The sequence below is a fragment of the Sorex araneus genome, chromosome 1 (assembly GCF_027595985.1).
Source record: "Sorex araneus isolate mSorAra2 chromosome 1, mSorAra2.pri, whole genome shotgun sequence".
Lineage (NCBI taxonomy): Eukaryota > Metazoa > Chordata > Mammalia > Eulipotyphla > Soricidae > Sorex > Sorex araneus.
In genome coordinates this window covers 77,475,696-77,764,053 of record NC_073302.1, presented here as the reverse complement: position 1 = coordinate 77,764,053, position 288,358 = coordinate 77,475,696, and the positions used below count along the sequence as shown (strand labels likewise).

General features: G+C 38.7%; 2 pseudogenes; one reads left to right on the top strand and one right to left on the bottom strand.

Annotated features, from left to right (window-relative positions):
- The first annotated feature begins 57,747 nt into the window (after positions 1 to 57,747).
- On the top strand, positions 57,748 to 217,525 carry LOC129401993 (40S ribosomal protein SA-like; annotated as a pseudogene).
- A 27,046-nt stretch (positions 217,526 to 244,571) lies between these two features.
- LOC101541125 (proteasome activator complex subunit 2-like) lies at positions 244,572 to 245,322 on the bottom strand (annotated as a pseudogene).
- Positions 245,323 to 288,358: the final 43,036 nt, after the last annotated feature.

Genomic DNA, 288,358 nt, shown 5'->3' with positions numbered 1-288,358 from the left:
CACAAAACAGTAACAACAAGTCTCACAATGGAAATGTTACTGGTGCCCGCTCAAGCAAATCGATGAACAACTGGGAGGACAGTGCTACAGTGTTATGGTTGTGTGAAAGCAAAGGACAGATCTGGTGGAGTGAATTGTGCACTAGCTAGAGACCATGAATTTTATGGATGGGGCAACTGAATATCTCGAATCATTATGAGATGGAATTTGTTTTGTTTTGTTTTTGTGCAGGAATTCTTATTTTTCCAAAGGTCACATAGATTTGTGTCAGGTAGAAAAACTGTCTGTGAAATAGCTCTTCAGCAAGCTCTTATTCTAGGACTATTGTGCTTGCTACTTCCCCTAACTTATGAGAGCTTCTTGAGATTTCTAAAATATATCTGAATTTTGTTTAGATTAAGACTTCCCCTTCCTTGCAGTGAGAATTCACCTTACAAACTCTACTCATTGAAGAATTTCCTAACTATCAAATCTAAGTGTCCCTTGCTCCCTTCCTTGCTTCTTCCCTCCTCACCAACAGGCAATTTCGAACTTTCTTAGTAGCAGTTATATTATTACATGAAATTCTTTTCTTTTCTCTCTCTATTCCTTGTTTACTTTATGTTTCCTTTTACCAAAATGTAAGTTTAGGGCTGGAGCAATAATACAAAGGATAGGGTGTTGTTTTGCACCAGCTGACTCGGGTTAGATTCCAGGCATGCCATAAGGTCTCCTGAGCACTCCAGAAGTAATTCCTGAGTGCAGAGCCAGGAGAAAGTTCTTGCACTGCCAGGCATGACCCAAAACAAACAAATAAAAATCAAGTATCACAAAAGATCCACCGTGTTTGGATTGAAGAACTGTCCAGGAATGAAGGTAATGACCTAAGTGCAGATGACACTACTTGACTGACTTGATTGAGTCACGCAACTTTAAAGATAGAGCCATAAAGTGCCCAAGTTCCTGTAATAGTAGTTTGATTCTATTTTTATTTTATTTGCATTAACCTTGACCTAAGTGGTGCCAAAATACAAATACCTTATGAAAATAAGGTAATTTTTGGAAGTGTTTAAAGTTGGTCCAGGTTTTGGGGGCATCTAGTAGACATAGCATTAAAAAAACTATTTCTAATTATTTTTGTAATTTTGAAGTTACTCCCAAATTCCTTCTCAGTAACTGATTTCACTGGCAATATATCAAGTGGTGCATAGGTCATTTGGTATATTAGGAGGACAAAAATAAATATCTTTGTCTAAAACCCTTTGTACATCTTTAATTATTAACTTAAAAACAATTTTTTTGTTTTAGGTGCCTCTTTTCTAAAAAATAGCACATACTGGATATTGATTAATACACTTTGATAATCTTTTGTTCTTAACTAGGCTTTCTCTTCAAGTCTGTATTCTCCCTTGAACAAATATCTTGCTTACTTGTCTCTTTGTTTCCTTACTTGCTTATTTTCACTCAGAAGTCTGTGTTCTCTCCCAAACACGTAGTTCTTTATCTCTCATCACAACTTTCTCAATAACTTTCAACAAAACTATCTTATTTCACTAAAAAAAGAGAAAAAAACAAGTATTTAAAATTAAACCATTCATATTTGTATTTCTAACAGATACCTGCTATATTTTATTTTTCTCTTTTGATTATCTGTTCTATGTGCTTCAATAATTTTTCATTTATTAATCCTGTGTTTGATTGGAAGCTAAGTTCTACTTAAGATATAACTAAAATATATTCATGATTAAAATATTGAAAGACATTTTCTTTTAATTTCTTTGGAGTGAAATTGCTGAATTATATTTTAATTTTATGTTTAAACTTTTGAGGAAATACCTAATTTTTCCATAGCAGTTGGCTTATTTTTATGAACATATAAAGTTTCCAGTTTCTACACAATTTGCCAACATTTATGATTTCCACTTTTTTTTTCATTTTAGCCATAATAGTGAATGTAAAGTGGTACTTATGTTTTTGATTTACACTAAGTTAATTACTATATATATTATCTTCATGTTGTATTTTTGTATGTGTATGTTTGAGAAAAATTTTGTTCAAATCATTTTTAAAATTTGGATCATTTGTCTATTTATTGTGGAGCTGTGAAAATTTCTTTTTGGGTCCATGCAGCGTTGCACAAGGGTTACTCCTGGCTCTGCACTCAGGAATTACTCCCGGCGTTGCCGGGGGGGCCATATGGGATGCTGGGAATTGAACCCAGGTCAGCCAAGTGCAAGGCCAACACCCTACCTGCTATGCTATCGCTCCAGGCCCAGTTGTGAGAATTTCTTAATACATTTTTCCACAGTCCATTGTGGTCAGATTTCCAGTTTTCTCTATAATTTCTGAATTAAATCAATTTTTTGAAATGATTTTGCAGTACAGATTTTAATCTTAAATTCAATAAATATATTTCCTTGGGTAGGGCATTTGCCTTGCATGCAGCTGACCTGAATTTGATTCCTAGGTCCCTCTTGGAGAGCCTGGCAAGCTACCGAGAGTATCCCATCTGCACGGCAGAGCCTGGCAAGCTACCTGTGTCGTTTTCAATATGCCAAAAACAGTTACAACAAGGCTCACAATGGAGACATTACTTGTGCCCACTCAAGCAAATTGATGAACAAAGGGATGACAGTGTGTCAGTGCTACAGAAGACATAATTCTATGTTTTCTTCTAACAGTGTGAAAACAGACACTCAAAAAAATACATATACATATGCATTCCAGAGAAGTCTGATAAATATAATCCAAAATGTTAAAACAGGCCAAATGCTTATTTGTTAATAACTGGATAAATAAAATGTGCTATCACAGGGGTTGGGCATTCACCTTTCATTTGGCCAACCAGAGTTCAATTCCTCCGCCCCTCTCGAGAGCCCAGCAAGCTACCGGCAACAGTATTGAGAGTATTGAGCCCGTGCGGCAGAGCCTGGCAAGCTACTCATGTGTATTGGATATGCCCAAAACAGTAACAATAAGTCTCTCAATGAGAGACGTTACTGGTGTCTGCTCGAACAAATCGATGAGCAACAAGATGACAATGACAGTGACATGTATACAATAAAATATTACTCCATCTTAAAAAAAAGAATATGTCATTGATAAATCTTAAAGTATAGCAAGCGAAAGAAATGAAACAGTATGATTATGTATGATTATACTTACGGTATGATTATACTTATAGTATGATTATACTTACCCATTTATTAATTATTATAAATATTTTGAAGAGAAATTGTTTAGAAATCTATGCAGATTGGTGATTAGGAGGACCTAAAAGAGAGTTAAATGCAGAAAAAAACACTTAATAAGTATGGGAGTCTTGGGGGGATGGTTAAAAGAATTTAGACAGGATAGAATTTGTAGTTGTGTAATGTTCTGATTATTAAATTTCACTGTTGATTTAAAATTCAATTTTGTTGAGATTTTTATCTAAAAATTGTAGTAATCCAAATAAATAATTTTTTGTTTCTTATAAGAAATATTTTTAGATTTTTTTCTTTCCAAACATCTTGCTAATTTCTGTTGATATTACCTTTAATAGGATTTGATTTGATTATAGTTTATTAGTTATTTTATATTACACTAAAGTCAATTTTCAAGATTTGTTGTTAACATTTGCATTTTTATATCTACATTAGCTACAACAGACTGTTATAATGGACTATTCTAGACTATTAGCTGATAGACTATTCTCTGGATTTTCTTGTCCGCTAATATTTAAAGAAAATGCTATGGTTTTCTATTATTATACATATTGTATTGCTTCTTTGAGAAAGTTTTGAAGAGCTATTTGTATAAAATTCATTTTAAAACTTCTCAATTCTGAGAACAACTTTCCACTTTTACTTATGAATGATTGGTCAGGAAAAAAGGCATTTATAACAACAAGGGGCATACAGTAGGTGCAAAACAGAATAGAACAACTCAATAACTAAGAGCATATTACTTTAGTGCAATATCAAAATAACTAAAAATTAATGCAAAAATCCAATTGTCCAAGGTTTTAAAAAACAAACAGGATGTCACAGCCAAAATTAGGGGGAGTTATGTAAAATACTGGATTCATCCAATTTGAAATTTTGATATTTGTGAGTAAAACACTAAAACCCATCTCAGGAAATAACACATAATCACCCCAGAGAGCCACTTTAAAAACCCACAATAAAATCTTAAAACCCTCAGAGGAAGTCATCTACCATGATGATTAGCATCTATGAAATGATAGCACTACTTCTTGAGGAGGTTGGCCAAGGTGGCAGGGAAGGTTGCTCTTTGGATCACAGTGGGTGGGGCAATACATATACTTTTAAATTTAATACTATATCTTTTTTTTTTACTAATGAGATAGAATAAGGGCTGAATGTGGCCTCTCATCCCAATCAAGAAGTTAAACCTGTAGTTCCTTTTAGAACTTGTTTCAAGGCAAAACACCACCACCACCACAGAGACTACAAATCCTTCAGGACACCCTGAACAGACTTTATTAAAATATTCCTAAGTGAAATTGAGGGCAGGAAGAAGAGATATATGGGAAGCAATGGAGAGAAGGGGGTCACAGGGATTAAAACACATCAGTGGCAGAAAGGAGCAGTGTAGCTAAATGCCCAAACCACAAAGTAAACCACATTGAAAATACAAGATCCAACTTGTTTTCAACCAAAATTAAAATATGCCTGTCAAGTGGCAGGCTGGGAATGGAGGTGGAAGAGTGGGAAGGAACTTGGGAACCCTGGTGGAGGGAAGATGGCGCTGGTAGTGGGATTAATACTCGAAAACTCAACCTTGAATAACTTTGTAAATCATGGTGCTTTAATAAAATTTAAAAATAAAACAAAAACAAAAGCTTCCAAACAGTATCATTAATCACAGTGCCTAACATTAAAAAAATAATAGTAACAAAGCAAAGCAAAACCTTCCTCCCAGGCACATCAGGACAAGTTCCTAGACGTGTCCCCAACTCTGTCCCCAACTCTGATCTCAGCCGTCTGCTGCCACCCAACCTCTGGGCTCATGTATCATAGTGTCCATTCGGTATGTACCTCCCTGCAAATTCTGTGTCCTGCTGACCTCAGTTACACATGCTCAGTCCAGCATTCCAGGCAGTCCTGGAGCGGTGTGCAGCATGGAGGAGTTGCCAGATTGCCCACATGCTTTTGAATTCCATATGTGTGAGAGCACAGAGACCCTGAACAGATTCTTAGAGTCAGCCAAGACACTGTGTCTTATACTTAGAGATAAGCTAATTTCTTATCTTTATTTTTTTATCTTTAAACATTTTTCACATTTATTTAGCAATTCGGGTGATGATACAGTTTTTTTTTAATGTTTTAATTTTTAATTAGACACTATGATTTACAATTCTGTTAATGGCAGTGTTTAACGTGCACAGCAAACCACCAGTGTTAAGCCACCACTATCTCCACACACCAGACCCTCATGTATTGCTCCACCGACTGTGATCCAAAGAACAAGCTTCCCTGCCACCTTGGCCAACCTCCTCAAGTAGTGCTATCATTTCATAGATGCTAATCATCATGGTAGATGACTTCCTCTGAGGGTTTTAAGATTTTATTGTGGGTTTTTAAAGTGGCTCTCTGGGGTGATTATGTGTTATTTCCTGAGATGGGTTTTAGTGTTTTACTCATCTGGGGTTTGAGGTAAAATTAATTCCTCAGCTTGGAAACTACTATGTGGTTATCACAAACAGGAGCCTATGTGTGGGAACTACTGCAAATAAGGAATCCACGTCAGCATGTGACTTATATTTTAAAGTAGTGACTGAATACTCACCCTGTTTCTGCTCTCAGCCTGGCAAAATTTGGGGGACCATATGGGATGCTGGGGATCAATCTCAGGTTGGCCATGTGCAAGGCAATTGCCCTTCCTACAGTGATATCTCTCCAAAATGCCCTCCCCACGGTGATATCTCTCCAACTCTTGTGGTTATTCTTTATAACATTTTTATTTTATCTTAAGATCTTTTTATTGAGTCACTGTTAAATAGACCCTTAGAAAGCTGTTCATGATTAGGTTTTGGTCATACAGTGTGCCAACACCCATCTCTCCACCAGTGTACATTTCCCAGCATCTGTGTCCCCAGTTTCCTTCCCATCACCCCACCACCACCCAGCCTGTTTTTATGGCAGGCAGCTCTCCTCTATCTCTCTCTTCTCTCTATAAATATTTTTCTCTATCTATCTTTATTTCTCTCTCCATCTCTCTCCTCCTCCTCCTCCTCTTCCTCTCTCTCTCTCTCTCTCTCTCTCTCTCTCCTTTTGGACATTGTGACTTGCAATACAGATAGTGAAAGATTATTAGGTATATCCCTTTACCTACTTTTAACACTCAGTTCTTGTTCAGCACTATCACTTCCAGTTATTATTATTATACTGGTCCTTTCTCTATCTTACCTACTCTCTGCCCCCGCACCCACCACACCTGTGGCTGATTCCAACCATTGACCAGTCCTCCTAGCCCATGTTTTCCATGGCCATTTATATTAGTCTTTATATATATATATATTTAATATACCACAGATTAATGCAGTTCTGTTATATCTGTCTCTCTCCTTTTGACTCGTTTACTCAACATGATACTTTCCAGGTCCATCCATTTATAGACAAATTTCATAATTTCATCTTTCATAACATCTGTGCAGTTTTCCTTTGTGTAGATGTGCCATAGTTTCTTTATCCATTCATCTGTTCTTGGGCACTCAGGTTGTTTCCAGATTCTGGCTATTGTGAATCATGCTGCAATGAACATAGGAGTGCAGATGGTGTTTCTGTTGTATATTTTTGGGGCCCCAGGGTATATTCCCAGAAGTTGTATTACTGAGTAGTATGAAAGCTCAATTTCTAGCTTTTGAGGAATGACTATATAGTTTTTCAAAAACTCTGGACCAGTCAGCAGTCCCACGACAATTATGGGGAGTCCCTTTCTCCCCACATCTGTGCCAGCACTAGTTGCTCGTATTCTTTTAGATGTGTGCCGTTCTCTGTGGTGTGAGATGATAACTCATTGTTGTTTTGATTTGAATCTCCTTGATGATCAGTGGTGAAGACCATTTTTTTATTTGCCTTTTGGCCATTTGAATATCTTCTCTGAGGAAGTTTCTGTTCATATCTTCTCTCTATATTTTGATAGGGTTTTATTGTTTTTCTATTCCTTATCTTTTTTCCTTTTTGATTTTTGGGTTACACGCAGTGGTACTCAGAGGATACTCCTGGCTTTGTACTCAGAAATAACTCCTGGCAGTGCTTGGTGGACCATATTGGATGCCGGGGATTGAACTCGGATTGGCCATTTACTGACAAGGCAAACACCCTACACACTGTATTATTGCTCTGGGCCTATCCCTTATCTTTTACCTTTGCACAAATTACTTTTATTCAATAGGATTTGGGGGAAAATAATTTTGATCTCTTGCAAAGTTTTTTGAGTTTTGAACTTGTGCATCTGTAACACTAAAGTATTTCTCTTGATTGCTGATTTCCTGGGTGTTCCCTTAAACTTTGCTATAAGAGCTTCACTGATATCACTTAATTCTGTATTTTAGTAAAACGTTTTTCATTCTCAAAAAAGTCACTAAATTTTGGAAAACCAGAAAGATAATAGAGTGAGTAGAGTGTTTGGCTGCAAATAGCCAACCTACGTTCTATTTCCTGACACCTCATACGGTCTCCTAAGTCTCACCAGGAGTGATTTCTGAGCACAGAACCAGGAATAATCCTTGAACACTGTTGATTATGGCTCACAAATAAAAAAAAAGAAACAAATAAAAAGAAAAAAAAGACTAAATTTTGTAAAATTTAGTTCTAAAATTTTCTTTTACATAATAATCAATTGGTAGACAAAAGTATAATAGCCATTCTATATGTTTATACCACTGCTGTTTTATTGTAGGTATTAAAAGTGACCAAAATACAGAAAGAGCCCACAGAATGGGAAAGAATATTTACCCAATACACATCTGATAAGGGATTAATAGCCAGGATATACAAGACACCAGTAGAATTGTATAAGAAAAAAACTCCAACCCCATAAAAAAATGGAGAGAAGAAATGAACAGAAATTTCCTCAAAAAAGAAATGCAAATGGCCAAAAGGCATATGAAAAAGTGCTCCACATCGCTAGTCATCAGGGAGATGCAAATCAAAACAACAATGAGATATCATCTCACACCACAGAGACTGGCACAGATTCAAAAGAACAAAAGCAACCAGTGCTGGTGTGGGTCTGGGGAAAAAGGGATGCTCTTTTACTGTAGGTGGAAATGCCTACTGGTCTAGCCCTTCTGGAAAATATTTCAAAAACTAGAAATTGACCTTCCATATGACTCTGAAATACCATTTCTGGGAATATATCCCGAGGATGCAAAAAAGTACATTGGAAATGACATCTGTACCTATATGTTCATTGCAGCACTGTTCACAATAGCCAAAATCTGGAAACTACCCACATGCCCTAGAACAGATGAATGGTTAAAGAAACTTTGGTACATCTATACAATGGAATGCTATGCAGCTGATAGGAGAGATGAAGTCATGAAATTTGCTTATGAATGGATAGACATGGAGAGTATCATGCTAAGTGAAATGAGTCAGAAAGAGAGGGACAGATATAGAAGTACTGCACTCATTTGTGGAGTATACAATAACATAACATGAGGCTGAAACCCAAGGACAGTAGATACAAGGGCCACGAGGATTGCCCCATAGAAGGAAGACTGATTCATGAGTGGCAGGGAGAAGGCAGATGAAGTAGAGAAGGGATCACTAAGAAAATGATGGCTGGAGGAATCAGTCGGGATGGGAGATGTGTGCTGGAAGCAGATAATGGACCAAACATGATGACCTTTCAGTGTCTGTGTTGCAAGCCATAATGCCCAAAAGTAGAGAAAGAGTATGGGGAATATTGTCTGCCATGGAGGCCGGGGGAGTGTGGGAAAGGGGTTGGGGGAGATACCGGGGACATAGGTGGTGGGGAATGTGCACTGGTGGAGGGATAGGTGTTTGATCATTGTGTGATTGTAACCCAAACATGAAAGCTTGTAACTGTCTCACAGTGATTCAATAAAATAAAATAAAAAGAATTGTGTCAATTTTGGCCATTTGCATTTCTTTTTTGAGGAAATTTCTGTTCATGTCTTCTCTCCATTTTTTTATGGAGTTGGAGTTTTTTTTTTTTCTTATACAATTCTACTGGTGTCTTGTATATCCTGGCTATTAATCTCTTATCAGATGTGTATTGGGTAAATATTCTTTCCCAATCTGTGGGCTCTTTCTGTGTTTTGGTCACTGTTTCTTTCGAAGTGCAGAAGCTTCTTAGTTTGATGTAGTCTCATTTGTTTATGTTTGCTTCCACTTGCATGGTCAGTGCTGTTTCATCCTTAAAGATGTTTTTAGCTTCAATGTCATGGAAAGTTCTGCTTACATTTTCCTCTATGTACCTTATAGATTCATATCTGATATTGAGGTCTTTAATCCACTTTGGTCTGACTTTTGTGCCTGCATTAGACAGAGGTCAGAATTCATTTTTTTTTTTTTGCAGGTGGATATCCAGTTTTCCCAGCACCACTTGTTGAAGAGCTCTCCTTTTTCCGCTTCATATTTCTTGCTCCATTGTCAAAGATTAAGTGGCCATATATTTGGGGATCTGTGAAAGCATATTCAACTCTGTTCCATTGGTCAGTCCTCAGGTCGTTTTTATCCCAATACCATGCTGTTTTGATTACTACTGCTTTGTTGTAGAGTTTGAAGTTGGGGAAGGAGATGCCACCCATCTTCTTTTTCCCAAGGATTGCTTTTGGTATTCGTGGGGGTTTATTGTTCCATATGAGTTTCAGGAGTGTCTTGTCTATTTCTTTGAAAAATATCATGGGTATCCTGATAGGGATCACATTAAATTTGTATAGTGCTTTGGGCAGTGTTGCTATTTTGATAATGTTAATTCTTCTTATCCATCAGCAGGGGATGTTTCTCCATTTTCTAGTGTCCTCTTTTATTTCTTGAATTAGTGTTTTGTAATTTTCCTTGTATAGGTCCTTCACGTCTTTGGTTAAGCTAATTCCAAGGTACCGGATTTTCTGAGGTACTCTTGTGAACGGGATTGTTTTTTAGTGTCTCTTTCTTGTCTTTCATTATTTGTATATAAGAAAGCCATGGACTTTTGGGTGTTGATTTTGTAGCTGCCACTTTACTATATCTACCTATTGTCTCTAGGAGCTTTTCTGTATAGTCTTTAGGGTTTCCTAAGTATAGTATCATATAATCTCCAAATAGTGATAACTTAATGTCTTATCTTCCTATCTGTATGCCCATGATATCTTTGTCTTGTCTAATTGCTATGGCCAGGACTTCCAGTACTATATTCAAAAGGAGTGGCGAAAGTGGGCAACCTTCTTGTGCCCTATCTAGAGGGAAGGCTTTTATTTTCCCCATTTAGTATGATACTTGCAGTGGGCATGTGGTACATGGCTTTGACTATATTGAGTAAATTTCCTTCAATGCCCATTTTGCTGAGAGTTTTCATCATAAACGGGAGCTGGATCTCGTCAAATGCTTTCTCTGCATCTATTTATATGATCATATGGTTTTTATTATTTCTTTTATTTATATGATGATTTTTGTTAATTGACTTGCAAATGTTAAACCATTCTTGCATCACTGGGATGAATCCTACTTGGTCATGGTGTATGATCTTTTTGATGAATCATTTGATTCAATTTGCTAATATTTTGTTGAGGATTTTTGCATCTTTGTTCATCAGGGATATCGGTCTGTAATTCTTTCTTTGTTGTATCTCTGTCTGCTTTTGGTATCAGGGTGATATTTGCTTCTGAATATCAGAAACTGTTTGAAAAAGCTTAAAGAGGAATGGGAGTAAGTCTTCTTTAAAGGTTTAGAAGAATTCACTAGTGAATCCACCTGGGCCAGGACTTTTGTGCTTGGGAGACTTTTTATTAACATTTCGATTTCCTTGATGGTGTTAGGTCTGTTCAGGTATTCCTGGTATTCTTGGTTCCGCCTTGGGAGGCTATAGGAATTTAGGAATTTATCCATTTCCTCAAGGTTTTTGTGTTTCATGGCATAAAGATTCTAAAAGTAATCTCTGGGGATCTTTTGAATTTCTGTAATTTCTATTGTAATGTCCCCCTTTTTCATTTTTGATTTGGTTCATTAGCGCTTTGTCTCTCCATTTCTTTTGTGAGTCTTGCTAGAGGTTTATCAATCTTGTTTATTTTCTCAAAGAACCAGCTCTTGGTTTCATTGATCTTTTGGATTGTTTTTTGGGTTTCCATCTCGTTGACTTCTGCTCTTACTTTTATTATTTCCTTCCTCCTGTTTGAATTGGGATCCTTTTGTTGGTCATTCTCCAAGCACTTAAGCTGTGAAGTTCAGTTACTTATGTGGGATTCCTCCTCCTAACTGAAGAATGCTTGTAGAACTGTAAACTTTCCTCTTAACACAGCTTTTGCTGTGTCCCATAAGTTTTGGTCTCCTGTCCTCATTTTTGTTCATTTCCAGGAATCTTTTGATTTCTTCTTTGATTTTCTTTTTAAGCTACTCATTGTCCAATAGTGAGCTGTTTAATTTCCAGGTGCTTGATTTCTTTTTTCTGTTTGTGTGTTTGATTTATTTCTAATTTCAGCATATCATGGTCTGAGAAGATCATTGATACAATCTCTATCTTCTTAATTTTATGGAGGTATGTTTTGTGTTTCAGCATGTGGTCTATCTTGGAGAATGTTCCATGCACCCTTGAGACGAATGTGTATTCAGCTTTTTCAGCTGGTACACTTTGGTCTTCCTGAATGTGGTCACATGTTTTCTTCAGCTCTGGGAACATCATAGCAATGATGTCTTTGACAGTTTCTTCTCCAGCAGGGTTTTCTTCCTGTCCCCATGGGACTCCAGTAATTCTTATATTACTCCTCTTGGTTTCATCATGATCTTCTCTTGCCATTTGTTCCCCGATTGTCAGTCTATTTTCCATTTTCTCTTCTTTTCTAGAGAGTCTCTGGACTTCATCTTCGAGCTCACTGTTTCTGTCCTCAACAGCTGTACTCTGCTGCTGAGGCCTTCCACTGAGATTTTTTATTCACCTACCAGGTTTTTCCAAGTTTGACATTTCCGTTTGTAATTTTGTTTGCATTTTCCACATTTCTACCTTCATATCCTCTTGTATTTTATTGGCATTGCTTTCCATTGTTTCTTTTGCTCCTTAAGCATCCTCAGTATCTCCCCTCTAAATTCCTTGTTAGAGAGGTTATCTAGCACTTCTTTGCTGTTGGGGTCTTTTGGGCTAGCCTCTTCAATAAGTAAGCTTGGTGGGGTTGTGCTTTCCTTTACCATTATGGCTTAGCCCTTCCTGCTCACTATTAGTATTTTGCTTGTGATGTAGTATTAATTGAGGTAGACTAATGATTTATTGGTAATGTGTTTCGGGTGGTTAAGCTAACCTGGAGAAAGTTCCAACTAAGACTAACTAATGGTTCTTATGGGATATGGAAGGAGCTATAACAAGGGCCAATACCTGGATGGGATGAGCAGAGGGTGCCCGGAATGTTGTAGCTTGGGTTGAACGTGTGGTTTGCCTCAATTCCAGTCCCCCACAGACAAAGGATGAAAACCAGCTTTCCTGGAGTCTGGGTAGAATTGCGGCTCCAGGAAGGAGCCCTGACACTGGCTGCATAACTGGAATGAATTGAAGAAAGAAGATATCAGGCTAAAGTCCTACATCACTATGTCAGTCATCACAAGTCAGAAAATTAGAAACCTGTCAGTACTGATCAACTTAGAGACAAATGCCACATCAAAGTGGGAGTGGAAGTGGATGGTCTTCCCTACATGCTCAGTCCTCAATAGGAAAGTTTATGCGCACTTTGAATTGGAAAAAAAAAACTATGCTTAGCTTCATAATTCTTTCCTTTTCCTTTCTTTTTGCATGGGTGAAGTTTGGCACACACCTTTCTTTGCTTATGCCTTACTTCCATCTCTATATTTAGATCATTCCTGCTGATGCTCAGAGAACCATGTGTGGTGCTGGAGATCTAATCTGGCTAACTCTCCATCCCTCACCATTCTTCTTAAGAGCAAGAACTCATCAGCCATGGGAAATTTTCCTGCCAATACCTATTCCTAGACCAATGAAATTAGAAAAAGTAGAGCTTTATTTCAGATGCATCAGAATTTTGTAAAGAGACTTTAAAGATGTGTGAGTCTCTTGCCCGAACGCCTGGCTGTCTTCCCCGGGGCCCCTAGGAGGGGGATGGGCTCCTACTTCCCTCCAGCCCTGAGCAGAGCTCCTGGTGGCCGAAGACCACCAGAACCCAGCCACAGCCATGCTCAAGGTCCCTCTCCACACGTTTGGACAGGCCTCATGCATGAAGGTACCAGCAGAGGAACCCATGTGTGTGTAATCCCATCAATGGCCAACACCCAGAGACTTAAAAGCAAGCTCCCAGAAGCGCCATATCTTATAACCTACTTTTCCCTCTGGGAGAAACTAGCAGGCTACTGAGAGTTTCCTTCTCACATGGGACAGCCTCGCCAGCTTCCCATGGTGTATCTATATGCCAAAGCCAGTAACCAGCTGAATCTCATTCCCCTGACCCTGAAGCCTTTAGAGGCTTATAAAGTCTCAGGGATAGGATGAATGTAGAAGTTACTGAGACCGCTCGAGCCACTCGACAATCAATGGGATTTCGTGATCATGATCGTGATCTCACACAACATACTTGAAGAAAAGAAGCAAGAGACAAGTCACAATGAAATACCATTTAAAGGGGAAAATACAAATCTATCTTGTTTAAGGATACATTTGTAGATAATAAACTATAACAAAAAGCAAAAAAAAATTTAAAAAAGCTTATGTGAACCATAATAAGCTTACTTGTTGTAAGGAAAAGTAAGTGTTTTGGAGAGAACATATGGACTCTTTGAGGTTCTGTTATAATTCAGCCATTTTTGATTAATTATAGGTTATTTGGACATTTCTTTATGATGCTTGTTAGTTTTACACCTATCTTACATTGTGTCTCAATTGTATTGCATTTCAAAATAACTAATAAGAATCTGGGGGCATTTAAGAGTTTCTAATGTGCAAATGAGATAAGAACTATTCGTTATTTTTTATATCTATTGAAGTTAGTGATTGGGAATATTATCCATTTAGACTGAATGAATCAGTTCAGTTCTTAAGTCCTCAGGTAAGGTGTTTATTATTTATGTTGCTCAGATGCCTATTTCATGATGTACCTGGTCCTCAGGATTTAATAAAAATGCACATATAAAACTTTAGTATGAAGTCTGCATCTTATCAATCATAATTGCTGGCCATTTCTGGTCAAGCATTTACCTTTATACTAAGTCACCATGATTTATAAAGTGATTTATACTTGAGTTTCAGGCACAGGTTGTTTTTGTACCAGTCCCACCACCAATGTCAACTTCCCTCTACCAGAGTTCCCAGTTTCCCTCTCAGACAAACCCCTCACCTGAGCCTGCTCCTTGACAGCACACTTTATGTTTGTTACAGTCTGGGTCTCCTGATTTCAGTACTGTTGACTCTGGTGGATATGTGGTTTTACCACTCCTTTCAATCACTGATGGACCCAATGCCTTGGCCCCTGACCCCTGTTCCTTCCTATCTGTCTCTTATTTCCTCGGTTTCATAAAAAGACACACATACCTGTGCTCACTGCAGTTCTCAGAACAATAACCAGGGTATGGAAATACCTGAATGTTCAAAGAACAAATAAAGGAGTGAAAAGGTTGTGGTACAAATGCAATGTCATATTGTACTGCTGCAAAGAAGAAAAACGCAAACATGCACTTTCTATGTGAATGAGAGGAAGGTATCATGTCAAGCAAAGAGTGAGTTCATCTGGTGTTTGTCTCTTTCCTCCTGAATTATTTTTCTTGACATGATTGAGCAAACCACTGGCCTAGTTACAAAACTCAAATCACCAAGCTCTGAAGGAAGAGTAGGAGAAAGAAGAAGCAGAATGAGGGGGCTAGGGACACTGAAGGATCTTGTGCTATTTGGTGTGTCGATACCAAGATTTTACATTTTACACTATAATCATATTACCTAAATATGTATTTTTAAAAGGTAAAGTTGGGATTGTAGATGAAAGCAAAAACAACACAGAAGCAGCAAAGATTTATGCTTCTTGAGGAGGATTTGCCTGCCTGATATCCTGTTTGAAATGTGATAGCTTCCCTAGGATCTTTCATGATGTCTGTCTCTTTTTATTTATTTTGCCTTATATTCAATAAGTGATAGATTACTGAATACTTCAGTTTTAAAATATTTTATTTTATCATCTCTTTCTTTTTGCTTAATTTTGTTTGGTAGTTTCTATAGCTCTGCTTCCAAATGGGTCTATATCTCTTTTTCCTTCTATTTTCTGGGAGAATGTTTTTACTCATAGTTTTGCTTACTTATAATTTTATTTATTTATTTTATGTTTGGGGTTTTGCCATGCGGTGCTCAGGGCATATTCCTGACTCTACACTAAGGAATCACTCCTGGTAAGTCTGGTGGGGGTCAGAGAATGGAACCATAGTGTTGGCAGAGATTTAACCAGAGTAGGTCAAGGTAAACACTTTACCCCTTGTACTATCTAGCCTCACAGTTTTATTTCTTTTTTGTATGAATAGTTATTGGAAATCAAAAATTTCCAGCTATTGAAAACAATCACCAGTACCACAAAAAACCTTCAATCAGCTATTTCATCAGAAGAAAGAAATTGATGATCCTATTGTGCAGCATTTCATACAGCAATTAATTTTATCTCAATGATTTAAGCATGCACAGTGTTATAATAACGGTGATAAACTTTCAAATAACTTTTTCCCTTCAGTACAGTGTTCAACAAAATACATGATATCAACACCTTATTATAAGATAGATGTTTTGGTGGGTGACCTTACCCAGCTGTAGATTTATGTAAATGTGCTGAACATATTTAATTTAGTCTTGACTAAGTTTTGCTGTCTGATGCAGCAAGTGAATTTTTGACTAATGATAATTTTAGTTTATTATGGATTTATTGGGATATAACCCTGTCATAAATTGATGATGTTTTGTGTACAATTATTTATCCTACCAGGCAGATTAATAAAAAATGATGATTTAATTTATGCAACATACATCTAAGAAATTTTGTTGATGTTATAATTTTTAAGACCCCTCTCTGTATTTCACTGCAGTATCACATCCCACCATGAATAGAGCTCCTTGTGGCAGAGTAAATGACAAACAAATTACCCTTATTCTCAGGGAGAATATGGCTGAAAAGAAGGTCCTGGGCATTGAGACCCCTGAAATCAGAAAGCATAAGAAACACAACAGTTCAAATGTTCTGAACATTTATCTTTACTTGAGTTATGCAGTATTGTTTTATAAAATTATTATGGTGACAATAGCCATGGCTTCTATTTTATAACATTTTTTATATCTTAATGTCTTGCCAAATTTTGTGTTAACTTTAATCCTCTGGTCACTTTTTGAAACAGTCATTGTAAATCTCCCAGTTTTATAAGTGAAGAGCGTTAAGTGAATTGTTTAAAATGACATAACTTTCTTCATTAGGAAATAGGATTTATGTAACATAACACTGATTCTAAAATTTACGCATTTAGCTATCAGACTTTTCAAACCATGGGGAAAAATACAAAGATAGATTTCTTTCTAGATACAGGAATTTAGTACTAAAACAATAGGTAATCTGCCAAAGATAAGCAATGTACTTGAAATTTAGCTATTTCCAAATGCTTAAACTACATAATCTTAAATGTAAGAATTAGAAATAGCTCAAAGATTATACTACTTCAAAACATAGCTCTTCATTTGATATAAAGTGTGGAATCTTGGTGGGAGGGATGCTGGGACTATTGGTGATAGAAAATGGGGACTGGTGGAGGGATGAGTACTCGACCATTGTCTGACTGAAACACAAGCACTAAAGTTTGTAAGTCTATAACTATACCTCACGGTGATTCACTAATGAAAAAAATTTTAAAAACTGCAATCATTGACATTGCTTTCTTACACTAATTGAGTCAGTTATTTCCAGCGATGTGATACATCAAAGGAAACATATTTTTCAAATTATATATTTTTATATTTTTTTAAATTTATTTTTACTTCGTGAATCACTGTGAGGGTACAGTTACAGATTTATACATTTTTGTGCTCATGTTTCCCTCATACAAAGTTCGAGAACCCATCCCTTCACCAGTGCCCATTCCCTACCACCAGTAAACCCAGCATCCCTCCTACCCTCCCCAATCTCATCTCCCCCCACCCCACCCTGCCACTGTGTCAGGGCATTCCCTTTTGTTTTCTCTCTAATTAGGTGTTGTGGTTTGCAATAAAGGTGTTGAGTGGCCACTGTGTTCAGTCTCTGGTCTACATTCAGCCCACATCACCCTTCCCCCACATGGCCTCTGACCACATTATACTTGGTGATCCCTTCTCTGAATTGCCCTCCCCCCAGAATGTGAGGCCAGCCTCCAAACCATGGAGTCAACCTCCTGGTAGTTATTTCTACTATTCTTCTATTCTTGGGTGTTAGTCCCCTACTCTGTTATTCTATATTCCTCAAATAATATTTCTATCAAAAACACAAAAGCCAAAATGAAGGATCCAATTCTTGAGGGTAATGTTTATTGAGGGTAAATTCAAGTATCTTATTCTTTCTTTGCAACAAGAAAAAACTTGAGAAAGGATTCTAATGATTTTATTTATTTATTTATTTATTTAGAATTCCTTTAATTTATTCAGTTCTGCCAAAAGAGTTTACACTTAAAGATTCATATCTTAAAATAGCTATGTCCATACATGTAGGAAAATGACATAATATGAGAAAACTGACCCACAGATAGATAGTTCATGCTGAAGACAGCTGGGACATACCCGAAATTAGAAAATATCGACATTTTAGCATGACTATCAAAGGTTTTAGAGTAGGCAACAAAAGTTAGATAATTCATAGGAGTGGTTCTGAATATTAACTACAAATTCTTTCTTGTTCTGAATAAATATACATGTGTCTTAGTTGCTATCATGTCATTTGTAGTTTCAAAATAAAGAAGAATAAAATCAAACAATGAAACAAAGAGTCCCACAAGACTTGTTCACTGGAAGAAAAAAAAGTATTCTATAGAGCTTGCAAAACTTTTACTTTTTCATGACCCATAATCATAATGTTAAGTCACCTTAGATTTATCTCCTCGGGGTAAGATTACAATAGCTCTAAATTCAAGATATCATAACTTTAGCCAGTGTCAACTGATTTAAGCATCATCAAGTTAAAAGGCGAAGCTTATTATAAAACCTACCGTTAGTTGACTAAGGAAACACGTTTGAAAAATGGATATCAATGCATCTATGTTTTCTAATGTCTTATATTATTTAAATAAGTTGAGTAAGTGGATATAGAGTAGCCATGCTTAGTATGCAGTAAAATAAATCTACTTCAGTATCAGGCCTTACTTATAATCCCGAAAATGGTATGTGATGCTACTTGAAAATAGTTATTACTATGGTTGGCTGGATAAAATTATTTTTTTCTCAAAGCAAATAGGCTGAAGCATGACTGCAAACCAATTTCATCTCTAACAGCATCCATGTAGCACACAGCATCATCTTACACCTAACTCATTCTAATACAGTTTACTGCAACATGAAATACTGCTGTATTACTAATGGTACTGCAACTTGAAACTGCCCAGAGTAAGCATTTGCTATTACTTTTTTTATTGTTAACGTAAAGATAAACCCAGCTCATATGCCATCTCTATTTTTTCCTTCCTATGGATTAACTATACAGTTTCTGAGTAAGACTTCTGTGTTGCTCGGCAACCATAAATATTCAAAAAAGTCAATACTAATTAAATGCATTAAAAGGTTTCACATTGGAGCATCTGTTGGTTGGCACCATCATAAATCTGAAAAATCCCACCAGAAGTATATGATCCCTCAACTAAAATGCTGTGGCATTTTTATTAAATGAATGGTCTTTTAATTTGGGATAATCCAAGTTGAGAATAAAGTCTATTTATTGCACAGGGGCTGGCATATGTGTTCCTGATTTTTAGACCCTGAGATTTGCATAAAGTGAACAATGTCTTTCAGGACAAAAGCAAAATGTCTTCTGAGTGGCATCCAGAGACCAACCTATGAAAAGTGACCCAATGTAAAGCACAGCTCTTTCAAGAACACTGAATTAGGACCAGCTGGTTTTTGGAGCATTCCTTGTGTGCCATCTCTGATCTTTGAAAGTCAACTATATGTGATTAAGTATTGCGGATATAGAACTTTTGTTAAGCTTAGGATATGCCTTGTTGAATGCATAGCAAGTGACTTGAAATTTGTATGAATAGATTAAGTTTCTTCACCCTCTACCACCTTCCTTTCTCTGAAAGAGCAAAATTAAAGTCCTCTGGGCCTAGTCAAATCAGTACTTGTTGCTTTTGAGAAGGATATCTTAGACTTTTAGTCCTTTAGGGTTGCTAAGTGGAGTTTTAATGGGATGCAATTTTGTAACTTTATTTTATATCTAGGTCCATGTTTATTAAAGTTCTGAGGTCATTGTTTTAGTTGCAGAACTACTACACCACCATCTTTTATGGTTCCTTCCCCATACCTCCAACCCTCTCAATTTTCAGTCTTGTTGTTCTTTACACAGACATAAGGGATTTCTAATGGGGAACGAATGTTGGTTCAAAATTAAAGTGCTTTGGTCTTTTGACATTTCTCTTATAATGGCCAAATATTTTCCCTCAAAGCTTTTGCTATTTCTTAAACTTGGCGGCACATTAAAATTACTTTGAAAATAAAAATTCAGACAAAACAAGAAACTAAGACTACTGATTTCAACCAACAGATCCCATTTTAATTGATGCGTGGCATGGCCAGAGAACAGTGATTTTTAAAAATCCCCTAAAAAAAAATTCTAATGTACTTCGATGTCTGAGAATCACTGGGAACCTCTTTTAATTCCTCTCTCTAATGAGGCGCCAGCTGCAAGCACGCTTTACACCAATATGTTTGCAGAATATAAACATTTCACTGAAAACTCTTGTACTCAAGAACCCTGAGCTGCTTGTGAACAATCTTTGGAAAAGTTTGAATTTGTAAACTGATAATGCATATAATTCCATGGGCTCCATATGGTTCCTGTTATTTTGAAGGAACTATACACATTTTCCTTGCCCTAGGATAAAAAGATAAATAACAGATGTGAATAATTTTTATCATAGTTAGGATGAACAGTAATAGAAAAATAAAGAATGAAAGGGAGAAGAAAAAGCACATAAAAAGAAAACTCAAATCAATTATTCAAGGTTTGTACCTTTGGATTTTTAAAATCCAATATATTATAGATCAGAAGTAATTTCACACAAATCCTCATTTATAAGAGAAATAATTTCTATAGTAACTGGGACAAATATTACACATTTTAATGTTAATATAGTAGACTTAATTTCTTGATAATAATATAAACTAAAACTTACATAAATTATGTGTCAAGTACTGTTCTCAGAGTTTTGCATTTATTACTTTACTTATATTACAACCCTGAAACAGCTGTCTTTAGTGTTCCTGTTTTACATAAGGAACTGAGACCCAGAGAATTTAAGTAATTCATCCAAGATGACACAGCTGCTGTCTATGCAGTTTTAGATACCATTGGAAGATTTCTTGGAGGTGATAGTGATGACCTGGTGACACGACTTCACAGAGGGAAGGTGATCCTGTGTACAGAGTAAGTCACGTGTAGAACAGAAATAACTCCACAGGACTGGTTACTGACTGAAGAATCACAGGGTCATAGTAATAGTGTTAGTATGGGAAAAGTTTCAGGCAAAAGAACCAGTGTCTCATTATTATTTTATTTTTCAAATAACCATTGGCACTCACAGAAAGTCAGTGAATTGCTGTTAACTTGATAGGTTGTGACTAACCTACCAATGTGATTGCAAATTTTTTTTTTTGCGGGGGATGGGTAAGCTTCTGCTGCTGCAACTACAGCACTAGATTTGCACCATCTAGATGGAGGCCATAAGGTGTGAAAAGTAGCAAAGAATTTCAAACCCCAGTTTACTTATTTGTTTGCAGGCCTGATAAACTCAACATTATAAGGATAAAGTGCTAAACAAGACCCATGTCAATATGGACCCAGATATATACATATCAATCTCCAGAGATATAATATAGGGGTTATGGCACTTACCTTGCATTATGTTAGACCTCATATAATGCCTTGAGCACAAGTAGTGATTCCTGAGCTGAGAGCCAGGAATAAGTCAGGACTCAGCTGTGTACGTCCTTCTGGATTCTAATATAATATACCTTATATTTAAAAATATTTCTTACTGAAACATGCATGTTTGTGTACAATACTTAACTTTTTTTGAATCATAGTGAGTTACAAAGTTCACAATGATTCAGTTTCAGGCATACAATGTTCTAACACAAATTTCATTCAGGAGCACCTGAAAAACAGAAGAAAAGGCATTGGACCCCTATTGCCTCACACCAGAGAGAATGGCCCACTTCTCTCCACCCTGCCCCTGATTTCCCTCCCACCCTCACTCCCACACTGACATACTTCAGTGGCATGCACCTTTACTTTCATTTTTTTATTTATGCTCTGTGATTTACAATACAGATATTGATATGATATCATGCATATCACTCTAGTGTTCCTTTCCCTGTTCTACCCACCCCCCTCCCACCCCACGGGCAAGCCTCCTACTGAAGACCAGTTCTTATGTTCTTTATTTCTATTATCTTTGAGCATCTGTTATTTATCTACTATATTTCTTTATATCCCAAATATGAATGATAATTCTGTGCCTATCCCTCTCCCATTGACTAACTTTACTTGAAATGTTATTTTTCAGATCTATCCATATCATAGAAAATTGCATGAGTTCCTCTTATGACAAAATAGTTTTTCAATGTGCATATGTACCATAGTTTCTTTATCTGGTCATCTGTTCTTGGAAATTTGATTTACCCCCAACTTTTGGCTATCGTGAATAGTGCTGCATTGAACATAGGTGTGCAACTGTGTTTTCTGCATTGCATTTTGGGGTATATGGGTAATGTTCCAAGAAATTAATGGTTAGGTCACATGGAAGTTTAATTCCTAGTTTTTGGATAAATTTTCATATATTTTTTCCAAAAGGCCATGAACATTCTCACAGCACTGCCTGAGGATCTCTTTTCCCCAACATTCATATCAATGTTGGCTTCTGTCATTCATTTTGTTGTTTGTAAGTTTCTGTGATTGAGGAGCATGGTGATTTAGTCCAGTTTCCCCCATTGTTTTTAGGTTTGCTTACTTCATGAAATAAAATAAAACAAAATTCTAGGTCCAGGCTGGTTCACTAGAATAGAGATCTTTAAAATAGAGATACTGCCAGTACTTTTCAGGATCTTTCAGGAAATCAAAGAATCGGAAACATTGAGGCAAACATTAGCTTGATACCAAAAATAGATAGACACCACAAGAAAAAGTAAACTGCAGAGCTCTATCCCTGATAAACATAGATGGAAACAAAATACTAGAAAATAGAATTCAAACACACATCAAGGAGACCATATACATGAGATTCATTCTGGGGATGCAAGGATGTTTAACATACACAAATCATTCAATGTAATGCACCATTTAAATACGATATATGGATACTTTTCCAATTTTCAAAAACCACATAATATAAAACCTGAGTGAACACTGATTTAGGACACAATATATCTAGCCAAAACCCAACAAAACTGAAAGCCTTCTCTAAGATCAGATACAAGACAAGGTTGTACACCACCACTACTCAATATAGTATTAGAAGTACCAGCCATGGCAATTAGGCTAGAAAGAGGGAAGTAAGTTAAGCTGCCTCTACTTGCAGATTACATTATATCATACTTAGAAATTCTAGAGACTCTACATAAAATTTCCTAGAAATAATAAATCTATGTAGTCAAGTGGCAATTTACAAAAGCAACATGCAAAGGTCCACGGATTTTCTATATGCAAACAACAAAATAGTAGAGAGCGAAATTAGAAAACAGTCTTATTCACACTTGTGCCTTATAAAATTAGGTATTTAGTGATCAGCTTTAAAAAAAGGGGGTGAAAGACTATACAACAAAAACTATAAAACATTACTGAAACAGTAAGAGAGGACACAAGGAGATAGAAATATATTGTCTATCACAGACTGGGAGAATGAACATGGTAAAATGCCAATATTCCTGAAAGCATAATATAGAAACAGTGCAGTTCCTATAAAAATACCCATAAGGGGTTGAAGTGTTATTAACAGCTAGTATCCCTTTGTTTTACTTGAAGCCAACGCAGGTTTGGCCCTGGCACCCCACGTGGTCACTGGAGCCCTGCCAGGAATGATCCCCAATTGCAGAGTCAAGGTTAAACCCTGAGCACCACCAGATGTGGCACAAATACCAAAATAAGAAATGAACAAACAAACAAAAACCAAGAATACTATGACATTACTCAAATAAATAGATTAAACATTCCTGAAATTAATATGGAAAAATGACACTGCCCCTACCCTCTGAATAGCCAAAGGAGTTCTAGGAAAAATGAAGATCAGTCATTGTTCTTCTTCAAAATGTACTACAAAGCTGTAGTAATTAAAACATCATGGTACTAGAATAAGGATAGACTTTCATATCAGTGGAATAATATTAAAAATACAGAGGCAGATGCTCAGGTACATAGACAGTTAAACTTTTTAAAGGGAAATAAAATGAAAATGAAGTAGAATAAAAAAATTTCTTCAACAAGTGGTGTTGCAAAGCCTTGTTGGCCACATGAAAAAAAATGAATGCAAACCAATTTCTAAGTTTGATGCACAAAAAACAAATCAAAATGGATTAAAGCCTCGATATAAGATCTGAATCCATAAACTAGAGGCATTTCAGCTAGAAGAGGCTTTAAGGAGTCCATCCCACTGGCCAAACAAACTGTAGTAAAGATAAACAAATGGACCACATTAATTTAAGGAGCTTCTGAACCTTAAAAGAAGTGATGATCAAAATAACAAGGCACCCCACAAACTGGGAGAAAATATTTGCTCAGTACCCATTTTGTAAAAGATTAATATTCAAGATATATAAAGCACTGATATTACTTTGCAAAAAAAAAAACAGTTCAAACAGCAAAAACTGGGGAGAAGAGCTGAACAGAAACTTACTAAAAGAAGGCATGCAAGTAGCCAAAGGGGATATAAAAAAAATTCTCTGCATCATTAATCAGGGAAATGCAACAAAACAATGAGATATCACCTCACACCTCAGAGACTGGCACACACAAAAGGAATAAAATGAAACCTCCTTCATGTAACCTGTAGAGTGGGTGCAGGGAAAAAAACCATTCATCGCTGTTGGGAATTTCTACTGGTCGAGACTTTTGATAAAATATTATGAACTTTCCTCAAGAAACTAGGAATTTCACTTCTATATGACCCAACAGTTATATTTCTTGGAATATTCTCCAAAGGCCCCCAAAACAATGCAGAAAAGACATTTATACTCCTATGTTCCTCGCAAAACTATTCACAATAACCAAAAGTTGTAAACAACTCAAGTGCTAAGAACAGATGACTAAATAAAGAAGCTATGGTACTATGGTACATAATAACAAAGAATACTACTGGGCACTAAGGAAAGAGGAACTCGTGCAACTTGCCACTATATGGATAGATTTGGAAAGTAACATGCTGAGTGGAGTCAAAGGGAGAGAAAATGAAACAGAATGATCTCTTCCATGTTCAAGAATAAAGAAACCTAGCATTTTAAAAATAAATTAGGTACACTGGTTTGCAGTACTGTACTGATAGGGCCTGATGCATAACACTTCACCACCTCTCAGCAATCTGCTCCCCTCCTGAGTGAGCATTCCTCCCCACTGTATTTCAGTTCTCTTGCCCGTTCTACTACACCCCACCCCACCACATTCTGCACATACACAGTGGCAAGCTTTCTAATGAAGACTAGTTGTGTTCTTTATCTCTATTTTCTTTGGGTACTTTTCCTGCTATGTTTCTCTATATGCTCAACTTGAGAAATAACTAGTTGTCTCCATTCCCATGTTATGGTCTGGAATCTCTTGAAAGACATAAATCTAAAACAATTATAGGCCTTATCCTATTGTTCCCTTTTATTTTTGCTAAGACTCAAAGTGTTTACAAAGCATTATTTAATATTTTGTTTTGTTTTCTTATTTGATTACAGTGGAAGCCTAAGTTTATCTTTTATAAAAAATAAATCCCTTGTTTTACTGGAGTTTTGTCAATTTTATTAGCTTTATTTTTATTTATTTTTAATTAAAAAATTGTAATGAAGCACCGTGAGATACAATTACAGACTTACACACTTTTGTGATTACAGTTCAGTCATAAAACAATAAACGATCGAGTATTCATCCCTATACCAGTGCCTATTCTCCACCACCAATATTCCCAGTATCTTTCCCACCACTCCACCCATTCCCACTCCCTGTATTTGTGGCAGGCACATTCCCTCTTTCTCTCTTGGTACCTTTCGGTGTTTTGGTTTGCAATATAGGTACTAAGTACCCATCATGTTCAGTCCATAGTTTACTTTCAGCAGGCATCTCCCATCCCGGATGAGCCCTGCAACTGTCATCTACTTAGTGATCCATTCTCTATTCCAGCTGCATTTTCCCCAGCATGTGAGGCCAGCTTTCAAGCCATGAAGGAATTACCCTAGCCCTTATACATACTATTCTTGAGGGTTAGTCTCCCATTATGTTACTTTATATTCCACAAATGAGTGCAATAATTCTATGTCTATCTCATTCTGACTCATTTCACTTAGCCCGATACTCTCCTTGTCGATATACTTATGTGCAAATTTCACGACTAAATCTTTTTCTAACAGCTACATAGTATTCAATTGTGTAGATGTACCAAAGTTTCTTTAACCAGTCATTTATTCTCGGGCACTTGGGTTTTTTCCAGATTCTGGCTACTGCAAATAGTGCTGCAATAACCATACAAGTTCAGATATCATTTCTACTGTACTTTTTTGCACCTCTGGGATATATTCCCAGAAGTATCTTTGCTGAGTAAAATGAGAGCTCAATTTCTACTTTTTTTGAGAAACGTCCATATTGTTTTCCAAAATATTGAATCAGTTGGCATTCACAACAGCAGTAAAGGAGAGGCTCCTTCTTCCCACATTCATGCCAACAATTTTTGTTGCTTTCATTCTTTTTATGTGTGCCAGTCTCTGTGGTGTGAGATGATATAACATTGTTGCTTTGATCTGCATCTCCCTGATGATTAGTGATAAAGAGCATTTTTTTATGTGCCTTTTGGCCACTTGGATTTCTTCTTTTAGAAAGTTTATGTTAATTTCATTGTCCCAATTTCTGATAGTATTGGATGTTTTCTTCTTGTAGAGTTCAACCAGTGTCTTGTATATCCTTGATATTAACCTCTTATCAGAGGGGTATTGAGTAAATATCCTTTCTCATTCTGTAGACTGTCTTTGTATTCTGGTCACTATTTCCTTTTATGGGGGGGAGTCACACCCGGCGATGCACAGGAATTATTCCTGGCACTCAGGAATTACCCCTGGAGGTGCTCAGGGGACCATATGGGATGCTGGGAATCAAACCTTGGTTGGCCACGTGCAAGGCAAATGTCCTACCACTATACTATTGCTCCAGCCCTTGGTCACTATTTCTTTTGAGGAGCAGAAGCTTCTTAGTTTAAGATATTTCCCATTTAATTTTTTAAAAATTTTATTGAATCACCGTGAGATAGTTACAAGCTTTCGTGTTTGGGTTACAAAAATCATCTCACAATGATCAAACACCCATCCCTCCACCAGTGCACATTCCCCACCACCAATATCCCAGGTATACCCACCCTTTCCCACCTCCCCCTGCCTCTATGGCAGACAATATTCCCCATATTCTCTCTAAACTTTTGGGCATTATGACTTGCAACAAAGCCACTGAGAGGTCATCATGTTTGATCCATTATCTACTTTTGGCACACATCTCCCATCCCAGCTGGTTCCTCCAGCTATCATTTTCTTAGTGATCCCTTCTCTATTTCATATACCTTCTCCCCTCCACTCATGAAGCAGTCTTCCAGCTATGGGTAAATCTTCATGGCCCATGTATCTACTGTCCTTGGGTGTCAGCCTCATGTGATGTTATTTTATACTCCACAAATGAGTGCAGTCCTTCTATATCTGTTACTCTCTTTCTGACTCATTTCACTTAGCATGATACTCTCCATGTTTATCCATTTATAAGCAAATTTCATGACTTCATCTCTCCTAACAGCTGCATAGTATTCCATTGTGTAGATGTACCAAAGTTTCTTTAACCAGTCATCTGTTTTAGGGCACTCGGGTTGTTTCCAGATTTTGGTTATTGTGAACAGTGCTGCAATGAACATATAGGGAGAGATGTCATTTCTACTGTGCTATTTTGCATACTCAAGATATATTCCCAGAAGTGGTATTGTGGGGTCATATGGAAGCTCAATTTCTAGATTTTGAAGGACTGTCCATATTGTTTTCCAGTAAGGCTGGACCAGTCAGCATTCCCACCAACAGTAAAGGAGAGTCGCTTTTTCTTCACATCCATGCCAGCACTGGTTGCTTTTACGCTTTTGAATGTGTGCCATTTTCTGTGGTGTGAGATGATGGATAGCTCCCATTTGTTTATCTCTGTCCCCACTTGATTGGTCAGTGGCTTTTCATCTTTGAAGATACATTTAGCTTCAATGTAGAGGGTTTTGCCGACCTTTATTTCAATGTACCTTATGGATTCTGGTCTGATATTGAAGTCTTTCATCCATTCTGATCTGATTTTTGTTCATGGTGTTAGGTAGAGGTCTGAGCCCACTTTTTTGCATGTAACTGTTCAGTTATGCCAGCACCATTTGTTCAAGAGGCTTTCCTTCCTCCACTTCACATTTCTTGCTCCTTTGCCAAAGATTAGATGATCATATATTTGAGTGTGTGTGTAATGGTGTATTCAACCCCGATTCTTTGGTCTTCAGATCTGTGTTTGTTCCAATATCATGCTCTTTAATTATTATTGCTTTGTAGTAGAGTTTGATATTGGGGAAGGTAATGCCTCCCGTCTTCTTTTTCCCAAGCTTTAGCTCTTCATGGGAACTTATTGTTCCATATGAATTTCAGGAGTGCTTGATAAATTTATTTGAAGAATCATGGGTATTCTTATAGGGATAACATTGAATCTGTGTAATAATTTGGGAAATACTGCCATTTTGACAATGTTGATCCTCCCAATCTATAAACATTTTCCATTTCCTCACATCCTCTTTTATTTCTTAAAGTAGTGTTCTGAAGTTTTCTTTAACTTTACTAGTTTTTCAAAATTACTCATGTTTATTGTTATCAGGTCTCCTATGGCATGCATGTTTACTTATAAATTTATTATTTGAAAATTTATTTACAACTTAAACTGATTTTCATAGTCTCCTTGTCATAGTAGTTTTTAATAAACATGAGACAAAATCAAGGAGACTCCTATGCATTTTAAGCATTGTGGAGAATATTTTTTCAGATGACATTTGTTGCTAAGGTAATTCATTTATGTAAGAGAATTTTTGTCTACATGAATAAAGAGGAAATAGGAGTTGGAGGACGGAAAAAGAAGGAAGAACAAGAGCAGGAAGAAAAAGATAAGAAGAAACAAGGAGAAGGAGAAGAAAGAAGAAGAAGAAGAAGAAGAAGAAGAAGAAGAAGAAGAAGAAGAAGAAGAAGAAGAAGAAGAAGAAGAAGAAGAAGAAGAAGAAGAAGAAGAAGAAGAAGAAGAGGAGGAGGAGGAGGAGGAGGAGGAGGAGGAGGAAGAGGAAGAAGAAGAAGGAAGAGGAGGATGAGGACGAGGACGAGGATGAGGACAAGGATGAGGAGGACGAGGAGGACGAGGACAAGGAGGAGGAAGAAGAAGAAGAACAGGAGGAGGAGGAGGAGGAAGAAGAAGAGGAGGAGGAAGATGAAGATGTATAAGAAGAGGAAGAGGAGGAGGGGAACGAAGGGGAGGGGGAGAATAAGGAGAAAACTTCTAAATAAGCCTAAGGGGGTTGTTTTGTTTGTTTTGAGTAATAAAGCACAGATGTGAATTCTAATTAAGTATAGTCACCCCGAAAGAAGTCAATAAACATAAAGACCTCCTCATTTATAAACTGTGCTAAGCTATAAATACCCTACCATGTGTGAGAAACTCAAGGGTTTATGTCAATTAGGTTATGGTCAGTCATGGATAAATAGCACAGAATCCAGTTTAGGATCAAGATGATTGATACATTTACATGGAAAACATGGTGTCCTTCCATTTTGCTGTGTCTCATTGAAGAGTTAAGACATAGCTGCACATTTTTTCAGGAATCTAGATGACAGAGAATTTGACAGCAGTACATCAGATGCTCAAGAAAATCTAGTGGTCTTTATCATATATGCAAAGGTTGGAATAGTTTTTCTAGAGAATTGAATGAAATATTTGGTTTTTGAATTTCTTTATTAACATATCTGTAAAAAATGAATTCATATTACTCTTGGCATAGACATATATGTTTTAGGTTTTGTCTCTCCTATCTGCCTCCCATTACACATATCTGTTGGTCTGGATTCTCTGTCAATGATGAAGATCCATTTCTCACAGGACTGCTTTCCAAAACCTCTAACACTAATGCTATCCCTAACTTTTTCATATTTAGTCCCCACTATTTTCATATTTAGTTTATAACACTATGTGCAAATACTTTTCTATAAAGATAAAAAAATCGCAGTATAACACTATACTGGCTAAAGGTTTGTGGAGGGTTTCTAGGCATTTTTTTCTAAATGTCATACATATCTATATCTGAAATTAAACTTAGCAAGTTTAATTTTAATTGTATGTAGCCTGTACCCAGCAACAGGGAACTGTGTTTGATATATTGTTATTCACGAGAAAAGTCCCTAGACAAACAAAAGTCCTAAGTACTTCTAGAGGCTCTGTAATTAATATGGTTATCTTTGAGAAAGTTATGTTTTCATGAAAAACAACCTACAAATAAAACATCAGTAATCTATTTCCACTGAAACTACAAAAATATTCAATTAATGTAGGTGGGGCTAGAGTGATAGCACAGTGGGTAGGGCATTTGCTTTGCACGGCTGACCCGGGTTTGATTCTTCCTTCCTCTTGGAGAGCCCAGCAAGCTACTGAGGGTATCTCGCAAGCACGGAAGAGCCTGGCAAGCTACCCATGTCATATTTGATATGCCAAATACAGTGACAACAAGTCTCACAATGGAGACGTTACCGGTGCCCGCTAGAACAAATTGATGAACAACGGGATGACGATAATACAGTGATACAATGATATGTTAGGTTAACCTGGTCTATAGGTGAATCATCAAGAGAAGCAATATGAATACTAAATATTCAAAACAATTTTACTATTAAAACAAAATCTGGTTTTGAAGATGTGTAGCAATTAAGAATATCTAACCAGGGGACAATTCAGGTGTTGGGCCATATGCCTTATGTGACCAAGGATACAAGTTTGATCGCTAGTACATCATGATCACCTGGACACTGATGGATGACCATCACATTTCTTATATTGAGCATTGGACTACCTGGTCTGTTTGGCAGTGTATCCACAGAAGTGGTTCCAGAGTCCTCTGAGAACTTCCTATGTGAACATCTATCTTGGTCAGCCTAACAAATTTTCTGCATTTAAGTGAATGTGGATGAAATCATGGTAGGACCAGAAATGAAATCAATACTAGAAATAAAAAAGAATGTGCTGCTCTATTTTTCTCTGTGATATTTGAAAATTTTGATTGTACTATCTAACTAGTGAAATAGAATAAAAGAAATTTATTCTAAAGGAAGTAATAATATTGTCCAAACTAGACAAAACATGAATGTATTAGACTATGTAGGTGATAATAGATGAAACATATTGAATGTACAAAAATATGCTGTATATTTTGTCATTATTGTTCCCTGAAGATTTATAACAGTTCTAAGTACAGTTATCATCCAGATTTACCAAAAAGGAAGCTAATCTAGTGTTCCTCAGAGTCTCAGGGATACAAGCAGCGATGTTTGGCAATTGGACCCAAGAGATTGTCTTTGACAGCCTATGGATAGGGAGTTTCTTATGCCCTATAATGCTCAAGGAATCCGGGATCACAACTGGTGATACCCTAGTGGTCATGTGTGCAAGAGTTTGAATTCAGTTCTAGCACATGCAAAGATCAAAGATTTCCCTAACCAAGAAAACTAATTCTTAAAATGAAGACCAGAGAGACAGTACAGGGGATAAGTCACTTGCCTTGCATGTGGCTAATTCTGGTTAGAATTTCCAGTCTCATATATCATCCCCTGAGCACCACAACGATTGATTCCTGAGCACAGCGTCAGGAATAACTTTGAAGAGAAAACAGAGTATAAGGAGTCAGGAATAACTTTGAGCACTTCTGGGTGTGACCCAAACAACTCCCCCTCCCACCATCACAAAGGGAAATATAAAAGATTACATCAGGTTGTGCAAAAGTGAATTGGACTGTGTGTACAGACATGTGTGTATGTGTGAGTGCATGCTTGTCTATTAAAGCACAAGTACACCACAAATTCATTATGTCAGGCTCAGTAATTACTCTGCATGCTTTGATAGCATAATTGCATCATGAAATAGTTTCTGCATAAACTGATAAGAATAACTAGCCAATACAATCCTTATAAAATAGACAAGACTCAATTCATAGCCTTTGACTTCAGATAAGTGCTTTAGATGTGGTAGCATTCATTCGGTGTACAGGCTGCTTAATTATGTTTCATTCGTGATTCCTGCAAAATAAAGACTGTTTCTTCCATAGCTCAGAGTGTTAACATATGAAGAGGAAATATCTGTGAGCTAACAGATTCAGAAATACAACCAGATGATGGAAAAATGTATTGTCAAACTAAGAAATTTTTTGGATATTTTAGGGTCCATATAATTTAGAAAGAACCTTTTAAACACTGTATCCAAGATGAACTACTAACAAAATATTTTTTCATAGAGGAATTCAAGATAGAGTCTGCAATTTCAGTCCATCTACTTCCTTATTAATTTTTTTTGCAGAAGTATAAAAGACTTTTCCCCCCTTAAGCAAAACAGTAAGTGACACAATGAGTGGATGGTCTATATAAATAAAACTGCATTGTTTTAAAATTCATTAAGTAAAAAAACCAGAAAGTTAATAAGCTTAGCAAACTATCATTTCTTTGTTGTGTGTTCCCTAGTTATCTAGTTTTCTGAATCAGTGACTTTTTGAATTTTGTTTTATGTGGTTTGTTTTCAGTTTTTCTCCCAAAGTCATTGCAAACTAGAAAATGTCCAGACTCTTCCCATGTAAACACTTAAGACCAGAACATAGAGGGAGAGTCTGCAGCATCACCCTGAACATGATCCTTGGGACTATGATCAATTTCCCTGATTTCTGGAGAAAATAGTGAGCAGGAATGAGGGCACAGTTTGTCCATTTAGACAAATCCTTCCTTCATCCTCTTGACCAGTATCTACCCAAATGTTTATTTTCTTGGCTTACTTGTGACAATGCTACATATTTCATTATCATTTATTTATTTCAAAAATTGTTTTTTTCTTTATTGCTACTAGTCAACTTAAAAAAAAACAATGGTATAAGAGTAATGTAAATCACAGTGAAAATGAAGGCAGCACTTTAAGAGATCTGATTTCATATGGTGTGCTCATACACTAAGAAGAGAAACATTCATTTTCCTTTGGATCATAAGCTGGTCCTATAGCCGACCACTACATCCTCAGTCTTCCTTCTAGATTTAGAATATACTGTTAGTGTGATATTCAGCCAAACAAGTCAATCTTTATTTTTCAAATGACTGTAATAGAAAAGGATTACACCTTCAAACCTCCAAATTATACCATATTGGAAACTGATTACTCAGATTGCTGTCTTAAGATTCTTACATCTAACCCAAGGAGAAATGTGAAATCAAATCTGAGATGTCTTTAAAGGATGCTTCTTTCATATCTATGGAACAGAGTGAGCTTGTGTAAAGGGCTTGCCTACAAAATAAAATTAGCAAGTTCATAATGAATTCTCACATGATCTATTGACTGTCGAAAATTTTTGCCACTCCAATTCACTATCCATATAAATATATAAGAAATACACGGGCACAGGGTGTGACCTCCCCTGACCTGCCTTACCAGAGTCCCAGCCAGCATCTCAGACCCAGCTACAGCACGACAGGGGGCATGCCTTATGTTACAGGGGGTGAGGACTCTACTGAAGTGCAAATGGCCTATTTTGTAGCCTGCAGCTGCTCTTGTGCCCACAGTTATTTTCCCCAAACCAGGCAATCTGTTGTCAAATCTCAGTCTTTATCACCAAAATCCATGAGTAACATCCTAGCTATACCAAATACTGGGACCAATAAGACCCTAGTCTATTCTAATTTCACCAAAATACCAATGAATACAAGCAGCTCTACAAGCCCAATATAAAAGAGCACATTCTCTGAAAGCATCACTGAAGGCCTCACATAAGGAACAGAGGAATATCTCTGAGGAAGGACATGTGCTAGAAAGGGAAAATAAAAAGGCGACCACCATCAACCGAGCCCATTCAGAATTCTTGCTCGCAACAAGAGGGAATAGGGATAGTAAACTGGAAAGTCACTCTTCCATACCACCACAACAACATGAAGTAATAGTGCAAATACCCACCACAAGGAGAGGATGATGAAAGGAGTCCAGAAGCCTTAATAGACATTTCCCACAAACGTGAGCTCTCCGATGAAGAATACAGAGATGAAATGCTGAAGATGTTCAATGAACTCAAAGAAATGAAGGAACAGGTATTCATTAAAATAAAGGAAGACGTGAAAGAAACAATGGAACAGACAGCTGAGAAAATACAGGAAGAAATGCGACAGAAATAAAAAAGCTACAAAAAGAAGAGTCATGAATAATGAATTTGGTAGATGAAATAAAAAACTCAGTGGATGCCTTCAACAATGGAATGACTACAGCAGAAAACAGAATCAGTGAGCTTGAAGATTAGCTTAAAGAAGCCTCAGGCAACAACAAACAATGGGAAGAGACCTCAAAATAGCTCTAGGGAAAATCAGGATGATTTCAAGAAGGACAACAGTAGAATCATCAGAGTACCAGAAGGACAGGGAAACAACCCTAATGAAAAAGCCACAGTCAAAGAAATCATCGCTGAAAAGTTCCCAGAGCTGAAGGATGCAGCCATCTAGATTCAAGGAGCCCAAAGGGTGCCAGCTAAAAGAGACCCTAACAAAAAACTCCAAGATATATCATAGTTAGAATGATGAATGTCTTGGATTGAGAAACAATACTGCAAGAAGTAAGGTCAAAGAAGGAAATCACATAAAAAGGAGTATCCCTTAGATTCATAGCAGACCTATCAGAGGGAACCCTCCAAGCCCTAAGGAAATGGTGGGATATAGTGAAAAAACTCAATGAAATAAATGCTTCACCAAGAATTCTTTATCCGTCTAAACTCTCAGTCAAACTTAAAGGAATTATACACTAGTTTATGGATAAACAACAGCTCAGGAACTCCATAGACTCAAAACCAAACCAGAAAGAAGGACTAAAGGGGCTACTGTAAGATAAGAAAAACCCCTACAAAGCACAACAAACCCATACAGAAAGATGACAGAAAACAATAATCTCTCTCAATATCAATGGTCTAAATTCACCAATTAAGAGGCACAGAGTGGCAAAATGGAATCAGAGACTAAACCCAACATTCTACTGCCTACAAGAAACACAACTGAACAGTCAGAACAATCACAGACTCAAAGTCAAAGGATGGAAAACAATCCTGCAAGCAAACAACTCCCTCAAAAAAGCTGGGATGGCCTTACTATAATTGGACAACATAGATTTCAGGTTGAAAAAGTTTAGAAGGGACAGTGGAGGCCATTTTTTATTAATCAAGGGATATGTACAGAAGGAAGAAATCATACTTCTAAACATGTCCACACCCAATAAGGGACCAGCTAAATACCTACAACAATTGCTAACAGACCTTAAAAAGGAGATTGATGGCAACACAATAGTAGTTGGAGACTTCAACATCATCCACATCATCCACATCATCCACATCATCCTTTCACCTCTGGATAGATAAAGAAGATCAAAACTCAGCAAGGAAATACTGGCTTTGAAGGAAGAAATAGAAGAGAGAGGGCAAATAGATCTATACAGGACTTTATATTCTCCCCAAAAAGAATGCATATTCTTTTCCAGTGCACAAGGAACATTTTCCAGAATAGACCAAGTTCTGGACCACAAAACATACCTCAACACAATAAGGAAGATAGACATTGCATCAACTAACTTTTCAGACCATGATGCACTGAAGATAAATCACACACAGACACAGAAATCAAAATCATACACCTGTCAATTAAACAACCAATATTGAACAATGAGTTGGTCAGAAAGGAAATCAAGGAAGAAATGAAAAGGTACCTGGAAAGAAATGAGAATGAAGACACGAAATACCAGAACATGTGGGATGCAGCTAAAGCCGTGTTAAGGGGGAAAATTATAGCGCTGCAAGCATTTCTCAGGAAGGAAGAAAGGGCATTCATAAGTAACTTGATTTCACAGCTCAAGATTTTAGAAAAGGACCCAAAAAAAGAGCCCAAACCAGGCAGAAGGAAAGAGATAGAAAAAACTTAGAGTATAAATCATTGACATGGAAACCCAAAAAACAATCTGAGAAATCAATAAAACCAAGAGCTGATTATTTGAGAAAATAAACAAGATTGATAAACCACTAGCAAGACTCACAAAGAAAGAGAGAGAGAACTCTAATAAACCAAATCAGAAATGAAAAGGGGGATATCACAACAGAAACCAAAGAAATTCAAGAGTATCAGAGACTACTTTGAAAGTCTGTATACCATGAAACAAGAGAACCTAGAAGAAATGTATAAATTCCTGGATTCCTATAATCTCCCAAGGCTGAATCAATAAGACCTGGAATACCTGAATAGTTCTATTAAAATCAAGGAAATTGAAACTGTAATCAAAAGTCTTCCCAAAACCAAAAGCCCAGGTCCAGATGGATTCAATAGCGAATTCTTCCAAACATTTAAAGAGGAATTATTGCCAGTACTTCTCAAGCTTTTCCAGGAAATTGAAGAAACAGAAACTCTCTCAAACAGTTTCTATGAGGCTCATATCTGTCTAAAACCAAAAGCACAGAAAGACACCACAGAAAAGAAAACTACAGGCCAATATCCCTGATGAACATAGATGCAAAGATTGTCAACAAGATATTAGAAATTTGAATTCAAAAACTCATCAAAAAGATCATACACCATGACGAATTGGGACTCATCCTGGGGATGCAAGGATGGTCTAACATTTGGAAATTACTCAGCATAATCCATCATATCAATAAAAGAAAAGATAAAAACTATATGATCACATCAATAGATGTAGAGAAAGCATTTAACAAGACCCAGAACCCGTTTATGATGAAAACTCTCACCAAAATGGGCATAGAATGGACTTTCCTCAATATAGTGAAAGCCATCTACCACAAGTCTACAACAAGCATCATACTCAATGGGGAAAAACTAGGAGCCTTCCATCTAAGATCAGGGATGATATAAGGATGCCCACTCTCTCCACTCTGTTCAATATAGTACTGAAAGTACTTGCAATAGCAGTTAGGCAAGAAAAAGATATTAAGGGAATTCAGGTAGGAAAGGAAGAAATCAAGCTCACACTATTCGCAGATGATATGATACTATACTTAGAGAATCCTAAAACCTCTACCAAGAAACTCCTAGAAACAATAGACTTATATAGTAAAGTTGCAGGCTATGAAATCAATACCCAAAAGTCCATGGTTTTCGTATACGCAAAAAATGAGAGAAAAGAAAGTGACATGAAAAAAACAATCCTGTTCACAATTGTGCCTCAGAAAATCAAGTACCTCGGAATCAGCTTAAATATAGAGGTAAAGGACTTGTACAAAGAAAACTACAAAACGCTACTTCAAGGAATAAAAGAGGACATATGGAATTGGAAATATATCCCCTGCTCATGGATTGGGAGAATTGACATTGTCAAAATGGCAATACTCCCCAAAGCATGGTACAAATTGAATGTGTTCCCTATAAGGATAGCCATGACATTCTTCAAAGAAATGGAGAAAACACTCTTGAATATTCATATGGAATATTAATTCCCCATGAATAGCTAAAGCAATTCTTGGGAAAAAGAAGATGGTAGGAATCACGATCCCCAATCTCAATCTCTACTACAAAGTGGTAATAATAAAAACAGCATAGTACTGGAACAAAGGCAGAGCCGCAGACCAATGGAACAGGGTTGAATATCCTGACACATACTCTCAAATATATGATCATATAATCTTTGATAAAGGAGCAAGAAATGTGAAATGGAGCAAGGAAAGCCTCTTCAACAAATGGTGCTGGCCAAACTGGACAGCTATATGCAAGAAAATGGGCTCAGATATATACCTAACATTATACAAGAAGTCAGGTCAAAGTGGCTTAAAGATCTCAACATCAGACCAGAATCCATAAGGTATATGGAAAACAAGGTTGGCAAGACCCTCCACGACATTGAAGCTAAAGATATTTTCACAGATGACACGCCACTGACAAGCAAGTGAAAACAGGCATAAACAAATGGGACTATATTAAACTACGGAGCTTCTCAACCTCAAAAGAAACAGTGACCAAAATACAAAAGCAGTCTACAGAATGGGAAAGCATATTTACCCAATTCCCATATGATAAGGGGTTGATATCAAGGATATATAAGGCCCTGGTTGAACTGTACAAGAAGAAAACATCCAACCCCACCAGAACATGGGGGGTGGAAATGAACAGAAATTTTTTCAAAGGAGAAATATGAATGGCTAAAAGACACATGATAAAATGCTCCACATCACTAGTCATCATGGAGGTGCAGATCAAAGCAATGAGATATCATTTCACACCACAGAGACTGGCACACATCCAAAAGAACAAAAGCAACTGGCGTTGGTGCAGATGTGGGAAGAAAGGGACTCTCCCTCACTACCGGTGCAATGCTGACTGGTTCAGCTCTTTTGGATGATTCTCAAAAACTTAGAAATTGAGCTCCCATTTGACCCAGCAGTACCACTCCTGGGAATATATCCCGGAGAGGCAAAAAGGTATAGTAGAAATGACATCTTCATTTGTATGTTCATTGCAGCACTGTTTACAATAGCCAAAATCTGGAAAAAACGGGAGTGACCAAAAACAGATAACTGGTTAAAGAAACTTTGGTACATCTACACAATGGATTTCTATGCAGCTGTTAGACAAGACAACGTTATGAAATTTGCATATAATGGAGCAACATGGAAAGTATCATGTTGATTGAAATGAGTCAGAAAGAGAGAGATAGACATATAAATATTATACTCATCTGTGGAATAGAAAGTAACAGAATGGGAGACTAACACCCAAGAGTAGTAAAGATAAGGACCTGGAGGTCTGCTCCACAGATTAGAAACTGTCCTCAGATGCTGGAGGAAAAGGCAGCTGAGAAAAAGAAGGAAACACCAATTAGAGGATGTTGGGAGTACCCATTTGGATTGAAAGATGTGTGCCAAAGTAGACTATAGACCAAAAATGATGGCCACTCAATACCTCTTTTGCAAACTACAACACACAAAAGGAGAGACAATAAAAGGGAATGCCATGCCGCAGAGGCAGAGTGGGGTGGCGGGGGTGGGATGGGGGTGGGAAAGATACTGGGAACATTGGTGGAGGAGAATGGGCACTGGTGGAGGGATGGGTAAACTATCACTGTATGACTGAAATGCAAACACAAAAGTTCATAAGTTTGTAACTGTACCTCACGATGATTCACTAATAAATTTTTTAAATAAAATAAAATACTAAACAGACAAAAAAGAAATGCTGAAAAAATTAAAAATTAATAAAAAATAAAATGCTATGTAAAAATTCAAGGTGAAAATTTGTACATAAATTTGTATGTATGTTTAATGTCTATGGAAAAATTTACAAGAAATTGTTAATGTAGTTTTCTTAAAGAAAGAAAAATGATAGCATACTTTCAAGTTAGGTAATGAGATACCTTATAGTTTCTTATCTATCCAATATGTTTTATGATTTCATCAAACTATGCTATTGAGTATCCTAAATTCTTGAAGTATGTCATCTATATTTGGATGGATGAGGATTTCATTGAATCTATATATATACATCAAGTGGAATAGTCAAAAATAATTAATTAATTAATTAAGAAATACAGTGACACTTAAAACCTCAGAGATCCAAGCAGCTCTTGTGGTAGAAAACTAATTTATTTTAACCTAAAACAGAAAGTAAAGAGGGGACAGTGGCTACCGATCAGGATACACAATAGTAGGAACAGCAAAACTCAAACCCAAACATTTAAAGAGTGATAGGTTCCATGGGTCTATAATATAAAAAATTCAGAAAAACTTTAAGTTTTGAGCAATTGGTGTGTGTGAGTGAAACAACTGTACCTTTCTTAATCTCTCACAGGAGGATAGATAGTAAATGGGAGTCTCCAACCTGGGTGCTCCTAATGGGAAGAGAAAGAAGGAGGGAATAACCAAGAAAAAGAAACCTTGCATTTAGAAATGATTTCTAAACATGATAATGGGGTAAAGAATTAAACCAAATTAGAACTGTGAAGAATGAATTATAAGATTAGGATAGACAAATTGACTTGAAATCTCCAAACTTCCTCCCAACTATTTCTAAAGTTCTTTCCTGAAATTATCTAATATTGTTGTCTGCAAATTTAAATTTTCTGTACTTTTTGAAGAATCACACAGATATGTCTGTTATACTTAATTTCCATGATAGGATTTCTTAAAGGAAGAAATTCAGTAATGAAAATCCTTTAAACTTTATTTGATAGCAACTTTATTTTTACCTTTTCAGAAATTGTTTCAAAGGAAATATGTAAATAGCAAATACATATTGGGACTTGAGAGCTTCCCTTAATATTCTGGGGGAAAAGGAGTTGCAACTGTGTTACAAACTCCTAAGACTCTTCCTAGTACTTACAAAATCACACAAATCTCAGATCACCAGGTATTCACATTATTTATTCATTCATTTTTTTTCCACTCATAAGACCAAGTTTTCACCCACACTCTCTCATTCCCCAAATTTCATCATACTGAGGCCTTATCCAGTACTGCCTTGCCCTGCCCTGCCCTCCCTCCATCTCTCCACCTTTTCTTTCTTTCTTTCTTTCTTTCTTTCTTTCTTTCTTTCTTTCTTTCTTTCTTTCTTTCTTTCTTTCTTTCTTTCTTTCTTTCTTTCTTTCTTTCTTTCTTTCTTTCTTTCTTTCTTTCTTTCTTTCTCTTTCTTTCTTTCTTTCTTTCTTTCTTTCTTTCTTTCTTTCTTTCTTTCTTTCTTTCTTTCTTTCTTTCTTTCTTTCTTTCTTTCTTTCTTTCTTTCTTTCTTTCTTTCTTTCTTTCTTTCTCTCTTTCTTCCTTTCCTTTCTTTCTTTCCTTTCTTCCTCCCTCCCTTCCTCCCTCCCTTCCTCCCTCCCTTCCTCCCTCCCTTCCTTCCTTCCTTCCTTCCTTCCTTCCTTCCTTCCTTCCTTCCTTCCTTCCTTCCTTCCTTCCTTCCTTCCTTCCTTCCTTCCTTCCCTCCTTCCTTCCCTCCTTCCTTCCTTCCTCCCTCCCTCCCTCCCTCCCTCCCTCTCTTCCTTCCTCTCTTCCTTCCTTCTTTCCTTCCTTCCTTCCTTCCTTCCTTCCTTCCTTCCTTCCTTCCTTCCTTCCTTCCTTCCTTCCTTCCTTCCTTCCTCCCTCCCTCCCTCCCTCCCTCCCTCCCTCCCTCCCTCCCTTCCTTCCTTCCTTCCTTCCTTCCTTCCTTCCTTCCTTCCTTCCTTCCTTCCTTCCTTCCTTCCTTCCTTCCTTCCTTCTTTCCTTCCTTCCTTCCTTCCTTCCTTCCTTCCTTCCTTATTTCTTTCTTTCCTTTTTTCTTTCTTCCTTTTTCTCTTTCTTCTTTCCATACCCAGTGATGCTTGTAGAATCACAGTATGGGATGGCCATGCTGAACTGGGGATCAAGCTCAATAGATAGAATTAAGTTCCCCCCCAAAAAAACATAAATGTGAACAGCTATTTTATAACAAATTACCAAAGAGAGTAGAACAAAGAAGCTTCCTTCGTGATCATGGGAAATTGGACAGACAAGCAATGGAATGAAAACAGACCATTAACATTATTCACAAAAATAGGGCAAATACTTCAGTGAAATATGTGAATCTGTGAAATGGAATAAAATATAGACTTCAAGTTCAATTACATAGGCCAACAGGATGTGATATGTCTTTGAGGCTTTGCATCTAACAGAAAGAAAAACAAAAACTTGCATCAAGCTATAAAACTTCTGTGAAATAAAGATATAATTGGCATAAGAAAGCATTCTATTAAAAGAGAAGAGATACTGGTATCTACTGAGAATTATTATATAAAACATAAGTCAGTCTTGAGCGACAGCACAGCAGGTACAGTGTTTGCCTTGTATGTGGCCAACCTGGGTTTGATTTCCAGCATCCCATATGGTCCCCTGAGCACCACCAAGGTTAATTCCTGAGTGCAGAAGCAGAAGTAACCCCTGTGCATTGCCGGGTGTTACCCAAAAAGGAAAAAAAAAAGAAACATAAGTCAACAAAAGACCCAAAGTAATCTGATTAGAAAATTGGCAGAGCACCTGGAAGGCCAGCTCAAATGGCAATATAATGAGCTTTATTTGCAGCAAAGCTCTGAATTTGATTGTTATCACTGTATGGTCCACTGATCACTGGCTTGTGTGGTGGAACCTCCCCATCAAATTTGGACAGAAGATATGAAACTATGTTTCTTAAAAGAAGATGTTAGACATCCAACAGTCACATGAAAAGATGTCCATCATCTACTCTTAATAGGAAACTGTAAAAATTGGTATCACTTATGACTATGTGAATATTTAGTATCCAAAATACAAAACACAAGAAGTGTTGGAAGTGATGTGCAGAGGTAGAAAACCTTAGACACTACCAGTGGGGCTGTAAAGAGGAGCAGTCATTAATGAGAGCAACATGGATATCCCTGAAAAATAAGAGAGTTTCATTTCTTCCTTTCCTATCTGGATTCCCTTAATCTTTTTTTCTTGTCTAATAGCTATCGCAATTACTATACTATATTGAAGTACTATATTGAAGAGAAGTGGTGAGAGTGAGCATCCTTGTCTTGTGCCTGATCTTAGAGGAAAGGCCCTTAGTATTTCCCCATTGAGGATAATGCTTGCCGTAGGCTTGTGATAGATGGCTTCAACTATCTTGAGGAAAGTTCCTCAAAACCCCATTTTGGTGAGGGTTTTCATCATGAAAGAATGTTGGATCTTGTCAAATGCTTTCTCTGCATCTATTGATATGATTATGTTTTGTATCTTTACTTTTGTTGATATGATGGATTATGTTGATTGATTTCCAAATGTTAAACCATCCTTGCATCCCCGGGATGAATCCCACTTGGTAATGATGTATGATCTTTTTGATGAGTTGTTGGATCCTATTTGCTAATATTTTGTTGAGGATCTTCGCATCCGTGTGCATCAGGGATATTGGTCTGTAATTTTCTTTCTTAGTGGTGTCTTTGTTTGCTTTTGGTATTAGGGAGATGTATGCTTCATAGAAACTGTTTGGGAGAGTTCCTATTTTTTCAATTTCCTGAATAAGTTTGAGGAGAACTGGCAACACGTTCTTTAAATGTTTGGAAGAATTCACCAGTGAAACCATCTTGGCCTGGGCTTTTGTTTTTGGGGAGATTTTTTATTATAGCTTTAATTTCCTTAACACTGATGGGTCTATTCAGGTATTTCAAGTCTTCTTTGTTCAGTCTTGGGAGATTGTAGGAATCAAGGGATTCATCCATTTCTTTTAGGTTCTCCTGTTTTGTAGCGTATATACCTTCAAAGTAGTCTCTAATGATCTTTTGAATCTCCCTGGCTTCTGTTATCATGTCCCCCTTTTCATTTCTGATTCGATTTATTAGGGTCCTCTCTCTTTCTTTCTTTGTGAGTCTTGCTAGTGGTTTATCAATCTTATTTATTTTCTCGGAGAACCAGCTCTTTGTTTCATTGATCTTTCGGATTGTTTTTTTGGTATAGATGTCATTAATTTCTGCTCTAATTTTTATTATTTCTTTCCTTCGGTCTGGTTTGGGTTCCTTTTTCTGGTCCTTTTCTAAGATCTTGAGTCAAGCTATCTATATGGGCCCTTTCTTCCTTCCTGAGGAATGCTCGGAGAGCTATAAATTTTCCCCTTAACACAGCTTTAGCTTTGTCCCATAGGTTTTGGTATCTCGTTTCTTCATTCTTATTTGTTTCTAAGTGTCTTTTGATTTCTTCCTTGATTTCCTTCCTGACCCACTCATTGTTCAACATTGACTTGTTTAGTTTCCAGGTGTTTGATTTGGTTCTCCGTGTCGGTGTGTGGTTAGCTTCTATCTTCAGCGCATAATGATCTGAAAAGATGGTTGATAAAATTTCTATTTTTCCGATTCTATTGAGGTATGTTCTCGGGCTCAGTACATGGTCTATTTTAGAAAATGTTCCATGTGCACCGGAAAAGAATGTGTATTCTTTCTTTTTCGGGTGTAAAGCCCTGCATAGGTCTATTTGGCCTCTCTCTTCAATTTCTTCTTTCAGAGCTAGTGTTTCCTTGCTGAGTTTTGTTCTTGTCAATCTATCTAGAGGTGATAAGGTGGTATTGAAGTCTCCGACTACTATTGTGCTGTTAGTGATGTCCTCTTTGAAGTCTGTTAGGTGTTGTTTTATATATTTAGCCGGTCGTTCATTAGGAAAGTATACGTTTAAGAGTGCGATTTCTTCCTGTTGTACATATCCCTTGATAAATAGAAAATGACCTTCGCTGTCCCTTTTAATCTTTTTCAACCTGAAATCTGTGTTGTCGGATACCAGGATGGCCACTCCAGCTTTTTTAATGGAGTTGTTTGCTTGCAGGACTGTTTTCCATCCTTTGACTTTGAGTCTATGTTTACTCTGTTCAGGTGTGTTTCTTGCAGGCAGCAGAATGTTGGGTTTAATTTCCGGATCGATTTAGCCACTCTGTGTCTCTTTATAGGTGCATTTAGGCCGTTGACATTGAGAGAGAATATTGTGATGGGGTGTTGTGTCATCTTTCTGTGGGATTTGTTGTTCTTATGGGGTTCCTTCTTGTCTTGCAGTAGCCCCTTTAGACTTTCTTTCAAGTTTGGTTTTGAGTCTATGAAGTTCCTGAGCTGTTGTTTATCTGAGAAATAGTGTATGGTTCCTTCGAGTTTGAGTGAGAGTTTAGCTGGATAAAGTATTCTTGGTGAGGCATTCATTTCATTGATTTTTTTCACTATGTCCCACCATTGTCTTCGGGCTCATAGGGTTACCTCTGACAGGTCTGCTGTAAATCTGAGGGGTGCTCCTTTGTATGTGATTTTCTTCTTTGACCTTGATGCTTGCAGAATTCTGTCTCTATCCACAACATCTGTCATTCTGACTATGATATGCCTTGTAGTCTTTTTATTTGGGTCTCTTTTTGCTGGTACTCTTCAGACTCCTTGTATCTGGATGCCTGCCTTCTCCAGCTCTGGGAATTTCTTAGCAATGATGTCTTTGACTGTGTTTTTTTTCATTGGGGTTACTTTCCTGTGCTTCTGGTACTCCAATGATTCTTATGTTGTCCCTCTTGAAATCATCCCCCAGGGATGATTTGCTCTATAGCCATATTGAGGTCTTTCGCATGATTTGTTGTTGTCTATAAGCTTTTTGTAGCTCATCTTCCAGGTCGCTGATTCTGTTTCCGGCTGTAGTCATTTTACTGTTGAGGGCATCTACTGAGATTTTTAATTCATCTACCGATTCCTTTATTTGTGTGACTTCCATTCGTAGGTTTGAAATTTCTGCACTCAGTTCTTCCTGCATTTTCTTGGTACACCGTTCCAGTGCTTAATTCATCTCCTCCTTAACTTATTGGATGTCTGTTCCATGGTTGCTTGGAGTAGGTCGACTCTCCTCCAGATTTCCTCTCTGAATTGTTTATCTGAGAGGTCTTAGGTTGAGTAGCCCCTGTTGAAGTTTCTGGAATCTTTTCTTCTCCCTCTCTTCGTGGAGGGGATTTTCGCTACTTCTTCATATTGTTACGGAAGTGTAGAGTTTGAACTTTGTAGTTATTTATTCCTGTTCCCTCTTGTTATGGGAAGGAGGGGCTCTGTTTGTGCTAAACTACCCTTATTCACTGACAGCTTTTTTATTTTTTAATTTTTTTATTTTATTAGTTTATTTTTAATTAGAGAGTCAACATGAGGGTACAGTTACAGATTTATACATTTTTGTGCTCATGTTTCCCCCATACAAAGTTCAAGAACCCATCCCTTCACCAGTGCCCATTCTCCACCACCAGTAAACCCAACATCCCTCCCACCCTCCCCAGTCCCGTCTCCCCCCACCCCACACTACCACTATGGCAGGGTATTCCCTTTTGTTCTCTCTCTCTGATTAGGTGTTGTGGTTTGCAATAAAGGTGTTGAGTGGCCATTGTGTTCAGTCTCTAGTCTATATTCGGCCCACATCACCCTTCCCCCACATGACCTCCGACCACATTTTATTGGTGGTCCCTTCCCTGAGTTACCCAGAATGAGAGACCAGCCTCCAAGCCATGGAGACAACCCCCTGGTACTTATTCCTACTATTCCTGGGCGTTAATCTTATAGTCTATTATTCTATATTCCACAGATGAGTGCAATCTTTCTATGTCTGTCTCTCTCTTTCTGACTCATTTCACTTAGCATGATACTTTCCATGCTGATCCACTTATATGCAAACGTCATGACCTCATTTTTTCTGCTTTGTATTCCATTGTATAGATGTAACAAAGTTTCTTCAACCAGTCATCTATTGTAGGGCACTCGGGTTTTTTCCAGATTCTGGCTATTGTAAACAGTGCTGCGATGAACATATAAGTGCAGATGTCACTTTGACTATACTTTTTGGCTTTTCTGGGACATATTCCCAGCAGTGGTATTGCTGGGTCAAATGGGAGCTCAACCTCTAGTATTTTGAGAATCGTCCATATTGTTTTCCAAAAGGGCTGAACTAGCCAGCATTCCCACCAGCAGTGTAGAAGGGTCCCTTTCTCCCCACATCCTCTCCAACAGCTGTTGCTTTTGTTCTTTTGGATGTGTGCTAGTCTCTGTGGTGTGAGGTGGTATCTCATTGTTGTTTTGATCTGCATCTCTCTGACGATAAGTGATGTAGAGCACTTTTTCATGTGCCTTTTGGCCATTCATATCTCTTCCTTGGTAAAGTTTCTGTTCATTTCTTCGCCCCATTTTTTGATGGGGTTGGATGTTTTATTCTTGTAGAGTTCAACCAGTGCTTTATATACCATTGATATTAACCCCTTATCTGATGGGTATTGTGTAAATATCCTTTCCCATTCTGTAGATAGTCTTTGTATTCTGGTCACTGTATCTTTTGCGGTGCAGAAGCTTTTTAGTTTAATGTAGTCCCATTTGTTGATCTCTGTTTTAACTAGATTGCTTAGTTCCGTGTCATCTTTGAAGATACCTTTATCTTCAATATCGTGGAGGGTTTTGCCGACCTTGTCTTCAATGTAACTTATGGTTTGTGGTGTGATGTTGAGGTCTTTAATCCATTTTGATCTGACTTTTGTGCATGGTGTCAGGTCGAGTTCTAAGCCCATTTTTTTGCATGTGGTTGTCCAGTTGTGCCTCACTGACAGCTTTTCTAGTGTTAAACTAAGCTAATGGATATTTTGCATAAGTGGTTGAGATGGCTAAAGTGATTTTCAAAGAAATAGATAATACCTATTGTGCTGAGGTAAAAAGTAATAACTGCCGCCCCCCCCTCTGATGGGAGGCCACGCCCACTTTCAGACCCTGCCCGCTGAGATACAGGTTACGCCCCCAGTATCTTCCTGTTAGAGAGCCAGGCGGGAAGACTCGGGGTGGGCGGCTGCTGGACCTCAGGGACCCCAGGAGGCAGCGGGAAGGGGGGCGCTGGGAGGCGTGCCCGTGGGTTGGTCACGGTACCTGGTGGGCAGGATTATGAGAATAATTTTAACAATCAATTATAAAGAACAAGAAGACTATTTGGAAAGGCAGATGTCAAAGTTCAGGAGAAGGTCATATAGTTTGGAGTCATGTTTATTTTGAAGAACTTTGTCTTTGAGCTGCAGATTTTTGTCCTTTAAATGTCTGAACTCAACCTTACAGGGTAAAATATCATTCAAATTAAACATTCTTGTATGTGGTGATATACATTTATTTAAAAAAATACAGTATCTCCATTTTGATAAACTTTTTTTGCACTGTTCTATGTTTGATGTTCAACATTTGGAAGGCATGGTTTTTGTTAGTGAATTAAAGCCATTCATTAATTTATTACTTTATTTATTTGTTCCAAAATATCTGAGTTATACAAAATAATAAAACAAAATGTCTTCCACAGGAGCTTATATTCTATTTAAAACTAAATTCTAATTTAAAAATGTAAATTATAGTGAAAACGCCAAATGCCAGTTAATGAGAAAAATATATAGTATGTTAGGGCTTATATGGAAAAGAGGGTCATGGGAATCAGGAGAAAGCAGACTATAATTTTTGAAGCAAGGGATGTAATGGCTGGTACTTTTAGAAGAAGAGTCAAGAGAGTAGCATGACGTGGGAAGGGAAAATGAACAGTGCCAGCTCAGGAAGTTGGGATCTTGTGGATAGAGAGCTGTGGGGAAGATGAGGTCAGGAGTTCAGGAGGGGGTGTCACTGAGGGTCTCTGGGACTGTTGTGGCAATCTGAACCTTACTCTGGATGAAGCAGAGCCATTGAAGGGATTCAAAAACACAGCTAGTGGCCCAAGTTGAAAGGCTTATTCAACTACAATACTGAGAGTAGATTGAAGTGGGAAGCAGAGAACAGGGCAGGAAGCAATAGCAAAAACTACACTGCAGCAGAGAGACTGAGGCAATCAACATAATCTGGGTCTGTTTGGAATATGGGGCTAATGGGGCCGGCTGCCAATGGAGATGGATCCAAGGGAGTGCAAGAGGAAGAGAAACAAAGATGAGAAAGAACATGCAAGGATCTGGGATCTGAGTGATGGGGAGGGTGGAGTTTGTTTCCAGTAACTTCTCTGTTTCTGAGACTAAGAAGACAGAAACTAGTATTCTGTATACTGTAAATGTCACACAGGACTTTGCAGAAACATAAAAATAACTATGTTTAAACATACAGTAAATCTTGATTTGCCTTCAATTCTCACAACAGCTGTAGCTTTTCTGGCTCTTACAGGTGTAAAATCTTCCTAACTTGTGGAGCAAGTTAGCCATTGAAAATTCCACTTATCCAACTGACTTGGTACTTACTTTTCCCCCAGAAAGTAGTACCATGTACTAGAATTTAATTTCAGCTAGGACCCTGAAATAGATTTCTGCTTCTCAATTTACAGGGTACTTTACCCTCTGGGCTACACAGAGAGTACTTTCCAAGCAATTTGCAAAGACATACTTCAAATAATGTGACTTCATCTAGTGCCTAGCTTCTTAAACTCTGACTCTTTTAACTCATAGTGAAATTCTCAAAAATATACTAATTTTATTTTAAAAATTCTTTATGATTTATTATTAGTGAATATTTGATTTTTGTACCTATATTATAAACCTACATAACTAAGATTGTGTAAAAAATTCTTAGATGAAAAAGGATCATGAGAAGAAAATGTTTCTGAAGCCTTGGTTTAAAGAACACAGGATGAGACACTAGTGTGTGGTGCTGCCAGGTATGAGAAATAGAAAGTAAGTAGTGCTGATATAACACACCCAAGAATCCTGGAAACATGGCTACTGCATGAAAATGTACAAGCACAAAAATAAACTGATTAGAGCCAGGAACCCTTCAATAGCTCCTGGCATGGCCAGAAGAGCAATTCCACTGAGTCTGCCCCTTGATCCTAAGGAGAGGATTCCTCATTTGATACTCCTATTGCTCTTCATGTCATTACTTTCCACACCCCACTCTATATTAACTCCTGACTCTTGCTAATCTTATGAGTATGCCTATGTACCCAGATCCTGGCAGACTTTGCCCTAGTTTTCTTGCCAATTTTGCTGCTGTAAATGCTACAGGTGTTTGTCCATTACTAAAAACCTTATTTTATTCAATATTTATTTACTTAATATACTTATAAATCCAATGTACACTCGTTAAAGCAGATTTTAGGAAAATTTTGTTTGTCAGAGCCTGACACTGACTTTTTTCAATTGAATCACCATGAAATAGAGTGTTATAAAGTTATTCAAGATTGGGTTTCAGTCATACAATGTTTCAACACTCATCCTTCCACCAGTGTAATTTCCCAGCACCAATGTCCACAGTTTCCCTTTCCCCACATACCTGGGTGTTTTTCAGATTCTGGCGATTATAAAGAGTGCTTCAATAAACATTACACATGCAGATATCATATTTACTGTGCTTTTTTGCATCTCCGGGATATATTCCCAGAAGTGGTATTACTGGTTCAAATGGAAGCTTGATTTCTAGTTTTTTGAGAAGCGTCCATATTGTTTCCAAAAAGGCTGGATCATTCGGTAATCCCACCAGCAGTGAAGGAGTGTCCCCTTCTCCCACATCCACGACCACACCGGTTGCTTTTGTTTTTATTGGATATGTACTGATCTCTATGGTGTGAGATGATATCTCATTGTTATTTTGATCTGCATCACATTGATGATTAGTGATGAAGAGCATTTTTTGTGTGCCTTTTGGCCATTTGTATCTCTTCTTTGGGAAGGTTTATGTTCATTTCATCACCCCATTTTCTGATGGACTTGGATGTTTTCTTCTTGTAGAGTTCAACCAGTGCCTTGTGTCTCCTCAATATTAACCCCTTATCCGAGGGGTACTGGGTGAGTATCCTTTCCCATTCTGTAGACTGTCTTTGAACTTTGTCACTGTTTCCTTTGAGGTGCAGAAGCTTCTTAGTATAACATTGTCCCATTTGTTTATATCTGTTTCCACTTGCTTGGTCAATGGCATTTCATTCTTGAAGATACCTTTAACATTAATGGCTCAGAGGGTTTTGCCGACCTTTTCTTCAGTGTACCTTATGAATTCTGATCTGATGTTGAGGTCTTTAATCCATTTTGATATGACTTTTGTGCGTGGTGTTAGGTAGAGGTCTGAGCCTACTTTTTTGCATGTAGCTGTCCAGTTTTGCCAGCACCATTTGTTAAAGAGGCTTTCTTTGCTCGATAAAGGCATCAAGGGCATCCAAATAGGAAAGGAAGAAATCAAATTCTCACTATTTGCAGATGGCAGGTTACTACATTTAGAGAACCCCAAATCCTCTTTCAAGAAGCTCCCAGAAACAATAGACTTTACTTGTATAGTAAAGTCACAGGCTCTAAAATCAATACCCAAAAATCCATGGCTTTCCTATATGCAAATAATGAGAGAGAAGAAAGTGATATAAAAAAAGACAACCAAGAAAGTGATATAAAAAAAGACAACCACCTTCCCCTTCACAACCATGCCTCAGAAAATGAAGTACCTTGGAATCAACTTAACCAAGGAGGTGAAAGATCTGTACATAAAAACTACAAAACACTACTTCAAGAAATGAAAGAAGACACAAGGAAATGGAAACACATCTCCTGGTCATAGATTGGGAGAATTAACATTGTCAAAATGGCAGTAGTCCGCAAAGGATTATACAGACTCAATGCGATCCCTATAAGGGTACCTATGACATTCCTCAAAGTAATTGATCAAACATTCCTGAAATTCATATGGAACAACAAGCCCCCACGAATAGCTAAATTAATTCATGGGGAAAAAAAGATGGGACGCATCACCTTCCCCAACTTCAAACTGTACTACAAAGTGGTAGTAATTAAAACAGCATCGTACTGGAACAAAAACAGATCCACACACCAGTGGAATAGGGTTGAATATCCTTACACACACCCTCAAGTATATGATTATATAATCTTCGATAAGGGATTTTTTTTAATGTTGCTTCTCTTTCATTATTTGCATATAGAAAAGCCATAGACTTTTGGGTATTGATTTTGTAACCTGCCACTTTACTAGGAAAATCTATTTTTTCTAAGAGTTTTTTGGTAGAGACTTTAAGGATCTCTAAGTATACATCATATCATCTGCAAATAGTGAGAACTTGACTTTTTCCTTTCCTGTCTTGATGAACTTAACATCTTTTCTTCCCTAATTGTTATGGCAAATATTTCCAGTATCTTATTGAATAGATGTGGTGAGAGTGGGCAACCTTGTCTTGTCCCTGATCTCAGAGGGAAAGCTTTCAATTTTTACCCATTGAGAATAATGCCCACACATCTGGCTGTCTTCCCCAGGGCCCCTAGGATGGGATGGGCTCCCAGCTTCCCTCCCCACCCCAAACAGAGCTCCCAGAGGCCAAAGACCACGGGAACCTAGCCACAGCCATGCTCAAGGCCCATCTCCACATATTCGACAAGTCTCACACATGAAGGTACTGGCAGAGGAACCCAGATGTGTGTAATCCCATCAACAGCCAACATCCAGAGACTTGAAAGAAAACTCCCAGAAGCACGTGGCTGCAAACAGCTTTGTGATATCTTACAACCTACTTTTCCCTCTGGGAGAAACTAGCAAGCTACTGAGAACTTCCTGCCCACGTGGGACAGCCTCACAAGCTTCCCATGGTTTATCAATATGCCAAAGCCAGTAACCAGCTGAATATCATTCCCCTGACCCTGAAAGAGCCTCCAATGTGGCATCGTTGGGAAGGCCGAGAAGAGACTTCTAAAATTTCAGGGATTGGATGAATGTAGAGGTTACTGAGACCGCTCAAGCAACTCAATGATCAACGGGATATCATGATCATGAGAATAATGCTTCCTATGGGCTTGTGGTAGATGGCTTTGAGTATACTGGGGAAAGTTCCTTCAACTCCCATTTTGTTGAGAGTGTTTATCATGAACTGTTGCTGGAATTTGTCAAAAGATTTATCTCCATCTATTGATATGATCATATATTTTTATCTTTCTCTTCATTAATATAATGTATTGTGTTGATTGAATTATAAATGTTAATCCACCTTTGCATCCTTGGGATGAATCCTACTTGGTCATGGTGTATGATCTTTTTGATAAGAGAGACTGATATTTTTCTCCAGTAAATTTTATTTGCTCCATTTGCCTGATTCCTGACAGGTGGGCTTCTTTTCTTTTCTTTTTTTAAAAAAAATTTCTTTATTTTTTCAATTGAATAACACTGAGAAACATAGTTGCAACATTGTGGTTGGATTTCAGTCATATAATGTTCCAGCACCGGTCCATTCACAGTATACACCCCTTGTGATTTTATATGCAAATGATGAATCAGAAAATAAAGAAGTACCAAAGACAAAAAAAAGGAGAGAGAGAGAGAAAGGTGTATCCTGTGAGGTCCCTGAGGACTGATTGCTCAATGCTTTTTCAATAGTCTGTCTCCTTTTTACACTTCTGCCATAGTGTTTTAGCCATTATATAAAATGGAGCGTTAAAATTCTGGCTATCAATATTGAATGATTTCCTCTTCAATTATGTCTGCTTCATGTATTCAGACTCTGTTGATAGTTTCATATGAACTTAAAAGTGTGAGATTATCTCATAGCGATTGACTCTTGATTATTTTAAAACTGAATTCTTCCTGTCTAGTATAACAAAATCAGTCATAATATTTGACCTAATATACCATTCTAGATTCCCAGTTATTCTCTTTCATGGACTATCTTGAGCCATCACTTTATTTTTACCTGTTTGTGTACTTAAATAAAGTGCAATGTTTTAGATAGCATTTAATTGTAGCATTAAAAAAAACTCATTCTGCTGTCTATCCTTGGATGAGAGTGTGTAATGCATGTGCAGCTAATATAGTTACTGATACAATTACATTTGCCATCTTGCAATTTAGCTTATATATTTTATTTCTTTCCTCTCCCTCTATTTCTTCATTTTGTGCTTTCCTTTAATTTTAGTGTATTTCAATTATTTTGTCATATCTTTATTTTATTTCATTTTATTGAATCACCGTGAGATAGTTACAAGCTTTCATGTTTGGGTTACAATCTCACAATGATCAAACACCCATCCCTCCACCAGTGCACATTCCCCACCACCAATATCCATGGTATACCCTCCTTTCCCACACTTCCCCTGTCTCCATGGCAGACAAAATTTCCCATACTCTCTCTATACTTTTGGGCATTATGGCTTGCAACACAGACACTGAGAAGTCATTATGTTTGTTCTATTATCTACTTTTGGCATGCATCCCCCATACCAACTGGTTTCTCCAGCCATAATTTTCTTAGTGATCCCTTCTCTATTCCATCTGCCTTCTCTCCTCCACTCATGAAACAGTCTTCCAGCTATGAGGCAGTCTGGCCCTTGTATCTACTGTCCTTGGATGTCAGCCTCATGTGATGTTATTCCATACTCCACAAATGAGTGCAGTCCTTCTATGTCTGTCCCTCTCTTTCTGACTCATTTCACTTAGCATGATATTTTCCATGTTTATCCATTTATAAGCAAATTGCATGATTTCATCTCTCCTAACAGCTGCATAGTATTCCATTGTGTAGATGTACCAAAGTTTCTTTAACCAATCATCTGTTTTAGGGCACTCGGGTTGTTTCCAGATTTTGGCTATTGTGAACAGTGCTGCAATGAACATATGGAGAGAGATGTCATTTCTACTGTGCTTTTTTGCATCCTCAGGATATATTCCCAGAAGTACATGGGCTTCTTTTCAAGTGCCCATTGGTCATTCATAATTTTTCCTGTGGATTAATTGCATATATCTCTTGAAATATTTTATTGCATGTTTAATTTGTCTATTAACACCGGTCTTTTGTACTGGGGATGCAGCTTAATGGTAGAGTGCATGTCTTGCTCATATGAGGCCTTGGGTTTATTTTCTGGCATGATATAAAACTAACAAAACATATTTTGACAATATTTCCCCAACATTAAAATATTTTAATATTATTTATGGTATGTCACTATATATATGAAAGATCCCCTCTAAAATCTTCAACTCTGATCTAGGTTTTCCTTAAATCTTCTATATTGGTAAAGCTTCTTCCTAACACATGGTGTGGAGAGAGCCTCCTTTACTTTCTTATGATACTCTTATCATTCAGTTTATGTAGTTGGCCCTTTTATTCATCTAACATATTATATATGGTGTGATACATGAAAGCAGCTTTAATATCTTCAAGTAAATTCTAACTTTCTAACAAAATTCAATGATTTACTAATTTATAATGTCTTCATTTTATCTTAAATTGTCGTCACTTATTTGAACAGCACCATTTACTGAGCTCTGTCATGTAAAGAACTTTATCTGATAGACTCAGAGTTGCAAGAGTCAGCAGAGTACTGGAAACCATTAGTGTCAGGATTGGTTAAATATCATTTGCTAGACACTTTTTGCTCAAATGTAATGGACTATTATCTTCTTAAGAAAGATATGTAATATCTATTAATGGTTCACACTATATGAATTATTTTGTGTCTTGATAAAATGAAGCGGCATAGGATGATTTATGAGCAGCTTCAACTCACATCATGTCTTCATTGGGAATTCTTTACTTATGGAGAAGAAGTAGCCCAGTTGTTTGCAGCATAAGCAACAACACAAGTTATGAGTGTTTTTATGCCCATAAAAGAAACATTTTAATGTCTTCTGCCTCTCTCCTTGAACTCCAACCTGAGTTTCAGTTTGGACACCTGTTTCCTTTGCTTTTCTCACTCCCTTCTTTTTCCTTGGAAAGAGGGGGGAGTTCAAGTGAGAAGCGTTGATTTCATATAAGATTCAGAAATGGAATGGAATGTTTCACTGACTGATAACAAATTTCATATGTTTTCTGTACATAAGAATATACCAAACATACCTTAAAATTTAGGTAAAATTAAATGTTTTTACTTGATCTTGAAATTCACCAGTCTATGAACTCTTTGCTATACAACTGAAAAGGTAACCACAGCAAGTTTTGTACTTGAAGAGTAATATTTCTTTAGGATCATTGCTTATAAATTGTTAACACTTCTAAGGATCCAAGCTAAGTGTACTAAATTAACTTAGTCATGAAAAATTTTTCACAGTTCCATGGAAAATACAAAATCTCTATTCTGAGTATAGATTTATTCTCTCCATTATCCCCTCATAAAATATGCAAAGTAAGTTAATAGAAGTAAGGTTTAGGGGTGAAGCAAATACCTGGTAGGAGAAATGCCATTTTAGTTGAATAGTTTTTAGGTGGTTGATGAGAAACTCTATTTTTGACTTTTTCAGGACCCTGCTGACTTAAATACTGCTCCTGTAGTTACTATCATGGAATACTCCTGTTTCTCCTCCCTTGACTATCTTTCTCTTTTGATCCACTTTCCTCCTCAATCTCATTTATTATTGAATTCCTAATTGATGGAGCCTAAAATGGAGTTCAAACAAAGAGAATAAAGATTTGGGAGCAGCAGAGGAGACTTGGAAACAAGGAATAAGTTCCTAAGACAGAGACAGCACTCACTGAGGGCACCCATGGAAGGGCCAAAGGTCAAGAGCTTGGATACTTTATTTCATAGTTGATTATAGAACATTAGCTAGATGGGGCTGATAATATACAGAGTTAGAGGCCATGCAATTGTTACCATGCTTATCAGACGTTGGAAGTTCTAGAGCTCACAAGTTTGCATGAAAGGAGCACTCAGGTTAACTTGGGACGTTGGCAGTTATAAGTTTTAGGACAGCACTTATTAATCCAAGAACATAGCCAGTGTGTCTATGTATGCATGTGTGTATATGTGTGCAATAGACATATAAAAAGTGAATAAACATATGCATTTGTGTCTTTGTATATGTCTGTGTATGTTTTATGGCACTGACAAGTGAATGATCTAGAAACTGATGACCAGTCCTCAATGGCCTGTGGAATTTCTGGGCTCAAAAATCTCATATGATCCAGAAATAAAGGACCAAATACATACATTCTGGAAATTTCTATGTTGATTTCACTAGTCAAGTGGGAGGTCATATTTTTAGGGACCGCTCTTTCTTCCATGTCTGGAACTAAAGGTCACTCATTATTGTTAGAAGAAGAATCTGAAGCTCTGATCTAACTAAAACTATTTTGACCTTTTCTTTAATTAAGTTCTGACATACAAGCCTCACTTGTTTCTTATAAGAAACTCTGGTAATAACAATTTTTCATATGGTGTAATAAATTTGTGATAAAAACGACAACAGCTTTTTAATGTATGTTTTAACAACAACATATAAAAATAATGCATAGCATTCCCAGGTTATAGATGATCTTGTTTCCATTGTGAGTTTTCATATTTCAATAGTGCTTTTTAGGGCACATCCCTTATAAATTACCAATACCACTAAAGATTCAAATCAAATGCCATTGAAGCAGTATTCTGGAGAGACAGAGGAGAGATATTGACTCTCATTGGTGGGAATGGACTAAAATACTGTTTCTCCAAAACACTGATATGAATACTATTGTATTGTATAAACACAATGTTTTCATAAGTATTTGTTTTTTTGTTTTGGCTTGATTTGGAGGCTACACCTGCTGTATCTCAGCCTCACCTCTTGCTCTGTGCTCAGGGATCACTTTTGGTAGGGCTCAGGAACCCATTAATGATGTCAAAAACCAAACGTAGGTCGCTATGTGCAAAGTAAACACATTATCTATATACTCTCTAGCCCTCAATATCACTGTATCACTGTTATCTCATTGTTCATCGATTTGTTTGGGCGGGTGCCAGTAATGTCTCCATTAGTCCCTGTCACATGCTAGTGTAGCTTGATGGCATATTGGAAGCTCTTTCAGGATCAGGGGAATGAGGACACATTGTTTTTACTTTTTTTGGCATATACTGAGTACGCTACTCATAGCTTGCTAGGCTACCATGTGGGTGGGATACTCTTGGTAGCTTGCCGGGCTCTCTGAGAGGGACAGAGTCTTTTGGGGCGGACCCTAATCATCTTTACAGGCGTTCCCAGTCTACCAAATGTAAGCTTTTTTTTACTGAATGTAAGATGGACATATTGTGACAGTATGCACACTGACAGACATACACTTGCTTGCATCTCTGGGCAGCACCTGGGATATCTGCAGCCTTAGGTTGACCTTCTTGAGGCTGATGAAGTGCACCCAAATGTTGTTGAGCACGTGCAGAGCGGGACGGTATTGCAGAGGGTCTGTTCCAGGTTGAACACCTGCGCTGAGTCACCCAGTGGTTGGCTGGCAGCATCCCAGAGTGGATGAGCCACTGCACACACTGCTGCCACAGCTCTATGTCTCAAGGCGCTGCGACTCAACCCAGCCGGGCCAGGCAGCAACACTGCAGCCGCCACCGCCACTGCAGTTTCTCCATGCCTCACAGACGCCATTATGTTCGAATCTTGCAAAACAGCCATCAATATCAATCAGGAATCACGTGTAGAGTTCCAGCAGGGATAATGTGTAGAGTTCTATGCCTGGCATGCTGAGCCACGCATTGTCTAACAAGATGGTGAGCCAGGTTCGGGAGAGCCCAAGGGGTTTAGGCAGCATTGGCACCATCTTACCTCCAATCAAATATGGTGTTGTAATTATGAAAAATGAGTAGGGAATATTTTATGCCACATTACTGCAATTTAGAAGTCTGACAGGATTTTTTCTTTTTCATATTTGTCAGTGAAATTAGATGTGTACAAAAAAATGAGAAAAATACTTCCTGAAAAATATGAGAAACTGAAAAATACAAATCATACATATAGTATTTCTCTCTCTCAGGACTCAAAGCACATAAAATGACCTAAAACAGAGCATCATTACCATAAATATTTTATTTATTTATTTTTATTTTTTATTTATTTATTTTTTTTTTGGTTTTTTGGTCACACCCGGCGATGCACAGGGGTTACTCCTGGCTCTGCACTCAGGAATCACCCCTGGCGGTGCTCAGGGGACCATATGGGATGCTGGGATTAGAACCCGGGTCGGCCGCGTGCAAGGCAAACGCCCTACCCGCTGTGCTATCGCTCCAGCCCCTATTTATTTTTTATTTTTAAAACATTTTTTAACTAATTATTTTTTTAATTGAATCACCATGTGGAAAGTTGCAAAGTTTTCAGGCTTAAGTCTCAGTTACACAATGCTCAAACACCCATCCCTTCACCAGTGCACATATTCTATCACCATAAGTATTTTAAAAGGTTGCAACAGGGATGAGACTGAAGCACTCATTGAAGCCCTAGACAAACAGGGTGTTCAAACTCAGTACATTAGGATCCTTGGTGAGCTGTATTATGGATTCACCACCAGGATCTCACCATTTTACAAAGAAGTGATCATCAATGTTAAGAGAGCGGTTCACACCGCAAGCCAGAGATTTCTCCAGACCCCAGACCGGGCCAACAGCACTGGGGTGCCAGACGGAGAAGGTACAGCCAGCACGCCTTCTCCAGATGGAGCCCTGGCGACACTGAGCTTCCACTAACACAGCTCCGGTATGCGGGACTGGGATATCTCCAAACTGCATGGCCGCATAAGCCTTTCCTGATATACAAAATATATGCTTAGGAATGGCTCTGCCACCTATGAGTGTCCAGTATCCTAGAGGCACAGGAACCAATCTCAGAATTCAGTGGCTGCTGGGAGATATACTTCTAGACTCTGAATTATGCTAAGGCCCCGTGCAGCCCCAGGAGGGGAAGGGTTTCTGTCCCTTGGCCTTTTACTCCCTGGACAACATGGCAACTGCCACCATTCAGAACCAATTGGACAGAGAAGTAGGAGTTTGCAGTGATGGGACAGGATGCATGGGGAATCTTGCGTTGGGGGAGGCAGAACCGGCCCTGCCTCCTGCCCAACTGAGACCCTGAGTGGTCGCTCATGAACAGCTTCTCTGCTCCTGAACAGCCATGATCCCAGCACCACAGAAACCAATCTTGAAATGCAGCGGCTGCTGGCAGAAATACCTCTGGACTTAATACAAAAATTTCAAAACTGGGCGGCCACTTTCGAGACTGTGCAACATCATATGCTCTTTTTTACCAACAATAGAAAACATACAATCTAATGATGACATTATGAGAGGTATGACTGTTGAAGGAAAAACTCCAAATAATGATAGTGAGTTTCCTGTCGAAAATTGAATGTAATCAAAGCAAGGGGAGAGTAAAGTGAAAATCATCTGCCACACAGGCAGAGGGTAAGTGGGAGGGGGGTATGCTGGGGTTATTGGTGATGAAACGTGCACTGGTGAAAGGATGGGTCTTTGAGCATAGTATGACTGAGAGTCTATCCTAAAAGTCCTGTAACTGTTCTTATGGTGATTCAATTAAAAAATAAATTAAAAAAAATTTTTAAAAGAGAGAGGTTCGGCAGGGTGATACCATTTCACTGAAACTCTTCAGTGTCACCCTTGATAACATCATGCAACAACTGGAATGGGAAGAAATATGACTGAAGATAAATGGTCAGCAACTACACCACTTCTACTTCGCTGATGACATTGTTCTGTTCTCATAACACCAAACATCAGCCAAGCAGCACAAATGCTGGCGACTTCGACTGCGAGTGTGGAAAGGTTGGTCTGCAGCTGAATCTCATGAATACAATGTTCATGAGAAACGGATTAGTCCCTGATATTCCATTTGCTTTCAATGGAATGAACATCTCCAAGTGCAGAAGTTATGTGTACCTAGGTCGTAGAACTCAACATGACAAACGACCTAGCAACTGAGCTGCACAGGAAGACGAGAGCAGTGTGGAATGCCTTCAAGAGAGTCAAAGAAGTGGTTAAAATGATGAAGAGCCTCTGGCTCTGGACACATCTTTTCAACTCCACCATTCTTCCTGCACTAACATATGCCTCGAAGATCTGGGCCCTACAAAAACAGGATGAGAACACTATTTGGTTCATCCAAAGAGGAGTGAAAAGAGCTATACTTGAAATATCATACTTCACTCAAGTGAGAGAAGGAATCCGGAGTTCTGACCTCCATCAACCATCAAAGATCAGGGACACTGTCTTGTTTGCCAAGGTGTCAAAAATCAGATGGGCCGGACACGTAATGGGATTTAAAGACAATCACTGGACTAGAGCTGTTACATACTGGTTTCCACAGGACATCAAAAGAAAATTTGGTTGCCCACCTATGAGATGGTCCGACTTCTTTGTTAAAACCCTGAATGAACAATTTGGTGCTCTTTGTGTTTCTGAAGTGAGCAGATGCCATTGGGCTACACTAGGACGCGACTGGGACAAATGGAGACGTTACTGGTGCCCGCTTGAGCAAATTGATGAATAATGGGATGACAAGTGATTGCAAGTGATTACAACGGGAATGCAGAATATATTAGTGATGTACACAATCCTTGTGAATTGAGTAAGGAACTAAGAGTAAATTTGTTTGATGATGTAATGTAGGTAATATCCCTAAGCTCAGAGTCAGAAACTCTTAAGTTAATTACCCCTGTACCAAATGATGACACCAAAGGATGCATCCTTATTTCAACATCTCTGAAATAAAGTTGTTTTATCTGGGGTTATCTCCCTTACTTACTTCAACAGATCAACATCGATCTTTCTTAGCTATAAGAACCAGTCATCTTTCCACAGTTCTCAAAGTTTGTTCATAAATTAGTTGACAAAAAAAGAAAGTGAATGATCCAAAAGTGACATTATGCTTGTCACAAAGTGTTGAGTTTATTTGTGTCTCCACTCAAGTCAACATGCAATATACATAGCAAATGAGAAACTGTGGGCTGTGGCGAAGGCAGGCCCATGCACAGGCCGGGAGCAGGCAGCGCTCAATTGCGGTGTTCCGTGGGCCAGGGAACGGACTCTCCAGGCTCTTCTGGGATGACAGGCGAAGCGAAGGATGTTCCATCATCCTGGTATCCTTGAGAACGTTAAAGTCTCCAACGTCTCAATGTCTCTCAAAGCCCTCAATAAATATTTTAAAATAGAAAAGAATCAAATCAAATATTCATATATAGATTACTGACATAGAAATTTTCATAATCCCATAAAACTAAGTTCTTATCTCAAAGATAGATTGTCATGCTTTAAAATAACATGATTAGGATAAGTATACTTACATGCTGGGAAGAATATATCTAGAACTAAATTGTGAGCCAGAGAAATAATACAGCAGCAAGGCGTTTGCCTTGCATGCAGCTGATCACAGTCTAGCTCCTGCCACTGCAGGACCCTCTGAACACCACCAGGTCACCTAAGTAAAGAACCAGGAGTAATCCTTGAGTAATAATGAATGAGAAAGGAAACAAAGAAGAAGAGAAAAAGAAAAGAGAGGAAAAGAGGCTCTCTCTCCCTGGCCCCTTGAGGCATCATTGCAACCTTGTCTTCTCGGTGAGTTGTTTAAGTTGTCTGTAAGCTGGTTTGTTGTTAGATTTTATTTTTTTTCTGACTAGCTATAAACATTCTCAACCTGCTTTTGAGAGTTGGCCCACCCTCCAGACAAACACAACTCCAGAGCCTATCTTTAAGGAGCTGCTGGTTGGCGTTGCCAGATTCTGCGAATCCTCAGGGTTGCCATCGGACCCCGCAGGAATACAGTAGCCTGGTTTTCAGCTCATGCGTCTCTTCCAGGAGCCTGTTACACTGCCAGCCCTGTGGGTGCAAGCTGGTTGCAACACGACCCACCTCACTACCAACAGCTTTGACAACACATGCCTGAATCCCTCGGGTGCTCCAACATACAGAAGCATCTGAGATCTGACTCTCCCCATCAAGAAAGTTCGCCTTATGACAGGCACTTGCCCTTAAGATCAAGAAACAGAAAAACATTCAGCGCATAGACACAAACCCCGAGATCCAGTAAATACTTCCCCTATCGGTGCAGAGTCTTCTGCCCCCGCGTCTGGCTGTCTTCATTGGGGTCCTTCGGAGGGGGACGGGTTGAGTTTCCCTCCTCCCCCCAACATAACCCCGACAAACGAAGACCTCCCAAACCCAGCCATAGTCATGCTCAAGGCCACCCTCTACACACTTGGATGAGCCTCATGCATAAAGAAATTGGCAGAGGAACCCAGGTGTGCGGGACCTCCAAGCCTGCTCAAATCAGGGCTGGGCCTCCTCCACCCAGATCCCCTATTTTCCAGTAGCTTGGCAGCCACACCCACAAACTGCCCCTGGCAGCTGTGTAATCCCATCAATGGCCAAGATCTAGATCTATCTCTCAGTGTTTGTGTTGCAAGCCATAATGTCCAAAAATAGAGAGTATGGGGAATATTGTCTGCCATACCTCCATGGAGGCAAGAGGAGGGTGGAAAAGGAAGGTATACAGGGAATATTAGGGGTGGGAAATGTGCACTGGTGGAGTGATGGGTATTTGATCATTGTGTGTTTGTAACCCAAAGATGAAAGCTTGTAACTACCTCACAGTGATTCAATAAAATTAAAAAAAAAATCCAGAGACTATAAAACAAAGCTCCCGGAAGCAACCTCTTATTGTCTAGTTCTCCCTTTCAGAGAACTCGGCAAGCTACCAAGAGTATCCTGCCCACACAGTAGAGCCTGGCAAGCTCCCCCTGGCGTATTCAATATGCCAAAAACAGTAACAATGATGGATCTCATTCCCCTGACCCTGAAAGATCTTCTAATGCGGCACCATTGGGAAGGACGAGTAAAGAAAGGCTGCTAAAATATCAGGGCTAGGACGAATGGAGACTTTACTGGCGCCCGCTTGGGCAACTCGATAAACAGGATGACAGTGATACAGTGATACCCCGGCATCAACAAGGGCCCTAACATGCACCTGCCCACTGCTTGCGAGTAGCCCTGGGATCACTGGCTTACTCCATGCTAGGCATACTTGTTCACATTGCTAAGGCAGCTGGCGATGAAATAGGTGTAGTCTCTGCCTAGCTTGGAAATAGCGGAACACGTGGCAGAGTGTTCAGGGTTATGGCATTGAATAAATTAAAGCAAGGGAAGCAGAGGAGTCACTGATTGGACTCTTATCTCAGGAGACAAAGTTGAGGCAAAGCCTGCCAGGTAGAGGAAAAGAGACCAGGAGGCTGGAACAAGTTTGGAATATTTGGGGAGTAGTTAACAGGGAGAAGTCTTAAGTAAGAAGGTAAAATAAATTGGAACTAAAGAGGGAATTAAGCTGGAATTGTGAGGTTTTTGTTTTGTTTTGTTTCATCCACCTCCATCTGGGTTCAGGGCTTACACCTGACTGTAATCAAGGATCAGTCTTGGCCAGTATTTGGTGGGCCGTATGGAGCATTGGGGATTGAACTGGGGTCTACCACGTGCAAGGCAAGCACCTTTTCCCCTGTACTATGGATGTGGCCCCCTCACTAGAGAATTGGAAGGTCAATCTAAGAAGCTATTGAAAGGTGAACATAATAATGAAAATATAAAGCACTTCTATAAAAAAGCCCTATATGGTGTATCTGACATTGGGTGACTTAATGTGGATCTAGGACTACCTAAAAACATTAGAAAGTGAAAATGAAATATTAACCAAAAACCTAGAAACTTCTTCTGAAGACAGTCCCTGCAATTGATTACATTTGTGTGATTTGGAAAACACCCATTGTTTGAGTGGTAAGAATTCAAGGCAACTGGACCTGGTTCTCAGGGAGCTTAGACAATGTGATTAGCTTGGGCTCTTAGTATATGCCAGAAGCTGTCCCAAATCATGAGATGCTACACCTCACACTTGGTATAGCCTTAGATGGGTATTTGAGCACACATTAGGGGAAAATGAAGTTCATAGATTCCAGTTATGTGACTTGTGCAAAAATCACTAAGCTAACAGTGATTACTAAATCAGATGTTTTTTTAAAAAATAACAAAATGATCTTTTCACTGAGGCATGCATACAATCTTTATGACAAATAACTTTTCTTAATTATGGGAAGAAAGGTTATGGTCAAATTCAGGAGGTAAGAATAGAGCAACTGCAGATTTTTAAATTATTATTTAGGAGAGTTTCTTTAGAGACCACGGACGTACTATGCCTTTTTTGTAGTATTTTTTGTTTTGTTTTGGGGCCACAACTGGCAATGCTCAGAGCTTACTCTTGGCTCAGTATTCAGGAATTACTCCTGGAAGTGCTTGGGGCAACATATGGGATTCCAGGTATTGAACCTAAGTCAACCATGTGCAAGACAAACACTATAACCATTTTATTATCTCTTTGGCCCCCTATAGTAGTCATTTTTGATTATTATTTCTCCCCAGATGTTCTGCAAACTGAAATAAAAGAACATTAAAAACTCTGAAACAAAAATGGTGATGTGGGATCATAAGTGTTTAAGAAAAAACTAAGTTGAATTGAGGGAAAGGCTAAATTGTTGATTGCAACTGAAAGGATTATAGTTTTTGAGACCCTGAAATTTTTCTCTTCTTACCTCTATGTGAGAACCTCTTTTAGGAAGCAAGGGATTTGTTACCAAGTATTTCTATTCAATCTTTCTCATTGGAAGAAAAAAAATTTCCAATTTGCTTGAGAGATTTAAAGTCTAGGAAAACTCTCATTGTTTACAAAGCCACTTAATACTCACAATTATGCTTCAGAGATCAATATAATCCCCCAATTTGTGTTTATTTTCTTTTGAAGGGATGAGTGTGACTGGTCTTTTAACATGAAAGGTTTCCACAATAGTCTTGCAAATGACCTGGACACAATCTTCTCACCTGTTTCAAGTGTCCCTATTCTTTTGAACCTTCATTTCATTTTGTAAACCTCAGTGTTCCCACTTAAACTATTCACCGTGCTCTCAAGTAGCTTCTAGATGAATTTGTTTATTCCTCCCTGAAAAACTGTGATCATTGTCCTTTGAAAATTTGGGCATATGCTCTGACAGCCTCTTGTCCTCACAGGCAAGGAGAAAAAACACACCCCCCCCCCGCAAAAAAAAAAACAACACTAAAAATCTGTTGAGGCTTTAAAATTCAAAGAATCCCTTTTAAAAGTAATGTCAATGCTGGGAGGGGGCGGGGGGAGGGGGCAGCAGTTATTTGGCATATCTCCTATGCCAGTTATTTGGCATATCTCCTAAACTTTAATTTGTAGGTGCAAACAATTTCTTGAACAGCTCTTTGGAGTGGGACACTCCACATGCGTGTCCCACAAAATTATCACTGATGATCTTCCTTAACTTTCTTTCCAAGTCATTCTTCTAAGTTTGTTGTTAAAACATCTAAACTCCAGCACCTCAATTTTCTAATTCCAAAAGCTTTCTAGAGAACTCGCTACTGCTGGCCCCACACTGACAGAGTTCTTATGTTAACACCTATAAATTTGTTTTGCATTTCCCTCCACCTTTACTCTCTGTTAATAATAGTAACTGAAAATGAACCTTGATGCCATAGTTGTTTTTGAAGGACCAAATCTTATATTAAGTTCAGAGGACTGATAATAATTGAGGCATTTAAAATTTTATCCTATCACTCAAACACAAGAGAGTTTGTTTTCTGAAAATTAACTTATGCAAAATTGGAAAAATCATTTATTTTTTGGTGGACATGTTTTATATTTAACTGTGCCAAGACAGAAAAAAAACTGTTGTGACAGCAAACAAAGCTCACTGTGGCATGATCTTTCTTGCAGAAAGCAATTGCAGTGGTGTCTAGTTTCAGGTCAGAATACTAAGGTCATAATTTCAGGTCACTGATGACTCTCCCAGATGCCTTTGATCAAGTTAATCACGGTTTGCCTGAAAGCTGAGTTTTCAGGTATCTGTCCTGGCTTAATTGCAAAATGAGACCTCCTCCAAGCTAAGGAGATTTGGGAACTGGAGACATTTAGTGCAGGGCCGCCAATCTCTTCTTTTCTTTAAGCCAGTGAAATGAATAGATCACAATTGGTGAAGACTTGCTCAAGAAATTACATGCAAGCAGACATATAGATTCATAGTCCCTTTGAGTTAGTAGGAACACATGAAACATTCTGAGCTCACAGTAAGACTCAGTCATGAACTAGAGTCTCTCCAAATTTGCATCCAAAATTAAAAAGTTGATGCCACACTTAGTTGTCAGACAGGTCACCTGAGTGTAGTGTATGCTGTTCAGTGTTCTTGATGCTAGGGTAAAGAAAGCTTATTTTCTTGTTTCACTTATCTTTTCTCCCCTATCCTACAGTTCTTTTAAGTCTAAATTACTTTTCTGCTGCTTGAAGTTAATCTTTTCTTTGATTTATATTCAATTTTTATTTATATTAGAAATCAATATTAAATAAATAAACACAATTTTATACCAGCATAAGTCTATCCCTGGTGCCCAAAACACTAAATAAGTCAAATCTGATAATACAAACATAAATCTGTTACTCACACAGCCTATTGTGCACTCATTATATAAATCATTTAATGAACCAGGTACTAGCATCATCCCTTTACATCACTTCACTTGTATCACTTTTCTTCCCGTTGATCTTCGATTTGCTCAAGCGGGGGCCAGTAACGACTCCATTTGTCCCTGTCGCATGCTAGTGTAGCCCAATAATACCTGCTCGCTCCAGGAAGAGGAAGAGCCTCAAACCGTTCATTCAGGGCTTTAACGAAGAAGTCTGACCATCTCCTTGGTGGGCGGCCATGCGGTCTTTTGACTTCCTGTGGAATCCAATTGGTAACAGCTCTAGTCCAGCTGTCATCTCTGAATTGCATTACAAATCTGGCCCATCTGATTTTTGATGTCTCGGTAAATGAGACAGCGTCCCTGATTCCTGACCTTCGACTGAGGTTGGAAATCCAGATTCCTTCTCTCACTTGAGTGAGACGTGATACTCCTAGCATACCTCTTTAGTTTTATGTTTAGGATGCCTGAATAACGTTCTCATCCTGTTTGCGTAGGGCATAGGTCTGTGAGGCATACGTAAGTGCAGGAAGAATGGTGGATTCAAAAAAATGTGGCCAAAGTTGGAGGTCCTTCATCCTTTTAACCACTTCTTGGACACTCTTGAAGGTGTTCCACGCTGCTCTCTTCCTTCTGTGCAGTTCTGGCACCAAAATATTCTTCATGTTCAGTTCTCAACCCAGGTACATATAGCTGCTGCATTCGGAGATATTCATTCCAATGAGAGCAAATGGAGAGTCAGGGACTAGTTCGTTCTTCATGAACATCATTTTGTTGAGGTTCAGCTGCAGTTCAACTCCATCCTTCTCAGAGAACCCGGCAAGCTACCGAGACTACCCAACCCGCACGGCAGAGTCTGGCAAGCTACTCGTGGCATATTTGATATGTCAAAAACAATAAAAACAATGATCCTCATTCACCTGAAACCGAAAGAGCCCCTAATATGTCAGCGTTAAGAAAGATGAGCAAGGAGAGGCTGAAAAAAATCTCAGGGTCGAGCTAGACTGTCAACACAACTGTCTGTAATTTCAATGCACGTAAGCTGGCATCAGAAGCATCCATCGAGGAACTGACGGTGCAAGCACAGAAGATCAACTACGACATCATTGTTCTGACCAAAATGAGAAGACATCAATCACATCATGCCATTTTCAACACTGGAGAAGAACTGTTCCTCAGAACATGTGAAAACAGAGGCATCGGTGGCGTCGGTGTTCTTGTCAACATGAACTTGGCCATAAGCATTGATTCATTTGAATGTCTAACAACCCGAATCGGATGATTACGCTTGAATAGATGTGGCTCACTGCTGGCAGTTTCTATCTTCATCGTCTATGCACCAACATCCAACTACAATGACAAAGAAATCGAGAAGTTCTACATGGAGCTGGAGAAGTTCTATAAAGATGACCACACCTTCTAAAAGATCATTGTTGGTGATTTTAATGCCAAAATAGGACCGAGAAGTTTGCCCAAAGAACTCCACTTTGGGTCCCATGGCCTAGAATGGAAGGAACAGGGTGAGAGACTGTCTGAGTTTATCATGTTGACCAAGACCATCCATGGTAACTCACAGCTCCAGAAGGCCGAATCTAAACATTGGACATAGGAGCCTCCCGGTGGACAGTTCCACAATGAAATTGACCACATCATATTCAATCGAAGGTTTTGCCTGACCAATGTTGCTGTTGTCCCACAATTCCAAACAGGATCGGACCAACATCTCATTTGTGCAAAATTCTACTTCACTGAGCAGTGGGGAGAAAGATCTGCAAAGTGTGAGTTCAAGAATAGAACTCCCAGAATGACCACTTACTGGGAGCTCTTTGGCACTATTGAGGCAACGTGGTAAGATGCCATCGTTTGACAGCGTCAACAAGGGATACAATCGACTGATTCAGCACCTCCATGACTGCACAAAGAATGCTGAGAGTTAGAAAGCCACAAACAGATGCCTGTCTTTGGAAACTCTCGAGCTCATTCACCAACGTGGTTTGACATGAGCCTCAGGCAACCACAAGCTAATGTCCAAGCAGAGAAGCTATAAAGGAAGACCTCAAAGAGAGAAGAGCAGCAGTGTTAGCTGAGGTGACAAAAGCCGGGAAAAGTACTCACAACGCTCACCTGTCCTTCGCCAACTACAAGACCAAGATGACTGCCCTCTAACATCCTGATGAATCTATCACATATTCCAGAAAGGCAATAGAGAGGATTATTCATGACTTCTACTCGGATCTCTTTGACAGCCACGTCCGCCTGCCCACATACCAAATTCTGCAGGATGGATATGTCGTTTCCAACATCCGTCCTTCCTTCTAAAATCTGACACACCATTTTGTCAGTAAAGACATGTACAGCACCCGATCCAGACAATGTCATACTCTGAAGAATCTGCCACCAGTACTCATCAATACACTGGCTCAGCTCTTCACATGCTACCTATCTAAAGGCAAGGTACCATCCCAGTGGAAAACCAGCAGGACCATTCTGTTATACAAGAAGTGAGACATCCACGACTTCGGCAACTATTGCTCAATCTGCCTGCTGTCTGTCATCTACAAGTTGTTCACTCATGTCATCCTGAATAGAATAGGCAGAACACTAGATGAAGGACAATCATGCAGGCAAGCTGGGTTCCGAAAAGGATTCAGCACAATCGACTATATCCACACAGTGACCAAACCCACAGAAGTTTTACTCTCATTCCCAATTCTGCTGTCTAACATTCATTGACTTAAAGAAGGCCTTCAATTCTGATGAGATTGAAGCAGTCATCAAAGCCCTAGCCAAACAGGGTGTTCAAACTCAGTACATCAAGATCCTCCACGAGCTGTATTACAAATTCACCAGCAGAATCTCACCATTCAACAAGGAAGTAAACATTGACCTAAAGAGAGGCATTCGGCAGGGTGATACCATTTCACCAAAACTCTTCAGTGCCACCCTCGAGAATATCATGTGACTACTGGAATGGGAAGGAATGGGAGTGAAGATGGACGGTCAGCAATTACAACACCTCTGCTTCGTTGATGACATCATTCTCATAACACCAAACGTTAGCCAAGTGGCACAAATGCTGGCCGACTTCAACCACAAGTGTGGAAAGGTCAGACTGCAGCTGATCCCTTTACATAGCTAAAGAAAATACTCAGGTTAAACAAAACTTTGCCAGGACCTTTCAGATTGAGAGGGTGTGGCCAGAACTTAGAATCTAATATGCTTCACAAAATCTTTCCTGTCTTATTCATGGCAAAGCCCTGCACCTTCCTTACTCCCGTCATGCATTCTGGATGCCTTCCATATACTGCACATGAGCCTGCATGCACTGTGTTAGGACTTTCATAACACTTGTTCCAAGGACTGTGTAACTTCAGGTCTGTCTCACTACCTTATTAGTTGTATTTCTTGGTTTCTGTCCCAGTCTAAGTTTTCTAGCTGTGTTTCTTGGTTTCTATCCCAGCCTAAGGTTTCTATAGCCAGTAAAAGCATAAAGATCAAGAAAAAATGAGGCCCAGCTTTCCATTTATCCTAACCTCCCAACCTCCTTTATCTAGGCATATGTGGAAGACCTACATATATATATATAATATATATATATTAGAGGTTTCATAACTCTGATCAGGAGAACAGGGAAGTGCTATATTAGTATTCAAAAATTGATACTTAAAATTGCATCAGATTTAAAAAAACACTAGATTTTTCCCTATTTTTACCAAAAATATTTGAAACTAGGAAACTCTAGCTAAATTTTATCTGACTTTTATTAATTCTGACTGGAGCGATAGCATAGCAGGTAGGGTGTTTGCCTTCCACATGGCCAACCCAGATTCGATTCCTCCATCCCTCTCAGAGAGCCCAGCAAGCTACCCATAGCGTATTCTATATGCTAAAAACAAAAAAAAAAATCTCACAGTGGAGACGTTACTGGCGCTTGCTCGAGCAAATCGATGAACAAGGGGACGACAATGCTATAGTGTGGTGCTACTATTTTTACTAACATGATTTACAATATTGTAAATTGTACTTTTAATTCATCCATCATTCCAACACTACTTGGCTATTTGTTGTTCTCTATGTCCACATCTTAAAGATATTTAAATATATATATATTTATTTATTTATTTTTAAATTTTATTGGATCACTGTGAGATAGTTACAAGCTTTCATGTTTGGATAACAATCACACAATGATCAAACACCTATCCCTCCACCAGTGCACATTCCCCACCACCAATATCCACCAATATCCATGGTACACTCCCTTTCCCACCCTCCTCCTGCCTCCATGTCAGACAATATTCCCCACACTCTCTTTCTACTTTTGGGCATTATGGCTTAAAACACAGATACTGAGAGGTCATCATGTTTGGTCCATTATCTACTTTAGGCACGCATCTCCCATTCCCACTGATTCCTCCACCCATCATTTTCCTAGTGATCCCTTCTCTACTCCATCTGCCTTCTTCCCTCTGCTCATGAAGCAATCTTCCAGCTGTTAGACAATCCTCCTGGCCCTTCTATCTACTGTCCTTGGGTTTCAGCCTCATGTGATGTTATCCTATACTCCACAAATGAGTGCAGTCCCTCTATGTCTGTCCCTCTCTTTCTGACTCATTTCACTTAGCATGATACTCTCCATGTGTATCCATTTATAAGCAAATTTCATGACTTCATCTCTCCTAACAGCTGCATAGTATTTCATTGTGTAGATGTACTAAAGTTTCTTTAACCAGTCATCTGTTCTAGGGCACGTGAGTTGTTTCCAGATTTTGGCTATTGTGAACAGTGCTGCAATGAACATATAGGTTCAGATATCATCTACTGTGCCGTTTTGCATCCTCGGGATATATTCCCAGAAGTGGTATTGTGGGGTCATATGGAAGCTCATTTTCTAGCTTTTGAAGGGATTTTGTTTTCCTTTTGAAAGACCATATTGTTTTCCAGAAATGCTGGACCACCGACAGTGAAGGAGTGTCCCTTTTTCCCCACATTCATGCCAGCACTGGTTGCTTTTGTTCTTTAGAATGTGTGCCAGTCTCTGTGGTGTGAGATGATATCTCATTATTGTTTTGATTTGCAGCTCCCTGATAACTAGTGATGCAGAGCATTTTTTCATGTGCCTTTTGACCATTTGTATTTTTTGTGAGGAAACTTCTGTTCATTTCTTCTCATTTTAGGATAGGGTTGGAGGTATTTTTGTTATACAATTCTACTAGTGTCTTGTATATACTGGATATTAATCCCTTATCAGGTGGGTTTTGGGTAAATATTCTTTCCCATTCTGTGGGTTCTTTCTGTATTTTGGTCACTGTTTCTTCTGAAGTGCAGAAGCTTCTTAGTTTGATGTAGTCCCATTTGTTTATGCTTGTTTCCACTTGCATGGTCAGTGCTGTTTCATCCTTAAAGATGCCTTTAGCTTTAATATTATGGAGAGTTCTACCTATATTTTCTTCTATGTATATACTTTACAGATTCATGTCTGATATTGAGATGTTTAATCCACTTTGATCTGACTTTTGTGCCTGGCATTAGACAGAGGTCAGAGATCACCTAGCATAAAACATTTGATAAAACTGAGATGTTCACTTATTATGAAAATGCATAAGATCCCTTATGATGAGGAGTAAAAACATCTTCCTTAATCTAGTAGAGGGAAATCATAAATCTTATGAGTGAATTCCATATTCAATGGCAAAGTGCTGAGAAGTATGTCTTGTATTTTAAAAATGCAGCTGAACATTAAAATTAATTCTCAATTCTTACTTGTTACTATTATCTTTGCTTCTTTCTTAGTTTACAGCAATCTTTAAATTTAATTACTACTCTTCATCCAATTTTCTCCCTAGAAAGGAAGCATTTGCCTTGGTTTCCCTGTGTCGCTTCCTTTGCAAGAGCCACGTTAAGCACTTAGAGGAAATCTTGCTACTCGTTTCAGTTGACAAATAAGGTAGAGCTCACTGCTGCATCAGGTGATCACGGCTCTCTGCAAGGCAGCCTGTGCTCCAGCTGATCCATGGCAGTCAGTCAGGATGCAGAGGATGGATCTGAGATTTCATCACACAGTCAGGAAGGTAAAAACCACAACAGAACAATACCCAGAGAGAATACTTACCTAGCGAATATCTGGTTATTACTGTCTCTCTACTGTCTCTGGCACAGTTTTCTCTGAAAATCCTTTTAAATTTTTTTTCTTTAGGAGTGGTCACATGACCATGTGAAATCTTGCTGCTGAGAATTCATGGACAGCTGAGAATAAACTAAACTTACTGCTAGGAAGGAAGAAAGTTTTCTTTCAATCCCCTGTCCTCTCTGCTGCCTCCCACAGGGAGAAGAATTACTGAAAAGATTTCCCATTTAGAGGAAATTGTTTCTCACTAATAAACAGGAAACTTCTCAAAACTAAAAAGTTTTGAACAGTTATTTCTGAGCAGGACTTCTTGGCTACTCATAAAATGAGAAGAAACCAAATGAATATCTTCCTCTGATGTGGGTGCAGATCCCAGCGTGGGCAAAGGCATGTTTGGTTTTGCACAAATTCATTGCACAAAGTTACAGAGAGCCCATTAGACCCCTGTCCATGTTTAGGGCTTCTCTCTTGCGTTATCATTCAAATGAAGAATAAGGAACTGACTAAAATAAGGATGTCCAGTGTAATTGGATTATAGGTGCTCTATTTATTTCCTCCTTTTGGCTCTTTCAGTAAATAAAAACCCTTTAAAATTATTTTCACCTCAAAACAATAATTACCGTTCTTTTTTTGATTTGTTGTTACTTTTTATTATTACTTTTGACATTTCCCCTCTTATCTCTTTTTTTTTTTGAATTTTATTGAATCACTGTGAGATAGTTACAAGCTTTCGTGTTGGGTTACAATCACACAATGATCAACTACCCATCCCTCCACCAGTGTACATTCCCCACCACCAATATCCCCAGTATACCCCCCACTTTCCCACAAATTAGGAATAAAAGTTTCCCTCCAGTTGATAATGCCATCTGCAAAGAGCCACAGCTAACATTATTCTTAACACATCCTCCCTAAAACCAGAACAAGCCAAAGGTCTACTCCTACCACTTTTATTCAGTATTTCACTGGAAATTTTATCGAGTAAGTAGACAACAACTAGGAAACAGACCCTTGAATTTCATCTCAATGGTCACCATAATTGCATACAGTGTATTGTTACTGGATTCCCTACAACATCCCAAAGAAAATAACTTGTAGAAAAGAAGAACGGGGGAAAAAAAACGAATAATAAAAAGGGGGCAAAGAACTATTACATGAGTAAATTTTAATTCTTGGAATTTAAGATTTAATTGCACTGTTATATTGAACCAAACTCTCTCTCTCTCACTCGCTCTCGCTTGCTAGCTCTTGTTGCCCTCTCTCTAAATACAAAATGTGAACTGCTGTGGCTTTAAAAACATAAAATAAACAACCAAACACTTCTCTGATACAAAGGCAAATGTTGGTATGCAATTATAAATTCATTTTAAATCAATTGACTCCATTGTTTATTTAATCTCCGAATTCCATCGCATGTGGAGAGCAGGAGTTGCTGCTCTTCTTTCCAGCTGAACCAGTGCAAAACAGAGTCTGCATCCAAGGGAATCTTGCCCAAATCCCTGGCAATGTATCACTTTTTAAATCCCTGTTTTGCTTTTGTCATGGTAACATTTGCAGCTGTCAAATGTGGCTTCAGGCTGTTTGACTCCCTTTGAGAAAATTTATGTGTTTTTCTACTTCCTTTCCTTATTAGGAGGCAGGAATCTGTGACACCTATTAGAACAAATATGCATAAAGGGTAATGACCATGCAATTTATTAGTGGTCTGTTCTTTTTCAAGTGAACTCTGCTTCTATTCACCTCTGCTTCCTTAGTGATAGGAAGGCAAAAGAGAGAGAGGAGACATTGGCCTCTAGAAAAACTGCTTTATTTCTTCCTCTTCCACACAAGGAAAAGAGACTAGACTATTACCATTCAAATTTACTAACTGGCTGACAAACTAGAAATAATGAGACGATATGAGCTACAAATATTTTTTTACAGTAGTGTTATAGCATGAGAAGATTCCAGAATCCTGTGCTTTTCTTCCTTTTGAAATAATAGGTTAGGGGATAATTGTGTTGCTCAAGATCTGGGTTAGGTTTTTGAGTCTGATGAAGGTAAGGGAAGCTTCTTTCCTTTCCATTTCTTGGAGAAAGAAGCAGCCATTTGGAGAAAGAGATTACTGAGAAACTACAAGTGACTTCATATGGGCTGAGTCCTCACAAATGTCTGCAGACAGAAGAAAAGCAGAAGTCGTGGGTTCTAATCATACCTTTATAGTCATCAAAAAATTGTAGGCCAAAATTTACCCTTTCAGGCTTTATGGCAAGGTTTGAGATTCAGAGAGAAAGTTCAGGAGAACAAAATGCACGGGACAAGTTCGTTTCTGCTAAAATTACATATATGCTCAAGGAAATACAATCCATGTTTTTTAATTCATTCGCATGTGGCTCATTGAAATGTTTTGGTGAACTGTGCACATGAAGCTTATTAAATAATTATTCTTCAAGGCAGGACCATTTATTTTTTCTTCTAAAAAAGCTGTATTCTAAGTCCAGGAGGGCCAGGTTCAACTTGAAACAGAATTTCAAGTTGTTAGTGAACTTTTACCTAGAAAAATCTAATTTGCTTTCCTGAGAAATAAATGCTGAGGACTGTTGGGAGAGGGCTACATCCCACTTTTCCAGTTTTCAGGATAGAGGCAGTCAGCAGGGAAGGCAACTGGACACTTTTTTTTTTAGCTTTTGATCGTGAATTACATTATGAATTTTTTAAAGTAATGAAAATGATCTTCTCTAGTGTTCTGAGTAAATTAAAATGATTCTGTAAGGAACTAAATGTTACCTCATAAACTCACAGAGTATTCTTCTCGATAGCATCATCTGTGAACTCCTGCCTCCCAGACTTATTTTCACAGCACCTGGCCTTGCACTGTACTGGCACGTTCTTAGCAACCCCCATGTATCCCATCCCGAATAGAAACCACGTGTTCTCAGAGTGCTGATTATAAGCAGAATAATATGCATCTGGCTTTGACATCACCGGCATGGCAAACAGCAGGTGGCACTGAAGTCAGAGAATGGAATTTCTGTGTTGGAAAAACAAAAATGATATGTAGAAAGAAGATGCACTGCTAGAGAAAGCTTGTTAGAAAGGCCAACTTAAAACATCGGATGGTATGCTAAGAAGTTTCCTGTTCTATCCAGTGTTCTCTGGACATATTACTGAAATAAGAACTGAATGGAGACTGTTTTAGGATTATTTCAGAGCCAAAGCAGAAGAAACTTTCATTTTGGTGCTTAAAATTATGAGCTCATATCCCTAAACACATGCACCCCAAACTGTGCAAATCTCCTGGTGAGCAGCAGAGCAGCAAATGAGACCAGTGTCTGGGTTCTGACTAAACTCCTGGCTTCTCTTCACATTTTACACAGTCATTTCAAGTAGGCTAGCCAAAGCTGCTAATTAAAGAAGGAATGATTTATTTCATAACTTTTCTTTTCCCTTCAGGAAACATAAGTCAGCTTCAAGCACAGAAGTTTACCTTGTCCTATTCAATAAATTACACCCACCCCATTAATAGCCCATTAGGAAAACTTGAAACCCCATGACAGAACTCGAAGGATAGAAGGGTCAGTGGTCTCTGACCCAGAGTGCACAGTGGGCCAGGCTCATATGTTTGTGTCCCAAGCCCTAATGGCGGTCCAGGTGTCAGACGGCTTCTCACAGGCTTTTCTGTCTCTCACAGCAAATTCTGCAACATTTCAAACATTTCTTTAAGCTTCTCTTTTTGTGTGAGATGGGTTAAACTGTTTTCAAACATATTTTGACATCATTTTTTTAAAAAGCTATGGAAAGATCACGTAGACATTACTAGTTCTTCCTCAGTGGATACATATCTCCATCTATAGACTCATAATTTTGATGCAGCCTTCAAGATGGGGTTAGTACCTTGCCCCAATGCTTGCACACTGTTAACTTAGCCTTTTCAAATGTAAATATAAACTTCAGAATAGCTAAACTATGACAGCTCCCCTTCTCTATACATGGAAAGCAATTCATTAGCGCAATGTAGAAGCAAATATCTATGCAACGAGAAATAAACATGCACGTCAGGCATTTTGTGGTTTCTAAACATTCTGCTAATATTTAACATAAGAAGTTCATTGATTGAGATTCCTTTTCTTTGGTTATTAATACAAAAAAGGAAGTAATTTATCATGAAAATTATTATTTTTTTGTTCATTGAAATGGATCATCTTTGCTAAACTTTGAGTGTATAGTTCACCTCAGATCCAGTGACACACTTTATGGATATGGATCACACAGTAGAGTACATGACTAACAAGGTACTAGGGTTAATCTCTGGACAGTTTAACAACCATAAGTCCATGCCCTCTTCACAGCACTACTAGAACTTAGCATTGAACCCTCATGGTTGTCCATGACGAGAACCCCTAGTCTTCCCCTAACCTTGCAACTCTGGGTATGGTTTCAATAATGAATATTTTAAAAGGAAGAAAGAAACCAATGATGTGAAAACTTTTGAAAAGTCTGTAAAATCATCATCATCATCATCATCATCATCATCATCATCATCATAACATAGCGGGTAGGGCATTTGCCTTGCATGTAGCCAACCCGGGTTCAATTCTTCCATCCCTCTTGGAGAGCCTGGCAATCTACCGAGAGCATCCCGCCCATATGGCAGAGTCTGGCAAGCTACTCATGGCGCATTTGATATGCTAAAAACAGTAACAAAAAGTCTTACAATGGATCCGTTACCAGTACTCGCTCGAGCAAATCAATGAGCAACTGGATGACAGTGATACGGTGATTATTATGAAAGGGATTATGTTGCTAAAGTAGTTTTGAAGTTTCAATTATATTTGGAATTCCAGGACATTATAAAATAGTTAACAGAAAGTCAAGTAAAGGAAAGCACTTAAAAGCATATGGTGATGCGAGAACTCTCTGGCCCCACAGAATTCATTTGACCAGTTCTGTACCAGGCTGAAATGAGGTCTCCACGAGAGAGTCCCAGTATGCTCATGTTGACTGTGGTGACAGGATGAGAGTGGGGCTGGCACATATATTCTTCTCTGCACTTTCAGGAACAGGGCTGAAAGTAGTGGCAGAAGGAATACAGCTATCTCCTAACTTAGATATTACCTGGAGTGTAAAAGTGTATCTTTGTGGTCAGAGCAATGGAGCAGTGGGGAGGGCATTTGCCTTGCACATGGCTGACTTAGGATCCACATCTCATGTGGCGCACTGAGCCTTCCAGGAGTGAACCTTGAGCATAGAGCCAATAGTCCTTGAGCACAGCTGGGTGTGGCCCTAAACCTGCCCCTGCCTCCCCCCAAGTAACCTCTGACTCATTACATCACCTTTGTCCCAAATAAGAACCATTATAAAATTATCAAGTTATTAATATCTTCAAAAGTGTTATATTTTATTGTATGATAATATCATTCCAATGGAAATGCTCCTTGTTTATATTGAATAAATCTTTCACACAATCACATAAATTCCTTTTCCTGTGACCAGCTAATTTCATCTACATTGTTGGCTTTAGAAAGAAGATCAGTTGCTATAAAATGTTACTGAAATTTTCATTCATCTGAACAGTTATATGCAAAATCCTATTATTAACAAAACTCATCTAGAGATAATGGGATGATCCAGGTGTCTTTGGTTATTTCTAAGTAATGATCAACTGATTTGTAATGTGTAGTTGTACTCACTTTGCAGCTTTTTTCTGAGGATCTAAGTCAGTAACAGGGAGATTATCTATTTACTTCTTTCAAAAGTGAAAGGCTCAGGGGGCAGAGAGATAGTACAGCAGGTGTGGAACTTGCCTTACATGCTTTCAATCCTCAGCACCTCCAGGATCCCCAAGGTTGTTAGGTATAATCCCTGACTGCAGAGCCAGGAGTAAGCCCTGAGCACAACCAGATGTAGAATCCCAAACAAAAAATTAGTGAAAGAGTCAAGTATATGTGTTTAACAAAGAACAATGTCATGCAATTTGCAGCAAACATGAATGGGACTAGAGAAGATCATGCTGAATAACTCATTCAGAAAAGGAGACAGATAGAGAACAATCTCTCTCCTAAGTGGGACCTAGAGATACACAGCAAGGTAGAATTAAGGACCAAAGGCAACAAAAGGACAACTGATCCACATAATTGTGTTAGTGGGGTAGAAGTTGGAAGGGAGTGGGGTGTTGGGCTCACTGGCCGAGGGAGATGGGTACACTGAAGAGGTGTGTGGAGTGGAAATTATGTGCACAGGGAACCAAAATTAATAATTTTATAAATTACAGAACCTCAGTTAATTGAAAGAGTTAAGAAATAAAAGAAAGTAATAGTATAGCAGGTCGGGTGATTGTCTTGCACATGGTCAACCCTGGTTTGATCCCTGGCATTTCATATGGTCTCCCAAACACTGCCAGGAATCATTCTTGAGTGCAGAGCCAGGAATAACTCTTGAACTCTGCTGGGTGTGGCTTCCAAATTAAAATAAAATTAATAAGTAGACATATATTTAAAAGAGTTTAAGAGAAGTATTACTAATTATTTGTATCTATGTCCAAGGCCAAATTCCCTGCATGAATTATTTTATTTATTTATTTATTTATTATTATTATTTTTGTTTTTTCTTTAATAAAAATAAGTGTTTTGCTTTCTCAAATAAAGTTTTGCATGCAAAAAAAAGAAATAAAAGAAAATTCTATAATTAGAAATCTATAATCACTACCAGTATAATTCTTCAAGGAAAATTAGCATATTGAAAAATTTTCATTTCATGTTAAATGATGCTGAGTTAAGTGTATATAATTATATACAATAGCACTGATATTAAACTTTCTGGTAGTAAATATTGCCCTGTTAATCATTACCTACAAAATTAATCATTTTATTGGGCCCAGAAGATAGTACCATGAGTAGGGCTCTTGCCTTTCAGGAGGCCAACCCAATTTTCATCCTGGGCACCCCATTTGGTCCCAGAGTGACCCCTATCCCCAGAGTGACCCTGAGTGCAGAACCAGGAATAAGTCTTGAACACTGCTGAGTGTGGCATAAAACAAACAAAAAACTCGACCAAATGTAATCATCATATTCTAAACATTTAATATATACATATATATAGATATATATACATATGATCAGAAATATAAAAGCAAGCTATAAAAAGGAACACCACAGAAAGTAATAATATAAAAAACTGGAGCTCTTACTTATTTAACACATAAAATAAATGCTTTTTCATAAGCCTTTTATTTTCACATTTTATGAACTTTTCTGTTTCATAAACTCTTGAAAAATAAAGAGCAGGCATTTTTCAAAATTTCATTAAATAATCACTCTTTTAGCAAGAGTGGAGATGTCACCTTCCATTCTGGCATAATTGTATGAGACAACCCTGGCCTGGAGAAAAAGTATAGGAGGTATGGCTTTTGTCTTTCATGAAGTCAGCCTCAGTTCTAACCCCTAGCACCGCATATGAACCTGGGATTGCTCTTAAACACAGAGTTCATGGTTTTTAGTGCTTAGAGGCTACAAAGCACAACAAACTATGAACCTCTCTACCAACACAATACACCATTAAGATACTTTTCATTTATTATGTCATAAAAAAGTGATGAGTTTAGAAAAATTAATAGAGATAAATATTTGTATTGTTCTTATGCTATAGCTAAACAGATAAAAACTTTTTTGTCTAGCACCTAATGTGTTTTTTCTTTTAAAAATTTTAATTAAATGGCCATAATTTTAAAAGTTATTCGTAGTTGGGTTTTAGGCACATTATGTTCCGGCACCAATCCCATCACCATGGTCTTCCCTCCACCAAGTTTCCCAGGTTCCCTCCCCCACCTCCCACCCTGAAGGGCACAGTTTTACATTTGGTTGTCAAAGCTTGGATCTCTTTTTGTTGTTGTTGCTTTGTGGTTTTGACATTCAGCTATAGTGCTCCTTTCTACCACCAATATGCTTGGATCCCCATGACCCCCTGCTCTATACTGCTTCTATTCTATCTCTTCTCCCCACTTAGATTATTTTTCATCTGTTTTCTTCTTCCTATATTATGGGCCAAGGGTGATCTGTGCATCCCCCTTTCAAACATTGCATTGTCTCTTCAAGTTATTCTATAGACCTTGAGATCAGTCAAAATCTATAAAGTACATTAAGGAAAATATAAGTAGAAGCCCCAAGATCTGAACTTCAAAGATGTATACAATATTCTGGTAAAGAAGCAGACTAGAAAATAAACAAACATGAACTACTTCAAATTAAAGTATGGCAAAAGAAACACGGACTAAAATTAAAAGACAACTAATTGGGAGAAAATATTTACATTCAACACATCAAATAAAGGGTTAATATTCAAGATATATAAAATACAAAGATCACTAGCAAAAAACTAATAAAATATGAGGAGTAGAAATGATCAGGAACTTCTCTGAGAAAGACCAACGGATATCCAACAGGCACAAGAAAAAATGCTCGTCATCACTTATCATTATGGAAATCCAAGTCAAGATGACAATAAGATACCATCTCACATCAATGAAAATGGCACAAAAGTGTAAAAATAGTGGGAACAATCTGTCTTGGCAGAACTCTCATCCACTGCTAATGAGCATGTTGCCTGGTTCAACCTTCATGGAAAACAAGTATGGAGACGTCTTTCTTAATGGAATGGTTATCATAATGTATATAGTATAGTATTGTAGTGATTCTATGTTCTTCATCTTAATTTTAATTTTATTTTAAAAAATTTCTAGAGACAATGGACTTTTTTTGTTTTTTTGTTTTCTCTTATAGCCACACCCAGCAGTACTCAGGTTACTACCGGTTCTGCACTCAGGAATTACTCCTCGAGATGCTTAGTGCTCAGGAGATCATACAGGATGTAGAGATAGAAACCAGGTAAATTGTGCAAAGCAAATATCCTACTCACTGTAATATCACTCCAGCCTGAAGCAAGGGACTTATTTTTAAAAGTCCAAAGGAAACTAGTAGAAAGACATGTAAGTGTGAGTACAAAGGGCATTTAGAGGCAGGCCCTCTTTCCGCACAACAGAAACTTGTTCCTTACGAAGGAGTCTGGAAAATGAAGTAGTATAGAACTCAGACGTTTTTTAATTGAGTACAAGGGAGAATTAAGATAATTTAAACATCCATGCCACATTAGCTTATTTTGTGTCAACTTGTCTGCAGTAAACAGAGATTTGGTTGAATGTCATTTCAAATGCTTTGAAAATATATTTTCTTTTATAGTCTTTGCTGATTTTGAGACACATCCAGCTGTGCTCAAGATGTACCCTTGACTCTGTGATAGGGCTCATTCCTGGCGCACTTGGGGACTAGAAAGTGGGAGGACAAGCACCTGATCTGCTGTACTATTGCTCCATTTCTGTGAAGATACGAAGATATATTATCCGCATTGGTTACAATTAACAGCTAAGTATATTTTGGAAAAAATAAAATCAGATTGTCTCCCCTAAATGGATCAGGCCTCACATAATCATCAAAAAGCCTAAGAGAAATAGACTTTCAGTTTTGGAATTCAGACTCAAGCTACACAGCATCAGTTCTTCCCAAAATCTTGACATAACCGATCTTCCCTCAGATTTCAGACTTACCTATCTATACAATAATGTAAGCCCATTTTTTCCATCTTCTATATTGCTTTCTTTCTCTCTTCTCTCTCCCCTCTTACCTCTTCTTCCTCCACTTTCCCTTTCTTATTACCCCACATCCTCCTTTTCTCTTCTTGTCTCCCCATGTCACAATGGAGATGCTCTTTGGCCATGAAATGAGGTTTCTTTCAGTCAGAGCTGAGGGTGCTGGCAGTGGGATATAGAGGTAGGTTTGTGGTGGAATGAATTCAAGAAGATAGTGGCAGCTTGCCAACATATGGCTGTTATGCTTAGCTTTTTATTACTAAGTTTGAATAATCAGTGTCTGGGGCAATAGCCTGGAGTCACAGGTGCAGTGCATATGATACCACACAAAAATGAGAAAGCAAAATATAAGAATATGGCTAAAATTATTTTAAAATTTGGTTAAAAATAGATTTTTTTCTTATTTCAATCCTTGTATAAGAGTATTGATTTTCTAAAGTATCTACCATAATCGCACAGCGAGCATTAAACTCAGTGGTGAAAACATGCAAGCCTTCCCTTGAAAATCAGTAAGTTGCCTCCTCTCACCACTTTTGTTAAATATATTGGAGCAGTACTTTTTCTAGCTGTGATGATTTGGCAAGAAAAAATATTGAGTATCCAGATAGGGAAAAAGCAGTCAAGCTTTCACAATTTGCAGATAACATGATACTAATAAAATTTTAATGTCTCCACAAATATTCTCCTAGGGATAATATGTTTGTAAAAAGTGGAAGGCTACAAATGAAGTATACACAGCCATCAGAAAATAAATGAAGCCATGAAATTTGCTTGTAAATGGATGAACATGGAGACTTCCATGCTGAGTTAAATGAGTGAGGAGAAAGAGAGAGATTTAGACTGATCGCACTCAATTGTGGGATAGGAAATAATAGTATAAGCTTAATATTCAAGGACAGTAGAAAGGAAGGCTAGGAGGACTGTTCCAAGGTTGATAGTTTGTGGTGGGGTGGACAGTTAGGACAAAGAAGATACAACTATGACAATGATACCAAAAAATAAATAAATAAACTCAGCTCCCTTATTATTTATTTTATTTATTTAAAACTTTTTATTGGTGAATCACCGTGAGGTACAATTACAGATTTACAAATGTTCATGCTTGCATTTCAGTTATATAGTGGTTGAGTGCCCATCCCTCCACCAGTGCCCATTTTCCATCACCAATGGTCCCTGCATTCCTCCCACTTCCCCAACTCCGCCCCACCTCCATGGCAGGGCATTCCTTTTTGCTCCCTCTTTCCTTTTGGGTGTTGTGGTTTGCAGTAGAGGTATTAAGTGGCCATCATATTCAGTCTATAGTTTCAGCCCGCATCTCCCATCTTGAACAGTCCCTCCTAGCACCCTTTACTTGGTAGTCCCTTCTCTATCTGAGCTGCCTTTTCCCCCATCATGCAAGACTGGCTTCTAAGCTGTGGAGTAATCCCTGGGACTTATCTCTACTGTTCCTGTACTTATCTCTACTGTTCTATGTTAGTCTCCCATTCTGTTACTTTATATTCCACAAATGAGTGCAATCTATGTCTGTCCCTCTCTTTCTGACTCATTTTCAGATCCCTTTTTAATGCCATGCAAAAAAAGTAAACAAAAATGGATTTAAGACCTCAATTCAGATGTGGATAGATAAGACATAGAGGAAAATGTAGGTGGAACTCTCTATAACATTTGATCTAGAGGCATTTTAAAGAAGGCAGCACCATTAGCCAAAAAAGTGAAAGCAAAGTATACAAATAGCACTATATTAAATTAATAAGCCTCTGTATACCTCAAAGGAAATGATGACAAGAATATAACACAATCCAAATACTGGGAGAAACTATTTGCCCACCATTTATCTGATAAAAGGTTAATAACCAAGATATATAACACACTGGTAGAACTTTACAAAAACCAAAACATTCAACCCATCAAAAAATGGGGAGAAGATATGAACAGAAACTTCTTTGAAGAAGATATACACAGATGGCCAAAAGGCACATGAAAAAATGATCTGCATAAATAATGAGCTGGGAAATGCTATTCATAATTATGAAAAATTAGTTCATACCAGCTAGACTGGCATATATCAAAAGGAACAACAAAAACAAGTGTAGATGTGAATACTAAAATGATCTTCATTCACTGCTGGTGGGAATATCAACTGTTCCAGCCTTTTGGAAAACAATATAGACAATCCATAAAAAACTAGGAATTGAGCTTCCATATGACCAGCAATTTAACTCCTAAGAATATTACCTCAAGACTCAAAAACACAACATCCATGGCTCTCAGTAAACTAAGAATTGAACTGCCATATGACCTTGCCATTCCACTTTTAAGTATCTACCTCCATAATCTAAAAACATTCTCTTGAAAGAACATATGCAAACTGTTAATTGCTGCACTTGATATAATATCTAAGATATGGAATCAACCTAGGTGTCCAATAACAGATGAATGGATTATGAAGATGTGGATATATACACAATGGAATATTATGCAAAAGGAAGAAACAGTGAAACCATGCAATTTTCTGCAACCTGTTTGGAACTGGAATATATCATGTTGAGTGAAGTAAGCCAGAGAAAGGAAGACAAACACAGGATAATTTCACATATTTGTGGCATATAGAATACTGGATGAGGAAATGTATTGTAGTAAAGGGAGGATGCCTAGATCACCCTTGATCCCAATATTTAGAGAGGAACAATGCAGAGAAGGAAAGAAATCAAGGATAGAATAAAATGAAAAGTATATGTGAACATATGTTAGGACTTCAGTTATACTGGTGATGTGGGCGAGATAGCCTTTTATCCAAACCAGACTCAACAACACTGAAAACACAAAACATAAACTGCAACCACTGGAACTTTGTCATACGCCTGTCAAGTTGACAGACAGGGATGGGGCGGAAAAATGGGAACATTGATGAAGGGACGCTGCTGGTGGGGTTGGTGTTGTATGCCTAAAACTCAATTATCAATAACTTTGTCAGTCACAGTTCTTTATGAAAATAATAACAAATATTTACTCCTAACACTCTTCAGGCAGTTTCAGAAAGTAAAAACAAAAACAAGAATCCTTCCAAGCAGTTTCTAAGTTGGCAAACATACTCTAATACATAGATGCAAAGATCCTCAACAGAACATTAGCAAACAAATCTGATAATACATTAAAAAATTATAGCATGACCAAGTAGAATTTATACTAAATATGGAAGGATGGTATAAAATATGCAAGTCAATGTAATACTTATAATATAAATATGATAAAATATTTTTTCAATTTTTAAAATTAATCACCGTGAGATACTGTTACAGATTTACAAACTTTCATGATTATCTTTCAGTCATACAGTGATTGAGTAACTATCCTTCCACTAGTGTCCATTATCCACCACCAATGGTTCCAGTATCCCTCCTGCCACCTCTCCATCTCCCCCAGATCCTGCCTCTGTGGCAGGCACATTCTCTCTCTCTCTCTCTCTCTCTCTCTCTCTCTCTCTGTCTTTCTCTCTCTCTCTTTCTCTCTCTCTCTCTCTCCCTTTGGGTGTTATGGTTTGCAATATGGATACTAAGTGGCCATCATGTTCTGTTCATAGTCTACTTTCAGCACACATCTCTCATCCTGAGTGAGCCCTCCAAGCATCATTTACTTGGTGGTCGCTTCTCTATTTCAGCTGCCTTTTCCACCAGGATGTGAGGCCAGCTTCCAAGCCATGAAACAATCCTCTTGCCCTACTATCCTTGGGTGTTAATCTCCCATTATGTTACTTTATGTTCCACAAATTAGTGCAGTGCAGTCATTCTAAGTCTATTCCATTCTCTCTGACTCATTTCACTTAGTATGATACTCTCCATATTGATCCACTTACATGCGAATTTCATGACTTCATCTTTTCTAATAACTGCATAGTATTCCATTGTGTAGATGTACCAAAGTTTTTTTAACCAGTCATCTGTTCTTGGGCACTCAGGTTTTTTTTTCCAGATTTTGGCTATTGTAAATAGTGCTGCAATAAACATACAATTTCAAATGTCATTTCTACTGTGCTTTTTTGCATCTCTGGGGTATATTCCCAGAAGTGGTATTGCTGTGTCAAATGGGAGCTCAATTTCTAATTTTTTTTAGAAACGTCCATAATATTTTACAAAAGGGCTGAACCAGGCAGCATTCCCACCAGCAATGAAGGAGAATTCCCTTCTCCTCACATCTGTGCCAACACCAGTTGCTTTTGTTCTTTTGGATGTGTGCCAGTTTCTGTGGTGTGAGATGATATCTCATTATTGTTTTGATCTGCATCCCCTGATGATTAGTGATGAAGACATTTTTTTCATGTGATTTTGGTCATTTAGATTTCTTCTTTTAGAAGGTTTCTGTTCATTTCATGACCCCATTTTCTGATGCGATTGGATGTTTTCCTCTTGTAGAGTCCAACCAGTGCCTTGTATATCCTTGATATTAACCCCTTATCAGATGGGTATTGGATGAATATCCTTTCCCGTTCTGTAGACTCTCTTTGTATTCTGGTCATATTTCTTTTGAGGTACAGAAGATTCTTAGTTTATGGTAGTCCCATTTGTTTATCTCTGTTTCTACTTGCTTGGTCAGTGGCTTTTCGTCTTTGAAGATACCTTGAGCTTCGATGTTGTGGAGGGTTTTTGCCAAGCTTTTCTTCAATGTATCGTATGGATTCTGGTCTGATTGAAAAGGGAGCAAGAAATGTGGATTGGAGCAATGAAAGCCTCTTTAACAATTGGTGCTGGCAAAACTGGACAGCTACATGCAAGAAAATGGGTTCATACCTCTACCTATCACCATGCACAAAAGTCAGGATCAAAATATAATGAATTTTTTAAAATGATATGGTCAAATTAGTAGATGCAGAAAAAAATTCCTGACAAGATCTAACACCAATTAATAAAAGTTTTGAATAAAATGCAAATTAAAGTGAGATTTTCAATGAGGTAAAGCCATATACCCCAACCCATAGCTACATTAATACACAATGGTGAAAAACTGAAAGTCATCTTTTTAAGATGAGGCACAGGCAAAGCTTCCCAAGCTTTTGCTTGTTTATTTATGAGCCGTCCAGTATTGCTTGGGGTTACTTCTTGCTTCGCACTCAGGAATTACTCCCGGTGGTTCCTGAGGTACCATATGGGATGCCAGGAATCAAATCAATGTCAGCTGAGTGCAAGCTCAACTCCTTACTGGCTGTATTATCCCTCCAACCCACAAGTCTTCCCACTCTACTCACTAAGATTCAACATAGTATGAAAGTCTTTGTCAAAGCATGATAGCTTGTAACTATCTCACGGTGATTCAATAAAATTAAAAAAATTAGACAAGAAGTAAAATTAGACAAGTTGAAAAAATTCCCAAAACTATTACTATTTGTATAAAACATGATGCTATAATTAGAAAACTCTAAAAATGCTATAAAAATCTAGCAACAAATTTGTATAGTGAAGCAACGTTTTTAATATCATCATGCAAAATTCCATGGCACTTCTATATACAAACAGTGAAATTTAAGAGATAGAGAGAAAACCCTATAATTCTATTCACAATTATGCCTCAAAAAATCCAAGTATCTTGAAATTTAAGAGAATCCAATCTTTATTGGGTCAAATACAGTCTATCATCTTTTACTATGCTTTTTTTCCCTTTTTGGTAATGTTTTAAAGCACATGAACAAAAGGCATGTATAGAAATGCTACAAGTTCAAAGAAGAAATTCATCTTGGATTATGCACAAGTTTCCTGGGGAAAGAGAGTTACAAAGGTAAGAGTAGAATTCAATATAATTAAGGTCCTTCTAAGTCATATTTCTGAGGCCACTCTGGTCCAGGAATAAATCATAAAAATTCTTACAGGCAGAAAACATCTCTTTGCTTTTCAGGTGCTTCAAAATATAATTAATCCAAATAGTTTAAAATGATTGGTGGTCACTGCATTAAAAAACACACAAGTCATGTGATTTACATGCAAGAAGAGAGATAAAAAAGTCAATTTTCATAAGTTAGACACCATTAAGGTAAGATGTCAAGAGTTATACTTGGAAACATTAAAAAGCAGCAGCGGACTTCTCATATGTGCTACAACATGCATAAATCTTACATGAATTTTATTAGGTGAAAGAATCCAAATGTAAAAGGTAAAGTACCCACTTAGTTGGCAATTAAATCAGGCAAAAATTATAGTGACAGAAAACAGATCTTTGGTTACCTAGGCCTGAGGGTTGGGAGGGGGTGGCACAAGAGTACAGGAGGTGTCATATGCTTTTGTCCAAACTCCTTTAATAATGCCCTATGACAGAACAAATTTTAGTACAACGTACATTGAATCTCCTTCAAAATAACCTTTGAAAAATTAATAACTATGGGAACAAACAAAAATTTAGTCATCGTTATGGGTACCTTTGGACATTAATAGGACACATGGGTAAAGGGCAGGTGGTGAGGTTTACACACTTCTACATTTCTGAATATTTTTCTGTTCATTTATTCTTTTAATTCAAAATGCTGTAATATGGGCCCAGGGTTTGGCTGATGATGAAAGTGCCTGTCTTGCAAACTTGAGGCTAATGAGGGCTCGTGTTCAATTCTGAAACAACACAGCGTGTCCTGTGAAAACTCTGTGAGCATTGAACCAAATTTTATTAACTCTGGTCATTACGACAGAAACAGAAGGAAGGGAAAAGGAATTCCAAAATGCTACAACTGGGGCAGGGAGCTAACTCAGAGGGATGGCGTTCTCCCCCTTCGTGTATCAGGCTCTCGTTTATGCCCTCGGTGCCGTAAGCACCCTTCAGCATTGCCGTTTGTGAATCTGGAGTCCCAGACCTGCAGTGGCCATATCATAAGACACTTGCCCCCATACTAAACTCTTGACTTGGCAATGCTGGGAAGGAATCACCTGGAGGGCTGCAGGGCCCAAGCAGCTCTGGGGACTCCTTCCTCCCTTAAAATAATCCAGAAATCAGAATTATTGTATGAGTGAGTGAGCCTTATACCTCCAAATCTAAAAGAAAACAATTTCACATATTGTCTCTGAATTCAAAATACATCTGAGTGTTATTTTTATTTCTAAATGGTAATAATGAAGTGTCTTAAATCAATTAATTCCTAGATTTTAAAAAATGGAATATTGTGAAGTAAGCCAGAAGAAAAAAGACTAACACAGGATGATCTCACTTATCTGTGGTGTATTGAAACTGGATGAGGAAATGTAGTAAATGTGGATGCCTGGATCACCCGCGGCCCAAGTGTTTAGAGAAAAGAAGGACAGAAAAGGAAAGAAATCAAGGTCAGGGGAGATAAGAGAACAAAAATAAATGGGTGAGTAAGGCTTCAGTTATATTGGTGAGATAAATGTGTCGTATAGTCATATATCCAAACCTCAGACTTAACAGCACTGAAAACATGAGATCTAACCTTCAACCACTGAAAATTTGTAATGTGCCTGTTAAGTTGACAAGTGGGGGTAGGGTGGGAGTTGGGGTGGGAGAGAATATGGGGACACTGGGGGAGAGGGCTGATACTGGTGGTGGAATTGGTGTTGAAATGTCACATGCCTAAAACTCTACGATGAAGTACTTTGTATGTCACACTTCTTTAATAAAAAGTAAATAAATAATGAATTATGATGGCCAGTTCTTTTTTTTTTTAATTAGTGAAACACTGTGAGGGTACAGTTACAGATTTACACATTTTCGTGCTTGTGTTTCTGTCATACAATGTTCCAGAACCCATCCCTCCACCAGTGCCCATTCTCCATCTCCAGTTAACCCATTATCCCTCCCACCCCCCAGTCCCATGCCCCCCACCCCACCCCGCCTCTGTGGCAGGGCATTCCATTTTGTTCTCTCTCTCCTTTTGGGTGTTGTGGTTTGCAATAGGGGTATTAATTGGCCATCGTGTTTAATCTATAGTCAAATTTCAGCACGCATCTCCCTTCCCGAGTGGGTCCTTTTGAAAACAAAAAGGACACTTCTCAAAAAATTAGAAATAGAGCTCCCATTTGACCCAGCAATACCACTTCTGGGAATATATCCTGGAGAAGCAAACAAGTATAGTCCAAATGATATCTGCACCTATATGTTCATTGCAGCACTGTTCACAATAGCCAGAATCTGGAAAAAACCCGAGTGCCCGAGAACAGATGACTGGCTAAAGAAACTTTGGTACATCTACACAATGGAATACTATGCAGCTGTTAGAAAAGATGAAGTCATGAAATTTGCATATAGGTGGATCGACATGGAAAGTATCATGTTAAGTGAAATGAGTCAGAAAGAGAGAGACAGACATAGAAAGATTGCACTCATTTGTGGAATATAAAGTAACAGAATGGGAGACTAACACCCAAGAATAGTAGAGATAAGTATCAAGAGGAGTATTCCACAGCTTGGAAGCTGACCTCACATGCTAGGTGAAGAAGCAGCTCTGATAGAGAAGGGATCACCAAACAAAGGGTGCTAGGCGGGCCACTAGGGATGGGAGATACAGGCTGAAAATAGACTATAGACCAAACAAGATGCCTACTTAATACCTCTGTAGCAAACCACAACACCCAAAAAGAGAGAGTGAGCAAATGGGAATGCCCTGCCACAGAGGCAGGGTCGGGCGAAGGGGACAGGGTGGGGGTGGTGGGATGGATGATGGGACCATTGGTGGTGGAAAATGGGTACTAGTGGAGGGAGGAATGGGCACTCGATAATTGTATGACTGAAACGTAAGCATGAAAACCTGTAAGTCTGTAACTTTGTCTCATGGTGAGTCACTAATAAAATTTTTTTAAATGATCATGCAAAAGAGAAAAATAATTTAAAAAGTCCCATCCATAAGTGTGAAAAAGAAAAATAAAGAAACTTTGGTACATCTATACAATAGAATACTATGCAGCTGTTAGAAAAGATGAAGTCATGAACTTTGCATATAAGTGGATCAACATGGAAAGTATTGTGCTAAGTGAAATGAGTCAGAAAGAGGGAGACAGACATAGAAAAATTGTGTTCATCTGCGGAATATAAAATAACAGAATAGGAGACTAACACCCAAGAATAGTAGAAATAAGAACCAGAAGATTTGCTCCATGGCTTGGAAGCCAGCCTCACATGCTGGGGGAAAAGGCAGCTCAGAAAGAGAAGGGAACATCAAGTAAAATGTGGTTGGAGGGCCAGTTCTTTTTAAAAGAGATGTTAAAACTATAAAAAGTCAACTATAAAAATTAATCATAAGAAAATATCCTCAAAATAATCCCTACACAAATATCTACAAAGAATATGCAAGTAAGCAACAATAAGGAGAAAGAAGAAAGACTATTTTCTACACTCTGGAAGAGAAAATGTGTATGTTTCACAAAATAATGTGGTCACAACAAAGATGTGGAAATGGAGCGTGTCCTGTCCTAAGGAAAGTATACTGACTCTAGATAATTCATGGTCTATTGTTGATTTCACTTGTATCACTAGTCATCCTGTTGATCCTTGATTTGCTTGAGCAGGCACCAGTAACATCTCTATTTGTCCCTGTTGTGTGCTAGTGAATCCCAATGATATCTGCTCAGTTCAGGAACAGGAAGAGCCTCAAATTGTTCATTTAGGATTTTGACTTTGACAGAGAAGTCTGACAATCTCCTTGGTGGGTGGCCATGCGATCATTTGACATCCCGTGGAATCCAGTCAATAACAGCTCTAGTCCAGCGGTCATCTCTGAATCACATTCTGTGTCTGGCCCATCTGATTTTTGATGCCTTGGCAAACAAGACAGCATCTCTGATTCGTGACCATCGACAAAGGTCAGAACTTCGGATTCCTCCTCTCACTTGAGTGAAATGTGATACTCCTAGCATAGCTTTTTAGATTTCTCTTTGGGATACCTGAATAGTGTTCTTATCCTGTTTGCATAGGGTCCAGGTCTCTGAGGCATATATTAGTGCAGGAAGAACGGTGGAGTCAAAAAGATGTGCCCAGAGCCGAAGGTTCTTGTCCTCTTAACCACTTCTTCGATGCTCTTGAAAGCATTCCATGCTGCTCTCTTCCTCCTTAGAAGTTCTGGCGCCAAGTCATTCCTCATGTTGAGTTCTTGACCCAGGTACACATAGCTGCTGCATTTAGAGATGTGTGTTCCATTGAGAGCAAACGGAATGTCAGGAACTAGATCGTTTTTCATGAATATTGTCTTGGTGAGATTCTGTTGCAGTCCGACCTTTCCACACTCAATGTCAAAGTCGGCTAGCATTTGTGCCGCTTGGCTAATGTTTGGTGTTATGAGAATGATGTCATCAGTGAAGCACAGGTGGTGTAGTTGCCGACCATCTAACTTAACTTCCATTCCTTCCCATTCCAGTCATCACATGATGTTCTCAAGGGTGGCACTGAAGAGTTTTGGTGAAATGGTATCACCCTGCCAAACCCCTCTCTTTACGTCAATGATCACTTCCTTGTAGAATGGTGAGATCCTGGTGATGAATCCTTAATCAGCTCATGGAGGATCTTGATGTACTGAGTTTGAATACCTTGTTTAGCTAGGGCTTCAATGACCGCTTCAGTCTCATCAGAATCAAAGGCCTTCTTTAAATCAATGAACATTAGACAGAGCGGCATCTTGAACTCTCCCGAAACTTTCATGAGTTTGGTCACTGTGTGGATATGGTCGATCATGTTGAATCCTTTTCGGAACTCGCCTTGCTCACATGGTTGTCCTTCATCTAGTGTTCTGCCTATTCTATTCAGGATGACTCAAGTGAACATCTTGTAGACAATGGATAACAGGCAGATTGGGCGATAGTTGCCAATGTCATGGATGTCACACTTCTTGTACAACAGAACAGTCCTGCTGGTTTTCCATTGGGATGGAACCTTGCATTCAGAAAGGTAATGTGTGAAGAGCCAAGCCAGTGTATTGATGAGTACTGGCGGCAGATTCTTCAGGTGTTTGGTCTGACCTTGTCTGGACCAGGTGCTGTACACGTCTTTACTGACAAAATGTCATGTTGGATTTCAGAAGGGAGGAGTCAGATTTCGGAAGGGAGGACATTGGGAATGACATATACATCCTGCAGAATTTGGTATGTGGGCAGGTGGACTTGGCTGTCAAAGAGATCCAAGTAGAAGTCGTGAATAATCCTATCCATTGCCTTTCTGGAAGATGTGATAGATTCATCAGGATGTTGGAGGGCAGTCATCTTGGTCTTGTAGTTGGCGAAGGACAGGTGAGTGTTGTAAATACTTCTCCCTGCTTTTGCTGCATTGGCCAACACTGCTGCTCTTCTCTCTTTGAGGTCTTCCTTTATCGCTTCTCTGCACAACTTTGCGAGCTTGGTCGTTAGCTTGTGGTTGCCTGAGGCTCATGCCAAACCACGTTGGTGAATGAGCTCGAGAGTTTCCAAAGACAGACATCTGTTTGTGGCTTTCCCAATGTTGGCATTTTGCGCGCAATCATGGAAGTGCTGAACCAGTCAATTGTATTCCTCGTCAATTGTCTCAGGATGGCATCTTCCCACATTGCCGCAATAGTGCCAAAGAGCTCCTAGTTGGTGGTAATTCTGGGAGTTATCTTCTTAAACATAAACTTTGCAGTCCTTTCTCCTTGCTCTGTAAAGTAGAATTTTGCACAAATGAGATGTTGGTCCGATCCCGTTTGGAATTGTGGGACAACAGCGACATCAGACAGGCAAAACCTTTGATTGAATATGATGTGGTCAATTTCATTGTGGAACTGTCCACTGGGAGACTCCCATGTCCAACGTTTAGATTTGGCCTTCTGGTGCTGTGAGTTACCATGGATGGTCTTGGTCGACATGATGAACTCAGACAGTCTCTCATCCTGTTCCTTCCATTCTAGGCCATGGGACACAATGTGGAGTTCTTTGGGCAACATTCTCTGTCATATTTTGGAATTAAAATCACCAACAATGATCTTGTAGAAGGTGTGGTCATCTTTATAGAACTTCTCCAGCTCCATGTAGAACTTCTCAATTTTGAACTTCTCAATTTCTTCTTCATTGTAGTTGGATGTTGGTGCATAAATGATGAAGATAGAAACTGCAGGCAGTGAGCCACATCTATTCAAGTGTAATTGTCAGATTCGGGTTGTTAGGCATTCGAATGAAGCAATGCTCATGGCCAAGTTTATGTTGACAAGGACACCGATGCCATCGACGCCTCTGTTTTCACATATTCTGAGGAACAGTTTTTCTCCAGTGTCACAAATGGCGTGATGTGATTGATGCCTTCTCATTTTGATCAGACCAATGATGTCGTACTTGATCTACTGCACTTGCACCATAAGGTCCTCGATGGATGCTTCTGATGCCAGCATATGTGTGTTGCAAGTACAGAGAGTCTTTTTAGTATTTCTTTTGTTTGGGCAGTCTAGTTTGTCCCTGAGATTTTATAGCCTCTCCTTGCTTATCCTTTTTAACACTGCCATATTGGGGGCTCTTTCAGTGTCAGGCAAATGAGGCCCATTGTTATTACACCTTACCACATCTAGATAAGTATATCACTGTAAGACCTCCACTTCCCAGCCACCATCACGATCCAGGACACTTTACGGACTGCACGGCAGAACCTTAAGCATGAGTGATGCCTAGAGAACGAGGTAAAGCAGAATTTTGCGACCTTGTACTCCAGGCTTATCAGGACGGGCAAACTCCTACAATCTCTGGACCCCCTCCCTAGGGATGAAACCCAGACTACCCACCCTACTGGAGCCAGATAAATACCTCAGGGCAGACCTCCACTACCTCCACTACCCAGCCATCTTCATGCTCCAGGACGCTTTCCAGACTGCGCAGCCGCAATGCGGCTGCATGACACAGCATAGAACACTTAATACCCATTTCCCATAATTTTCACACCATATTTGATGGGCTTCAAATATGATCTGAACCATGGGAACACCAGTAAGTGCGATTGGAGGCCGCCCTAAAGGCCTCCATCCCATCCCTCTCGGAGAGCCCAGCAAGCTGCCGATTGTACGCTGCCTGCACAGCAGAGCCCGGCAAGCTACCCATGGCATATTCAATATGCCAACAACAATAACAACAGTAATTGTTGATTTAAGTACAAGAAAGTGAAGAACAGGAGAATAACTGGTACAGCTCCAGAGCAAATTGACACTAAAGTGTAGTTTAGCTTCTTATTAATCTAGTTTGCAAGAGAGAAAAGATTGTTATAAGGATCCTGAAACCTTCAAGACACCTAAAACCAAGATGTAACATTAGAATCAGAGATCTTAAGTTTTACATGTAGCTCCAGCTCTAGATAATGTCAAGTACAAGTTAATATTTATTGGTAAAAACTAGAATAAGAATTAATTACAAGATGCAATAAATGTATCACTGTATCACTGTCATCCCATTGCTCATTGACTTTCTCGAATGGGCACCAGGAACATCTTCATTGTCAGACTTGTTACTATTTTTGCCATATCGGATACACCATGGGTAGCTTGCCAGGCTTTGCAGTGTGGGCAAGATACTCTCATTAGCTTTCCAGGCTCTCCAAGAGGGAGGGAGGAATTGAACCCAATCAGCCGCAAACAAGGCAAAAGCCCTACCTGCTGTGCTATTGCTCCAGCAATAAATGTATTTGTTTATAAATACATTTAATAAGATTAAGTAAGCTTATTTAATTAGATACATCAACAAGAACACTTCCTTGTGTTTTATGCATATTCAAATATAGGTATTTACTTCTTAATTCATCATTTAGTATGCTTTTATCAATAGTTTTGTATATTAATGTATGTATTGTATTAGTCTTGCTCTTTCTGTTGGTTGCTAGACCATTCTAACTTTGGTGATTCTTTAAAGTCCTTTCCATTTTCCATCCTATCCATTCTTATTGAAGTACCTTGATTTACAATTCTGTTACTGATAGTTTCAGACTTACAGCTTTCCAATTCCACGTCCATCATGAGAGTGCCTGCTTTCTTCCACCAATATTACAAAGAAGCTTCCCACCTCTCCTTCCCATCCCCATTTCAGTTAGCTCAGTACTGTACATCAATATTGGTGTTCTATTGCCTCTGGTCATTTGTTCCACTCTCACTGTTTCTATATACTGTACCCCACATGCGAGTCAGCTATTCTGTATCTGTCCTTATCTTTCCGACTTATTTCACTCAGCATGATATCCCCTAGTTCCATCTATAGTGAAAAATTGCATGGTTTCATCTTTTCTTACAGTTGAGATGAAGTATTCATTTGTGTATACTCACCATAATTGTGTATATATACTACAATTTCTTTATCCTGTCATGTGTTCTTGGGCACTTGGGTTGTTTTCAGATCTTGATTGTTGTGAATAATGCTGCAATAAACATTTATCTGTTCTAAATACTTTAATGGGTCCAGTCTGGGAAGTGAAATTTCTGGATTATATGGAATCTTATTCTTTAGTTTTTTAAGAGCTGTCCATATTTTCAAAAAAGGTTAAGCAAACATTCCCACCAAAAGTGGATGAAGGTTCCTTTTTGACCTTCATCAGAAATTGGTCATTTCTGTTCCTTTTCAGTTGTGCCATCCTCTTGTTTTTATTATTATTATTATTGTTATTATTTTACAATTTTACCGAGATCCTGTGGCTCAGCACATTGGCATTTGGTGACACCATTAGTTAGACGGTGCCACCATTTTGTAAAAGTTTGTCTTGTCTTCTGAAGAATATGCTGAGTGTTTCTTGCAAAACTGGTTTTAAGGATCTAAACCTGTCCATGAAGCTCTGTATCATCTCTTAGATCTGAATGATAATCTAGGTGACTAGTTATTCTTGGTGAGATGTTCATTTCATGGAGTGTTTTGCCTGTTTGTACATTTTCACTTTTACTATATCTTGCCCTACTTAACTGGTCTGTAGAGTATCATTTGATACATATGCATGAGTTTTATGAGGGCAATTCTTTGTATATATTTTTTTTTGTCATTTGATCATGACGTGCCTTAGAATTTTTCAGCATAGATTACTTTTCACTGTAATCCTTTGATCTTGAATATGGGTACACATGATACTTAACAGTAGACATTTCTTAGTTATGATTATTTGAGTAGCAGTTCTTCACTGATCTCATCTTCTTGTTCCTCAGGGATGCCCATTATTTGAAAAAATGGTGGTGGAGAATGGGCACTGGTGGAAGGATGGGTACTGGAATATTGTTTGATTTAAACGTTATCACAAAAATTTGTAAGTCTATAGCTACCTCATGGTGATTCATCAAATGAAAAAAAAGGAAAAAAAACATTAAAAAGGGAAAAAAATACTATTTCTCTTGAAATCATTCCAATTATCTGAAACATTTTTCTTTCACTTAATTTTTTTAGATTTTCTGTCTTATATCATTGAGACTACTAATTTCTTTTTTTCAGCTTTCTTCATTCTGCTGCTGAGATTTTCAGCAAGTTTTTTTTATTTCTCTGAGCATGGTTTATGTTATTGTCATTTCTGATTTTAGCAATCTAATCTCCCCTCTCTTATTTTTTTGTGCTTTTTAAAAAAATAGCTGCATATTTTTTTACTTAATTAAATATCTCCATCATAAAATCTCTAAAGTTTTTATCTGAGAAACCTCTCAGATAAAACTTGTAGTTTGTTGGTAGTAATAGAACCTTCCAAAGAATTTTCTGGAGTCATTATGGGAGGATAATTGAAGAGGTATAAAGGAAGATGAAGTATGGTAGTAATGGAGTAATTTTTTGGATCAGAGGAACTGGTGCAACATAGAGATATTTTCATCCAGTATCTCCTGATTTCCAGGTTCTTGAAAGTTTGAAATAAAAAAGAAAAGATAAAAAGAAAATTAGCACTGATAATATTTTTTAAATTTTTTTTATTTTATTTTTTTATTAGTGAATCAACGTGAGGGTACAGTTATAGATTTATACATTTTTGTGCTCATGTTTCCCCCATACAAAATTCGAGAACCCATCCCTTCACCAGTGCCCATTCTCCACCACCAGTAAACCCAGCATCCCTCGCACCCTCCCCAGTCCCGTCTCCCCCCAACCCAAACTGTCACTATGGTAGGGTATTCCCTTTTGTTCTCTCTCTCTGATTAGGTGTTGTGGTTTGCAATAAAGGTGTTGAGCGGCCATTGTGTTTAGTCTCTAGTCTACATTCGGCACGCGTCACTCCTCCCCCGCATGACCTCCGACCACATTTTACTTGGTGTTTCCTTCTCTGAGTTGCCCAGAATGAGAGACCAGCCTCCAAGCCATGAAGTCAACCTCCTAGTACTTATTTCTACTATTCTTGGGTGTTAGACTCCTAGTCTATTATTCTATATCCCACAGATGAGTGCAATCTTTCTATGTCTGTCTCTCTCTTTCTGACTCATTTCACTTAGCATGATACTTTCCATGCTGATCCACTTATATGCAAACTTCATGACCTCATTTTTTCTAACAGCTGCATAGTATTCCATTGTATAGATGTACCAAAGTTTCTCCAACCAGTCATCTGTTCTAGGGCACTCGGGTTTTTTCCAGATTCTGCCTATTATAAACAAGCACTGATAATATTAAGAGTAGTTAAATAATGTGCTACAGCAGACAAGAAACTTAAAGCTAACTCTATTTTGGAATCTCTGGTACATATACCCACTATCAGAAACATAAGAAATCAATGGCAGAGATTATGGGAGGGTGTGAGGAATAATAATGAATACTGTTACACCTGACACTGAATTATTATAAGAATGGTAAGGCTCAGAAGCTACCATTCATTTTGGTCTCATCCCATGAGTGCGTATAGCTTTAAATTTAATTAATTTAATTTAAATTTGACATGTGTATTTGTTTGGCAAGGTGTCTTTAATCAAAGCAATTATACTGATGGCTAGTTAAATTGACCCTCTATCTGTCATGTTTCCGTCATGCAATGTTCTAGAACCCATCCCTCCATCAGTGCCCATTCTCCACCACCAATGAACCCAGTATCCTTCCCACCCCCCAATCCCATCCTTCCCACCCCGCCTCTGTGGCAGGGCATTCCCTTTTGTTCTCTCTCATTTTAAGTGTGTTGTGGTTTGCCATAGGGGAATTCAGTGCCATGGTGTTCAATCTATAGTCTACTTTCAGCACACATCTCCTTTCCCGAGCGGGTTCTCCAATCACATTTTACTTGGTGTTCCCTTTTCTATCTGAGCTGCCTTTTCCCCCAGCATATGAGGTCAGCTTCCAAGGGATGGAGCAATACTCCTGGTACTTATTTCTACTATTCTTGGGTGTTAGTCTCCTATTCTGTTATTTTCTATTCCACAGATAAGTGCAATCTTAACCATAATGCATGACACCCCTGGTAACCAGTTCATCTGACCTAATGTCTTTATCATCAGGGAGTTTTTTGTGTAAGGGTGTAGAGAATCTGAAGAAATTTCACGCTGACTTGTGGAAATCGGGGAATATCTCACTGAGCTATGACTTTTGAATTAAAACTTAAAGAATTGGTTATGGTTGTGGAAAAAACAGAGATAATCATCCCCTGCATGAAGAACTGCATACTCTGAAATATAAATCTGCAATGGCACATATTAAAATTAGAGCACATTAAGACATTATGTGCATCTGTATATGACTATGATCTCTTTAGAGCATGGAAATGATGGTACAATAATAAAGGTAGGGTGTAGTTACAGTGAAGGTACAGTGAGTGGGGTGTTAACCTAGCATGGACCCATATGGGCCTCTGGGTACCACCAGCTATAATTCCTGAGTGCAGAGCCAGGAGTAACTCCTGAGCATCACTGGATGTGACACAAAAAGTAAAAACAAAAATAATAAGAAGAAAGAGAGAGAGAAAGGAAAAAAGAAAGGAAGGAAGGAAAGAAAAAGTGGAAGAAGTAGTATTCAAAGAAGGCAACTGCATGTTCAAAATTTTGCTCATGTTGAATGAAGTGAAATACCTTCTAAACATTTATTTAAGAGCAATTTAATTGCTAATCTAACTCAACAGTAATTGTGTGTGTCTATATTCGTAATGATTAAGACTCAGGTACTGGGGAAGATATGTTGATTAAGACTATATTTGGGATATAAATACGCCATGGGGAGTATTTTTTTTAAAGTGGGTCAATCCCTTACTATGGTCACACTTTTAATTTCCCTGTATTTCTTCACCAAATTAACAGAAATTAACAATGACTTACCGATCAACAAAAATATTCATAAGCTTTGCAAAGATGAGCCATTAATTAATGTTTTTGTATATTTTCTTCAAATTTATTTTTAAATCTATGATCATTCCTATTTTTTTCAATATTAAACAAAGATGATCACCATTTTTCTCTAAATAAAAATATTCAAATCACGTTGGTTTAATTACAACATATTTCAGCAAATGAGGAGAGTTAGAAATAACAACAACAACAATTTCATGAGACAATAAGCCAAGGTAACATGTAAACATTTTCATTTGGTGCTTCAGTGATTCGTTCTGTTAAGGTTTCCTTTGAAGATATTTTTTTACCATTTGATATTAGATGACAATTTATTAATGACTCATATCACTAAAATTTGGAAAGCAAACTTAAATTTTACTCTTCAAATTTACCATTCGCTATCTGAGTTTCACTGTAAACTTCCAAGTAGATTTAATTCCCACTACACTGATGAAATAACTGAGTTTTAGATTTGATGTAACTGAATTTTAGATTTGAGTAAATTTCCCCAAATCCCCTCATGACAATGAGTATTTCTCCTTCTATGGAAAATGGTGCCATGTAATACCACCAATGGCCAACATCCAGAGACTATCAGACCAAGCTCCCAGAAAAGCATGCCCCCGCGACATCTAATAGCCTTGTTCTCCCTCTTGGAGAATCTGACAAGCTATTAAGAGTCTATTACCTGCACGGAGAGCTTGCAGTCTCCCCATTTCGTATTTATATCCTCAATACAGTAAAAGATATATACATGCCTCTCGGAGAGCCCCGCAAGCTACGCAGAGTTTCATGCCCACAAGGCAGAGCCTGGCATGCTACCTGTGGTGTATTTGATATGCCAAAAACATTAACAATAGGTCTCATTCCCCAGACCCTGAAAGAGCCTCCAATCGATGGGAAAGATGAGTAAGGAGAGGCTGCTAAAATCTCAGGGCTGAGTGTAATAGAGACGTTACTGGTGCCCGCTCGAGTAAATCGATGAACAATGGGATAACAGTGATACAGTGGTACAGTGATGGAAAACTAAGGTGCCGAATTGTGGTAGTTGGAATTTATCTATTTCTTTTATGTATATTTCCTTAAAATACTTTCCTTAAATTAAATGTTTACTCTCTGTCTCCAGCATAAACTTGAGTATCCTAAAGTAAAGAGATTCAATCTTGTTTGTGCGTCTCCTTACCCAAAACTTAGGACAGTGCCAGAAAAACAAGTGTTCTGCTTAATATATGGATGGAAAGTTCCTGTAAAATCAATCTGTACACTTTCCAGTTACTAGCTTTTCTTATTATTTGGCACTCTGCTTTAACCAATGAGTACTTTCTCATAAACACTCATTAATAGATTTTATCTTTAGTGAAAAGAAATGCGACTGGGCATTGTTAATGCACAGAAAGAAACAAGTAAATTGGTGAGTCCATTCTAGAGTCAGAAAGACCTGAACATATATGATGATGCAATTTTATGGTAACATTTGTTGACACTTAAGACAAGACAGACATATTTTAAAGAGTAGATCTGAAAGCATTCTTGCATTCATTAGTATAAAGATTACTGTGTGGGCCTCACCAAGCCCTTTAATTCTCCTTGTGAGTTGATCTCTCTTACAGGAGGAAAGCTAAGCAAGGGTTGAAAGCTTTCTATGATTTACTATGAGAAAGACTAGAAGGTCTTTCTAGTCATGTAGAAAAAGTCTTGTAGAAAAAGACTATCTCACACACATTTAAGGAAACAGAAATCTGAAATAACATTTCATTGTACAATGATCTCAAGTTATTCTATTTTTAGGGTAATCTCCAGTTGATAGAAAAACTATTTCACAAGTATGCTCTTCAATATAAGCTTTATTTTCTAAAACTGTCCTTCAGAAGATCGCAAAAAATTTTAACATTTGTAAAACAGTGAAAACACTGTGTTTGATGTTGTTGGACCCCACAGGTAGCTTATGTGAGTCAAGGAGGAGAAAGACAGTCACTTTCTCCCCATCCACCTCTGCCATCATAGGACCCAAGGTTACTGAGTTCTTGTCTCACCTTGCAGAAAAAAATTTCAGGAGTAGAGGAGCAGTGAAGTAAAAACAAATTTTATTCAGAGGTTTTTAGAAAGTGGAAGGAAGGAGAGAAAGTGAGAAAGAGTGATGCTCTTAAGAGAAAATACCATCTTCTCCAAGGACAGAGAGAGAGCCTCTATGTACTCCCCAGCATTAGATATGGAAGCATGAAAGTCCACATCTCAAGAGGGGAGATGCGGGCAACACATGTGCTCGAGCACAAGCAGCACAAGGGCTCCTGCAGTGTATGTGCCTCCTTCCTTTGTTTAAGGTGGCTGTTATAGGGTTTTGCCAATCTGCCGAGATAAAAGGCCTTTGCTAGGGAGATTGCCAATGGGAGTAGGGTTGGGAGTGGTGATGATATTTTTTGAAATCCCTTTTGTGATCTTTTGTTTCTGCTGGAGCTTCTGTCTGAGGAGGGTCCAGCCCTCTGTTGCCGGCCAGGTGAAGGTATTATCGGGCTTTAGTTTTCTTTTCTTTGGAGTTGGCTTTTTGTAATTTCAGGGGTACTGATATCATTATTTCCCAAGAAGTTCATTGCCATTGCCTTGAGGGAGGGTGCCTTCCCTATTTACCTACCTGCCCACAACTGTCTTGGTTTTGCTTTTTGTAAGATCTAAAGGCAGCTAACACTGAGTCTTGAAAAAATGTGAAATACAGAGAATGGTGGTGGGCTTGATAACATACAACTATGTAGCTTTACTTAAGTTGGGTTGATATATTGCATTTATTTTCTTGCCTTCTGCATAAGAGCATTTAATTTCCATGTTTCTATACACAGTATCTGTAGAATTCCTCACTAATTCATCTCTCTGAGCACAGAGCTGCCCTTCCATCTTGGTGTCCTGTATCTTCACTAGCATAAGATATGTTGTACACTCCCCATCTGTCAGGAACTCAGTGAGTGCTTTACCAAATCTTCTGAGATTTTTATTTTCAAGATCTCAGTTTTACATGTGAAAAACTGAATCCAGTAAAGAGAAAATAACTTCTTCAAGTTCAACCATCTAATTAGTGGGAAAACAGCAATTTCAACCTGCTTAGCTTTAGAGAGCTGGGGTACGTAATCTTGATTCTGTATTCTCTCATCTCAAAGTACACACTCCTCAAAGATAGTCTTCCTTTTCTACAGATGTGCTGGTAAACATTGAGAGATAATTCCATAGCTATTTATATTCTTAGCATTTACTTTTGTAAATTTTCCCTTTCTCCTAAAAGAGGATCCCTCATAAATATATTCTGTTTTGACTCACTTTTAAGATTTTTAACAGAACCTATAAGAAAACTGCAAACATATCTTGTGAGAAAAGTAAGCCATTAGCATACCCATATTAAATGTAGATTATCAGTGAAATTTAGCCATGTTCACTTTAAAAATAAAATGTCCAAAAAATTTGAACTCAGTAAACCTATGGTCTGATTTCAGTCTAGTAACTTTGGGCAAGGCACTTAAGCATTCTGAGCCTCAGTTTTTTCTCATGTAAAATGGGTACTAAAACTTTTTCTGCTTACTTTCTTCTAGGTATTGTGAGGGAGAAAGAAATTTTGATAACAGCAAAGACCAAAATTCTAGATGCATTCACTCATTCATTGATTCAACAAATATCTATTGGAAGTGTGTATTATACAGGTATGATCCAAAGATACCAGGAGGTGGAAGCTTGGAAGCTTCACTTATGCAAAAGTTCCACGTCTATTGCTTCTTGACAACCTTCTCCCTAACCTCTGGTTCCTGTTCAACAACTCCTACTGCCTCCTCCCAGCCATGCCCCTAGAAGTTTTCTGAACACAGATAAGGCAAACAGTTGAGACGCTAAGTGTGTGCCTCAAAGGCATCTAAGTTCCTCAAATACAACAAAATATATAGACAGAGTAAGGGATCTCTGAAGAAAGGAAATTTTTTCCATTTCAGTACTTTTTATGGCACTGTACCTCACTTTTGAAGCAAGCTTAATAATTTACAATGGGCCTCAAGAACTGTGCATTGACTCTGATTGGGAAGTTCAAAATTCTGGGGATTATAAAGACCTCAACATTTACAAAATTATAAAGAACAAAAGGCTGAGAAAATAGATCCAGATTCCATGATATAAAAATATAGGTAAGCCTCAGCTCAATCCGTACTGTGTATTCCTTTGAAAACTCACTTTTGCGATCTCAAACATTTACGCAAAATAGCCATTAGCTTAGGCTGACACTATAAAAGCTATCAGTGAATAAGGGAAGTTTAGCACAATCGGAGCCCCTTCTTCCCACAAAAAGGAAGAGGAATAAAGAACTACAAGGTGCCAACTCTGCACTTCCGTGACAATATGAAGAAACAGCGAAAATCCCCTCCACGAAGAGAGGGAGAAGAAAAGATACTAGAAACCTCAAAAGAGTCTCCCAACATCTACGACCTCTCAGATAAACAATTCAGAGAGGAAATATGGAGGAGAGTCGACCTACTCCAAGCAACTATGGAACAGACATCCAATAAATTAAGGGAGGAGATGAATCAAGCGCTGGAACGGTCTACCAAGAAAATACAGGAAGAAATGAGAGCAGAAATGAGAGCAGAAATTTCAAACCTTCGAACGGAAGTCTCACAGATAAAGCAATCGGTAGATGAAATAAAAATCTCACTAGATGCCCTCAACAGCAGAATGACTACAGCCGAAGACAGAATCAGCGAGCTTGAGGATGAGCTGCAGAAAGCTTACAGACAGCAACAAATAATGGCCAAAGACCTCAAAATGGCTATAGAGCGAATCAGAGCCCTGGGGGATGACTTCAAGAGGAACAACATAAGAATCATGGGAGTACCAGAACCACAGGGAAGTAACCCCAATGAAAAAAACATAGTCAAAGACATCATCACTAAGAAATTCCCAGAGCTGGAGAAGGCAGGCGTCCAGATACAAGAAGTCCGAAGAGTGCCAGCAAAAAGAGACCCAAATAAAAAGACTCCAAGGCATATCATAGTCAGAATGGCGGATGCTGTAGATAGAGACACAATTCTACAAGTAGCAAGGTCAAAGAGGGAAATCACATACCAAGGAGCACCCCTCAGATTTACGGCCGATCTGTCAGAAGAAACCCTCCGAGCCCGAAGACAATGGTGGGACATAGTGAAAAAACTCAACGAAATGAATGCCTCACCAAGAATACTTTATCCGGCTAAACTCTCACTCAAACTCGAAGGAACCATACACTACTTCTCGGATAAACAACAGCTCAGGTCCTTCATAGACTCAAAACCAATCTTGAAAGAAGGTCTAAAGGGGCTACTGTAAGACAAGGAGGAGCCCCATAAGAACAACAAATCCCACAGAAAGATGACACAAAACCACATCACAATAATCTCTCTCAATGTCAATGGCCTAAATGCACCTATCAAGAGACACAGAGTGGCTAAATGGATCTGGAAATTAAACCCAACATTCTGTTGCCTGCAAGAAACACACCTGAACAAACAGAGTAAACATAGACTCAAAGTCAAAGGATGGAAAACAATCCTCCAAGCAAACAACCCCCTTAAAAAAGCTGGAGTGGCCATCCTGGTATCCAACAACATAGATTTCAGGATGAAAAAGATCAAAAGGGACAGCGAAGGTCATTTTCTTTTATCAAGGGATATGTACAACAGGAAGAAATCACACTCTTAAACGTATATGCTCCTAACAAACGACCGGCTAAATATTTAAAACGACTCCTAACAGACTTCAAAGAGGACATCACTAACAGCACAATTGTAGTCGGAGACTTCAATATGGCCTTATCACCTCTAGATAGATCCACAAGAACAAAACTCAACAAGGAAACACTGACCCTGAATGAAGAAATTGAAGAGAGAGGCCTAATAGACCTATACAGGGCCTTACACCCCAAAAAGAAAGAATACGCATTCTTTTCCAGTGCACATGGAACATTTTCAAAAATAGACCATGTACTGGGCCCCAGAACATACCTCAATCGAATCGGAAAAATAGAAATTGTATCAACCATCTTTTCAGACCACTATGCGCTGAAGATAGAAGCTAACCACCCACAAATACGGAAAATCAAATCAAACACCTGGAAATTAAACAATTCCATGTTGAACAATGAGTGGGTCAAGAAGGAAATCAAGGAAGAAATCAAAAGATACTTAGAAACAAATGAGAATGAAGACACGAGCTACCAAAACCTATGGGACGCAGCTAAAGCCGTGTTAAGGGGAAAATTTATAGCTCTCCAAGCATTCCTCAGGAAGGAAGAAAGGACCCACATAGATAGCTTGACTTCAGGACTCAAGACCCTAGAAAAGGACCAGAAAAAGGACCCCAAACCAGACCGAAGGAAAGAAATAATAAAAATTAGAGCAGAAATTAATGACATCGAAACCAAAAAAACAATCCGAAAGATCAATGAAACAAAGAGTTGGTTCTTTGAAAAAATAAATAAGATTGATAAACCGCTAGCAAGTCTCACAAAGAAAGAAAGAGAGAAAACTCTAATAAATCGAATCAGAAATGAAAAGGGGGACATCATAACAGAAACCAGTGAGATTCAAAAGATCATTAGAGACTACTTTGACAGTCTTTACGCCACAAAAAAGGAGAACCTAAAAGAAATGGATGGATTCCTTGATTCCTACAATCTCCCAAGACTGAAGAAAGAAGACCTGGAATACCTGAATAGACCCATCAATGTTAAGGAAATTGAAACGGTAATCAAAAACCTCCCCAAAAACAAAAGCCCAGGCCCAGATGGTTTCACTGGCGAATTCTTCCAAACATTTAAAGAAGACCTATTGCCTGTTTTCCTCAAACTTTTCCAGGAAATTGAAAAAACAGGAACTCTCCCAAACAGTTTCTATGAAGCACATATCTCCCTAATACCAAAAGCAAACAAAGACACCACTAAGAAAGAAAATTACAGACCAATTTCCCTGATGAACACCGATGCGAAGATCCTCAACAAAATACTAGCAAATAGGATCCAACAACTCATCAAAAAGATCATACACCACGACCAAGTGGGATTCATCCCAGGGATGCAAGGATGGTTTAACATTCGGAAATCAATCAACATAATCCAGCATATCAACAAAAGGAAAGATAAAAACCATATGATCATATCAATAGATGCAGAGAAAGCATTTGACAAGATCCAACATCCTTTCATGATGAAAACCCTCGCCAAAATGGGGTTTGGAGGAACTTTCCTCAAGATAGTCGAAGCCATCTATCACAAGCCTACGGCAAGCATTATCCTCAACGGGGAAAAACTAAGGGCCTTTCCTCTGAGATCAGGCACAAGACAAGGATGCCCACTCTCACCACTCCTCTTCAATATAGTACTGGAAGTACTTGCGATAGCTATTAGACAAGAAAAAGAGATTAAGGGCATCCAGATAGGAAGGGAAGAAATCAAACTCTCACTATTTGCAGACGACATGATACTATATCTAGAGAAGCCTAAAACCTCTACTAAGAAACTCTTAGAAACAATAGACTTATACAGTAAAGTTGCAGGCTACAAAATCAATACCCAAAAATCCATGGCCTTCATATATGCAAACAATGAGGCAGAGGAAAGGGACATGAAAAAAGCAATCCCATTCACAATCGTGCCCCAGAAAATCAGGTACCTCGGAATCAGCTTAACCAAGGAAGTAAAAGACCTTTGCAAAGAAAACTACGTAACGCTACTCCATGAAATCAAAGAGGACATGAGGAAATGGAAACATATACCCTGCTCGTGGATAGGGAGAATCAATGTTGTCAAAATGGCAATAATCCCTAAAGCATTATACAGATTCAATGCGATCCCTATAAGTATACCCATGACATTCTTCAAAGAAATGGATCAAGCAATCCTAAAATTCATATGGAATAACAAACGTCCAAGGATAGCTAAAACAATTCTTGGGAAAAAGATGATGGGAGGCATCACCATCCCCAACCTCAAACTTTACTCAAAGCAGTAACAATTAAAACAGCATGGTACTGGAACAAAGGCAGAGCCGTAGACCAATGGAACAGGGTGGAATATCCCTACACACAACCCCAAATGTATGACCATCTAATCTTTGATAAGGGAGCAAGAGATGTGAAGTGGAGCAAGGAAAGCCTCTTTAACAAATGGTGCTGGCACAACTGGACAACCACATGCAAAAAAATGGGTTTAGACCTTGACCTGACACCATGCACAAAAGTCAGATCAAAATGGATTAAAGACCTCAACATTAGACCACAAACCATAAGGTACATTGAAGACAAGGTCGGCGAAACCCTCCACGATATTGAAGATAAAGGTATCTTCAAAGGTGACACGGAACTAAGCAATCTAGTAAAAACAGAGATCAACAAATGGGACTACATTAAACTAAAAAGCTTCTGCACCGCAAAAGATACAGTGACCAGAATCCAAAGACTATCCACAGAATGGGAAAGGATATTTACACAATACCCATCAGATAAGGGGTTGATATCAATGGTATATAAAGCACTGGTTGAACTCTACAAGAAGAAAACATCCAACCCCATCAAAAAATGCGGCGAAGAAATGAACAGAAACTTTACCAAGGAAGAAATACGAATGGCCAAAAGGCACATGAAAAAGTGCTCTGCATCACTAATCATCAGAGAGATGCAGATCAAAACAACTTTGAGATACCACCTCACACCACAGAGACTAGCACACATCCAAAAGAACAAAAGCAACCGCTGTTGGAGAGGATGTGGGGAGAAAGGGACCCTTCTTCACTGCTGGTGGGAATGCCGACTGGTTCAGCCCTTCTGGAAAACAATTTGGACGACTCTCAAAAAATTAGATATTGAATTCCCATCTGACCCAGCAATACCACTGCTGGGAATATATCCCAGAGAGGCAAAAAAGTACAATCGAAACAACATCTGCACATGTATGTTCATCGCAGCACTGTTTACAATAGCCAGAATCTGGAAAATACCCGAATGCCCCAGAACGGATGACTGGTTGAGGAAACTTTGGTACATCTATACAATGGAATACTATGCAGCTGTTAGAAAAAAGGAGGTCAAGAATTTTGTAGTCAAGTGGATGGGCATGAAAAGTTTCATGCTGAGTGAAATGAGTCAGAAAGAGAGAGACAGACATAGAAAGATTGCACTCATCTATGGTATATAGAATAACAGAGTGGGAGACTAACACCCAAGAACTGTAGAAATAAGTACCAGGAGGTTGACTCCATGGCTTCGAGGCTGGCCTCACGTTCCGGGGAAAGGTCAACTCAGAGAAGCGATCACCAACTACATTGTAGTCGAAGGCCATGTGGGGGAAGGGAGTTGCGGGCTGAATGAGGGCTAGAGACTGAGCACAGCGGCCACTCAACACCTTTATTGCAAACCACAACAGCTAATTAGAGAGAGAAAACAGAAGGGAATGCCTTGCCACAGTGGCAGGGTGGGGTGGGGGGGAGATGGGATTGGGGAGGGTGGGAGGGACACTGGGTCTACGGGTGGTGGAGAATGGGCACTGGTGAAGGGATGGGTTCCCAAGCTTTGTATGAGGGAATTATAAGCACAAAAGTGTATAAATCTGTAACTGTACCCTCACGGTGATTCTCTAATTAAAAATAAAAAAAAATATAGGTAAGAGTTAGATTTATTTAGAGCTAGTTTCCAGTCAGATGGAGACTAACACTTTATGACTCTGTTTTTAAGTCCAGTGTGTGTGTACAGGTGCACCTGTGGGGGTGGGGGAGGAGCTGGTGTAGATGGTGGGTAATTAGAAATTAGATCCAACTGAAAGGTGAAAGAACATAGACAGAATAATTAACTGACTTACTAAACTTAGCTGGTCTCGGATACAGGGGTAGACTGCTAACTTGGATTAATGGGTTCCATAACCTTATGCCCATCGTATTCCTCAAACTCCTTGTAACAATTCCTTGTAAGTGACAAAAAATGTCAAGAACTCCTGTTTCTGACTGGAACAATTTTAATTATAATGTTACTTAAGTGTGTTACAATTTAATCTCTGATATTCCTTTATTTTGTGGGGCCCACTCCTGCCATTGAAAGGAGACCATGCAGTGCTAGAGGTCAAACCCATGACTTCACATGCAAGACCTGTTTTCTGATGTTTGAGTTGTGTACTGCACCCTCTAAATGCAACTTCGTCACAAAAACATAAGACCTAACTAAATCCTCAAATTGTATACAAATGAAATTTTTAAAAATAAATTAAATTTAATTATTAACAATTATTTAAATGACAGAATTTGGCTCAAATTAAATTACATTAATTCAACCAGTTTGAATTTAGTTAATATTGAAGTTAATTGTGGAAATGTAGGTTCATGAATTGTTCTGTATTAAATGTTTTAAGTTTTACTTTAATTATGATCATGTGGGGATTTCTTGAACTTATCGATAGCACAGTGGTTGAGCTTTCGCTTTTCACGCAGCCAACCCAAGTTAGATTTCTCCGCCCCTCTCAGAGAGCCCGGCAAGCTACCGAGATTATCAAGCCGTGCAGCAGAGCCTGGCAAGCTACCCGTGCGTATTGGATATGCCAAAAACAGTAACAATAAGTCTCTCAATGAGAGACGTTATTGGTGCCCGCTCGAACAAATCGATGAGCAATGGGATGACAGTGACAGTGACAGTGATAAACATGCAGTATAAAATGATGTAAATATTTCAAGATGATATTTTTATCATTTTTGTTTTGTACTATCTAGAATTTATTACGATATTTCCATTTCAGACTTCATGTGCAACAAAAATAGAGAATTTTAATAAATAATGGAGAGCCATCCATTTACAATATTATACTTATAATTATTACTCTAATTATATTAACTTTAATCATTATAATTCGTTATTTAAAGATAAATTCTGGAACGAATATAAGCAAATTTGTTCTAAATGGCAATATATATCAACTTGTAAGTCATTGACTTCTGGGCCAGGATTAGAATACTCCTTTATTCAACATTTCTTACCATACCTCCTACTAATGAAGTGTTGGCAATGGTTCAGTACAATGAGCAGTGACTCGAATCAAGTAACAGAGTTTATTTCAATATGCATTATTGTGGCTGAAAAATCCCAGCTCCATATGACCTCTGCCCATTAAAGATATTTACTTTATTCTTAGCATAGGATTTTCCATCACTGCCCATAAATGATGTTAATGTGTATGTGGTATGTGCCTGCAGTATGTTGAGTTTGTGTTGAGTGTGTGTATACAGATCTATGCAGGCATATTTGTATTTGTGAGTCTGTATACATGGTAGGAATGGAACTGAAGGAAAAATATCAAAGTTAAAATTTTTCTAACTATAATATTTAAATACAAATATTTACTTTCTTAAGTTTTCTTAATCATTGGTATGGGGTTCCTGGCAACTCCAATCCAGTAATGATGATTTCAGACTTGGTGACATTTATTCACATTGTGAATAAATGAGTTACACATTTATTTACACATTTATTTTATTACTTTTCTACTTTGATCAGTATTAACCTAGGACTATGCTATAAGGAACAGTTCTACACATTTTTAAATTCAAAATTATCTCATAGTTGTTTTGGTTGGGTTTCCTTGTAACAAGGGAAGCGTTTGTTTGGACAGTGGTTTCCAGAGGTCCTGGTAAAGTTGGAGAGTAAGCACATGAAGACAAGAAAGACAGAGCTAATGATGATGCATTCATATGACTTTTATTGTGAGTAGCAGGAGCCCACAGATCTGAGGGCTCTGTTGGTATTTATTTCCCACCTCTTCCTTCACTGATTACCAAGACTACTCCCATGACCATTAACTTTGCATCAGTTGTGGCTATCTGAAGCAACATGTTTTGTTGGTCAGGAAGACATTTCAAAGAGAGTTCCAGAAATTTTATTAAAAAGGCATTGGGAGGGAGCTGGAGTGATAGCACAGCAGGTAGGGCATTTTCATTGCATGCGACTGACCCAGGTTCGATTTCCAGCATCCCATATGGTCTCCTGAGCACTGCCAGGTTCCTCAGTTTCTGTGAAATCCCCACTCTTGGGCTGCGTAAACTCCTCTCATGTGGGCTGTACAAATTCTTTCGCTTGGGGATTACATGTTACCAGATGGTCGAAGGCTCTCAGGGTGGCTCTCTCACCACCCGCATTGGGTGCTCTTTACCCAGGATGGCCGTTACCTTGGATGGACCAAAAAAGAAGGAGGGCCAAGCTGGTTGCTTATTCACTGTATCACTGTCATCCTGTTGCTCATTGATTTGCTCAACGGGCGCCAGTAACATCTCCATTGTAAGACTTATTACTGTTTTTGGCATGTCGAATATGCCACAGGGAGCATTCTAGGCTCTGCCGTGTGGGCAAGATACTCTCAGTAGCTTGCTAGGCTCTCTGAGAGGGGCAGAGGAATCAAACCAGGGTCAGCCGCATGCAAGGCAAATGCCCTATCTGCTGCGCTATTGTCCCAGCTTGCTGTTTATTCTCTCTTTTGTCTCTCCCAGCTCTCTCCAACCCTCTCTCTAACTGGCTCTACAATGCTCTCCACGACTCCTCTCCAATCTCCCCAACGACTCTTACTCTCAGCTCTCAGTCTTCTCTCTAACTTAGTGTCTCTCACAATCTTCCGTCCTCTTCTGTCTCTGTCTCTCTGTAAGCATCTGTCTGTCTCTCCTTCCTCTCTCCTTTTTTTTGTGAGTCTTGCTAGAGGTTTATTGATCTTGTTTATTTTCTCAAAGAACCAGCTCTTGGTTTCATTGATCTTTCGGATTGTTTTTTGGTTTCCATATCATTAATTTGTCCTCTGAGTTTTATCATTTCCTTCCTCCAGTTTGGATTGGGCTCCTTTTGTTGGTCATTCTCCAAGCTCTTAAGCTGTGAGGTTAGGTTATTTATGTGGACCTTCTCCTCCTTCCTGAGGAATGCTTGTAGAGCTATAAACTTTCCTCTTAGCACAGCTTTTGCTGTGTCCCATGGGTTTCAGTAACTTGTGTCCTTATTGTCGTTCGTTTCCAGGAATCTTTTGATTTCCTTTCTAAGCCACTCATTGTCCAATAGTGAAATGTTTAATTTCCAGGTACTTGATTTCATTTTCTGTTTGTGTGTGTGATTTATTTCTAATTTCAGCTCATCGTGGTCTGAGAAGATCGTTGATACAATTTCTAGCTTCTTAATTTTATGGAGGTATGTTTTGTGGCTCAGCATGTGGTCTATCTTGGAAAATGTTCCATGAACACTTGAGAAGAATGTATTTTCAGCTTTTTGAGGATGAAGTGTCCTGTATATGTCTACTAAATCCCTTTCTTCCATTTCTTCCCTCAGATTTTGTATGTCCTTCCTAAGCTTGAGTCTGGTTGATCTATCAATAGGTGATAAAGCGGTGTTGAAGTCTCCAACTAGTATTGTGTTGCTATCAGTGTCTTTCTTCAAGTCCATGAGTATTTGTTTTAAGTACTTTGCTGGTCCTTCATTAGGTGCATAACTATTTAGTATTGTTAGTTATTCCTGTTGTACAGATCCCTTTATCAACAAGAAAATGACCTTCACTGCCTCTTCTGACCTTCTTCAGTCTGAAATCAATGTGGTCTTATACTAAGATGGCTACCCAGCTTTCTTATGGGAGTTGTTTGCCTGTAGGATTGTTTTCCAGCCTTTGACTTTGAGCCTCTGTTTGCTCTGACTGTTGCGATGTGTTTCTTGCAGCAGAAGAATGTTGGGTTCAATTTTCTAATCCATCCTGCCACTCTGTGTCTTTTGATTGGTGCATTTAGCCCATTGGCGTTGAGAGAGAAAGCACAGTAGAAATGACATCTGTACCTATATATTCATTGCAGCACAGTTCACAATAGCCAAAATATGGAAACAATCTGAGTGCCCTAAAACAGATGACTGGTTAAAGAAACTTCGGCACATCTATACAATGGAATACTATGCAGCTGTTAAGAGAGATGAAGTCATGAAATTTGCTTATAAATGGATAAACATGGAGAGTATCATGCTAAGTGAAATGTCAGAAAGAGAGGGACAGACATAGAAGTACTGCACTCATTTGTGGAGTATAAAATAACATCACATGAGGCTGACACCCAAGGACAGTAGATAAAAGGGCCAGGGGGATTGCCCCATAGCTGGAAGACTGCTTCATGAGCAGTGGGGAGAAGGAAAATAGAATAGTTAAGGGATAACTAAGAAAATGATGACTGGAGGTACCAGTTGGGATGGGAGATGCATGCCTAAAGTAGATAATGGACCAAACATGATGACCTCTCAGTGTCTGTGTTGCAAGCTATAATGACCAAAATTAGAGAGAGAGTATGGGGAATATTGTCTGCCATAGAAGTAAGGGGAGGATGGGTAAGGTGGGGTATACCCGGTATATTGGTGGTGGGGAATGTGCACTTGTGGAGGGATGGGTGTTTGATAATTGTGAGATTGTTACTCAAACATGAAAGCTTGTAACTATCTCACAGTGATTCAATAAAATTTAATAAATTTAAAAAAATATCTAGAGAGCAGATGTCCAGGAGGTAATATTATCTGGAGTCAATCAACTCCCAAGGCAAAAGCTTGTCTTTTTAACTGTCTTCTTTTATTCATACAAAAAGCAATTGCTCTGAAATAGCTTACCATGTAAAGAACATTAGGGAGAAGAGAAAGACAATATTTACAAGGATCTGATCAGGAGACAAAGATAATTGACAAGATGAGGGACAATCAACAAACACAAGCTCTCAGGGGCCAGGGAGGAAGAGCAAACCAATATGATACTACAAGAATCACAAGAATCACCCAGAATCACAGGGATAAAGAGTGCAGGAATAAAATTATAAATGAATTTTATCCCATTGCATATATTTCTTCAAATTATGCATTTCAAAACCAAGTATGCCTTAATTTCCAATCCTTTATGATTTGGTGCAAGAGAAATTATTTTATAATATGTTTTTTCTATCTCTTACCTCTGAACAAATATTGGTCTATAAATCTCCATTTTCTTGGCTTTCACTCCAAAAATAAATTCTGTGTCTCTTCTAATTATATTGGATGCATGTTATTTAAAATTAATCAAAGAAAAAGCAGCATCTGAATGTGAAAGTATATAGAAATTATCCAACATCAGGGTGGAGTCTGTCCCAAAGATTGAAGGAGGAATTGGGTATCTCACAACACAGACTGCTTATTCACTGCAAATGCTGTAAAATGGACAGAGTAAAAGTAAGAAGAGCAAAGGCTTAGAATTCCAGTGATGCAGACAATCTCACTTATCTGTGCTATACAGATTACTGTATAAGGAAATGGACTGATGGACTGTAGTAAAATGGGATGTCTAGGTCACCATTGACCCCAGTTATTAGAGAGGGGAATGATGGAGAAAAAAAGAAATCAATCAGGAAAGAAGAGAACAAGAAGTAGTGGGATGGAGAGGCACTGGGCCTCAGTTACCCTGGTGATATGGGAGGGCAGTATAGCCATATACCTGAAGTGTTCTGTATTCAAGATAGAGAAGATAGAGAAGCAGAACTTTTATCACACTATGAAATAAGAAACACATGAAGTACTTGAGGAGACAGAGCAGGTGAATTTGCAGGTTTGGGGGGAAAGGGGGAAATATGGTGCCACAAGATCCCAGAGGGCTGGGAGCCAGACACTTGAAATTTGACCTTGTCAAAGGTTTGCAGCCTTGTGTGTAATCCCAAAGCAGTGATCCATCCCACTTTAGGTTATTTATATCCATCCCACTTTAGGTTATTTATATCCAGGTTATTTTTATACACATGGATCATGTTAGTTCCCCCTCCCCTAAATTCCAAACAAAATTCTTTCTGATTCCTAATAAATGTAGGGATACAGAGAAAGTGACAGCAGTCACTGAAAATGACTTTTCAGCCTTCTCGGTGGAATAGGGATAAGGGTAGGAATAGGGATAAGGGTATTTTGGCAATTTTGAGGTATTTATGAATTGCTTTCATTTGTAGAGCACATCATTCCCAATACTAAATAATAGCTAACACCAAATGTATATTTTCAATGTAAAATATTCAGGGGAAATAGTGGTCATGAATAACTCATAAAATCCTCATAGCAACTTTGTTGATTCAGTAGTTGTGCTTTTCCCATTATTCCACAGATCATGATAGTACATATGATTTTTATTCTAAATAGGCCCCTTTTAAATGAGATTTGACAAAAAAAATACAACAGCAAAATCCATTTGTTTAACTCAACTCTATAGGTTTAACTTACAAAACCGTTGAGACACAATGCAGATAGGAATTAAATATTTTGTTTCAGCTAACAAATTATGTACTGCTGTAGAGGAGAGATGACTGAGGACTGCAATGTATGCACCATGAGGACTGGAAAATTTTGATTTTGTTTAACAGTGTGTCCTGACTGTCTAGAACAGTGCCTGGCCTATGACAAGAGCTTAATAAATATTTGACAAATTATTAAATTAATAATTGACAGCCTATAATTTTCCTTTTATGATTAGAAGGCTTTGTAGAATTCAATGGGAGAAAGAAACAGTAAATAACACTTTACCAAATCACCTTGCAAAGTAGAGATTCTGTGAAATAACAAGCTTGATACAATTCCAAAGTGTGCTCATTTTCCTTGATTATCTCTTAATCTAAACCCTGATTTTATTTTATTGAAGGAAAGTAATTTATTCTCTCCAAATCTAAATATAAGATAGACTCCATCTGCACAAAGTAGTGTTTTGGGTAAAATAAGAAATAAGCAGAGGTAAACACTGAGATTAATGACAACAGAAATATATGCTTAGCAAAGATTTATTTGGGGTGTTATTATACATATAACTGTTCATTGTCTATTTATCAAATAGTTTCAAGAGGTACCCAGGTGAATTACAATGATCAGAAATAATGCAAACCCCAAAGCTCTGGGATATACAACTCTGAACAAAAAAACACGCTTAAAGGGAAAAAGGTGGTTAAGCTATAATAGGCTTATGAAATAATCCAAGACAATGGTAAATATATTTAGAGTATAAACATAGTTTTGGGTGATCTAAAGGAGATTCACCTTTAAATAAAACCATAAATCAATGTATCAATGTGTTTTATAGATGTTGACAAGAAAGTGGCTTAATTTCTCTTGCAGGTTAGACATAAAACACTTAATAGATTTTCCTCAGGGTAGCAGGACTGAATCTACTCATGCTGTCTCCAACTCTTCTGAGAGAGATAGTGGTGTCTAAAGAACACCAAAAGGAAATGACCTGCTAAGTCTCTAAGACAGACTACAATTGTAATTATTGATGAAATAGAAATATATAGGCCTATATCTCCACATATATGAAAATTACATATTTTGTATATGAACTGAAGTAATCTTTTAATTTTCTGAATAAGGAATGTAAGTTTCCCGGGGCTGGAGCGATAGCACAGTGGGTAGGGCATTTGCCTTGCACGCAGCCAACTCAGGTTCGAATCCCAGCATCCCATATGGTCCCCTGAGCACCACCAGGAGTAATTCCTGAGTACATGAGCCAGGAGTAACCCCTTTGCATCTCTGGGTGTGACCGAAATAACAAATAAAAAAAAATTTTTTAAAAAGGAATGTAAGTTTTCCTTGAAGGCAGTTCTCAAGAGATACAATAAATTGGAATTCCTGAGATTATCTGGGATACTTATCAGTAGGAGAAGCTTCAAGGGAAATGAATGCTTTCTATCTCTTAGAGATTGAGAAATCTTAGACAGAAATAAATTTTAGTATGTTATAGAAGAAGGCAGTATGTATATTCAGAGTAAACACAAAGTTAATCATTACTAAGAATCATTTCATATTTTACTTGGCTATCCTTCATCTGCCGCACATAGGGACTGTTACATTAAAGATTCACTTTGTGATTCACTGTTCTATTTGTGATTACTATGGCTATTAAACACTGATATTTTCTGATGTGTCTTTAAACACAAAATATTCTTTCCAGCTAGCAAGGTGGGTAGGGGTATTGATTGTGACTATCTTGTATGTAGGGTTATAGTTAACAATGATAGTGATTTCTGTTTCCTTCTCGATTCAAGTAAATGACTCTCACCTTCTGAATGAAGCTTAGAATACCCAAATTACCTCTACAATATATGTTATCTGTAGTCGGGAAGTCTATTCATTCTTTTGATGGTATTGCTAACTTTCCTGTTTCTACATTTAATGTATCTACTTTGGTTGTGTTGTCTGTGCTACTTCTGTAATCAGTAATTGGCATGGTGAGCCTGCTCCTCAGACCCCGAGCACCCCAGCGGTCCCTCTCCCCCTGGACTGTCGCCCTAGTGGCCGGTACAGTGCCCCCCAAGCACTGCAGTCTTTCTCTCTTCCCACACAGGTGTGTGCTATTGTGGGGAAAGGGGCGTGGCAGAGTCGTCAGGGGGCGTGGCCTAGGCAAAACGGGCGTGGCCTTTTTCAGGCCGGTGCCCGCTAATGGGCGGCAGATATTCTCCTAAGACCCATCAATATCCCATTCATCTCAGACCCATTCATCTCAGCCTTCATTACCTATGTCATGTCCAAGAGTAACAGCTTAGCTATCCGTCAACAGTAGGACAATAAAACACAAGACTTCACATAAGGATTAGAGGAACATCTGAGTGGGAGGCCATGTTCTAGAAGGGGAAAATAAAAAAGCAAGCACCATTGACCGAGCCCATCCAGAATTCTTTTTTGCAACAAGAGGGAACAGGGATATTGATCTTGAAGGTCCCTCTTCCATACCACCACAACAACATGAAGAAACAGCACAAATCCCCACTGCAAGGAAAGGACAATGAAAGGAAACCTCAATAGGCGTTTCCTGCAAACTTGAGCTCTCTGATAAAGGATTCAGAGTTGAAATTCTCAAGATGTTCAATGAACTCAATGGAAAGATTGACAACTTAAAGGTGGACCTGACAGAAACAGTACAACAGACAGCTGAGAAAATACGGGAAGAAATGAGAGCAGAAATAAAAAACCTACAAAAAGAAATGAAGGATTTGGTAGATGAAATAAAAAACTCTGTGGCTGCCCTCAACAATAGAATGACTACAGCGGAAGACAGAATCAGTGAGCTTGAAGATATGCTGCAAGAAGCATACAAGCAAAAACAAACAATGTGAAGAGACCTCAAAATAGCTCTAGGGCTACTCAGTCCTAGGGGATGATTTCAAGAGGAACAACATTAGAATCATCTGAGTACCAGAAGGACAGGGAACCAACCCAAACGAAAAAAATCCACAGTCAAACAAATCATTGCTGAAAAGTTCCCAGAGCTAGAGAATGTAGGCATCCAGATTCAAGGCACCAGCTAAAAGAGACACTAACAGAAAAACCCCAAGACATATCATAGTTAGAATAATGGACGTCATGTATAGAGACACTATACTGCAAGCACCAAGGTCGAAGAAGGAAATCCATACAAAGGAGTACCCCTTAGATTCACAGCAGATCTATCAAAGGAAACCCTCCAAGCCCGAAGGCAGTGGTGGGATATAGTGAAAAAACTCAATGAAATGAACGCTTCACCAAGAATACTTTTCCCCCTACACTCTCATTCAAACTCGAAGGAATGATACACTATTTTGGGGATAAACAACAGCTCAGGAACTTCATAGACTAAAAACCAAACCTAAAAGAAGGACTAAAGAGGCTATTGTAAGAAAAGAAGAACCCCGACAAGCATAACAAACACTTATACAAAGATGGCGCAAAATCCCATAACAATAATCTCTCTTAATGTCAATGGTCTAAATTCACCAATTAAGTGACACAGAGTGGCAAAATGGATTCAGAGACTGAACTCAACATTTTGCTGCCTGCAAGAAACACATCTGAATAATAAGAAAAAAACACAGACTCAAAGTCAAAGAAAGGAAAACAATCCTACAAGCAAACAACTCTCTCAAAAAAGCTGGGCTGGCCTTACTAGTATTGGACAACATAGATTTCAAGTTGAAAAAGATTAGAAAGGATAGGGAAGGCCATTTTTTATTAATCAAGGGATATGTACAGCAGGAAGAAATCAAACTCCTAAATGTGTATGCACCCAATGAGGGACCAGCCGAATTCTTACAACAAGTGCTAACAGACCTTAAGAAGAACATCTCAGGCAACACAATAGTAATTGGAGACTTCAACACTGCCTATCACCCCTGGATAGATCAAGAAGATTAAAACCCAGCAAGGAAATACTGGCTTTGAAGGAAGAAATAGAAGAGATAGGGCAAATAAGTCTATACAGGGCTTTATATCCCCCAAAATGGAATACACATTCTTTTCCAGGGCACGTGGAATATATTCCAGAATAGACCATGTGCTGGGCCACACAACATACCTCAACAGAATCAGGAAGATAGACATTGTATCAGCTATCTTTTCAGAACATGATGCACTGAAGATAAAAGTTAATCACACACAGACACAGAAAACCAAATAAAACACCTGGAAATTAAATAGCTCGATGTTGAACAATGAGTGGGTCAGGAAGGAAATCAAGGAAGATATCAAAAGGTACCTGGAAACAAATGAGAGCGAAGGCATGAGCTACCACAACCTGTGGACACAACTAAAGCTGTGTTAAGGGGAAAACTTATAGCTCTGCAAGCATGCCTCAGGAAGTAAGAAAGGGCCCACATAAATAACTTGACTTCACAACTTAAGATTTTAGAAAAGGAACAACAAAAGGAGCTCAAACCAGGCAGAAAAAAAGAGATAGTAAAACTTAGGGCAGAAGTCAACGACATGGAAAACCAAAAGACAAACAAAAAGATCAATGAAACCAAGAGCTGGTTCTTCGAGAAAATAAACAAGATTGATAAACCACTAGCAAGACTCACAAAGAAAGAGAGAGAGAGAACCCTTATAAGCCGAATCAGAAATGAAAAGGGGGATATCATAACAGAAACCAAAGAGTTCAAAGAGTGGGAACTAGTAACATCTCCATTGTGAGACTTGTTACTGTTTTTGGCATATTGAATATGCCATGGGGAGCTTTCCAGTCTCTGCCATGTGGGCGGGATACTCTCAGTAGCTTGCAGGCTCTCTGAGAGGGACGGAAGAATCAAACCTGGGTTGGCCACATGCAAGGTAAGCACCCTATCCACTGTGCTCTCATTCCAGTCCACTATCACTCTAGCCCCTATTTTTTTTTTTTTAATGTGACACCTGAAACTCTACGTGTGATCCTCATGGTCCTGGGCCACCGCGACTCTGGAGAGCATTGGTTCCGATCCTTACATTATATATATATATAAAGAAAAAGGAGTGGAATAGCTGGACCTTAAGAAGACTATATTCCTACTCTTTTGAGAAATATCCACAGTATTTTCTAGAAGGGTCAAACCAGAAAAATTGTCATCAGCAGAAAGAAATTAAACCATCACTATTTAAATATTACACGATAGTATATGTGTATATATGTGTATATTAATGTACAAATTTATATGTATATTAATACAACATTTATGTCTTATATGTAAATATATTCATATATAGCCTTATTTAAACAATACAGAAAATTAGTGGGCTACTATATCAATACATATATGTCTTCTGTATTTCTATATGCAGATAATGAATTAAAGAGAAAGATAGAAAATACCACAAATTTTAAATAGTGCCTAGGGGCCAGAGTGATAGTACAGCGTTAAGGAGCTTTCCTTGGATGTGGCCAGCCAGGGTTCATTACCAGAACCACATGTGATCCCCCAAGCACCACCAGGAGTGATCCCTGAGTGCAGAACCAGGAGAAAGCCTTAAGCACCACTCTATGTGACCTTTAAAAATTAATTATGTAATTAATTAAATATTGCCCAAGAGCATCATGTACCTGGGAATCAATTTCATAAAAGATGAGAAAGACCTGTACCTTGAAACTGTCAGTCACTTATGAAAGAGTTAGTAGAGGTTATCAGGAATTGGGAACATAACCCATTCTCGTGTATTTGAAGAAGCAACATTATCAAGATGACCATCCTGCTTAAAGTATTATATATATTCGATAAAGTCCACATGATAATTCTCATGACATTCTTGAAGAGCCTATAGACATCATTAATGCAATTTGGATGTCATGATAAAACACCCAAAAACATTTTGAGGAAAATGAAGTTTGGTGTTACAATATTGTCTGACTTTAAACTATACTAGGTATTATAGTGCCTGACTTTAAATTATACTATAAAGAATATACTAGAATAATCAGAACAGAATGGTATTGAAATAGGTGATATTGACTAAACAATTGATTAGAACTATAATCTCAGAGACAAACACTCAGCTCTATAGACAGGTAATTTCTGACAAAGAATCTTGGTGCATGAAGCAGAACAAGGAAAACCTCTTCAACATATAGTGCTGTGAAAAATGATGAAGAACTGCATACAAAAAATGAGAGAGAAAAAGAATGATACTGGTTCTGTATCTAATACTATACAAAAGCCATTTCAAAGTGAGTCAGAGATATCTATATTATACTACAGTCTATAATATACATTGAAGAAAATATTGACAGAACAATCCATGATCTGGACCACAACAGCGTTTTCAATTATATGATTCCACTGGCAAAATTCACTGTATCACTGTCATCCCGTTGCTCATCGATTTGCTTGAGCAAATATCCATTCTGAGATTTATTACTGTTTTTGGCATATCAAATACACCATGGGTAGCTTGCCAGGCTCTGCTGTGCAGATGGGATACTCTCAGTAGTTTGCCAGGATCTCTAAGAGGGACGGAGGAATTGAACCTGGGTTGGCCGTGTGCAAGGCAAAAGCCCTACCCCCTGTGCTATTGCTCCAGAAAAGTTAACAAAAACAAAAATAAATAAGTAAGACTATATCAAAGTAAAATTTTTTTGCTTGGCAAAAGAAATTGAGGTAAAATTTAAAAGCACCCCACGAATGGGAGAAGATATACACAGTATATCATATGAAGTATTAATATCTAGATTATAGAAATTATCCAGATTAGATTATAGAAAATATCCATATTATACACAAAACTCAAAAAAGGAGTTAATAACCCCAACAAAAAAAAAGAATAGATAAACAGAAATTTCCCAGCAGACAAATGGATTGCCAATAAGTATATGAAAAAGTCTTCATTGTCACTTATTACCAAGAAATCCAAATAAAAATGAAAATGAGGTGTTATCTCACATCAATGAGAATAGTATACATCTAAAGGACTAGAAACAACAAGGGATGGTGTGATGTAGTTAAGAGAGGGAGTGGTGTATGGTGGCTATAATCTAAATAATCAATTTATTGAAATGGAGTTAGAAGAGTTTTAGAAATTATCTGACCTCATTACACAAAATAAATAAATGAATGGTGGCAGTGGCATGGTCTGTCTTACCTGCCACATGTGTTTACTGGCGATGAGCCACTTCCCCACCCAGGTCTGCAGCTACCGCCAACAGACCATGAAGGAAGGATCAGGGCTATTAGTCTTGTTGATGATCCGTTGTCATTTATTCCATTCTCCCCACACTCCTGTTCTAGTTTCACTAAGATCCCCATTCCAGTCTCACACTGCCTCTCATTCCTGTCTCCTCTTGTTCCCCTTGCTAGTCTCTCCATGTTCGTTCTGTCTCACAGCACTGGTCTCTGCCCGACTGCCCAGCCTCCAAGCCTTCCAAGTAGCAACTCCACCTAGGTCAGGTAGCATAATCAACATAAGAAAGCCCTTCCTCAGGGAAGCTCTTCTAAGATAAGATAAAGATCTCCTGGCTAAAGGGTGAAATACCACCAAGGGGTGTTTCTCCTTTCTTTAGTTCAACAACCATTTAAACATTCATCTTAATTCTACTTCTTAATAATATTAGTCATTTTGTATGGACACAGTAAGAGATACATTAAGCTTGTAGAGTGGCTGTCCTGGGGACACCTTGATATAGATCTCAGACTACAGTGCTCAGGCCAGATTAGTCTTTCCTAACCCTAGCAGGGTCCTAATCCAGTTGTTACTCTGGGTCATGACAGAATTTGTCCATAACCATGCTCTTAACTTAGAGTTTAGCAGAGTGTTATGACTCTTGGCCTGGCCCGTTTTGATGCCAGGGTAGCTTACAGCTTGCCCTGAGTCCATCCAGTCCCTCACCAGGACCCTGCTTTGGAGGTGCTAGGAAATAAGGGCAACTCAGACTTAAGTCAAGAAAACAGTTGCCCAGGGGTGAATATCATTGGAGTCAATTAACTACTAAGTTACAAAAGCATAGCATTAACTGTCTCCCTGTGTCTATACAAAAAGGACATTGGTCTGAAGTAAACTATGCAAAGAACATAAGGGAAAGAGAAAAGCAACATTCTACTTAAAAATTCAAAATCAGAGTCCTTAGAAGGATCTAACCTTACAAGTCAACAGACTCTGATTTGGGGATAAAGGTGATTAAACAGTTGGGAAAGAGAGCACAGAGAAGTTAAAGATAAACACAGAGAAATGGGAGTGCCTTAGGAGCACGATGATGGGTGTAACCCAATAAAACTAAGCTCCCTAAGGCCAGGGAGAAAGGGCAAACCAATGTTATCCTACAATCTGTCCTCAACTCTGCATTTTCACAAGGATATCAGAACTCTTCCAAAACTAAAATAAGTCTATGTAAGAATAGGATTTACAACGAAGTTTCAGCTCCTCATAGTTTTTGTCTTAACATAAACCATTCCTGAAGACAGACTTCTGACTGTTATGTATCTCCCTAAAAAGAAACCTATATTCCATGGGTGTTCCTGAGAATGAATCTGATATCGACCACTATTAATAGATGGGTTCTTGGCACCAGTTAGGATGAGTTACAGGACAGGTAGAACACATCTGTGGGGTAAGAAGCACATTGTTTTTTATTAATTGCCTAATTGCCATGCAGGAAGAAGGAAAGAACTTTCATCTTCCTGCATGGTTGGTTGGCTTTTGTTAGCCAAATGTCTATCTCTCAACACAAAAAAAATCTCTCAACACAAAGCAGGGCATGGAGGCCTGTGTGATCTCACTGATCTCACTGTGTCAGGTTATATCTTTGAATCCGGCACACAAAGTTCAATAGCTCTTCTTTAGGATAAGAGCACTATTGAAGCATCACCATGATCTTAGTGATGAGAGACTGTGAGAGACAAAGAGGGCTGTAGTGAGTATGAATTAATATAGTGACATGTGCAGACACACAGAAGCAGTGACAGTAGTTGTGGCTACTGTACTGAACGTTTTATTTTTGCTAATAATGAGGACAAATTGCCATTTAAAATGTAACATTACATAGCAAACCTGAGGAGTACTTGTTAATTATTCTATTTTAGCCAAATGATTTCCCCAGCTGGCTGTGGAACCAAGCCACAGGCTTAGCCAATGTTGCTAGTGCCAAATGAAGAAATGGAAACCTGTCTGAAAGGTGGAGCCTTTGAATGGAAACTTTTTCTCTTAGTTGCTTTCCAACCTTGGCTCTGCTTACAGGTTTAGACAACTCTCAGATCCACAGTGGGAAAGCAGATTTCAATTGGAAATTTGATTTTAAAGGCCAAGTGTCTGTTTCTCTCTTAATACTCTGATTATTTTCTATCTTTTGCTGAACTGTTTTCAAAGGAATTTATCTGCTGTAACAAACACTTTTTATTTAGACATTTCTACTGTATTTATCATTGCTGCACGTTTTTGAGAAAACCTCCTAAGCAGTGCTGGGAGTGGTACTCAAGGGCCCAGAGTCCACTCCTTGTGATACTAGGTTTATCAGGCAAAAATGTTCAAAACTTGGGTCCAGCAATGCATTATTTCTGGGGTCCATAGTGCTACAGGCTACTAGGACCACCCTGCTGTCTCAGGGGCAGGTTATTCTGTTGATCAAAGTCAAATATTTGCATATGACAAAATGCACTTGACCCAGGAGATCTTTGGCCCTTTACTTGTTTTTCACTTTTAAAACAAAGTTAAGGGTTTAGAGCTATAGCACAGGGGGTAGGGCATTTACTTTGCATGCGAACAACCTGTGTCTAATTCCCAGCATTCCATATGGTCCCCTGAGCACCGCCACATGTAATCCCTAAGTGCAGAGCCAGGAGTGATCCTTTTGCATCACCAGATATAACCAAAAAAAGCCAAAAAAAAAAAAAAACGAAGTTAAATGCTCCATTATGTAAGTCATCTTAAGTCTTTTACTTTCAGCAAATAATTTCTATATGAAGAATTTTAGGGATGGTGGTTGAGAGGGAAGGTTAGCTCTATAGAGCAAAGTCATTCTTGGACATTTACTTTCAACTTTTCAATTTGGTTTTATTTTCAACTTATTTTTGGTTTCTTGAATTCAGTAAGAATTTCTTGAAAGCAGGAAGCTGTTACAGTAGTGTTAAAACTTTTTCTTTATGAAGAGGTTACTGAAGCTGGCCCTGCCTCTGTAGACAGCTTATCGATAGGTTTTATGGAGTAATTCTGAGTTTTAAAGTTATTAGCAGTGTCCAACTAAGAAGTTTGATATAGTAAAAATAAAAGTCTTTGGATCCTTGGAAGAAGCCTCTTTTCATCTTCCTCTCTTGAATATATTGTGGCAAATCACTGAGATCCAATCACTGTACCTCTAGCAGTTATTCCACTGGTCACAGGATAGAAAGTCTCATAGAACAAGTAATACATAAGTAATATATTTGAATAACCAAGAACTAATTTGTTTTTTAAATTAACAATCCAAGCTGGAACATGGGAAAAGACAGAGGATAAGAAATTTATAAACTTAGATTAAAGGATAGAAAAACCATATTATTAAAATTCTATTATTCAATATTCATAGATCTGCATTTCCTCATTTTTTTCTGCACTATCCTTAACATAGCAGTTTGTTATAAGTACTGGAAAAGAATCATCAGCAAGAAACCGAATAAATGAATGGAATCTAAAGCAGCTAATGCTTACTTTTTCTGGAGAGAGATGCTTACTAGTTAGACTAATTAGTAGCTTTTCTTAAGAAAAAAGAATGTAGGACCACAACAGAATTCCATTATTGGTGGCTGATGTGGGATCTTATGATACCCCTCAACACTTGTTCTTTATGATAAATTTGATATTTGTGTTTAAAACAAAAATCACTGTTGTAGGGGAAAAATCAATGTGCATGAATCTTCAGGTAATAAGAAATAAATCCCTTAAGCGTATAATTTTCTCCTACTGGCATAGAAATTTGAAGTCCAAAAATGCCTCTGCCACCCTGGAAGTTAATTCTGGGCTTGTGGCTCTGTAGCTATATATGCAGCCAGTGTTCATGGGGAAGAAATAGGGAGGAGGAAAGCAGTGTTCTGTTCTCATGATGGACCTCATGTTTTTAATCACAGGTATGTTTGAACTACAGATACCTGTATCTTTAAATAAGGGGGGAAGAGCACAGAGCATCTAAGAAACTAGAAATTCAAGATTGTAGTACTGAAAAACTTCTTTTCTTATTTTATTTTATTTTTTTCTGTTTTTTTAAAAAATTTTATTTATTTTTCATTTGAGTCACCGTGAGAACAGTTACAGGGCTTTTAGGATTGAGTCCCAGTCATACTATGCTCAAACACCCATCCCTTCACCAGTACACATGTTCCACCACCAAAAACCCCAGCATACCCCCCCTCCCACTCCCCCTCTGCCTGTGTGGCAGATGATTTTCACTTTATTGATGTTGCACAGTCGCTAAAGCGGCAGCCCAGATTTGGAATTCTGGTATTAAGTCCAGAGGCATTTCTGCCAGCAGCCGCTGCATTCCGAGATTGGTTTCTGTGGCGCTGGGATCATGGCTGTTCAGGACAGAGGAGCTGTACATGGGCAACCGCTCGGAGTCTCATTTGGGCAGGAAGCAGGGTCGGTTCTGCCTCCCCCATCGCAAAATTCCCCATGCATCCTGTCCCATCAATGCAAACTCCTACCTCTCTGTCCAGTTGGTTCTGAATGGTGGTGGTCGCCATGCTCTCCAGGGGGGAAAAGGCCAAGGGACAGAAACCCTTCCCCTCCCGGGGCTGCATGGGGCCGTAGCTTAGTTCCAAATCTGGGAGTATATCTCCCAGTAGCCACTGTGTTCTGACATTGGTTTCTGTTCCTCTGGGATAATGGACGCTCAGGGGTGGCGGAGCCATTCCTGAGCATATATTTTGTATATCAGGAAAGGTCTCTCAGCCGAGTAATTGGAAACGGGGCTTCTGCTGCCCCATTCCCGTGCCCCCCACGGTCTGGAGATGTCTCAGTCCCGCATACTGGAGCCGTGTTAGTAGAAGCTCAGTGTCACTGGGGCTCCATCTGGAGAAGGAGTGCCAGCTGTACCTTCTCTATCTGGCATCTCGGTGCTCTTGGCCTGGTTGTTGGTCCGGAGCAATCTCCAGCTTGCGGTGCCTTCCGGAACGGCCCGATTCTTCACCTGAAGAAATTCTTATCAAGCTATCTTTTTATGTCTTTGATACTGTGTCATTGTATACTAATGGCAGTGATGAATTGTCATCTTATCACTATGTTATCAACCTGTTTTCAGTGGGACCTGGGGAAAAGAGCTTTTATCAGAATTCACTCCCTTTTCTTCTTTTGAAAAGAGCTATCAAAGAACACTATTCCATCCTGAAATAATTTCAATCTGCTTTATATTCCAGCTTTATATTTCTTGTTTGCTACTTTATGTACATACGACTTCTAGAGGAATACAAAATCTTGAGAACTCTATTAAGAATGTCCTGTAGACAAAAAAAAAATGTGTAGGACAAAAAAAAGGGGAGCTATCACATGTCTCATGAATATTCTCTGTCATCCTGTTGTATCAATGATGTATATGTTCTGAGTCTCAGTTCCTAGATTAATGCAATTTAGAAATTTATTGGTACTTAGAACAACCCAATACAGTGATCTAAATTCATAGGAATTTTTAGTCATGTGATATACTAAAATTAGGATTTGCTAAATATTGATGTTTTCAATAATGATGAAATACTACAATTACAGTAAATTATATTAACTTTTATTTATTTATTTTTGTTTTGGAGCCACACACAGCTCAGTGTTATTCCTTACTCTGCACTCAGGGTTCACTCCTGGCTAGTTTCAGGGATCCATGTATGGTGGAATATTGGTCAGGGGATCAACCTTTGTCAGCTATGTGCAAGACAAGTAACCTACCTGCTTCTCACTCCAGTCCAACAATGTTAACTTTGAAGGAATACAAAAATCCATTTGACTAAATTAGTCCCTCAGTGTTTTATAAACTCTGAGTAAGTCTTAACACATTAAATGGTTTGGTGGTATTTTACTAAGTGCCTCAATTTCAAGCTGAGAATGCCATTAACATGTATCTAATCTAAGAAAACAAAGATACATGTGAGTAAAATGGTGTGCCAAGAAAAACAAGTCAGGAAGATGCTAATCAGAATACAGCCTCCTGAATTAAATTCATTCTTTCCATTAAATACATGTATGGGCTAGAGTATAAGGGGGAAGCAGAACCACTCTGAGTCATTTGAAAAATGTGGCTTTTTTGTAGAGACCAGACCCTTTAAGAGGATGTACTGTGTCTGGAGTGGGCCTGGAAGAGCTGCATACACAAAGGGTTTCAAGTTGGGGAGGACAGCTGGATGGCAAATGGGAAAGAAATAGAGAAATCAGAAATTCAGCATGTGGCAAATTCCCACATACGTGGGAAGTTCATCACTCAGAACTGAGGCATCTGGAACCAGAACAAAAACGTTAGAGTTTACTCAGCTTCTGCTTCTCTAAGCTGGCGTTAGATTCTTCAGCTGCGTAGCTTGTCTTCCTTCTCAGACCCAACCCCAATAGAAAGGTCTTCTTTCTATCTAGAGAGATAAACAGAATAATCACTGTAGGCAAATAAATCAACAAACAAATGTGGCTTTGTAAAGTCATTGAGATAATACACTGAGATAATAAATAAACTCCCAGTCCTCACTACAGCCAAGGGAAAAGATGAGACAAGTGGTTTCCAAACACTTAATAAAATATAGTGTTTGGGGGACACAAACATGACTTACGATGTAAAAGTATTAAGTTTGATTGATTTGTCTATTTTTATTTCTTTATTTTCACATATAAACTGTTGCTTTATTGAGGCAAGAGCAATAAAATTTTGGATGTGACCCAAAATCTGTGAGCATAGAATTTTTTTAGAACAAAGAGTTTTCAAGTATGAATTAAATCTCAAAATACTTATTGCAGCTGCATTATTATTAGCTGCTGGTCACATAATTCAGAAATAACATAAATTAGATTCTATACATGCTGTCATTACAGCAGTGCATGTTATCACATATTTATCCTTCCTATGTAATGCGTTACTTCCAAGCAATGTGCCATCCGATCACATAGTCACATTTAAAACCACTACTCAGACTTGAACCCTGTCTCGTATGATTACTTGCATTTTGTGTTTTTCTTTTTTTTCTTTTTTCAATTTTCTTTTTTTATAGAATCACTGTGAGATACAGTTACAAATCATATTTGATCCACCAACAAAAACCCCTCATACACCCCCTCCCACTCTCCCTCTGACTGTGTGGCAGACAATTTCCACTTTACTCTTTCTTTGCTTTGATTACATTCAATTTTCAACAGGAATCTCACTATCATTATTGGATGGTTTTTCTCCGACAGTCAGACATATTGGATGGCATCATTAGATTGTATGTTTTCATTTTTCAGGAAAGGTCTGGAGATGTCCCAGTCCCGCATCCCAGAGCCTTGTTAGTAGAAGCTCAGTGTCGCCAGGGCTCCATCTGGAGAAGGCATGCTGGCTGTTCCTCCTCCGTCTGGTTCCCCAGTGTTGTTGGCCCGGTCTGGGGTCTGGAGCAATCTCCGGCTTGCGGTGTTTACCAGAACGCCTGGCTTCTTCTCTGTTGAATGTGGCAAGATGACTCCAAGGGCGGATCGAGAGCTTGACTTCCGGTGGCTGGGGCGAATTGGAGACTGGGCTGGCACGGCCCCACTCCAGTGCCCCCCTCCCCGCCCAGCAGTTTGAAGATATCCCAGTCCCGCATCCTGGAGCCATGTTAGTAGAAGCTCAGTGTCATGGGGGGGTCCATCTGGAGAGGGCGCTATTTCTTTAATATTTCTTTACTTAGCTTTGTGATTCCTCATCCAAAAGTGGCTGTGAAGGTATTTTTTCCTGAGAAATTAATAAGCTTGAGTGACATAATGTTTTTGTCCATCTCCTACAAAATCAAATACCTCTTTTTTCAAAAGAATTATTTGGAAACTAATACTGAATCAGAAAATAATGTGTTTAGTGGATTTCGAGTTGATTTATCTCCCCATATTCCCACCATGGATGAGGTCAATTTTGCAAAACTTAGGAAGATTTGACCAATTTTTAAAAATTATTTTATAGCATTGCAAAGCTGTTCATGATTGAATTTCAGTCATACAGTATTGCAACGCCTATCCATCCACCAGTGTATACTTCCCAGCACCAGTGTCACAGGTCCCTCCCATCACCCCCAACTCCCCACTCCCTGTCTGCCTTTTTGGCAGGTGCTCTTCTACTCTCTCTCTCCCTCCCTCTCCTTCTCTCTCTCTCCCCTCTTTCTCTCTCTCTTTCTCTCCCTCTCTGTTTCTTCCTCTCTGCTTCTCCTTTTGGGCATTGTGGTTTGCAATACTGATGCTGAAAGGTTATCAAGAATATCCCTTACCTACACGTAACCCTCAGATCTTGTCCAGCTTGATCATTACCAGCTATTACTGTCTTCTCTATTTTACCTACCCTCAGCCCTCCACACATTTGTGGCAAGTTTCAACTCTTTTTTAAGAAATTTTCTTGAATCACTGTGAGACAGTTACAAGCTTTCATGTTTGGGTTACAATCACACAATGATCAAACACCCATCCCTCCACCAGTGCACATTCCCCACCACCAATATCCATGGTATCCCCCACCCTTTCCCACACTCCTCCTGCCTCCATGGCAGGCAATATTCCCTATACTCTCTCTCTACTTTGGGGCATTATGGTTTGCAACACAGACACTGAGAGGTCATCATGTTTGGTCCATTATCTGCTTTTGGCACACGTCTCCCATCCTGACTGATTCCTCCAGCCATCATTTCTTAATGATCTCTTCTATATTCCATCAGCCTTCTCCCCTCCACTCATGTAGTAGGCTGTCAGCTATGGGCAATCCCCCTGGCCCTTGGGTGTCAGCCTCATATGATGTTATTTTATACTCCACAAATGAGTACAGTACTTCTATGTCTGTCCCTCTCTTTCTGACATTTCACTTAGCATGATACTCTCCATGTCTATCCACTTATAAGCAAATTTCATGACTTCATTAGTTCCAACTCTTGACCAGTCCTCCTAACCCCTGTTTACCGTGGTCATGGATATTATTCTTTTACTATATATATGATAGCATGGTGGGTAGGACATTTGCCTTGCACGCGGCCAACTGGTTTCAATTCCTCCGTCCCTCTTGGAGAGACTGGCAACCTACCAAGAGTATCCTTTCCGTGTGGCAAAGCCTGGCAAGTTACCCATAGCATATTCTATATGCCAAAAACAGGTAAAACAAGTCTCACAATGGAGATGTTACTGGTGCCCACTAGTGCAAATCGATGAGCAACGGGAGGAGAGTGACAGTGTTACAGACCTTATATATATGTGTGTGTATATATATATGTATATACATATATATATACACACATGCATATATATATATTATACACCACAAATGAATACAGTCATTCTATATATGTTCCTTTCCTTCTGACTCATTTCACTCATGTCTCCATGTCCATCCAGTTATAGGAAAATTTCATGACTATATTTTTCCTGACAGCTGCATAGTATTCCATTGTGTAGTTGTGTCATAGTTTCTTTATCCATTTATCTGTTCTTGGGCACTCAGCTTCCTTTCAGATTCTGGCTATGATGATTAGTGCTGCAATGAACATATAAGTGCAGATAATGTTTCTGATGTATGTTTTCGGCCCCCAAATATTTTCCCATAAGTACTATTTCTGGGTCAAATCAGAGCTCAATTTCTAGATTTTAGAGGAAATTCAGAATATTGTTTTCCAAAAAGACTGGTCCACTCAAGATTCCCAAAAGTATGAAGGAGAACCCTTTTCACCCAGAATTCATTTCAACATGGTTGTTCTTCTTTGTAAGTGTGCCATTATCTGTGGTGTTAGACAATACCTCATTGTTGTTTAGATTTGCATCTCCCTGATGATTAGCAATGTAGAGCATTTTTTCATGTGCCTTTTGGCCATTCAAATTTCACCTTTGAGAAAGTTTCTGTTCATTTCCTTAGCCCATTTTCTGATGGGATTGGATAATTCTTTCTTGTAGAGTTCAGTCAGTGCCTTGTATATCCTAGATATTAACCCCTTACCAGAAGGGTATTTGAGGAATATCATTTCCCATTCTGTAGGCTGTATTCATATCCTTATCACTGTTTCTTCTGAGGTGCAGAAGCTTCTTAGTTTAAGATAGTCCCATTATTTTTTTTGTCTCTGCTTCCACTTGCTTGGTCAGTGGTGATTCATCTTTGAAGATAGCTTCAATTTAGAGGAGGATTTTGCCAACCTTTACTTCAATGTACCTTATGAATTATTACTGTTTTGTAATAATTTTGCAGTTTGAGATTGGAGAAGGTGATACTTCCCATATTTCCCTTCCCCCACAAGATTTGATTTACCTATTTGTTGGGGCTTATTGTTCCTTATGAATTTCAAGAGTGTTTGATCAATTTCTTTGAAGAATGTCATGGGTGGCCATGATTGGTCCCATCCTGCTCACCTGCACCCAAGTCCTCTACCTGAGGAGGCTACCCCCAGCATCTTGCTGAACCCACACCCCCTGCCAGCTACTGCCAACAAAAGGCTGAATTTAAACTCTGTTTTGGGTGTGTGGACCCCTAGTGTCACCTCACTCCCGGATTATATTAATCCAGCATATCTTTTAAAGCTCTAACCACAAAACCAACAATTGAAATGTGTTTCAGTTTTCTCATGTCCATGTTCATTTCTTGAAGTACTGTTTTGTAGTTTTCTTGTGCAGGTCCTTTATTTTCTTAGTTAAGCTGATTCTCAGGTACTTGATTTTCTTAGGCATGATTGTTAACCATATTGGTTTTTCTATTTTAATAATGTAGGAGTACTGCTATTTTTTCAGCTATTGATTAAACTGAATGAATTGGGCATAAACTCCACATTACTTTTTTAAAAATTGTATCACTGTGAGATAGTTACAAAGCTTTCATGTTTGAGATTCAGCCATACAATAATGGAACACCCATCTCTCCACCAGTGCACATTTTCCACCACCCACATCCCAGTCCTCACCCTGCATCTATGGCAGATAATTTTCCCTAATACTCTGTTTTTAATTTAGGGCATTATGTTTTGCTCGAAATTTCCCACCACCGTTCAAGCCTAACTGCCAGGGGCAGACACTAGTTAATTTATATTCCATTGTTCATTTTGAGTATCATGAGAGCTGTCACAGCTATGATTGTAAATGTAAATTTCTAGATTGTAAATGATTTTGTTCCAGAGACATCTCTGTATGGCACTAATACATTTCGGGATTCAATTGGGATTCCATCTGGAGTAGACATGGAGACTGCATCTGCTCCATCTGAATGCCCCTGTGAAATGGCCTGGTATGGGGCCTGGAGAGATCTCCTGCATTGTGGTGTCTTCTGGGACTTGTTGCCATGTCTCTTGGCCAGGGCTGTTGGTACACTAAGATGGTGCCCAAAGGCAAATTGTGTACATGATAAGCAGTCTGCTGGGCAGTTGGGGACTGGGGTGAGACAGCCCAGGTCCTCTGCCATGATTTATTTAAGGGTCTTTGAAGCAAGGCCAGCAGTAGAGCTTACATGGTGGCACTGGAGTTAGTTTGTGGGGCTGACTGCCAGTGTTTCCATGTGTATTGGGAAGTAGGGAAAAGTAGCACACCCCAACCCTGAGAAATTCTGGAGATTTCAGTCACAAAACAAGAATACCAGAATTTTCAACAAATTATATCTTGGTGATGTCTGTCCTGAGGCAGTGGAGTCAGGCTGGGGATATGGCGCTGATTTTAGATTTTGTAAGCAAGCGGCTGCTGGAGCTTGGCTTAGGCGGGGCACCAGGTCAAATCACCCCCTCTGATTTACCTCAGTCTGTTCAGCCATGCGTGGGACCGAGATCAGCCGTGGCTTTTGATCTCTTTTAAGATTTATCTATGGGTCTCTGAGATAAGGCCAATAAATGAGCTTGTATAGCTGAGCCAGAGATGGTTTGTGGGTGTGGCTCCCACATACTTAACTTTTGGCCATTTAGTTTCTTGGTAAACTTGGTCCCAAGTTGTTGGGGGGTCTGACCATAGGCACAGCTGCAATTTTGAGGTACCAGGAAACCTGAAGACACCATCAGGCTACTGATGCACTCACCCAGCAGTATAGGTTGATCTGCTGGCAGCACCATACCCCGTGGATTGTTTTTTCATATCAGCTTCTTCTACCTTATTTTTTGGCATATAAGAAAACTATGGACTTTTGAGTACCGATTTTATAGCCTGCGACTTTACTATAGAAATTTATTATTTCTAGGAGCTTCTTGGTAGAGGCATTAGGGTTCACTAAATATAGTGTCATGTCATCTGCAAATAGTGAGAGTTTGGTTTCTTCCTTTCTTATCTGAAGTTCATTGATATATTTTTCTTGCCTAACTGCTATGCCAAAAAGTTCCAGTACTATGTTGAATAGTAATAGTAAGAGTAGGCATCCTTGTCTTATTCCTGATATAACAGCTTTTAGTCTTTTTCCCATTGAGAATGATGCTTGCCATGAGCTTCTGGTAGATGGCTTTGACTATAATGAGGAAAATTCTTTCAATTCTCATTTTGGTGAGAGTTTTCATCCAGAATAAATTATGCTGGATCTACTTTAATGCCTTCTCTGCATCTACTGGTATGATATTATAGTCTTTATCTTTTCTTTTATTGATATAATGTTGATATCAATATCAACATTATATCAATATCTTTTGATAATATCAATATCTATTATATATTTTATTGATATAATTTTGTTCATTGACTTGTAAATTTTAAACCATCCATGCATCCCTAGGATGAATACCACTAGCTCATGGTGTATGATATTTTTGATGGGTCATTGGATTCCATTTGCTAATATTTTGTTGAGGATCTCTGCATCTGTGTTCATCATGGATACCGGCCTATAATTTTCGATTTTTGTGGTCTGCTTTTGATATTAGTGTAACATTTGCCTCATAAAAATCTGTTTGACAGAGTTACTATTTTTTCACTTTCCTGGAAAAGCTTGAAAAGGACTGGCAATAGGTCCTCTTTAAATGTTTGGAAGAATTCGTTAATAAATCCATGTAGACCTGTGCTTTTAATTTTGAAAAGACTTCTGATGACTGTTTCAATTTCCTTGATAGTGAAAGGTTTATTCAGGTATTCCAAAACTTCTTGGTTCAGCCTTGAGAAATTACAGGAGTGCAGAAATTTATCGATTTCTTTTAGGTTCTCTTGTTTCATGGCATACAGACTTTCAAAGAAATCTCTGATGGTTGTTCAACTTTCTTTGTTTTTTGTTGTGATGTCCCTCTTTTCATTCCTGATTCGGTTTTAGGGATCTCTCTCGGTATTTCTTTTTGAGTCTTGTTAGTTGCTTATCAATTTTGTTTATTTTTTCAATGAACCATCTCTTGATTTCATTAATCTCTTGGATTGTTTTTGGGAATTCAGCTCTTTTGTTTCTGCTCTAAGTTTTATTATTTCTTTCTTCCTGCCTGGTTTGGGCTCCTCTGTTGGTCATTTTCTAAGATCTTAAGCTGTGAAGTCAAGTAATTTATGTGGGCCCCTTTCTTCCTTCCTGAGAATCGCTTGCAGAGCTAAAAATTTACCTCTTAACTGTGCTTTAGTTGTGTCCCACAAGTTCTATGGATCATGTCTTCATTCCATTTGTTTCCAGGAATCTTTTGATTTTTTCCTTGATTTCCTCAATGACCCATTCATTGTTCAATATTGAGTGGTTTAATTTCCATATGTTTGATTTGATTCTTCGTTTCTGTGTGTGTTTTACTTCTACATTCAGTGCATCATGGTCTGAAAAGATAGTTGATACAATTTCTTGATTTTATTGAGGTATGTTTTGTGACAGGGCATGTGGTCTACCTTGGAAAATGTTCCATGCGCTGGAAAAGAATATGTATTCTTGTTTTGGGGGATGAAAATTCCTGTATCTTAGTATTTTAGTAACTAAGTCCAGAGAAATATCTGCCAGAAATTGCATCATTGTAAGCTTATAACTCTCAGCTACTTTATATTCCACATATGAGTTCAATCTTTCTATGTCTGTCTCTTTCTTTCTGACTCATTTCACTCAGCATGTACCAGAGTTTCTTTAGCCAGTCATCTGTTTTTTGGGCACTCTGTTTTTTTCCAGATTTTGGCTATTGTAAACAGTGCTGCAATGAACATAGAAATGCAGATGTCATCTCTACTATACCTTTTTGCCTCTTCGGGATATATTCCCAGGAGTGGTATTGCTGGGTCAAATGGAATCTTAATTTCAAATTTTTTGAGAATTGCCTATATTGTTTTCCAAAAGGGCTGAACAAGTCGGCATTCCCACCAGCAGTGAGGGAGATTTCCTTTTCCCCATATCCACACCAAAACCGGTTGCTTTTGTTTTTTGGGATATGGCCAGAATCTGTGTGAGATGATATCTCATTGTTGTTTTGATCTGTATCTCCTTGATAATTAGTGATGTTGAACATTTTCTCATGTGCCTCTAAGCCATTTGGATTTCTTCTTTGGAAAAGTTTCTGTTCATTTCATCACCCCATTTTTTGATCGGGTTGGCAGTTTTCTTCTTGTGGATTTCAACCATTGCATTGTATATCCTTGTTATCAACCCGTTATTGGATGGGTACTGCGTAAGTATCCTTTCCCATTCTGTAGATTGTCTTTGTACTTTGGTCACTGTTTCTCTTGAGGTGCAGAATCTTCTTAGTTTGAGATAGTCCCATTTATTTATCTCTGTTGCTTGGCCAGTGGCGAGTCAGCTTTAAGATACCTTTGGCTTCAATGTCGTGGAGGGTTTTGCCGACCTTGTCTTCAATGTACCTTAGGGATTCTGGTCTGATGTTGAGGTTTTTAATGCATTTTGATCTGAGTTTTGTACATGGTGATAGGTGCATGTCTAAGCCCATTTTTTTTTTTTGCATATAGCTGTCCAGTTTTGCCAGTACAATTTGTTAAACATGCTTACCTTCTCCACTTCACATTTCTTGCTTACTTATCAAAGATTAGATAATCATATATTTTGGGGGGGGATGTGTCAGAGTATTCAACCCTGTTCCATTGGTCTGCAGCTCTGCCTTTGTTCTAGTACCATGCTCTTTTAATGACTACTGCTTTGTAGTGGACTTTGAAGTTGGGGAGGTTGATTCCTCCCATTTTCTTTTTCCCAAGAATTGTTTTAGCTATTTGTGGGGGCTTATTGTTCCATATGAATTTCAGGAGCACTTGCTCCATTTCTTTGAAGAATGTCAGGGTATCCCTGTAGGGATCGCATTGAATTTGTACAATGCTTTGGGGATAATTGCCATTTTGACAATATTAATTCTTCCAATCCATGAGCAGGAGATATCTTTCCATTTCCTCGTATCCTCTTTTATTTCCTGAAGTAGTGTTTTGTAGTTTTCATTATACAAGTCCTTTACCTCCTTAGTTAAGCTGATTGCGAGGCACTTGATTTTTTGAGGCACAATTGTGAACGGGATTGCTTTTATCATGTTGCTTTCTTTTTTCTCATTATTTACATAAAGGAAAGCCATGGACTTTTGGTATTGATTTTATAGCCTGCAACTTTACTATATGAGTCTATTGTTTCTAGGATTTTCTTGGTAGAGGTTTTAGGGTTCTGTAAGTATTGTATCATATCATCTGCGAATAGTGAGAGCTTGATTTCTTCCTTTTCTATCTGAATGCCCTTAAAATATTTTTCTTGCCTAATCGCTATTGCAAGTATTTCCAGTACTATATTGAACAGAAGTGGAGAGAGTGGGCATCCTTGTCTTGTCCCTCATCTCAGAGGGAAGCTCTTAGTTTTTCCCCATTGAGCATGATGCTTGCTGTAGGCTTGTGATAAACAGTTTTGACTATATTGAGGAAGGTTCCTTCTATACCCATTTTGGTGAGAGTTTTCATCATAAAGGGGTGCTGGATCTTGTCAAATGCTTTCTCTGCATCGATTGATATGATTATATGATTTTTATCTTTTCTTTTTTTGATATGATAGATTATGCTGATTGATTTCCGAATGTTAAATCATCCTTGCATCCCCGGGATGAATCCCACTTGGTCATGGTGTATGATCTTTTTGATGAGTTGTTGAATTATGTTTGCTAATATTTTGTTGAGAATATTTGCATCTGTGTTCATCAGGAATATTGGCCTGTAGTTTTCTTTGTTAGTGGTGTCTTTGTTTGCTTTTGGTATTAGGGAGATATGAACCTCTTAGAAACTGTTTGGGAGGGTTTCTGCTTCTTCAATTTCCTGGAAAAGCTTGAGAAGAACTGGCAATAGGTCCTCTTTAAATGTTTGGAAGAATTCACTAGTGAATCCGTCTGGACCTGGGCTTTTGTTTTTGGGAAGACTTTTGATTACCGTTTCAATTTCCTTGATATTAATAGGACTATTCAGATACTCCAAGTCTTCTTGGTTCAGCCCTGGGATATTATAGGAATCCAGGAATTTATCCATTTCTTCTAGGTTCTCTTGTTTCGTGGCATACAGATTTTCAAAGTAGTATCTGATGATATTTTGAGTTTCTTTGTTTTCTATTGTGATGTCCGCCTTTTCATTTCTGATTCGGCTTATAAGGGTTCTCTCTCTTTCTTTGTGAGTCTTGCTAGTGGTTTATCAATCTTGTTTATTTTCTCAAAGAACCAGCTCTTGGTTTCATTGATCTTTCGGATTGTCTTTTGGGTTTCTATGTCGTTAATTTATGCTCTCACTTTTATTATCTCTTTCCTTCTGCCTGGTTTAGGCTCCTTTTGTTGGTCCTTTGCTCTAAGGTCTTGAGCTTTGAAGTCAAGTTATTTATGCGGGCCCTTCCTTCCTTCCTGAGATATGCTTGCAGAGTTATAAATTTTCCTCTTAATATGGCTTTAGCTGCCCCCCATAGGTTCTGGTAGCTTGTGTCTTTATTCTCATTTGTTTCCAGGTACCTTTTGATTTCTTCTTTGATTTCCTTCCTGACCCACTCATTGTTCAACATCGAGCTATTTAATTTCCAGGTGTTTGATTTGGTTTTCTGCATCTGTCCATGATTGACTTCTATCTTCAGTGCATCATGGTCTGAAAAGATAGCTGGTACAATCTTTATTTTGTTGATTCTGTTGAGGTATGTTGTGTGGCCCAGCGAATGGTCTATTCTGGAAAATGTTCCATGTGCACTGGAAAAGAATGTGTATTCTTTTTTTTTTTTTGCATGTAGAGCCCTGTATAGATCTATTAGCCCTCTCTCTTCTATTTCTTCCTTCAAAGCCAGTATTTCCTTGGTGTGTTTTAATCTTCTTGATCTTTCCAGAGGTGATAGGCCGGTGTTGAAATCTCCAACTACTATTGTGTTGCCCACAATGTCCTTCTTAAGGTCTGTTAGCAGCTGTTGTAGGTATTTAGCTGGTCCCTCATTGGGTGCGTACATATTTAGAAGTGTGATTTCTTCCTGCTGTACATATCTCTTGATTAATAAAAAGTGGCCTTCACTATCCCTTCTAATCTTTTCAACGTGAAGTTTATGTTCAGATGCATTTCTTATAGGCAACAGAATGTTGGGTTCAGTTTTTTAATCCAGTTTTCTATTTTGTGACTCTAAATTGGTATATTTAGCCCATTGACATTGAGAGCGATTATTGCCATGGGTTGTTTTTTTTGTTGTTGTTGAATAACCTTGACATATGTTACAAAGCTTTCATGTTTGAGTTTCAGTCAGACAATGATTGAACACCCATCCCTTCACCAGTGCACATTCTCCACCACCAATGTTTCCAGTATCCCCTCCCTCACCGCTTCGTCTATGGTTGACAAATTACTCCATATTCTCTCTCAATTTGGGGGCATCATGGGGTTTTTGTGTCATATTTTTGTAGAGGTTTGTTGTGCTTGTAGGAGCTTGTCTTGTCTTACAGCAATCTCTTCAGTCCTTCTCTTAAGTTTGGTTTTGAGACAATAGAGCTGTTGTTTATCCATGAAATACTGTACCATTCCTTTGAGTTTGAGTGAGAATTTATCCAGATAAAGTATTCTTGGTGAGGTGTTCATTTCACTGAGTTTTTTTTTTCACTTTATCCCACCAGTGTCTTTGGGCTCAGATGGTTTCCTCTGATAAGTTGACTGTAAATCTAAGGGATGCTCCTTTGTATATGATTTCTTTCTTTGACCTTGCTGCTTGCAGTATTGTGTCTCTATCTGTGGTATTCATCATTCTTATTATGATACACTTTGAAGTCTTTTTATTAAGGTCTCTTTTAACTGGCACCCTTTGGGCGTCTTGCATCTAGAAGCCTGCATTCTCCAGGTCTGGGAACTTCTCAGCAATGATATATTTAACTGTTGCTACTTCATTGGGGTTGCCTCCTTTTCCTTCTGGTTCTCCAATGATTCTTATGTTGTTCATCTTGAATTCATCCCCCAGGTCTCTAATTTTCCCTTGTGCTATTTTGAGGTCTTTTTCCATTATATTCCATTCCAAAGTATATTCCATTTTATTTCCATTCCAAAGTATACAGTTCCCTGAGTACTTTCTTTTTTTTTTAATACTATAGGAGTACTGTTATTTATTCAGCCATTGATTAAGTTGATTGAACTGGGCATGAACTCCACATTACTTTTTTAAATTCTATTCTAAATGTTTATTTTATTATTATTTCCCTTTTTTTTGATTCACCATGAGATATAGCTACAAGGCTTTCATGATTGAGCTTTGGTTATATAATCATCAAACACTCATCTCTTCACCAGGGCACACTTTCCACCACCAAAATCCCCAGTATTCTCCCCTCTTCCCATTCCATCCCTTCCCTGCCTGTGTGGCAGACAATTTCCCCCATACTCTCTCTATACTTTGGTTACATTCAATATTTCGACTCCAGTCTCACCACCACTCAAACCTGCCGAAAAGGCAGTTCTAGATGATTTGTTTGTATTGCTTGTTATGGATAGAATATAATGTCCAGAAAATTCTGTGTCATTTTCTTCTGGGAGCTTTAGATTATAGTCTCTGGGTCTTGGCCATTGATGAGATTACATGGTGCCAGGGGCAGTTTGTGGGTTTGACTGCCAAACTTCTGGAAAACTGGGGACCTGGGGGAAGGAGGTCCAGTCCCGATACAAGTGGTCTTGGAGATCTGTCACGGATTCCAGCATATCTGGGTTTTTTGGTTGGTCTACTCTCTGGTGAGGTTCATCATTCATTCTGTCTTCAGTAAGGCTAGTACGAGAGTGAAGAGGGTGGCCTTGCACATGTCGGCAGTAGGGTTCTGGAGCCCAAGCTGGGGTTCTGCTTGGGGCAGAGAGGGAAACTTAACCTGGCCCCCTCCGAGGTGCCCCAGTGAAGATAGCCTGGTGCAGGGTCAGGGCATTTTGTGGCTATCTCTTCTGGGAGCTTTAGTTTATAGTCTCTGGGCCTTGGCCATTGATGAGATCACATGGCTCTAGGGGCAGTTTGTGAGTGTGACTTCCAAGCTACTAAAAACTGGGTTCTTGGGGGGAAAGGCCAGTTCTGATCCAAGCAAACTTGGAGATCTCAAAATTGATTTCTAAGAAATGTATAAAAAGATGGAAAATTTTGAAAAACATATTGTTACATCTTACTAGTTACTTATTAATAGCTAAAATCATTAGTTATCTGTTCACTTAATTTTATATGAATATCATGATTTTACCTGTAAGAAACTATTTTTAAAATTTGAAAAGTAGGGGCTGGAGCGATAGCACAGCAGGTAGGGCGTTTGCCTTGCATGCGGTCGAGGCAGGTTTGATTTTCATCATCCCATATGTCCCCTGAGCACTGCCATGAGTAAGTACTGAGTGCAGAGCCAGGAGTAACTCTTGAGCATCGCTGAGTGTGACCCAAAAAGCGAAGAAAGAAAAAAAAATTGAAAAGTAGCTGAAAATGATCATCTTTGATTTGAGCCATCTGTAACATTCTGTCAGCCTCACTTCTCAGGTACATCTCAAAACAGGACTTTCACTGCTGCATAATTCCTCTTATGGGTACTTGCATTTGGCACTACATTATGACTACTTTATATTTATTTATATATTTTTCTTTTTTTAAAAAATTATTTCTTAATAAGTGAATTACCGTGAGGGTACAGTTACAGATTTATATATTTTTGTGCTCATGTTTCTCTCATACAAAGTTCGAGAACCCATCCCTTCACCAGTGCCCATTCTCCACCACAAATAAACCTGGCATCACTCCAACCCTCCCCAATCCCATCTCACCCCCCCCACCCTGTCATTGTGGCAGGGTATTCCCTTTTGTTCTCTCTCTCTAATTAGGTGTTGTGGTTTGCAATAAAGATGTTGAGTGGCCATTGTGTTCAGTCTCTAGTCTACATTCAGCACACATCACCCTTCCCCCGCATGGCTTCGAACAACATTTTACTTGGTGTTCCCTTCTCTATCTGAGTTGCCTTCTCCCTAGCATGTGAGGCCAGCTTCCAAGCCATGGAGTCAACCTCCTGGTACTTATTTCTACTATTCTTGGGTGTTAGTCTCCTATTCTGTTATTCTATATTCCACAGATGAGTGCAATCTTTCTATGTCTGCCTCTCTCTTCCTGACTCATTTCACTTAGCATGATACTCTCCATGCTGATCCACTTATATGCAAAGTTCATGACCTCATTTTTTCTAACAGCTGCATAGTATTCCATTGTATAGATGTAACAAAGTTTTTTCAACCAGTCGTCTGTTCTAGGGCATTCGGGTTTTTTCCAGATTCTGGCTATTGTAAACAGTGCCGCAATGAACATATAAGTGCAGATATCATTTCGACTATACTTTTTTGCTTCTCTGGGATATATTCCCAGCAGTGGTATTGCTGGATCAAATGGGAGCTCAATTTCTAATTTTTTGAGAAGTGTCCACATTGTTTTCAAAAAGGGCTGAACCAGTTCGCATTCCCACCAGCAGTGTAGAAGGGTCCCTTTCTCCTCACATCCTCTCCAACAGCTGTTGCTTTTGTTCTTTTGGATGTGTGCCAGTCTCTGTGGTGTGAGGTGGTATCTCATGGTTGTTTTGATCTGCATCTCTCTGATGATTAGTGATGTAGAGCACCTTTTCATGTGCCTTTTGGCCATTCGTATCTATTCCTTGGGAAAGTTTCTGTTCATTTCTTCGCCCCATTTTTTGATGGGGTTGGATGTTTTCTTCTTGTAGAATTCAACCAGTGCTTTATATACCCTTGATATAACCCCTTATCTGATAGGTATTGTGTAAATATCCTTTCCCATTCTGTAGATTATCTTTGTATTCTGGTTATTGTATCTTTTGCGGTGCAGAAGCTTTTTAGTTTAATGTAGTCCCATTTGTTGATCTTTGTTTTTGCTAGATTGCTTAGTTCCATGTCATCTTTGAAGATACCTTTATCTTCAATACCGTGGAGGGTTTTGCCGACCTTGTCTTCAATGTACCTTATGGTTTGTTGTCTGACATTGAGGTATTTAATCCATTTTGATCTGACTTTTGTGCATGGTGTCAGGTCGAGGTATGACTACTTTTTAAAAGTTTTTTTTAAAAAAATTAGATTTTGTGTTTTGTAATACTGTTAATGACGGTTTCTCATGCACATAATTCCAACAACACACTCATCACCAGTGTACCTACCTACTTCCCCAAGGACTCCAATGTCCTTCCATTTCAAGTTCCCCTCTCAAATCAATTATGAGGATTGTTTTTAGTTGTGTTGTCTTTACTCCTTTGTTGCTACATTGCTACATTGTATCTTTAAGTATCAAGTATGAGAGACATCAATATGTATCCAACATTTTCTTTCTAACTGACTTCACTCAGAATGATAATCACTAGTTCCACCAATGTTGCTGAAAATCATATTTTATTCATTATTAGAGCTGCATAGTATTCTATTGTGTCAAGACTTCTTAGTAAGCACACAGATATTTTAATTAGATTCCTTCCAAGTAGTGGAAAGAAACTTTTAATAATATAAAATTCAGAGCCTTTATACAAATAATCTATAAACCAATCACAATTGCCACTGGAGATGAAAAACTTCCACTTTTCAGCACATGTGGTAAAAATATCTATTTGTTTTAATCTGAGTGTCAGAGAAATGCATAGATCAGAATGTGGGGATCATGTTAAGAGAGACACATTGAATAACTTATTAATTAATGCTTTGGTGTCTCTTCAGTTCATATAAATATTTGGCTTCTTAAAATAATGTCTTAAATTATTTATTCATAAATTATTAAATATATTATCAGGTATTTATAAAATAAATAAAATAACAAGACAGAAATTAACTGGAAAAATTTTTATTGTATGTTTCATCAGGAATATTAATCTAACAATGGACTTCCAGATACTCTTGTTGTTAAAAAAAATCTTGATTATTATAAGCACTTATGTTGGATGTAAGAAAAAGCAACAAGAAAGAAAGCACTTTATTCATGGAGCAAAAGTTACATACTATGTAAAAAGAGTACAGAAGAGAATCAGCTATTGACAACTATTGGAGGAGAAAGAGGTATCAGAGGAACAGGAGGAAGAAGAGGAGGAGGAGAAGGAGATGGAGGAAGATGATGAATAAAAGTAAGAAGGAGGAGTGGGAAGAAGAAGAAGAAGAAGAAGAAGAAGAAGAAGAAGAAGAAGAAGAAGAAGAAGAAGAAGAAGAAGAAGAAGAAGAAGAAGAAGAAGAAGAAGAAGAAGGAGGAGGAGGAGGAGGAGGAGGAGGAGGAGGAGGAAGAGGGGAGGAGGAGGAGGAAGAGGGGAGGAGGAGGAGGAGAAAGAGGAAGAGGACGATGAGGAAGAGGAAAGAGAAGAGGAAGAGGAGGAAGAAACAAAAGAAGAAGAGGAAAAAGAGGAAGGAGGAGGAAGAGGGGAGGAGGAGGAGGAAGAGGGGAGGAGGAGGAAGAGAAAGCGGAAGAGGAAGATGAGGAAGAGGAAAGAGAAGAGGAAGAGGAGGAAGAAACAAAAGAAGAAGAGGAAGAAGAAGAGGAAAAGGAGGAAGAGGAGGATGCGGAAAAAGGAGGAGAAGGAGGAGAGGAAGAAGAGGAAGGGGAGGAAGGAGAAGAAGGAGAAGAAGAAGAAAAAGAAAAAAGAAGAAGGAGAAGAAGAGGAAGAAGACTAATATCTCATGCTATACATAAAGCTAATAAAAAACAAATTCAAAATTCCAATTTCAAATCCATTTTCCATAATATACGTTGTAGAAAATATTGGCAGGACTCTCTACAATGTTAGACACCTAATGTAAGTTTTAACTAAAATAATCTTATTGATAAAAGGAAAAAAATGAAGCACACTTAAACAAACAGGGAAACACATCAAACTATTAGCATCCTTTTGTTGTATGAAATGAAGTCTAAATTATAAATGTAACCTATGAAAATATTCACAGAAGAGCTCTAACTGAGGAATCAGAAGAACTGGGACTAAAAGTTATGTACAAGCCTTAACCCTTAAACAGGAATCTTCTCCGTGGAAATGGAACACACCTAAAAGTTTCTAAAAACTCCGATATAAATAAAATATGTCTTAACACATTGTTCTCAAATGCAAATGAAACATTTTCCAGACAATCACAATGTGAATACTAATCATGTATCCACAAAGTAACAAAAATAGAAAAAAATATTGCATAACTTTTCAAACCAAATGGCCATAAAGGTAGAAATTAGCTTAAATTTTTTTAAAATTGAGGTAAGCTCCAATATTTACAAACTGAAAAATATATTGTTAAAAATTACTCAAAGATAAAATTCAGAACAAGCGAAATATTTCTCAAGACAGGAATAAAGATATAAAGAATCAAAACTTTTTGGACTCAACCGAAGCAGTAGAAAATGGGGAAGTTTTGTAGGCACCTGAAAAAGTGTTCTGCATTGCTAATCATCAGGGAGATGAAAATCAAAACAATGAGGTATCAGCTAACATCACAGAAACTGATAAATATTTTTATCAGATTTTTTAATAAATATTAAAAAAAAAGAACAGCCAGTTTTGGCTCAAAAGCAAGGAGAAATGGACTCTCTTTCATTGTTGGTGGGAATGCCAAGTGGTACAGCCTTTTTAGATAACAATATGGGTATTCTTCAAATAACTGAAAATTAAGCTTCAATATTACCTAGCAATACTACTTATTGGAGTAGACCCCATGAACTTAGAAACACACTGACGAAAACATCTGCACTTCTATATTCATTGCAGCACTGTTCACAATAGTCAGAATATGGAAAAAAAAGTGCCTGAGAACAGATGACTGGATAAAGAAACTGTGGTACATCTACACAATGGAATAGTAGGCAGCCACCAGGAAAAATGAAGGAATGAAATTCACTTATAAACGGCTGGATATGAAGAGTATCATGATGAGTGAAATAAGTCAGAGGGAGCGGGACAGACATAGAATGATTGCACTCATTTGTGGGTTGATTGCACTCATTGAAAATTCAATGATTGCACTCATTGAATAAAAAACACACAGTATGAGACTAATACCCAAAGACAGTAGAAACAAGGGATGGAGGGATTGATTCATGCTTAGCAGCTTGCTTCAAGTGATCGAGGAAGAATTCAGTTGAGATTGAGAAGGGACCAGTATGGCAATGGTTGGAAATGTCACTCTGAACCAGACTGAGTGCTGAAAGGATGTAAAGGAACAAACACAATCATAATAACCTCTCAGTACCTATATTGCAAACCATAATTCCCAATAGGAAAGAGAGAGAGAGAGAGAAAAAAAGTGCCTGCAGTAGAGGTAGGCTAGGGAAGAGGTTACAGGAGAGAAACTGAGGACATTGATGGTGGGCAATGTGCACTTGTGGAGAGATGGGCCTTGGTATATTGTATATCTAAAAGCCAATCACAAAGTTTTGTAACTGAATGTTAAAAGAAATTCTTGGCAAAAGGAAGATGTAATGTATTGCATTTCCTGCTTTCAAATTTTACTAAAAGCTATAGTGCTTATAACTGTGGTAATTAAATAAAGATAAACTCTCAGAACAGTGAACTTGAAATGAGAATTCTGAAATAAACAGTTTTATATACAGTTATTCTATGACAAATTACCTTGGTGCATAAAGTAGAGCAAGGAAAACCCCCTCAATAAATGGTGTTGGGAAACCTAAATAACCACATGCGAAAATATGAAAGTGACACTTGAATCAAATCTCATATAATTTGCAAATTTAACTCAAAGTGGCTTAAATGCCTTGAGACTTATCTCAGAACCAAAATTCATAAAATTAATTGAGGGAAATGTAGGCATATTTCTACAGAACATGGAAACCAGACAAGCCTTTACTGAATGGACTCCAGAAGAAAAGTCAGAAAAAAAAATGGTACTGAAGAGTCTTTGTAATGGCAAAAGAAACTGATACTAAAATAATGACACCCTGTTGAATGGGAGAAAATTTTGCACAGCTTACATAAGATACAGGGTTGATGTTCAAAATATACAAAGAATTTACAAACCTCAACATCAACAAAAACTTAATAACATCCTCCCCCAGAAAAAAATGAGGAGATAATTGTTCCAGGGAATATACAGATGTCCAGTAGGTATATGAATGTGTTAACTTGCTAATAGGGAAATGCCTATGAAACAACACTGAGGTGTTGTCTAGGCTAGTGTAAATGGCATCAATGCAAAAAACTGGAAATGAGTCTTGTCGAGGATGTGGTGAGAAGGAACTCATAATTTTTGGTGATAATATTGTCTGGCTTATCCCCTCTTAGAAAGCTGTTAGGAGGTTTTTCATAAAAGAAACAATAGAATTTCCATATGATCCAGTGATTCCACTGCTTAACATCTACCCCCCCGCCCAAACAAAACCATTAAATTGAAATGATATATGCCTGACAATGTCTGCATCAGTGCTTAGAATGAAAGATGTTGGATAGCTACCCTTTTCTATGATTTTCTATATATTTTGTTTTCTATTATTCTGAATATATATTTTATGGTACAAAGAAATGTTTATCTCACACTTATGCCTTTAGTCCATTTTTAGGAAGTTTTAGGAATAACAGTAGGATTTTAATATTCCAAAAGACTAACAAGCTGTACTTCCCCCTTAATATACTCTGTATATATTTCTCATCTCCTTTTCATCACAGCATGAATTGAATTTTAAGTCTTTGCTAAATTTTTTTAGGTTAAAGTTATATCCCTTGTTCTTAACTTTAAAATTAGTAGAGTATTACAAAGCACATACTATTTTTTATAAAAATGAAACATAAAGTAAATTAAATTAAATGTAGTTTAAATTCCCACATGGTTGTAATTTTCTTTAAAGCAGGTCAGTTGCTTTCTATAGAAAACTTTTTAAATTCCTGTTTAAAAAAAGATGATGTGTTAGACACCATTGTACATTGTAGCACTTAAAATAGATAATAATACAAATTACATGTTTAACTAAATTTTCTAGTAATCACATTTAAAAAAAATTAAAGAACTGAATTAATATAGCAATATATTTAACCAAATATATACAAAATATTATCATTCAATGTGCATTAATATTAAAATGCATTAAGGAGATCCAGAAAGATAGCACATAAGTTAAGGGCTCACTTATCTTGAACTGATAGACCTCAAGTGGAGATTCCTGACACTTTGTATGTTTCCCTGAGTAATGCCAGGAATGATCCTAGAGCACAGAGCCAGGGGTACACCCTGAGAAATGCTGTGTCACCCAAAAAAGTAGAGAAACTTTTATTAATGAGATTGTTTTATTATTTTTATGTGGGAGTGCCTTTAATCTGTGCATATTTTATGCATATACAACATTTCAATTTAATCTAATCACGATTTGAGTATATCAGGCAATGATTACCTCAAGAGACTTTTATTTGTGTTTACAAAACTTTTATTTCTGTCTTGTTTCTTGGTTCTTTTAGAAATTTTTTTAAATTAAAAAATTTAATTAAAGAACCATGATTTATGAAGTTATTGGTTGTTGATATTTAGGCCCATAATACCTTAACATCAATCCTAACACCAGTGTCATAGTTACCTGCAAAAAATTAACTCTGACTTCTGTCTAATTCCAGGCACAAAAGTCAGATCAAAGTGGATTAAAGACTTCAATATCAGGCATGAATCTATAAGATACATAGAAGAACATGTAGACAGAACTCTCCATGACATTGAAGCTAAAGCATCTTTAAGGATGAAAGAGCACTGACCATGCAAGTGGAAGCAAACATAAACAAATGGGACTATATCAAGTTAAGAAGCTTCTGCACTTCAAAAGAAACAGTGACTAAAATACAGAAAGAGCCCACAGAATGCGAAAGAATATTTACCCAATAGCCATCTGATAAGGGATTAATATCAAGGATATGCAAGACACTGGTAGAATTGTATAAGAAAAAAACCTCCAACCCCATAAAAAAATGGGGAGAAGTAATGAACAGAAGTTTCCTCAAAAAAGAAATACAAATGGCCAAAAGGCATATGAAAAAATGCTCCACATGGCTATTCATCTGGGAGATGCAAATCAAGCAACAATGAGATATCATCTCACACCACAGAGACTGGCACACATTCAAAAGAACAAAAGCAACCAGTGCTGGTGTGGATGTGGGGAAAAAAGGGACACTCTTTCACTGTTGGTGGGAATGCCGACTGGTCCAGCCTTTATGGAAAACAATATAGACAGTCCTTCAAAAACTAGAAATTGAGCTTCCATATGATCCTGCAATACCACTTCTGTGAATATATCCTGAGGATGCAAAGAAGCACAGTAGAAATGACATCTGTACCTATATATTCATTGCAGCACTGTTCACAATAGCCAAAATCTGGACACAACCCGATGCCCTAAAACAGATGACTGATTAAAGAAACTTTGGTACATCTACACAATGGAATACTATGCAGCTGTTAGGAGAGATGAAGTCATGAAATTTGCTTATAAATGGATAAACATGGGGAATATCATGCTAAGTGAAATAAGTCAGAAAGAGAGAAACAGACATAGAAGTCTGTTTTGTGGAGTATAAAATAACATCACATGAGGCTGACACCCAAGGACAGTAGATGAAAGGGCCAGGAGTATTGCCCCATAGCTGGAAGCCTGCTTCATGAGCGGAGGGGAAAAGGCAGATGGAATAGAGAAGGGATCACTAAGAAAATGATGGCTGGAGAAACCAGTTTGGATGGGAGATGCATGCTGAAAGTAGATAATGGACTAAACATGATGACCTCTCAGTATCTCTGTTGCAAGCTATAATGCCCAAAATTAGAGAGAGTATAGGGGATACTGTCTGCCATAGAGGCAGGGGAAGGCTGGGGTAGGGGGCTATACCTGGGATATTGGTGGTAGGGAATGTTCACTGGTAGAAGGATGGGTGTTCGATCACTGTGAAATTGTAACCGAAACACGAAGCTTATAACTATCTCATGGTGATTCAATAAAATTTAACAAATTAAAAAAATCCTAACACCAGTGTCAAAGACAGGTGAATGGCCAAATGTTGCTTTGTTAAAATAAGATTAATGACTTAGTTTCCAAGTCTTACCTGAGAAGAAAAATGCTCATAACTATCATAACTGTTTTGTAGGAAGTACAGAATTTTGTCCGGCATCATCTGCTTTTAATTTTCCCATTTATGTTTTCTTCAGCAGAACATCAATTGGTAGAGTAGTGAGAGAATTTCAACTTTAACCCTGTGGAAAAGAACTATCCAAATGAGACCAATGAACATGCATTTTAAAATAGGAAAACATTCTCATACTGTTGTTTCCAAAATTTCTACATTGACACAGAGAATTCAATATTTTTTTTTCAATTAATTTACTAATGGTACTAGTTCTACAGTTGGGCAGAACTTTCCAGGCAAAGAAAATTATATGTCACATTAGTTCCTTCCATGAACTGGTTCTGAAGATGTCACCATATCTGAGATAGGGACAGAGAAGGTCTTCTTGGCCATGGGCCTAAAACTTTCATGTCTTATCTGTGTCAACTGGAAAGCCATTCTAATTGGCTAAATAGTAATTAGATATTGTTCAGTTATTTATCTTTCTGGATACCTTGTAGATGTTGGCTTGACAAAGAAAAATGAACTGTAACTGGAAACACTAGAATTAACTGATATTTTCACAGTGCTAAGTTCAGTCTCCTACTCAGTCCACTTTATGTAGGCTGCAGGTGGCAAGGGACAAAATCTGCAGCCAAGTCCTTCTCAAATAACAGCATAACCCAGTAAATAGATTTTCTCTTTTGATGTTCTTTAAAATTTGGAACTTAAAATATACATTCAGAAAATACACTAAGTAAGCATCAATATACAGTTTAAGAGAGTAATAGAGTGTATATCATGTAATCCCTACCCAAGTTTGAAAATTAAATACTGACACCATCTGGAATATATTTAATGTGTCTTTTTATAGCAATTCCTCTTCACACTCACTGTGTCAGAGTCCTAATTATTCTTATAATTCTATCCCGGTTTATCTTTGTAGTTTTCAAGTTTAGAGCTATATGTCTCAAGCCATAAATTTAATTTTTCCAGCTTAACTTTACATAAATGGAACAGAACAAGTATTATAAAAATAATAGTTTAAAATTTTCTTTCTCAAGGACTGTTTTAGACATTAGATTATTTCATTCTGAGTTCAGCTCAGTTATGTGAAATAAGTATTCTAATAACTAATAGAAGAGCTTCATGCATGCTATCTTTTCATGCATATTACCTGTTTGCTGAGTGGGTGAATTTATAAGTTGTTCATAAAGATTTGTTTTTATATTTAGCCATTTAAGATTTTTTCTTTCTGTTCTGAAAAAGCTTAGATATATATTTCTAAAACTCTTTTTTCCAATTATTAGTACATATATTTTTTAAAGTTATAAATCCTCATATCTTTTAAACATATAAGACAGGTCATGGATTTTGTAATAGACAAATCCAGGGTCATGTCACTGATATCTTATGGCATGTTAATAACAAATTGCAACTTCTCAGAATTTTGTAAATCTATGAAAGAAAGTCATGAAGAGAGTCATAAAAGAAGGAAGTCAAAAGAAAGAAGGGACTAGCGATATGACTTCTATGATAAAACACAATCCTTGCATTTGTGATTCCCTGAGTTTTACCCATAGCACTGAGAAAATCATTCTTAAAAAATAAGTTGCATTATATTCGGAATTGTGGTACTAATACTCCTCCAATCACACATCAGGTGAGCTGTGAAAATTATACTTAGACCACTATAGAATTCAGGTTTCTAGTTTCCTGATCTTTCTTAATTCTTTCATAAAAATACTCATTTTTCATTTGGGTCAATGCAACATGCAGGAGTTATAACACATTGTAACTTTGTAGAAGGAGATCCAGTGCCTGAGAGCTTTGCACTCAAAAGACATGTGCCTTTTTAATCTCCCAATATTTACCAAATTATTTTATTGTTACAATCAACGTTCAAGTTTAATTTGATCAAAATGGGGACAAATAGCAATACAAAATGTATATAAGATTAAATTCAGTAAAGTAATAGAACCAGTCTTTGGGAAGAAAATAGAGAACTGTGTCAAATGTTATCAGACATGTGAACTTCATGCCCAATGCTCATGCAACATTTTTGTGCACTGAGTATCCATGTTTTACTCTGAGTATCTCCAGAAGATGTCTAGGATAAAGATTTAAGTATAGCTATTTATGAGATAATAGGAGAAACTAGTTTAAGTAAAGGGAATGTGACTGTAGAGAAGACCAAAAGTGTGTTGCTAAATCCTCCTCTAAAATCATTCTCCTGGCTCCCCTTTTCAGGTTAGTGGAGTGAATGGGCGCCATCCCATCTGCGCCTGCACCCCCCCCCTGCGCCGTCTTCCTCGGACCCTGGCTCCACCTTTCCTGAGCACCAACCATCTAGACCCTCATCACCTTCCAGCGCCGGCCCACTGCTCCGCTCCCCTTTTCAGGTTAGTGGAGTGAACTGGCGCCATCCCATCTGTGCCTGCACCTCCCCACCCACTGAGGTCACCCAGCCACATTTTGTTAGTGGGCGTGGCCTCAACAAAAGTGGGCGTGGCATCAACAAAGTGGGCATGGCCTCCTCCGGAGCAGCGGCCGCTAACGTGGCCGCAGTTATTTTTTTTTCAAATACCAAGCAATTATTTGGTACTTCTCAATATTCATCACTTATATCCCTGATTATCATCTTCGAGGGCCTTAAAATACTTCCTAAATAAGTTCCTAGCTAATTCCAAATTTCAAAAACTACCAATGAGTAGAAGCAGTTATTCAAGCCAAACCTAACGGACCTTACTCTCAAAAAGTATTGCTTGAACTTTCACATAAACAATAGAGGAACATCAGAGAGGGAAATCTTCTAGAGGGAGTACAGAAGAAATTGATCACCACTGACCAAGCCCATTTTGAATCCTTTTCCACAACCAGAGGTGAACTTTAAGGCCTCTTTGCCATACTACCACCGCAATATGAAGAAACAGCACAAATCCCCGCCACAAGGGGAGGACGAAGAAAAGAGTCTTGATACATCACTAGACCTTACCTACAAACTGGAGCTCTCTGATAAAGAATTCATGCTGAAATCCTCAAGGTGTTCAATCAACTCAATCGAAAGTTTGACAAGGTATTTGTTACATTAAAGGAGGACCTCACAGAAACGATACAACAGACAGCTGAGAAATTACGGGAAGAAATGAGAACAGAAAGAAAAAACCTACAGAAGGAAATGTCACAAATCAAGGATTCCACAGATGAATTAAAAATCTCAGTGGGTGCCCTCAACAATAGAATGACTGAAGCAGAGGACAGAATCAGTGAGCTTGAAGATCAGCTCCAGGAAGCCTATAGGCCACAACAATCAATGGGGAGAGACCTCAAAATAGCTCTAGGGAGAATTAGAGTCCTAGGGGATGAATTCAAGAGGAACAACATTAGAATCATTGGTCTACCAGAAGGACAGGGAACCAACCCCAATGAAAAAGCCACAGTCAAAAAAATCATTGCTGAAAAGTTCCCAGAGCTGGACAATGCAGACATCCAGATTCAAGGAGCCAGAAGGGTACCAGCTAAAAGAGACCCTAACAGAAAAACTCAGAGAAAAACCATTTATGATGAAAACTCTCGGCAAAATGGGTATAGAAGGGACCTTCCTCAATATAGTCAAAGCCATCTACCACAAGCCTACAGCAAGCATCATCCTCAATGGGAAAAAACTAAGACCCTTCCCTCTGAGAACAGGGACAAGACAAGGATGCCCACTCTCTCCTCTTCTGTTCAATATAGTACTGGAAGTACTTGGAATAGCGATTAGGCAAGAAAAAGATATTAAGGGCATTCAGGTAGGAAAGAAAGAAATCAAGCTCTCACTATTCGCTGATGATATGATATTATACTTAGTAAACCCTAAAACGTCTACCAAGAAACTCCTAGAAACAATAGACTCGTATAGTAAAGTTGCAGGCTATAAAATCAATACCCTAAAGTCCATGGCTTTCTTATATGCATATAATGAGAGAGAAGAAAGCGACATGATAAAAGCTATCCCGTTCACAATTGTGCCTCAAAAAATCAAATACCTCGGAATCACCTTAACTAAGGAGGTAAAGGACTTGTATAATGAAAACTACAAAACGCTACTTCAGGAAATAAAAGAGGACATGAGGAAATGGAAAAATATCCCCTGCTTATGGATTGGAAGAATTAATATTGTCAAAATGGCAATTCTCCCCAAAGCATTGTACAAATTCAATGTGATCCCTATAGGGATACCCTTGTCATTCTTCAAAGAAATGGAGCAAGTGCTCCTGAAATTCATATGGAACAATAAGTCCCCACGAATAGCTAAAGCAATTCTTGAGAAAAAGAAAATGGGAGGAATCAACCTCCCCAACTTCCAACTCTACTACAAAGCGGTAGTCATTAAAACAGCTTGGTACTGGAACAAAGGCAGAGCGGCAGACCAATGGAACAGGGTTGAATACTCTGACACATCCCCCCAAATATATGACCATCTAATCTTTGATAAGGGAGCAAAAAAGGCGAAGTGGAGCAAGGAAAGCATGTTTAACAAATTGTGCTGGCAAAACTGGACAGCTACATGCAAAAAAATGGGCTTAGACCTCCACCTACCGCCATGTACAAAGTCAGATCAAAATGGATTAAGGACCTCAACATCAGACCAGAATCCCTAAGGTACATTGAAGACAAAGTCGGCAAAACCCTCCACGACATTGAAGCCAAAGTTATCTTCAAAGTTGACTTGCCACTGGCCAAGTACGTGAAAACAGAGACAAATAAATGGGACTATCTCAAACTAAGAAGCTTCTGCACCTCAAGAGAAACAGTGACCAAAGTACAAAGACAATCTACAGAATGGGAAAGGATAATTATGCAGTACCCATCTGATAAAGGGTTGATAACAAGGATATACAATGCACTGGTTGAACTCCACAAGAAGAAAACTGCCAACCCGATCAAAAAATGGGGTGATGAAATGAACAGAAACTTTCCTAAAGAAGAAATCCGAATGGCTCAGAGGCACATGAGAAAATGTTCCACATCACTAATCATCAGGGAAATGCAGATCAAAACAACCATGAGATATCATCTCACACCACAGAGACTGGCTCACATCCCAAAAAACAAAAGCAACCGGTGTTTGCGTGAATGTGGGGAGAAAGGGACCACTCTTCACTGCTGGTGGGAATACCGACTGGTTCAGCCCTTTTGGAAAACAATATGGACGATTCTCAAAAAATTAGAAATTGAGCTTCCATTTGACCCAGCAATACCACTCCTGGGAATATATCCCAGAGAGGCAAAACGGTATAGTAGAGATGGCATATGTATTTCTATGTTCATTGCAGCACTGTTGACAATAGCCAGAATCTGGAAAAAACCAGAGTGCCCCAAAACAGATGACTGGTTAAAGAAACTCTGGTACATCTACACAATGGAATACTATGCAGCCGTCAGAAAACATGAAGTCATGAAATTTGCATATAAATGGATCAACATGGAAAGTATCATGTTGAGTGAAATGAGTCAGAAAGAAAGAGACAGACATAGAAAGATTGCACTCATATGTGGAATATAATGCAACTGAGAAGTACAATTTGGCAACGATGCAACTTCTGTCAGATATCTCTCTGGACTTAGTTACTAAAATACTAAAATACAGAAACCAAAAACTGAGAGGCCGTTAAGTGTGGTCACTCAACCTCATACCTCATCATCCTCAGCAATGGAAAACAAATTATCTAATGCTTCCTTTTCAGCAGGTCTGACTTTAGGGGAGAGACTCTCCAAACAATAATAGTGAGTTTTGTTGAAATATTGTATGCAATCAAAGTGAAAGTAAAGTGAAATTTATTAGTTACACAGGCGGGGGGGGGCTAAGGGTGGGGGGGGCTAGGGGCTTGGGGGGGTTGGGGGTGTGGGGGGCGGGGTGAAGCTATACTGGGATTCTTGGTGGTGGAATATGAGCACTGGTGAAGGGATGGGTATTCGAGCATTGTATAACTGAGATTTAAACCTGAAAACTTTGTAACTTTCTGCATGGTGACTCAATAAAAAATTTTTAAAAAAATAAAAATAAAAATAAAATAATTCTCCTGAAGCATAATCTCACTGCACAGAACTGTGAAAGCAAGAGTAGAACCCTAAGTTGAGTTACAAGGGAACTAGGATGTTTATACACCAGTTCCAGTTATCATCAGTTTATGACTGTTTCCAAGAGCTTTATTTTCAGCAGCCTCACCCGCCTCCCATATTTTCTGCCTTGTCAACTCTTTGGCACAGACCATAGATCTAGAAGACTCCAGACTGCACAGCTACAGAGGCAGATGTGCGACATCTCCTGAGCAACTAAAAGCTTAATAACTTCTTAGACAAGGGCTTACCAACTCTGCAATGAGATATAACAATGGTCACATAAATTTATTTTCTAGATCTATTGATTTTTTCCTCTATCCCTCTCAGAGAGCCCAACAAGCTACTGGAGTATCCCACCCACACAGCAGAGCCAGGCAAGCTACCCGTGGTGTATTCGATATACCAAAAATAGTAACAAGAAGTCTCACAATGTAGACATTACTGGTGCCCACTCGAGCAAATCGATGAGCAACGGCAGAACAGTGATACAGTGATATGGTGATCTATTGATTTTAATATTGCAACTTTGTTGTCTAAGCAATTTTAACCCTAGAATAATACCAACAGTTGCTGCCTTTTACTACATTAAAATAATTTTAAAATTTTAAAAACCTTCTTTACTTCCTTAGCCCTATTGATGGTAAAGATGATCACATTTCCTACTTCTACTTCAAATGAAATGAAAGCTGTATGCAATCACAATTATAGAAAATAAAAGGAGGGTGGAGAAGTAAGTGAATCAAAATGTTCCAAACTTCTTAAAGGCACCCATTGTTTGAGTGCAGGACTTATTTCTGTGTTGTATTCCAGTAGGACCCAATGTGCATACTCAAACACTTCTATAGCTCCTCAGAAGCGACCTTTTCCATCATAAGAAAGCATCTTCCACCATGATACTCAGATCGTTGAATATTTTGAATAGTTTGATAATAATCTAAAACACAGTTCTCAACAAATAAAAATAGTACCAGGAAATTTGTTAGGAGTGTTCGTGTCCTTATAAACACATCACACCTTAGTAGTTGTGACTGACCAGAGATCTTGCCTTTGGAAGTCAAACATCTAGAGTTAAAATTCTTCCTTCAAATCTGTTCTACTCACCTTGATGCCATGATATCTCTCTCAACACACAGAAGTCACATGGCTGACAGAGAGGCCGGCCCAGCAAGCCTTGGAAACTCTCCCTGCTTCACAGGTTGTGCACTATCACTGAGGAGGCAAGCAGTCTTTTAGAGGGAGCGTGAGTACTTGTAGGCACAAGAAAGACGCGCAGTCTGGGAGTGCTGTAGTGAGATGGCTCATTTATTGCAAGCAGAGTCTGCCTTATATACTCTAAGGGGCAAAAAGCAAACATCTTAGGAGGACTTCCAGACATACTTGGGCAAAGTAAAGAATATATTTGCACAAAGTTAGAACAAGGTAAAACAAGGATGTTGGTGCCTTTTAGCTGGGACCTCATTTGCTCAACAGTCCCCTGGCATTGTTTAGCTGAACTCACATTTACTAGAGGGGAGAGGAACCATCACCAGGAAGGGAAACTTCGGGGGAGGAGCGGCCTACTGTTCCTCTGGTTTGGGTCATGTCTCCAGAGCTTGAGTCTCACCCCTAGATTCCCTAAACTATGCCTCGCAGCATACCCCACAGTACATTACATGTCCCAATCCCTATGTGACTCAGTCTCTCTCCCAGATACATCAAGCTTCAATTCTCTCTGATTCTTTCCTCCTCAGCTCTCTTCCATTGGATCACTCAATTTTGTTAATATTCATAAGAGAATTTCTGAAGAGTCCAATGAAACCTCCAAAGGTTTTGTGTGTAAGACCTGAGGTACATAAAACCTAACATCATTTCTCTGAGAAAAGAAAAAATAAGTGATTGAAATTAACATGATCTTCTGTTCTAGGGCACTCGGGTTTTTTCCAGATTCTGGCTATTATTAACAGTGCCCCAATGAACATATAAGTGCAGATGTCATTTCAACTATATATTTTTGTTTCTCCGGGATATATTCCGAGCAGTGGTATTGCTGGGTCAAATGGGAGTTCAACCTCTAGTTTTTTGAGAATAGTCCATATTGTTTTCCAAAAGGGCTGAACTAGCCGGCATTCCCACCAGCAGTGTAGAAGGGTCCCTTTTTCCCACATCCTCTCCAACAGTGGTCGCTTTTGTTCTTTTGGATGTGTGCCATTCTCTGTGGTGTGAGGTGGTATATCTCATAGTTGTTTTTATCTGCATCTCCCTGATGATTAGTGATGCAGAGCATTTTTTCATGTGCCTTTTGGCCATTCGTATCTCTTCCTTAGAAAAGTTTCTGTTCATTTCTTCACCCCATTTTCTGATGGGGTTGGGTGTTTTCTTCTTGTAGAGTTCAGCCAGTGCTTTATATATCCTTAATATCAACCCCTTATCAGATGGGTATTGGGTGAATATCCTTTCCCATTCTGTAGATTGCCTTTGTATTTTGGTCAGCTGTAAGAAAAGATGAAGTTATGAACTTTGCATATAAGTGGATCAACATGGAAAGTATCATGCTAAGTGAAATGAGTCAGAAAGAGAGGGACACACATAGAAAGATTGCACTCATCTGTGGAATATAAAATAACAGAGTAGAAGACTAACACCCAAGAATAGCAGTATATAATACAAGAGGTTGGCTCCATGGCTTGGAAGCTGGCCTCACATGCTGGGGGAAAGGCAGCCCGAATAGAGAATGGAACACCAAGTAGAATGTGGTTGGGGACCCCACGCGAGAAGAGAGAAGCGTGCTAAAAGTAGACTAGAGACTGAACAGGATGGCCACTCAATACCCCTATCGCAAACCACAACACCCAAAAGGAGAGAGAAAAAAATGGAATACCTTGCCACAGATGCGGGGTGGGGTTGGGGGGACGGAATTGTAGGTGGGATGGATACTGGGTTCATTGGTTGTGGAGAATGGACACTGGTGGAGGGATGGGTTCTCGAACATTGTATGAGGGAAACACAAGCACGAAGATGGGTAAATTTCTAACTGTAAAAAAAATAAAATAGAATAAAATAAATATTGTGCTCTTAAAAAAAAGAAAGAAATTAACGTGATTTTGCTGCCTAAATGAATAATAAAATAAAATCTCTCTCTGGCTACAGTTGGTGGCATAGAATGGGACTTTGAGTTAACGATGTGGTTGAAATTTTTTTTTAAATGAACTCACATAAGGAATACTTTTTTCTATGACTTGTACTACTTGTATCTGTGTAGAAATTCATTTTTGACAATGAAGAGGAGAGGATTAACAACTTTGTGAATGATGGAGACAACGAATTTTGGCCAAGGCAGAGACATAATTTTATTTGGGAGAAGGTATAACCTTGGATACGCTCTTGCTAAAGTGACAAAATTGTTCCCACAAATGTTTGTTTATCTTAGGTGAGTGATATTGACTTAAGTATTATAATTCTAAGCCTTTGTATTGTGAATATGCACACATACAGAGCGAGAGCGAGCAAGAGAGAGAGAGAGAGAGAGAGTTGAACACACAAAGAATTCCTTATATCTGGAATTTCTTAGGGTCAAAATGACCAAATAGAAAAGCCTTTTGTTTACCTTCTGTTCAATTGCGAATCATTCAACAAATCTTTTTTTCCTTTTATTTATTTTTTAAGTTATTTATTTTATTGAATCACCATGTGGAAAGTTACAAAGTTCTCAGGCTTATGTCTCAGTTATACAATGCTTGAACACCCATCCCTTCACCAGTGCCCATATTCCACCACCAAAAACCCCAGTATACCTCCCACCCCCCAGCCCCCCACCCCTGCCTGTGTAGCTGATAAATTTCACTTCATTTTCTTTTACCTTGATTACATTCCATATTTCGACACAAAACTCACTACTGTTGTTGGAGTTCCCCCCCGCCAAAAAAAAAAAAAAACAGCCCTATGGACAAGGAAGCACATAATGCCCTTTTATAACACATATTATTAAAGAAGTCTTTCTGGGTGCTCACAAACTTTGGCAACTCCTGCAATATGACCTTAATTTTAGAGGATAATCTCAGGTGTATATTTCACCTCATCATTTCCATTTGCAGATTTTTAAACTGCAGAAAAAATAATGATCCCAGAGCGCCTTTCCCCAACAAGTAGATCTGACTTGGCTAGACTTAAAAAATCACTTTGGTATTTCAACTCCTCTGTCCTGCCTTCCTCTCCCCCCTTGCACACCACTAGCCCTCTCCCCCCACTTCCACATTCAACAAATCTAAACCAAAACTGTGGATAATATTGCCACAGGAACCTTAGGTTTATTTGGATTACTCCCATCACAGTGCTCTCATTCCTCTGTGTTTATTTGTAACTTTTTTTGTGCTCTGTTGACTTGTAACTAGTGTTTTCCTCTTCTCTTTAAGTCCTTTACAGTTTGTTCAGAGCAATGTCCTTTTTGTATGGGCACAGGAAAAGATACATTGAGACTTGTAGGGCAGCTCTCACCATAGACTCAAACTACAGTTCTCAGGTCATATTAATTATTCCTAACCCTAGTGGGGTCCAAATGTCGTTATTAATTCTTGGATCATGACAGAATTAGTCCATGACCATGCTCTTAACTTATAGTTAAGCATTATGGCACTTTGGCCAGGCCCATCTCGATGCCAGAGTAGCACATAACTCACTGCTTACCCTGCTTGCCCATCCAGTCCCTCATCGGAACCCTGCTTTTGGGGGGCTAGGAAGTAAGAGTGACTGAGGCTTAAGTTGAGAGAACAGATTCCCTGAAGGTAAATGTCACTGAGTCAATTAACTCCCATGTTACAAAACATACCATTTACTGTCTTCCTGTGCCCATACAAAAAGGACATTGCTCTGAATTAACTATGCAAATAACTTAAAGAGAAGAGAAAAACAGCATTTAAAGTTAACAGAGCACAAAGAAAGAAGTTACAAATAAACACAGAGGAATGGGAGAACTGTGATAGGAGTAACCCAATAAATCTAAGCTTCCTGTGGTAAGGCAGAAAAGACAAACCAATGTTATCCTACACAAAACATTGGTTATTATACACAGAAATTGACCTTGAACCCCCTCAAAAAGCATCCATGGCAAGAAAAAGATGAGCTCCTAGATAAATCGGAGACAAAAAGATTCCTCTTCCAAGAAGCAAGTCTCTCCGTGGGACCAAAATGTTCCCTGACCACTGTTCATGCATGTGCAGTTGTGGCGGCTGGAAGCCGAGGTCCTTAAAGTCAGCTGGCTTTACATCTGTGCTCAAATGACCTCAATTTCTTGTTCACCACCCAAGCCTCCTCAATGTTTCACACAGCCAATGCTTTGCACTTTCTGTAAACTTGGACTTGGAAGGGAAACTTGAATTTACCACATAGATGATGCAGGGCACGCATGACCTCAAATCCCAGGTCACCATCAGGCCCAATCAGACATGGTGTATAGGGACATAATCTGGAATCCCAAGTCAAACCCAGTCCCACCATAATTCAGTGTCACTGCTGTACACTGAGACGTCCAATTTTCTGGTCACCACCATGTCCCCCACTCTTACCTAGGTCTACTGGGAGAACCATTCTGCTTAATGTGGCCATCTCTGAAACTGGGTTACTTTGTAATATGTTATCTGTTTATGTTTCTTAGGTAAATTTATGTGATTTATAAGCCCGAACTCATCTTTTTACTTTCCATTGTTCTGCAGAGTTTGAACATCCTGAACTTTCTTTCCTGGAATGACTTTCTCCTGTTTAAACTAGGTTGACTGAATATTCTTGCTACTTGCTACTAAGTGGCATAATATGTTCTCAGCTTTACAGACTACAAAAATGAAGTAGAGATGATAAATGACTATGCCAAGGCCACAGAGCTCACAAACCAAACATTCAGAATTCAGTAAGAGATATCTGCAGTCTTTTTCTTTACCTATGTGCCACCCAAAAGAGCTATAGTGTTTTTAAAAGAATACACTTACCTTCCTCATCTTAATCATTAGGGCTCTGTTCCATTTTTCATCATGCCTCTGCCTCCCATTCTCTTTGTGATGGATATTTTTTATTTAAATAGAGACTATTTCAACAGAAGATTAACTTACATTTTAAGATTGGGATTTCCAATCTTAAATATTAGGATAATTCATGCTTTGGTGTTTTTGTTCGAGTCACATATTCTCATGTTTCTATTGTAGAAAAGACAAGATTTGCTATGATCCTCAGCTCCTCCATACATCAACCATCTATAAAATGAACTGCAGTAAGTGAAACAGCAAGTTTCTTGAAAACTCCTCTGCAGTGTCTAAATATCTCCTTGCAAATGTGTTTAAAGGAACATATACTCTTCATTATCAGAGAAAATTAATACCCTTGCTTGCCTTGATCTCCATCATTACTTTCTTCTCAGCCTCAACATTGAGATAATTGCAGTTATTTCAAAGGAATGCATTTCCATTTTCTATTCATCTGTTTAATGTTATTGTCCCAAAGTTTAGTTCAGGCAATACTCTTTTTTTCCTTCTTTTTCCCTCCCATTGAACTAAATGAGAAATGGATATGAATAATATTTCTTTTTTGGCTTCTTTTTAAATTTTATATTTATTTGTGATAGTATTGTCTACAATAATATCAAGCAATTATTTTATAGTTGCAAAGCATGATACCAATCCTCCTACTATTTATTCCAGACATTTCCACTGTTCTTCCATGATTCCTTACCATTTTTTCCCATTCTCTCAGTTCCGTGTTCTATTGGTCAAATCTCTGGAGTGTCTATATCCGTTATTCTTTATGATCTGAACATGAGAAAATTAATCTAGTATTTTCTGACTCAATCCATTTAGCAGAATACCTCCAATTCCATATTCCACAACTGAAAAATATTTCAAAGTGTTATACTTACTCATAGTTGAATAGTTTTTCATTGAGTATTTATATCACAATATCATTGTCTACTCATTGCTTGGGCACTTGAGTTGTTTCCAGATCTTGACTCTTATAAATTGTCCTTTAGTAAAAATGCTGTGCAAATGTCTTTTAAGATTTAATGTTTTATGCCACTGAGAGTAGGGTCACAAAATATTTGTCATATATATTATTTAATTTGATTGAATGACTGTGAGATAGTTACAAGCTTTAATATTTGAATTACAATCACACAACGATAAAATACCAATTCCTCCACCAGTGCATATTCCCTACCACCAATATCCATGGTATACCCCCAATTCTGCCTCCATAGCAGACAATATTCCCCATACTCTCTCTCTACTTTTGGGCTTATGGCTTACAACACAGACACTGAGAGGTCATCAAGTTTGGTCCATTATCTACTTTAGGCACGCATCTCCCATCCCCACTGATTCCTCCAGCCATCATTTTCTTAGTGATCCCTTCTCTATTTCATCTGCCTTCTCCCCTCCACTCATGAAGCAGTCTTCCAGATATGGGGCAATACTCCTCGCCCTTGTATCTGCTGTCCTTGGGTGTCAGCCTCATGTGATGTTATTCTATACTCCACAAATGAGTGCAATCCTTCTGTCTCTCCGATTCTTTCAGACTCATTTCACTTAGCATGATACTCTCCATGTCTATCCATTTATAAGCAAATTTCATGACTTCATCTCTCCTAGCAGCTGCATAGTATTCCATTGTGTAGATGTACCAAAGTTTCTTTAACCAGTCATCTGTATTAGGGTACTCGGGTTTTGTGATTTTGGCTATTGTGAACAGTGCTACAATGAATAAATAGGTACAGATGTCATTTCTACTGTGCTACCATTGTGACCTATTTGGTTTAGCTCTGCATGCATGATATTTCTATTATCTCTAGGCATGTGTAAAAATACAAAGGTGTGCACTTGCGGGAGGGGTTATGTGATGTGTGTTGTTCTTGGGCTCTTGGGGCAGCCCTCTCACTCTCTCTCTTGCCACTTGCATTCGGTGCTCTCGAGCAACTGTGTATAGACCAGATCAGATGGCTCCTCCTTGTGCTCTGCGTCTGTGTGTGCCACCGTGCTCTCTCTGTCTGTCTCTCTATCTCTGTCTGTCTCTGTAGTCTCTCCTCCGGTCTCTTCCAATCTCTCTCTATCTCTGTCTCTGTAGTTTCTCATCCAGTCTCTTCCAATCTCTCTCTGTCTCCGCTTCTGTGTCTTCTCCTGTGTCTTCCATCTTGCCTCCGTGTCTTCTCTAGACATGTCCCTCCTCTCAGATTTTTGTCCTTTTAGCCTCGCTGCAGGGAACTTAGTTTACCTTAAAGCAATATACTTTCTGTATGGACAAAGGAAGACAGTTAATATTATGCTTCGTAACTTTCCTACATTTACATCAACCCTTCAAGGGATACTTAAATACCTCATGTTAAAATTTGGTTTGGCTGACTGTTAACCACAACCTAACCCAGATTAAAGAATGACAATACATTGCTTTATTAAATAATTTTTCTAAATGGACTGAACTCCTTCATAAAAGCTATATAGAGTAACTGTATAGATTTAAAAACTAAACCTAACTTTATGCTGCTTATAGGTAACACATTTTAATTTATGGAATAAATATAGAGTTAGAGTGAAAGCATAAAAACTGATAATACAAGATAATAGTAACCTAGAAAATAACAGAAACAGCTATACTTAGACTAAATGATATTAAAGTTAAGGAAAATAATAAGAGTTTGATATGGCCATTACATTTCATTATAGATTGATAAATCAAGAAGTACAAACTTTTAATCACATATATGCACCAAATGAAGGGACAGAATATTTTACAATGACATTAATTATATGACTAAAAGAGCACATTTATCAAAATAAAATAGTCGAGGGAGATTTTACTACCCCAATATCACCATTAGGTAGACCAAAAAGACAGATTATCAGTAAAGAAACCAGAGTGCAAACTGAGGAATTAAAGAAGTAGGAATATCTTACTATAGGCCCTCAAGCCTCAAAAAACTAAATATCCATATTTTCTTTGAACATGAAACACATAAAAGAGCATAATGCAAACATCACTGTATCACTGTATCACTGTCATCCCGTTGTTCGTCGATTTACTCGAGCAGGCACCAGTAAGGTCTCTATTACACTCAGTCCTGAGATTTTAGCAGCCTCTCCTTACTCGTCCTTCCCTAGATTGGTGGGGTTGAAAATGTACCCAGAGCCGGAGGTTCCTTTGTCCACTTAAACACTTCTTTGATGTTCTTAAAGGCATTCCACGCTGCTCTTTTCCTCCTGCGCAGTTCTGGAACCAAGTCGTTCCTCATGTTCAGTTCTTGACCCAGGTAAACATAGCTGCTGCATTCGGAGATGTTTGTTCAATTGAGAGCAAATGGAAAGTCAAGGACTAATTTGTTTTTCATGAACATTGTTTTGCTGAGATTCAGCTGCAGTCCAACCTTTCCACACTCGCCGTTGAAGTCTGTCAACATTTGTGCCTCTTGGCAATATTTGGTGTTATGATAATGATGCCCTCAGAGAAGCAAGGGTATTGTAGTTGCCAACCGTCCATCTTCACTCCCTTTCCTTCCCATTCAAGTCATCGCATGATGTTTTCACGGGTGGCACTGAAGAGTGAAATGATATTACCCTGCCAAGCCCCTCTCTCTGTCAATGATCACTTCCTTATAGAATGCTGAGATCCTGGTGGTGATTCTGTAATACAGCTTATGGAGGATCTTGATGTACTGAGTTTGAATGCCCTGTTTGGCTAGTGCTTCAATAAGCACATCAGTCTCAACAAATCAAAGGCCTTATTTAAATAGATGAACATTAGACAGGGCGACATCTTGAACTCTTGCGAAATTTGATGAGTTTGGTCACTGTCTGGATATGGTCAACTGTGCTGTATTTTTATCGGAACCCAGCTTGCTTGCATGGTTGTCCTTCATCTAGTGTTCTGCCTATTCTATTCAGGATGACTCAAGTGAACAACTTGTAGACGACGGACAACAGGCAGATTGGGTGATAGTTGATGATGTTGTGGATGTCTCCCTTCTTGTACAATAACACGGTCCTGCTGGATTTCCACTGGGACGCAACCTTGCATACAGATACATAGCGTGTGAAGAGCTGAGCCAGTGTATTGACGAGTACTGATAGCAGATTATTCAGGTGTTCGGGTCTGACCTTCTCTGGTCCGGGTGCTGTATGTGTCTTTACCGATGAAACGGCATGTCGGATTTCAGAAGGAAGGACGTTGGGAATGACATATCCATTCTGCAGAATTTGGAATTTGGGCAAGTGGATGTGGCTGACAAAGAGATCTTAGTAGAAGTCGTGAATAATCCTCTCCATTGTCTTTCTGGAAGATGTGATAGATCCATCAGGATGTCAGAGGGCAGTCATCTTGGTCTTGTTGGTGAAGGACAGGCGACCATTGCGAATACTTTTCCAAGCTTCTTCCATATTGGTCAACACAGCTTCTCTTCTCTCTTTGAGGTCTTCCTTTATTGCTTCTCTGCACAGCTTTGCAACCTCGGATGTTAACTTGTAGTTGCCTGAGGCTCTTGCCAAACCACGTTGGTGAATGAGCTCAAGAGTTTCTGAAGACAGGCGTCTGTTTGTGGCTTTCCCACTCTCTGCATTCTTCGCACAGTCATGGAGGTGCTGAACCAGCCTACCATATTCCTTGTCAATATTGTGAACAATGGCATCTTCCCAGTTGCCACAATAGTGCCAAAGAGCTCCTACTTGGTAGTCATTTTGGGAGTTCTCTTCTTAAACTTAAACTTTGCAGATCTTTCTTCACCTCTGTGAAGTAGAATTTTACATGAAGGAGACGGTGGTCCGATTTCATTTGGAATTTTGGGACAATAGCAACATTAGTCAGGCAAAACCTTCAGTTGAATATGAGGTGTTCAATTTCACTGTGGAACTGTTCCACTGGGAGACTCCCATGTCTAACATTTAGATTTGGCCTTCTGGAGCTGTGAGTTATTATGGATGGTCTTCATCGGCATGATGAACTCAGACAGTTTCTCACCCTGTTCGTTCCATTCTAGGCCATGGGTCCCAATGTAGAGTTCTTCAGGCAATCTTCTTGGTCCTGTCTTGACATTAAAATCACCAACAATGATCTTGTAGAAGGTGTGGTCTTCTTTGTAGAACTTCTCCAGCTCCATGTAGAACTTCTCAATTTCTTCTTCATCGTAGTTGTATGTTGGTGCATAGATGACGAAGATAGAAACTGTCGGCAGTGAGCCACATCTCTTCAAGCATAATTGTCCAATTTGGGTTGTTAGGCATTCTCATGAATCAGTGCTCATGGCCATGTTCATGTTGACAAGGACACCGATGCCACCAATGCCTCTGTTGTCACATGTTCCGAGGAACAGTTCTTCTCCAGTGTCGAAATGGCGTGATGTGATTGATACCTTCTTGTTTCAGTCAAACCAACGATGTCCTCTGCGCTTGCACCATCAGTTCCTCAATGGATGCTTCTGATGCCAGCATACGTGCATTGAAAGTATAGATAGTCTTTTTCGTCTTTCTTCGTTTTGGCACTTTAGTGCGTCTCTGAGATTTTATCAGCATCTCCTTGCTCATCCTTCTTAATCCTGCCATATTGGGCACTCTTTTGGTGTCAGGCAAATGAGGCCCCTTGTTGTTACTGTTTTTAGCATATTGAATAAGCCACGGGTAGCTGGCCAGGCTCTGCCATGTGGACAGGGTACTCTCGGTAGCTTGCCTGGCTCTCTGAAAGGGATGGAGGCTTTAGGTTGGACTCCAATAGCCATAACAGGTGTTCCCATGGTTAATACCATATTTCAAGCCCATTAAGTATGGTTATAAGAGCTTATTATCAAAAAGTCTACACAGTCAAATTGGATAACCTACAACAAACACATAATGTTTGAGAAAACGGAATGAGAAGTAATGAGAAAATCTGAGCAGATCAACTACAAAGCAAGAAAATTTAAGTAGAAATTAAGAACTTTCCCAAGAACAGAAGCTCTGGTCCAGATGATTTCACTAATGAAGGTTTATGAAAGGTTTATGAAACCTTCAAAGAAGACTTAATACCTTTACTCTTCAACCCCTTACAAAATAAATATTAAAGAATGAATTTTTAGCATCATCTATGAAACCAACATTGCATTACTACCCCCAAAAGATGTACACATTAATAAAAATGAAAACTTCAAATTTCTGATAAACATTATTGCATAAATTCTCCACAAAACTTAGAAAATCATACCAAATAACTTCAAAGGGGTCATACACTATACTTAAGTGGGGTTTATACCAGTGATGCAAGGATGGCTCAACATATATAACTCAATACTAGTTTATACCATAACAGCAAAATGGAATGATAAACATATATGATTATATAAATAGATTCAGAGAAAGCTTTCACCCTTAGTAATACTAAGAGAGAAGGAAATTTCCTCAAGATAGTAATAAATTCAAAATTAATATTGTGCTTAATGGTGAAAATCTAAAAACCTTTTCTCTGAGATCACGTGCAAGGCAAGGATAGACACTTTCTCAATATAGTATTAATAGTCATAGCTCAGTAATTATGCAATTAAAAGAAATAAAGGAGTTCACATTTGAAAAAAGAAGCCTAAAAACTACTATTTGCTGAGACATAAATATATACAGAGAGAATCCTAAGTATTACACTGAACACTTTTAGAAACAATAAGCTGGTACAGCAAAGTGTCAGGCTGTAAAATTGATACACAAAATTTAAGCTTCCCTATATGCAAATAATTAATTGAAAGAAAAAGGGACCTAAAAAAGTGTTCATTCAATATAGTACACAAAAGTAGAAAGTACTTCAAGATGTACTTAACATAGGAAGTGAAAGTCCGGGGGTATGGTGTCACCAGCAGGTCAACCTGTACCTGTGAGGTGAGTGCATCAGCAGCCTGGCTTCAGGCTTCCAGATACCTCAAAATTGCTGCTATGCCTTTGGCCAGACCCCAACAACTTGGGGCTAAGTTTACCAAGAAATTAAATGACCAAAATTAGGTATGTGGGAGACATACCCACAAACCACCTCCGGCTCAGCTATATAAGCTCATTTATTGGCCTTATTTCAGAGACCCATAAATCTCAAAAGAGATCAAAAGATGCAGTTGGGGCCTGTAGCCCAGAGGTAGGTGGGAACTCATGACTGAGAACTCCTGGCCCCCTTGGATCAGGACTGGACCTTCTCCCCACAGCCCCCAGTTTTCTAGAAGCTTGGCGGTCACACCCACAAACTGCCCCTGGTGCCATGTAATCTCCTCAATGGCCAATACCCAGGTATTATAAACTAAAACTCCTGAAAGAGACTGCCACAGAATGTCCTGACCCTGAGCCAGGCGGTCTTTACTGGGGCACCCCAGGGAGGGGTGGGTAAGAGCTCTCCCTGCCCCAAGGTACCCAGCTCTGGCACCTAAAAACCTCCACAACCCAACCGCTGCCATGCTCAAGGCCACTCCCCATGTGCTCAGGCCAAACTTCACACATGAGTGAAGTCCTACGGAACCCAGGTAATTTGGAACTTTGTGAACTTGGACTCTGGGCTCAACGGGACCAGGAGCAGAGATCCTCTGCCAACTTTCCCCAGTCTCCAGAAACTAAGGGGTCACACCCATAAGACACCTCCTGCTGGCACCAGATAATCTTGTTATTGGCCATTGTCCAGATAACACGGCTGCTTCTCCCGAAGGTGAACATAACATGAGGCCCCCTTAACCATGCTACTGAACCCCACACCAGGCTGTTTCATATGGGATGCCCAGAAGGGGACAGGTGAGAGCCCTCCCCATCACAAGGGACCCAGTTCAGGCAGCCAAAAACCCCCACAACCAAACTGCCAGCACACTCAAGGCTGTGACCACTTGCTCCGGCTAATCCTCACATGAGTACACATATTCCTGGACCATGCAGCCACTTCCGTCACACATCATAAAACACTCCCAACCCATTCTCCATAATTACCACACTACATTTTATGGGGTTCAGATAATAGCAACAAATCATAGAGGGAAATATATATATATATATTTATACATATTTATATATATATATATATTTATATACCAAAGCTCATATCGGTAACTTATTGTTACTATTTTTGGCAGATTGAATATGCCACAGCAGCTTTCCAGGCTCTGTTGTGCAGGCGAGGTACTCTCAGTAGCTTGCTGTGCTCTTCGAGAGGGGTGGAGGAATTGAACCCAAGTCTTTTGCATGCAAGGCAAACACCCTACCCACTGTGCTATTACTCCAGCTGTATATGTATGTATGTATATATACATATATTCATATATATATATATATATATATACCAAAGCTCACATCACCCAAACTTTAACATGTTAGTGATATCCTATAGAATATCTTAGTGGCTCCTGCCAAAATAGAACAATCTTTACACTGTTTCCAATATGAACACTTTTTTATAAGCATGTTCAGCAGTTCTTCATGACAAACAATACAAAATATGTTGTTTTAGTTGTGTTTTTGGACAGGGATTGGGGTTTGAGATGGAAACATCCGAATTTGGTGGTGTGAAGGTATAATGGTGGTAGGATTTGTTTGAATATTGAATGCAATCAAACATTGTGAACTAACCTCAGTGTCACGATCACTGTCACCCCATTGATGGTTAATTTGCTCGAGTGGGCCCAGTAACATCTCCATTCGTCCTAGCCCTAAGCTTTTAGCAACCTCTCTTTACTCATCCTTCTCAACAGCCCTAATGCGTCCTTCTCAACCACATTAGAGGCTCTTTCAGGGTCAGGAGAATGAGACCCATCATTGTTACTGTATTTTACATTTGAATATGCCACCAGGAGCTTGTCAGGCTCTCCCCTGTGGGCAGGAAACTCTCAGTAGCTTGCCAGGTTCTCCAGAGGCTCTAAGATGTTTGTTGGCTCCCTTGTGGGAGCTTGGTTTTATAGTTTCTGGATATTGGCCATTCATGGGATTATACAGTGTTGGGGGCAGTTTGTGGGTGTGACTGCCTAGCCACTGGAAAATGGATGATCTGGGCAGAAGAGGCCCAGTCCCAATCCAAGCAGGCTTGGAGATCTCAGCACCCAATCCCACACACCTGGGTTCCTCTGCTGGTTCCTTCATATGTGAGGCTAGTCCAAGCATGTGGAGAGTGGTCTTGAGCATGCCTGTGGCTGGGTTCTGAGAATCTTCAGCTGCCGGGGCTCTGCTCAGGGAGGGAGGGAGACTCAACACACACCCTCCAAGGGGCTCCGATGAAGACAACCAGGCTCGGGCGCAAGAGACTCTGAACTAACTTATAAAATTTTTTTAAAAATTAAAAAGTAATGTGGAGTTCATGCCCAATTCAATCAGCTTAATCAACGGTTGAACAAATAGCAGTGATCTTACAATGTATATATTAAAAAGATGACTTGAAAGACCTATTTAAAAAAAAAACACAAATCAGTTCTGAAACAGGGACCAGAGCAACAGTGCAGTGGGTAGGGCACTTGTCTTGCAAGCAGCCCACCAGGGTTTGATACCTGGAATATTATATGGATCCTGAGCATCACCAGAGTAATATGTAAGTGCAGATCCAGGAGTAACTTTTGAGCATCTTTAGGTGTGATCCAAAAACCAATCCCCTCTCACCAAATATACATATATGTATATATACATATATATGTAAGTTTTGTAACAAATAGAAAAGCACCTCAGGAAATGGAAAAATATCCCATGTTCATGGGTTAGAAAAATTTCAAAAGTGATCAACAAAGCTAAATTACTATACAGATTCAATAAAATTCTATCAAAATTCCAATGACATTCCTGAAAGACAAAAAACCAGTCACTAATAAAATCTTTCCAGAATCACAAAACACCCCAAATTCTTAGATTTGTATTAAAGAGCCATGATTTACAAAGTTACTAATATTTGCACTTTAGGCACACAATAATTTAACACCAACATCCTTTTATCAGTGTCACTTCCCTTCACCAGTGCTCCCAAGATTCCCTCCCCACCCTAACCCCCACTCCACCTCCACCTGTCAACTTGAAAGGCACATTATAAAGTTTCAGTGGCTGCTGCTTATATCTCACAGTCCTGTTGAATCTGTGTTTTGCATATTTGGCGATACCTTTACTTACATCTCTGGTATAACTGAAGTCCTGATGCCTGCTCACCAATTACTCCTGTCTCCTCTCTAAACACTGGGGTCAAAGGTGATCTAGGCATTCCCCTTTTACAGCAATACATTTCCTACCAGTATTCTATAGATAAGTAAGATAAGATTGTGTGTGTTTTTCTTCTTCTGGACTACTTCACTCAACATAGTATGTTCCGGTTCCAGCCAGATTGCAGTAAATTGATTTCATCGATGATTTCATCATTCCTTGCAGCTGCATACCATTCCATACTGCATGTTCATTATTCGTTCCTCTGTCACCAATTTTTTAAAAAGGAGATGCATATGTGAAATGTAGTTAAAACCTTTCAGCAAATGGTGTCAAGAAATCTAGAAAGTAACATTTAAAAAATGAAAAAGAAATTGGACCATATCTCACACGTTGTACAAAATTCTATTCAAATTGATCAAATTACTTATAAATAATACTAGGAAAAGTTAGCTAAATTATCAAATTATCTAAAAAGTATACTAGAAAAATACTAGGAAAAATAGATAAAATGCTCCAGTATTTGTACCTCAAGATGTTTTCAACCATATGATTTCATTAGTGAGATCAAATAAAAAATAAGTAAATTGGACTTAATCAAATAAAAAATTTTATGCATGGCAAGAAAAACTCATGCTAAAAATGACACCCACTGAGTGGAAAAAAAAACTAAGTAAAAAGTACCTGTTTCTCGAAGTTACCTAATTTATTGATAATCTTTTCCAGTAGAATACCTGTTCAGCCAGGGCCTTGCTTCCTGGCATTTTTACCAAACAATTCTAGTGATATTCTTGTACCAGAATTTTCACAAGCAGAGAGAAAGAAGTGATCTTTTCTCTCAGTTTATTTACATGATCTTGTATTAAGTCTTGCCTGCCCCCAAAGTACCCTGGGTGTAATAATCCTATGTAGTCTGATACTAGTAAGGCCACCCCAGCTCTTTTGCGGGAATTGTTTGCTTTCAGGATTGTTTTCCATCCTTTGAGTTTGAGTCAGTGTTTGTTCTGACTGTTCAGATATGTTTCTTCTAGGCAGCAGAATGTTGGGTTCAGTCTCTGAATCCATTTTGCCACTCTGTGTCTCTTAGTTGGTGAATTTAGACCACTGACATTGAGAGAGATTATGGTTATGGGTTTTTTTGGCCATCTTTCTGTAAGGGTTTGTTGTGCTTCTAGGTTGTTTTTGTTTGTTTGTTTGTTTGTTTTACCATAGCCACTTAAGTCCTTCTTTTAGGTTAGGTTTTTAGTCTAGAAGTTCCTGAGCTGTTTTTTATCTACAAAAATACTGTATCGTTCCTGAGAGTTTAGCCAGATAAAGTGTTCTTGTAAAGCGTTCATTTCATTGAGTTTTTTAACTATATCCCACCACTGCCTTCAGGCTTTGAGGGTTTCTTCTGATAGGTGTGCTGTGATCTAAGGGATGCTCCTTGGTAAGTGATTTCCTTCTTTGACCTTGCTGCTTGCAGTACTGTGTCTCTATCCATGACATTCATCATTCTATCTATAATACGTCTTGGAGTATTTTTGTCATGGTCTCTTTTAGCTGGCACCCTCATGCTCCTTGAATCTGGATGCCTGCTTTCTCAAGCTCCGGGAACTTTTCAACAATGATTTATTTAACTGTGGATTTTTCATTGGGGTTGCTTCTCTGTCCTACTGGTACTCTGTTGATTCTAATGTTGTTCCTCTTGAAATCATGCCCTAGGACTCTGATTAGCCCTAGAGCTATTTTGAGGTCTCTTCCCACTGTTTATTTTTGCCTGTAAGCTTCCTGCAGCTCATCTTCAAGCTCACTGATTTCTCTCAGGTTTAAGTCTCAGTTATACAATGCTCGAACACCCATCCCTTCACCAGTGCACATTTTCCACCACCAAGAATCACAGTATACCTCCTCCCCTCCCCCCACCTCCCCAGCCTCCCACCCTGCATGTGTAACTGGTATTTTCACTTTACTTTCACTTTACTTTGATTACATTCAATATTTCAACAAAAAACTCACTATTATTTATTTGGAGTTTCTCCCCCTATAGTAGACCTGCTGAAAAGAAAGCATTTGATAATTTGTTTTCCATTGCTGAGAATGAAGAGATATGAGGTCGAGAGGCCGCACTAGCAGCTGCACGGTTTTGGATTTCTGTATCTTAGTATTTTAGTAACTAAGTCCAGAGAAATATCTGCCAGAAATTGCAAAATTGTAAGCTTGTACCTCTCAGCTACTTTATATTCCACATATGAGTACAATCTTTCTATGTCTGTCTCTTTCTTTCTGACTCTTTTCACTCAGCATGATACTTTCCATGTTGATCCACTTATATGCAAATTTCATGACTTCATGTTTTCTGACAGCTACGTAGTATTCCATTGTGTAGATATACCAGAGTTTCTTCAGCCAGTCATCTGTTTTTGGGCACTCTGTTTTTTTTCCGGATTGTGGCTATTGTAAACAGTGTGGCAATGAACATAGATGCCGATGTCATCTCTACTATACCTTTTTTGCCTCTCTGGGACAGATTCCCAGGAGTGCCACTGAGTTTTTTTATTTCATCTACCAAATCCTATATTCGTGACACTTCTTTTTGTAGCTTTTTTATTTCTGTTTGCATTTCTTCCTGTATTTTCTCAGCTGTCTGTTCCATTGTTTCTTTCATGTCCTCCTTTAATTTAATGGATACCTCTTCCATCATTTCTTTGAGTTCATTGAACATCTTCAGCATTTCATCTCTGGATTCTTTATCAGAGAGCTCACATTTGTGGGGAATGCCTATTGAGGCTTCTGGACTCCTTTCATCATCTTCTAATTGTGGTGGGGATTTGCACTTTTCCTTCATATTGTTGTGGTGGTATAGAGGAGTGACCTCCCAGTTTACTCTCTCTATTCCCTCTTGTTGTGAGCAATGATTCTGCATGGGCTTGGTTAATAATTGTTGCCTTTTTATTTCCCACTCCTAGAACATGTCCTTTCTCTCAGATGTTTCTCATTTCCTTACGTGAGGCCTCCAGTGATGCTTTCAGAGAATGTTATGTTTTATATTGGGCTAGTAGAGCTTCTGGTATTCATTGGTATTTTGGTGAAATTGGAATAGACTAGTGGCCTATTGGCCTACTGTGTTTGGGATGAATAGGGTGTTCCTCGTGGACTTAGGTAATAAAGACTGAGATGTGACAACAGATTCCTGGATTTGGGGAAATTAACTGCTGTCTCCAAAATAGGCCATGCCCACTTCAGCTGAGGCCACCCCCCTGCAACATAGGCGATGCACCTGCCCCCACTGTAGCTGTGTCTGGCTGGGACACTGGAATGGGGGGGGGCGGTCACACACCTGGGCCAGAAGAGAAAATGGCTGCTGTGCTGGGGAACATTGTCCCACCAGCCAGGGCAACAATCTAGGGTGAGGCGGGGGTGGGGCTTCAGATGTTCTGGCCAGAGCTGCTTTTTAATAATACCTCTTTCTTCTCATTCATTATTTGTATATAAAGATGTCATGGACTCTTGGTATTTATTTTGCAACCTGCCACTTTTCTATACAAATATATTGTTTCTAGGAGCTTTTTTTTGTATATTTCTTGGGATTTTCTAACTGTATATCATGTCATATGCAAATAGTGAGAGTTTAATTTCTTGTTTTCCTATCTAGATGCCCTTTATTTTTCTTGCCTAACTTCTATGGAAAGTACTTCCAGTACTATATTTCATAGAGTGGTAGTATTTGGTACACTTGTCTTGTGCCTGATCTTAGAATAAAAATTTTAGTATTTTTTTTAATTTATTTATTTTTAATTAGTGAATCACCGTGAGGGTACAGTTACAGATTTATACACTTTTGTGCTTATGCTTCCCTCATACAAAGTTCGGGAACCCATCCCTTCACCCGTGCCCATTTTCCACCACCAGTAAACCCAGCCTCCCTCCCACCCTCCCCAATCCCATCTCCCCCCACCCCACCCTGCCACTGTGGCAGGGCATTCCCTTCTGTTCTCTCTCTCTAATTAGCTGTTGTGGTTTGCAATTAAGGTGTTGAGTGGCCACTGTGCTCAGTCTCTAGCCTTCATTCAGCCCGCAACTCCCTTCCCCCACATGGCCTTCGACTACATTATAGTTGGTGATCCCTTCTCTGAGTTGCCCTTTCCCCAGAATGTGAGGCCAGCCTCCAAGCCATGGAGTCAACCTCCTGGTACTTATTTCTACAATTCTTGGGTGTTAGTCTCCCGCTCTGTTATTCTATATACCATAAATTTTAGTGTTTTTCCCACTGAGAATAATGCTTGATTTGGGCTTGTGTTAGATGGTTTTGACTACATTGTTGAATGTTCTTTTAACTCCCATTTTTGAGAGTTTTTATATTAAATGGGCATTAGATCTTGCCAAGTGATTTCTCAGCATCTGTTGATTTGATCATATGGTATTTCCTTTTTTTGTATTGATATGCTGCATTATGTTGTTTAATATTGAATTTTAAACCATCTTTGCATCCCTGGGATGAATCCTACTTGTTCATGGTGTATGATCTTCTTAATGATTTTTTGGATTCTATTTGTTAGTATTTTGTTGATGATCTTTGTATCTGTGTTCATCATGAAATGATATCAGCCTGGAATTTTCTTTTTTTCTGGTACCTCTGTCTGCTTTGATTATTAGGGTGATATTTGCCTCAAAGAAACTGAGAGTGTTTCTGTTTCTTCAATTTCCTGGAAAAGCTTGAAAATGATTGGCAGTAGGTCATCTTTAAAGGTTTAAAGGTATTCACTTGTGAATCTACCCAGGTTTGAGCTTTTGCTTTGGGGAAGACTTCTGATTACCATTTCCATTTACTTGATAGAGATAGGTCTATATGGGCATTTCAAATCTTCTAGGTTCAGACTTGGAAGGGTATAGGAATCCAGGAATTTATTAATTTATTTGATAAAATGAACAAGATTGATAAAACACTAGCAAGATTCACAAAGAAACACAGAGAACCCTAATAAACTAAATCAGAATAAAAACTAAAAGTGGGGGAACATCACAGCAGAAACTACAACAATCCAAAGATTACTTTGAGAATCTCTATACCATGTGAGAAGAGTAACTTGAAGAAATGAACATATTCCTGGATTTCTATAACCTTCCAGGGTGAAGCATGTTATAAAAAACATGCTTTAGTTGTATCTTTAGCTGGTTTGAATTAAATTCAAAAACAACATTCAGTAGCATATTAGGATTGTCAAGTCACTCCTTTATCATCTCTCAAACAGTTGTCTTTTTCAACATCTTCTATAAGTAACTATGTGATAATAAAAATGATGTTCAAGAATGATGAATGCATACAAAATTATGTAATTTTTAACAAATGAGTAGTGTTGAAGAACTAAATATTATTTTGCTTTAAAATGGATTGGATAAATAGGAAAAAGAGACTTTTTAAACTCACAGAAATGTTGCAGATGAGTGATAAAAACCTAAAGTCTTCCAGAAATAGATGAAAATTAATTTAAAATCTGGTTGGGTTTTTTTGGGGGGTCACATCTGGAATTGCAGAAGAGTTACTCCTGGTACATGCATTCAGGAATTACTCCTGGCAGTGCTCAGGGGACCATATAGGATGCTGGGAATCAAACCCAGGTTGGCCACATGCAAGGCAAACACCCCACCCGCTGTGCTATTGCTCCAGCCCCTAAAAATCTATATTTTAACTGTGTTAGTTTTATAAAACTCTGTTTATACTATGTGATTTTCACATATTAGGCAATTTCTTTTTAAATGTTCAAAGCCAAAAGGACCCTAAAGTAGCTATGTCACTTGTAGCATTTTCATTCCCAGAAACCTAAGTTTTTTTCACGTTCAGGTTAATGGCAATAATTTTAAATAACTTTATTTCTTCATTTTTTCTAATGGCGTAGCACACTCATGCACATTTACATAGAACTTGGCAAATGGCTCAATTTTTTGGCTTTTTTGCGGGGTCACACCTGGTGATGCACAAGGATTATTCCTGGTAGTGCCCGGGGGACCATACGGGATGCTGGGGATCAAACCCGGGTCAGCCACGTGCAAGGCCAACACCTTACCTGCTCCACTATCACTCCAGCCCGACAGATGGCTCATTTAACCAACTAATCACTCCCAAAATAAAATCTAAGAGTTTATTAAGTGATTTACAAGATTGTTAGGAATCAAGATAATTTTTAAAAATGCAAGAAGGTCTAAAATAATAAGACCAAAACCAAGAACAGCAGCTGTGTTCAAGTAATTTTCTTCTTTTGTCCAAGATTCTTGACTGCTATGTAATATCTTTCTTGGGATATGATCAAATTTCTCAGTCTTTTTCTCTAAAGAGGATTTCAAGAAAATTATGTCAAGAAACTTCTAAATTGTGGCTGTCTCTCTTCCCTTTAGCCCTTCACAGGCATAGAATATCTTAAAGCATTTGAACAATTGTATGGTAAGGCTTCTTACTCACAATTTATTAGTGAAATAAGTTCAAAATTGACCAAGTATGCCTGTAAATTAAGAAAATGTTCAGTAGGCAATCTAAGAATATGGGAACACTGTTCATTCAAATAAAAAATGAATTCCAACAAAAATTTATCCTGGTATTTGGGTCTTAGTAAATATCTGGAGAAATGGATCCGTTTTTGAATGTGGGAAGGACCTTGCCAAGTTATTTTGAGTTCTTGAACAGCTATAAACAATGAAATTTCTAGTTGGATTCTTCTTTCAAGGATAAAATATTTCATCTATCTCAATAACCTGATTCAGATAGACTAGTCAACATACTCTTGCACATGCTTCTTTTAAGAAAAAAAACTTGGCCGCATTCTTCACTTCAAAAGGTTTTTAAAAATGCGCCTTTTTACTTGAACATAACTTTTTACAGATGGCCAGAAAAAACAGGAGGTAACATTTGTCTTACAACAAACTCACTACATGAAAGAAGGGAGCCAAACTTCAAACAAAGGATCAAGGAAATCCGTTGTTTTCTTAAACACTCTGCCCAAGTATTTTTCTCCTCCAAGACCTAACATGCATATGTATATAAATACATATATATGCACATTTATATAGATTTTATAATCTGTATTATTTGTATTAATGTATTATATAATTTATAATCTATATTATTTTCTGTATATTTAATCTCTATTATTTCTCTTTCAGACTTTGACAACTCTGAAAACCAACAAACATTGGCTAGGCCCCACCAATACTTAGTATGATTTTGCTCCCTTTCATAGCAGGTATATACCCTTTGCTAGAAGGAAGTAGCTAGAGGAGAAAGACCTTAACCCAGGAACCCCTTAAAACTTTGATGGCATGACATCTCTGGGGTGGATTGATACAGGCAGATATATGGAGGTCAGAGGGCTAGTAATGCCATTTTGGAGAAATAATAAAATTAAGAATTGCCCAACCCCAAGTACTCCCAAAGGCTTGAATAACACATCTCTTTGAAATGAAAATGCTGAGATCTTTTGTAGGTAGAGAAAAGAAAGTCACCACTCTGTTTTAGAAACTGTGATTCCACCCAGAAAAGGGTAGACACACAAAAAGAAAAGCTTCAAGAGAATCTAAAAAACATAAATGGGCCATCAAGAATCTAAGGCTTTTCCTCTGTGACAACACTCAGATAAACTTTCAGGTATTTTTAATGTGATTTTATGTAATCTCTTCAATGCAGAAAACTCTAGGCTAAGGGAATTTGAGGACAGTGTTTATGACATTCTTCCAAAAGCCATTCTAGATTTTGTCTTCCCTGGGTAAGTGTCTATTCTCTCTTGAAGAGATTATCTCCATCTTTTTCTCTGCCCTCGCATTTAAATTTCTTAAAATAAAACAATATTACTTCACTAAATAAAGTCACCTGTTATAATACAAAATGAAAATTCTCAGTTTTCTCATATCCAATTTATTTGATTGTCTTATATTGAGTCAGATTTGACCTGTATTAGAAATGTAAGTGAACACACTCTTACACCTTAGTGGATATTGCTTCTGAATACACACCCAGGTAATCCACCAGCCACAAAAAGACACCGTGTCTTCTGTCTCCTCAGATATGCTCCTCTTGCCCATCCTAATAATTTCTGCTTCTCACAGAAGTCACTACTATCATTTCATTTGCACACTAACAGCAAAAAAAGCAATGACAAACAACTGGGTCTGTGTTAAATTAAGAAACTTCTCTACCTCAAAAGAAAAGATTACCAGACTACAAAGACAGCCCACAGAATGGAAATACTTTTTGGCCACTACTAGTTCAATAAATATTTAGAAGACTGGTAGAACTCTACAAGAAAAATGTCTAGCACCATCAAATAAAGTGGAGAAGAAATGAACAGAAACTTTATCAAGTAGAAATGCAAATGCCAAAAAAGAGTATGAAAAAACATCTACATCACTAATTCTCAGGTAAATACAAATCAAAGCAACAATAGGATACCACCTCACCCCAGACAGACAGACACTCATCAAAAAGAGCAATTGGTATTGGTAAGCATGTAGGGGAAAGGACTCATTCACAGCGCATGTCAACTAATCCCAGTGTTTAGCATGGAAGTCAATATGGTCATTATTCAAAAAACTGGCAATTAAGCTTCCATATGACCCAGAAATTCCACTCATTGTAATATAGCCCAAGATCCCAAAAAACATAATCCAGAAAAATTATGTGTACTCTTATATTCATTGCAGCACATTCACAATAGCCAAAGTAGGAAAACAACTCAAGTGCCTAAGAACAGATGACTAGATCTAGAAATTACGGTATGTGTATACAGTGGAATACTATGTGGCAGTAAGAAAATATATAGCCATGTAATTTGCTGCTATGTGGATGAATCTGGAGAGTATCAGGTTGAATGAAGTCAGTGAGCCTGATAGAAACAGACAAAGACTGTCATTTTTAGAATATTAAAAAAACTTGTAGAGGAATAAAAAAGCCCAAAAGGCAATAGAAATGAAGAGCAAAAGAATTGATTTTTGGAAGGAAGCTTGTCACTGTTTTGAAGATGGTTAAGGGGAAGATAAGGTAAAGAAGAAAACACAGGAGGGGAGAAGGGTCTGCTCTAGTGGCAGGCTTGGGGTCAGTAGGGAAACTGGGGATTCTGGGGGAGGGAAGTGGACACTGGTGAAGGGATTGGTGTTGGAACATTGTATGGCTGAAACTTAATAATAAATAATTTTATAACTTTAATTAATGGTGATTAAGTTAAAATATTAAAAAGGTGTTTACCAGTACATATGACACAAACACAAATCAAAACCACATTAAGTTATCATCTCATATCAGTGAGAATAAAGTATATATTAAAAAAATAGAAATAACCAGTTCTGGTAGGTATTTGATAAAAAGGAACTTTCATTGTTGGTAGAAATATTATATGGTTCAATGCACCATTTGGTTGCGCTCAGGTTTTAATCCAGGATTTGTGCTCAGAGATACTCCCTGGCAGGCTTGGGAAAACCATATGGGGTTCTGGGGATCACATGTGTACAGGACTTACCAGCTGTCTTATCTTTACAAGCTCTACTAATGTGATTTAATGATTTAATCCCATTCTTTGCTTTTTTATATTTTTGTCTTCCCCAAAAATGAAGAGAGGAAAGACAAAGGGAAGAAGTCTTATATAAAGGAAGGGCAATGATCACTCTGGATAAGAATTGTGTGCTGAAAGTAGGTATTGGAATACACATGATAACCTCTCAGTATTTGTATTGCAAACTGTTATGCCCAATAGGAGAGAGAGAGAGAGATGGGGAGAAAGAGAGAGAGAATGAGATAGAGAGAGAAGAGAAAGCACTTGCCTTAGAGACAGGCTGGGGTGAGAAATGTAAGATAGTGGAGAGATGGGTGTTGGAACCTCATATGACTGAAACCAGATAATGAACAGCTTTATAACTGTGTATCTCACAGTGATTCAATTTATTTTTTTTAAAAAAGGAAGGACAAATAAATCTTGTTCCTCTGGAGTAATAGTGAAAGTAATGTGGCATAGTAACTTCATGGCAGTCAAAAACATCAGAAACTCCTTTGCAAACTATAACAGAGAATTGACTCAACTGTTTCTCAGAAATGAGAATTGCTAGTTCAACCCACAAAATTAGATGTTTATCACCAAGCATTCCCATGAGTCAGAGTTGCCTACTATTATAGTTAAGCCAAACTGTTTTTCTACTTTCGACTTGATTTTCTCTTCATGTTACATTAGAAAGTTTTCTATTGTGATCTTAAAATGATTGATCCTCTATCTCTGCAGAAAATGTATTGGAAAGACAAAATAGAGGAAACCTGGCATAAAATCACAGATGAGGAACTTTACATAGGAAGGAGAAAAGAGGAACAATATCAGAAGGCAAGTCCCTAAATAATTAAAGAGTAATTCACTGCACGTTCATTTCAAAAAAAGATTAAGAATTTAAGGATTTTTTAAGCATGGGATACAGATTGACAATAATTTTTTTAAAAGCTTGCTTTTATTCACTTTGTGAGGTTTATGGACCGGAGTTGTTAACCAAGTAATTCTAGATCTTAATAAAATTTCTGAAAATTACAACATAACACAGGAAATTTATATAAAGGAGGAATTGTATATGATAGTTTGTTATTATATAACTGGAATAAATGGTATCACCTTGGAGATCAGAGAAGGCATTCCTGGGGATGTGGAATTTATCTGATTATCAGGAGTTAACCCAGTAAAAGGAGCTAAGATTCTCCTTGCACAAGCCTTATGGCAACAGCATCATGAGTATACGGGATTTTAAAATTCTGCAAATAACTTAAGCTCAAAATAAAGACTCGAGGATTGAGAGAATATATTTGGCTATAGCAATTGCCAATTATGGGTTTACAAAGTTCATATGGTTGCATTATTCATATAACCCCTGAATAAAGTGGATTTTCATCACATCATTTGCATTGCTGACTTGCGTCTACTTGCAGCATTTTTCAAGTGTAAGTTTCCAAGGCTAATGCCAGGACTGCAGGCAATATGTCAGGTCAGTTTGGTTACCTGGTCTTAATTTTCCTTCTAAATGGCCCAATTACTGTTTCATGTGACAGGAAGATGATCCTGAAGCTCCGTGGATCCCAACACGACAGACAAACTATTGAAAAAGAGCTTTCTTGAGTGTTGCTTAACATCACCTGTTGATTTATGAATGTACATACACACTTGTACTGTGGTGTCTCACCCTCACAGTCATATCAATTTGCGATCTTGCCGCACTCAGCAGTACAGAAAGCCTGTGGGCACCACAACACTGAAGAATTCTCCAGACCCCATACCGAGCCGATATCTCCAGGACCCCTAGATGGAGCAAGTGCAGTCTCCTCGCCTCCTCCAGATGAAACCCCGGTGACTATGAGTTTCTACAAGCATGGCTCTGGTATGTAGCTACAGGACTATTCCTCCAAAGCGTACACCCTTTTCTGCTTTTGGCATAAATCCGTCCAGACTTATTAATAAAATATTAGAAATCCAAAATGCTCTTCATATCAGCAATAGAAAGAAAATTATTTAATAACGTCTTTCCAGCTGGTCTGATTGTTGGGAAAAATTCCAAATAATAAGGATTGATCTTTTGTCAGAATATTGAATGTGCTCAAAGCGGAAAGAGAGTAAGGTGAAAATCATCTGCCACATAGGTGGGGGGAGGGTTGTGACAGGGGGTATACTGGGGTTCTTGGTGGTGGAGGATATGCACTAGTGAGATGATGGGTGTTTGATAATTTTATGAACGAGATTTCGACTGGAAATCTTTGTAAATATTCGCATGGTGATTCAATAAAAAATCATATCAATTTGCTGCAAAGGAAAAGAGAAAAAGAACTGAAACCACTAATTATCCACAACAAGGTCCAAAATCAAAGTACCACATCTGCTAAATCTGGATGGTCTAAGTTTGTACACCACTAACACTTTATTTCCCCATTTCATAATGAATTTTAATTATATTATAAGTAAATAAAATAATTACCCCTTTAAACATTATAATATTTACTCAAAAGAAACTTTTGACCACCTACTATTTGAGTCCTTCTCACTCTTGCATAGTTAGGATTTCGACTTCAAGATTATGTTCTTACATAGCTTATAAATGCTTATACAATCATATATGTTTACAAGTTTTTATAGATGAGTGTATGCTTGTGCATGATCACAGAACAAAAAATTTACTGTTCTTAGCAATTTTTCGATTTTCTTCTTCTCTTTCTCTTTCTCATGTATGTGCTCATTTTTCTTTGCCTCCCCCTTCTGTCTTTATTCTAAAATCTGTTCCAGACTTCTTATTTCTTTTAACTTTTGGGAATAATTCCATCATAAAAATAAAGCTCATTTTATTTTCCAATTCTCCTGTTGCTAAATATTTAGGTCATTTTATGTTTTCCCGCATCACAGTAATGTTGTAGTGGACAGAATGGCACCTGACCTTCCATGTGCACATGCTGTCCCCAGCTGGTCTTAGTCAAGACCAATGTCATCACATTAAAATGTTAGGAAGCTTAATAGTTGAATCACATTTGTCAGATGGTCAGCCACAGACTCATGATTTCTTTGCACCAGCAAAGGATCTTATGGACACACTCCCAGAATTTCTCCCTGAGTGGTTAGACAAACTACGAGCAAAACAAGGCTATCCCTTTTGCTATGACTACTGAACTCCAACCAGCCCAGCTCAAATTGCTGATTTGAATTCCTTCGGAAACTGAAAACACCACTTCATTATTCACACTAAAAAAGGAAATTCACCTAAAAGTGGCTTAGTATTTGCATTTATTCTACATTACCCTTGACTGAAAAGAGCCACATGAATTCTTGTCCTAGAGAATGAGACTTGGAGTAAAGAGCAATTTGCTGAAGTAGAAGTGATTTTCAGAAACTAACCTTGCAGGATGATGCAGTTCTTTCACATTTGCTGCACTCCCACCTAGTAGAATGGCAACCCTGTTTCCCTGTTTCCTCAAGGTCATCTGAAAGCCATGAGGTCATAGCAGCTGCTACAGGATGGTCAGAGGAGCCAAATGGGAACATGATCTCAGGACCCTTCTCTGCGGAATGCAAACATGTGCTATGCAACACATACAATGCTGTCTACTTGAGGAGAACAAAGCAATTCATCAAATCAAAAACCTTAATTAAAAATAATTTAATCAGATTTTTTTGTTATTGTTGGTCTTATTTTGATGGGGGTGCACACTTTGTGATGCTCAGGGCTTAATCCTAGCTCTTCACTCAGGGATTAACTCTTAACTGCTCAGGGTACCATATGGGATGCTGGATATCAAATCCTTATTGGTTTAATGCAAGGCAAGCTCCCTCCTTGCTATGCTATCTCTTGGGCCTCTAATTAGATTCTTTTATGTGAATACTATAGAAAAAGAGAACAGAGACCACAGGAGAGATGAGTGATGCACCTTCAATTACTTTCTCTTATACACATCTTTCAATGATCCTCTTCCTGGAACATCCCCATTTGTAAAAGCTAGAGGTTATAAAAACGAGAGACACTTTTACATCCTGGCTCATACTGGTCTGCAATCCTGTAACAAGACTTTGGGCTTCTAAAGACCAGATCCACAGATTAAGATCACTCCACTGGTGGCTCTGTGAAAGGAGAGCCTACAGTGAAGGAGCGTCCCCTTTTCCCCACATCCACACCAGCACTGGTTCCTTCTGGTCTTTTGAATGTGTACCAGTATCTGTGGTGTGAGATGATATCTAGCTGTTGTTTTGATTTGCATCTCCCTGATGACTAGCGATGTGGAACACTTTTCATGTGCATTTTGGCCATTTTTATTTCTTTTTTGAGGAAACTTCTGTTCATTTCTTCTCCCCATTTATTAATGGGGTTGGAGGTTTTTTTCTTACACAATTCTACAAGTGTCTTATATATCCTGGATATTAATCCCTTATCAGATGGGTACTGGGTAAATATTCTTGCCCATTCTGTGGGCTCTTTCTGTATTGGAATGCGGACTGGTCCAGCCTTTCTGAAAAACAATATGGACAGTCCTTCAAGAACTAGAAATTGAGTTTCCATATAACCCCGCAATACCACTTCTGGGAATATATCCCGAGGATGCAAAAGAGCACAGTAGAAATGACATCTGTACCTATATATTAATTGCAGCACTGTTCATAATAGCCAAAATATGGAAACAACCTGATGCCCTAAAACAGATGACTGATTAAAGAAACTTTGGTACATCTACACAATGGAATACTATGAAGCTGTTAGGAGTGATGAAGTCATGAAATTTGCTTATAAATGGATAAACATGGAGAGTATCATGCTAAGTGAAATGAGTCAGAAAGAGAGGGACTGACAGAGAGACTGCACTGATTTGTGGATAATAGAATAACATCACATGAGGCTGACACCCAAGGACAGCAGATGAAAGGGCCAGGAGTATTGCCCCATAGCTGGAAGCCTGCTTCATTAGCAGAGGAGAGAAGGCAGATGGAATAGAGAAGAGATCACTAAGAAAATGATGGCTGGAGGAACCAGTTGGGATGGGAGATGCATGCCAAAAGTAGATAATGGACCAAACATGATGACCTCTCAGTGTCTTTGTTGCAAGACATAATGCCCAAAAGTAGAGAGAGAGAGTATGGAGAATATTGTCTGCCATAGAGGCAGGGGGAGGGTGGGAAAGGGGAGGTTTAACCCCGGATATTGGTGGTGGGGAATGTACACTGGTGGAGGGATGGGTGTTTGATCATTGTGATATTGTAAGCCAAACATGAAAGCTTGTAACTATCTCATGGTGATTCAATAAAATTTAAAAAAAATTAAAAAAGAAAGCGATTAAAGATATAAAAAGGATAGCTTACAACCTGCCACTTCTGTGTCAAGCACAGTTCCACTCTATGGAAAAACATAGGGTCCTATAAGCAGAACTAAAACTAGAGACCAAGGACTGAACTTCCCTGCATGGTTTGGTAAAGTATCCTTCAACGGAGGAAGGAGCCTGGCCTTCTGCTCTGTTTATGCCAGTGTTATAAACCTATATAAGTGCCATATTCACTGAATATATGTGTCAGTCATGGCCCTGGTCATTGCAATCTATTTCATGAGCTATTACTCCATGCAAGTATTCAGTACAATTTCTCCTTTAGTGCTGAAGCAGATGTGAACCTTAGAGACCGAGGCTTTCCTTTACAGGCCATGGAAAACCCCAGTTGGCCTGTTGGTATGTTCTCTTTTCTTATCTTGACCAGGGAGGTTGTAGGCAGTACTTTGGGCTTTACATCTGTTATCTCATGCTTCCTATTATCTAGTATTCCATGCCTTTCTCTAGAGCCAGCGACAATAGGAATTGTGAGAAACAGCAAAAGAGGTCTCAATCTAAATGACTCTTGTTCTAAGTAGAGATGGATCAATGGATGAGGCATGTGGACAGGAGTGAAAATGTTGCCAGGAGAGCTGACTGGGAGAGCTGGGATGGTCTGAAAACCTAGGGGCTAGGGAAGTCATCCTTTCCCACCGGTAGAGCTTTTAGGGTTATTTTACTTGGTGTTCCCTCTTTCTCCACATCTTACTTTGCTTTCACATTTCCTTTCCCTTTCCATTAACTTGTTTATTACCAAGTGCCAAAGTTTTTCTGGCATTTCAGATCCCTAAGAATCAGGACAGAGACTGTCAACTTTAGTCTCAGATAGTTCCCCTAAATCCTTTTGAAACTAAATTTTGTGACTGAAAAGGCGACACTGACCACCGCATGTCCATGTTGCCTCAAGAGGAGACTGCCCCCAGGTCTGTGTGTCTTCCTTCTGTGTGTGCCTAAGAATGTGGGTGCCTCTCCACCCAACTGCCTGTCACTTTGGGTTCATAAAGAAAATATAGGAGAAAAGAAAGGCACAATAAAATAATTCACACCTGTCCAATATAGTGACTATGTTTGGAACTGGTTGTAAAACAAGGAAGAAAGAAAGGAGGTCAAATAGTAGGGGACGGGACTAGGAGGTTAGGTGAGTGAGATGAAGATAGTCTGAGTATGAAAATCTGGTCAGTGAGAGGAACTGCAAGGATACTGGGGTTGGTGGTGTCCTCTAACCCTTCCTTTCTCACTCTTTTCTTGCCCTGGTAGGACACTATTCCCCATGATTGAAAGTAGAACCAGGAGATGGGTTAGAGTGCTTCTTTTGGCAATGTTTATAAAAGGAGGAAAATAGAAACATCTGCATAATGGTTGGTTGAAATATGTGAAGTACAGGAAAGGTTGCATGATCATTACTTTCTGGGACTTCTGTTCCTTATTAGCAGAAAGATCTTCAAAAATTAAATAAATATAAATCTGCTTCAACTTTGTTTTAAAATAATAAAAAGAAAAATGACCTGGCTAGTAAATATCACAATGAAACTACTAGATTTTAAATAAACTCACAATTAAATTATTGAAATTATATTGATATGTATTATTAGAATAATTCAACCACACAAGCAATGCATACTCTATATGAGCAAAGGACTCTGTTAGCAGCAATTTGGGTATTCACATAATCTCTCTATCAAAAGGACACCAAACCAACCATCTCGGATGCTAATTCAATGAGTATAATTAAACTGGCAAATATTTATGCTTGTATATATTGTAATATTAGCCAAAATAAAACAGTAACTAAAAAATAAAAGTATTTACAAGTGGTGATTTCCATAACAAATAGGAATGAGGGAAGAAAGGAAAGAACAATAGGTATCAACACAGATTTTTGGCTCAGATACATGGATCCATCCACTCTTCTCTAGATCAACAGACAAATTACTCAGAATAGAACCAAAGAGTTACAATTTAACTTCATAGAAGAGGAACTCTTCCTACAGGGATTTGTCTGAACCTCTATCTATAGTAGAAATGCATCAAGTATTATCCTTCATATCCTAACTTCATTTTTTAGATTTTGACGCCCACGCAGAAGTTTCTTTGGATACCTGGCATTTATTTTGTTAAAACTAAAAACAGTTTAGAATATTTTGCAAATAAGAACCATGTGTTTACAATGACTAGCAATTCATTGTGGTTTGAACCCAGCTCTTGTATTAAACACCTGGACCACAAAACACCATATGGCCCTCAAGACAAATCTACACCATAAGATGTATGAGGCAATGACAGCAAAGAGAAAGAATAAATTGAACCCAATTTCTGACCTTAGAATGATGTTTACATCCATAGGGTAGCAACTCAAATCCTAGCTCCACCAGTAATCTTAGAAGATATTAACCTTCATGTGTTCCTGGTTCTAATGAACAACAAAGCGATTGCTAAGAGCTCCTGGATCTATGGTGAATCCCAGCCTGTGGTAAAAGAATCTGCATATATAGGGAGGTGGGAAGATGTGAGCAGGAAATGGATTATCAGACCCCTGGAGATCTACATCCTGTAACTGCAGTGTTGATTCAGGTTCAAAGTGGGAATCCAAGCAAGCTCCACAATTATGGTCAGTGCCTGCACTGTTGCACACTCCCATTATCCCAAGCCTAATGAATACTACGTTGGTGTTTCAGGAAATAACATTTAGAAATTCGAGGATTTTCATCTATTATCTTGAAGACAGTAGTTTTTTTTGAATTTTTAGAGCAACAGTTTATTCAAGCACATATTTAGAATGAATTTCATTCCAGCATTTTATGAAAAGAGATACCTCTGCATACAACAAAGTATACTGCCTGCAAAAATAAGATAACTGAGAAAATCAAAGCACCTGCAGGTAAGTACATGGTCCTCTTTATGGACTATTATATTTGCATGTGTGCTTCTTATTCTAAATATATCCATGAATACGTTTTTTTTCATATTTCATATCAAAAATTGCCTTTTGGACACATCTGGTGGTACTCAGGGATTATTCCTGGTTCTCTGTTAAGGGATCATTCCTGATGTGACTCAGGGGCCCATGTGACATTCCAGGGATGAAACCCAGGTAGGCCCAGCCCTATACAAGGCAATTTCTCTACCCACTGTGCTATTTTTCCAACACCAGTTGGCCCCAAAGGTGATCATGTTTGCTATAACATGGTAAGTCAAATGAGCCAGGGCTGGGAGATCCAAAATATTAGGGTGATTAGTTAGCTGTTAGTCTAAATTCTGTATTATACCAAAAGAAGCTATTATTCTTTTCTTGAAATAACTCAAACACAACAGCAACAACAATGCAAATACCTACCACTGTGTGAAATATTCAGCATACAGAATAAAGGTGAGTAACCCTAGATCAATCATCACCCTCCACTTATCAGCTCTGCACCTCCAGATTCCCCTGATGTTGTGCTTGATTTTATATATATATATGTATATATGTATATATATATACATATATATATGGACTGGAGCGATAGCACAGCGGGGAGGGTGTTTGCCTTTTACGCCGCCGACCCGGGTTCGATTCCTCTGTCCCTCTCGGAGAGCCCGGCAAGCTACTGAGAGTATCCTGCCCACACAACAGAGCCTGGCATGCTCCCCATGGTGTATTCGATATACCAAAACCAGTAACAACAAGTTGAAGACAGTGGTTTAAGGCTTCTTGATACTTCCTTCAAGGATGAATGTATGTGTCAATTATATCTTAATTTTAAAAAATAGCATTTTTGAAAAGGAAGCAAATTGGGGCTGAAGTGATAAAGAGCAGGTAGGGCACTTTCTATGTATGTGACAGACCCAGACTTGATTCCTGGTATCTCATATGGTCCTCCAAATGTTACCAGGAGTGATCCCTGAGCACAGAGCTACGAGGGAGCCCTGAGTACTGCTGAGGGGGCCTTAAAATTAGAAAAAAATTGCAAACTTTTTTTATTCAACTGTACAGGGGACTGGAGAGATAATATAGAGGGTAGGCACTTGCGTTATGCATAGTCGACCAGGTTTGATCCCAGCATCATATATGGTCCTCTAGCACCACCAGGAGTGATTACTGAGCACAGAGCCAGGAATAACTGCTGTGAATACCAGGGTATAACCCCCAAACACAAAAGAATAAAAACTACACGATTAATTCTTTATGTGTCCTGTTTTCCAGGTGGGATAGTTTTATGATGGTCTCCCTATGTAAACTCCCCATGTATTTACAAGTTAGTAAGGCAAGAAAACAGATAAACTCAGACCATCACAGTCTCAGGTGATCACAGTCTCACTAAAAGTGCCCGTCCGTGCTGGAAGTTCTCACAATTCAGTGCCTCCCATACTGACTAAAGGATAATGAACAATATCAAGGGAATTGTCCTTTGTTGTCTGGAAACTGACCTTTGGTCTATGCTACATAATTCTGGGTTTCGTGGAGTTCCTAGGGGACATCAGGGGCAGCCAAAACAGCAGACACTCTGTTTGGCATCCTGCTCAGACAGACAGGACCCATTTATTTTTTTCCTTATATAGATACAAACTTGTTTTATTATGACCCCAACTGTTTGTTAGAACAGAGAGACAGACAGACTCACAATGTTTGAGTCCCTTATCTCACATTGTTTATGTTTCTAAAATTATTTAACTAGTTTAATAAACAAAGGCATTTACAATTCATAAACAAATAGGACAGAAAAATCAAATTTCCCAACGTCAATAACAGAATAGAAAAGTCAAATTATTCTAAGACCTCTCTGTTTTGCATATTACTGCATGTTTCCACCCCAATGGCACGTCTAAGAAGTTTATTCCTTCATTCATGTTAAGATGTTGCTAGGTTATGGAAGTCTTCTAGAAGGATCAAATTAAAAATTCCTTTGAATACCATGTCAATATCAGCTTCTTGAATGACTCCCTAAGAATTTAAAATGGAAAGAAAGGAAAAATATAGGGATTATAATTTATAAAGCAGTTTGAGATACATGGGTCAGTCTCATTTTTATTTTTTAAACTTTTTTATTTTTTAAACTTAATTTTATTTTTATAATGTTGTTCATAATAATTTACTGCATTTAATATTTCAATACAAATTCCACAGCTCTTATTCCTTCCCATCACCATATTTCAAATTATTCCACTTTGACCCAAAACATGCCCCCAAAATAGGACCTAAATAATTTATTTTGTATTGCTTGTTAATGATAATTTGTTAAAAATAACCCAGAATGTTTCTTAGAGGAAAGTGTGTGAAGATTGTGGTATTTAACCCTGGAGCCCGTGTATCAGATATGTTATTCAAGGTTGTTAAAGGTTGAGTCTTGTGAGTGTGTGTGTGTATATATATATATACATATATCTCCATATATATCCATATACACATATACATAGAATGTGTGCATATATATATATATACTATTTTAAAATTGGTTGCCTTCTACTTTATACCCCATTAAATATGACATGCTACTCTGGTACATAGTGGTATAGAGTATGAGATGTCACTCCAGGAACTCTAAAATTTTAGATAGGTAATGCAGCTGAGTTTAATTTAGTTTTTACTTTTTAACTGGATGGTGACTTAGGGAGATGGAGGCATCTCTGTGGCATGTTGCTCTCATTTTCGTATCTTTTGAGAAATTTATTTGTGAATCTCTGGACCATGGTTGTTAATGAACCTATATGGCGCCAGAAACAATTTGTGGGTGTTACTGCCAGGCTCCCCAAGAACACAGAGATGGAGAAGGGTCACCCATTTCTAACTCCGTGCAAGCCTGGAGATTTTGGTCAAAAGCCCACATTCCTGCGTTTTTCAGCAGATTCATGAATGAGGCTCTTCCGAACTTGTGGAGATCTGTTATGAGCATTGAGTTCTGGAGGTTTTCGGCTGCCGGGGCTCTGTTGGGATGGGTAAAGGGATTCACCCGGCCCCCTACAGGTTGCCTTGGATGCAGTCGCATTTTTTTTTAATTTAATAGTTTATTTTTACTTAGTGAGTCAACGTGAGGGTACAGTTACAGATTTATACATTTTTGTGCTCATGTTTCTCCCTTACAAAGTTTGATAACCCATCCCTTCACCAGTGCCCATTCTCCACCACCAGTAAACCCAACATCCCTCCCCCCCTCCCCAGTCCTGTCTCCCCCCACCCCACACTGCCACTATGGCAGGGTATTCCCTTTTGTTCTCTCTTTCTGATTAGGTGTTGTGGTTTGCAATAAAGGTGTTGAGTGGCCATTGTGTTCAGTCTCTAGTCTATATTGGGCCCACATCATCTTTCCCCCACATGACCTCCAATCACATTTTACTTGGTGTTCCCTTCTCTGAGTTGCCCAGAATGAGAGACCAGCCTCCAAGCCATGGAGACAACCTCCTGGTACTTATTTATACTATTCTTGGGTGTTAGTCTTATAGTCTATTATTCTATAGTCCACAGATGAGTGCAATCTTCCTATGTCTGTCTCTCTCTTTCTGACTCATTTCACTTAGCATAATACTTTCCATGCTGATCCACTTATATGCAAACTTCATGACCTCATTTTTTCTAACAGCTGCATAGTATTCCATTGTATAGATGTACCAGAGTTTCTTCAACCAGTCATCTGTTCTAGGGCACTCGGTTTTTTTCCAGATTCTGGCTATTGTAAACAGTGCTGCGATGAACATATAAGTGCAGATGTCATGTCGACTATACTTTTTGGCTTTTCTGGGATATATTCCCAGCAGTGGTATTGCTGGGTCAAATGGGATCTCAACCTCTAGTTTTTTGAGATTTGTCCATATTGTTTTCCAGAAGGGCTGAACTAGCTGACATTCCCACCAGCAGTATAGAAGGGTCCCTTTCTCCCCACATCCTCTCCAACAGTGGTTGCTTTTGTTCTTTTGGATGTGTGCTAGCCTCTGTGGTGTGAGGTGGTATCTCATGGTTGTTTTGATCTGCATCTCTCTGATGATTAGTGATGTAGAGCACTTTTTCATGTGTCTTTTGGCCATTTGTATCTCTTCCTTGGTAAAGTTTCTGTTCATTTCTTCGCCCGCCCGCGGCAGCAGGACAGCTCGGAGCACCCCAGCCCCGCTGGGCAGGTCCCAGTCATTCGCCCACCGCGCCTGATCCCGCCTTCCCGTGTCCGACAGGTATATTGGCTCTTCCCCTTGGAGACCCTGTGCAGTCGCATTTTTAAGCAGAGAGAATTTAGAACTTTAAAACTAAAGAAAGAGACAAAAGAATGAAGAGGTTCATAACTCTGTTTACACTGTCAGCACAAGCTGACTACATCATGTAAATTCTCTACTATATTTTATTCATATTTTTGGCTCTTGACCATGATGGCCTTGCCTCTACATGACTAAGTATGATGTTACTCTTACCTCTACAGTACACTGTTATGTTTATATCTCAATTTATGAGGTATTCATGTGCTTCATAAAAGTAATTCATTAATATATATGAATTTATGGGTATAGAATAATTTATGAATATAAAACAATGGAATATAAATTAGAGGCAAATTTATATCTGCATGTAGTTGTGCATTTAACACAATGCTACTTCATTTTAAGCATTTGACTACATGCTAATCACATACTAAAAGCTTTATGTGTATTAGAAATAAGAGATATATATCACAGCTCTTCACTGACATGTAAGTAATATGAGATTAGAGTTTTTCCTCTGAACATAACTAGGAAATGGTGGAGACAACCTTAAAATCAAGAATCCCTGACTCCAAAGACCATCAATTCCCATAATATCTGTGAAAAGATGAAAATATTTAATGAAGATATGATGGATTATACTATTGTTGATGCAATGGATATTTAGGAAAATTTAATGACATACCACTGTTTTTTAAATGTCCCATATCTATTTCAATAAAATCCTCTCATTCTTATCAACATTAGTTCAATCAAATATGCAGATTCACCGGGTAGTAATACATGTGTATATATTTAGCTCTATCTATATATCTATATCATCTTAATATACACCTGAGTATATACATCATTTCATAAGACTTTTTATCTTATAAAATTTTAGGAAGTAGCCCCCTGCACCCTACGGCCCTGTGAGAAACTGCCCCCAAGTCGGCGTCCTGCCGGTTTGGGCTCTTCAGGACCCCTACCCCACTTTGCCGCCACTGCCAGTCAACCTCAGCGCTGCCCTAATTCATACGTTTAGGGCGTGCCCTTACATGTCCTTGCGGGGCGTGTCCTCAAAAGGGGGCGTGGCCTTCCTCTGAAGCAGCCGCATTAGCAGTTGTTTCTCCCCTCTCAATGCATTGCTCACTTATGTCACAATTTATGTAACCTACTCCTTTGAAGAGCATCGTGGCTTCCTTATAACTATATAGTTATATTTCTTATAACTATATAGTTATAACTATATATAGGTCAACTACCCTATCACATCCTAACTTCATAAAAACTGTCAGTGAACACAAGAGGTTACACAAAAAACCTTTATAAAGAGATTACAGCCTCAAGTCTTCAATAGGGGCCCTACATAAGCCAGGAAGACCGCCTGAGAGTAAGGCCTATAACAACATGAAGAAAGAGCAAAAATTCCCACCACCAGGAGAGAATGAAGAAAAACTCACAGAAGCTTCAACAGGGACTACCCACAAATATAGCCTCCTCTCAGATAGAGAATTCAGAGAGGAAATCGTGAAGATGATTGACGATCTCAAAGCAACTATGGAACAGACATCCAACAAATTCAGGGAGGATATGAACACAGCATTGGAACGGACCACCAAGATAATACGGGTAGAAATGAGAGCAGAAATCTAAAAGCTATGAACAGAAGTGACTCAATTAAAGGAATCAGTAGATAAAATAAAAAACTCAGTAGGAGCACTCAAGAGTAGAATGACCTCAGCCGAAGACAGAATCAGTGAGCTTGAGGATGAGCTACAGAAAGCATATAGGCAACAACAAATAATGGCAAAGGACCTCAAAATGGCTCTAGGGTGAATCAGAGTCCTAGGGGATGACCCGAAGAGGAACAAGATAAGAATCATGGGAGTACTAGAAGCACAGGAAACTAATCCCAACGAAAAAAACACAGTCAAAGACATCATTGCTAAGAAATTCCCAGAGCTAGAGAATGCAGACATTCAGATCCAAGGAGTCCGAAGGGTGCCAGCTAGAAGAGACCCCAATAAAAAAATCTCCAAGGCATATCATAGTCACAATGATGGATGCCATGGATAGAGACACAATACTGCAAGCATCAAGGTCAAAGAATGAAATCACATACAAAGGAGCACCCCTTAGATTTACAGCAGACCTATCAGAAGAAACCCTCCAAGCCCGAAGGCAATGGTGGGATATAGTGAAAAAACTCAATTAAATGAATGCCTCACCAAGAAAACTTTATCTGGCTACGCTCTCACTTAAACTTTAAGGAACCATACATTACTTCACGGATAAACAGCAGCTCAGAAACTTCATAGACACAAAACCGAACTTAAAAGAAGGACTAAAGGGGCTATTGCAAGACAAGGAAAAACCCTACGATAACAACAAACCCAACAGAAAGATGACAAAAAATCACATGACAATAATCTCTCTCAATGTCAATGACCTAAACACACCAATTAAAAGACAGAGTGGCAAAATGGATTCGGAAACAGAACCCAACATTCTGCTGCCTACAAGAAACACACTTGAACAGTCAGAGCAAATACAGACTCAAAGTCAAAGGATGGAAAAACAATCCTGCAAGCAAAAAACTCCCTCAAAAAAGCTGGGGTGGCCATATTAGTATCCGACAACATAGATTTCAGACTGAACAAGGTTAGAAGGGACAGCGAAGGTCATTTTCTACTCATCAAGAGATATGTACAACAAGAAGAAATCACAGTGCTAAACATATATGCAGCTAATGAGTGACCAGCTAAATACTTAAAACAACTCCTAGCAGAATTTAATGGGGACATCACTAGCACCATGATAGTAGTTGGAGACTTCAACACTGCCTTATCACCTCTGGATAGATCAACAAGAACAAAACTCAGCAAGGAAACAAAGGCTCTGAAGGAAGAAATGGGAGAGAGAGGGCTAATAGACCTATACAGAGCTTTATACCCCAAAAAGAAAGAATACACATTTTTTCCAGTGCACACGGAACATTCTCCAAAGTAGACCACGTTCTGGGTCACAAATCATACCTCAATAGAATTGGGAAGATAGAAATTGTATCAAGTATCTTTTCAGACCATGATGAGCTGAAAATAGAAGTTAATCAGACACAGACTCGGAGAACCAAATCAAACACCTAGAAGTTAAACAACTCATTGCTGAACAATGAGTGGGTCACGAAGGAAATCAAGGGAAAAAATCAAAAGATACCTCGAAACACATGAGAATGAAGACACAAACTACAAGAACCTATGGGACGCAGCTAAAACTGTGTTAAGGGAAAAAATTATAGCCCTACAAGCATTTCTCAGGAGGGAAGAAAGGGCCTACATAGATGGCTTGACTTTGCAACTCAAGATCTTAAAAAAGGACCAGAAAAAGGAACCCAAACCAGACCGAAGGAAAGAAATAAAAAAACTTAGAGGAGAAATTAACGACAAGGAAACTCAGAAAACAATCCGAAAGATCAATGAAACAAAGAGCTGGTTCTTCGAGAAAATAAATAAGATCGATAAAACACTAGCAAGACTCACAAAGAAAGAGAGAGAGATAACCCTAATAAACCAAATCAGAAATGAAATGGGGGACATCACAACAAAATCTTATGAAATTCAAAAGATCATCAGAGGCTACTTTGAAAGTCTGTATGCCATAAATCAAGAGAACCTAGAAGAAATGGATAAATTCCTGGATTCCTACAATCTCTCAAGACTGAACAAAGAAGACTTGGAATATCTGAACAGACCCATTAATATCAAGGGAACTGAAACTGTAATCAAAAGTCTCCCCCAAAACAAAAGCCCAGGCCCAGATGGCTTTACCAGCGAATTCTTCCAAACATTTAAAGAAGACCTGTTACAAGTTCTCCTCAAGCTTTTCCAGGAAATTGAAAAAACAGGTACTCTCCCAAAGAGTTTCTATGAAACACATATCTCCCTAATACCAAAGGCAAACAAAGACACAGCTAACAAGGAAAACTTCAGGCCAATATCCTTGATAAACACGGATGCGAAGATCCTCAACAAAATACTATCAAATAGAATCCAACAACTCATCAAAAAGATTATACATCATGACCAAGTCAGATTCATTCCTGGGATGCCAGGATGGTTTAACATATGCAAATCAATCAACATAATCCATCACATTAACAAAAGTAAAAATAAAAACCATATGATCATTTCAATAGACGCAGAGAAAGCATTTGACAAGATCTAGCATCCATTTATGATGAAAACTCTCACCAAAATGGGTTTTGGAGGAACTTTCCTCAAGATAGTCAAAGCTATCTATCACAAACCCGTGGCAAGCATTATCCTCAATGGAGAAAAACTAAGGGCCTTTCCTCTAAGATCAGGGACAATACAAGGATGCCCACTCTCACCACTTCTGTTCAACATAGTACTGGAAGTACTTGAGATAGCAATTAGGCAGGAAAAAGACATTAAGGGCATCCAGATAGGAAAGGAAGAAATCAAGCTCTCACTATTCGCAGAGGACATGATTCTATACCTAGAGAATCCTAAAACCGCCATTAAGAAACTCCTAGAAACAATAGACTTGTACAGTAAAGTTGCAGGCTATAAAATCAATACCCAAAAATCCATGACCTTCCTATATGCAAACAGTGAGATAGAGGAAAATGATATTTAAAAAACAATGCCGTTCACAATTGTGCCCCAGAAAATCAAGTACCTTGGAATCAGGCTAACTAAAGAGGTTAAGGATCTCTACAAAGAAAACTACAAAACCCTACTACATGAAGTAAAAGAAGACATGAGGAAATGCAAAAATATTCCCCGCTCATGGATAGGAAGACTTAAAATTGTCAAAATGGTAATACTCCCTAAAGCACTATACAGATTCAATGTGATCCCCATAAGGATACCCATGAAATTCTTCAAAGAAATAGAGCAAGCAATCCTAAAATTCATATGGAACAACAAACTTCCACGAATAGCTAAAGCAATTCTTGGGGAAAAGCTGATGGGAGGCATAACTCTTCCCAACCTTAAACTCTACTACAAAGCGGTAACAATTAAAACAGCATGGTACTGGAACAAGAACGGAGCCACAGACCAATGGAACAGGTTGGAATATCCCTACACACCACCCCAATTGTATGAATACCTAATCTTTGATAAGGGAGCAAGAAGTGTGAAGTGGAACAAGGAAAGCCTCTTCAACAAATGGTGCTGGCATAACTGATCAACCACATGCAAAAGAATGGGCTTAGACCTCGACCTGACACCGTGCACAAAAGTCAGATCAAAATGGATTAAAGACCTCAACATCAGACCACAATCCATAAGGTACATTGAAGACAAGGTCGGAAAAACCCTCCACGATATTGAAGCCAAAGGTATCTTAAAAGATGACACAGAACTAAGCAATCAAGTAGAAACAGAAATAAACAAATAGGACTATATTAAACTAAGAAGCTTCTGCACCGCAAAAGACATAGTGACCCAAATACAAAGGCAATCTACAGAATGGGAAAGGATATTCACCCAATACCCATCTGATAAGGGGTTGATATCAAGGGTATATAAGGCACTGGTTGACCTCTACAAAAAGAAAACATCCAGCCCCATCAGAAAATGGGGCAAAGAAATGAACAGAAACTTTCTCAAGGAAGAAATACGAATGGCCAAAAGGCACATGAAAAAATGCTCATCATCACTAATCATCAGGGAGATGCAGATCAAAACAACTATGAGATATCACCTAACACCACAGAGACTGGCACACATCCAAAAGAACAAAAACATCTGCTGTTGGCGTGGATGTGGGGATAAAGGGACCCTTCTACACTGCTGGTGGGAATCCTGACTGGTTCAACCCTTCTGGAAAACAATATGGTCGCGCCTCGAAAAATTAGAAATCGAGCTCCCATTTGATCCAGCAATACCACTTCTGGGAGTATATCCCAGAGAGGCAAAAAGATATAGTTGAAATGGCATCTGAACATGTATGTTCATTGTAGCACTGTTTACAATAGCCAAAATCTGGAAAAAAACCCGAATGCCCAAGAACAGAGACTGGCTAAAGAAACTTTGGTACATCTACACAATGGAATACTGTACAGCTGTCAGAAAAGATGAAGTCATGAACTTTGCATACAAGTGGATCAACATGGAAAGTATCATGCTAAGTGAAATGAGTCAGAAAGAGAGACAGATATAGAAGAATTGCACTCATCTGCAGAATATAAAACAACAAAATGGATGCCTAACACCCAAGTATAACAGAAATAAGTACCAGATTTGCTCCATGGCTTGGAGACCAGCCTCACATGCTGGGGGAAAGGGCAGCTCAGATAGAGAAGGGAATACCAAGCAAAAATGTGGTGGGAGGACCCGTTCGGGATGTGAGAGGCGTGCACAGAACGAACTGTAGACCAAACACATTGGCCACGCAAGACCTCCATTACTAACCACAACGCCAAAGGGAGAGAGGGAACAGAGGGGAATGCTCTGCCAAAGAGGCGTGGTGGGGAGGGGGATGGTGTGGGAGGGGGTGGAAGGGATGATGGGGTCATCAGTGGAGAATGGGCACTGGTGGAGGGATAGATACTCAAGCTGTATATGACTGAAACACAAGCACGAAAATATGTAAACCTGTATCTGTACCCCCACGGTGATTCGTTAATAAAAAATTAAAATTAAAAAAAATTTAGGAAGTAGTTAGGAAATCTCCATATGTATTTTGTCTATAAGATATGACACTGAAAAACAGAAACTCAACATTATTAGCATGATCTGGAACTCATGGGAATAAATTGAGGGTTATGTCAAGTTTTGTGATCTCTGACACGACAATGTTAGTGCCCGTCAGGTGAAGTGGTCCTTTACTTTTGGTGAAGTTGTTCATCATTGAAGAGCTGCCAAGGAGTCAAAGAAGCTGAAGAAGTGGGCAAGGGAAGAAGGAGAAGCTACAGACCTGGTTTATACCCATATCAACAAGAGGAAGCAGCAACATAAACATTTGAGTTACACCATGGTTTTGGGGTTTCGCTTCATTCCCACTGAGCATCACAACTCATCAATCTGAAGCATACAAGGGAGTATATTCTGGGAAATGCAATTAAATGCAATTCCCCATGCTCAACCACCATATACACCCACCCTATTATTTTTGTATTAAAAGATCCATGTAGAAGGGCACAAATGAAGGAAAAGACTCAGTCTTATGACACAGTGAACAAGTGATATGTCAACATAACCCTTTGTTGTGCACAGTGTACTAAGGTTATACAACCCCATTTACAGTCACTGTCCATACTTTAAGAAGCTAAGTTCTGGACAAACCATTCAAAGACAAAAGGCCCTTCTCTGCCTTCTCACCAGGTACTATTAAGATAGGGTTTGTAAGTACAGATGCACCTTTCATAGCTCTCCCTACAGTAAGGAGGCAATACCTATTTTCCCCATACCCATGTAAATTATATGAAAAAAACTTAAGCAGTAAGTTTTTTAAATCCCTGTATGAAATTCTGGTCAGAATTCTGAGTAGTCTAGAATGGAATGGGCAAGAAACAAGATGCTGCATGTTTAAATGATCATAAACTTTGAGCAGCTGTACAAGACTCTGTCATATGCCAAATGGACAGGATGGTAGCACAGACATGAGGCAGATTAGAACATGACTGCCAAGACTTTAAAGAAATGAAAGTGACAATGGAACCACAGGTCACAAAATTGATATGGCAAGCTTTCTAACTGTAGACAGGTTTACTGCTTACTGAAATTAAGTTTGGGGCTTTGCTTTCATTGTTTTGGGGCCACACCTAGTGGTGTTCAGGGCTTACTCCTGGCTCTGTGCTCAGGGATCACTCCTGTGGAGCGTGGGGGACCAGCTAGGGTGCTGTGAAGGCAAACATCTTACCCACTACACATTGCTCCTATCCAAATAAGCCACCTAATAATCAAAGTCCAAAATGTTGTCAACAAAGAATCATGAAAATAAAAATTTCAATTTCAATGAGAAAAGATCATCTACAGACACAACATTAAGATGAAACCAATACTAAAATTTTCTGACAAGCATTCTAAAGTAGCTATTTTACAGATGTTTTAAATTCAAAGCAACTATAAATTTACAAAAACAAATAGAAATCATAAAAAATAAAAGGAAAATGCAAAGAAGAATCAGATGAAGATTCCAATAGGAAAAAATGCAATAATCATTTTTTTTAATTCAGTGTATGGTTTGAATAGCAGAAATTAGTGAGAGCACCAACAGTTAGGGAGAAAATGAGAAAAGCTGATCCCATTTTACAGAAAAGAAACAAGAAAGAACTCAAATGTCAAACTTAATGTCCATCAAAGATTGTGTCACCCATGTATATCGATGTGAGTTGACCCTTGGGTGGCTTATGTGAGGTTGGGAGAAAAGAGAATGTCACTATCTCCTGGTCAGCCTCTACCACCCTGGGGCCCAAGCTTTTGGGGTTCTTGCCTCCCATCACAGAAAAGAATTTCAGGAGTAGACTAGCAGTGAAGTGAAACAGATTTTATTTGGAGGATTTTAGGAAGGAAACAGAGGGAGAGAATATGAGAAGTAATGAACTCAAGAGAGAACCTGGGCTTTTTCAAGGGCTGAGAGAGCCCCTACATACAGCCTAGCAGTAGGTGGGAAAGTGCATATCTGAAGAGTGGAGATGTGGAGGCACATACTTGGGTGTCACATGTGCTTGGCTACATGAACACCAGCAGCACATGGTCTCAGGCAGCATATGCTGCCCTTCCTTTATTCAAGGTGGCTTTTTCTAGGGTTTTCCTAACCTGCCCTCAGGTGGGGTTTCTATCTAGGTAAAAGTCCATTGGTAGGGAGGTTGCCAAGGTATTGAATTGGGATTATTTTTGAAATTCCTTTTGTTCCTGATGGAGCTTCTCTCAAAGGGGGCCCAGCCTTCTCTGAGTCTGTTGCTGATGCCAGATAAACTTTGTCTTTTCAGGCCTTAGAGATCTTGTTTTCTGCAAAGTTGGCTTTTTCCAACTTCAGGGCTATTTATATTATTATATCCCAGGAAATTCACTGCCATTGTCTTGGGAGAGGGCTTTCCCTATATACCACCCTACCCCACCACCACCACTACTAAACACACACACACACAGACACACAGACACACACACACACACACACACACAAAGCACCATTGCTACATATGGAGAAGTCATTTTTTCCTTTTCTTCTAGGAGTTTTGTGGTTTCATGTCTTAACATTCAGTTTTTAATACTTTTCAAATTAATTATGGATGCTGAAATAAGACAGTGATCTAGATTTTTTATCCAGTGTTTTCCAGCACTATTTACTGAAGATGCTTCCTTTTCTCCATTTGGATTTTTTGGGTCCTTTGTCACGTATAGTTTATATATGTGGAATTATTTATCAATTCTGCTATATTTGTCTATGTTTCTTCTTTTTTTTTTTTTGCTTTTTGGGTCACACCTGGCGATGCACGGGGTTACCCTGGCTCTGCACTCAGGAATTACTCCTGGCGGTGCTCAGGGGACCATATGGGATCCTGGGAATCCAACCCGGGTCGGCCGCAAGCAAGGCAAACGCCCCACCCACTGTGCTATCATTCTAGCCCCCTATATTTCTGCTTTTATTCCAGCATCATTTTATTTTGATCACAGTATTTTAATAGGATAGCTTGAAATTACTAAGTGCAATGCCTCCTGCATTGTTCTCAAGATAATTTAACTCTTCTTTTTTTTTTTGGTGCATATGTGTTTAAAAATTCTAGGTCACACACCTCTTCCAGGATTTTCATAAGAAAGAAGAGATCCTGAATCACCAGGGATATTTGTTAAAATTGAACCTTCAAATTTTATTTTAATTGAATGCTATTCAGCAGAATTTTGAGCCTGATTATGTCCATTCCCATCATCTCTCCCCTCCTGCAAAAATTGACTGTTCATCACTGAGGTGTACTTCTCTATTTGGAATATTTTGCCTTTGGAAATATCATCAGACTTATAGTGACCATTCAACCAGCTTCACTCACAAGTATCATGTGGTAACTGGAGAGATAAACAACTTTTTCACTTTTGTTTCTTTTCTTCTATGCACCCAAAGCAAAACTTTTCCAAAGCCACTAGCCTGACATTTTACAGTATGGAAGGGCTTCCTTTCCTGGTTCAGGAGTTGAGTTTGGGCTGTTTTGGGTGCTGTTTGACCTACAGTGAAAGGCAGGGTTGAAGGTTGGGGACTTTCATCAGATTCTCCCTAGCCCTTAGTAAAGTCTGCAAAGGCCATCATTTTCCATAAGGGGATCAAATTGCTTTTCTGAAATCACAGGACTCCCTGAGTTTTTCTTCCTTTTAGATCTGAGCAGACTTTTCATGGGGCACATATCGGCTGGTGCAGCTGTTCACTGTCTGTAATTCAGCTGATACACGCAGACAGCTGTCGAGCACTCGCCTCTTTTCCCTTTGTTCTACTGAACTCTTGCTTTCCAATTTTCCAAACCAAGTGATAGTCCCTAATTGGCAAAACAAAATCTTCAAGGACAAGAAAAAGAGATTAGTAATGTGGATCCCAGCTCTTCATTTAGAGTGAAATCAGTCTCACTTCTCCCCTCTTCCCTCAGTGCTCTGAAATAATATTAGAAGTTCTGTTTGGTCTCTGGAGAACTTTCAATGACCTTAAGGCATGTAGTTAAATTATACATCAGGACAGGATTACATTAAGGAGTTTTGAAAAGAGAGCCTCAATAAGGAATAGCACAATATGAATTTAATAATGTACCTTACTACAGAATCTCCTAGCCCTGCTCCTAGCTGTCTTCAACGAGGCTCCCTTGGAGGGTGGTGGGTTGAGTTTCCCTCCCCACATGCAGAACTCTGGCAGCCAAAACCCTCCATAATGCAGCCACAGGTATGCCCAAGGCCACTCTCCACATGCTCAGACGAGCCTCATGCATGAAGGAATTGACAGAGGAACAAAGGTATGTGGGTCTCATGGCTAAGATCTCCAAGCCTGGTTGGATCGAGACTGAGCCTCCTTCACCCAGATCCAGTAGCTTGGCAGTCACACGCACAAACTCCTCCGGTGCCATGAAATCTCATCAACAGTCAAGATGCAGAGACTGTAAAACAAAGCTCCCAAAAGGAAGAAAGTGATGCAGAATCTCCTACTCCTGCACCAGGCTGTCTTCAATGGGACCGCCTCAGAGGTGGGCGGGTTGAGTTTCCCTCCGTGCCCCAAACAGAGCCCTGGCAGCTGAAGACCTCCAGAACCCAGCCATAGCCATGCTCAAGGACACTTCCACATGTTTAGATGAGCCCCTTAAGCTGGGAGGTTAGGTTACTTATGTGGGCCTACTCCTCCTTCCTGAAGAATGCTTGTAGAGCTATAATCTTTCCTCTTAACACAGCTTTTGCTGTGTCCCATAAGTTATAAAACTCATGTCCTCATTTTCATTCATTTCCAGGAACGCTTTTTTTTTTTTTTGGATCACCCATTCTTTTTTTTTTTTTTTTTTTTATTGAATCACCAAGTGGAGGGTTACAAAGTTCTCAGGATTATGTCAGTTATACAATATTCAAACACCCCTCCCTTCACCAGTGCCCATCTTCCATCCCCAACCCCCCCAGTATATCTGCCGCCCCCTCCCACCTCCCTAGTCCCCACCCTTGTACGTGATAAGTTTCACTTCATTTGCGCTTATCTCGATTACATTCCATGTTTCAACACACAACTCACTACCGTTGCTGGGGTTTCCCCCCAAAAAGAAAAAGACAGTCCTATTGCCAATGAGGCATTTGATAATTCTCCATTACTAAGCATATAGAGATATTACGTCCTGCTGTTTGTTACATAACTTTTCTTTTTCCCCCTTGCCCCGCGCCACCAAGTTCACGCCTGTTTAGTAATCGCCACGCTGTCTGACAAAGGGAAAAAAACCGAAGAGGATGGTTATTTCCCGTCATCAGCCGGCGTGGGGCTCTGGCTTAGTTGATAGTCTAGTAGAGTGTCTGGAAGCAGTTTCTGGAACCAAAGCTCTTGCGCTGATATCGGCTCCGGCTCGAGATACCACCAGCGTCCCGCTGGTCCATGTACCTAATTTTTCCCCTTATTTCCCATTCCCACGCCACCAGGTCTGTTTGCTTAATGGACATCACACTATGTTTGACACCACGCCACGTTTCTTCCCGAGAAAGAAGGATATTTCTTCTCAGCCGGCGTGGGGATATAGCTTAGTTCAGTCTAGAGAGATGGCTACCACTTTGATTGCCTTCAATATTTCAACAAAATACTTACTATTCTTGTTAGGATCACCCACAAAAGTCCGACCCATTAAGAAGGAACCATTACATACTGCTGATACTAAGATGACATTAGGACGCGCGGCTGCGGCAGCGGCCGCGCGGTTCTGGGTTTCTGTCTAAAGTCCAGGGAAAAAGTTGAAGGAGAGAGAGAGAGATTTCCGCACGGGGGACCTGGCGGAAACTCTCAAGTCACATACTGCAGGTTGCTGGTGGGCTGCCGGTGTCCCAAGCAGCTCCATCCTCTTCGTCAGTCATTCTGGGGGTGCGGGCATGGAGAAATAGGAAAGCCCACGTGGCTGCACTCTCTTTAAGTGTCCGATGTGGGCGGAGACCGGTACTTCCCCGCCCTGGATCCCCCGCCAGCCGCGCGGCGCACTTGGGTGCGTCTCTCCATTTTGTGCTCAGAAGTGGGGTAGATGCTGTGCTGTGCCCAGAGGTTGAGGGGAAGAGAGATAGATTAAAGAAAAAAAAAAAAGAGAAACGCCAGGCCCCCGCTCGGGGGACCTGGCGGAAACTCTCAAGTCACATACTGCAGGTTGCTGGTGGGCTGCCGGTGTCCCAAGCAGCTCCATCCTCTTCGTCAGTCATTCTGGGGGTGCGGGCGCGGAGAAATGGGCTCCAGGAACGCTTTGATTTCATCTTTATTTCCTTTCTAAGCCACTCACTGTCCAATAGTGAACTGTTTAATTTCCAGGTGTTTGATTTCGTTTCCTGTTTATGTGTGTGATTTATTTCTAATTTCAGCACATTGTGGTCTGAGATTGTTGATACAATCTATATCTTCTTAATATTACAGAGGTATGTTTGTGGCTCAGCATGTGATCTATCTTGGAGAATGTTCCATGTACACTTGAGAAGAATGTGTATTCAGATTTTGAGGATGTAGTATCCTGTATATATCTGCTAAGTCCCTTTCTTCCATTTATTCCCTCAGATGAAGTATGTCCTTGCTAAGTTTGAGTCTGGTTGATCTATCAAGAGGTGATAAAGTGGTGTTGAAGTTTCCCACTAGTATTGTTTTGCTATCCATGTCTTTCTTCAAGTCTATAAGGAGTTGTTTTAAGTACTTTGCTGGTTCCTCATTAGGTGCATATATATTTACTATTGTTAGTTCTTCCTGTTGTACAGATCCTTTATCAATAAGAAATGACCTTCACTGTCTCTTGTGACCTTCTTCAGTCTGAAGTCAATGTGGTCTGATACTAGGACGGCTACCCCAGTTTTTTTTTATGGGAATTGTTCACCTGTAGGATTGTTTTCCACTCTTTAACTTTGAGCCTGTGTTTACTCTGACTGTTGAGATGTGTTTCTTGCAGGCAGCAGAAGGTTGGGTTCAATTTTTTTTTTAATTTTATTTTATCACCATGTGGAAAGTTACAAAGTTCTCAGGTTTATGTCTCAGTTATACCATATTCAAACACCATCCCTTCACCAGTGCCCATATTCCACCACCAAAATCCCCAGTGTACCCCCCAACCCCACCCCAACTGTATAACTGATGAATTTCACTTCATTTTCTCTTCACCTTGATTAAGTTCCATATTTCAACACAAAACTCACTATTGTTGTGGGAGTTATACCCCCAAACAAGATAACCCTATTAAGGAAGTATTTGATAATTAGTTTTCCATTAAAAGACTGTATGTTTTCAGGTTTTAGAAAAGGATTCGGATGTGTCCCAGTCCCGAATCCCGGAGCCGTGTTAGTGGCTGCTCAGTGTCGCCAGGGCTCCATCTGGAGAAGGTGTGCAGGCTGCACCTCCTTCTTCCTGCTCCCCGGTGTTGTTGGCCCCAATTCGGGTCTGGAGCATTTTCCGGGCTATGTTGCTCACCAGAATGCCTGGCCGCTTCTCTGTTGATTGTCTGGGTTCAATTTTCTAATCCATCCTTCCACTCTGTCTTTTAATTGGTGCATTTAGCCCATTTAGGTTGACTAAGATTGTTATTGGGTTTTGTCCATTTTTTTTCTGCTGAAATTTGGTGTATTTGAGGGCCCTATCTTGTCTTAAAGTAGTCCATTCAGTTGTTCTTGTAACCATGGTTTTGACTCTATGAAGTTCCTGAGTTGTTTTTTTATCTGTGAACTGTGTGTTGTTCTTTCTGTTACGAATGTAGTCTAGGCAGGTAAAGTATTTTTGGTGAGACATTTATTTCATTGAGTTTTTTCACTATGTCCCACCACTGTTTTCGGGCTGTGAGGGTTTCATAAGACAAGTCGCCTGTGAATCTTATGGGTGCTCCTTTATAGGCAATTTCTTTCTTTGATCTTGCTGCTTTCAGGATTTTGTCTCTATCTAAGGTTTTGGTCACTTTGATCAGGATGTGTCTTGGGGTATTTTTCTTTGGATTTCTTCTAGCTGGTACTCTTTGGGCTTCCTGAATGTGGGCGCATATTTTCTTCAGCTCTAGGAACATCGTAGCAATGATGTCTTTGATAGTTTCTTCTTCATCAGGGTTTTCTTCCTGTCCCTCTGGGACTCTAATAATTTTTATATTACTCCTCTTGGCTTCATCATGATCTTCTCTTGCCATCTGTTCCAGATTGTCACTATCTTTTCCATTTTCTGTTCCTTTTCTAGAGAGTCTCTGGACTTCATCTCCTAGCTCACTGATTCTGTCCTCAGCAGCTGTTACTCTCCTGTTCAGGCCTTCCATTGAGTTTTTTAATTTGCCTACCAGGTTTTTCAGGTCTGACATTTCCGTTTGTAATTTTGTTTCCATTTTCCACATTTCTATCTTCAAATCCTCTTGTATTTTATTGGCATTGCTTTCCATTGTTTCTTTTAGCTCCCTAAGCATCCTCAGTAGCTCCTTTCTAAATTCCTTGTCAGGGAGGTTGTATAGCACTTCATTGCTGTTTGGTTCTTCTGGGCTAGCCTCCTCAGTAAGTAATTTTGGTGGGAATCTGTGTTGCTTTACCATTATGACATATGTCGCTTAGCCCTCCACACTCACTGTTACTATTCTGCTTAGATTCAGTATTAATTGAAGCTGGATTAATGAGTTTTTGGCTAATGTGTTTCTGGTGGTTAAGCTAACCTGGTGAAAGTCCCAACTATGTGGGTAACTTATGGTTCTTGTGGGATATAGAGGGGAGAAAATAACTCTAATAACTCTGTGGCCGCATCTCCAGGAAGGAGCCTTGACATGGGCCAATACCTGAATGGGATGAGCAGAGGATGTGCGGAATGTTTCAGCTTGGGCTGTGCATGCGGTATGCCTCAATTACCGTCTCCCACAGACCAAGGCTGAAAACAAGCTTTCCAGGGCACTGGTTAAAAACGGCTCTGGGAAGGAGCCCTGACATGGGTCGGTATCTGGATGGAATGACTATATTGACAAATTCTTAAAAATATACATAAAATACTGACAAAGTTATAGTCCTATTTGCTATAACTAATGTGGTACTATAAAACAAAGCTCCCAGAAGAGAGTTATGCAGAGTCTCTTGTCCCCGCACCTGAACTCATCGCCCGGGTCCCTTGGAGTGAGGCAGGTTGAGTTTCCCTCCCTGCTCCTAGGAGAGCCCAGCAACCGAAGACCTCCGGAACCCAGCCACAGCCATGCTCAAGTTCACTCTCCACACGTTCAAACGAGCCTCATGCATGAATGAACCAGCAGAGGAACCCAGGTGTGTGGGATCCAAGGCTGAGATCTCTAAACCTGCTCGAATTGGGACTGGGCCTCCTCTTCCCAGATTCCCCATTTTCCAGTAGCTAGGCAGTCACACCCACAAACTTCCCCCCCCCCCCCACGGCGCCATGTAATCCCATCAATGGCCAAGATAGAGACTAGAAAACAAAGATCCCGGAAGTGCACAGCTGCATTTGCAGCCTCGCGACCTTTTATAGCCTAGTTCTTTCTCTCAGAGAACCTGGCAAGATACCGAGAGCATCCTGTCCGCATGGCAGAGACTGGCAAGCTCTCCGTGGTGTATTCAACATGCCAAATATAGTAACAATGATGGGTCTCATTCCCCTTACCCTGAAAGAGCCTCTAATGTGGCACTTCTGGGAAGAACAAGTAAAGAGAGGCTGCTAAAATCTCAGGGCTAGGATGAATGGAGATGTTACTGTCGCCCACTCAAGCAAATTGATGATCAATGGGATGACAGTGATACAGTGAATGTGGCACATAATCTTTTAGATCTTTGTACACACATATTTTATATACAGCTACAAATAAAAAATCTATATGGCTAAGTGTTATTATTGTACTTTGCATATGTGGAATTTGATTATGCACATTATTCCAAAATTTAAATTTCCCTTGATATCTTATTTAAATATCACTATATATAAATATATCTCACTTATTGCAACTGCTGTGGCATGTTTTATTCTATCTATGTATGCACTTTGTTAAGCCCTTTCCTATATGCTTAAATGACTCCCATTTTTCCTGTTATAAATGATGTTTTAATGTACGACCGCATGATGAACACCCAATATGTGTGAGAAATAAGGCATTTTCTGTTTACTATAGTCACACCTATCTGTAGAATTGTTGAGTCAAGTGTTCTTTATGTTTTTATTTAAAAATATACTACTAAGTCATCATAGAGTGAAATACTACATGCCAATATGTAATTTTTTCCCTTAAGAGTGATTTTATATTCTTTGGATATATACCCAGAAGTGGAACATATATATCATATAGTAGGTCTATTTTTATTCTTCCAAGGAAACTTGATACTATCCACAGTGACAGAACAAATTAACAAATTTCTACTTGAACAATAGTGTACAAGTTTTTCTTCTTTCCATGTCTTCACCTACTTTTTGCTTTTTGATAACAGTCATTCTAACAAGTTATCAAAGTCATTCTAACAAGTTCACCTACTTTTAAGTTGATGAGTCAAATAGTCTCATGTTTTTGCTAAGTCATTCTAACAAGTTATCAAATATGAAAAGCAAGTGTTATTAATATTTCATTGTGTATCCCAGGATATATATTAACTCAATAATCATAATCTATGCTACGAAAGTAGTATTCTTACTCAAAGTTGTGAAAACTGAGTACAGAGAGTATCGTATCCAAGGTGATACAGCATACAATAATGGAACAAATATTTGAATCCAGGAAATTTGTTCAAGGATCTAAACAGTAGACTTGCTTTCCCTTAATATGTACTATACAAATATGTATACAAAATAAATACAAAAGTAAAACAACTTAAAATAATTTTCTGTTATATATTATATATAATTATAAATAATATACTATACAATAAGTTTTATAGTTATCAATTCAATTTTAATAAGAATAGTGATTGACATGTTCATTAAAAAATTAAATTTACACTTTATGAACCAACCATCCATGACTCTGGTTCTGGGGCCAGAGAGATAGTATATTTGGAGAGGCTCTTGCTTTGCAGGAGGCTGACCCAGATTCAATCTCCTTTAACCCATATGCTACACCGAGTAGGCCATGAGTGATTCCTGAGTGCAGAGCAAGTTGTAACACCTGAGTAGAATTCTCTGGGTGTGGCCCCCAAACAAATTAAAACAAAACTCTGGATTTTAGTTCAATTGGCTGTCTAACAACACTGTATCACTGTCATCCTATTGCTCATTGATTTGCTTAAGCAGGCACCAGTAATGTCTCCATTGTGGGACTTGTTACTGTTTTTGGCATATTGAATACACCATGGGTAGCTTGCCAGGCGCAGGCAATATATCAAACAAAATACAGATAAAAATATTCATATATATGGGTCTACTTATGTATACAACTTGCTTTTTCTCCCCCTATCTCTCTCTCTCACTCACAATATCACCACATACACACACCACTTAAACACACACACACACATCCCTACCTCTAAATATATCTAAGAGGATAAAGTTTATTCAGCCCATAAGCACATTACCCAAAATGTGCTTCAGAATGTGCTTTATTAAGAAACTGCCATTTTAAAGCTAAGGATCTAAGTTTCCACTGGATCAATGGGACAGTTTTATCACAAGATGGAATGTCTAACATAAAAAAGAATATTATTCTACAAAGGTAAACTCAAGAGGAAGAAGCTTATACTAAATGAACTTTTTAATTTTTAAACCCATATAACAGTTAATCAATCTTTTCAATTAATTAGTTTGACTGGAAATGTTCATTTTTCCACATATTAACATGTCTCAAGTGATGAAAATGTATCACATTTTTCATCTTTAACAGAGTGGAATTTTATGTTTGATAGTTTATCTCCAAAGACGGTCACCATTTCCCTTCTGAGTCTATAATCTAGTCTTCCGTTCACTCTGCATACCATTGACACATGACTGCCTTAGCAAGTAGATTATTACCAAAGCAAAGCAGTTTGAGTTCTGAAACTTAGCGGCAAGGAGCACTTTGACTTTTATCTGCTCATATTAGAATATTCTGGGGAGAGCCAATCACCATGCATGCTGTTAAAGAGATCAATCCATACAAATACTGAAGGTAAGATGTTTGACCAGCTTCCAATTCTCTGGACAACTTAACTCTGATGTCTGACTGTGATTGAGAAAACCTTCACAGGACCTTGGCTCTGCTCTGACTCCTTCTGTGTAGGAAATACCAATATATTTGAAAATAAAACATGCAGACATTAGACCTAGTCATCGACAGAATATTTACATTCTGTCAATAAAAAATGTGAAACATAACAAATTAGATTACGCTGTATAGCTCTGAAATTACAGTACTATTAGTTAAAAAATAATTCTACTAAAAATTTGCATTTGAAAGACCAATTTGCTTGAAAATTTTATTTCTATATTTTAAGACAGATATGTGAAAATAAGCATTCTCAAAGTATACTATAAAAAGAAATAGAAATAAACATTTAAAACATACATTCCCCAAATGCTCTGTTTTTAAAGTTTTTGTTCAAAAATATTTATTTTAACCATTTATTGTTTAACATGTCACTCTTCCCCAATTTCTTCCAAAAAAGTATCTAAGTAGCAAACTATGATTTCACCATAATAAAAGTCTATATAAGCTGTAATACTATTGTAAACATGTTACAAAAATAAGTTCAACAACAAAAATTCTGGTTTTATTGCAAAATACTTTTGAAGACTGTATAACATGTCTCTGTATATATTCTTCATATTTATTCTCCAACCACTACCATCTCTTTTGTTTGTTTTGGTTTATTTTGGTTTGGGGGCCACACCTGGTGGTACTTGGAAGTTACTCCTGGCTCTGCATGCAAGAATTACTCCTGGTAGGTTCAGGGGATCATATGGAAGGGTGGGGGGTCCAACCCAAGTTGGCTACATGCAAGGCTGTACTATAACTCCAGCCTGACCAATTATTAGCATTTTACATTTCTCTCTATATATGTCTGTGTATAATTTTATATCAATTTTGAGAGTAAGTCATATGTATGTTCTATTTTATGTTTAAGTATAACAGTGCACTTCATAGTTCCTATGAACAAGGACATATTCCTGTAAAATCAGTGTAGTAATCAAAACCAGGAACTTCCCAATGATAGAACTGATAGAATCTACAAAGCTAATTCAGATTTCATTAATTATTCCAGTAATATCATTTTGAAAAAGTTAAAACAGCCTTTCTGCGCTGCCCAGCAAAAGAATCCACATGATATTCTTCACCATCATAACTTCAAGAGAAATGTCACAATGTTCTGCAAATGAAGAAGGATAATGTCCTTCAATTCCTTGCAGCAGGCACCCACTTAGGTGGCACCAACCTGAATGTCCAGTTGGAACAGTACATCTACTAAAGGACAAATGTTGGCATCTACATCATCAGTGTGAAGACAACTGGGGAGAAGCTTCTGGGGCAGTGTGTGCCACTATTGCCACCAAAAGCCCACCTGGTGTCAGTGTGGTCTCATTCCGGAATGCTGCAGGCGAGCCCAGCTGGAGTTCATTGCTGACACAGATCTCAAATTGCTGGCCGAGTCACTGCTGGAAACTTCCCTAACCAAATCCAGACAGATTTCCGGGGTCTCAGACTTCTGTCGGTTACCCATCACAGGGCTGACCACCATCCCCTCAAAGAAGTGTATTTTTAATTTTATTTTTATTTTTAATGAATCACTGTGAGATACACATTCACAAAGCTTTTATGATCAAGTTTCAGTCATACAATATTCCAATATCCATCTCTCCACCACTGTACATTTTTCACCACCAGTGTCCCCAGTTTCCCTCCTGACCCCTCTCCTGCTCCCCTGCCTGTCTCTATGGCAGGCATTTCTCTCTCTCCCTGCCTCCCGTGTCTCTCTCCCTCCACCCTCTCCTTTTGCACTTTATGGTTTGCAATACAGATACTGAAAGGCCATTTTGTCAGATCCTTTACCTCCTTTAAGCACACAGCTCTCATTCCCTTCCAACAAGCACTATCATAATGGTCCCTTCTCTATCCCAACTGCCCTCTATGTTATTCCTTCAAGCAGCTTGCATCTTCTGGGAAGTTTTCATCTTCCATTAACCTGCCATCATTGGTCCATGGAACACAGACTCTCTGTGCTGTGTGAGCATTGCAGTCTCTTGTAAAAACAGGGAAGCTCGCTCTGTGGAGTTCATCACGTGGCAGATGCTGGCCCAAGAGTTTCTGCACAACCAGGCACCATATCCAGTGAACACCTATGAGAGATCAACTTTGATCTCTGCTTATCAGAGATCTTGAGACTGAAAAAGAGGAGCATGCTGTGACCAAGGAGAAATTTCAGGGTGAATGGTTGCCCCAGCTCCTGGGTTTATCACTGTTTTGCCTGAGGTTGCAGCCTGGTCCAAGGGCTGCAGGTGCCCTCAGTACTGAATCACAGCTCCCAGATGAAAACTGGAGTGCTCACCCTGCCACAGGAAACTGGTGTTCAGCCCCCACTGCTCAGGCCACTGAATGGGTAGGAACCACCACTGACAATTAAGACCAGTAAGCTGTTCTCTAGACTCGAACAGAAAATGAAAATAAGATTGATGGAAACAAATGACTTTCTGAAAATAAATTTAAAAAGACAAAAATTACACCCAAGATCTCACTGGGCTCACACATTATATGACTTTGTATCCTTTACTTTATCTCTTTTGTCTCCTTTACTTTGGAACATTTCTTGTCTTTCTCTCTCCCGTGACTTTGCTTCTCCTGAAAAGTTTAAGCAATTTTTATTTTAAAAAATTAATTAAACACCATGAGATACAGTTACAGATTTACAAACTTTCATGATTACATTTCAGTCATACTATGATCAAGTACCCATTCCTCCACCAGTGCCCATTTTCCACCACCAATGTTCCAAGTATCCCTGCCACCACCCACATTCCCCTGCCTCTGTGGCAGACACATTCCTTTTTACTCTCTCTCCTTTTGAGTGTTATTATTCGCAATACAAGTACTAAATGGCCATCATGTTCAGTCTATAGTCTACTTTCAGCACCCATCTCCCATCCTGAGCGAGCCCTCCAAGCATCCTTTACGCAGTGGTCTCTTATCTATCTCAGCTGCCTTTCCCCCCAGAATGTGAATCCAGCTTCCAAGCCATGCACTGATTCTTCTGGCCATTATCTTTACTATCGTTGGGTGTTAGTCTCCCATCCTGTTACTTTATATTGCAGAAATGAGTGCATTCTATGTCTGCCCCTCTCTTTCGGACTCATTTCACTTAGAATGATACTCTCTATGTCTATCCACTTATATGCAAATCTCATGACTTCATGTTTTCTAACAGCTGCAAAAAATTCCATTGTGTAGATGTACCAGAGTTTCTTTAATGAGTCATCTATTCTCAGGCACTCAGTTTCTTTCCATATTCTGGCAATTTTAAATAGTGTTTAAATAAACATACAAGTGCAGACGTCATTTCTTCTACTATAATTTTTTACATCTCTGGGATATATTCCCGGAAGTGGTATTTCTGGGTCAAATGGGAGCTTAATTTCTAATTTTTTAATAAATTTCCATACTGTTTTCCAAAAAAAGGGCTGAACAATTCGGCACTCCCACCAGCAGTGAAGGAGAGTCTCCTTCTGTAGGATAACGTTGGTTTGCCATTCCTCCCTGGCTTCTGGGACCTTGTGTTTGTTGATTGCACCTCAACTTGTCAATTACCTTTGTCTCCTGATCAGACTCTTACTTGTAAATATTGTCTTTCTCTTCTCCTTAATGTCCTTTGCATGGTTAGTTATTTCAGAGCAATTGCTTTTTGTATGGATACAGGAAGACAGTTAAAAAGAGAAGCCTGTGGCTTAGGAGTTAATTGACTCCAGATAAGGTTATCTCCTGGACATCTGCTCTCTGGACTTAAGCCTCAGTTGCCCTTACTTCCTGGTCCCCAAAAGCAGGGTCCTGACAAAGGACTGGATTGACAGAGGGCAAGTGCTGAGCTATGAGCTACACTGGCAATTAAATGGGCCTGGCTAAAGTTCCCTAATGCTTAAATGTAAGAGCTTTGTTATGGACAAATTCTGTCATGATCCAAAAGTAATAATTAGATTTGGACCCTACTTGGGTTAGGAATGATGGATCAGGCCTGAGCACTATAGTCTGAGACTGTGGTGAGATGTCCCCAGGAGAGTCACCCTACAAGCCTAATAATGTCTATTCTGTGTCCATACAGAATGGTAAATATTAGGAAGTAGAATTAAAGATATTAATTGAGTTGCTGGTCTAAGGAGAGGAGAAACACCCCTTAAGTGCTGTTTTGCCCTTGTAGGCTGCAGGTGGTTGGAAAGTCTGGAAAGACATTTTTTTTTCTTTTTGGGTCACACCAGAGATGCACAGGGGTTACTCCTGGCTCTGCACTCAGGAATTACCCCTGGCAGTGCTCCTGGGACCACATGGGATGCTGAGAATCAAACCTGGGTCAGCCGTGTGCAAGGCAAATGCCCTATCCGAAGTGCTATTGCTCCAGCCCCAGGAAAAACATTTTTTACTGTGCTTCCTTTGGGGAGGTGTGGCTGGGGAAGTGTGGTGAGAGAAGAAAAAGAGTGGCTGCTAGGAGGAGGAAGAAGGTTGCTGCAGGGGGATTGAAAGAGAAGGAGAGAAGAGAGGAAGGGACAGGAGACGCATATAGCGGGAAGAAAGAATTACACGGTCAGAGATAGATAGACAGAGAGAGAGGATTGGAGAGAGCTGGGACAGACAAGACATTGAATACATGGCAACTAATCAGCAACCAGCTTGGCCCTCATTCTTCCATCCAAGGCAACAGCTATCCTGGGTGGAGAAGCGGCTCCAGAGCACTGAACACAGGGGCTGAGAGTAAGCTGCCCAGAGAGCCCGAGAACATCCTTTCAAGTGTAATCCCCGAGTGAGGTGTTTGCATAGCTCCACTGAGTGGGGGGATTTTCACAGCTGGAGTCCCTGGGTGCAGGCCCGAAGGATCAACTAAAGGAAAAAGAAATTACACACCCTTCTTCACACATCCAAGCCAACACTGGCTGTTTTTGTTCTTCTGGATGTATGCCAGTTTCTGTGGTGTGAGATGATATCTGATTTTGTTTTAATCTGCATCTCCCTGATGATTAGTGATGAAGAACATTTTTTCATGTGCCTTTTTGATATTCGGATTTCTTCTTTGAGAAAGTTTCTGTTCAATTCATCTCCCACTTTCTAATGGGATTGGATGCCTTCTTCTTGTAGAGTTCAACCAGTGCCTTGCATATCCTTGATATTAACCCCTTATTTAAGGGTATTGGGTGAATATCCTTTCCCATTCTGTAGACTGTCTTTGTATTCTGGTCACTGTTTCTTTTGAGGTGCAGAAGATTCTTAGTTTAAGATACTTCCATTTGTTAATTTCTGTTTCCACTTGTTTGGTCAGTGGAGTGTCATCTCTGAAGATACCTTTAGCTTCAATGTTGTGGAGGGTTTTACAGACCTTTTTGTCAATATATCTATGGATTCTGGTCTGATATTGAGGTCTTCAATCCATTTGTGTATGGTGTTAGGTAGAGGCCTGAGCCTATTTCCTTTGCATATAGCTTTCCAGTTTTGCCAGCACCATTTGTTAAAGAGACTTTCCTTACTCCACTATATATTTCTTGCTCCCTTATCAAAGATTAGTTGGTCATATATTTCAGGGTGTGTGTAAGAATATTCAACCCTATTCCATTTGTTTAAAGAATTGTCTTTGTTCCAATACCAAGCTGTTTTAATTAATACTGCTTTGTAGTACAGTTTGAGGTTGGGGAAGGTGATGCCTCTCATCTTCTCTCCCTCTCCAATCCCAAGAATTGCTTTAGCTACTCGTGGGTATTTGTTGTTTCATCTGATTTTAAAAAGTGTTTGATCAATTAATTTGAAGAGTTTCATAGTATCCTTATAGGTATTGCATTGAATCTGTATAAAGCTTTGGGTAGCACTGTAGCACTGTCGTCCATAGATTTGCTCAAGCGGGCACCAGTAACGTCTCCATTGTGAGACTTGTTGTTACTGTTTTTGGCATATCGAACCAGGGTTGGCCGCATGCAAGGCAAATGCTCTACCCATTGTGCTATCACTCCAGTCCATAATGCTATGGGTAGTATTGTCATTTTGACAATGTTAATTCTCCCAATCCATGAGCAGGGAATGTGCTTCCATTTCCTCATGTCCTCTTTTATTTATTTATTTTTTTTATTAGTGAATCACCATAAGGTACAGTTACATACATACATACAAACTTTCATGCTTGTGTTTCAGTCATTGTTGCACTCCTTACAATAGCCAAAATCTGAAAGAAACCTGAGTGCCCAAGAACAGATGACTCATTAAAGAAAGTTTGGTACATCTACACAAAGGAATAATATGCAGGTGTTAGAAAAGATGAACTCTTTTATTTCTTGAAGTAGCATTTTATAGTTTACTTTGTAGAGGCCCTTTACCTCCTTAGTTAAGCTGTTTTCTAGTACCTGATTTTTTGAGGCATGATTCTGAACGGGATTGCTTATTTAATATTGCTTTCTTCTCTTTCATTATTTGCATATAGGAAAGCCATGGACTTTTTGGGTATTGATTTTATAGCCTGTGACTTTACTATATGATTCTATTGTTTCTAGGAGCTTCTTGGTAGAAGCTTTAGGGTTTTCAAAATATAGAATCATATCATCTGCAAAGAGTGAGAGCTTGATTTCTTCCTTTCCTTTCTGGATGCCTTTAATATCTTTTTCTTGCCTAATTGCTATTTCAAATACTTCCAGTACTATATTGAATAGAAGTGATGAGAGTGAGCATCCTTGTCTTGTTCCTGATCTTATATGGTTTTTTTCCATTAGAATAATGCTTGCCATACGCTTGTGGTAGATAGATCTGACTATATTGAGGAAAGTTCCTTTCATACCCATTTTGCTGAGAGTTTTTATCACAAACCAGTGCTGGATCTTGTTAAATGCTTTCTATGAATCTATTGATATGATCATATGGCTTTTATCTTTTATTGATATGATTGATAATGTTGATTGACATCCGAATGTTAAACTATCCTTGTATCCCCTGGGATGAATCTCACTTAGTCATGGTGTATGATCTTTTTGATGAGTTGTTGGATTCTATTTACTAATATTTTGTTCAGAATCTTCACATCCATGTTCATCAAGGATATTGGTGCATAATTTTCTTTTTTTATGGTCTTCTTTTGGTATTAGGATGATATGTCCCTCATAGAAACTTTTGGGAGTGTTTCTGCTTCTTCATTTTCCTCGAAAAGCTTGAAAAGAACTGGTGATAAGTCCTGTAAAATGTTTGGAAGAATTTGCTAGTGAATACATCTGCTCCTGGCCTTTTGTTTTTGGGAAGACTTTTGATTACAGTTTCAATGTCTATTGGTAGTAATAGGTCTATTCAGGTATTCCAGATTTTCTTGGTTCAGCCTTGGGAGGTTATAGGAATCCAGGAATTTATCCATTTCTTCTAGGTTCTCTTGTTTCAAGGCACACAGACTTTCAAAGTAATCTCTGATGATGTTTTGAATATCTTTGGCTTCTGTTGTGATGTCCCCCTTTCATTTCTGAGTCAGTTTATTAGGGTTCTCTCTTTCTCTTTTTGAGTCTTGATAGTGGTTTATTAATCTTGTTTATTTTCTCAAAGAACCAGCTCTTGGTTTCACAGTTCTTTCAGATTGTTTCTTTTTGGGGGGAGGGCATTCCATATCATTAATTTCAGCTCTAAGTTTTATTATTTGTTTTCTTCTGCCTAATTTGGGTTCCTTTTGTTGGTCCTTTTTTAGGATCTTAAGCTGTGAAGTCAAGTTATTTATGTAGACTCATTATTCCTTCCTGAGAAATGCCTGCAGAGCTATAAGTTTCCCCCTTAACACAGCTTTAGCTGTGTCCCACGGTTCTGGTAGCTCATGTCTTTATGCTCATTTGTTTCTAGGTATCTTTTGATTTACTTGATCACTTGATTTCCTCCATGACCCACTCATTGTTCAACTTTGAGTTGTTTAATTTCCAGGTGTTTGATTTGATTCTCCGCATCTGTGTGTGATTAACTTCTATCTTCAGTGTATTGTGGTCTGAAAATATAGTTGATACAATTTCTGTCTTTATGATTCTATTGAGGTATGTTTTGTGACCTACCACGTGGTCTATTTTGGAAAATATTCCATGTGCACAGGAAAAGAATGTGTATTCGGGGGTTTTTTTTTTGGGGGGGGGGGTAGAAGGCCCTGCATACATCTATTATTCCTCTCTCGTCTGTTTCTTCCTTCAAATACAGTATTTTCTTGATAAGTTTTAATCATGCTGATACATTCAGAGATGATAAGGCGGTACTAAAGTCTCCAACTACTAAATTGTTGCTACCAATGTCCTCCTTGAAGTCTATTTTAGCAGTTGTTTTAAGTATTTTAATGGTCCTTCATTGGATGCCTATAGATTTAGGAGTGTGATTTCTTCCTGATGTGCATATCCATTGATTATTAAAATTTAGCCTAAACTGTCCCTTCTAGTCTTCTTCAGCCTGAAATTTATGTTGTCGAATACTAGTATGATCACTCCAGCTTTTTGGAAGGTGTTGTTTGCTTGAAGGATTGTGTTCCATCCTTTAATTTTGAGTCTGTGTTTGCTTTGTCTGTTCAGATGTGTTTCTTATAGGCAGAAGAATGTTTGGTTCAGTATTTTAATCCATTTACCACTAAGTGTCTCTTAATTGGTGCATTTAGACCATTGACATTGAGAGAGATTATTGTTATGGGGATTTGTGCCATTTTGGCTTGGGGTTTGTTGTGCTTATAGGTATTTTTCTTGTCTTACAATAGCCCCTTTAGTTTTTTTATGGCTGGTTTTGAGTCTATGAAATTGCTGAGCTGTTGTTTATCCATAAAATGGTGTATTGTTCCTTTCAGTTTGATAGAGAGTTTAGCCGAGTTTAAGCAATTTTTATTTGTATCTTCATGATAGTGATCCTAGCGTTATCCACTACCTAGCCACCGCCACCCTCCAGATTGCTCTCCGGACACTTGGGCCAAACGCCATGCACAAGTGAAGCCGCTCAAAGCCAGGTAAACAGAACTTTGCGACCTTAGCTCTAGGTTCAACGAGACCTGGAAACAAGATCCTCTGTCTGCCTCCTCCTATCTCCGGCATCGGAGGGAGGGGTCCAACCCAGACGCCCCACCTAACCCAAGATAAATACCTCACTGGCCGACCTTAACTACATCCACTACCCAGCCACTGCCACCCTCCAGGTTGCTCTCCGGACACACCATAAAACACTTAATACCTATTATTCCCATACCATATTTGATAGGGTTCAAATTTGGTGTGAACCATGGTAACACCTATAAGGGCGATTGGAGGCCACCCTAAAAGCCTCTGTCTCTCTCGGAGAGCCCGGCAAGCTACCGAGAGTATTTCACCCGCACGGCAGAGCCTAGCACGCTACCCGTCACGTATTTGATATGTCAACAACAGTAACAACAATTGGTCTCATTCACCTGTCAACAAAAGAGCCCCCAATATGGCAGCATTAAGAAAGATGAGCAAAGAGAGGCTGAAAAAATCTCAGGGATGAACTAGACTGCCAAAATGAAGAAAGACTAAAATGATTGTCTGTACTTTCAATGCACGGACACTGGCATCTGAAGCATTCATCGAGGACCTGATGGTGCAAGCACAGAAGATCAAGAACGACATCATTGGTCTGACCAAAATGAGGAGAAATCAATCACATCATGCCATTTTCGACACTGGAGAAGAATTGTTCCCTGGAACATGCGGCAACAGAGGTGTTGGTGGCATTGGTGTCCTTGTCAACAAGAAAAGGCTAATAAAATCTCAGGGCCAAACTAGGCTGCTAAAATGAAGAAGGATTAAAATGACTGTTTGCCTTTTTGACAGAGGCATCCATCGAGGACCTGATGGTACAAATGCGGAAAATCAAGTACAACATCATTGGATTGACCTAGACGAGAAGGCATCAAACACATCATGCTGTTTTCGACACTGGAGAAGAACTGTTCCTGAACATGCAACAGTAGAGGCGTTGGTGGTGTTGGTGTCCTTGACAACACGAATTTGGCCATGAGCATTGATTTGTTCGCATGGCTAACAGCTTGAATGGATGCTTACGTTTGAATAGATGTGGCTTGTTGCCAGCAGTTTCTACCTTTGTCATCTATGCACCAACATCCAACTACGAAAAAGAAGAAATTGAGGAATTTTACATACAGCAAGAGAAGTTCTATAAAGAATACCACACCTTCTACAAAGTAATTGTTTGTAGGATGACATTACAGGCCTTCTTCCTTCCGTCGCCTGCCCTTGACCGACAGCACACACAGCGGTTCCAGAGCACCGAACATGGGCGGTGAGACACAGCCGCCCGGAGAGCCCACGAGTGCACATGCCCCTCAGGTTGTTGGTAATTTTAACACCAAGATTGGACCTAGAAGATCACCCGAAGAACTCGACATCGGGACTCATGGTCTAGAATGGAACGAACAAGGTGAGAGACTCTCTGAGTTCATCATGTCGACCAAGACCATCCATGGAAACTCACAGTTCCAAAAGGCTGAATCTGAACGTTGAACATGGGAGTCTCCCGGTGGACAGTTCCACAATGAAATTGACCACATCATATTCAATCAATGGTTTTACTTGAACAATGTCGCTGTTGTACCCAAATTTCAAACGGGATCAGACCACTGTCACTTCGTGCAAAATTCTACTGCATGGATCGAGGAGAAAGGGCTGCAAAGTTTGAGAAGAGATCTCCCATAATGACCACCAACTGGGAGCTCTTTAGCACTACTGCAACACTATGGGAAGATGGTATTGTTGACAACATTGACGAGGAATATGATCGGCTGCTTCAACACCTCCATGATTGTGCGAGGAATGCAAAAAAAGAGAAAACCACAAAAGGTCATCTGTCTTCAGAAACTCTCAAGCTCATCTGCCAATGTGGTCTGGTGTGAGCCTCAGGCAAAGACAAGGTACCGTCTGAGCTCATAAAGCTGTGCAGAGAAGTGATAAAGGAATACTTCAAAGAGAGAAGAGCAGCAGTGTTGACCGATGCAGCAGAAGCTGGAAAAAGTATGCGCAACACCCGCCTGTCCTTCACCAACTATAAGACCAAGATGACTGTCCTCTGAAGTCCTGATGGATCTATCACATCTTCCAGAAGGGCAATGGAAAAGGTTATCCATGACTTCTACTCGGATCTCTTTGATAGCCATATCAACCTGCCCATATACAAAATTCTGCAGGATGGATATAGTGTTCCCAGCATTCTCCCTTCTGAAATCTGACATGCCATTTTGTTGGTAAAAATGTGTACAGCACGTGGTCCAGACAAGATCAGACCTGAACACCTGAAGAATCTGCTTCTGTACTCATCAATACACTGGCTTGGCTAGTCACACGCTACCTGTCTGAATGTAAAGTTCCGTCTCAATGGAAAACCAGCAGGACCATCCTGCTGTACAAGAACGGAGACATCCATTACATCAGTAATGATCTGCCTATTGTCCATCATCTACAAGTTATTCACTCGAGTCATCCTGAATAGAATTGACAGAACATTAAATGAAGGACAACCACATGAGCAAGCCGGGTTCCGAAAAGGATTCAGCACAATCAACCATATCCGGGCTGGAGCGATAGCATAGTGGAAGGACGTTCATGTGAAAGACGCGGCCGACCCGTGTTCGATTTCTCTGCCACTCTCAGAGAGCCTGGCAAGCTACCGAGAGTATCTCTCTCCCACAGCAGAGTCTGGCAAGCTACCCATGGCCTATTGGATATGCCAAAAACAGTAACAATAAGTCTCACAGTGAGAGACATTACTGGTGCCCGCTCGAGCAAATCGATGAGCAATGGGATGACAGTGACAGTGACAGTGACCATATCCACATGGTGACCAAGCTCACTGAGGTCTCGTGAGAGTTCAAGATACTGCTCTGTCTAACATTCATTGATTTAAAGAAAGCCTTTGATTCTATTGAGACTGAAGCAGTCATCGGAGCCCTAACCAAACAGAGCATTCAAACTCAGTACATCAAGATACTCCATGAACTGTATTACAGATTCACCACCAGGATATCACCATTCTACAAAGAAGTATTCATCAACATAAAGAGAGAGATTTGATAGGGCAACACCATTTCACCGAAACTCTTCAGTGTCACCCTCGAGAACATCATGTGACAACTGGAATGGGAAGGAATGGGAGTGAAGATGGTCGATAACTACATAATCTCTTCGCTGATGACATTGTTCAAATAACACCAAACATTAACCAAGCAGCACAAATTCTGGGCTACTTGAACCTCAATTGTGGAAAGGTTGGACTGAAACTGAATCTCAACAAAACAATGTTTATGAAAAACGAAGTAGTCTCTGATGTTCCATTTATTCTCAATGGAACAAACATCTCCGAATGCAAAATCTGTGTACCTGGGTCAAGAACTCAACATGAGGAACGACTTGGCACCAGAACTGCGCAGGAGGAAGAGAGCAGCTTGGATTGCCTTTAAGAACGTCGAAGAAGTTAAGAGGACAAAGAACCTCTGGTTCCGGGCACATCTTTTTAACTCCACCATTCTCCCTGCACTAACATATGCCTCAGAGACCTGGGCCCTACAAAAACAGGATGAGAACACTATTTGGTTCATCCAAAGAGAAATCGAAAGAGTATCACATTTCACCCAAGTGAGAGAAAGAATCCAGAGTTCCTACCTCTGCCAACAATTGAGAATCAGGGACGCTGTCTCGCTTGCCAAAGCATCAAAAATCAGATGGGCTGGACACGTAACACTATTTAAAGATGACTACTGGACTAGAGCTATTACTGACTGGATTCCACAGAATGTCAAAAGACCACGTTGCCGTCCACCTACAAGATGGTCAGATTTCTTCACCAAGACTCTGAATAAATGGTTTGAGGCTCTTCACGTTCCTGGAGTGAGCAGACGCCATTGGGCTTCACTAGCATGTGACAGGGATGAATGGATACATTACCGGCACCTGCTTGAGCAAATTGATGACTAATGGGATGACAGTGGTACAGTGATACAGAGTTTTATCAGTGCTTTATAAATCTTGTGTATTAACCATTTGATGAATGAGTGATGGGAAAATAAATCCTCTCATTCGGTGGGCTGTCCTTGTGTCCTGGTCATCATTTTCTTTGATGTGAGAAGCTTTTTAGTTTAATGTAGTTCCATTTGTTTATCCCTGCTTCTACTTGCCTGGTCAGTGGGGTTTTATCCTTAAAGATGCTCCCACTTCAATATCATAGAGAGTTCTGTATATATTTTTCTTGATGTACCTTATGGATTCAGGCCTGATAAAAGGTCTTTAATACAATTTGATTTGACTTTTGTGCATGGCATTATAAAGAAATCTGTTTCTTTTTTTTTCTTTTTCTTCTTTTGAATGAGGCCAAACAGTTTTCCCAGAAGCATTTGTTGAAAAGATTTTACTTTCTTTACTTCATATATATGCTCATCCACCAAAGATTAACTGACCATATACTTTGGGGTTCATCTCTGGATTTTCTATTCTATTCCATTGGTTTGGTGGTCTATCCTTATTTCCATATAGCACTGTTTTAATTAGTACTATTTCATGGTAATGTTTGAAGTTGTGGAAAGTGATACTTCCCATCTTTTTCCCAAGGATTGCTTAAAACATTCAGGTAGGAGAGGATATATTGTTTTATATAAATTTCAAGAGTGTTTGGATCTATTTCTTTGAAAATTATCATGGGCATCCTTACAGGGACTGCATTGAATATGTACAATGCTTGGGGAGAATCACCATTTTTAAAAACATTTTTAATGAATTATCATGAGATACAGTTAAAGACTTACAAACTTTCATGATTACGTTTCAGTTATGCAATGATCAAGTACTCATCCTTCCACCAGTGCCCATTCTCCACCACTAATGATCCCAGTATCACTCCTGCCACCCACACCCCAGCCCCCTCTGCTTTTGTGGCAGGCACATTCCCTTTTACTCTCTCTCTCTCTCTCCATTTCAGTGTTATGGTTTACAAATCAGGCAGTTAAGTGGCCATCATGTTTGGTCTATAGTCCACTTTCAGCACACATCTCACTTGCATCCTCCAAGCATCATTCACCATTTTGATCATGTTGATCCTCCCAATCCATGACCAGGGTATGTGTTTCTATTTTCTTGTGACCTCTTTTATTTCCAGAAGTAGAGTTTTATAGTTTTCTTTGTATATGTCTTACACACCTCTTCAATTAAGTCAATTCCTGGATATTTGATATTCTGAGATACAATTATGAACGGTGTGTTTTTTAGTATCTTTATCTTCTATTTCATTACTTGCATATAGGAAAGCCATGGACTTTTGTGTGTTTCTTTTGTAACCTGCCACTTTAGTGTACAAACCAGTTGTTTCTAGGAGAATTTTTGTAGTCTTTAGGGATTTCAAAATATAAACTTTCTAAAGTATCATGTCATCTATATAAAGTGAAAACCTGACTTTTTCCTTTTCTAACTGGATGCCTTTAGTATAATTGCTATGGCAAGTTCTTCTAATATTATATTGAATAGAAGTGGTGAAAGTGGTCATCCTTGTTTTGCTTTATGCCTGAACTTAAGGGGAAGGATTTTAGCTTTTCCCCATTGAGTACAATATTTGCTATAGACTTTGACAATGTTGAGGAAAAATCCTTTACTTCTTATTTCATTGAGACTTTTCAAAATCATGAATTGACATCAGAACTTGTCAAATACTTTCTCTGCAACTATTCATATCACCATATGATGTCAATATTAATTATATTTATGTGGAGTATTACATATTTTGTGTGATCGTGTGTGGAGTATTACTCGATTAACTTGCATATCTTCAGCCATCATTGCATACCTGGGATGAATTCCACTTAGTCAAGGTGTATGATTTTTTTATGAGTTCATGTATTTAATATGCTAGTGTTTTGTTGAGGATCTTTGCATCTATATTAGTTGTAAATATTAGTCAGTAATTCTGCTTTTATGTGCTGCTACTGTCTCCTTTTGGTATAACGGTAATGTTTCCTTCATAGAAACTGGTTTTGGAGTGTTTCTGTTCCTCAATTTCCTGGAAAGGCCTGAAAAGGATTGGCAGTAGATTTTTCGTAAAGGTCTAAAAGAATTCACTGGTGAATCCATCTGGTCCTGGACTTTTGTCTTTGGGAAGACTTTCGATTATCATTTTAGTTTTCTTGCTAGTAATAGATCTGTTCTGGTACTCCAGAGCCTTGAGAAGTTATAGGAGGCCAAGAATTTATCCTTTTCTTCTAGGTTCTCTAATTTCATGGTATTAATATTTTCAAAGTAATCTCTGATGAGCCTTTGAATTTCTGTAGTATTTGTTGTGATATTCCCTTTTTATTTTTGATTCTGTTAATTAGAGTTTTTCTATATCTTTGTGAGTCCGGCTAGTGGTTTATAAATCTTGTATTTTTTTTTCAAAGAACCAGCTTTTGGTTTTATTAAAATTTTGGATTTTTTTAAATTCCAATGCAATTCTTTAGGTTTTATTATTTTCTTCCCCCTGCCTGCTTTAGGCTCCTTTCTTGGTCACTTTCCATTTTCTCAAACTGTGCTGTTAGGCTGTTTATATAGGCTTTTTTTCCCTTCCTGATGAATGTTTGCATTGCCATGACCTTTCTTTTGAACCCTGCCTTTGTTGTGGCCTATAAGTTCTGATAGCTTGTATCCTCTTGTAATTTATTTCCAGGAATCTTTTGATATCCTCTCTGACCAACTGATTGTTCATTAATGAGCAGTTAAATTTCCAGGTCTTTGAGTTGTTTCTCCATTTCCTTTTCCAACATTGTTTTGATGCAATAATTTAGATTTTTTTAATATTTATCTGTTGTAAGCAAAATTTCAAATGAGGTATTTAAATATATCATATCATTATGTTTATCACAGGGAGTCTCTTGTCCCCAAACCTGGCTGACTTTACCGGGGCCCTTCAGAGGGGGTGGGTTGAGTTTCCCTCCCTGCCCTAGCAGAGCTTCGGCAGCCGAAGACCTCTGGAGCCCAGCCATAGCCATGCTCAAGGTCCCGCTCCACACGTTCGTACGAGCCTCGTGCATGAAGGAACTGGCAGAGAAGCCCAGGTGTGTGGGAACCGAGGCTAAGATCTCCAAGCCTGCTCGGATTGGGACTGGGCCTCTTCCACCTAGATCTCCCATTTTCCGGTAGCTAGGGGGTCACACCCAGAAGCTGCCCCCGGCATTGTGTAATTCCATCAACAGTCAAAATTGAGACTATAAAACTAAGCTCCTGGAAGCACTTATAGCTAGTTCTCCCTCTCGGAGAACCTGGCAAGCTACTGAGACTTTCCTGCCCACACAGGAGAGCCTGTCAAACTCCTCGTGGCATATTCATATGCCAAAACCAGTAACAATAATGGGTCTCTATTCCCCGGACCTTGAAAGAGCCTCCAATGTGGCACCATTGAGAAGGACCAGTAAAGAAAGGTTTCTAAAATCTCAGGGCTAGGATGAATGGAGACATTACTGAGACCACTCGAGAAGATTGATGATCAATGGGATGATGATGATTATTATGATGATTATGTTTATAAAATTTGGGAACATAATATATTGATGTGTCATTAATTTAAATGTCTCTAAATATTAAAATTGTTCATGCCCAAATAAAGCTCATATTACAATGTTTTGCTATTTAAGTAACATCACAGTCCTCTGGAACACTATACAACACTTCAGTACAGCAAAATTGCAAACAGAAGTATGGTAATATATGGAATATGAGTCAGAAAGGTAGCTCAAAATGTGGGAATGCATGGTTTGTTTGTGGAAGCTTACAGTTTAACTCCAGGCACCCATGACCCCCCCCCAAGTATGAGATAGAGAGTAGTGCTCAGTACCACTGGGTATAGGCCCCAAACAAAACCAAAATTGTGGAAATTGTGGCACTGAAGAATGCATGAAAAGGATGCTTTCCAACAGTATGAGAGATGAAACAAAATGTAAGGCCTTGCTCTGTTCCTCCTCATTTGACAAGGTATTAACTGGATCTCTCAAATTCTTATTTCCCTGTATATGTGAACAAATGACTACATGGTCATATATTAATACTGATTTTCAGATTAGTAGAAATGGAAACTAGATGAATTTACAAACATAGCATAGAATAAGCGCTTTAATTTTATTTTTAAGTATAGAACTTCTTTAATTTGATAAAAAATATTGACAACCTAAGGCAAATATCATACATTATACTAAAATATTGTTTCCCTCTCATATTTAAAACAAAAGTGTAAGATGACATTACTTTGCCCTTTCCCTCCTTGCCACAAGTAGCTTGTCCCGTTTTACCCTGAGTTTAGACTTACCCCAGTCTCACCCATCAAGGTGTTCCCGAATCTCTTCCATCCCTTTGTTTAGCTATAATCACTTCTCCATGCTCTCTTCCCCAAAAGAGTTAATCCTCGGCTTTCCCTTAATCTGACTCTGCTAATTTGCAAGGTCAGACCTTCCTAGGATACTGAATTTATATTATATAAGTTAATATTGCCTTTCTCCTCTTCTTGTGCCTTTTGAATAATTTACTTTAAAGCTATGACTGTTTTGTATAGACACAAGAAGACAATATTATGTTTTTATAACTTGGGAATTAATTGGCCTCGAATATTATTCCCTCCCGGGCCTCTGCTTTCTCCACTTAAGCCTCAGTTGCCCTCAGTTCCTAGCACCCCAAAGTAGGGTCCCCGACGTGGGACAGGAAGGATCCAGGGCAAGCGGTGAGTTATGTGCTACCCTGGCATCGAGATGGGCCTGGCCAAAGTGCCTAATTCTTAACTATAAGTTAAGAGCTTGATCATAGACAAATGCTGTCATGATCCAATAGTAATTATGAGACTGGGACCCTGCCAGGGATAGGAAAGACTGATCTGGCCTGAGCACTGTAGTCTGAGATTGAGATGGCCCCAGGAGAGCAATTCTATAAGCTTTAATGCATCTCTTATTGTGTCCATACAAAATGATTAACATTATGAATGCTTATTTGTTTGCTGGATGAGGAGAGGAGAAACACACTCATGGGACTCCGCCCTTGGGTGGATCCTCCTGCTGAAAGAGAATTAAGTCCTAGGAAAAGCATCCCCTAAGGGAAAGGAACCTTACCCTATTGATGGTGACCAGACCTACGTGTATGCCCCAACCCCCTGATGCTGTGGAGATTTAACTAGGCTGTGAGAGTGGGTTGGGGGGCCAGATCCACGAGCCAGATCCACGGGGCAGATCCACGGGGAGAGATCCAGGAGAGCGGGAGAGAAGCGGAGGGAGAGGATGAAATAAACGGATCGAGCAACCAGTTTGGCCTTCTTCCTTCTTTCTTCCGTCGCCTGCCCTCGACTAACAGCACACACAGCGGTTCTGGGGCACTGGACGCGGGCGGTGAGACAGAGCCGCCCGGAGAGCCCGCGAGTGCACGCGCCCCCTCGGCGTTCTTTAGTTTTTTACACAAAAGTACATGTAATAACACTTTTTATCATTGAATTTATAGCCCTTTTCTTAAAAAAAATTAACATTTTTAACTGAGTCAACATGAGATACATAGTTACAAAGCTGTTCATAATTAGGATTTAATCATATAATGATCCAACACCCATCCCTCAAAGAACTAGTATCATTTGTATCACTTGTCATCCCATTGATCTTTGATTTGCTTGAGCGGGCACTAGTAATGTCACCATTTGTCCCTGCCACAAGCTAGTGTAGCCCAATGATATCTGCTCGCTCCAGGAACAGGAAGAGCCTGAAAAACTTTTATTCAGGGTTTTGATGAAGAAGTCTGACCATCTTCTTGGTGGGCAGCCACGCAGTCTTTTAACATCCCGTGGAATACAGTCAGTAACAGCTCTAGTCCAGCGGTCATCTCTGAATCGCATTACGTGTGCGGCCCATCTGATTTTTGATGCTTTGGCAAATGAGACAGCGTCCCTGATTCTTGACCGTCGATGGAGGTCAGAACTCCGGATTTCTTCTCTCACTTGAGTGAAACATGATACTCCAAGCATAGCACTTTCTACTTCTCTTTGGGATACCCAAATAGTGTTCTCATCCTGTTTTCTTAGGGCCCAGGTCTCTGAGGCATATGTTAGTGCAGGAAGAACCGTGGAGTCGAAAAGATGTGCATAGAGCTGGAGGTTCTTTGTCCTCTTAACCAGTTCTTCGACTCTCTTGAAGACATTCCATGCTTCTCTCTTCCTCCTGCGCAGTTCTGGTGCCAAGTCGTTCCTCATGTTGAGTTCTCAACCCAGATACACATAGCTGCTGCATTTGGAGATGTTCATTCCATTGAGAGCAAATGGAACATCTGGGACTAGTTCATTTTTCATGAACATTGTTTTGCTGAGATTCAGCGGCAGTCCAATCTTTCCACACTCACAGTCAAAGTCAGCCAGCATTTGTGCTGCTTGGCTAATGTTTGGTGTTATGAGAACGATGCCATCAGCAAAGTGGAGGTGATATAGTTGCCGACCCTCTATTTTCACTCCCATTCCTTCCCATTCCAATCATCACATGACTTTCTAGAGGATGACACTGAAGAGTTCCGGTGACATGGTATCACTCTACGAACCCCTCTCTTTGCATCAGTGATCACGTCCTTGTAGAATGGTGAGATCCTGGTGGTGAATCCGTAATACAGAAGAACTAGTAGTCCTTACTAATTAACTGAAATAAGAAAAATAAAGATATAATGATAAAAATGAAGGAAATTTGACATTATTTGTAGAAAGCATGATTATATATGGAGAATTTAAAAATTATTTATAATTAAATGAATAAACTTTAGCAAATGAATTTAACAAGGTTAGATAAGTTTACACAGTGGGTAGGGCATCTGCCTTGCATGCAGCTGACCTGGGTTCGATTCCTCTGTCCCTCTTAAAGAGCACGGCAAGCTACTGAGAGTATCCCAGCTGCACAACAGAGCCTGGCAAGCTACCCATGGTGTATTTGATATGCCAAAAACAGTAACAAGAAGTCTCACAATGGAGAAGTTACTGGTGCTTGTTCGCGCAAATCGATGAACAATGGAATGATAATGCTATAGTGGTACAGATAAGGTTATAGAAAAATAAATTATATTTCTGTATTAGAATATAAGATATATGTAAATGAAGCATGTAGAGGCAACCGTGGGTTTCAATGTGATAAACTAAACTTTCATCTTCTATCCATCATCTTCCCAGCTAATTCCAGTGCCCCTGTATGGCCTTAAGCAGGATTGCCTGATCTGTGATGGCTTACATCTACCCACCTCACCCCATAGTCATGCTAAATTCATCTGCCAATTCTAAAAAACCCTGCTTGTAATTTCTAATTTTTTGTTTGTTTTTTGCTTGGGGGTGAGATGGCTCAGGCTTTCTCTTGGCTCTCCACTCAGAGATTAGTCTTGGTGGGCTGAGGGGACAATATGGGTGTCAGGGATAGAACCTGGGTCACCCGCACACAAGGCATATGCCTAGCCACTGTATTATCTCACTAGTCCCACTAATTTCATCTTTAGCTTAGTCTTTTTCAATAGACCATTTAAAACTTTTATTTACTTTTGGTTTTGGGTGATAACGAGCAATACTCAGGACTTATCTTGCCTTTGCACTCAGGAATCACTTCTAACAGTGTTGATTGAACCTAAGGAGTGCCAGAAATCAAACCTGGGTCAGCCATGTGCAAGTCAAGTGACTTATCAACTGTACTATAAATACAGTCCTATTTATTATTTTATTGCAACATTCACAGCACTAAATAGCAGTTTAAATTTAGCATTTTTTTCTGTTTTACTATCATCTAACTATGATGTGTTTGCAGAAAATTTTTTAACTAATTGTCCATTTTCAAATTATTCATATAGTTAAAATTAGTTAATATAGTTCATTAATCTAACGAGCTCTGTGTAAGCTACAACATGTCCATCATTTGAGAGAACAAATGTGTAGAGGCTTTAGAAAGCTCTTTTTCTTCCCCACAATACCTCATATATTCTATAAATGTACTCCGACACATACATTAGGTGCTAATAAATATGATAAATCAAATTGCGAATAATTTATTAAATAGGGATATTTTGATTGAAGCCTTAGGAATTTATGATGTAGGAGAGAGTGTGGAAGTCATTTTCTGCACCATCAAAGTTACCAACCTAACTCAAAACAGAAAAATGAAGGTTACAGATAGTGGTAAAATAATGCAGAGCAAGTTTTCTCACTAATATGGAACAAGTGAATATATAGTTGTGACCCACACTTATGACCTGGAGTGAGTACTGGAATGGAGTTGGGGAGATATGGAGAGAGATCCTGAGTCATGGGGATACAGGGAAAACTCCTTTACATTGTTGTTGGTTCTTTGATTTTTTTTTTGGCTTTTTGGATCACACGCCTCAATGCTCCAGGGTTACTCCTAGCTCTGCACTCAGGAATCATTCCTGGTGGTGCTCAGGGAACCATAAGGGATGTGGGCGATCAAATCCCAGTAGGCCGCTTGCAAGGCAAATGCCCTCCCTGCTGCACTACGGCTCTGACCCATGTTGGCTGGTTTTTGGAGATGGAGGCAGTAGTTGAGCTTATATCTGGTGGGGTTCAGGGCTTACTTGCTCTATGCTCGGGATCACTCCTAGTTGTACTCAGGAGACAATATACATTGCTGGGATCAAACTGGTTTTGAGAATTGTTAAGAGGTTGAAGTGTCTAGAGTTCTGAGGAAAAACCATCAGAGAAATCTTCAGAGAGAGTTTCAGATATTCTTCAGTTGTTCATCTTAGTACTGATTAGTATAAGTTTACAAGAAAATTGCATGAACTCAGAGAAGTAATTTGAGATAATATCCCTCAACTCAGACAGGCAGATAATACTTTCATTTCCACAAACCAGGTAAAAAAGATCAACATACAAAACTTCATACATCATGTAACACTGTAGAGTGTTTTAAGTTGATTACAGGGCAAAATTAGCCATAGACAATAAACTTGTTGGGTCCCATTTAACAAAGGAAAAATGTTGAGAAACCAGGCCTAAATATTCCAGATATGATGAAAAATATAAATCCACAGAAATAAGAAATTTGAAGAACTTCAGACACAGAAAACATAAAGAAGAAAAAAAAAGGTGATCTGGAGTTATCAAACTTAGAGATTTAGGGCAGAAGAATAATTTACACTTGTTCTTTTTAGAACCAAAACAAAAAGGAGATGAGAAAATGAAATGGAGTAAAGATAGTATCCTCAGTAAAAAAAAAATAGAAAAATAAATAACTACGTGTAGGAAACTAAAGCTAGATCTGTAATTAACACCTCAAACAAAATTCAATTCAAAGTGTATCAAAGATTTGCTCTGACCAGAAATTATAAAGCACTTCGAGAAAAACATAGGCAGAACATTTCAAGATTGGAACCTCAAAGTTGCCTTCAATGATCTGATACCACTAGCAAAGGCAACAAAATCAAAAATACACAAATGGAACTACATAAAGTTAAAAAAGTTTCTGCATGACAAAAAAGGGACTAAAACTAAAAACAGCTAACTGAATGGGAAAAAATATTTGCATTCAACACGTGAATAAAGGTTTGATATTCAGGATATATAAAGTACTCATAACAATCAACACCAACAAAAATGGGGAGAGGAAATTAATAACACTTCTCAGAGAAAGACAACTGAATGACCAGCAGGCTCTTGAAAAAATGTTCAGCATCACTTATTATCAGAGAAATTCAAATATAGTGGACAGTGAGATATCATCTCACCACACTAAGAATGGCACATATCTAATGAACCTAGAGGAGTACTTTGAAGAAAGTTTTGTATACACAAGAAAAGAAGACCTCAGATAATAATATCAATTTCCATATATTTTATGTTCTTTATATTTAAGATAGTTCTAAACATTTTAAATAAAATGTAATATCATAGATATATTGTTTAGTGTTGTTACAATAATCCCTCCACTAGAGTCAAGTACACTCCAATAATGTCCCCAAGTTCAATTCCTCCTAGCTTCTAAGTTTTCTATTTGTTGACCATGTCATAGGATTTGTTTCTACTAAAAATTATCTGATTTTTCCTCTGTATCTTGGATACACCATTTGTCAGGTGAGTGGCAGAAAAATTTTTTTGTGAGGATTCTTTTATTTCCAGTAATTTTTTCTTTTGCAGTACAGACTCTTCTTAGTTTGATGTAGTGCCATTTGTTTATTTTTTCTTACTTTTGCTTGGCTCTTAGCATTCAAAAAGAACAAAAGCAACCAGCTCTGGCATTGATGTGGGGGAATAAAATAAATGCTCATCCATTGCTGGTGAGAATGTTAACAGGTTCAACCTTTTCAGAAAACAACATGGATGCATCTCCAAAGACTAAGAATTTAAGAATTGAGTTTCCAAATTATTTAGAATTCCACTTCTTGGCATCTACATCAAGGGTCAAAAAACTATTCAATTCACTTAACATGATACTTTCCACGTAGATCCACTTATATACAAATTTCATGACTTCATCTTTTCTAACAGCTGCATAGCATTCCACTGTGTAGATGTACCAAAGTTTCCTTAACCAGTCATCTGTTTTGGGGCACTCGGCTTTTTCCAGATTTTGGCTATTGTAAACAGTGCTGCAATGAACATTAAATGCAGATGTTATTTCTACTATACCGTTTTTCCTCTCCGGGATATATTCCCAGGAGTGGTATTGCAGGGTCAAATGGGAACTCAATTCCTAATTTTTCGAGAAATGTCCATATTGTTTTCCAAAAGGGCTGAACCAGTCGGCATTCCCACCAGCAGTAAAAAAGAATCTCTTTCTCCCCACATCCATGCCAACAGTGGTTGCCTTTGTTCTTTTGGATGTGGGCTAGTCTTAGTGGTATGAAATGATATATCATTGTTGTTTTAATCTGCATCTCCCTGATGATTAGTGACATAGAGCATTTTCTCATGTGACTTTTAGCCATTAAATTTCTTCTTTGAGAAAATTTATGTTCATTTCCATCCCCCATTTTTTGATGGGGCTGGGAGTTTTCTTCTTGTAGAGTTCAACCAGTACCTTGTATATCCTTGATATCAACCTCTTATCAGATGCGTATTGGGTGAATATCCTTTCCCATTCTATAGACTATCTTTGTATTTTGGTCACTGTTTCTTTTGAGGTACAGAAGCTTCTTAGTTTAAAGCAGTCCCATTTGTTTATCTCTGTTTTCAGTTGCTTTGCCAGTGGTGTGTTATCTTTGAAAATACCTTTAACTTCAATGTCGTGGAGGGTTTTGCTAACTTTGTTTTCCATGTACCTTATAGATTCTGTTCTGAAAGAGAGGGACAGACATAGAAAGATTTAACTCATCTGTGGAATATAAAATAGCAGAGTGGGAGACTAACACCCAAGAGTTGTAGAGATAAGAATTAGGAGGTCTGCCCCACAGCTTGGAAACTGGCCTTACATGCTAGGGGAAAAGTCAGCTGAGATAGAGAAGGGAACACCAAGTAGAGGATGTTGGGAAGACCCATTTGGGTTAGAAGATGCGAGCTGAAAGTAGACTATAGACCGAACATGATGGCCACTCAATACCTCTACTACAAACTACAACACCCAAAAGAAGAGAGATCAAGGGGGAATGCTCTGCCATAGAGCCAGGGTGGGGTGGTGGGGGATGGGGTGGGAGTGGTGAGAGGGATACTGGGATCATTGGTGGAGGTGAATGGGCACTGGTGGAGGGATGGGTAAATGATCACTCTATGAGTAAAATACAAACAGAAAGGTTCGTAAGTTTGTAACTGTACATCACAGTGATTCTCTAATAAAAAAATTTTTAAAAATAAATAAAAAATAAAATGGAAAAAAAAAAACAAAGAATCACTCCTGGCAGATGCATGCCGAAAGTAGATAATGGAACAAACATGACGACCTCTCAGTGTCTGTGTTGCAAGCCATAATGTCCAAAAGTAGAGAGAGAGTATGGGGAATATTGTCTGCCATGGAGGCAAGGAGAGATGGGAAAAGGGGGGCATACCGGGGATATCGGTGGTGGGGAATGTGCACTGATGGAGCGATGGGTGTTTGATCATTGCGAGATTGTAACCCAAACATGAAAGCATGGTGATTCTCTAAAATTAAAAAAAAAACTATTCAAAAATTATTTGAACTCATATATTCATTTTAGTATTAGTAGCAATCACCAACATGTAGAAGCAACTAAAGTGTAAAAAGCCAGATTAATGAATAAAGAGCTTGTGGTATATATACACATTGGAATGATGCTTGACTAAAAGAAAAGGCCAAACTAAATTTGCTACTTTGTGGATGGAACTGGTAAGTATCATGCTGAGTGAAGGTACTCAGAAGAAGAACCTGTACAGAATGATATCTCACATATTTAGGACATAAGTATGAAACACTATATGAGAATAATGAGTGATCACAGTAACAGAACCTGAAAATTGGTCTACAGAACAGAGGGGTACTAAAGGGAAGCATTATGCTGAGGGTGGCACTTTAGTAGAGATGTGGTATTAGAATGTTTTATGTGTAATGTCTTGTCATTAACAATATTATAAATCTAGGTGCCAAAACTTTTTAATTGGGTATTGAAGGAACTTATCTAAATATTAAAAATATCAAATACAACAATCTCACATAGTACAATTATGCTTAATGAAGAAAAGCAGCATTTCCTCTGTAATCAAGCAAAAGGATTTTACTCCTATTACTCAACAAAGTATTAAGTTCTTGCCAAAACATTAGATGAGAGAAATTAAAGGAATTAAAATTAGGAAAGAAGTAAAATCATCAGTATCAATAGATGATAGAGCATTGTGTATAGAAAACAGGAAAGATTCCATAAAAAATCCCTGGAAAAAATAAGTCTCTGCGATAATACTGCAGCTACAAATTTAAATTCTGGCACAGAAATCTGTTGCATTCTTATGTGTAAACAAAAATGTAGAAATTAAAAACTTTTAAGGCAATTTCATTTATGGGCAGTTTTTTAAAATGCAAGTATCTAAGAATTAATCTAACAATGGAGATGAAGTACTTTTTAAGTGATAATTAAAAATCACTTATGAAAGAAGTAAAATTAAATTCAGAAAATAAAAATATATTCCTTGCTTATGGATTAGAGAAGCAAATATTGTTAAAATGACTATTAACTTTCACCTTAAGAAAATAGAGAAGAGGGGCTGGAGTTTTAACACAGCAGGTAGGGCATTTGCCCTGCACACGGCCGACCTGATTTCAATTCCCAGCATTCTATATGGTCCCCTAACCACCACTGGGAGTAATTCCTAAGTGCAGAGCCAGGAGTGACCTGAGTAATGCGAGGTGTGAGCCAAAAAGCAAAAATATTTAAAAAATAAAAATATAAAGATAAAGGAAATAGAGAAGAGCTGCAGCCCGTTGAGGTTTGGGTGTAAGACCAAGGACAGAGCTATATGGGAGCAGCGGATCCCAGGCAGGAGAAAGATCCCTTCTGGGTTCAAGCTGCAAGGACCTAACACCTCCAATTACAGGTCAGAGGCACAGAGGGAGTGGCTTTTGGAGCCATTGCCATTAACTTGGCCTTGAGTTAATATCCCCCTCCATATCCCATAATAATCACAAATAAGCCTCCTACGGAAATTTCACCAGCATAGCCTGATCACCAAACTACATTAGGCCAATAATTCATTAGCCCTACTTCAATTAACATTACACCAAATCCACAAAAGTAATGGTGAGTGTGAAATCCAAACCTCACAAGTCACAAAGGTAAAACAGCAAAGAAACCTACCAGTTTAGTGAGTGAAGAAGCTAGCCCAGATGACACAACCAGTAATAATGAGCTATATAACTGGACAAGGAATATAGAAGGGAGTGATTAAGGATGTATACAGATCTAAAAAAAAATAGAACACACTGACCATAATATACAAGAGAATATGAGAGCAGGAATGAGGAAAAATACAAGCAAAATTACAAATAGAAATGACAGATCTAGAAAATCTGGTTAGTGAATTGAAAAACTCAGTTGAAGGGCTCTGCAGAAGAGCAAGACCTGCTGAGGATAGAACCAGTGAGCTACAAGATGAGGTGCAGAGAATCTCCAGACAACAGCAGAAGATAGAAAAGAGCCCCAAATTAAATAAACAGAGCACAAAAGAACGTTTAGGTGAATCCAAGAAGAAACATATAAGAATCATTGGGGTACCAGAAGGGAAGGAATAAAACCTAGAAGTAGAAAAAACTGTCAAAGCCACCATTGCTAAGGTCCTGGAGTTGAAGGGAGCATGCACCCAGATCCAGAGGCTTGAAGAGTACCAGATAAGAGAAATCCAAATAGAAATTCTTCACCACATATCCTCATTAGAATGACAAAAATCATAGATAGGTAGAATACTGAAAACAGAAAGATCAAAGAAGGAAGTTGCTTACAAAGGAGCATGCTTAATATTTACAGCAGACTTATCTGATGAATCCCTCAGAGCCCAAAGAGAGTGGTGGGATTAGTGAAAAAAATCAATGAAATAAATGACTCACCAAGAATACTTTACCCAGCTAGACTCTCATTCAAATTGGAAGGAACAACATACAGCTGTACAGAAAAACAAGTCAGGGACTTCATAGACTCAAAATCATGTTACAACAAAAGTTAAATGGGGTAATATAAGACAAGACAAGACCCTCAAATACAACAAACTTCTGCAGAAAGATGGGGCCAAACCACATAACAATAATCTCTCTGAATGTCAAAGGGCTAAATTCACCAATTAAGAGACATAGAGTGGCAGGATGGATCAGAAAAGCAAATGCTACACTCTGCTGCCTTCAAGAAACATATCTGAACAGTCAGAACAAACAGACTCAAAGTCAAAGGATGGAAAACAATTCTATAAGCAAACAACCCCCGGGGGCTGGAGTGATAGCACAGTGGGTAGGGCGTTTGCCTTGCACACGGCCGACCCGGGTTCAATCCCCGGCATCTCATATGGTCCCCCAAGCACTGCCAGGAGCAATTCCTGAGTGCAAAGCCAGAAGTAACCCCTGAGCATCGCTGGGTGTGACCCAAACAGAAAAAAAAATACAACCCCCTTAAAAAAGCTGGGGTAGCTGTAATAATATTAAACCACATAGATTTCAGAATGAAGAAGGTTGTAAGGACATGGTGAAGGTCATTTCTTAATGATCAGGGGATATGTACTGAGGAAGAACTCGCATTCTTAAATGTGTATACATCTAATGAGGGTCCAGCAAAATGCTTAAGACAACTGCTTAAAGAAGGCATTGATAGCAACACAATAATAGTTGGAAATTTCAACACTGCTTTATCACCTCTAGATAGATCAACCAGACTAAATTTCAGCAGGAAAATACTTCATTTAATGGAAGAAATGGAAGAGAGGAGTTAACATATATATACATATATATGTATGTATGTATCAAAGTCTATATATATAGGATTTTTCACCCCCCAAAGCTGAATAAACATTCGTCCCAGTGCATATGGGACATTCCCCACGATAGATCACATGTTGGGCCACAAAAAATACCTCCATGAAGTTAAGAGGATAGAAATTGTATTGGTCATCTTTGTATAGACCACAAGACACTAAAAATAGAAATGAATCATACCCAGAAATGGACAATCAAATCAAACCCTTGGAAATTAAACAACTCACTACTGAAAAACCAGTGGCTTAAAATATTCCTAGAAACAAATGAGAATAAAGACATGAGGTTTCATAACTTGTGGGATACAGCAAAAGCAATGTTAAGAAGAAAGTTTATACCTCTGTAAGCATTCATCAGGAAGAAAAAAATAGCCCACAAAAATAATTTAACCACAAAGCTTAAGATCTCTGAAAGTGACAAACAAAAGAGCTTAAACCAGGCAGGAGAAAGAAATTAACTAGATAAAAACACAAACACAAGAAAAAACCCCAACAATCTAAATGATCAATGAAACCAAGAGCTGGTTCTTTGAGAAAATAAACAAGATCAAGAAACCACTAGCAAGACTCACAAAAAGAGAGAGAGAGAACCCTAATAAACAGAATCAGAAATGAAAATGGGGACATCACAATAGAAGCTACACAAATTCAAAGGATCATCAGAAAATACTTTGAGAATCTTTATGCCATGGAACAAGAAAACCTCAGCAATGGAAGACAAATGGTCTAATGCTTCCTTTTCAGCAGGTCTGACTTTAGGAGAGAGACTCTCCAAACAATAATAGTGAGTTTTGTTGAAATATTGTATGCAATTAAAATGAAAGTAAGTGAAAAAATAAATAAATAAAAGAAGAAAAAAAAAGGAAAAAAAAAGAAAAAGTTCGCCACACTTGCCACTTCTATTCAATATAGTACAGGAAGTACTTGCCTGTGGAGCATGGTAACAGCACTAAAGCAAATAAGATCTGTCCTTGCATAGCAAATAAGACCTGTCTCTGCATAGTCACCCAGTAGGAAGCGTCTGGGTGCATTTTGTTTTTATTTATTTATTTTTTATATACAATGTATAGGTCATTTATTTCCCTTCTAATCCTGGGCTCAGTACATAGATGGCTTCTCTTCACATTTTGGATTTACAATTTTCTCCAGGCTGCAGCTGATGATATGATAAAGCTCAGCATAGAAGGTTCTGAGGTCCAGCATCATGGCCCTGAGTGCCCCATAGGCCACCTCATCTCGCTCATGCACCAGGGCCCGATAATCCATTAACATAGGTATCCTTAGAGGCCTTGGCCACAGCATCCCCACATTCTGAGAAATACTTGGAAATGGTCATCTGGAAGCCTTCTGCTTTGGTTTTGACAGCATTCATCCTCTCCAATACCTTCTCCTGGATTGTCACCCCAAAGTCATTTCCATCTTCAGTCTTGGGGATCAGATGCTGAATCCATGTGATCACCAGAATGCACTTCTCTTTCAGAGTCCAGACCTCAGGCTTAACCATGGCAAGGAGTGCCAGAATCTTCTAATTCCCCGGGAGAAAGCCACACTTAGGGACTTCTTTCTTCTCTGGTTTATCTGTTTCCATCTCATCATCCTTTGGGGGTGGATCTGGTATGGGGATGTCCAAGGGGGCCCGGAGAGAGGTCAAGTCGGTCACGTTGAGGGAGTCCTCCTGCAAGAGCTGATTCAGGTGTATGATTTTCTGGGGCAAGAAGCTGGAGAGGAATTCCTCTGCCTCCTGGAAAAGACTTTGCCTGAAGACATCCACCTGTTTGCAGGCTTCCCCGCTCAGGCGTACCCCACCGGGCTTTGCCATGCTACTACCAAGCTGCTTCTCTCCCTAGCTCTCGGCTCTCTCCTGGGTGAATTTTAAAAACATCAGGTATCTGGTGTTGATGAGATTCATCTCCAAAGAATTGTCACCTAACTGCATTCCTAACTGCAGAATCTAGCCTTAATTGAGATTGGGCTGGGACAGAGTTGGAAAGGTGGTCAGTAATGCTAAACTTTATATGATTGGACCATCCTAATAAGCAGATCCTCTATATAATATGTGTGTATTTGGCAATAAAGTAAGCAGACATCAGCTGTCTCGTGGAGTGGTTTCTCTGCATGCTCATCATCCTTTGCCCCATGTCTGCCCAGACCCAGTGTGCAACGTGTCTGGGTATGTTTGGTAAGTTCCCCAATACTTACCATAGCAGTTAAGCAAGAAAAAGATACCAAAGGCATCCAGAGAGGAAAAGAAGAAGTCAAGCTCTCAGTGTTTGCAGATGACATGCTTCTATACTTAAAAAATATAAAGACTCTACAGAAAAAATTCTAGAAACACTAGGTTTGAATGCAAAGTGGTAGGTTACAAAATCAATACACAAAAATCCATGGCTTTCCTATATACAATTCATGAAAGAGAAGAAAGAGACATAAAATAATTACTGCTCACAATAGTGCCTCAGAAAATCAAGTACCTTGGGGTCAGCATAACTAACGATATAAAGGACCTCTACAAAGAAAAATACAAAACACTACTTCAGGAAATAAAACAGAACACAAAGAAATGGAGACACCTCCCCTGCTCATGGATAGGGAGGATTAACATTGTCAAAATGACAATATTCCCTAAAGCATTATAACAGATTCAACATGGTCCCTAAAAGGATACCATGACAGTTTTCAAAGAAATATAAAAACATTCCTGAAATTCATATGGAACAATAAACCCTTACAAATACTTGAGTTAATCCTTGGGTTAAGAAGATGGTTTTATAGTTTCCCAATTTCAAACTATACAACAAAGCAGTAGTGATTTAAAAAGCATGGCATTGGAATAGAAACAGACTTACAGATCAATGGAATCCTGTCACAGACCCACAAATACATAATCACTTAATCTTTGATAAAGGGGCAAGAAATGTGAAGTGGAGTTAGGAAAGCCTCTTTAACAAGTGGTGCTAGGAAAACTGGACAATTACATGCAAAAACGTTAACTCTAATTTCTGCAACACCAGGTTCAAAAGTCAGATTAAAATGGACTAAATACCTGAACATCAGATCTGAATCCATAAGGCACAGGAAGGAAAATATATAGGCAGAGGCCTCCATGATATTGAAGCTAAAAGGATCTTTAAGAATGAAAAACCACAATTGGAAACAAAGGTAAACAAATGGGACTATACTAAACTAAAAAGCTTCTGCACCTCAAAAGAAATTGTGAACAAAATACAGAGACAGCTTTCAGAATAAGAAAAACTATTTATCCAACACCCATCAGATAAAGCATTAATATCCAGGATATTTAAGACACGGGTAGAACTTTACAAGAAAAAGCCTCCAACCCCATCAATGCATAAAGGGAAGAGGAAATTAACAGAAACTACCACAAAAAAGAAATACAAATAGCCAAAAGGCACATGGAAAAATATTTCACATCAGTAATCATCAAAGAGATGCAAATCAAAACAACAATGAGATATCATTTCACATCACAAAAACTGGGACACATCAAAAATAACAAGAACAATCAGTGATTGCATGGATATGGGGATCAAAGGACTCATTCATTGTTGGTGGGAATGCCAATTTGTCCAACCTGTTTGGAAAACAATATGGGCATTCCTCAAAAAAACTAGAAATTGAAGTTCTATGTGACCCAGAAATATATGAGAATTCTGAGAATATATCTCTGAGAATATATCTCGGGATTGCAATAAAACACAGTAGATATGACATTTGCATTGTTTGTTCATTGCAGTACTCTTTACAATAGCCAGAATCTGGAAAAACCCAAGTGCTTGAGAACAGACGACTGGTTAAAGAAACTTCGGTACATCTACACAATGGCATACTATGTTAGAGAAAAATGAAGTTATGTAATTTGATTATAAGCTGGATGAACTTGGAGAGTATCATGCTATGTGAAATGAATCAGAAAGAGAAGGACAGACACAGAATGACTGCACTCATTTGTGTAATATAACATAATAATACAAAATGGAACTAACACGAATGGTAGAGTCAAGGGCCAGGAGAATTGGTTCATGATTGGAAACCTGCTTAAATTGCTGGGGGAGAAGGTTGTTAGAATGGAGAAGGGAACATTAAGTCAATGATGGTTGAAGGAAGCTGCCTACAATAGAGGCAGGGGTGGGGTTGAATAGGGGTGGCAGGAGGAATGCTGGGGACATTGGTTATGGGAAAGTTACACTGGTGGAGGGATGGATGTTCAATCATTGTATTACTGAAAATCATAAAAACTGGGAGCTTTATATCTTACAGTGATTCAATAAAAAATTTAGAGATAAAAAATTATATATATATATATACCTCTCCATCTGTTTATTTTAAAATTTTTATTAGTGAATCACCGTGAAATACAGTTACAAACTTACGAACTTTCAGGTTAGGTTTTGGTTTATATCCCTCCACCGGTGCCCATTCTCCTCCAGCAATGTTCAAGTATCCCTCCCACCACTCCCATCCCAACCCCCACCACCCCACCCTGCCTCATCAGCAGGGAATTCCCTTTTGTTCTCTCTCCTGTTGGGTGTTGTAGTTTGCAATAGAGGTACTGAACGGCCATCATGCTCGGCCTATAGTATACTTTTGGTATGCAGGTTTCAATGTTGGGTCCTCCCAACATTCTCTACTGGGTGTTCCCATCTCTATCTCAGCTGCATTTCCCCCAGTACGTGAGGCCAGTTTCCAAGCTGTGGGGCAGACCTCCTGATTCTTATCTCTACTACCCTTGGGTGTTAGTGTCCCATTCTGCTACTTTATATTCCACATATTAGTGCAATCTTTCTATGTCTGTCTCTTTCTTTCTGACTCATTTCACTCAACATGATACTTTTCATGTTGATACACTTACATGTAAATTTCATGACTTCATCTTTTCTAACACCTGCATAATACTCCATTGTGTAGATGTACCAAAGTTTCTTTAACCAGTCATCTGTTTTGGGGCACTCTGTTTTTTTCCAGATTGTGGCTATTGTAAACAGTCCTGCAATGAACATAGAAATGCAGATGTCATTTCTACTATACCTTTTTGCATCTCCAGGATATATTTCCAAGAGTGGTACTGCTGGGTCAAATGGGAGCTCAATTTTTAATTTTTTGAGAATCATCAATATTGTTTTCCAAAGGGCTGAACCAGTTGACATTCCCACCAGCAGTGAAGGAGAGTCCCTTTCTCCCCACAACCTCGCCAACACCAGTTGCTTTTGTTTTTTTTTGGATGTAGGCCAGTCTCTGTGGTGTGAGATGATATCTCATTGTTGTTTTGATCTGCATCTCCCTGAAGGCTTCCTGCAGCTCATCTTCAATCTCACTGATTCTGCTTTCTACTGTAGCCATTCTGTTGTTGAGAGCACTCATTGAGTTTTTTATTTCATCTACCAAATCCTTTATTCATGACACTTCTTTTTGTAGCTTTTTCTTTTCTGTTCACATTTCTTCCTATATTTTCTCAGCTGTCCATTCCATTGTTTCTTTCATATCCTCCTTTAATTGAATGGATACCTGTTCCATCATCTCTTTGAGTTCATTGAACATCTTCAGCATTTCATCTCTGAATTCTTTTTTGGAGAGCTCACGTTTGTGGGAAATGCTTATTGAGGTTTCTGGGCTCCTTTTATCATCCTCTCCTTGTGGTGAGGATTTGTGCTGTTTGCTCATGTTGTGGTGGTGTTATGGAGGAGTGACCTTCCAGTTCACTATCCCTATTCCCTCTTGTTGCGAGTAAGGATTCTGGATGGGCTCAGTCACTGGTGCCTTTTTATTTTCCCCTATTAAAACATGTCCTTTCTCTCAAATGTTCCTCTGTTCCTTACATGAGGCCTCCAGTGATGCTTTCAGAGAATGTGCTCTTTTATATTTGGCTTGTAGAGCTGCTTGTATTCATTGGTATTTTGGTGAAATTGGAATAGACTAGCGGCCTATTGGCCTACTGTGTTTGGGGTAGATAGGATGTTACTCATGGATTTAGATAATAAAGACTGAGATGTGAGAACAGATTGCTTGGTTTGGGGAAAATAGCTGTGGTCTTGTGAGCAGCCGCTGGCTCCAAAATAGGCCACACCCACTTCAGCAGAGGCCATGACCCCTGTCTCAATGTAGCTGGGTCTGAGTTGCTGGCTGAAACTCGGGAGTAGTAGATCGGGGGAGGTCACACACCTGGGCCAGAAGAGAAAATGGCTGTGGTGCTGGGAAACAGTGTACCACTGGCCAGGCCATCAGTCGGGGCAGGGGGGTTGAGGGGGTGGAGGGGGGAACTGACCTATTTCTTTTAAAAGCAACATATAAAATGTCCTTATAGGAACTGCAATGAATCTTGAAATGTGTTTGGGTAGTATTGCTATTTTAATGATATTAATTCAAAAATGCATGATCAGGGAATGAGTTTCCATTTCCCTTGTCCATTTTTACTTCTTAAAGTAGTGTATTGTAGGTTTCTTTTTATAGGTCTTTCATCTCTTTAGTTAAGATGATTAGTTAAGATCATCTCTGGGCAGAAGGCGCACCGGGAACGCCCCCCTCCCAGGAGCACCTACAGGCTACATCACTAAAGAAAGTCCTACCTCTGGGTTGAGGGGTCTTTGAGAGTGGTTTTCACCACGTGGGTGCTGCCGCTGCCGCCATTTTCGCTCAGAAAAATGGGGTGGAGAGGGAAAAATCCCTCCCTGGGCTGCACGAGGTTGTAGCTCAGTTCACAGTCAAAATGGTCCTGAGAGGGGGGCGTTCCCGGCGTGCCTTCCACCCAGAGATGATCCGGAGCTGCAGCACGAGAAGCAGACCCTCCGCACCTAAAAACTGTGATCTTGAGGTCTCCTAACCCATTTTGGCACCAGAGCGGCTTCTTGCAGCCATCCATTTTGACTGTGAACTGAGCTAAAATATTAGAAACCCAAAACCGCGCTGCCGCGATAGTCTTCACTCTCAGCAATGAAGAGAAATTATTAGATGATGCCTATTCAGCAGGCCTGATTGTTGGGGAAAATTTCCAATCAATAATAGTGAGTTATGTATGGAAATATGGAATGTACTCAAAGTTTATAGAGAATAAAGTAATATCATTAGCTACTTAGATGGGGGGTGGGGCAGGAGGGGGTGTATTGGGGTTCTTGGTGGTGGAACATGTGCACTGGTGAAGGGATGGGGGTTTAATCAGTATTTGACTGTGACTTAAACCTGAAAGCTTTGTAATATTTTTCTTTCTTTTTTTCACGGTGATCCAATAAAATATTTCTTTAAAAAAATAAAATAAAATAACTTAAATTAAATTTAAAAAAAGATGATTAGTTAAGAATAGTCTTAGGTACACAATTTTCTGAGGCACAGTTAGGAATGTGATTTTTTCAAATCTCTCTTCTCTTTCATTGTTTCATGTAGGAAAGCATAAACTTCTGCATACTTGTTTTATAGCTTGACACCCTAGTATACAAATATTTCATTCCTAGGAGCTGATTTTTAGTCTTTAGGTTTTTCTAAATATAGTAACAAGTCATCTGCAAATAGTGAGAGTGAGAGAAGTTCTTCCTTTCCTATCTAGATGCCCTTGATATCTTTTCCTTGCCCAATTTCTATGGTAAGTAATTCAGTACTATATTGAAAAGAAGAGGTGAGAGTCGACAACCTTGTGTTGTGCCCACTTAGAGGAAAGGCTCGCAGTTTCTCCCCATTTTGCATAATGTGTATGTGGTCTTGTGGTATGGCTTAATCTATGTTGAGAAAGAATATTTAGTTCCCATTTTGCTGAGACTACTTATCATGAAAGGGTGCTGGATCTTGTCAAATGCTTTCTCTCCATCTAATCGTCCATTTTTTTCTTTTATAGATATGGTATATAACATTGATTGACTTGCATATATTAAAACATCCTTGTATCTCTGGAATAAATCCCACTTGTATTATGCTTTTGATTAGTTTATAAATAAAAATTCTACTTACTAGAATTTTGTTAAGGATCTTTGCATCTCTGTTAATCTGGAATATTGAGCTGTACTTCTCTTTTTTTGTAGTGTCTCTGTCTGATTTTGGTATCATGCTGATATTTGCTTCATAGAACTGTTTGGGACTGTTTCTGTTTCTTTAGTTTCCTGGAACAGCCTGTAAAGGATTAGCTGTAAGTCTTCTTTAAAGTATGAAAGAGTTCTCCAGTGAATCCCTCTGTATCTGGGGTTTCATTTTAGGTAATTTTTGATTACCATTTTAATTTTTTGAAAGCAATAAATCTGTTATGGTATTCTATATTTTCTTGATTCAGTCATAAGAGGATATAGGAGTTAAACACTTTGTACATTTCTTTTAGGTTCTTTTATGGCATAAAGATTCTTAAAGTAATCTCTATTTAGATGTGTTTCTTCTAGGCATCAGAATGTTGAGTTCAATTTTTGAATCCATCTTGCTATCCCATGTCTGTTAATTGGAGTATTAGACCATTGATATTGAGAAAGTTATTGTCATGAAATTTTGTGCCATCTTGCTGCAGGAGTTTGGCATGTTTGTAGGACTCATCTTAAACCAGCCTTCTTAGTTCTTCCTGTGGATATGGTTTTGAGTCTATGAACTTTCTGAGATGTTATTTATCAATGAATTTGTGTATTTCCTCCAAATATGAATGTCTTGACTGGGTAAAATATTTTTGTGAGGCATTTATTTCATTGAATGTTTTCACTACATTTCACCACTGTGTTTGGGCCCTTGGGGCTTTTGTTTATTAAATCTTAAGGGTGCTAAATCTTTCTAAATTTACTAAATCTTACTAAATTAATAAATCTTACTAAATTTACTAAATCTTAAGAGTGATCCTTCAATATTCTATTTTTAATCTGTGTTTTTTTGTCATTCTTATTAGGATGTGTCTTGGAGTGTTTTGTTGATATTTTTTTAGCTGGAGTCCATAGCACACTTCTGCTACGAGAAACTCTCAGTAACGATTTATTTGATTGCTGCTTCTTCATAAGGGTTGCCTTCCTGGCCCTCTGGGGAGTGCAATAATTCTAATTTTGTTCCTCTTAAATTCATCCCAAAGTTATCTTCTCAGGTGTTTGTTTATTTTTGATGCTTTTATACATCATCTGCTATTGTCTGGAGGTTTCCTGTACCTCATCTTTCAACTCACTGATTCTGTCCTCAGCAGTCGTTACTCTGCTGGGGAGGCCCTCCTGTGCGCTTTCCATTTCACCTACTAAGCTTTTAGTTATGTCATTTAAAAGAAATTGAATCACCATGACCTACACAGTTACAAAGTTACTTATGGTTATTTTCAGTCATGTAATATTTCAATACCTGTCCCTTCACTAGTGCATACTTCCCACCACCATTGTCCCCAGTTTCCTTTCTGTCTACCCACCACTACCACCTGTCTCTATTGGCCTGCACTTTATCTCTCTCACACACTTTCTCTGTATCTGTCTCCTATCCTTTCTCCCTACATATATCTCTCAATTTATCTCTCTCTACTTTCGGGCATATGGTTTTTGATACACAATACTTTCCCTATATTCAGCACACAGTTCATGTCCAGAGTGATAATTTCCAGCTATCATTGTAATGATAGTCTCTATTCTAACTGCTTTCTGCCAAAGCTTAACAAATTTGTGGCAAGCTTCAAACCATTAACCAGTCTTTCTGACCCCTGTTTCTTCTGTCCTGGGATATTAGTCTCATACTATGTTATTTTATATCCCACAAATGATTGTAATCAACCTATGTCTGTATCTGTCCTTCTGATGATTTCACTCAGCAAGATACTCTCCATGCCCATTCATTTATAAGCATATTTCATGACTGAATTTTTCCTGGTGGCTGCATAGAATTCCACTGTAGATGTAACATCTTTGTTTTACCATCGTTTTTTTATCCAGTCATCTCTTTGAAGGCACTCGGGTACTTTACACATTCTGTAGATTGTTGTTAGTGCTGCAATGAACACAGGAGTGCAGATGGCATTTCTTCTGTGTGTTTTGGGCATCCAGAGTATATTCTTAAAGATGGTATTGTTTGGTCAAATGGGACCTCAATTTCTAGGTTTTTGAGGAATGCCTATATTGTTTTCCCAAAAGGCTGGACCAGTCAACATTCCCACCAACAATGAAGGAAAGTCCTTTTCTCTCCACATCCGTACTATTACTGCTTGTTTGTGTCATTTTTGATGTGAGCTTGTCTCTGTGATGTGAGATGATATCTCATTGTTTTCATTTATATTTCCCTGATTATTAGCAATGTAGAATTTTTATGTGCTTTTTGGTCATTTGAATTTCTTCTTTCAGTTTTTGCTCATTTTTTCTCCCTCAGTTTTTGATGAGGTTGGATTTTTTTTCTTCTAAAGTTCTACTAGTGCCTTACATATATTGAGTATTAACTCCTTATGTGATGGGCATTGGGTAAATATATTTTTCCTATTCTGTGAGTTGTCTTTGTATCTTGGTCACCGTTTCTTTTTTTTTTAATTGAATCACTGTGAGATACAGTTACAAAGCTTTTATGTTTAAGTTTCAGTCATACAATGGTCAAACACCCATCCTTCACCAGCTCATTTTCTACTACCAAGACCCCCAATAAGCACCATGCCATCCCTGCCACTGCTTCTATGGAACGCAATTTCCCCATACTCTCTCATACTTGGGGGCATTATGGTTTGCAATATAGATACTGAGAGGTTATCATGTTTGGTCCTTTATCTACTTTCAGCACACATCTCCCAGACCAAAGGATCCCTCCAACTACCATTGACTGAGTGACTTCTTCTCTATCCCAGCTGCCTTCTCCCCCAACTCATGAGGCAACGTTCCAACTATGGAGCATTATTCCTGGCCCTTGTGTCTACTGTCCTTGGGTGTCAGTCTCATATTATTTTATTATATATTCCACAAATGAATGTAGTAATTCTACATTTGTCCCTCTATTTCTGATTCATTTCACTTTGCATGATACTATCCATGACCATCCACTTATAAGCAAATTAGCACAGCGGTTGAGCGTTTGCCTTTCACGCGGCCGACCCGAGTTCGATTCCTCCGCCCCTCTCGGAAGCCCGGCAAGCTACCGAGAGTATCGAGCCTGCGGCAGAGCCTGGCAAGCTACCCTTGTGTATTGGATATGCCAAAAACAGTAACAATAAGTCTCTCAATGAGAGACATTACTGGTGCCCGCTCGAGCAAATTGATGAGCAACGGGATGACAGTGACATCTTTCCTTACTGCAGCTGCATAGTATTCCATTGTGTAGATGTACCAAAGTTTCTTTAACCATTCATCTGTTTTAGGGCACTCGGTTTGTTTCCAGATTTTGGCTACTTTGAATAGTGCTGAAATGAACATATAGGTACAGATGTCATTTCTACTGTGCTGTTTTGTATCCTTGGGATTTGTTCCCAGAAGTGGTATTGTGGGGTCATGTGGAAGCCCAATTTCTAGTTTTTGAAGGAATTGTTTTCCAGAAAGGATGGACCAGTTGGCATTCCTACCAACAGTGAAGGAGAATCCCTTTCTCCCCACATTCACTCCAGCACTGGTTGCTTTTATTCTTTTGAATGTGTGCCAGTCTCTGTGGTGTGAAATGATATCTCATTGTTGTTTTTATTTGCATAGCTCTGCATGTCTCTTTCTAGCACAGTAGCATGCTGTTTTAATTACTACTGCTTTGTAGTATAGTTTGAAGATGGGAAAGGTGATGCCACCCATCTTCTATTTCACAAGGGTTGTTCTACTTATTTGTAGTGTTTTATTGTAACATATAAATTTTAGGCATGTTTTGTCTATTTCTTTGAAAATGTCATGGGTCCGCTGATAGGGACCACACTAAATTTATATAGTGCTTTGGAGAGTATTGCCATTTCGAGAATATTAATCCTCCCTATCCATGAGCAGAGGATGCGTCTCCATTTCCTAGTGTCCTCTTTTCTATATTGAACTAGTGTTTTGTAATATTCCTTGTATAGTTCCTGAACCTCTAGTTAAGCTGATTGTGAGGTACTTGATTTTCTGAGGTACTATTGTAAATGGGATTGTTTTTAAATGTCACTTTCTTCTCTTTCATTGTTTGTATATAGAAAAGCCATGGACTTTTGGGTGTTGATTTGCCGCCTACTTCTTTACTATACAAACCTATTGTTTCTAGGAGCTATTATGCAGTGTCTTTAGGAGTTTTCTAAGTACAGTGTCATATTGTGTGCAAATAGTGATAGCTTGACCTATTCCTTTCCTATCTGTATGCCCTTGATATCTTTTTCTTGCCTAACTGCTATGGAAAGAATTTCCAGAACTATGTAGAATAGAAGTGGTGAGAGTGTGCAACCTTGTCTTGTCACTGATCTTAGAGGGAAGGCATTTTGTTTCTCCCCACTGAGAATGATGCTTGCCGTGGACTTGTGGTAGATGGCTTTGACTATACTGAGGATCATGTGGTTTTTATCTTTTATTTTGCTGATATGGCGAATGTTGCTGATTGACTTGCTAATGTTAAACCATTCTTGCATCCCCGGGATGAATCCTACTTGGTCATGGTTTATGATCTTTTTGATGAGTTGTTGGATTCTGTTTGCTTGGATTTTGTTGAGGATCATTGCATCTGTGTTCATCAGGGGTATTGGGCTTTAATACTCTTCCTTTGTGGTATCTATGTCTGCTTTTGATATCAGGGTGATATTTGCTTCATAAAAACTGTTTGGAAGTGTTTCAGATTCTTCAATTTCCTAGAAAAGCATAAAAAGGATTAGGAGTTTAAGTTCTCTTTAAATATTTGGAAGAATACATGAGTGAATCCATCTGGATCAGGACTTTTGTGTTTGGAAGACTTTTTATTACTATTTTAATTTCCTTGATAGTGATAGGTCTGTTCAGGCACTCCCGGTCTTCTTAGTTCATCCTTGGGAAGCTGTAGGAATCCAGAAATCTATCCATCTCCTCTATGATTTCTTGTTTCATGGCATAAAGATTCTCAAAGTATTCTCTGAGGATCCTTCGAGTTTTTGTAGTTTCTGTTGTGATATCCCCCCTTTTTGTTTCTGATTCTGCTTATTAAGGTTTTCTCTAACCCTTTTTTGTGAGTCTTGCTAGAGGTTTATCGATCTTGTTTATTTTCTCAAAGAACCAGCTCTTAGTTCCATTGATCTTTAGAATTGTTTTTTGGACTTCCATATTGTTCATTTCTGCTCTAAGTTTTATTATTTTCTTCCTGCTGCCTGGGTTGGGCTTCTTTTGTTGGTCATTCTCCAAGCTCTTAAGCTGTGAGGTTAGATTACTTATGTGGCTCGCTCTTCCTTCCTTAGACTTGTTTGTAGAGCTGTAAACTTTACTCTTAGCACAGCTTTTTCCATGCCCATAAGTTCTGATAACTCGTGTCCTCATTTTTAATTGTTTCCAGGAATCTTTTGATTTTCTCTTTGATTTCCTTTCTAAGCCACTCATTGTTCAGTAGTGAATTGTTTAATTTCCAGGTTTTTGATTTAATTTTCTGTTTTTAAGTGTGATTCAATTCTATTTTCAGCACATCATGATCTGATAAGATCGTTGATACAATTTCTTTTTTTTTAATTTAATTTTATTGAATCACCATGTGGAAAATTACAATGCTTTCAGGCTTAAGTCTTAGTCATACAATGCTGAAACAACCATCCCTTAACCGGTGCCCATATCCCACCACCGAAAAAAGAAAAAAAAAAACCACAGTATGCCTCCCATCCCGCCCACCCCCGCACCTCCCCGCTTGTAACTGATAAATTTCACTTTACTTTCTATTTACTTTGGTTACATTCAATATTTCAACACAATCCTCACCATTATTGTTAGGAGCACCCCACTAGAGTCAGACCTGTTGTGAAGAGAAATGAGGTCGTGTGGGCACAGTAGCGGCCGCGAGGTTTTGGATTTCTGTACTTTAACAACTAAGTCCAGGGAGATTTTTTCCGGATATTGGATCATTACAAGCTTGTAAACCCCATCTGTGGTCGTCATAATATGGCGGTCCCCACACCCTTCATCCCCGGGAAGGGACAGGCGAGAGAGAGAAATACCTTTCCCCTCCTGGGCGGGCATGGGGTCGTGGCTCGGTTCTCAGGCTGGAGACATTCTGCAAGTAGCTGCCAATGTTGAATTTGGTTCAGCTGCGTCTGGATTCACGCTCGTGCAGCTGCAGAGGGGCCGCACGTGCGTGTGGCCCCCGGGGTCACATCTCAGAAGGGCAGGAGGGGCCGGTGCCTCCCACCTTCCCAAGCAAGATCGTTGATACAATTTCTATCTTCTTAATTTTATGGAGGTATGCTTTGTGACCCAGCATGTGTCTATCTTGGAGGATGTCCCATGCACACTTGAGAAAATGTTCATACATCTTTTGGGGATGAAATGATATCTATAAGAAAGGGGGTTGGTATATTAGCCTCTTTCTTCCATTTCTTCCCTCAGATAAAGTATGTCCTTGCTAAGTTTGAGTCTGGTTGATGTATCGAGAAGTGATAAAGCAGTGTTGAAATCTCTGACTAGTATTGTGTGGCTATTGGTGTCTTTCTTTTAAGTCTATGAGTAGTTGTTTTAAGTATTTTGCCTGCCCCTCATTAGGTGCATATACATTTAGGAGTGTACTTTCTTCCTGATGTGTAGATCTTGATCAATAAGAAATGACCTTCACTGTCTCTTGTGACCTTCTTCAGTCTGAAATCAATGTGGTCTAATACCAGAATAACCATCCCAGATTTTTTTTTTTTGCTTTTTGGGTCACACCTGGCAATGCAAAGGGTTACTCCTGGCTTTGCACTCAGGAATTACCCCTGGTCATGCTCAAGGACCATATGGGATGCTGGGATTCGAACCCGGGTCGGCCGCGTGCAAGGCAAACACCCTACCCGCTGTGCTATCTCTCCAGCCCCCACCCCAGATTTTTTTAGAGGGAATTATTCACCCGAAGAATTGTATTCCAGCCTTTGACTTTGAATCTGTGTTTGCTCTGACTATTCAGATGTGTTTCTTGCAGGCAGCAGAATGTTGGGTTCAATTTTCTGATCCATCCTGCCACTCTGTATCTTTTAATTGGTGCGTTTAGCCCATTGATCTTGAGAGAGTTTATTGTTATGGGGTTTTGTCCCATATTTCTGCCAAATTTTGGTGTAATTGAGGGGCTTGTCTTATCTTAAAGTACCCATTTATTTGTTTGTGTACCCATAGTTGTTTCTCTAAAAAAATTTATGAGACTCACTGTGATGTACAGTTACAAACTTATGAACATTTGTGTTTGCATTTCACTCATACAGTGATTATTTACCCATCCCTTCACCAGTGCCCATTCACCTCTACCAAAGATCCCAGTATCCCTCTCAACTATCCCCACTCCATCCTCCACCACCCCACTCTGTGGTAGGGCATTCACTTTTGTTCTCTCTCCTTTTGGTGTTGTAGTTTACAATAGAGGTTTTGAGTGGCCTTCATGTTTGATCTATAATCTACTTTTAGTTTCCATCTTACAACCCGAATGGGTCCTCCCAACATCTTCTACTTGGTGTTCCCTTCTCTGTCTGAGATTCCTTTTTTTTAATAATAAATTTATTTATTTATTTTTAATTAATGAATCACCATGAGGGTACAGTTACGGATTTATACACATTTGTGCTTATGCTTCCCTCATACAAAGTTCGGGAACCCATCCCTTCACCAGTGCCCATACTCCACCACCAGTAAACCCAGCATCCCTCCCATCCTCCCCAATCCCATCTCCCCCCACCCCACCCTGTCAATGTGGCAGGGCATTCCCTTCTGTTCTCTCTCTCTAATTAGCTGTTGTGGTTTGCAATAAAGGTGTTGAGTGGCCACTGTGCTCAGTCTCTAGCCCTCATTCAGCCCGCAACTCCCTTCTCCCACATGGCCTTCGACTACATTATAGTTGGTGATCCCTTCTCTGAGTTGCCCTTTCCCCAATGTGAGGCCAGCCTCCAAGCCATGGAGTCAACCTCCTGGTAGTTGTTTCTACAATTCTTGGGTGTTAGTCTCCCACTCTGTTATTCTGTATGCCATAGATGAGTGCAATCTTTCTATGTCTGTCTCTTTCTGACTCATTTCACTTAGCATGAAACTTTTCATGCCGATCCACTTAAATAAAAAATTTGTGACCTCCTTTTTTCTAACAGCTGCATAGTATTGCATTGTATAGATGTACCAAAGTTTCCTCAACCAGTCATCCGTTCTAGGGCATTCGGTTTTTTCCAGATTCTGGCTATTGTAAACAGTGCTGTGATAAACATACATGTGCAGATGCCATTTCGATTATACTTTTTTGCCTCTCTGGGATATATTCCCAGCAGTGGTATTGCTGGGTCAAATGGGAGCTCAATTTCTAATTTTTTGAGAATCGTCCATATTGTTTTATTAGAAGGGCTGAACCAGTCAGCATTCCCACCAGCAGTGTAGAAGGGTCCCTTTCTCTCCACATCCTCTCCAACAGTGGTTGCTTTTGTTCTTTTGGATGTGCGCTAGTCTCTGTGGTGTGAGGTGGTACTTGTGGTTGTTTTGATCTGCATCTCTCTGATAATTAGTGATGTAGAGCACATTTTCATGTGCCTTTTGGCCATTCGTATTTCTTCCTTGGTAAATTTTCTGTTCATTTCTTCGCCCCATTTTTTGATGGGTTGGATGTTTTCTTCTTGTAGAGTTCAACCAGTGCTTTATATACCATTGATATCAACTCCTTATCCGATGGGTATTGTGTAAATATCCTTTCCCATTCTGTGGATAGTCTTTGTATTTTGGTCACTGTATCTTTTGCGGTGCAGAAGCTTTTTAGTTTAATGTAGTCCCATTTGTTGATCTCTGTTTTTACTAGATTGCTTAGTTCTGTGTCACCTTTGAAGATACCTTTATCTTCAATATCGTGGAGGGTTTTGCCGACCTTGTCTTCAATGTACCTTATGGTTTGTGGTCTAATGTTGAGGTCTTTAATCCATTTTGATCTGACTTTTGTGCATGGTGTCAGGTCAAGGTCTACGCCTATTTTTTTGCATGTGGTTGTCCAGTTGTGCCAGCACCATTTGTTAAAGAGGCTTTCCTTGCTCCACTTCACATCTCTTGCTCCCTTATCAAAGATTAGATGATCATACATTTGGGGTTGTGTGTAAGGATATTCCACCCTGTTCCATTGGTCTACGGCTCTGCCTTTGTTCCAGTACCATGCTGTTTTAATTGTTACTGCTTCGTAGTAAAGTTTGAGGTTGGGGAGGGTGATACCTCCCATCATCTTTTTCCCAAGAATTGTTTTAGCTATCCTTGGACGTTTGTTGTTCCATATGAATTTTAGAATTGCTTGATTCATTTCTTTGAAGAATGTCATGGGTATACTTATAGGGATCGCATTGAATCTGTATAATGCTTTGGGGAGTATTGCCATTTTGACAACATTGATTCTCCCTATCCATGAGCAGGGTATATGTTTCCATTTCCTCATTTCCTCTTTGATTTCATGGAGTAGCGTTTTGTAGTTTTCTTTGTAGAGGTCTTTTACTTCCTTGGTTAAGCTGATTCCGAGGTACTTGATTTTCTGGGGCACGATTGTGAATGGGATTGCTTTTTTCATGTCCCTTTCCTCTGCCTCATTGTTTGCATATATGAAGGCCATGGATTTTTGGGTATTGATTTTGTAGCCTGCAACTTTACTGTATAAGTCTATTGTTTCTAAGAGTTTCTTAGTAGAGGTTTTAGGCTTCTCCAGATATAGTATCATATCGTCTGCAAATAGTGAGAGTTTGATTTCTTCCTTTCCTATCTGGATGCCCTTAATCTCTTTTTCTTGTCTAATAGCTATCGCAAGTACTTCCAGTACTATATTGAAGAGTAGTGGTGAGAGTGGCCATCCTTGTCTTGTGCCTGATGTCAGAGGAAAGGCCCTTAGTTTTTCCCCATTGAGGATAATTCTAGCCGTAGGCTTGTGATAGATGGCTTCGACTATCTTGAGGAAGAGTCCTCCAAACCCCATTTTGGCGAGGGTTTTCATCATGAAAGGATGTTGGATCTTGTCAAATGCTTTCTCTGCATCTATTGATATGATCATATGGTTTTTATCTTTGCTTTTATTGATATGGTGGATTATGTTGATTGATTTCCGAATGTTAAACCATCCTTGCATCCCCGGGATGAATCCCACTTGGTCGTGATGTATGATCTTTTTGATGAGTTGTTGGATCCTATTTGCCAGTATTTTGTTGAGGATCTTCGCATCGGTGTTCATCAGGGATATTGGTCTGTAATTTTCTTTCTTAGTGGTGTCTTTGTTTGCTTTTGGTATTAGGGAGATGTGTGCTTCATAGAAACTGTTTGGGAGAGTTCCTGTTTTTTCAATTTCCTGGAAAAGTTTGAGGAAAACAGGCAGCAGGTCTTCTTTAAATGTTTGGAAGAATTCGCCAGTGAAACCATCTGGGCCTGGGCTTTTGTTTTTGGGGAGGTTTTTGATCACAGTTTCAATTTCCTTAACATTGATGGGTCTATTCGGGTATTCCAAGTCTTCTTTGTTCAGTCTTGGGAGATTGTAGGAATCAAGGAATCCATCCATTTCTTTTAGGTTCTCCTGTTTTGTGGCATATTGACTTTCGAAGTAGTCTCTAATGATCTTTTGAATCTCACTGGTTTCTGTTATGATGCCCCCCTTTTCATTTCTGATTCGATTTATTAGGGTTCTTTCTCTTTCTTTCTTTGTGAGTCTTGCTAGCGGTTTATCAATCTTGTTTCTTTTCTCGAAGAACCAGCTCTTTGTTTCATTGATCTTTCGGATTGTCTTTTTGGTTTCCATGTCATTAATTTCTGCTCTAATTTTTATTATTTCTTTCCTTCGATCTGGTTTGGGTTCCTTTTTCTGGTCCTTTTCTAAGGTCTTGAGTCGTGAAGTCAGGCTGTCTATGTGGGCCCTTTCTTCCTTCCTGAGGAATGCTTGGAGAGCTATAAATTTTCCCCTTAACACGGCTTTAGCTGCATCCCATAGGTTTTGGCAGCTCGTGTCTTCATTCTCATTTGTTTCTAAGTATTTTTTGATTTCTTCCTTGATTTCCTTCCTGACCCACTCATTGTTCAACATTGAATTGTTTAATTTCCAGGTGTTTGATTTGATTTTCCGTATTTGTGAGTGGTTAGCTTCTATCTTCAGTGCATCGTGGTCTGAAAAGGTGGTTGATACAATTTCTATTTTTCCGATTCTATTGAGGTATGTTCTGGGGCCCAGTACATGGTCTATTTTAGAAAATGTTCCGTGTGCACTGGAAAAGAATGTGTATTCTTTCTTTTGGGGGTGTAAGGCCCTGTATAGGTCTATTAGGTCTCTCTCTTCAATTTCTTCTTTCAGAGTCAGTGTTTCCTTGTTGAGTTTTGTTCTTGTCGATCTATCTAGAGGCGATAAGGCCATATTGAAGTCTCCGACTACTATTGTGCTGTTAGTGATGTCCTCTTTGAAGTCTGTTAAGAGTTGTTTTAAATATTTAGCTGGTCGCTCATTGGGTGCATATATGTTTAATAGTGTGATTTCTTCCTGTTGTACATATCCCTTGATAAACAGAAAATGACCTTCGCTGTCCCTTTTAATCTTTTTCAACCTGAAATCTATGTTGTCGGATATTAGGATGGCCACTCCAACTTTTTTAAGGGGGTTGTTTGCTTGCAGGATTGTTTTCCATCCTTTGACTTTGAGTCTATGTTTACTCTGTTTGTTCAGGTGTGTTTCTTGCAGGCAGCAGAATGTTGGGTTTAATTTCTGGATCCATTTTGCCACTCTGTGTCTCTTGATGGGTGCATTTAGGCCGTTGACATTGAGAGAGATTATTGTGATAGGATTTGTGTCATATTTCTGTGGTATTTGTTGTTTTTATGTGGCTCTACCTTGTCTTACAGTAGCCCCTTTAGACCTTCTTTCAAGTTTGGTTTTGAGTCTATGAAGGACCTGAGCTGTTGTTTATCTGAGAAGTAGTGTATGGTTCCTTCGAGTTTGAGTGAGAGTTTAGCTGTCTGAGATTCCTTTTCCCCCCAGCATGTGAGGCCAGTTTCCAAGCTGTGGGGCAGACCTATTAGTCCTTATCTCTACTACTCTTGCGTGTTAGTCTCCCACTCTATTATTTTATATTCCACAGATGAGTGTGATATTTTTATGTCTGTCTCTCTCTTTCTGACTTATTTCACTTAACATGATACTTTCTATGTTGCTCCACTTATATGCAAATTTCATGACTTAATCTTTTCTAACAGCTGCATAGTATTCCATTGTGTAGATTTGAGTCTATGAAGTTCCTGAGTTATTTGTCTGTGAAACTGTGTATTGCTCCTTCTGCTATGAATGAGAGTCTAGCTGGGTGAAGTGTTTTTGGTGAGGCATTTATTTCAATGAGCTTGTTCACTATATCCCACCACTCTCTTCAGGCCCTGAGGGTTTCATCAGATAAAATTCACAGGTTTCATCGACTGTGAATCTTAAAGATGCTCCTTTATAGACAGATTCTTTCTTTGATCTTGCTGCTTCCAGAGTTTTGTCTCTGTCTATAGTTTTCGTCATTTTGATCAGGATGTGTCTTGGGGTATTTTTATTTGGATTTCTTCTAGCTGGTATCCTTCAGGCCTCCTGTACTGGTTTGTATGTGCTCTCAGTTCTAGAAAAATCTTAACAATGATATCTTTGACTGTTTCTTCTTCATCAGGGTTTTCTTCCTGTCCCTCTGGGACTCCAATGATTCTTATGATATTCCTCTTGGCTTCATCCTGATTTCCTCCTGACATCTTTTGATTCATTTTGAGACTCTTCCATTTTTTGCTGTTGTCAGGAGATTCTCAATAGCATAAAAAAAGAGGATTGGAGAGCAAACATGTGGAAAATTTGAACAAAATTACAAACAGAAATGACAGATCTAAAGACCCTGTTAATTGAATTTAAAAACTCTGTGAAAGTCCTCACCAGCAGAGTAACAACCGCTGAGGACAAAATCAGTGAGCTCCAAGATAAGGTGCAGAGAATCTCCAGATAATAGCCAAAAATGGGGGAATAATGATGACTAGAATACTCATCTGTTCTAGGACACGTGTGTTGTTTCCAGATCTTAGCTACTGTGAAAAGTGCTTTAATGAACATATTGGTACAGATGCCATATCTACTGTGCTTTTTTTCATCCTCGGGATAGATATATTCCCAGAAGTGGTATTGTGGGGTCATATAGAAGCTCAATTTCTAGTTCTTGAAGGCCTGTCCATATTGTTTTCCAGAAAGGCTGGACTGACCAGTCGGTATTTTCACCAACAGTGAAAGAGTGTCCCTTTTTCCCCACATCCACACCAGTACTGCTTGCTTTTGTTCTTTTGAATGTGTGCCAGTCTCTGTGGTATGAGATGATATCTCATTGTTGTTTCGATTTGCATCTTCATGATGACTAGCGATGCGCAGCATTTTTTCATGTGCCTTTTGGCCATTTGTATTTCTTTTTTGAGGAAACCTCTATTCATTTCTTCTCCCCATTTTTGGTGGGGCTGGAGGTTTTTTTCTTGTACAGTTCTATGAATGTCTTGTATATCTTGGATATTCATCCCTTATCAGATGGGTATTCGGTAAATATTCTTTTCCATTCTGGGGTCTCTTTCTGTATTTTGGTCACTGTTTCTTTTGAAGTGCAGAAGCTTCTTAGTTTGATGTAGTCCCACTTGTTTATGTTTGCTTCCACTTGCATGGTCAGTGGTGTTTCATCTTTAAAGATGCTTTAACTTTAATGTCATGAAGAGTTCTGCCTACATTTTCCTCTGTGTACCTATAGATTCATGACTCATATTGAGATTGTTTATCCACTTTGGTCTGACTTTTGTTATTGGTGGTGAATTCCATTGTTTCTTATAGCACCCTATGCATCCTCTGAATTCCTTTTCAGAGAGTTTGTCTAGTACATCACTACTGGTTGGGTCTGCTGGGTTAATTTCTTCACTAACTAAGCGTGGTATGCTTCTACATTGCTTTACCATTGTGACCTGTATGGTTTAGCCTTTCACACGCACTGTTACTGTTATGTTTTTGGTATAATATTAATTGAGGAAGGTTAATGAATTATTGACCTAATGTGTTTTGGGTCATTGGGCTGCCCTAGTGATAGTTCCACCTAAAAGGCTAATTTATGGTTCTTATGGGATATGGAGGGAGAGAGTAATTTCATAACATGACACGGCTCTGGACGCCACCTCCACGGAGCCTGTACCTGGGTTGGGAAAGATGAGTGATTCCTTGGAAGTTGGTTACTAGTGGTGTGGCCTGCCGGGGTTCTCGTCCTCTGGAGATCTGAGCTTAAAATCTGACTCTGCCTGCACCCAGCTGTATGACTCTGGCTTTGTCACCATTTCTTTTGAGGTGCAGAAACTTCTTAGTTTAATGTAGTCTTAGTTTAATTTGTTTATTTTCGCTCAACTTGCTTGGTCGATGGTGTTTCATTTTCAAAGATTCCATTAGCTTCAGTGTAATAAAGGGTTCTAGTACCTACATTTTCTTCTTTGTACCTTATAGACTTAAGTCTGATGTTGAGGTCTTTAATTCATTTTGATATAACTTTTGTACATGCTATTAGACAGAAGTATGTGAAGTTTGTTCTTTGTTCTTTTTTCACATAGCTGCTGAGTTTTCTCAGCACCACTTGTTAAAAATGCTTTCTTTGCTTCACTTCACGTTTCTTGCTCCTTTATCAAAGTTTAATTTATCATATGCTTGAGGGTTTGTGTCAAGATATTCAATTTTATTTCATTGACCTGTGGGTCAGTCTTTCTTCAAAACAAATGTATTTTAATTACTACCGCTTTGTAGTACACTTTGAAGTTGGGGAAGTTGATGTCTCCCATATTCTTTTTTCAAATAATTGCTTTAACTCTTTGTGGGGAGTTTCTATTCCATATGAATTTCAGGTGGTTTTTATCTATTTCTTTGAAAAATGTCATGGATAGTCTTATAATGGCTTCATTGAATAATGACTTCGTCAAAATATGCTATTTTGACAATGTTCATCTTCCTGATCAATGAGCAGGGGTGCATTTCCATTTTCTCATGTCATCTTTTATTTCTTGTTTTGTAGTTGTCTTTGTATACCTTCTTCACCTCTTTGGTTAAGCTGTTTCCAAAATTGAATTTCCATGGCATAATTGTGACTGTGGTTGTTTTATTTAATATCTTTATTCTCTCTTTCATTGTTTAGATATAGAAAAATACTTTTGGGTATTGATTTTGTAGCTGCTACTTTATAAATCTATTGTTTCTAGCAAGTTTTGGTATGTTCTTTAGAATTTTCTGAGTATAGTATCATGTAATTTGTACACAGCGAAAGTTGGACTTTCTGTTTCTTCCACTACTATATTAAATAGGAGTGGTGAGAGCATGCCACTTTTCTTATTCCTGGTCTTAGAGCAAATACTTCTTGTTTTTATCCATTGAAAATAATACTTGATGTGGGCTTGTGGTAGATGGCTTTGACTATATTAAGTAATGTTCCTTCATCTCCCATTTTGTTGAGAGTGTTTTTTTATCATGAATGAATATAGAATATTCTCTTCAGAGAGTAGGAAAGTTTTCTGTTATTATTTTCTTCCAGTAGTCAAACTTTCTGTTTTTCTTTTTCCTCTTCTTTTCATATTTCTATAGTCCAGAGATTATTTCTCACGTTGTTATGATCCATTGCTATTACATAATGTAGCTGCTTCAATTTGGTTTTTATGGAGTCTTTCATATGTTGACTCAATTATTCTTTGAGTTTATTTCGTTTTTCCCCCAGGGATTGCTTAATTTCTATTACTGTTGCATGAGTTTGATTTGAGGTTTCCCTGAAGAGACTTGAGGATTTTGTTGAGCTGGAGGAGTTGATGGATATGTCCCTGCCTGCTAATTTTGCTGAATTCCTTTATTTTTCCCATTGTTTATAGAGGGTTTTTGCTTTTTGGTTTTGGGGGTTTTTTTGTTTGTTTTGACAGTTGAACTATACCTCCCTTAATCTGAGTACTAATCTGATTCCTTATTTTATACTAAATGGCTACTGCTCATGATTTCCTGCTCTATCTTTTTTCTTCCTTTCTTCCTCCATCCCTCCCTTCTCCCTCCTTCCTTCCTTCCTTCCTTCCTTCCTTCCTTCCTTCCTTCCTTCCTTCCTTCCTTCCTTCCTTCCTTCCTTCCTTCCTTCCTTCTTTCCTTCCTCCCTTCCTTCCTTCCTTCCTTGCTTTCTTCTTTTTTAAAAATTGAGTCACCTTGAGATACACATTTACAAAGTTCTTCATGCTCCAGTCAGTTTATTATCTCTTATTTCATTTTCCTGACCCTGTAATGGTATTTCAGTAGAAGAGAAGATGTAGGTCTAGCTCCTGACTTTCAGATACTTAGTTTTTTGTGGAGATATACTGAGACAAACTATGAATCTTATATTTCCCACCAGCCCTTAAAGTGTGTTGGGTGAGTGAAGTAGAGTGACACATTTGTGTCCATGTGTTTTCTACTTCCTCCCAGCTACGAAGATCTGTCTCGATTGGATTTAGAGATTATATTCACTTGTGGGAGTCCCTAGGTTTAGCTTCAGGCCAAAGAGGTGAGTGTCAAGGTTGTCGAGGGTCTGGAGATGGAGTGAGTATCGCAATGATGCCTAAGGATGAAAGAGTAGTATTCATATTCCCATGACACTCATGGTTGGATTTAGAGATAACTTTTGTTCAAGAGGTTACCTAGGGCATGGTGTATGTTCACCTCTTACCATTAAAATTAACTTTATTCATTATGAATCTCTCCTTTAATTTGGGATAGTTTGATGGTATAGAGTATTTTAATTAACTAAAATAAAGACTTAGGGGCAGGGGAGACTGTGCAATGGAAAAGGCAAATGACTTGCAATCTGCCGATCAAAGTTTGATCCCTAGCACTTTATATGCCCTGGTGCCTTAAGCACTACCAGGAATTATCCCCAAGTACAGAGCCAGGAATAAACCCTGAGCACATCCAAGTGTTCCCTGAAGCAAAAACATAAATAAAATAAGAATTTTACAGAATTTTTATTAGTTATTTTATTTTTATTAATTATAATAGTTTTCATTCCAATAAAATTCACTTCAATTATTACTTAGAAGACATCATGAAATTAATTTTTCGGTGCATACCATGCTTTCCAACACTTGTCAGTACATATTTCAGGATATAAAGAGGAAGTCAACTTTTCAAAAGGATGTCTGGCTGGAGTAGGGGAGAAGTGAGGAATAAGAGAGGGAATCTTGGAACACTGGTGGAGAGAAGTTGACACTGGTAGCAGGATTGGTAATGGAATGTTTTATGTCAAAAACTATGGATAACTTTGTAATTCATGGTGTTTTAATAAAAAAATTTGGGAAAAATTTAAAATACTTGGCATAATAAAGTTATTACACTAAATAGAAATTGGTCCCCTATGCTGAATATGTGACTGCAATGACTGCCAGATAAATAATATTTTAAATAGTTTTACATTTCCAACATTGTCAATACTGGAACTATATCATCATAGGTCTCTCTAAGTGTTCTGAAGATATCCCAACCTCACCAATTTTCTAGCATGTTACTTTGAACCTTTAGTGTTAGTATTCCTGCTAGGGGTTTGGGTCTTTTGAAAAAAATCTCTATCTTCTCTGGTACTTCAATTTATAACCTAATGAATTTTCCACCTCTGAGAATGACTATAGCCTCACAACTTCCATTACTTTTATCCACATGTTCAATGCATACTCTAAGTTGTTAAGAAAACTGTGTATATGACTATGTGTTAATATCTTTTTGCAATGTAGAAATTGTATAGATTGTAAATTAGAAGCACATATTCATATATATATACATATACAGGAATACCATTTTATTCCCTTTTCACATTGAGCATTGAAATAAGGTCTGTTGAAGTGTATTCAGACACCTAACATGAGCATTATACCTAAAACGAAGTCTTCAAAGGACTTATAAGCGAGCTATTTGTATGTGGGACAGAGGTAGTTACATATCCAAAGCACAAACTCTAGAACATTAAAAACATAAAATATAATTGGAAGTCACTCAACTCTGTACTGTGCCTGTCAAGGTGGCACTCTTGTGGTGAGATTGATGTTTAAATATTATATGCCTAACACTCGACTATTTGGTTTGCTATCATTACTATTTACTATGTGTGTATTTGAGTTCAAACTGAATATAACTATTGTTTATTGTTCTGCTGACATCATTGCCTTTATAGTACAAGACACCAATATTTTTAAATGATTAATGAGTTACAAAACTTTATTTTCTCCCCCTCCCCCAAATTGCTTAATTTTGTTATGTTTAAGTAGGATGAAATTACAGAGCTAATTTTGATTCTTATGTACACATATATCTCTTTCTGAAAATATAACCACCTGAAAGATTTTTGTTGTTATTTTAATACAACATAGCAATAAATTCTTTGAAAAAGTAAGCTTCAAGAAATGTGGTTGATGCATCAGACCACATTCCATAAGATACATTAAAGACAAGTTTGGAAAAACCCTCCATGATATTGAAGGTAAAGATGACATGGATCTAAGCAATCAAGTAGAAACAAAGACAAACAAATGGGACTATATTAAACTAAGAAGATTCTGCACCGCAAAAGACAGTTACCAGAATACAAAGGCAACCTACAGAATGGGAAAGAATATTCACCCAATACCCATCTGATAAGGGGTTGATATCAAGGATATATAAAGCACTGGTTGAACTCTACAAGAAGAAAACATCCAGCCCCATCAGAAAATGAGGTGAAGAAATGAACAGAAACTTTCTCAAGGAAGAAATACAAATGACCAAAAGGCAAATGAAAAAATGTTCTTCATCACTAATAATCAGGGAGATGCAGATCAAAACCACTATGAGGTACCACCTCACACCACAGAGAATGGCACACATCCTCTAGAACATAAGCAACTGCTGTTGGCATGGCTGTGGGGAGAAAGGGACCCTCCTACACTACTGGTGGGAATGCTGACTGGTTCAACCTTTCTGGAAAACAATATGGTTGCTCCTCAAAAAATTAGAAGTTGAGCTCCCATTTGACCCAGCAATATTACTTCTGGGAATATATGCTGGACAGGCAAAAAGGTATAGTTGAAATGACATCTGCACTTGTATGTTCATCACAGCACTGTTTACAATAGCCAAACTCTGGAAAAAACCTGAGTGCCCGAGAACAGATGACAGGCTAAAGAAACTTTGGTACATCTACGCAATGGAATACTATGCAGCTGTCAGAAAAGGCAAAGTCATGAACTTTGCATACAAGTGGATCAACATGGAAAGTATCATGCTACGTGAAATGAGCCAGAAAGAGGGAGACAGACATAGAAGAATTGCACTCATCTGTGGAATATAAAACAACAGAATGGGAGACTAACACCCAAGAATAGCTGAAATAAATACTATATTTGCTCCATGGCTTAGAAGCCGGCCTCACATGCTGGGGGAAAAGGCAGCTCAGATAGAGAATGGAACACCAAATAAAAATGTGCTGGGAGGACCCACTCGGGATGGGAGAGGCATGCTTAAAGCAGACTATAGACCGAATACATTAGCCACCCAAAACCTCCATTTCTAACTACAATACCTAAAAGGAGACAAAGGACAAAAGGGAATGCCCTGCCACAGAGGCGGGGTGGGGGGATGGGGTGGGAGGGTGGGAGAGATGATGGGGTCATCAGGGGAGGATGGGCACTGGTGGAGGGATGGATACTCAAGCTGTGTATGATGGAAATACAAGCATGAGAATATGTAAATCTGTGTCTGTACCCCCACCGTGATTCATTAATTAAAATTAATTAATTAATTAATTAAAAAAAGAAATGTGATTGATGTATATCTCAGGAATATGTGTGAAAGACTGGAAGGATAGATTTCTTCAAATAGTTGCTAAATCCAGCAGTGATAACTATCAATCATTTAGCAACAAAATTCAGGAATTTATAACTGCATACATCTTAACTTTCTTGATATGTTATCTGTTAAATTTGGATACCATGTTGAGTACAGTAGCATTAATACATGCATAATGCCCAACCAGTTTGCTGTTCACTTAAAATTCATTTTCCATAAAGCATTTTCCAAGTATTTTTGTTCTGTTTTTTCTTGGAACTATACCCAACAATTCTCAAAACTTACTACTGGCTCTGTACTCAGGGTTTACTCCTGGTGGGACTTGAGGACTTTCTGGGGTGCTGGTGTTGGCAAGCACCCTACCCACTGTACCTACCCAGTGTATTGCAAGGCAAGTGTCCTAACCGCTATACTATTTTTCTGGCTCCAATTCCCTAAATATTTTTGAGATAATCCAAAGTGGCCTAAAGGAGCTTACAAACACATTTGGTCAGATGTTTCTTGAAACCCACGAGGAACTGCTGTCATTTATAACACAAAGTATAATTCTCCCAAATGCACTACCCTTCAGAATACTGTCAGTCTAATCATAATTAGGCAAGCTCTCAACACATTCTCTCCATCTCAGAATTTGTAGAGGTCCCACGTGAAAGACTGGCTCTGAGTCAGACCTCTATTCTCTTGGTATGAGTTTAATCTTGAGGAGGCACAAAGAAAAGTTATAAACATATTTTAATTAAAATCATGATTTACAGCCTCCAAGCCATAGTGACAACCTCCTGGTACTTATTTCTACTATTCTTGGGTGTTCGTCTTATAGTCTATTATTCTATATTCCACAGATGAGTGCAATCTTTCTATGTCTGTCTCTCTCTTTCTGACTCATTTCACTTAGCATGATACTTTCCATGCTGTTCTCTCATTCTGGGCAACTCAGAGAAGGGAACAGCAAGTAAAATGTGGTTGTTGGTCATGTGGGGGAAAGATGATGCGGGCCAAATATAGACTAGAGACTGAACACAATGGCCACTCAACACCTTTATTGCAAACCACAACACCTAATCAGAGAGAGAGAACAAAAGGGAATACCCTGCCATAGTGGCAGTGTGGGGTGGGGGGAGATGGGACTGGGAAGGGGGGGTGGGATGTTGCGTTTACTGGTGGTGGAGAATGGGCACTGGTGAAGGGATGGGTTATCAAACTTTGTAAGGGAGAAACATGAGCACAAAAATGTATAAATCTGTAACTGTACCCTCACGTTGACTCACTAATTAAAAATAAACTATAAAAAAATAAAATAAAATAAAATAAAATCATGATTTAATTTCATTCTTAGTATGAGCTTTTTCTTATACTCTAGACAGGAGTCTACGAAAATGAAGCTTCACCATTACCAATGGCAGACTTTTAGCAATATCACAACAGTTTACTTCAAAACCCCAAAAGTATGGCCAGAGAGATAGTACAGCAGGGAAAGAGATTTCCTCATTTGCATCCTCTGTAGTTTAATTCCCAGCATTATATAATCCCCTAAGCTTTAATAAGAGTAATTCCTGAATGCAGAGCCAGTAGTAATCCCTGTGAACTACCAGTTATTGCCCCCAAATATTAAAAATACCTAAAAGTAAAATTTCCTTCTCAAATCATTGAGCTTGTGCTCAGTCAGTGCTATTGGTTGAGAGGACTCTGTGTCTCATCTAAAATTAATCCACAGCTACAAAATAAAGTTAAAACTGAAAATGTTAAATAAATATCAAAGGGTTTTTATCCAAACCAGAATGAAATAACTTTCCGTGCTCATTAGGAAATAACATAACAATTATTGGAGAAGATGTAAAGTAATTTTAGTCCTCACACAGTGCTGGTGTGAATTTAAAATGTTGCAGAGACCACTTAATAGGCCTATTAAGTATCAATTAAATTTATGAACTAGAAAGGCAGAAGGGACAAACACCCTTCCCCATCCGGGGTGGCACGGCGCCATAGTTTAATGCACAGTCCAGATGCATTTCTGCCAAAAGCCGCTTGGTTCATGTACCTCTGGGATCATGGCTGTTCAGGAGCCAGAAGAGCAGTTTGTGGTCGGCTACTCAGGACCTCATCAGGGCGGTGGGAGTCCCAATTCTTAATCAGAGTCTAAGGGTTTATTTTCACATTGCCTTGATTTGTTTATTCCACCTTGATTTATTAATCTCAGTTATGAGTGAAATGTCAAGGATTTCTCTTTCTCTTTCTGACCTATTTCACTTACCTGAGTATTATTTTATTATGTGTGCAGCACATCTTTAGCCTACTCACTCATCTGTGGTTCTTGGATTGTTCCTAGAAATTGGCCAGCACTACAATAAACAATGAGTTGCATTGATTTTTCTGAATTAATAGGCTTTTAAGAAATCCTAGGAAAGATGTCTAGGAGTAATACTGCTGAATCGTATGGTAGGTGATTTTCAATTATTTTGAGAAATTTTTATATATTCAGTAGAAGTTGAATCAGTTTATAACCCCACAACAAAAAAATGAGGATTCTTTTCACTGCATCTCCACCAAACATTGTTTTTTTCTAGTCTTTTTTATATATGGCATTCTTAGTGTTGGGAATTGAAACCTCAATTGTTATTTTGATTTGCATTTCCTTGATAATAAATAATAATAAATGCCTTTTCACGTGCTGACTTACTGAACTTTGTCTTCTTCAGAAATGTCTGGTTACCTCCTCACTCCATTTTTCATGGGATTAGCTTTTTTGTGTGTGTGATCTTGTCTACCAATTTCCTTTGGTCTCTGGTCTTTCTAGAACCCCTATTATGTGAACATGAGTTATTGTTCTCTTGATGACATCCAAAAGTTTTCTTGTTTTATTTTTTAAGTTTTTTAAATGTTTTCCTTGTTATGTTTTCATATGGTTTCTTCTACCTAATTGTTAAATTTGCTGATTTAATCTTTGGCTTCTGACATTCTGCTATTGAGCCTCATGGCTGTGTTATAAGTTCAATTATTGTTTTAAATAACTCAACAATTACTTGCTGAATTTTTCTCATACTTTCTCTGATCTTATTGCATTTGTCTTCCATTGATTTGTAAAAAATTACAAAGACTGTGCGTGCATGGAGGGGTGCAATGTGATGTATGTTGTTGTGTGTTGTGTTGTTCACGGGTTCTCAGGGCAGTGCTCTCTTTCTCACCACTCAAGTTTGGTGCTCTCGAGCTGCTGTGTATGGACAAGATCGGGATGGCTCCTCCTTTCTGGTCCACTTCTGTGTGTGCCACTGTGCTCTCCTCTGTCTGTCTCTCTCTGTCTCTGTCTCTGTAGTCTCTCCTCTAGTCTCTTCCCACCTCTCTCTGTCTCTGCTTCTGTGTCTTCTCTCTTGCTTCTGTGTTTTATCTCTCACTTTTGTGTCTTCTCTGCTGTTTCTGTGCCTTCCCTCTTGCTTCTGTGTCTTCTCTATCTGTGTCTTCTCTCTTCTACCTTGCCTCTGTCTCTTTTCCCTCACTTCTCTGTCTTCTCTCCGCTTCTGTCTCTTCTCCTTGCTTCTGTCTTACCTCTGCTGCTTGTGTCTTGCCTCGCTCCTGTCTTGCCTTTGCCCCTTCTGTCTTGCTTCTGTCCTTTCTCCCCTTACAATCTTAGTTTATATAACAATTACATAGGGTGGTGAGACTAAAGTGGATTGAACACTAACAAATCAACAGAGTGGTAAAACCATTTCTCCAGGAGATTAACAGAATCTTATCTAAGGAAATCACTCCAGATTACTAGGAGATCCACTCAAGGGTGGGATCCAAACAAAGGAGTGTCACTTTCTTCCTTCCTCAGCTAGTAATCCACTTAAATAGTTGTAGAAAATTTACTTCTAATATTTCTAGAAATGTCATTCTGTATGAGCACAGTAAGAGATATATCAGGCTTAAAGTTTAGTTCTTCCTGAGGACATTCACTATATTTTCTAGACCACAGTCCTCAGGTCAGGTTAGTCTTCCTAACCCCAGCAGGGTCCTAGTCTCCTCGTTACTTTTGGATCATGACAGCATTTGTCTATGCCCATGCTCTCAATTTATAGTTGAGTACTGTAGCACTTTGGCATGACCCATTTTGATGCCAGGGTAGCTCACAGTTTACCCTGGGTCTATTCTGTTTTTCGTCAGGACCATCCTTTGGGGGTGCTAGGAACTAAGGGCAACTGAGTCGAGAAAGCAGATGCCCAGGAGTAACTATTATTGGAGTCAATCATCTCCCAAGTTACAAAACATAATATTAACTGTCTTCCTGTGTCCATACAGAAATGACACTGCTTTAAGGTAAACTAAATTCCCTGTGGCAAGGCTGAAAGGACAACCTTATGTTATCCTACAATGTGAACATCAGTTATCATTCTCTTGATGACATCCAAAATTTTTCTTGTTTTAATTTTTAAATGTCTTCCTTATTTTGTTTTCATATGGTTTCTTTTACCTAATCATTAAATCATTAAATCTTTTACCTAATCATTACATTTGCTGACTTAATCTTTGACTTCTGACATTTTGCTATTGAGCCTCATGGCTGTGTTATAAGTTCAAGTATTGTTTTAAATAATTCAACAATTACTTGATGAATTTTTCTCATACTTTCTCTGTTCTTATTGCACTTATCTTCCATTGATTTTCTCACCAGCTATCCTGCTTCTATTATAGCTTTGAATTTTTCCTTTTGCAGTTTAGAAGATTCTATTGGAGTTTCTCCAGATTTTTCCTAATTCAAAATGCAGGTGAATTTCCTCTACTTCTTTGTTGTGCTGGTGCTAAATGAGGGTCTAAGTTCACCAGGACTGAGCCATGTGAGGTTTCTGTCAATAATTCCAGACAGAAGTTGTAACTCTGAATTTGTGTCGACCAATCAATCACTAGGAATTTTTGGTCATGAGTGTCCTATAGCCGCTATAGCATTGGGATTTAGCAAGCCTGGACCAATTCTAGGGGTTCAGAGTTGCTGTTTACTCTCAATGACTATGGTGTTGGAGTCAGGTAGACCTGGGGAGTGATCCATGGTCACCATCCAATAAAATCTATAGCACCAAGCTCACTTGAATGGTGCCAGGGTATTTGTTTTGCCAACACCTGACAGCATATATATTCCCAGCCTCAGGCCAACCTGAGAAGTTCTTATGGTCTGACACTATTAGGGTTTGACAAAGCCTGTAACAGCAAGTTTGAGCTGGTCATTGTTGTCAGCTGCCTCAGAGTGGGATGTCCTTCATAGGACCCTGCCTTTGGGGGGTGCTAGGTAGTAAGAGCAGCTGACACTTAGGTCGAGAGAACAGATGCCCAGGAGGAAAATATCATGTAGAGTCAAATGTTCCCAGTTTACAAAGCATAGCATTTGCTACAGTCTTCCTGTGCCCATACAAAAGGACATGGCTCTAAATAAACTATTCAAAGTACTCAAGGAGAAGAGAAAAACAATATTTACAAGTCAACAGAACACTAAGAAAGAAGTTACAAGTAAACACAGCAAAATGGGAGCACTTTTATGGGAGTAACCAATAAATCTAAGCTACCTGAGGCTGTGTTATCCTACATTCCGGTACAAAGTGTGCATGTCTATTCATGTGTTTTTGTTGTATGGATGTGTTTGTGTGAGAAAGAAAGTTCATTTATGTTAAGGGCTTTATTATAGAATAAAAGACAAGTTCTTTAATGTTTTCTGATTGTCACTTCAAAATTAGATTTCACAAGTAGACACATATAAATACAATTTAAAAATGCATGGATTAACAACAGCTAATTAGAGAGAGAAAACAGAAGGGAATGCCTTGCCACAGTGGCAGGGTGGGGTGGGGGGGAGATGGGATTGGAGAGGGTGGGAGGGACACTGGGTTTACGGGTGGTGGAGAATGGGCACTGGTGAAGGGATGGGTTCCCAAACTTTGTATGAGGGAAGTATAAGCACAAAAGTGTATAAATCTGTAACTGTACCCTCACGGTGATTCTCTAATTAAAAATAAATAAATTTAAAAAAATAAAAAAATAAAAAAATGCATGGATTATATATATAAGTTTTGCTAATGAATATTGTAAAATACATATGATACATAAATATGTTATTCATTTTTAAACAATTTAAAAATTATTATATAATATTTGAACCAAGAAATCATTTCAAACCTTAATTGATATTATATCTCTCCTAATATATTCTAGACGATGTATACTGTACGTGCAACTGTATATATTTTATATTTTCTGAGTTTTCTCGCTATAACCAGATTATTAGTATTCTAATATAGAATAGTTTTAAAAAGAGAACTTAATTTAGTATAATTCTGTATATCTTCAGAACATTTAGAGATAAGCCTCACTGCAGCAACCCTAATGAAATTCCAAGTATAATTTGTGTTCCTAACCAGTATTCCCATCCTGCTCTCATGATTGCTAGTATCCCATCAAGTTCCTTTTCCCAGCTCTTTACTTTTCTATTTAAAGATACGTGAGCAGCCCACAAGATGTGTTAAAAAGTACACTTGTAGCAGGTTTATGCAACCCAATGCATATTCTGAACTCACAAAATATATCACACACACTACTATATCACATCACCACCACGGAAGTCTTAAAGTGGTCCTAGTAATGATTTTGCAAACAGGAGCACATGTATTTCAAAACATCTTACAAGTGCACATACATTTACATAATTTTATATACACAGTGTTTTATATAGTCTTTTACAATGGGGTTTCAAGCATACAAATTTTCCCACCTGCAAGAGCACCTTACCATGTCTCCAGTCTTCCACCATTTATCCCAGATTCCCTTCTCCCCACCAATACAACCTAAATCCTTGACAATTACATTTTAAGTTTAATTGTAGTTTGGGTTACATACTTTATGATCATGTTTGATTTTGCAGTTTAGGTGTAAATAGACGTGTTACCACTACACAATTGAGGAACCAGGGCCCCAAACTCTGGATCCTATGTTACCTCCAGATTTTATCTTCTTGCTTCCCCATCTATTTCCCTCTTCTATTTGCAATTTTATTTATTTAATATGAGATAATGTTTTGCCAATGTTTGCTACCTACCATTCACTAGACATGTTATTCTCAGGTTTTATTGAGAATATCCAATGTTTTTTCTCATTCTTCATTTAATATAAGACCCTCCATCCATGTTGCAGCAAATGGCATTATTTTATTATTCCTGATGGCTGAGAAGTATTCCATTGTAGTATGTCATTATTCATTCTTCTGTTGTTGGACATCCGGGACATTTTCATAACCCGGCGATTGTACTAACTGCCATGATGAATATAGGTGTGAATATATTATTTCGTGGGTAGATGCCAAGGAATGAGATGGGTAGGTCACATGTATCTCTATTCTTAGGGTGTTTTTTTTGAAAAATTTCCACAATGTCTTTCTTAGGCTCAAAGAGACAGCAGTCCCACCATCAATGCATGACATCCCCTCCAGTACAGATTACTTCTATCCTTTCTGCCATTCTCAGTGGCGTGATTCGCATTGGCATCTTAGTTTGTATTTACCTGGTAATAAGCGACAAAGAACATTGTTTCATATGCTTACTGAATACCCATCTCTTGTTTTTCTGAACTATATCTGTTATTTTTCTCTCCTGATTTTTAAATGTAGTAATTTTATTATTGATTTTGATTTTTGTATGTGCTTTGTATATCTTAGACATACAATCATTTAGCTTATGTATTATAAGAAAAATATTTTCTTCCAATGAGTACAGTGATTTTAATTGTATTCCATGTTTCTTTTGACACAGTAATGTTTTAATTTGATGTAATCATCCCATTTCTTTACTTTTGTTTCTGTTTTCTTGCCAATGGAATCATATCCTTGAAGACATTTTTGAGGTCAAAATTCTAAAGTGTTCTGCCTATATTCTCCTCAGAAAAACTTATGGAATCTAATGTTAAAGTATTTGATCCACTTTAAATTGACATTTGGGTAACATGCAAGATTCAGACACAATTTTATTTTATTATATTTTTGAATGTAGCTATCCATTTTTCCTAACACCATTTGTTAGGTCTGGAGGGTTTTGTCTGATAAGTCTGATATAAATCTAAGAGATGCTCCCTTGTAAGCAATTTTCTTCTTCTTCTTCTTTTTTGTTTTTGCTTTTTGGGTCACACCTGGAAATGCTCAGGGGTTACTCCTCGCTCTGCACTGAGAAATCACCCCTGGCGGTGCTCGGGAGACCATATGGGATGCTGGGAATCGAACCAGGCTTGGCCACGTGCTAGGCAAACACCCTACCCGCTGTGCTATTACTCCAGCCCTGTAATTTTCTTCTTTGATCAAGCTGCTTGAGCTGCTTGCAGTATGGTTTCCCTATGTATGGTATTTGTTCTGATTAGGATGTGTCTTATAGTCATTTTATTAGGGTCTCTTTTAGCTGGACTCTTCAGGGATCTTGGGTCTGGATGCCTGCATTTTCCAACTCTGGGAACTTTTCAACCATGATGTCTTTAATTGTTACTACCTCATTAGGGTTGCCTCCCTGTCCCTCTGGGACTCTGATGATTCTTATTTTGTTCCTCTTGTATTCAACTCATAGTTCTCCTGTCTTCCCTTGAGCTACTTTGAGTTCTTTTTCCATAATCTGTTGTTACCTGAATCTTTCTGCAGCTCATCTTCAAGCTCACTGATTCTGTCTTTAACTGCCACTGACTATCTCCATTACCATGTAAAGGATTTTTCACAGGACAGAAGCAGTGGTTGCTGTTCCTCTGTTTTAGTTTGAGAGTATTGTTATTGGGTAGTGGTGGGGAAGATTCTGGCATTGATGTAATACCCTATAGTTTTCCACCAGCCCTTAAGTGTGTAAAATACAAGAGGTACAGCTGCCAGTGCGTTCATGGGTAGGAAAAAGACCATCTTTCTAAGGTCCTAAGGCACACCTGCAATCAGCAATGCTAAAGGATGCCAGAGACTGGCAGAGGACCTCTTTGCAGGATGTCAGGCTCAGAATTTCCAGTTTTTGTGGATCTGATGGTTCCATACATTTTTATTAGATAACTATTAAATTATCTTGAATTATAAATTAATTTATGGTTGAGTTTCAAACATACAATTTTCTTTCAATTCATTCACCAGTGTCCACTTCACTTCTTCAACAGTGTCCCATCCACCCTCTAGTCCTCAACCTGCCTTTGTGGTAGGTATTTTATTCTTTTTTCCTTTTTTTGTTAAAGACAAAGTACACAGCACCTTCCAGAAAAAAGTTCACATATTTTATCATTGTTGTAAAATTCAATAGAGTCAACTATTTGTAAAATCACAAAGACTGAAATATCACACTGAAAAGGAAACTTCCTTATGAATATGAAGGGGGTTATATGCTATGCAAACTTTATCTGCTCTTATTTTGAAGTCAAGCAGCTGTGGTTATAACAGTAAGGTATTGTCACTGAGCTCGAATTCTACAAAAGTGTCATTTAGAATGATTAACTGACATATTCGGTATATCTAAATACACTGGATTTAGTATATTTAGGGATATTTCCCTCATCATATATATAAACAGAATTCCACAGTCATCTTTCCAGTCTCTTATTTTAGATAATATACTTAGATACTTCCCAGTCTCTTATTGTTCAACATGGTTTGGGCTAACCAGGGTCTTTTATGATTCCACACAAACTTTATAATTGACTGTTTTAAGTCCTTGAAGAATTTTGTCTGAAATTGAATATGGATTGCATTGAGTACATGTTGTAGTTCCAAATCAAAGCAACACTGAGATATCATCTTATACAATAATAGTAGCACATATTAAAAATACTGGAACAAATCTGTAAATGGGGATGGTGAAAAAATAACTCATACACTCTGGTGGAAATGTTTTCTTTTTTTTTTTTTTTATTTAAAGAAATATTTTATTGAACCACCGTGAAAACAAAAAAAATACAAGGCTTTCAGGTTTAAGTCACAGTCAAATACTGATTAAACTACCATCCCTTCACCAGTGCACCCGTTCCACCACCAAGAACCCCAATACACCCCCCTCCCACCCCTCCCCCCATCTAAGTAGCTGATGATATTCCCATTATTCTCTCTATATATTGAGTACATTTCATATTTCCATACAGAACTCACTATTGTTGATTGGAAATTTTCCCCAACAATCAGACCTGCTGAATAAGCATCATCTAATAATTTCTCTTCCTTGGCAAAGGTGAAGACTTTGAGTTTTGGGTTTCTAATATTTTAGCTCAGATCACAGTCAAAATGGATGGCTGCAAGAATCCGCTCTGGTGCCAAAATGGGTTAGGAGACCTCAGGATCACAGTCAGTAGGCGGGAGGCTCTGCTTCTCGTGCCGCGGCTCTTGGTTCATCTCTGGGCGGAAGGCGTGCCGGGAACACCTCCCCTCCCAGGATCACCTACAGGCTACGTCACTAAAGAAAGTCCTACCTCCTGGTGGAGGGGTCTTAGAGGGTGGCTCTCACGGCGTGGCTGCTGCCGCTGCCGCCATTTTCGCTCAGAAAAATGGGGTGGAGAGGGAAAAAAATCCCTTCCCGGGCTGCACGAGGTTGTAGTTCAGTTCGCAGTCAAAATGCATGGCTGCAAGAGTCTGCTCTGGTGCCAAAATGGGTTAGGAGACCTCAGGATGGAAATGTTTTCTTATCCAATGCCCATGGAAAACAGGATAGAGCATTCTCAATAAACTCAGAATTAATCTGCAAAGTGAATCAGCAATTCCAGTTTTGAATATCTATCCCCAGGACAGAAAAAAACAACCATTCAAAAGGATTTATGCACAGTACTATTTATTTCAGTACTCAGTACAATATCTAATATTTGGGATGAACCTAGACATCAACAGGTAAGTGGATCATGAAGATGTGTTATATGTACACAATGGAATACCATGCAGCTGTAAGGAAAGATGGAATCATGCAATTTGCAACATGCATGTATTGCAAACATGGACAGAATTGGAATATATATTAGAAAAGTAAACCAGAAGGAAAAAATACAGGGTGATATCACTTACATTTAGTAGTTATAATGACTGGATTATGGAATACAGTGGTTTAAAGGGAGGATGGCTAGATCACCCTTTGTCGCAAAGTACAGAGAAAAGAAGAAAAGAAATAGAGTGGTGGAAAGGGAGAGGATAGATAGACAAGAAGCAACAGTGAGCATGGGTTAAGGGGATTCAGGTACAAGGGTTTTGTTAAGAAATGGTAGAACCAAGTATTCAAACCACAGAGTTAGCAACACTGAATTTATAAGGCCAAAACTTTAACAGACTAACTTAAAAAGTTATGCATTAAGAAGGGGGTATGGCAAAGCAGTAACAATTAAAACAACATGGTACTGGAACAAAGGCAGAGCCACAGACCAATGGAACAGGGTTCAATATCCCTACATACAACCCCAAATGTATGGTCATCAAATCTTTGATAAGGGAGCAAGAGATGTGAAGTGGAGCAAGGAAAGCCTCTTTAACAAATGGTGCTGGCACATCTGGACAACCACACCCAAAAGAATGGGCTTAGACCTCGACCTGACACCATGCACAAAAGTCAGATCAAAATGAATTAAAGACTTCAACATCAGACCACAAACCATAAGGTACATTGAAGACAAGGTTGGCAAAACCCTCTACAATATTGAAGATAAAGGTATCTTCAAAGATGACATGCAACTGGCCAACCAAGTGGAAACAGAGATAAACAAATGAGACTACATTAAACTAAAAACTTCTGCACCGCAAAAGATACAGGGACCAGAATACAAAGACAATCTACAGAATGGGAAAGGATATTTACCCAATACCCATCAGATAAGGGGTTGATATCAAGGGTATATAACGCATTGGTTGAACTCTACAAGAAGAAAACATCCAACCCCATCAGAAAATGAGGCAAAGAAATGAATAGAAACTTTCCCAAGGAAGAGATATGAATGGCCAAAAGGCACATAAAACGTGCTCTACATCACTAATCATGAGGGAGATGCAGATCAAAACAACCATGAGATACCACCTCACACTACAGAGACTGGCACACATCCAAAATAACAAAAGCAACCACTGTTGGAGAGGATGTGGAAAGAAAGGGACCCTTCTACACTGCTGGTGGGAATGCTGACTGGTTCAGCCCTTTTGGAAAACAATATGAACAATTCTCAAAAAATTAGAAATTGAGCTCCCGTTTGACCCAGCAATACCACTACTGGGAATATATTGCAGAGAAGGAAAAAAAGTACAGTCGAAATGACATCTGCACTTATATGTTCATTGCAACACTGTTTACAATAGCCAGAATCTGGAAAAAACCCGAGTGCCCTAGAACAGATGACTGGTTGAAGAAACTTTGGTACATCTATACAATGAAATACTATGCAGCTGTTAGAAAAAAGGAGGTCATAAACTTTGCATATAAGTGGATCAGCATGGAAAGTATCATGCTAAGTGAAATGAGTCAGAAAGAGACAGACATAGAAAGATTGCACTCATCTGTGGAATATAGAATAACAGAGTAGGAGACTAACACCCAAGATAGTAGAAATAAGTACCAGGAGGTTGACTCCATGGCTTGGAAGCTGGCCTCACATGAGGGGGAGAGGGCAACTCAGATAGAGAAGGGAACACCAAGTAAAATGTGGTTGAAGGCCACTTGGGGGAAGGGTGATGCATGCTGAATGTAGACTAGAGACTGAACACAATGGCCACTCAACACCTTTATTGCAAATCACAACACCTAATTAGAGAGAGAGAACAAAAGGGAATACCCTGCCACAGTTCAGGGTGGGGTGGGGGTAGATGGAATTGGGGGTGGGTGGGAGGGATGCTGGGTTTATTTGTGGTGGAGAATGGGCACTGGTGAAGGGATGGGTTCTCGAACTTTGTATGAGGGAAACATAAGCACAAAAATGTATAAATCTATAACTGTACCCTCACAGTGATTCACTACTTAAAAAATTAATTAATTAAAAAAATAAGTGGGTATTGGTGGAACCTGAGAATATAGGAAGAGTGACCTTCACACTGATGGTCGGATTGTTGTTGCTGGAACTTTGTGTGTTTAAAACCCTACTATGAATAACCTTGCAAATCACTGTGCTTTTATAAAAGTAAATAAATAAAATATGCATGTCAAAGCTACGCTAAGAATGACTCATTGTCATACATGTATAACTACAAATTGTGTAGTTCCAGGGAATTGCTTCATAACGCTGTATGTATGACACCACTATGTTTTGTCACCACTATGCCACAAAAAATACCCTTTAAATCATTCCATCCACCCTTATCCTTTTCCTTCTGGAAACTACCATTGTTTTGATTGAGTCTAGAAGTTAGGTTTGTTGCTTCATGCCAGTGTTTATTTGTCTTGTTATAATGCACATATGAGTAAAACCAAGAAATAATTATATTTTAGTTATTTTCTCACTCAAGTTAATTCAACATGTATCCATTTTCCAAGTGGGCATTATTTTAACTTTTAATGGCAGAGGAATATTCCACTGGAGAATATAGCACAGCTTCTATACCCAGTCATCTATAAAAAGGAAAATGGAATGAATTCATGTTGTGACTTTTGTGAATGTTTCTGTGAAAATAGGGTTATTAATGTCTTTTATAGTAAGTTTTTTCATATCTTTTGTTAAAATATTTAGGAGTGTTATTGTTACAGCAAGCAATTATTGGATAACATTAGTTTGTCTTTTCTCCCTTTCTGCAGGACAAAGGTTTATTGAATAACACCCATCACAGTGCTCCTGAGGCACTCCCATTACACCTAACATATGCATCGCAAGTACTCACATTTTATTTATTTTTTTTTATAGTTTATTTTTAATTAGTGAGTCAACGTGAGGGTACAGTTACAGATTTATACATTTTTGTGCTCATGTTTCTCCCTTACAGAGTACTCACATTTTAGACTCACATCTGGCATCTCTGGTGTGGGCCCACACCACTAACCGGTATGCACCTAAAGGTGTTTTGTGGATTCTCACTCTAGGAAGTGAGTGAGAGAACAAGATTTTGGGGTGCTGTGAGTTAGAATACTAACCGTTTCCCCTCACTCAGATGAAATAAAAAAGTGTCACGTCATGTCCTTTCAACATCTTTTGAGCTGAACTGAGCACAGTAAGTTCTTTATTGAATAGACTAAGCATTTCTTACATAGAACTGGACATTGTGTTTCTTATGACCAACGTTTTGCCTCAAAACTGTTTACAAATTTTATCCTTGATTTTCTGATAAGGGCACTTCGAAGACAAAGGTTTGGAAAAGGATTAAGGATAACGTTTTCAGGGAATTTAAGGGAGGGGCTCAGATCCCCCAACAATTCTAGGTAACTTTGAAAATTATTAATTCCATCATTCAGACTTTGGAAGGCACAACTGAGGAGGAGGATGTTACATGTGTGATGCTAAATGAGAGAATTTTAAGACTGAGGATGAAACCATTTCTACTGCTGAGAGAGCTATGCCCTTGGCTCCTCCCATATCCAAGCCCCTAAAGAAGCTAATATGTCTGCAATGGAAAAGTGTTCTCAAAGTAAAAGTCTTTTGACACTGATGGATTAATGTTCCCTACTGATGTCAAGCCAGAGAGATCCCCATATACTCCATTTGACTCCATTTCCAGTGCATCAGATGAAAGAGGTGTAGATGATGAGCCAGCTGCCAACTTCCTCAGATTCTGAGTTGAGAGTGGCTTGGTAGAGAAGGCTCCTCACAGAGGCCATTGCTCTTCAGCGAAGTAGTCTTCAGGCCTTTCGGGACATGCGCCTGATCGAAGTTTATAGCTGAGACCCCTCGACCATAACTGATCAACTCCACACAAACCACATGAGCTCTGTCCACATCCAGCTGGAGGAAGATCAGCCCCCATCTTTTGATGGGTTAAGAATAGACTCAGTCATTTCCAAAGGTCCTGTGCCTTGTATGGGCCTACATCTCTGTACTGTAAGGAGTATCTTACAGGCTGGAGTAAATGTGCCTACTGCATGCCTCCAAACTTTCATGCAGTCACGAAAATGTGCTTAAGCCCTTCTCAGTACATGCAATGGAGAATGTGGTTCAGTGATGTGGCCAAGGCAAAACTTAGGTCATTCTGGGCAAAAATTTTCAGATCAAATTGACTCATGAGATATTAATAGGCAAAAGGAAATAGCAGGGCCCCAAAAAGCAAGTCACCTTTCCTGGTGCTGTTGTTCTGTTGTTCACTCATGTCCGTGAGGCCACCCTGTAGCCTTGGGAGAAGATGGATGCAGATGCCAAATTTAAAGGAAGCTATACAAAAATGTTTAGGCATCCTCAGACATTATACGGAGATTGACAGAGACTACTGAAAAACAGGTTAAGGGTAATGAAACTCAGGAGCACCTACAGAAACAATTGGCTTTTGAAAGGATAACAAGGATTGTCAAACTGTTCTGTGTCCCATTAAGGAGAAGGAGGGCATATTGGGCAACTTGAAGACATGTTAGGATGTCAATTCTATCAAGCACCAAGCATATATCAATGCTATTGAGGTCTATGCAGTACAGAAGCAAGATCAGGGCAACTGTTTCAACTGTGGGAAACCAGGACACTTCCATAAGGACAGCAGGGTATTCCCCCACAATCCTGCCACTGTGAGAACACCAGATAGACCTTGTTCACAATGCCATAAGGGAAATCATTGTCCAGAGATTGTCTGTTCAATTTTGATATATCTGGTGTCACAAATTTGGGAAACCAACAAGGATAAAGCCCTAGGCTCTGCAAAATCAGGGTATGTTCCCAGCTGCAGCCCTTCTTCCCAATGTGGAGTTTCAGAGCTCTTATCAGTAGATTTACTGCAACTAGCCATGACAGGGACTGCCGCCTTGGATATTTCCTGCCCTGATATAGTTACTATAACTCCTTTCCAGAATTTGGTGTCCCTACCAAATTCTGGTGTAAGGGGAAAGATTTGAACCCCCAGGTGGAAAGGGAATTTTTTCAGGTGGACCTTACAAGCAACTATCATGGTTATATAGATATTTTTGTGACACTGAAGTTAAAGGTATGTCTGACCCTTGACTCCATCTGTCATGGAGAGCACATTGACACTCATGGACAAGCAGTTGAATAAAGAGGACTGGGAGCTACTCTATGGGCATCAGGTTTTAAGCCAGGACAAAAGTGAGGAAATTTGGCATCAGAGAGTTGTGTCAATTGGTGAATTTGCACAGGCAAACCTATTAGAATCTTGTGTAAAGGTGTTCCATTCTCCTGAGAGCCCATAGTCAGGTCAATCTTCCCTAGTTTCTAGTCTTAATTCCCAAGATCATCTGCCGGGAACTCAGTCTGGATAAACTACTCAGGCTATTTCTCAGAAGCTATGGTGATGTGCCAGTTCCAAGGAAGGTTATTCAAAGACTTAGATTGGTACAGTTTTATTTGGGGGGAAGTGAACTTCTAGTTCATGAGATGTCACCTCTGGGAAAACAGCTTCAGGGTCAGTGGGTATATACTTATTCTCCGACTCAGCAGTTGCTTATTAATCCAAGAGGCATAAAGACACCTTATTCATGGGTGCTCACCCACTCAGCCACTATAGATGCTGAGTCTGGTAAGGGATGGAAGGCATTATAACTAGAAAACTTCTGCTTGTGTGTGTATGTTTATGAAGCAAGTTGCTTCTGTTATCAAGAAAGAGCCTCTAATGCAGACTGTATCTCACCACATTGGTTTATTTACTCTCCCATGTTCCAGGCCCTAAAATGTCATCTCAGACTCAGCTTATGTGGTTGGTCTCTTCCCTTGTTTTGTGACTGCTTCTCTAAACACTGCAAATCCTATAGTTCAACAATAATTTCAGAAAGTACAGTATACTTTACAAAAACGCTCTGAACCTGTTTTAATTACTCATATCAGATCTCTTTCTGGTTTTCTTGGATCAATGACTCAGGAAAATAAAGCTACAGATCTCTTGGTGGTGCCAATCTTTACCTTGGCTACAGAAAAGAACCAGGCCTTACACACGAATGCTCACTGCCTTCATCTTCACCACTGTAGCCTAATACAA